The sequence below is a fragment of the Melozone crissalis genome, unplaced genomic scaffold (assembly GCF_028551555.1).
Source record: "Melozone crissalis strain CALT ecotype California unplaced genomic scaffold, PUWL_Pcris_2 ptg000004l_1, whole genome shotgun sequence".
Classification (NCBI taxonomy): Eukaryota; Metazoa; Chordata; class Aves; order Passeriformes; family Passerellidae; genus Melozone; species Melozone crissalis.
This window is the reverse complement of record NW_026535782.1, coordinates 6,650,552-6,917,429: the sequence shown is the minus strand read 5'-3', so window position 1 is coordinate 6,917,429 and position 266,878 is coordinate 6,650,552. Positions and strand designations below refer to the sequence as shown.

The window sequence follows — 266,878 nt, the reverse complement described above, 5'->3', positions numbered from 1 at the left end:
GGTACTGGGGCTTAAACCTAAAGGCAAGGAGACTAAACATACACAATGCTTGATTGGATACTGTTGGGGGTTCTTAAGAGTATCCTTCCCCTCCTGTGCTACTGGCTTTAATTAGAGTAATTCTTTTTTATTGGTTGCTTGCTCTGATAAATTACATATGCAGATTCACCTGGTCATTAATTTTAACCTCATTTCTTTTACAAGTAGGTCCTGTCAATGTCACTATAAACAAGCTGTGCAGCCTGATTTCATGCACTTTTGGAATTATGTCCTGGCATTCCTCTGAACACTCAGAGGCATGTGGCTCTAGTGTCCTGTATTATTATTCTATTACTACTTCATGCACCACTTTGGGGCCAAACTGGGACACATAAGGGAGGAGAGAGAATGAGGCCTCTCAGGTGTGGTTTAACCCCCAAACATGGGCATTTGCAAGACAAATAATCCATTTTACAGTGAACACTTCAGATACCAGAGACATGAGAAAGTAGTCAGGGAAAACTATGAGTCTCAGTGAATGACAGTGACAGTCATATTTTTCTATTAGTCTTTTAAGTAGAAAAGCATATGAACAATTTTTCTCACTTACTTTCTGGCTTTTGTCATTAATTTAAAAAATATCTGGAAAGAGCTCCCCTTACCTGTCTTAAGAGAACCAAATTTCCTGATCAAAACTAACAAGTATTCTGTTATTTCTGTCTCAATTATGGATGCTCTTCATCCATATTATGAACTCATCTCAGGTCTGTACTGACCTGCACATTCTCTTATATAAAGCCTTCTTCATGACCTTTGAACAGATGTAACTCACTGGCTGCCAGTATACTATTTGGTAACTTCTCCTTTTTTGTTTTGTTAGGTAGGCATGTGTCTTTGCAACAATTAATTTATAAATACAGAATAGCATAATCACATAAAAATGGAGTATCATACTTATTGCATATCCATATTTTAAAATTCATTGTTTTAAGAGGAAGAAACTACAAGATGTATTAGTTATTGTTGTATTAACAAAGGGAAACATCATTTACCAAAAATTTAGAAGTGAACCCAGGTGAAATTTCTAACAGACAGTTTCAGGAATGTTCTTTGCTGCTCCTGTGAGATGTGCAAGCACTGTGAGGACAGTGCCTTGACCTTTAGGCACCTCAGCAAGACTCCTCAATACTTACACTGGTCCTTGTTCGGTTAAGCAGCAGAATTACAATAATTATTAAATGGTGATACAACTTTTTTCCCTGCAGTCACCTTGATGCTGACTGCTACCCACCTTTTTACATGGGTTGTTTGGACTGAGCAGTAAACTGGAATAATTTTTTTAAGGTAATTCAAATTTATGATACACCAATAGATCTGTTCAAAAAACAGTAGCTTTTTTAAACTATGCCAGTATGATTCTAGTAAAAACATGATGAAGTCAGAAAACAAGCAAAGGTCTTTTGTTTTTTCCCTTTCCACTGTGTTGCTTTGCCTTCCTGCTGCCAGAGGTTTAAGTGCTGCTGTCAGTCCCTACAAAGGCCGTCACTAATTAGTGAGGAGAGACTTAACAATCAATGCGCTGTCTTTGGCGTAGGTGATTATTTACTTCACTTCACCACAGCTCATTAATGTTACTGATCTGAAAAGTTAAAGCAGACAGAAGAAGGGAAAGAAATTAAAATCTCCTGGGGCCATTTTAGTGTTTTGCCTTTTCTGAACCATTTTTTCGCGTGCCGCGTCGTGGCCCTGGCTGCTGACGGCACAGCTGTGTCTGGGAGAGGGGCAGGCTCTGCTGGGGGGGCTGTGACACCGCTGCCACCCAGCCGAGAAGCACTGAAACCATTCTGCAGGAAAGTGGGCCGGGAGAGAAAGGAGGAAAGAGAGATAAATGGAGAAGTAAATAACAAGCAGAAGCTGGCAGCGTCAGTGCTCAGCAGCCGAGCCGGCAGCGCTGCGGGGGTCGGGGCCCGGCTTTGGTGCTGCCAGTGCCGCCTCACGGACCCCCTCAGGGCCCTCCCCAGCGAGGTCAGGCAGAAAACGCTGCCCGGTGCTCAAGGATGCCTGGGCAGGAGCGAGCAGGCTGGAATCCCCTCCAGCGACATGGGGCTGCATCCCACCGGGAGCTTCCAGCTCCTCCTGTGCCAGCCCGGCCTGCCCCGGTCGCGGCTCCCTGTCTGGGGCACGCCCGGCCGCGCTGGCCCTGCGCCACCTGCAGAGCTGTTTAACCGGACTGCAAAGGGAACACAACTCGGCACTGCAAGCTCCCTTTTTAAGGGAAGGATGAGCCACAAGCAGTCCCAGCAGGGAGGGACAGGCCCCGCTCAGCCCCACGCAGTGCCCGCGGAGCGGTGCCGCAGCCCACGGGGTCCCACGGCTGCAGCATCGCCGCCTCCTCCCCTGCTCGGGGTCCGGGCAGGGCCCAGCCCGCACAGCGCCATCGGCCCTGAGGGCACAGCGAGCCGCGACAGGCCACGGACAGTGACCCGTGTAGTGCCGACGGAAACAGCTGGCAGTTTTCACTAGAGATACACCAGCATAAGGTCGGAGAGTCTCACTTCTGCTTTTTCTTGCCACAACACCTCTGCAGTTGCCTTGAACACATCTGCTTTCTGTGGAGTTACAAGAAACATCCACCCCTGCCACCATCTGCCAGGCTCCTGGGCTCTGCAATTTGAACTTCAAATCAACTGAGCTGAGGCTGAGGCCCAGAAATGACAACTTTATACCAGTATCATCAGAGATCACAAGAAATAAATATTTTATAAAAGCTGCAGGATGCTCTCAAAGCTGTGAGCCCTTGGATGAATAGCAGCAGAGGCTGCAGTTTGCCACACAGGGGTGGGTGCAGGTGCTGCTGGTGGAGGACTGAAAGCCAGTCCATTCCCCCTGAGGTGATGTTGGCCATGTAAAAAGTATTTCCTCTCTCCACAAGCCTCCAGAGACTGCTACAGTGACCACTCCTTTGCATTAGTCAAGCACCATCAGGTTCGAGTGAAACTCAAAGGATGCTGTTAAACCGCATATGGTAAGTAAAGGTTTAATGAGCTTCCTATTACCCTGAAGCACGGCCACAGCAGCACCTGATGCATGCAGAGCCAAAGATGGGGGCACCCTGCCCTGCTCAGTTTAAATGCCACTGTTGTTCACAGTCACGTTTAGTAACCAACCATCAGCCAGGGAATTAAGCTTTGCTAAACAGTAATTTTCAAATGTTATTCATGAGTCAAAACTCAGCTCCCCCTGCTTTTTTTTTCTTTTCCAAAATAGTCCTACGTGCTGAGCACTCTACAACTGGACAATCTCGTGGCAAAATACACTCTCACCTTGTAATTACAGGAAACTTTTTAAGGGTAAAACCCAACCCCAAACCCTTTCAGTTCCATTTTTATGGCTATTACAGCTAAACCTAGCAATAGACACCAACACCTGGGCTCTGCAGGGACTCAGAAGCAGCTGCTGCAGAGCAACTGGTTCTGCTGAAAGAGTCTGAAATCTGCTTTGCTGCCCAGCCTGGCCAGCAGCTGTTTGCCTCTTGTCCCCAGACCATACCAGGGTCCCCCTGACCCCAAACCAGTCTGGCTTTGTGTTTCATTCTTTCACAAATAAAATTACTGGTCCTGCAACTCTGAATATTTCTATGTATATATGCAAAGCAAAACAAAACCAAAAACCCAAACCACAAACAAACAAAAAACCCCAAACGAAGCCACAATGAGATTTTGCTTGCATTTTGGTAAGTGGAAGCCCCACTTGTTTTCAGAGCATGCCTTCAGCTCTCACCTAGGGGAGGCTGCACTACGCAGCCTTAAAGGTTCATGTTTTGATTAATTCATGTACCAGCTCTCACAAAACTCCTCTGGAAGGCAGGGAAAGGTGACACTGCCTTTCTCCTGGGCCAGCAGCAACCAGAAATGCTTTGGAAATGATGCTATGGCAGAAAACATGAAGTGTTTCACATGCTTTTAACTAAGTCAGCTCAAATGCATGCCAGTGCTCTAGCAAGCACTGTGTGGAAGGGCAGATGGTGGACAGACCTGCACCATCAAACCGTTGCCAGTGCACAAAAGGCAGTGGGCAAAGTCCCTTAAGGCTCCTTGAAGCATTAACTGCTAAACATTAATGTTATATTGCAAGCATGGACATTTTCTCTCACCAGCAGGTCCACTGCCAAGGCCAAATATCAGACACAATTGGCATTCACTCAGCATTGGCAGAAAAAAAAAAAAAGTCTTTACAAGTATCTTTGCACCAATCTGAGTAAGGAAGGTGCAAATAAACCCCAGCTTTGGGGATGCCTTTTAAAAACAGAGGTCTTAGCAAGTATCCCCAAATAAGCTGTTCTCCTTTCCCATCTTCCCAGAAGAAAGCTGCAACACTTGGCTGCCTCTGAAGAAATAGGGAGCAAAGAGTTTTAGTTATCACCAGAGCCACTGGAGATGTGACAAGGTGATCACAGCCTCCTGCTCCAGGGTCACTGCATCATTAACAAGACAGCCTTAGCAACAGATGCTCTCACAGAGAGCTCAGCAGCAAAAGGACAAGGCAACAGCTGCCTCCCAGACCTTGGTTTTGTCTGTTCAGTTAACCACAGCTGCATTTATACACCAAGTATTATCTGCCTCTAACCCTTGCTAAGCAACTACACCCTCTACTTAGGGCTTGGTTTGTCAAATCAGTCCCTGAAAAGCTTTAAAAGATCCTGCAAGGGCAGGAAGGAAGGTTGTTGCTCAGTTCCATGCAGGACTGATTCCATACAGGACTGATTCCAGCAGCCCATGTCCCTGTACTGCCATGGACACCCCAAACAGGCACCCCAGGCAGAGCCAGTGGCTGCAGAGAAAGGCTGAGCCCCCTACCTGCAGTACAGGTCCTCACCACAGAGCTTTTGAGAGGGAAAGAGGTGAATTTTCTTTCAAATTACTTACCTGTTTCTAGGATGAGAATTTCAGGGGAAAGCAGCTTGGGTTTGCTTTTTTAAAAAATGCCTGCTACATCTCTTAACCTAATACCTTTCCAGCTATAGACAGACATTCATTTCCTCCCCATCTCTCCACTAGCAAGAGTTCCAGAACATCTGCTAGAAAAGTCAGGGAAAAGAATGAAAAGAGCCTGATGTAGAGAAATTTCCATTCCTTTACCCACTTCACTGTGTTCTTGTGGTGTGTCCTGCAGTAGGCACCAATGCACAAAACAGAGGTGGTAAAAAGATGGCAGCCATAGAGTGGCATCCATGCCAGCCTGAGTCCCACAGCCTCCTGTCCCACTGCGCAGCCACACCCACCACAGCCCCTCATACACAACTCAAGAGCACAGCACACTCACCTAGAGCACTATTATTATGGTAAGGTACATTAATTTACCCCTTGTCTCAGCCCACAATCGATTTTCCCCCATGTTCTCTCACAGCTGCAGGTTTGATCACAGCCTGTCTCTGCCCTGCCAGTTTGCTTTTGCTGCCCTGTCCACAGAGCAGGTACCTGCCCCAACAGCCTCCCTGCAATCTGAAATCTCATCCCACCTTCTGCTGTGCCATAACAGCAACCCCTCACTGAGGGACCCCTGCAGTGCCAGGGATGGCTTCAGTCTTGCCTTTTCCTTTCTATTTTGTGAAAGGCACCCAGGAAGTACCATCACAACTCAGAGATTTTATAGTAACTTGTCAATGCTGCATGGTGCTGGCTGGCAGGTGACATGGCCAAAGATGGTCTGTTCTGTTAAAAACCCAGATTGGTTCTTGCTCTAGAGCCATAAAACCATCACTGGAGCAGGATCTGTTCCCATCCCTCCCCAGCCCTTGCGTCTGGCACCAGCTTCCCACAACACTGGGGTGCACTCAGGAGACACCTCCACACAGGGCCAGCACCCCAGGTCTGAGGCAGGCACGGTGACAGGGCTCTGCTAACACAGCCCCTCCCTGGGGGAGCAGGGCAGCAGCAGGACACAGCCCAAACCACCCTGCCTGGGAGTGGGGAATGGTTGTTGGCCAAACAGACACTGCTGTGCAAATGGTGTGATGGGAACACGCCTGATAAAGGTTAAAACTGTCTTCCCCTGGGCTCTCTCTCCTCACCAGCCTGTAAGAGCAAGGGATAAAAATACGTATTTTTGACCATCTTTCCTAACCCAAAAAAAGTATTTTCATCTGCTATCCCCCTTTCAGAAAATACAGATCACATTAACTTCTGAGCTTCTGTTTCCCTTGGGACACCCATTCCTCCCATTTTTTCATCCTACACTCACTTTTGCATAATGCAAATAAATGTTACCCAAAAGAAGCCCCTGCAGTAAACTATTATTTTCTCCAGGACTTCTCTGCACTGACAACACATGGTACCAGGGTCAGCAGTACTGCTCCAACTACCAAACTCACTGTGGAGAGAAAGCAAAGAGCACAGGGTCAAACTGATCCTGCACTCACTTTGCAGTGCAGCACCTCACATCTGATCATAAATTTTCTTCCATTAGCAACCAGCCCTCACACAAACTTTTTTTAGATAAAACAACATGAATATGCCACACAAGGATTTAAGACACATCAAGCTGCTTGGCTCTTTTATGTGAGAATAGAAAACATTTAAAGTTCTGCTACAGAAAGTCAACTGAGATCAGTCTCTCCCACCAGTACAGTCTGTTCCAGGCAGATAAGAAACAAGTGTTAGGAAAAGCCTAAATCAGAACCAGTCTCAGCAGAAGTAGGAAAGGAGCCTCAGAAGGAAATCCCAAAGAGAAATGGGAACCAAAGAGTTTCTTAAGCTGCTGGAGTTTGATTAATCAATGTAAAAAAAAACAAAGCACAAAAGAGAAAACCTCAAACCTGGCTGTCGTCCCCAAGGACCCAGCTTCCTTGAACTTTTTTCTCAATAGCCAAATTCAACAAAAGTCTTTCCTTATTTCCCCATATTTTATTTACTATTTCTTTTTAGGAAGCCCTTCACTTTGCATAGCAAATCAGCTGTGTTATTAACACTATGCTCATCAACAAAGTCCAAGTGTCCTAGAAAGTACATTAATGAAAGTCAGCCAAATCTGACAATTCCACAGAGATTTTTATTTTTCTGCAATTAGTCCTCTTAATTAAAATATTAATTCCATGGTGAGTAAGGCCAGGATCAGCATCATCTTCTAACATATTATTAAATCAGTTTTACTGAGAAGGAATCATATTAATAATTTTTTACACGGGTGGAGTAACTGTTCAACCACAGGTGTACACCAGTAGTTCAGCAGTAACACGATGTTCTATTTCTCAAAGCACCATTTGCATTAATAACATTCTTTCTCAGTAGCCTATTTACAATACAATATTGCTCTCTTCATTAAATTTACAAAAACCTTAATGAACAGCAAGGATTAGTTCTGCAGATCCTGTCTCATCACCTGTCTGCAGCAATACGATTCAGGTTCCCTGAAGTCACACCACACTCTGTGCCTGGCCTAGCAGACCCCCCAGGCAGCCTGAACTGGCACCTTCCTGCCCCCTTCTCCCTTCCCAGGATGTGGATGCTCCCATGGCTCCCACATGAGCAGCACAGCTCCAACAAGGATTCCACATGAGCAGTTTCTTTACCAAGAAAGAGGCATACAAAGATTTCCTAACTTTTTACTAGGGAGTATTGCCTTCTAGCAAGACCACAGTCAAATGCCTTACTTAAAGGGCTTCTTATTCCAAGTCCAAAAGCTGTCCAGGCTGGAGCACATTCTTGGAGTCCTTGGGTGCTTCTGCACCAATGCCAGCTGTGACACTCTCACTGCTGGCACAGTGGCTGTGTGGAAGCACAGAGGAACTCCTCTGCTCCATGTCTCTTCCACTAAGGAATGGTGGGGCTGCACACAGGCAGTGGTTGTGACCAACATCACAGCCTGGGCTCCACCTTACTTCATCTCTTGTTCCCATCTTCGCAAGGATTTTCTAGGATCACTCCCCAGCTGTATGAAAGACATCTTAGCCCTCAGCCCCAGCATTATAAAAAAACAAGAAAAGCCATTTGCACACTTAAGAGGAACTCCAGCTCTGTTACTGTCCCTCTGTGGCTGCTGCCTGCCCTTCCACACATCCCACTTGTTCTCTTTTCTCCTTGGGGCCTGCAGCCTTCCCAGGGATCACTAAGATGCTTCAGTGGTCACGGGCAGCCACCACAAAGACGTTCAGCTTGACCATGAATACTGTACTGGCAGCAACACTCCTTTGCTCTCCAGAAGATCATCCACCTCACTGGTCTCACAGTTTCCTATGTCTCCATGTGCGCTCAAAGACAAAAAATTACACAAATTGTTTTGTTGGAGGTTTTGTTTTTTTTGTAAAGGCTCCAATTTTTGCTGCCCATCAGCACTGTCTCATGATATTGCACAATGTTTTCTTTATTATAAAAAAGTCTGTATCAGGCAGGAAGAAAAAAATTTTCTCAGGAGGCTAATGTGTATTATTGTCTGTAATTAGAGGTAAGTGGTTGCTTGTGTGGCCATCAGGAAGGGGAACCTGGTGAAAGAAAAACAAGGTGTTATTAATGGCTTGACCAGAAACAGAATCTCCCTCCTCAAAAGCACACATTTCTTTATCCTTGCACATTTCCTGGATGCCTTTCACCCAGCCTCTCACAGAAATATTATACAAATTTGGTTGCCTTCTTTCCTCCCCACTCACATAACCTTGCCAGCTGGCAAACTTCAACCAAATTTGAGAGAAAGGCAGAGGTCTCAAAGGTATCTGCAGGCTTAAATGGGAAAAATAAAAGTAATGTAAAATCAAGTAGTTGCTAGAGAAGCAACTCTCTTATTGCCTAAAGAAGGGAAAGGCTCAGGCTCAGCTCTTCCATACTGCTTGGCAGTAACCTGCAGAGCAGCACTGAACCCCTCCAGCACACAGTGCCCCTTCTTCCATGTGCAGGCTGAGCAAAAGGAGACATGAAACGAAAACCTGGACAGGGAAACTGATCTGACCTGGGAAACATGTAATTTTTGGAGCAATATGAAAATAAAAAGAATATAGTAAGGACAGTGAAGGGAATGTCTCAGCTGTGTTAATTCAGTTTGTTACAGAAATCTATTCCTTTCATTGTAAGTTTTCCAGCTATTTTTAAAAGCTGTTGAATCTCTGCTAATATGCATGTCAAGGGGAGGGTCTATTGCAAATATCTTAAATTCTAGCAGGACCAAGTCCCAGAGCTGTCCTTATCATCCATCCTCAGCTGTATCACTTAGAGAAACACTTAGAGAAGTTCTCCTTACCGATGTGGATTTGTAAGAGCCCAGTCTGAAACGGCAAAAAATAATTTCTGCTACAAATCTTCCAAAGCCATGTAAAATTCCTGCAACATCAAACAAGATTTAAACAAACAAGTAATAAAAATCTATTATTTATGGAAGCACTGCAACAAAGCTAGGTACCATACTTAGACAGGACACAGTGCAGTAAATCCATACATGAAACACTGAGAAATTAACAGGAATAATGGATATATCAAGGGCAGGGGAGAATTCTAACATTCTGAAATGCATCGAGAAAGCAAAGCTATCAAGTAAATGTAATTCCCTCTGCCAGCTCTCATGGGTGAAAATACATTGTGTGGGACAGAAAATCTACTTGGAAAAGCAGCTCTTAGTTTGAAGCCTCTTTACTGAGCTCTCTTCCAATGAGAGCCAAGGAAAGAAATAACTCGTAATCCAGAGTCCCTGTTATGTCTTGAACAGTAAGTGAATTGTGCCTTTTCAACTTAGTTTTCTTTCTTTGATGAAGCAAATCCAGCACTACACTGACAAGCAAAATCTTCCCAATTCCTTCAGATGGAAATTTCATCTCAACTTTTGTCACTGATTTAATTACTGGATCCCAATAGGGACAGAGCATCAGATACACAGATCCCAAATACACAGAGCATCAGTATGTGTGTGTGTGTATACACATATACATAGATATCTATATACCTACAGATAGAGCCTTGCTTTTCCAGAAGTAAATTAACTTTGCTGTAGTTACCAAAAAGGAAACAACAGGCCCTCAGAACAGCAGAAATGCCATACTGGGACATCAGAACTGAGTAGCATTCATGGCACATTTCAGTGCACACAAATGAGCACTCTGTCTAAAACCTATTAATAGGACTCCCTGTAACTCATCCATAGCAATTATCATGATTAAAAAAAAAAAAGATAGAACTTAAGAAGGCAGGCACTGATAATCACCTGTAGTTGAAAAAATTCCACCAATAATGCCACAGAGCCTCACTAAGAACTGCCAAAAAGGCATGTGTTCTTCTGTCACCGTCACCATAAGTGAACTGATGTCATATTTCATGAATATTCCTGACACCCCATGGCTGCCAGCTGCATGGTTAATTACTCTTTCCTGAAAGAAAAGAGAAACACTTGTTAGTTACACTTGTTATTAGTCACAAAAAAAATCAGTGTTACAAGATGGGATGACAGTGAGTTATTTAATCAGAGTTAGGAATGAAAAGAAGACTGGGGAGTATCAAGGCCACTTTTATCAGTACCTTCTAGAAGTCCAACATCATGAACTGAAAATTTACTTTCCTGGTCCCTGGTCTGCTGTGCTGCATATCAATATTCACTGTTGTGCTGTGGTACTATTCTCTCAAGACTTGCTCACATGGTCCTTTAAACAGGATTTTTATAACTGGATTGGTGTTGGTACCTATGAAGATAATGGCACAGTCTTGGCCTAGCCTGTGAACTCAGGGGAGTGCAGTGGTGTAATATTTGCCACAGCTCTTCCTACTTTATCAGCCACTGAGAATCACTTAACTCAGTGTGGGACCTTAATGAGATTGACTTTGTTCAACAGCCTTAGCAATGGCAGAGTCCCCAGAGGATTTATATAAATCATAGAATACCAGGTTGGAAGGCACCTTGAGGAACACTTGGTCCAACCTTCCTTGGCAAAAGCCTCTTTTCAAACTTTTTGTCAGTTACATCATATCAGACAACAGTCACACAGCAAGAAATACATCTCAATAAATAAATAAACACCCCAAACTCACTATGACTACCCAGCACCTCAGTCCTAATCTGAGAAATTTCTAGTTTCTTTTCATTTGCCAAATTCTCAAACCAAAAGACACCAAGGACGAGAGTGTGGCTGCTTTTTTAAAAGGTTTCAGGAAGAACACAAAAACACAAGCTCCTTTGAAAAGTCTGATGTCATTTTGTTGTTAATGAAAGGTGCTGCTAAATGCACTGCCAGGTAAGTCTGGCTGAAAATACATAAGGACAGCAGGAAAGAACATAATGGATTGAAGACAAACTCAGCCATGCCTAAGCAAGTAAGAACCAAAAAGACAAGATAAACAGGACTGAACAGAAAAACAGTATATCACAGCTCCATTTCTCTGTATATGCAACAGTTTCTGCTCAAAAAACACACAGAATATGGTACAAAATAAAAAGCAGAATACCACTTTGGAAAATGCAGGTTAAGCAACTTCTTCAGTTAGCTAACACTGTCAAAAACCATACTGCTTTTTATGCTACCACACCAAAATTAAAAGGATGCTGAAATAATGTATCAGTAATGATAACAGGTCCCAAAAACCTTGCAATGGTTAAATAAAACAAACCAGTTGGAAATGCTTTCCTTATTTCAAACCATGACAATTGTCAGCACTTGGAGATGGATGATCAGTCATACTAAAAAGGAAGAGAAGACTAAAGGTAATTAAACAGAACTTTGCCACTGGCAAAGTACAAAACTGTACTTTTGTTTGTTTTTCCTCTGTTATTTCCCTAAGCCTTACTGGTCTTTTGAGGTCAAATGGTGGAAAAAGAACATGAAGTTAAATAGAACACACAAAACTCCACCCTTAAAAGAAACAGAACTCTTTTTCTGCAAACTAATTTGATCTGCTTCCAGCTTCTGCTGCTGCAGAAGATTTAACTTCTAAAAGTCTTGCTGAAATCTGCTAAAAATTACTAACCTTGCTTCAGATAGCTCAGTGAAGCCTTGCTAGAATTAAAACTTTTTAACATAAATAACTACAGTATCTCAACCATCAAGAACAGTGGAGAAGATTCAGCCCACACCTCTCAAACTCTGCTTCCCCATGTGCCCATGTGGCAATTAAACCTCACTGCATTTCAGTTTGAGCCATGGCTGTCTGACCACCTTTTTCCATGTCTGCACATGTGCTTCTCTTTCAAAATAAGTGCACTAAGGTGTTCAGTGAATTGTTGTTCTTAGGAACCTTTCTCAGCTCATCTAATAGAAGTATTTGGTTCCCTAAGAGTAAACACAAATAAGCTCTGGAAGCCACAGGGTGGCCTACTGAGGCAGCAAGAGCAAACAAGTACATAATGGACATTTCATCTCCATTGTTTACAGGATCTTCTCCAAAATAACATGTCATTGTAGCAATTTTTATAAAAATACATCCCCACTAAAAACTGAAGAGCTAACTTAGACTGGACAGTTAATTGAAAGAACCACTGTTACATAGGAAGAGAAAAGAAATGAATACAAGATGAAAAAGAAGGAACAGTAAGACAAGCTGTTGACTGGCTTACAGAAGTCTAAGGGATGCCTTAGTTGTTGAAGATTGTGCAGAGAAAACACAAAGCAGACTTCTAAACCAGCAGGAGGTGGGAGTACACAGCATGATGAAATTCCTCTTCATTCTCTCCTTAGCCCAGCTTTCATGAGCTCTGGAGCAAACCTTTCCCTTCAGTGGCCTGCATGTCTGAAGCTGAACATCAAGACATTGCCTCTATCTTATTTCCCCTACCTCAGTATTTCTCAGAAGCACAGCATGGAATTTCAAGGAAATAAAAAATTATTCTCCCTTGGAGAACATCACAAGCTGTAATACAGTGAATTTCCATTCTACTAATACCCACACTTTCTTACAACCCAAAGCTCTCTTCTCACCTCTCACTTTATCTGTCATCTTTAATTAAACTTTTCACAAAGATGTTTTTCTCTGGCTTTTGAATAAAAGATGAAAACAGAGTTCAGTATCTGAAAAGAAGACATCTAGCCAGTACACACAAGGATTTTTTTCCTATTCACAGCAGTCTTTAAATTAGTACTTTATGATATATATTATACTGCATTAACTGCCCTTGCTATGGATTCAGAATTAAAAGCCTCTCAAAACCCACAAGTGGGAGCTCTCTAGTCTTGAGAGTAATTAAATTTGGTGGTTCAACAAAGGTTAAACAGGACAGCTGAGACACTTACTGTGTGATCAGTTCTTCATACAAACTACCTGCTTCTGTTTCTCACACTCCACAAACAAGTTCAGGATATTCAAGCGAGCTGCATGTTTGTTTGTTTCCCACACAGATAAAAAGCTAAAGGTGAATTAAATGTTTGTGAAGCTACACATTAGGTTACAGATCTAAAATTTGGAGGATTTCACCACCACCATTCCAGTGAAGTGGAAATTACTGTCTGTCATTAATTCTAACATCAGACTCCAGATCTATAAATGCAAAACATTATTAGAAGAAGTTTGCATGTGTCACCAAGCATATATATATTTTTACCATCACTGCTGTATGATAAATTTAGTGTACTAGAATATTCTACAAATATAAATTTAGTGTACTAGAATATTCTACAAAGAGTCTCTTCATGCTAGAGTACTTTTCAAAACCATGGTACTATTTTCACATTTGAACTTTTGTTATGAACAATCACTTTTAGATTTTTTATCTCTATGGTTTTTTTCTTTTTTCTACTTACCCTTTCTGTCACTGAAAATTGATGAGTTTCTGCTGAAATTTTGTATGTGTGGAGTTTGGTTGGCACAACTGTGATAAAATATTGGAACATCTGATTGTCTAGAAGAAAAAAAAATCTTAGATTATTGAATCAGGAACAGAGTCAAAGGCCATCTGAGATATTCACACATAAATCAAAGAAATAATAAATCAGCAAAGCCATTTGCACTAGGGACATTCTTCAAGGAATGGCAGCACTGCCAAAACTCCTTCAGCACCATCTGCACAAAGTTAGTTTCCATGGCAAAGACATATATCCCATTTATACTCAGAAATTTACATTTTTCCATGTAATGAAAAGACTCACTAAGGTCAGGCCACTTAAAGCCTCAAATGAAACACACAGGTCGTGTTTGCCAGGGCTCTAGAACAAGTTTCACAGTATCACATGTTTTGTGATGTATACAAATCTCAAAGTGGTCTGATAGATTTTGGCCATTGAATTGTATCTACAGTGCTGGAAGCCCTTCTAAACTGGTTACAGATTTTCTCTCCATTACACTTACAGAGAATTCTCCTAGAGCCATCAGCATGCTCATGCATTTGCTCTTTGTGCAATTCCCTAAGGGAACAAACACCAAGATACTGAAGCAATTTATTTCAACCCCACTAAACCATTGTGGCTGTAAGAGCCAAGGAACTGACTGGCTTTGAGGAAACAGCGGCTGTAGAAGGTTCTGGGCTTCACCCTCACAGGGAATGCCAGTGCTGGGATGAGGCAGGTTACTACTCTTCCTCATTTATACATGAGGAAATAAAGTGCTACACAAACCCATCCTGTTTCATCACAAAACACACTTTGGAAGGGACAAACCAAATACAGGAATGGAATCCAAGACTCTGGTGCTATTTTTTAAACCAAATCAGGCTTATTTTTTCCCCATCATTACAAGAATCAGATCTATGATTCTCCACTGTAACATACTGCTGCAATATGGTCAGACATAGTGTAACTTCAACACAACAAACCTGGAAAAAACCACAAATCACCTCCAACAAAACAGCACAGAACAGCAGTTCAGGTATTAGAAAGAAATGACATTTAAGATGTCATGTAGGTAACTGAACAGGGCATTGCTCACTACCAAATTTAGCCTGACACACTGCTGGGCAATCACAACATTTATGAGAAATGATAATACTTTAAATGTAACTATTGGGAAACTCAACAAAACAAAATGTTTTTTTAAACATACAACACTTACGATCTGATGCAATTTTTTCTGTTCCATCCAAGGGATTAATAATTCCTGGAATAAGCTCTCCAAATGACAAATGATCTATTCTATGGGAGAAGTTATAGGCTGAAAGACAATATAGAGAAATGAAGCATTTTTAAACTATGAGATTCTGTACTCAAAGAAAAAGATGCATTCATTTCCAACACTGAAATATTCTAATTAATGCATTTACAAAAAAACATTGTACTCATCATTGGATCTACCCGCACTTCAAAGAAAACTCAAATCCAAAATATTTAACAAAAAAGTTAAATTTTTCTAGAAAATAGCTTCTAAAACAAATTGTAACTACATTTGAATCAATGGTGGAGCTGAACAGAGTTATAATTTTATAACAGAGAATTTCTAGTTGTCCAAATACTTCTATTATTCTACAGTTCATGTTCTTGTAAGCAACTGCATTAAAAAGATGAAAGTTTAGCAAATCAAATGTACAGAGGAAGTATTAGGCAGTTGCCAAGTCACTACACTGCCTATTTGGCAGGTACTTAAGATGCATAAAATTATTGAAGTTGTGTTAACATAAATTCATGGGCAGACATTTGGAGGCTTAACCAACTGTAACTGGTTTAATCAAGTTAATTTTTCACAATAAGTCACCTTTGCCTCACATTAAGTAAGGCAGCAACACACATTTAATATCTAGACTCATAATCCAAAAATTAAGTTTTTAAGGAAGAAGGTTAGAAATTTTTAACCTTTTAAAAAAGTCTTTGAGGAAAGAGGTAGTTTGGACTGAAATACAGGAATTTCATATGGTATCTATGTTACATCAAAGTACATCTGAGATTCCAGTGTTATCATTACTATAGAAGCAACCTAAAGATAATCTTAATAATGTCAAATGTATGAAAGGGAATTGTTATGGAGTCACATCATTGCAAAGAATATTCTTCACTTTGTTTTTGCAATGCAATTGCACAGCCAGAACACCTTTAAAACAGCAACCTAACAGGAACTAGGAGACAGCACTCTGACTGAAATGAATCATGCTGGTATGCAGATGACAGAAGGAACTTACACTCGTGGCTTACAAGGGCTGCCAAGTGTGCATGGCCTCGGGGGTGTGGTATTGCCCTGAAGAAAGCAAAAAATGGTTTATGAATCCACAGAGGACTAGGTAGAAAAATTACCTTCCCTCCTCTATTTCAATAAATACTTTATAAAATATGTACATATCCTCATCTGTATAATATATATGCTTAAATATATTTTACATACATACATATATATATATATGTGTGTGTGTGTGTGTATATTTTAAAGACTGATATTTATTGTGTGTATCTACATAAAACCTAAATATTATATTTTTATTACTATCCATTACAGACAGACTGAACAGTAAGGTCAGGAATCTTGGACTCACAAAAACCCTCTTACACAAAACTAGTGTCTTGCATTTTTAGAAATATCAAGAACTCATCGAGTCACTACACTTCTGTGAAGAGTCACCAAGTCCTATGATATGAAAAGCTGCAGAACTGCTCAAGTGACTAACAGAAGTTTGACCATATTTTTTCTATGAGTAAGAAAGTTAACTGCACTCTGTATTTGCTCTCTGAGAAAGCATTTCAAGAGTTTCCATCTTATAAAACACTGAAATTCATAATGACTACATTACATGTAACAATGCACTGCATAGTTTTAGCAATTTATGAAGAAAATAACCAGTGCAAGAATAGGTATTACAAAGGAAAAATACCAAGCATGAGTACAGGCAGGTCAATCAAACCCAGTTAACTGAAGCACAAAAGCACACACACGTATACAGACATGCACTATACAGAATGTAGAAGTTAAGGGATTTTTTTAATTTCAGGAATTGGACAGAACATACTTGCCCACAGTTATGTGAAAGTTCCCTGCCACTTTATTGACATAGAGATGACCATGAATTCTGCATGCATCTGGAGACTGTAATGAATTATCTTCCCTGTTTAAATAAAAACAACATAGAAAGTACTTGAGAATATCCACTGTCTTGCAGAAATAGCAGCAGTACAGTTAGATCTCTTTTTCCTAGCATAAAGACACAGCATCATCATCTACCTGTCCTTATTGCATTCTCCTGGAATTACAGCAGAGATGGTGGAAGGGAGGGAAACTAGTAAAGGTCAATTGATGAAACCAATGAGCTTTCATTCATACTTGTATTCAGAGATCTGGCCTACAAGGCTGCCTTATGATATCTGAACATACCAACAGAGAACATTACACCATCCCAGGGATTTCTATTTTCCCACATCCTTCCACCAAAAATGGCTCCCTGGGAAAATTTTAATGCTACAATGAACAGAACTAAGTACATTTTGGTCACATGAACAGCACTGTAGCAAGAAGAGCTTTCAGCTTTATTCTTTACAAAAGCTTCCACTCCTTACTCATGTTGTGATGTCCACAACACCAAATCTGTTTCCAAATCTGCTCTTTAGAGGGAGATGAAAACCAACTGTTTTTAAACACATCTCAAGCATAAATACCATTTCAAATACTGCACTAACAAGCAACACAGAGGCACAGAATGATTTAATTAATCTGAACACATCAAGCAAATAAAAAAAAAAAGATTTTTGAGCCATCTTCAGGCTTGCCTTAGGAAAGAGGAACACATTTGATCCTCAGAAGGGAGATTACAACACAGGAAGTGTGTGTGGCAGCTTTGGTGTTTGCTTTATTTTATTCAGTATCTTTTTGTTTAGCGCTGTTTCCAAGCAGAGAGAATTTCAGCTTTCAAGTAGAAAGCGTTTTTCCCTTGGGGGAAAAAAAGAAAATCACATAGCATCTAGATTCAGCAGACTAAACATTCTGTGCACTAATCTCTTAACATTTCTGAGTAGCTAGAATTAAGTGTAAACAGCAAGCTTTCTCCACACAATCTTAAAAGTGTTATCTTAGACACAGGAATTAATTAACAAAACACATGTGCATTCAAAGGCTGATTCTTTTAAAAATATGAAGCATTATGACGCAGGTAATAGCAGCACTACTTTTAAAAGCTGTGGACAGAAAGGTAGTTTTTAAAAAAGACTCTTGTTTAGTATTGCTGTGGCATTACTAATTCCCATTCCCAAACAGAAGAAGGAGGCATCAAACCACATGGAATAAAAAGGTGTGTGCATATACTTAGTCATGTTTATACCTGTACGTGTAAGCACACATACAAAACCTGGAAGCCTTCTCCAGTTTGGAAGCTCCAGAGGTTTTCACAAAACAACAGCTCTCCAAAGCAAGTATCAAGTACACTATTGTAAAATTCATTAAAAAGCAGCGAGATCTTTTCTTACAATAGGAGGTAGGGTGGAATCATAACCACAATAAAATGTTATGTCTAATTCACAGAGTTGGAGGAAAGGGCAATAATTTCACAAAATCCCAGTTTTTCTTACCGTGGTGGCAGTGCTGTAGAAGCACTTTTAAATGCACTTTTGAATATCACATCTTGAAGAGAATGTTCTTCCTGCAGCCTACTCTGAATTAGTTGCAGCATCCTAAAGATTAGAGACAAGTGTAAAAGCATGCAACAGTAAAACAAAATCTAGCTTCACAATTCATCATTGGCTTCAATTGCAGGTTGCAAGTCAGGAACTTAGCAAAGTTGACTACAGTAATAAAGCATTACATTAAACTTTGGGAATAATATTTTATACAGAATTTAAAGCTCAGGTGTTAACAACAGTGTGTTACCAAAATAGTAAAAACTAGCCAGACCCCCAAACAAGCTTCAGGACTATTACAAGATTATCACTATAGTGGGCACACACAACACCAAGATATTAAAGTGGTAAATACTGTGTCAATTAATTACAGGAAATAATTGATTTGTTTTTGCAAGAATGTGCCAATTTGTTACAATGACTCAGCTTTGACATTTAGATACATTTTACACATTTGACTCTGATTTTAACTTCTGCTATCAAGCATTCATTTGGAAACAGAAGCTGAGCAAGTCCATTCATCTTGGCTTGCAACTACATGACCCCATTGAACAGTTAAGTCCTAAGGCAATTTTCTTTTTCCATAACAGAGATCTTAAACGATAATGAAAGCAAAGTAACTTAGTATCTTTCTGCAGGTTTGCATTCTTAAATTACAAGCAGGAGGTATCAGACTCAAGACAGAGTTCTGTCATGTACCTCTGGTGTACTTCAAAGTCACTTCCAGTACAAATAATACAAACCATAAATATGCCTCTCAGTGCTTTACCTTTGCAATTCTTTTTGTTGTGGGGTGAGCTCAAATGGTACCTGAAACAAAAATAACACATCTAATAAAACACACAGAATGCATCCCTTCCATGAAACCCAGAAGAGAATTAGGGTGTGGGTGTAGAGCTATAATCCACTTCACACAGGTACCACAGAATAGTTTATGAAAGGACTCTGCAGTTTAAATAATACATTTTGTACTCAAGTACAAAAGGTTCTGTCCCTTCCTACCCAGAACTGCAAAGGAGCAATCTTTGAAGAGAAGGCTCCAGGTGCAGATTGCATATTTCTAGGCTCATGCCACATGAAGCACTAGAGACAAGCCACCAGACCTGCTGTGCTTCATCAGCATTACAGGATCACTAGTAACAACTGCTCACCAAGTTCAAACCCAAATATTGGTTAACACAAATGTACTCAGGAAATTCAACTGCAATTAATGCTCAAATGTACCCTGAAGCTATGGCAAACAGAGATCAACTACAGTATACTCCTCTAAGAGGTTGGTGGAGAGAAAAAACCACAAGCAAGCAAACCACCCCAGTAGTGCTTTGCACCAAGAGGAATTCAATTTTTAAATAAAAAGGTCAGAATCAACTTACTGGTTCATAGATTAACCCATCTGCAGAGGCAACCATTGTTTCTGCTAAATCCAGAACATCAGCCCCCACATCTATTTTAAACAGGGAGAAATATTAAGTCACACTGACGATCAAGGACAAGGAAAAAAAATTCAAGTAGAAATGAAGCTTCACAGTGATAAACTTCAGCATATGTTATTGTTCCTTCAACCTATTTAACCTTCAGCATCAGCTGATGGACATTGACCAAAAACTCTTCAGATCTGCAGTATTTTCTACTGATTTAACACCTACAGAGAAGTTGTATGAACCACACATACAAGCTTTCTAGGATCTGCTATGCATAAATATTCTTTCCTGTTTTACAAGTGCTGAACAGAGTGCTTGTAAGCACTTGACTAGAATTTGACCAGTCAAATCAGAGGATAAAAGTTTATTCGCAAAAAACAACCAAAAAACCACTGACACACAATTAATGCTAATTACACTAATTACAATTAATGCAAGGTTTAAGCTAGGCAACAAAAGCGTGTCCTGAAAATTTGCTTGCATTCCTGGTAGAAGTAGTATTCTCTCTTCTCCCAGTCCAGGACGAGCAAGACTGAACACAATTAAAGTTCATTACCTAAATGATGTCAAAATAAGACTTACTGTTGCCTTTAATAAGGAAGGCATCCCTCTTATGCTCACTAGCAGGATTAAATTACATGATGGTTTCAGCGCTGTTAAACAGCAGACCAGATTAATATATCCCAAGTTCATAAACAAATAGAAATTGTTATAAATTCCTCTAGCTGATTTGTGTCTCACAATGAGCTTTTAGAATATTTCAGCTAGTGAGAGACTGAACAACAGATCCTGTTCCTGCTAACTGACAAAGCAAGGGTTCTGCAAGATAAGACTGAGATGGCACAGATGTTCTTCTTTACACTTCTCACATTTCTTCAATGAGTCATATGCCATCAAGATCACTAGATGCCATTAAGATCAGAAGAAATTACACTGGTAAAATATTCTGAACAATATCCAACTATATTGTGATCAAGTGTGCTCTCTGAAGAGGCTTTAGAGTGTTTAAAAACTTTCATTGATGAAATACTTACATTGACACCTCATGGCAACTGTAATATCAATATTGATCCTTAATTTACTGGAAAGAAAAAAAAAGGCAAAAATCCATTAAGTAACACTGAGTACAAGTATCAAGAAAAAATCTCAGACCACTTGCAGAAATACAGTAAAGTACCAAAATCTATACTAATAAATATAAAGCTGTTTAAAATTTGGGTGAAGCAACATGGATTTTTAGAGCACCTTAAAGCACTTGTGACTTAAGAGATAACCTCCATCACACCACAAATCTGATTGTGTAGCATTCTCCAATATTCTGGGCATTTCCTATTGGTTTTCATGTTAGTTTCACAAAAGTCATTTAAACTATAAGGAATAAACTCCCTCACTATAGTCACAGGGTTCTGTTCTCAGGGAGCTTCCTCTGGGACTTAGCTGACCTCAAGCAAATCACATAAGCAAGGGATTCAACACTGGCTCAACTTGGGTCAGACAGGGTCAGTAGAGAGGAGAAAAGCAGTTGAAATTATACCAGTCTCCATTGGTTCAAACTGAAGAACCACAGGCTGAGTGATTAACCCACAATCAAACTGGGGAATCTGTAGTAGGACATACCCAAATCTCGTAACAGTTTCTGAACTGTTACACTACCTTTTCCTGTGTGATAGCTTCACTTGGGATATAACCCACTTTAGCAAAGGCCTAAATGTGAAATCCCAGCTGTCTGAATGGATTTACTATCATTTGAGGTTTTGATGCAGCTCCTTCAAATTTTTCCTTTTTTGTTTTTCATTACTTATTTCTGATGTGCAAGACATGCAATTAATAGATGTATCTTTAGCCTGTTACCACAGCAACTATCCAAACGGCTCTTAAGGTTATTTCAGTTCAGTCAGTTCAGTTCCTGGGTGCCATGACACTGACACATAATATTTAAAGGTGTTCAGGGCACAAAATCTGCATTAACTTCACAGGGACTCCTGGGTGCCTGACCAGCTCTGGAAGAAAGGCAAACAAGTCCTGACAGGCACATGAAACCAAGAGCAAAGACATCTTTCAGGGGAGCTGTATCTAGAGACAAAAATTGTAGCAACCTCTAGATAACACTGTCAAAGTTCTGAGTGCTTCAGGCTCACCTACAGCAGCCCAAAGTACAAAGGACATGTACCAACCACATGAACTGGAGAAAGCCTCCAGCCACAGGGGGCGGGTTTACCCACCTGAGGCAGAGTTACATCTTACAGTGTTCTCTGAATTGTTACCAAGTCATTCCTAAGGGAGCTCCTTCAATAACAAACCTATACTATTTTGACTTCTTCATTGCAGTAATCTCAATTTATCTTATCCATAGATTACATAGAAGAAAAAGCCCCAAAACAATCAACACATGAAAAATCAAATCCCTGCAGTATTTAATTTGCAATTTCAATTAGGAATTGCTTTCAAGTCACATGAACATTTAAAATCTATCCTGAAATGCAGGCAACTAACATTTTAAAAAGAATTATAACAAATAATGTTACCTAGTAAAATCCTTGTCTACTTCATATTCATATTTCATCCATGTGTCCCGGTACACCATGAACTCCATTATAGTCAGGAAAGCTATTGTTGTAAATGCTATCAGAGACACTGGTCAGAGGAAAAGAAGTAGAAATTCAGACTGTGAGAAATATTATTCAGAAACATAAGCAGAACAAAATTTTAACAATTCCAGAATTTGAGCATTACCAGTACAACACTGGTACCTTTGATTTAAAAACCCAAAACCTGCTCTTAGAAAGTTGTTTTCATAATGATAGTATTTGTTTTCAGACAGGAGTGGAAAAGAGTAAGTCCTACCTTTTCATCAAGAAAGAACTTTTTAAGTACAGTCAAATACTGGAATGATTAGGAGGCTGTGAAATCCCTGTATGGAAAATCTAAGAACAGCCTAGATCATCCTCCACATATAAAGCACACACAAATCACTGTCAGGGATGGGCTAGGAAAACTCAATCCCAACTTCCAACATGAAAGAAGAAAGTAGTGCATCGTGAAATTCCTTCAAGCCTCCACTTGTCTACAAGTTAAGTTTTTATAACAATTTTTTATATCAAGTTCTAGACTCAATAAGCTAGCAGACAACAGAAATAAGACATATTATATTACTTGTGTATAGCTGCATAGTCATGACTCCCACCCCAACATTTCAAACAAGTCTCTCTCTGGCAACAAGCAACAGGCAGCTATCCATTCCACCAATAAGCGAAGAACTTGGAATTATTTTTAGGATAAAACTAATTGGTGTATTTTAGTGGTACATGTGCTTCACTTATCTCCAAGGCAGCCTACTCATCACATTTGCAAAGCTGTACAGTGCAAGGGCAAGATCACCCTGCTGCACAGTTGGAAACACAGTAATAGATGCACAGAAGCACCTGCTATGCCCCTTTTGTTAAATCATGGCTTTTATAAGCTTGAAAACACTTCAGCTATGGAGCATAGTAGCAATCTGTGCAGCTTATTTGCACTGTAGGTTTCTTCATTTACGTTCTGTGGAATATCTCTATGGAATCCATGAAGGGCAACCTGAGAAAACACAAGCTCACTGTTGACAGGCCTCAACTCCCTACATGGTGGTCCCCAAGGCAGGGGTGGGAGCAGAGAATAAAGGCACTGTCCTTGGGGACCAGGACAGAAGCTATTGGCTGTTGTATGGATCAGCAATGTTTCCAGCTCCAGCTTTCAGCTGGCACTATGTAACAACCACACACATGAAACCCTTCAGGTCCACTGCACTAATCAGATAATTACTCTGGCTCTCAATTTCTTTCTGGATCCAGTAGGTCAGGCTCACCCTGGCTGTGCAACAACAGGACAGCTGGAGCCATACCAGCTATCCAGAGCCACATAAACACAGTGAGAGCCACAGCTGCTTTCTGGATCATTCTGAGCAAATGTATGTGTGCATCTGAACAGGAAAAGAAATTCTTGTAGAATTTTCTTTGCTGAAGGGTCTCCCAGCCCCAGAGCTGGAGTCTCAGCCTGTTTGAGAGACCAGTGCTTCTTCTGCAATGGGTTTGAAGGGCACGAAAGTCTGAGGAGAGTCTTGGTATGTTTTAGATCCCTATCACATCAAAACATTAGCCTGACACTTTAATCCTGAATCAAACAGGAATACTATATTCAGATTTCACAATGGCACAGAAAAAGACAATCTATATTGTCATTTATAAGGTTACTGGGATAAAGCCAAAGAATGTTAAAGTAACTTCTGGTGTTGAAAAATCCTTAAGGCACCATTCACCAAAGTGAAGGTCTAATGAAGGATGGTGCTGTACTACAAAAAAAGGATTCTTTAAGCATTTGGTGGTTTTATGCAAATTACAACATAGAAACAATACACTTGTTTCCTCGGGAAGTGGGACGAACATTAACAAAGAATTATTTAAATACTTCCTAGAGATTATTTAATATACAATAATCCTTTAATTATTAACAGTGCACTTGAGGAAACAGCAAAGTAATATAGAACCTTGTGATATTTCCTTCTACACTATAAGAGGCATAACAACTTCAAAGGCTTATCTGGAGGTTGCAATTGCTTCCTCAACTTTTTATTCAACTGAGTTTCAGGCATAATCACACACAAGAGAGATTTCTGTCCTCCACTTCTAAGTGCTGGCAGTTTCCTATCTGCAAATAATTCCAACAGTCCAAGAGATGAAGTCACTATTTTCAAATCAGGCTACCTCTAACTCAGCTCAACTTAAAGGCAAAATTTTATGATCAGATACATAAAGAAAGGTCCTTTTTACAGCTCCAGCTTTTTCAGAGAAGTTCAAGTAACTAACAGGGAAAGTACAAGCACATGTCCTGGATTAAAGTGTTTCGTTCTTCAAAGGGCTTTCCTTACTCTCAAAATCTAGTACACCTTCAAGAGAAAAGCTTTAGAAAACTACTTTTCATCCCGATGCTCAACTTATCTGTCTCTGGAGAATATTTTTCTACTTCTGCAAAAGCATAGTATTGAATCCCATAACCATTTCAGGTCATGCTCACTCAGTCTCCAGAAACCTGACACCAAGAAGGTGAGACAACAAATGAGAAAGTTTTATTACAGCCTTGGCACAGTGCACATCCAGTTGCAACTGGTTATAGGTTTTTATTTCTAACTTTTACACTGGGTTCAGTCTCACCAGCTTTACACAAAAATCTCCTTTCAGAGAGACTGGATGAACAGATGGATGCATCAGCTTGCATACGATATATGTCTTTACTTGAAGGCTGAGCTCAGTCAGTCCACCAAAGCACTCAAGGAACCAATTTTGGCTAGTTTCAAGGGAACACAGATGCCTGTCTTCCTCATGCTGACGTTTCTATCAGTATCAGCATCTCAACAAGGCCTACCTGTGCCTCCACTGGCTGAAGTCTCCACGTAACTTTCAGGAACCTTCGGGAAGGCATCCAATTCTTTCATCAAACTCAGGGTCTTCTTCCGATTCAGTCGCCTCATCTTCAGCACCCTCCTCCACCTCCTCCTTCATATATTCCCTCTAAGGTGAGAATAAATTGTGATTAAAAGACTCAAGCAAGATTGCTCAAACTGACTGGCTTTAACATAAAGCAATAATAAGGCCATTCAAACCCCAGAAATATGTTTTCAAGAAATACATGCTAGACAACTGGATGGTCACTCTTACTTCAAGAAAACTGTTAAGATTGTCCTGGACACTGCTGCTTACAGTCCAGCCACATCCAGCACATTCACCATTTAATTATTACTAATTTCTTTCTCAATTAAGTTCTTATTGGTAGTGAATAGATCACATTTTAAATTAACAAAAAAAAAAATTCAAACTCGGTCCTGAAGTAAATTTGCTAAACAGACCTGACAGTGCACAGAAGTCACTGACTTAGGAGGGAACATCTAACAGGCTGCATAAGCTTCAGAGGATGTCAGACTGCTCTGGGCTCCTACATTCAGCCAATGTGGGCACAAATTATATCTTAAAGGGAAAAAAAAAGGTGCATTTCACATTTTTACAGGTGTAAAATATTATGATCATAAAATGACCATTTTTCTCCTCTATAAAAATACTTTCCAAAGCAAGTCATGAATCAAATCCTAACTCCATCCTTCAGAATAATGTCTGTACATGATATGATCTCTGCTTGGAGTCACGTTAAGCAGCAAGATGCTGAGAAAAGCAGCTTGCCCTGGAAATGCTGTCTAAAACCATTTCCAAATCATGCAGATATGCTCACAGCCTGGCCCTTGCCAATACACTGTAAGTTTTAACAAGCTGACACTGTTGTTTTTCTTCTGGGGAACTGCTGAACTTCACCCTGAATTTCTGAAGCTATGAAAACCATCATACCACCATTTACTGTATTCTGAGAATATGTCATCTTATTGTTCCTTATTTAAACACTATAAGGTGGGCAAGCTAACCTACAGCGCCAACACATGAGACAGCTCTCATCATCATTTTGTAAAAAAATCTCTGAACTCATCTACCCTGTTTCAAGAGAACATCAAGTCTCTGGCACGTCCTAGTGAAATTACTCAAGATCTATTCTCTGCTCTGCCCCTTCCTGGTGCTGAGCAGGCTTTGTACCATGTCATAACAAAGCAATAGGCTCTACTGCAAATGAAAGTTCACACAAGAAAAGTCATCTATGCCTCCAACTTTCTCATTACACAAATTGACTTCAGACAGTCTCTGCACTTGGTCGGGCTGCAGAGATCAACAAAATGGTACCGTGTGCGTTGCACAGGATTCAAAGAAACCCCAGTTGGAGTGGGCAGAGAAGGTAAGTGCTGGAACAGGCTTTTAGCTATACAGCATTAAAAAAATAATCAGGAAGCACAGATAAGGCAAAGCAGCTGCTTGGACACAACTGAAGTAATAACATTAGTTAGCACAAAGGAAACACCAGCGGGGCTTGCCTATTATCCTACACATATAGCAAGGAAGCCAACACAGCACCCTTTCATCTTCTGCATATCTTCCCTGCTACCGTATGTGTATGAGCACACCGTAAAGAGCCACAAGATAAACACAGGAAATTTGAGAGCACTTTACTTAAAAAACTTTCCAAATCACCCTGCATCAGTAAGCATGTGGATTTTTGTAATCCAGCTAGAAATATACAATCTGTTCACTGGTTTCAATCCCACACAGACTCAGCTACAAACCCAGATGGAGACCTGATGCCTTCCCCCAGCTCATCTCCACACATGTACTACAGACACACCAAAATATGGAGTCTATCGCTATGAAAGTAAGGTATTATGAACCCAAGAGCCGATTGCCTTAAGAAATATCATTAGTATCATTATTCACGATAAATAAGGGACGAAGCACAGCACAAATGCCACTCGAGACCAGAGGCCCGCTCGAAGGCAACTCCGTCCCAGCCGAGGGGCTCGGGCAGTTTTCCCTTCCCCAGACAACTTGGCAGCGAAGCCGCTCCGGCGCGTCCCGACACCCGCGGAGCGGAGCGGACCCACGCCTGAACCTCTGCCGGGGACTCGGGCCCGGCTCCCCACGCCGAGGGGGGCCCCGGCCGCCAGCTCGGAGCCCGCACACCTGTGCGGGCCGCGGGCGCTCCCCGCCGCCGCCACGCACCGGGCACCGCGGGACGGGACAGGCCGCGCCCCCGCCCTCCCCTACCTCTCGCTTCTGCCGCCGCTGCCCAGCGCCGCGGGCGAGGCCACACGGGGGAGACGAGCCGCAACGCGCTGCCCGGCGCCCGCCCCGCTGAGCATGGCACCGCCGGCCGGGGCGGGCTCGCTCCGCCGCCGACGCCCGGCGGGAGCCGCGGGCCGACGGGAGCGGCGGAGCGCCCCGCCCGCCCCTGCGCGCATGCTCGCAGCCCCCCGGGCATGCGCCGGCCGCCGCGGCCCGGGGCGGGCTGGGACGGGCGGGAGCGGCCGCGCGTGGACACGGCGGGGGCCGAGCCGGCAGCAGCCGCAGGGAGTGCGGCCCGCGCCGCTCGCAGGGCTCCCGCACAGCCTCTCAGCCGGTCCCGCAGGCGCGTGGGCTCCCGGACATGGCAGCGCCGCCCCGACGCGCTGCTCCGGGGAATCTGTGACCGTGCGAGGTACTCAGTGACCTTCTGAAGCGATGGATGACAAGTGCCTGCCAAAGCAAACTGATTAAGGGCTGTCACGCGGCTTGCAGTGTTAATACTGGTTTGGCCACTATGGATATAGAAGCAGGCAGTGTTTGAAAAGACGCAGCATCTTGGATTAAGAAGAAAAAGGCTTTAAGACAGTGGCCTATAATAGTGAGGAAGGAAAGAATTTAAGCTCACAAGCCAGTCTTGAGACTTGAAGTGAAAAAATTAAGAGGGCTCACATATATCCAAAATCTCAGTCCTTTTCCCTGTGCTAGTGGAATCGACTAACAGGCACTGCCTTTCCACAAGCTTTATTGTGTACTGCAGCATTAGTTTATCTCCAGATTTTTCCTTACAATCCTAGCAAGTCACATCATGCTACTGTCACCCTGCCCACAAGTAGCTGACCCAACCTAGACACAGTCAGAAAGGGAGCTCTCCCAATATCTTCCAGGGAGTAATAAGATCTTAGATGATATCAAAATGATTTTTTAAAATTCCTCAATATAAGGTTTTAAAGAAAAATAAATTAAGAAAAATAAATCATACCAGATCTTCATAGATCTGAAAAAAAGACTGAAGGCTCCAGTGTTTTTGATAATGAGGCAAGCAAATAAAACCCATACCCTAGAAACACAAATAGTGGTGAATTCTGCAGCAGTAATTCAGAATTTCTCTTTTTAATGATTTAGAGGACAAAGTAGATCAATGACGAAGGAGTTTCAATAGCATGCCAAAGGATACACAATTTGAATTAAACATCTCTTTGAGTATCTACAGAATTTGAGAATAAAAAGAGCCTGAAATAAGAAAGGAGTATGAACAGATTTAGAGTATTCTTTGCTTTTTAGGGATAGGCAGGAAGGAAGGAAACAAAATGCAGCAACATGCCAGTGTTCTCACTGAATTGTGATCAGTCTATTTCCATCATTTTAGGAACCATAAAAACAACTGGATCAGACAGTCAAAAAGAAAAAATAAAAGAGGAGGGAAGTAGGATATTACAAGAGATAAATAACCAGGCTAAAAATATGTTTATTGTACATTTGTTCCCTCATCTCAGAAAGAGCAAGCAGCTTTAGGCACATAAAGCTTTTACTCTGACATGCCTAGGTCCTAGGGTATAATTCAGCAGCGGGGGATTTTTCTGGCTAAGCCCTGTTTTCTCTTTAAATGCTCTTGGCACTAAGGCTTGGAAGGAGAAACTGATAGATCTGGTTATTAGCTGTGCAGCAGAGATGCCCAACAGATGTTCTCACAGGCAATCTCATCTGCTCACAGAGAAACACGGGCTCAGCCTTAGTGCTCAACATCACTCTGAGATGCCTCTTACAGAGAAGTGGCATGGGACAAAACTGCTTGCAGCTTTGCACCACTATAGTCTTATTCATAACTACAGATGTCTCCATGAGATTTTACGGGGGAAAACACTGGGAAAAAATGCAGAATTTAGGAAAATCAGAGAAAATTTATATAGTGTCCATTACACTAACGCTATGTATTTGCACTGTGCTAAAGAGACACAACAGTAATTGCACTGCACCCATCAAGTACCAGACTACTCCAGTTCAAACTGCGCCCCTTTCCTCACACCCGTGTGTTTTCTGTTCTCCTGATCACACCTAAGTCGTGGCAGCCCATCAGTATTGCCAAATAACCTCAGGGAGCCTGACAAGGAGGAAGAAATTCAGCTGCCAAGAGCAAACCACGCAGGTAAGCCAGCAGGCTGCCCCTCAGCTGCTGCTTTACACATTTGATTCAGTTCAGTATTTAACAAGATCCCAAAGCACCCGCAGACTTAAATGCAGCCACCTGTGCAAAAATATGACTGTCTTCCCAAAAACCCCAGCACTTCTTAACCTGGTGATTTATGAAGTCCTTGACGTGTGCAGAGAGAGGAAACCACATCTCATGCCCGCATGGTTTAGCAAACCACAAATTAAAAAAAACTTCGCAGGAGTATGGGCTACGAAGAACATTGATATCAAAAACAGTAACAAAGAGGACGGTAGTAGACCAAACAAGAGAAACAAATGTAAACATTCACAGATATGGCCCACCTGCGCTTCAACACACTTCAGCGTTAGTTAAAAAGCTGGAAATCATGTGCAGGATATACAAACTAAAATCAAAACCTGAATAAAGCATGTCGAGACTACACACAAGCCCCCATCGTTTACTCCTGCTACAGTTGCCTGCACAGGTGGTTCACGGTAGCTGAAAAAGCGTTTTGTTAGCACGAAAGGCCGAGGGAAAGGCTGGATAGCACGAGTGGGATCGGCCGGGAGCGCCTGCAGGGGGGAGGCGAGGCAGCGATGCAGAGAGAGAGCAGCCGCTTTACCGGAACGTGGAGGCATCGAGGTGGCATTTGGGAAGGAGAAGGAGGGGCAGAGGAAACAGGTGCAAAAGAACGAATATGGAGATGAACGGTGGGAGTGGCTGGAAAGGGGGTGGAGGAGAAGAAAGTCCTGGAGGTTGAGAGGTGAGGGCGGGGAAGATTAGAAAGGATATGGCATGAGGGAGGGGCAGCGAAGGGACGACGAGGGCGGAGAGCGGCGGCCGCAGTGTCTGCGGGGGCGGCCGTGAGGGGCGCGGGCCGCGGCGCCTTGGAGCGGGGTGGGGCGGGAGCGCCCTCGACCAATGAGGAGGATCCACGCTCCCGGAACCGGGAGGAGGCGAAGGGAGCCCGGGCCGCCCTCGGCCCCGCCCGGCACGGCCCGGGGCACGCCCGCTGCCCGCTCTCCGCGGCTGAGGCGCCATGTGCCGGCCCGGAGCCGGAGGGAGCGGGGTGCAGTGCGGTACCGCGGGTGGTGACTGCCGCCGGGTTTATTCACGGGCTGCCATGTTCTTCCTCTCTCTAGCTGCTGTCAATAAAAATAAGCTGTTGATGGAAGTCTTGGTCTCTCTAATCTATAATATCAGTTTTCCAACTCAACCCGACTTCTGGTCTTCTGAGACATCCTTTTTAAAGTTATCCTAGTAAAGATTTCTTGTCATAGTGTCTCGGAAAAACAATCCTGCTCACCGAAAGGAGGACAATGTTAAAACTACTGAGGCAACCTGAAGCAATCCTATTCCCCATTGTATAAATAGAATGGCTTTGTTCTACATAGTTTCCCCTGTTTTCATACATTATAATTTGCCACTACAATTTTTTAAAGATAAATAATCCTAATTCTTATATTGAATATTATATTCAATATAAGAATATAATATATAATATTCACATATATATTCTTATATTGAATATATCTGTGACTTAGCTAATGTTTAAGATGCAATTATGCATTGCATATATACAGCATATAAATATATATTGCATAAATATATATTGCAGCAAATATAGCTGTTTCATTAAGCTCATGGGGAGCTCACAAGTCAGCTGAGGTAAGACCTGTGTTGCGTTACAGCGAAGTACTGTGAAAGCTGTGGTTGAAAAATGTTACAGTGTAATCTTCCTGGGGTTTTTTTGTCCTTTTTCTAAGAGTTTAAATTGTTAGGTGCAGACAGATAACCCACTCGAAGTTGTGTCTTTCATTCAGCAGAGATTTGCTGTATGCTGTTGATAGATTGTATGGTATCTGTGGGGAGGAAAAGAGCATTGCTCACTGAATTGAATTCCTGTCCAGATTACAAATGTCAGGTTGTAATAAACCTGATCTTTCACTGCTTGGCTATTTTTGGTAATTAGATCATGATTACAAAACAGAAATATTTTGATAATTCATTAAGTTACATAAAAACACTAATCCTTCCACATAATGTTCTTGAATTGTCTAAATATAGCACAAGGCCATGAGCAGACAAAGACACACTAGCATATGTTGTGACCTTCAGTATTTCTTTTATTTTAATGTTCTATTTTCTGTTCTTTGGAACACAGTTTTCCTGAAAAAAACACATGACCATTAATAAACAGGTTTCTGAAAATTTCTTGGAAGCTGTATTCACAAATATACTATATTTTACTGCTTTGCTACAAGCTTGCTCAGTCTCAGCATAAACTTACTATTGAAAAATATCACTAGTCTTAAAAACATGTATGGTAGGAGGTATTTGGCCTTCTGCAGGGTTAGCTGCTTGAGAATGGTGTTAGATGGCATAGTGGAGGGACAAGAACCATTTGCCTTGATAGAGGGAAGACACTGCTATTTGTTAACTGCATTAAAGACATTAAAGTCTTTCTTGGGGCTTGGGAGAGGTCTGGATAAGCCGTATGTGAGGTGATAGTGGTACTGGGATATTCATAAATAGTATGATATGGTCTTACTAGTATTTTATCCAAAAAATTCACATTGTTGTGACACATGTGGTGTTAGAATTATATACTAGTAGTATGCCTATAACGTGATGCTTAATCAGCAGAAATCAGCGTATTTCCCCCAAGTTATTGGAAACTCTGTGTAGTATGCACATTTATCTGTTTGGGCTCTGTAAGTGTTGTGTAGACAGGTAGGATTATAAAAGAAGGGCCTTATGAAATCAGGCCTCACGCTGCTAAAATTGCCAAAGCTGGCCTGTCATTTCTTCTAAGTGCAGCTAACAAGCCATTTGCAAGTTCCCATGTGAAGCAATGTAGAGAATGAGAAGTTTGTTTAACACAGCAATCTATTCTGAGGATGAAAAACAAATACACCTGTGTGAATAAGATTTGTCTCATGGGAACCCACAAAGGAAAAATGTGAACATATCTAGAGAGAGAAAATTTGATAGCATATATAATAGTCCTTAGTAGCCAATGAACTGAGTTTCGCTGTATTGCTGACCAATTAGGTTGAACACAGTGCCTTCTGATATTTCCTATAAACATGAGCTTTGTGAATAAAGAATTTGCTTTCTGCATGAAGAAAATGGAGTCTTGGCTGATTTATTCCGACATATGGTGACCCTGAAAATGTGATCAAAGTGAGAGAAACAGCCTGTCATGAAAGAAGAAGATGAAATGAGCCAAGCTGACCACAGGACTGGGTGGCAAAACAAGACTTAGAGACAGAATATAGTTAGAAACAGAATTTATATAGAATATAGATATAAAGTTATCAAAGGAAGATTGCAGCTGGCTGTGAGTATGGCTGAGGTGGTCACGAACAGCAGCCTGAAGCAAGATGAGACACAGCACACAAACACAACCATTGGCAGCATTGCTGGCTGCGGGATCAGCAGGAAAAGAAATTCAAGCAGCAAATGTACAAAGTAGCAAAAGGCTAAGGCTATAGTCAGCTGCAGAATCAGTGCAGAACAAGCAAAGACAAGAGACAGCCTGTGAAGAGGAACCTGGGCAGTGAATGCAGGGACTGCAGATGGTGCGGAACGCATAGAAGCAAACACAACTTCCAGGAGGAAGTGTGCACCCTGTGAGGGCAAAATTGCAGTCAGAGAAGGCAAATGTGGTCCCCCCTCACATTTGTGGGGAGGATATGCAGCTGAAAAAGTCTGAAAAGGGAAAGTGAGGCAGCATAAGAGTGAATAGTTGTCCTGGTTTGAAAGACAGGTGTCTGCTAGGGAGGGCAGGAGTCTCCCTTGGAATGGAGAATGTAAACCCCCTCCCTCCAAATTATTAACTTTTGAAATTAAGGGGCTCTCAGGCAAAGATATGGGAATAGGAATAATAGTTCTTTACTAGTGTTGGAACCCTGGTTGCTGAGAATTTTAGACTTTCTGTGCTGACAAACAGACACCCAAGCGAACACTACATTTGACCTGAGGCCATGGAGAAGGCTTCCAAAATTCATGATAGAACTGGGATTATCAGTGTGTAGTTTGAATAGAAGTGTGTAATATCTCATGGTGGAAAACTTAGAGTTTAAGGTTATAGAATATAGTAATATATTTAAAGCAAGATGGAGGTTTTAGGGTGGAGGCTGGTCCTTCTTCTTTACCTTCTTCTTCATGGGTTTGGGCGGTATTGTGTAATTGGATAAAAAAGTCCGCATTGCAGAGCACAGGTGGTTGGTTATTGGGTTAAAAGTAAAAATAATTTAGGTGTCATTTCTTAATTGGTCAGTTTGTCCTTAAAAGACCTTGTAAAGAGAAAGATACATCTCCATTTTTACCGTGTTAGAGTTAAGTGCTGTAGGACTCACAGCTTGTGAGACTGTAATATAGATAAGAACTTACAAACATCTGAGTCCAAACAAGAAACACCATCTAACAATTTAATCCCGACCTTGGCAGAAAAAAAGAAGCAAAAGAATCCACATTTAGTGGTGATCCCATGTGAGGAGGGCACCTATCAGGATTGGGACCTCTCTGAAGAAACAGAGATAATGAGCAGCTGGAAGGAAGCTGGAAAAATTGCCAGGGAAAAAAAAAGGAAGAAAAGGAACTCAGAAATCCCTTGAGGCTGTTGAAATGGTGGAACCAGGACGCATGACTGCTGGACAATCACTGAATGGGGGAACCGAGGAGGAAAAACTGACGGCAGAAGTCAGGTATGCTTTATGCTTCAGGATTATTGAGATATAATGGGAAATGTAATGTCCAGATTGCAAAGACACACAGGTTGAGATGTGCCAGAAAAAAAGGGATGTTTATACTAAACTAAAGACTCTGATAACATTAAAGTCTTGATTGAAAAATTTACTACTTTGAGTAATTAAGAACTTCTCTGAACTCTGGGACTCTGTTGCTATTCGGCTTTTTTATCTTCCTCCTAAGAGAGATAAGATTGCAGCTGTTTTCCTTCGAACATGCCGTGTAATTAATGACATTCTGTTAAAATGCAAAGCTATTAATCTTATCTCTGGAATTTTTCCAGGTTAACATTAGGTGCCATCTTTGATCCCGACTGCTCAGGCCACCTGCGGCCGCTTGTAATATTGCACGGAGGGAGAGGGAAAAGCCTCTGACCTGACTTTCCAGAGCAGGGATGATGCTGTGTCTGAGATGAGACAGCTCCTCTTCCACTTGACCTGATCAACAGAGCACTCCCCTCCTCCTCTTGCTGCTGAGATCATTCTCCTTAGTCCATCTCCCCAGGCTAGCTCCTATCTACATCTGGCTGTTATGCTTTTTAAATTATCTTATATGGGTGTTGAAAGTTAATTTCTTTCTTTTTTTTTCTTTCTCTCAGGGAAATATAACTCCATGGTACTCGTACTACTGATATGGAGCCCATGGGTAACTCCCTCGACCCCATGCGCGAACCTGATGGCGTCGGGAGTGGCGGTCCTGGGGAGGGCAGCAGCCCCCTTTAAGTTTGAGTAAAAACTCGGGCGTCCAGGTCTTAAACCCAGAAGGCCGTACCAAGAGCTCTTGCATCCTTACTGAGCTCTCTTTGGACAAAATGGCGGCGCCCTACAGGGAGTTGCCATACAAGATGGCGGCCCCCTGTTGCAGAGCATGCGTAGTGTGGCAGACGCCATTTTTTAACCATCGAGACTGCCGACCTCCTCCTGCAGTGCCACCCATGGTCACTTCTATTATTGCAAGTAAAAAGGGTTTTACACAGGAACACAAGCAGAAGAAACGGATTCACAGGATGTAGCTCAACTACATCCAGAGAAAGAACCAAATTTATTTCCTCCAAATACCAGAGGCTTTTTGAATTTTAAATCAAGTGTTCATTCAGAAAAAGCAACCCTGCAAAGCCAACCTACTGGAAGCCCAGAGGGCACGTTTACAGAAATAAGACAAGGGATATCTGAGCCGTTCATTTAATCTATGGACTGCCTCACACAAGCCATTGCCACAATGCAAACATATAAGCAAATATTGCTCAGAGCTCACAAGAAATATAATGCAACCTAATTAATACCCTAGATGTAAAACAGGAAACCAATATGCAAATCAGTGCCATTCTAAATATGATATAGATGTAAATCTATAATCTGTTATTAATAATACATGAATGTTTAAAAAATGTTGCCTTAACTCCTTCAAACATTTGCTGCTAATATATTGATTGTATAATATGAACTCACTGATTTTTGTGATAAGCATTATTTATAACGTATTGTTATAGTATTTACAGCTGGCCTTCATATGCTTTACCATCTCTTTGTGTGATCACGTACAAGACATGTCTCTTCAGGATCCTCCTTTTGTGTTTTCTAGCTGCTTATACATCTCCTTTATCTGGACTGCTAGTCTTGTGGCTTTCTTCAGTTATTATTACAGAAACACTCCAGTAGAGAGTCCAGCTCTTCCCTTTTTTTTGGGTTTCGTGCTGGGTAATCAGTCTCTCATTCAGCTGTATTTCCTCCACCTTCACACTTTCAGTGCCCAGATCCAGACTTGTAATCCTGTCTGTGACCACTTTAAGATCTTTGAAGAAGAGGTTTGCTGTGTTCAAAGAATCTCTGTCCTGAAGGAAACTTTGGAGGGATTCAACTACTAGATAGTTTGATTCGTTTTTGAAGCTAAGGTTTTTACTCATAAATGCTGTTCTTAAGAGCCTTGTTTAAAAATATGTCAAGATCCACCATTAAGAGTTTGGGCTATGACCAGGCCCTAGCTATACCTGGATGGGATGATTGATGACAAATTTATATGTTTTCTGCATCAAAATAAGATTCAAGTTGCTTTGTCTTGGCAATTTGACCTTATCAATATGACAGCTGAACCTACTTTTAAAGTGAGCTTGGAGAACCATTATTCGGACATGATTTTCCAATTCTCTACTGATTTGTGTTTTATTAGCTATTGCAGACTCTGCGATGACAGTTCAGTGTTATAGTTCTTGCTAATTATATAATAAAGTGTTATTGATTGTGTGTATTATCTGATTAACTCCTAACTGCTGTCAGTTTCTTCTTCACTACATGCAGTGTTTTGCTCTCATTTTTCCTCATATCCATAACTAAAGAATGATTAGTAATGGCAACTTATGCTGTTATTTTACATGTCTCTATACAATTTTGCAAAGGAGAATTAATCAATATTTTGTTTCTCATATCAAGACCCATTCTTCACTTCCAGGATTTTAAGAAAACCCTCCAGTCCCTGGCGGGGGGGTGGGGCGGGGGGACACGACACATGACGGTGTGGGTTTGCTTGTATTTTAACAGGTACAGAGTCTAGGAGGATTTCAGTGAAGAATGTGAAAGTCTATAGAATACAAGAAAACACTGACCACTCCACAGGCAGATAGGAGGACACACGAATGTGGACTGTGGGGAGTTTCTGACATCATGTGTTTTGCCCACAGAAGATTGTGAACTTTGGGTTTTATATGCCAATGCAAAAAGTGTGGGAATTTTTGGTATGCGCCTAGTTAACAAAAGCGCAGTGTGGATCATGTTACAATTCAGAATTTCATAAGAGGTATAAGGCCATTGAAAATTTACTTACATTTGGCCTGTCCTAGAATGGAACTGGGAAAAGAAAAAAAAAATAAAAATAGAAAAAAATGGGTGCCCATGACTCAACCAAAAACCAATGTTTGGGTGATCTTGGACAATGCATCAGGCTTGGATACCATTTGTTTGTCTTATTCAATTCCAGAAAAGCCATTTTCAACGTGCTTGGTCGGCTTGCCAGTAAACAATTGGCCAAGACCAGAAAATGTCTCTCCAGATTTTTCACAATTCATTATCAATCCCACTGAGGGATGGGGTGTCTGGACCAAATATCTCCCTGAGACACCATATGAATGTCAAGAATTGGAACTCTTTGGCTCAGAGAAAATGGATTTTTGCATAATATATTACTTTCCTGGGTCAAAACAAAGTAAAGACAAAATTACAAATGTCACTCCAAATCACTGTTGTACAAAAATGCAACATCTTGCTGTAATTTCACCTCAGTGTTGCACACAGCACCCAACCATATCCCTTTGCAGTTGCCACAAGGGATCCTTCTCATTTGTGGAGATAAAGTTTGGCCTGCCATTCCATCAAATCATGAAGGTGGTCCATTGTAGCATTGAGAGATTTACTTTACTGACACCTAACATAAAAATGATAAAAAAGCACAAATGTAGGGAGAAGAGGTTCATCGATCAGTATAATCCTGACTGTGATGGTAACTTTAGGACTTGGGATTTTGGAAAGAGGTTTACAGCAGCTTTCTTTCTGCCTCAAGCTGCTTCAGGGGCAGCCTTGAAACAAATGAATTAACTATGTTGTTGGCTAAGTGTGACCGTGTTCACAGGGGTCTTAGGATGAGGGAAGAGATGAGGATTTCAGAAGGCTTGATTTATTATTTTATTATATATATTACATTAAAACTATACTAAAATAATAGAATAAAGGATTTATAAATAAAAAAAAATAGCTAAGAATAGAAAAAGAAAGAATGATAACAAAGGCTTGTGGCTTGGACTCTCTGTCCAAGCCAGCTCACTATGATTGATCATTAATTAGAAACAACTCTATGAGACCAATCACAGATGCACCTGTTGCATTCCACAGCAGCAGATAATCTTTGTTTACATTTTGTTTCTGAGGCCTCTCTGCTTCTCAGGAGGAAAAATCCTAAGGAAAGGATTTTTCATAAAAGATGTCTGTGACATATGACCCTTTTTATTTTAATTAAATTAAAAAGAAAAATGTTTGTCATTTTCTCTGCTGTGCCCATGCAGAGAAAAGAACAAACACTTGACAGGTTATCTGTTGCCAATCAAAACCTCATCAAATGCTGATGTGGAATGATCAGGGAAATTCTTCACCTGTAGAACATAAAATTCTATGATATCACTAAAACAATCCTACAATATAAGAAAATGCAAAAAACCATGCAAAGAAAGTTCATTGCTTCATGTCCAAACAGCTGAGTTTCAGGAGAAAGTCCATGGACTGAAGATGTTCCTCTTTAGTATTTCTGAAAGTCCCTTTTGGTCCTGAAACAGGCTTGCAGAATCCTGAAACAAAGAACTGCTGAAGAAAATCATCAACAGTTATCAAAATTCCGTTGATAATCATCAAACAATTTTGAGACAACTTCTGGAATGTCTTGGCCACAGCCCTTTATTGAACCACTTGGACTTGGGCTGAGGCTAATTTTTGGCTCTTCAATGCTTTTGAGCTGCCAGCTCTTTCAACTCTTTTTATGTAATTTTTTTTTTTTTTTTTTTTTTTTTTTTGTGGTGGCAATGCCACCTTTTATTTTCAAAACAATGGGGACAGGCTGGGGACAAGGACAGGGGACAAAGATGGAGGACAGTGCCATCAAACTCTCTAAAACCTGGACCACAGCCCTGGGTGACAGAAGGGGTGATGTTCTCTGATCCCAGTGTGGCACCAGCCCTCTGTGGGGTGACAGAGGGGAGTGTAGGAGGATGACAGAGAGGTGACACTGAGGGGTGCACAGTGGTGACACCTAAAACTTGAACTCCTTGTACTTCTTGGCCCCCCCATGGGCATCCTGGGGCTGCGCCTTCCGTTTCTTCTGCTTGGCGGTGTGCTCAGCCACCATGTCACTGAAGTCCTCCTTCTCCACCTGCGCCTGCTGCCCCCGCACGTGCTCCTCATACTTCTGAGTCATGGCTGTGGGGTCCAGCTCCAGCTCCTCAGGGGCCAGCGCCACCTCCACACCCTGTGCCTCTGTCACTGGTCCCTTACGCCCCACCACTGCAGACATGTCGTAGATGTGAGTGGAGCCCATCATGGCCCTGCCCATGGTCGCTGTGCTTTTTTCAGGGACCACTGTGAACAGCTGGGGGGTCTCACTCCCATCCATAGCCTCCTCTATTTTCTTCTTGCGGAGCTCGATCACCTCCGGTGTCTCCATCCCAGCTGGCACTGAGGAGAAACCCCCTGGGGTAATCAACCCACTCTCAGCAGGGGTGATGAACCCTGTCTGGTTGGGGTTCTCTTCATTGCTCTCCTCCTCCTCCTCTTTCTCCTCCTCCTCAGATTCCTCATCCGATGGCTCCAGCTCTCCCCAGGGTGTGCGGTCGATCTCCTCCTCGTCCTTCATCAGGAACTTGGTGGTGTTGGTGCCAAACACGTCCCCATAGAGTGGCTTCCCCGTCTCATCCACAGGGGGCTTCCCCCACCCCCCAGCATGGTACCCAAAAGAGCAGCCCTCGGGGATGGGGGCGTTGAGCCCCAGGATTTTGAGGTTGGGGTACGAGGGGGGCGGTCCGTAGCGCTGCATGGCGATCAGCCATGGGGGGGGCACCTTGTGGGCATTCGGCCCCATGGGCATGCCCAGCGCCATCCACAGCTCGTCCGAGAGGACACCCGGCTTCTTCTCCTTGAGCCGCGTCTCAAACTCCTTACCCTCGTAGTAGAGGTCCCCGTGGATGGTCAGTTTGGGCTTGGTCTGCCACTTGAAGAAGGCATCATGGAGTTTCTGGTAGTCAATGTTGATCTTGCCCATCTTGGGTCGCACCTTCTCCCGCATCTTGGACTTCATAGTTTTCTGCTCCTCTTTCTCCTGCAGGGCCTCGCGCATTTCCTGGATGCCCGTGCGCTTGATGAACTCGGGCAGCTCAAAGGGTGGTTTCTCAATGCCCCTCTTGCCTTGCAGGTATTTCCTCTTGAAGCACCAGTGCCGCGGCACCGGTACCGAGTTCCGTGTGGCCTTCAGGTGCACCAGGAGCTTGGGGTCCTGCGCGGTGACATCGTGCATCTCTACCACGTCAGGGCGGGCCACCAGCTGTTTCAGCTCGGCCACTGTGAACCTGTTCATGCGCCGCAGCTTCTTCTTGGACAGCCTGGGTGCCTCCTGCTTCTTCTCCTGCTCGTCCTCAGAGCTGACCCCATCAGTGCCCCTGGTGCCATCCTTGGGTCCCTTTTTATGGGGAACCCCGGCACTCTCTGCCTGTTCTGCCCACTCTGGCTCTTTCTCCTTGTCCTTCCTCACCCTGTCTGTCAGCCTGAAAGCCTCGAAAATCCTCCTGAAGAACACGAAGTTGGGGTTGTTGATCTCAGGCTCCTCGGTTACGTACTCAATCTCCACCTCAGGGGCATCGCAAGGGGTGGGCTCGGGGTCCACCCAGGGGCAGGTCGGGGTTGGGGGCCCCTCCCGGGGCCCTCCCTTCCCCTGCTTCTTCTTCTTGCGGTTGCGGCGCTTCTGGTTCCTCACCTTTTTGGATGTTCCTGTGTCCTCCTCAGCCTTGGAGGCCAATGCTGATGCCTGGAGCTCTGTCTCCATCTCATCCTCAGCTGAGACCCCCAGGACCGTCACCAGCTCCTCCTGGCGGCTCTGCTGGAGCTGCAGGATCTTCTCCAGCACCTGAGGGATCTTGGGGCCCACTCCGGAGTCCTGGGCCTCTCTGCTGTCGTTGCTGGGGAGCAGGGTAGACCCACGGGGCTGGGGGGCTCCTGTGGGCAGGGGGGCTCCCATGGGGCTGCCTTGGGGAGCCAGGGGGGTCCTGGCACCAATGTGAGCGCCCTCGGGGGGAGCGTGTGGGGCTGGGGTAGTCAGCTTGGCCATTGCTGCCATCTTGTCTGCCTGCCCCTGTGCCCAGCTCATGGCTCTCCTTTTCCTCCAAGAATATTTTCAGCAATTTTAAGTTCTTAACTAAGTTGTAAACCTTGAATGTGATCTGCAGCAGTTCTCTAAAGTTTAGAAATAATTAGCTCTTTAAAAAATATTTTACTGCTCAAGCAGACAAAGTCAGAATACAACCTGACACCCTGTTGCTCAGGTTGTTGGTAGCAGTCCAAATAAATGGTGGCTGCAGTCCTCCTGGAGAGACAGATGGGGTTCTGTTGAAGCAGTGATCCTGTAGAAGAGTGCAGTTTTCCTTTGAAGGTCCAGTGGTGGTGTAGAAGGGTCTGGTCTTCCTCTTGGAATCCAGTGGAAAAAGGCTGCCTGAGGTGTTTGAAATCTCAGATTATATCCAGGTAGGAATGCTTGGCTCCTCCCCCTGGGTGGAGCATTTCACAATGGGATGAGGTAATTTTATCACTCATGCTTTGAGACTCAATGGGCCATTAACAGAAGATAACTCCTGGAGAGAGGGTGGGTTATGGAAGAGATAAAGAACACTGCCCCACCTGGTTTTAACTGATGGTGATAACAAGACACACTTCTGGTTACATCTTGCATTGCAATCTAAGACAGCTAAATTTACTTTTCTACATTGTAAGATATATAGTTGTTTTCTTTTGAGAGATAGGACAACTCCACCTAAAAAAGCTGTGATGAAACACTGATAAACACCTCTTTGTGGATAAAGACAGTACAGTGTGTTCACCCTTCATTTTGTCAAAGATTCTATTGCTTGTTACAATCTCTGCTGTTTTATGTTCCATAGATAATGCAGAAGGGTCAGTGATGATTCTACATTATGGCTGGTATTGATTGTAAGCTGTTTTAGTGTTTTCATTTGTTTCATTTTACTGTCATAGGTACATGACTGTTTAGAAAGGTGTTATCTCAACTTCCTAAGAGAGTTACCACTGATACGTTGATTACATGATGTGAATTTACTGATTTTATACTAGGCATTATCGTAAGATGTTATTACTGTATTTATAGCCAGCTTCTTTTATGCTTTAACATCTTTTTGTGTAATTATCTAGAAGACACCTGTCATTTCAGGATCCTTCTTTTTTGTTCTCTAGCTGCTTATGCATCTCTTAGACCAGACTCTGGCTAGTCCCTGCACTGACTCTATGGTTTGACCCAATGCTGTCTCATAATTTTAAATATTTTTCAGAGTTCCAAGAAAATATCTAAGCTTCATTGAAAGCCTCCTCCAAACTGCTAGCCATGTGGGTTTTTTTCCAGTTATTATTACAGAAGCAGTCCAGCAGATTGCTGTGTTTGAAATATCTCTGCCCTGAAGGAAACTTTGGGGGTGTCATGGTTTGACGCTGGCACAATGCCAGTGCCCCCATGAAAATATATGCTCCCTGGTGTCTGCTGTGAGATGTGACCAGGAATAAGCAAAGCAGGCCCCTACTTAGAAATAAAGAAGAGAAAACTTTATTAACTAAACTACAACTCTAAGTAATAAGAAACACACAGGGAAAATGAAAACTTTCCAAAAACATTTCCTCCTCCCCCCACCAAATTTCCAATACATCTATCCCCCAAAATCACCAACTCTCAGTCCATCACCACCCTTTAGATAATCAATTCCCAGTTCATCAAGAAGAGAGGAGTCCCTCTTGTGCCATAGGCTTCTCCAGGAAACACCGTTGAAACTTCCTGTGTTTCCATGTCACTTGTGGCACTGCCTGGAGAACATGTGCCATTGTGACCTCTTCCTTCCATGTCCAGTGCTCTCACCCCTGCACAGGGACCAGAGCTGCTTCTAGGGTCATCCTTTTAAGGATGCTTTGTCCTGTTCCAAAAAGAGCAGTCTCACCTTTGGGACACCTGTCCCCCCCAGATTTCACCCCCTGGGCCTGAGGGGTACCAACACTGAACCCTCTTGGCTCTGAGCCATTGCCTCCCCCTGGATGCAGTCTCTGTGTTACCAGGAACATGGTTCTGTCCATGGTTATAACAAGAAGAGTCCAGCTAAGGCCACTCCATCATCTCTTCCCACCTAAGATTCTTCTCTACTCTCCTGACATCTTTCACTTGCCCAGACCTTCACACCTGCACATTTCCTTCTTCCATTTCATCTCTATCTCTCTTCTAGGAAAGGTTAATGTTCTGCAAAGTTTTCATTGTCTGAAAAAGGGTTAAAAGCTGCCACAAGCAGCTGGACACCTTCTCGCTGCACCTCCTCCCCCTTCTCCGCTGGCCGGGCTGTGCTGCCAGCATTTGATATCAAATTTTAAGGTGGTACAGGCTCTCTCTCTCTGTCTCCTGGGGAAGGGGGGGGGCGCTGCCCGATGCCTCTCGGTGCTCTCTCTCTTCCATCCTTCCATCTCAGGCACACCAGATACCAATATTAAAATCTGAACACCTATTGGTGACCACAGCATATCCCAGAAAACTTACTTCCTCTCAAACCACGACAGGGGGGAATCCATCTACTGGGTGGCTTGATTAGTCTTTAAACCCAAGGCCTTTACTCTTAACTGCTGTTCTTAAGAGGCATGTTTTAAAATGTGTTTAGGGAATCCCCTCCCAGTTGGAGCTTGGGCAGTGGCCAGGCCTTGGCTCTACCTGGGTGGAGAATTTGCCAATAAACCCAGATAAAGATGTTTTCTGCATCAAAACTAGATTCAAGTCACTTTGACTTGGCAAGTTGACCCTTTATATATGACAGCTGAACCTATTTTTGGAGTGAGCTTGGGAATTATTAACTGGAAATAATTATCCAAGCCCTCACTAAAATGAGGTTTGTCAGCTGTTCACAGACTCTGGGATGATGGTACAGTGTTTCAGAGATTCCTAATTACCTAATTTCACATGTGTTAATAATTATGTGTATTATCTGAAATATTCTTAATTGTTGCACCTGATTTATTCCTGATTGCTGACAGTTTCTTGTTCACTACATGTATTGTTTTGCCTTGATGTTTCTTCATGCTTATAATCAAAGACATGCATCTCATTCAAAAAAAAAAAAAGAAATAAGGGGAATTTAGTGTCTTAAGAACATCCAAATAATGTAATATGTACATTAGAAATTTAGACAACCAATAATTTTGAATAATGCAATATTTACATTAGAAATTTGGAAAAAAGATCATCAAATCTAAATCCCAATTGAGTGTGCAACAGCAAAGCCTAATTGATTCATTAACTTGAAGAGAGGGTGTGCTTGTTTTTTATCATCAGCAGGTTTGACACAGTCACCTGTTCGTTTGATCAGACACCAATCGCCTCCGATAAAATGAGGCCCAGTGGGAAGAGAAATAACCTAATCACCATGCAGCCTTCGTGGCCAGAACAGGAACAGAAGTAGGACTGCCAAGACATATCTGTGTCTGCAAACTACAGAGGCAATTTGCCAACAAAAGCCTTATCTCATCATCATGGTATAGTGTTCCAAAATTCTTCAGTTATTCCCTGTTCCAGGATCCAGGAGGACATTCAGTGATGTCAAAGATCAACATTTCCAGCTAATGAACTTTCACAGTTTCAACTATCTGGACTTTCAAACAATGGTCATTTATTTCCATTTCCCTAAGAGACATTGGACATTATTCTCTTGTTTCCTCATACTGTGAAACCCAGTGTTAATGACATGATTAAATTTGATAAGCTTTGTTGATTGTAATCAGTCTTTTATGTATCTTATCCCATATCTAATAGGTAACCAGTGGTAACCTTAATGAGATAATAGCTCACAGGAGCGAGCCATTTTAATATCAGAACATATGAGCCTTTTTAAGTTAACGAAAAGGTGAGATGTCATTTCCTATAAATGAGCTTTGTGAATAAAGAACTGGCTTTCTGCATGAAGAATCTTGGCTGATTTATTCCAACATATTAGAAATTAGACTTTTGAGTTTTCTTGTAAGTTTTTCCCACAATATTCCAGCAGGTCACACAGATTATAAGGAACTCTTGACAAATTGGTACGAAGGTTTTGCTTTATAAGAATATTATTTTGATTTTTATAATAAAGAACATGAACTCCGTATATTGCTGAGGGATTTTTAAATTTATTTTATCATGCTTATTGCTTTCTGTAACAATTTGAATATGATTGGTTAGAGCTGAACCTTGCAAAAACAAGAACTGGTTATTAAGCTTTATCTAGCCAAAGCATAATCTGGCAATCACCAAGGTTTCAATTAATTTTCAGGACACTTCCTCAAGGCAATCTGAAGAGGTCAGGATACTCTTAAGTGAGCACTTCATCGTGGACCTCAGTAGGTCCAATGTGTTCTAACTCTTCAAACAGCCAATGTATTTCTGATTTGCCTGCTCTGGGAATGGAGACCCTGTAGGCATGTGGGTGGATTGCCCTGGTGCATTTTTAGCATCTGTTCCTGTATGGCAATACACTTTTATGAATTGCTAGCACATGGCACTTCTTTCATGCTCATCTGTCTAAACCACAACTTTCAGCTTCAACTTTGAATATATTCTCTGTAATCTCCTGCCCAGCTTTCTTCACATCTTCCTTGCTCAGTCTATGTCTCTATGATTACCTGTGGACCTTTTCAAAATGTTAAATCTTTTTGCTGCCAGGGTACCTGAATCAGCTGCTTGTCTTCCCTCTCCCCAACTTCAAACTGATCCTCACTTCCCCAAAGCTCTGGTCCTTTTCTGTTTCAGGCTTCTTACCCTGTGAGATATATCAGAGATCCTGAGGTGCCATCTGGCTCAGGGTTCACACACACTTACTCCCTTGACCCTGCTGCCAGGACCTTGGGATAATGGTCACAAACTACCTGGTGAGAAAGGACAGGGAGCATGAGCAAACCAATTGTTGTTGAAATGTCCTCCTCATAGGTCGTCAGCAGGGGAAACATTGCTTCCTGCCTTCTTCTGATGAAAAGGAACTGCCTCAATAATGGCTTTTGAAAGCAAGAGGTATTTCCCGCCCCAGCTTTGCTGCTGGCATTTTTTGTGCTTGGCTGGGTTTCCATCATACCCAGCTGCTCCTTCCTGGTCGTGACAACACTTTCCTTCCATTTGACAAGATAAGATCAGAAAAGTGAAGTAAGACAATTTTTTTCCACTTTATTCCATCTGGTATAATTAAATACTTGAGAGAAAGCAGGGCTTATATATTCTTGATCCTGGGGAAGATATAAGAATCTGTACACCAGTTCCCAACTTACTAGCATGCAATGTTCTGGCTGTGCTACTGTTATGTTGGTTATATGGTTAGGGTCCACGACAAAATCTAATTATTCTTCTCACTTATGTGTGACTTCTGTGTGATGCTTCCTGTGTTTGAACAGATTTGGGTGTTACAGGATAGACACAGTTAAAACTAAACAGCTGATAGCCAGCTATCATTCTGTTATGCTTTTAGGCAATTAGCATGTATCTGTTGGGAGATTTCACAGAATATCAGCATAGTCTGAGTTGGAAGGGACCCAGAAGGATCATCAAGTCCAGCTTTTAAGGGATGGCCCATATGGAGATTGAACCCACAACCTTGGCATTATCAGCACCATGCTCCCACCAACTGATACCTCTGGAAGCCTTTGTATCAAAGCTCATTTAGGACTGAAAATGAAGAGACTCCAAAATGTCAGTTTAGCTGTTTATATTGCCAGGATATTTATATTTACAGGGTCATCTGACTCCTGTCTGCTCTGTTCTCATTCTTCTGCAACCAGGAACCTCCCGGGTGACCACAGGAGAGGGGCTGTGTAAGAATGCTGTAGTGGTGCTCAGCCAGACACCATGCCTGTTACAGGTGTTGGTAACATCACATTTATCAGTTTTTTCTCCATGCAGACAGATCTTTCTGAAGATTTATTCATTTCAGCTTTTTCAGCTAAATGTACTTTTTCTGTCTTCTAGTGATATGTGCTACTTTTATTTTTCCAGTTATATGAGAAAGAAACCATTTCTTACAGCCAATGAAGTAAAGAGAAAGGTAATTTCAGTCCATCTCACTTTTACTAACCAAAATGAATGTAAATGAACCAAAATTGTTTTATTCCATGTCAATCTGAGACATAACATTTAATTTTGAAGTCCTTACAAAAAAATAAAGAGAAACTATGAGGGCAGATTTCTTTCATTGCAGAGACCAGTAGTTCAGGTGCTTCCCAGGAGGGTGGAAAAGGTGATTTCACTTTGTGCTTCTGACTGAAGGACTAGAGCCAGTGGCTCCCATAGAAGCTCTAACCACTGAGCCCTGGTAGCTCTGCACTGAATGCTTTTGCTGCTGCTGTCACTGCTGTTGTCCTCTAGTGGACATAATCTCTCTGCTGTTTGCACTTTTCAAACTGAAACTCTCATCCCCCTGTCTGTCAGGTTCTCCACCTGATGATCTCAATTTCCTAGGGGTTTTTGGGTGAGCTTGTGGAATTTACTGTTTTTCCTTTGATGCATTTTAAAATTGTGGTCTTTTGGTTTCTGATTTTTGTTTATTCGCTCCCCTCCGCCCGACTCCTGCCAATAAAACCCCCCAAACATACATCTGACCTCCCAAACAGACCATGGTATGAAAGTTTTCTGCATTTGTAAGAAAATGTTTCTATGCCAGTGATCCAGGGGTTCCTCAGGGGCTAGAGAGATTTTCTGAGCTCAAGATAATTTCTAAACAACATCAATTCAACATTTGCAAAATAATTTACTTTTACCTAGAGAAAAATAGGACAATTTAGGCTGACATGCATGAAAAATCTAATAATAGGGACATAAAACAGGACATGGCCACAAATTTGGACAACTAAAAATAGGACAATCTTTTCTTAGCATTTTCAGCAGTACAAAGACCATTAGCAGAATAAGAGCACTGTTATGCCCTATTAACAGATACTGTGGTGCAACAAGCTTTCCGGTGAGAAGCTTCATGTTTAAGGTTGTAGTAAGATATTCCTTTTCAGTTTCTTTCTAGCTCTCTCTTCTATGCTTTTGTGTGCAATAATCCATTTTGTCCTCTTCAGTTTAGGGAGACTAACTATATCTGACTAATAGGCCAGCAAAGTGAAATAAACAGGGCCAGGAGACTTCTTCTCCTTTTTAATTCCTTTATTAAAAGTGATCAGCTCAGGATTTGGCGGCTCGGCAGGGCTGCAGTCTCCCGTCGTGTCTCCCAGGGCGACTCAGAGGAGGAGGACATGCACAGCTCTGTCCACAGGGAGCAGAGCTGGGGAATCCGCTCCTCGTAGGAGCCTTTGCGGCGTAGTGTTCCCCGTCAGATATTGGTTCAGTCCGAGTCTCACTTCCTCCCAGACCTGGCCCGGGGGCTCTCCAAGACAGGGTGAGGAACAATGAAGGTTTCCAGCATCCCTGCAGGCCCAGCACTCCACTCCTCACATCCAGACATCACTCCAGTCTCTCAACTCTTATTTGGCTCGTTGTTTTTGGGTTTTTCTCAGTACATTCGGAGCGGGGGACGCACACAGCATTCTGGTCTTGGAGTCATTTTGCATAACCCCCCTCACCCTCTCAGGTGTCTTCACTATTCTGGGAAAGGTACAACTTAGCCTCGGGCAAGGCTCTGCTAATACAAAAGGAGCAATTAGCCACAACGACCCGTGATTACAATAACAAAACACGCAGAACTTCGGCAGCTACAGTGATCTGGCTGCCTTTTTGTAACTTTTTCTCACAAAAAAAATATTAACCGAATTTTTGTTCATAACACAAAGCAATGAAAAATTAAAAACTTGTTGTTTATTGATATGAGAAGGTTCTTAGAAAGAGTCTTGTCCTGTTATACTGCATGAACTCACTGAGAAAACTTAACATGAGTCTGCATTGAGGTGTGTGACAGATTTCCAAGCATCCCAGCCCTACTGCCAGCAGGGAAATAACATGAAACTAGTATCTTAAACATGTATGGTGAAATAAAACGGCAGGAGATCTTTTCTCCTTTATAATGCCTTTATTAAAAGTGATCAGCTCAAGGTTGGGACACTCAACGGGTCCCCGGTCTTGCCATCATTGCTGGCAGGAATGGCTTGGAGAAGGAGGAATGTGCAACTTTGTCCTTTAGGGAACAGAGCTGAAGAACTCATCCTCATGAGAAACCAAGGAGATTAAACCCCGTGCTACAGCTTCTGGGTTTTGCAGTCTCGGGGTCCTGGCCCCAGCTGAGGTCTCTGCTTAGGGCGAGGGGCAGCAAAGGGTCTCAGCGTCTCTGCAGGCTCTGTACTCTGTTCCTCACGTCCAGACATCACTTTGATCTCTTAATTCTGTGTTGGCTCGTTGTTTTTGGGGTCTTTTGGTAAGTCTGGTGTGGGATCTCAGTCTCTCAGAACTGGGGTGCAGGGTGAACAAGACTGCCCCTGGGGGGCTCGGGAGTCCTGGAATGTTGCCAGAAATGTCTGGTGGCTGGACTTTGATCCCACATGGGAGATGACATCAGTATGAGGACGGGAGGATTTCACTGGGGTGAATGATGAAGGGACAAGTTAATTGGAGTGTGAGATACAGGGTTTAAGATCCCTGTACAGGGGGGTCTAGAGAGGTAAGATGGAGGAATTGGGGCGTGCCCTTCTCCTTCTTCTTCTTCCTCTAGGCCTCCATCTTCTGTGGTGGAGTTGGCACTCCGGGATTGGACCTTACTAGGGGAACACTGGTTAATAAGGGTAGAGGGTATTGGAGAAAAATGATAAATATTGTATACGTAACTCCGAGTATAAAGATAGACGACCGCCCCAGGGGCTCTTAGTGTGTGCCCATGGCTGACTGCTGAGCAGAACTCTGTCAGGCCAAGAGAAAATCTTTTAGATAAGCATTTAATAAACACCGAGACCGAGAACAAATCTGAAGCTTCCTCTCGTCCTTTCGAACCCCGGGGGCCCAAGGCCATCTTTGGGCTTTTCCCAGACCATCTAGACAGCACCAAAATCCGACAGTCTGGTGGGGGTCCTCTCTCGTTGCATTCTGGGTCTGAGGTTATCTGCGTGTACTCCCTTGTGTCTTCCTTGCACTGTCCGAGAAGGGCCATCGACCTGGCTTTAGGCAGGGCGGTACTGATACAAAAAGGGGAATTCTCAACAACAGAGGGTTAACGACCAACACTTAACAGGTGGTTACAACATGCAGCTAACAAAGAACTCTCCCCGGCCTGCAATCAGCTCCCAACTCAACTTGTAACTCTGCAACCCTTTTTTTAAAAAAAAATAAGTAACTCTTTTTCTACTTATAACATATAGCTTGACTAGCACTTTTAAAATCACACTGGTATTTTAGAATAAATACACTGTCTTTTTCTTTGTTTTGCTTCAGGAATGTTATTCTCCAGTTTAGTACTCCTGCTAAAACCACACTGCTGCTTCCCCCTCACACTCCTCTAATTGGAGGCACAAAAGGCAGGGCTCACAGGTTGAGATAAGAGCAATTTACTGGAAACAGCAATGAGATAAGAAAGCCAACAGTAAGAGCAACAATAATAGCGACAGAGGTATACAAAGGAGGGAGTGATTCCCCTGCAGAAATGCTCACCATGGACTCCTTGACTCACAAATAGACAATGCTGGACGGATTCCCCCTGCCGTGTTTACTCCACTGAAGGAAGGAGAGTCCTCACCTCCTGCCCCTGGCAACCACCTGAGCTGGTATTGAATAGGATCAGGATCCTGGCCATGTCCTCTCCCAGATACTGCAAAAGATTAACCTGTCCTAGCTGAAACCAGGACAGTCTTTAGTGCTGATTACTACTATCAATGCTGTGCCTGCCAGGGAGATAATATTTGAGTTGAAGCTAAGTTTCTTGTTTGTGGTGGAAAAATCAAAGCCTTCTAACTTGCACACTAAAGGTGAAGGGCACTGTGGGGTGCTGTGACTGTAAGAAAAAGAGGAAACTTCTCATAAATTACACATAGACTTTACATCCTTTTGAATTGTGAAAAAGCTCTTTAAAAATATTAATTAAATACAAGTTTTAAAGTAGCTGTTTCCTTCAGGGTGCACGGTAAGGAGGAGCAGCCAGCCAGTGGGATGTGGAGGTGAGGAGGCTGAGGGGTAGGGTTGCCTTTCTCTCCTGTCACATCTGAGTTCTGTAGCCAATCCCCCTGCTGTCCTTAGCTCTCTCCTGATCAGATTTATCAGAAAAAACCCTTATCTTACCTGGTTGTAAACTTACAATTCATTCTGCTTTTATTATGCAGTGCTACAGTCTCCCAATATGTAAACCCACAAAGAGCTCAGTCTTTGCCTTTGAGAAATTTTATTTTAGGCATAAGATATAGTCTTGAAGAAATGATGGCAGAAACAAAAGAGGCGAGAGAGAATGTAGGAAGATAATTTTGATTTTCAGACCATTTGATTTTGTTCAAGATTTTGGCCATGGATGGGATTCATCTCAGTACATTTTACATTTCATCTCAGTACAGTTGCTTAAAATACAAGCATCTGTCTTAAACTAAGGAGCTGGGCTGCTCATGACCAAAGGAAAGCAGCAGATACCTCCAAAAGGGGATTTATCCCTCCCTCAAGAAGGTGGTGGGATGAACTCTCCCTGTCTTTCTCCATTGACATGAAGGAAGCCCAAGTGATTTGTTTAGATTGAATACTTACTTTTCACACAGCAAGAATAGTGCTAAGCTCAAATAATTTCATTTCTTGAAAAATGTATTGAAATTTTGAAGTTGTAGCTCTACTCCTGCCCCTTCCCTCACTGCTGGTTGGTGTCTGGGAAGGGAATACATGCTGCAGTGCTGACAATTCCCATCCTTTGTGTGTACTGAGGATATGCCTTGGGCCTAAGCAATGACAGCCCTCAGACCTGTGATGACTTGAAAAATCACACACCAGTGCTATCTACCCTCCAGCCAGCATGGGACGAGTGATGCATTATAAATCCAGATCCTTTACCAGGGCAGAGATTAAAGAAGCAAGAAAGAAGTTTCTTAATCCCTGCCTCAAGCAGTTTAAAACCTCCTTCTTGCTTGGGGTCCTACATAAATCAGAGCAGAGGACTGGATATATTCTGCAAATAAATCTTCCTTGATATTTACTTCTCACATAACTTCTCTGTAACAAATTCTGAATTCCCCATGAAATACGTTAATAAAATGTCAACCAGTTTATAATTTAGTAGCATCATAGTAATAATACTTTCTTCAGTTATATGTGTCTCTTCCAGGCAACATTTGATATATTGCTTGCAGAAAAAAAGTGAAATTAATATCTTAATATATCATTTAGTCTTTTTCCTAATACCAAAACCCACTAAGTGTAAACCATCTGTACAATAATTAATCATGCATAAGGGCAGACCAAATGCAGATTAAATCAGCCTGAAAAAAGTCTCTCACAAGTAATTTCCACATGCATTTGAGGAAAATAATTTCAAAAAAATTAAGTATTAAGTATAAGAATTATTTCCACTAGAGTTAATAATTATGATAATGGCAGAGGACCCTTAGTACAGAGCATTGCAATAGGATTAAAGAACACACCTTTCATTTTTTCAAAAGAATAGGAAGAACCAAAAGAAAAGGCAGTGATTAATTTATAAAACATATTTTGCTCCTGTAGAAAACCTTCTGTTTAAGGATGTGTGATGATGCTTGACAGACTGTCATGAATTGAGCCTTACAAACAGTCAGAGAACTGATAACAAATATGTCACCTCTAAAATTGTGCATCAAGGCAACCTGCCATTCTGAAAACTGGAATCACAGTGCCACATGTTTCAACAGACACCAGAAAACAGTGGCCAGTTCTGCACATGAGCTGTTGGACACTATTTCAGAGCTGCTCCATCACCGTGTTGCCTGTGACTGTGCTGTACCCCACACACCAGTGCAGTCCTGTGCTTGCTGCTGGGGACAGTTACAGGCAAAACTCGTGCTGAAATGCAAAGCCATGACTCAAGTTGCCCTGTCGTCTTCAGCTTTAAATTGAGAAAAACATAGTGCTCACACTGAAGATCCAGAGTTTGAACTATTTCAGATTTGGCTCAGTATGTCCACACAAGTGCGATCACAGCTGTCTGGCAGGCATGTTTACAGTCACCTCAGAACCCCAAACAGCCCTTCAGACCATTGACACTCCTGCTGTGTGAATCCTTTTTAGCCCATGATCAGATAATCCAGGGCCACTAGACTTCTGATGCTAACTACTTAGAAAGACTTTGATATTTGATTTCAAACCAGACCAGCTGAACAGATGTTTAATTAAACAACAGACAAGGTGTTGTTTGTCAGCACTTTAAGAATCCCAGCCTTCTGTTTTCACTTGCATGAACTTTTTCTGCCATGAACTTAACCTGTCACAATTGTCTTTCAGTGAATATATTTGCTGATGCCAGAAGCAGAAGGAGTTCACAAATCAAGCTTTTGACAGGTTGCAGGCTGGGTCTCATTCTCACCTACACCTTGGTGCCTCAGGGGACGTGCTGTCTTCTCCAGCTGAAGTGCACAGGTATGCCTTTGCTTGCTTCCCTCACTCAGCTCTGCTCATTCCCAGCTGAGACACTGGGCTGCCTGGAACCCAGGTAAGACCTCTTCAGTATTTAATTTTCCTGTTAAGCATGGAACCAAAATTTGTTGGGGTTTTGCTAGTCCTTGTTTGTCCATTAAAGGGAGTGAGGTTTAGAGACTATCACTTGTGTTACACGTCACAGTGTTAGGGTAGGAATTGGATGTGTAACTGCCAAGATTGCTCACCATGGGCACCTGTATTTCACTGCAGTGCTGTGGCAGTGGTTGCAGCTTAAATCATCTCTGAGTCTGTCCATTATTCTGACAGAGTATAAAATTTGAAGTCTAGCACAGAGGGAAAATATTTGCTCAGTTTTGCTTCGGACAGTTGATCTTTGGCCAGGTCTCTGTAGCCAGGCACAGCTGCATGGATGCTCAGCAGCAGCATCTCCCTGTCACATGCCAGGCCCTCTGTGGTTGTGGCAGGTGAGAGCAGCTGCAGCAGAATGAAAGCCTGGTAACCCTTGCTAGCTTTCCTGCCTGAAGTACTCATCTAGGTACTGCCTGAAGTGCTCATCTGGGTACAGCTGTTGTGTCGTGTGCTGCATAGAGCTGGGTGCACCAAGCCCACATGGAGTCTGTAACACCTGAAGTGCTTTTGTTTATGTTCCCACTTCTCTGGGGGTGTATTTCATTTAAGCTCACTCAGTACAGTGATGGCTGTGTGAGGAACAAGAACACAGCTGGGAAGTGGTGCTTGGGCCATGCTCATACAGGGATGCCCCAGCAGCTGGAACTGTTTCAGGGTGCACCAGCCTCACTGGTTCCTACAGGTGGAGAAAGAGGTGGAAGATGCAAAGATGGGGGCAGGTTTGGTTTGGGAGTTCTACTTGGTGGCAGGATACTGGATTATCTTTTATACCCATGTCTGCCTTTTGTTTTTCCAATAGTTTTGTGTTGGCAAGTCTCACTTTCTTCCAGTAAATAGGAAGAGGAAGGTTGCCATAATGTCACAATCAATCTCTCTTGGACTTGTGCTGAGTTTCACCTGTACAATTTTTTTGCACTGATGCTGACATTACCTGGTTTTCTTCACTAAACATTAAGATGCACTTATTCTGACAAATAGGTTTCTGACAAAATTCATAGCACCTGACATCAGGCACTTCTCAGTGGCATCTCTGACTATCTTTTAAATTAATGAAAACAAACTAGAATCTCCAGAGAAAGAGCTAGATCTCTGCAAACAGCCCTGCTGAATCCACTTAGAATTGAGGTGGTTTTTTAAAATTTGAATACCATAGTATTTTAGCTGATAGCATTCTGGTTATATTTTATACTAAGTGTAAATATGTTTTCAAGGTCTTCTCTGGAAGCCTTTGTGAAGTGCTTCTCTGCTTTCATTCCAGTTTCAGTGCTGAAGTTTCCATCATGAGATTTTTTTTTTTCCTACAACTAAATCAAAGCCAGGGTTTCCTTTTAGTCATTATATTTTTATTACATCTCTGTCACTTCACTAAAGGCTAGTTCTGGGTACACCTGTGTGCCCTGGTGAGCGAGAGCACCAAGTGATGGACCAGTTTTTCTCTTGCAGCAGTACCAGTCAGAGTTTGATGGGGAGGCATGAGGCTGAGGCTGGCCATCCTGTTACACCTCAGTAAGTACAGATGCTACAGTGACTCAGGCCAATTTTGAAATATTATCATATGATTTACACACCTTTCCAAGATTTTCTTAAAGCACTTCTTTTAAGAAAATGCTATTGAGAAACAATTGACAGTGAATCCTTATTCCCCACTCTCCTGCCAGTGAGGGACCTATGAGATATGATATCTTCAAGTACAAAGAAGACACACATGTTGTAATTGAGTCTGATTCAGGTCCTGAAAGGGGCAATCAACATCTGCTAATGAATAATCATCATGGATTTGTATAACTAAAAAGAGCAGGCTAACTAAACATAGGCACTGCTTTACATCTGAAGAGTTGTGTCGCTCATCATTTGAATTATAGCCTGAGCCCTAGACTGAAATTTGGTGTAAAATGCTGTATTTTTACTGTGGTAGTTGTATTTCTGGTGTTTTGTGGGATCTTCAAGTATCAGTTGTAGTGTTTTTTAACTGCACCTTTTCTAACAAGTTGAGCCAAGTAAGGCTGAATGGATATAGCCTCCAAGGTACCCATTCCTTTGCAGAGTTTCAGGACAGAACTTGTTTAAAAGGAAAAGCCCTGTAAGGGAAGTCTTAATATAATAGGGAAGATACTGAAAGTTGTTTCAGGCTAAACAAAGAAGTTCTGCAATTATTCAGAGTATTCAGAATTACTCTTTTAATTTATTAATGACCACTTCATGGGGTCTGACAGGGTTCTGACACTGGACTAGGGATTCATTGCAAATTAAAAGAAAATCTGGGGGACCCCAATATCAATCCTGGTCTCAATCCTGGTCTCATTTCCACCATTATAACTTGGAACACTTATTTCAACAGAAATAAGTGGAATTAATTCAAATCTGTCTCTATTCAGGGAGTCAATTGAAATGCTCTTTTGTAGGATTGCTGGCAATGGGTATGTCAGGGTGGGAAGCATAATAAATTATTGCTCATGGCACATTTCTTTTCAGTAAAAAAGCCAATGTGCTGAAAATTTAAGTTTTAGTATAGATTTGCAATATGCTAGCTATATTTTTTATTATTATTTTGCAGCTGGTATGTTCATAAAATATATAACTAAGGACAAAAGGAGTACAGGCAAAGGATAATTGAGTTTTCTGCTTGTGTTGGGATTTAACTGTTTTTCTCTGGAGAATACTGCTGGCTACACAAACCAATTTAATCTTTCTTTGATCTTCTGTTATGCTCAGTGCTGATAAGGCCCCAGCATGCACAGCATGACTGTGGGGCTGGGTCCTGCCACCCAGCCCTTGGGGACCTCCTCCAGGGCCGCAGCAAGCAACTGACAGCCTCGTCAACCTGTGGCATGAGCAGCCCTCAGAAGTACTGCATTATAGGCTACCTGGAGGTTGGTCTGCTCTTTCCTTTTTAATAAACTGAACTCCTCTTGCTAACCATATCCTCACTCTTCCTACTAACCTTATTCTCATCTGTATAGGGAATTTGCCCAGACTAGGAAGTTCCTGTGGGAGTTATCTGAATAATTATCAGACAGTGTGACACTAAGTCTGGTGGGAGGCTGTGCCTCACTGCAGCACATATGGAGGGTTTGGCAGCAAACAGCCTCCACAGTGATGTGTATCTTCTCAAGGGGGAGAAGCATCCCTGAGATGCACAGGGATGGAGCACAGGGATTTCTGAAGGAGCTTTGCTCTGCAAGTCCTCTTCCCCCTCAGGCCCCAGAGGTGAAGCCCATGGTCTGTGTGTGTGAGAGGGGTCCCACAGGCTGCAGGGCCTTCTCCAGAGGACATGTCCATATGGTGTTGAGACCTGAGGCAGCCTGTTAAGAGAGTCACACCATACACTCTCCTCTCTTTTGATCTGAAATGAGGCCAGTGTTGCTGAGAGCAGAAAGCAGCCTCTGAAAAGGGAGGACCTAATGCTGTGGTCCAGGCTTTGGCCATGTGTGTCAGGGATCCAAAATGTGGCTGACCAGAGGGATGCCTCTCACTCCCTGGCTGCAGTGAGGAGGGGGAACCACTGGGTATATGGAAGGTGTGCAGAAATGAGGATTTCCCTGTTGTACATCCTGGAGGACTTGGCCCCAATGAGCTAATGAATTGTCACAAATAGAAATATTGTCACTAAATAACAGCCTAGGCTGAAGAGGAAGTTAAAATACAGCTTAATTTATAATCAATTGAAAATAATTACAGTTTATGACCTTCTAGCTTAATGTTGTGACACATTTGCAGAGTAAAGTATGGACATGGAACCAAGCACTGCTCAGAGTTGCACATTGTATCCACAGTTTCCTGCAAAATGTAAATATCTCTTTCCTTTGCTAAGATAGCCTGAATCCTCTTTCTGGTCCTAAGGCTGGATGATTGCCTTTTATTCATTGCTTTTTAGGAGGAGATCAAAAAGCAATAAAAAAATTAATATGTTCACTTGCCTGTACTTATCCTTTGAATTATGTAAATACAGACTCATGAAAAGGAGCAGCTGTTCTGCAATAATCCCTGTGATTTAATGCTGCTTCAACATATCTTGACCCCTGGTGGCTGTCTCCTGAGCAGGGTGAAAACCACAAACTGCTGCTTTGCAGGGCTTGAGAGAGAGAGACCCTTTGTCAATGTACTCTGTTCCATCAGCTTGCCTTAAATGTGTTGTGCACCTCCAGTGCATCAGAGTGCCGCTTCGCTTTCAATTTGCTTTCTCACCAGCACATTTTGAATACTTTGCTGGAGGCAGACCAGGAAGTTTTGCATCTTACATCTTGTAAACCAAAGCTCTTCCTCTCCTCTCCTGATGACCTGTGGCAGATTTCTTAAGAGCAAACCTTACTCATGAAAGTGGGTATTAGTCAATGTGGCAAGCTACCAAAAGCCAGAATTTAGCTGGGATTCAGATGGGGAAAAAATAAAATTCAACTGCTTTATGTTTGGAAAGCAGCACTACAAGTAATTTTTAGTCTTTAATATGTCTTACTGTTTTTAAAATGTAGGTTAAGTAGGTTTTAGCTCAATGATTGGATTTACTACTTACATACGTTTTGAAAGGAAAAGACAGGGCACTCAGTGTTGAGGAGTGTATAAAGCTCCACAATTCAGAGGCAAGTGGGATCTGCTAGACATGGACATGCACATGCTTGTCCTTTGGAGCAGATTTTTATGGAGCAACCTTCAACATAAGTTGCCCCAGTGTCATATTGTATGTCTATAAAAACCAGAGTATGATTGTGCATGGTCCTTCCAACTGCTTCAACAACGCAGACTCTCCTTACCAGAGCTTTGTGAAATGAGATGACAGAGTGGGTCTTTTTTAAATTTTTCACTCATCTTCTAAAATGTGCTTTCATACATTTGTCAAGTGTAGTATAGAATGACTGAATGTAATACATAATTACCATGGTTAAAATACATTAATTATACCTGTGAATCTATATATCTTCATTTATTTAAATGCAAATGGGTGATTTCATAATGCAAAGATGTTAAAACCATTCCCGGTTCTTTGTGGATCCTGAGTGTGCCACCCATCTCCTTCTGGGTCATTTCCAGCCTCCCAGCCATGGGTACTGAACTCATTCCTCCTCCTTCAGTTCCCTCTGGGGTGCTGTGTCATCCCCTGTTCCTCCTGCCCCTGTCCCCACCAGCCAGGCACACAGCTTGGGCATCACCTTCTGCTGTGGCTTATTCCCACATCCTCACACTACACTCTGCCCAAATCTCCTGGAGTCAGTCTGTGCAGTGCATCCACCCCTGCCCACCCTGCTGAACACTTCCCTGGGACCCTGCTGCTGTGGTGGCTGCTCTGGCTCTCCACATGGCCCAGCACAGGCCATCTGCCACCCCAGCATGTTAACCTTGTCACTTTTTCTTGCTCTCCCACTCAATCCCCATCTTATCACCTTAAACAGGAACATTTGGCCTCACTATGAAAGCCTCTCATTCAGAACTCAGATATCAGTTAATCATAACTACCTTCATCTTCTGCTTGTAGCATTTTCAAATAAGACCCTTGTATCCTATTGATATCCTGATTTTCCCTCTTTGCATTGGTTAAAACTTTCCCAGTTCCCCTACACTTCAAAAGACGCTGACAGCAGTCAGGGTGATGGTGTCATCCCAAACCAACTACTTACCTGGTACCTGGTCTTACTGAGATCCCTTCTCCACAACTGAAAAGTGCAATTTTTATAAAGTACCTGGGAAAGACCATGACCAACCCTTACTATGTGCATGCTTCGTGCGTATGATGGTTCTCTTGGGCTTGTAAATGAAAAACCTGAGTGATTAAAAGCCCAGGCATCCAAAGCAGCAAGACAGGTTCTAGCCTTGCAAGGGCATAAATATATGTACATCCACTTAATTTTTAGTGAAGAATCCAAATTAAGCTTTTATTCTGCTCATTTTGTTTTCCAGGCTGAAGAGAAGTGCTTTCTCTGTGATTCCAGATACCCATATAATCCCTATACCCAGCATAACAGTCACATGGTAGAAAATGTTATCACAGCGTTTGAGCCTGACAGGAAAAAGAAGTGGTGGCAGTCAGAAAATGGTAAGTTCCTTAGAGAAAATATTATTGCAAATGTTACTGTGGGATTTCTTTACATAATTGGCTTTCACAAAATTGCCTTCATGAAGAGATGAATCCTGAGTGATTTAAACCCATTTGTGTGTCGCAAGATAAGATTTCAGGAAGTCTGTGTTTCTATGGACAAGTTTGAAACTCAGCACCCCCAAGAGCTGGCCAGAGGACGTGTGGCAATGCTGGGTTATACATGAAAGCCATGTATTTTCCACTGGCTGTCTTCCCTGACAGAGAGTTTTCATTTGGGGCAAAATATACATTTGCCTACAGATGTAACGTAAAGACAGTCTGTCAAACACAAATGCTCATTTAAAAAAATATTTTTAAAGAACTAATGATTTAGGAAAAAAATTAAATAAAGCCTGGCTATGAGCTCCCTTATTCTGATATTCCCAAGTTCCTTTTCTGCAGGGCTGTTCTGGATCCATTCATCCCCCAGCTTGTATTGGTTCTGGGGATTGTCCTAACCCAGCTGTAGCACCTTGCACTTGTCTTTGACAAATCTCATCAGGTTCCCATGGCTCCACATCTTGAGCATTTCCAGGTCCCTCTGGATGGTCACTGATCCTTCAATGTGTCAACAGCGCCACTAGGCTTGGTGTCCTCTGCAACTTGCAATCCCAGAATTGATGAAGATAGTATCCTTACAGCTTCTCTGGGAAGACATGCTAGGAGGAATAACATTTACTCTGTCTTATTTGACATACAGTGATTATGTGAAAAACATTTCACTGGTTGGAAATTAAGGCAGAGAAAAATAAGATAATATGTTACCTCTATTTTGAGTATCCAACTGAAAATCCATAAGCCTTGTTTTTTCATGGAGTTTAGCAAGGATCTGTCACTGGCTTTGGACACCACTGCAAATAAAGCTGTGGGCCAGCTGTGAGAGGAGCTTTCCTTGTTCTATCTTTCTTCTGGGATGGAGTCTCATGCACAGCCTGGTCAGGAGGAGTCCTGAGATGGTGCATGCAGATGTGAACAATGGGGATATCAGCTGAGCTCCTGGAACTCTACAGGGAGTGTGTGACCTCTAGAGTTTTTTCCCATATTTGTTGCAGTTTTGGAAGATGTTTGGTGCAGTAGTTCTGCTCATTACAAATTTCACATCTGGAAGTATATAAGGGTTTAACAGTTCTGTTTAGCATGAAGAAAACACCTCATTTTATTAGTTCTCTTTTTCTTTCTTAGCAATAAGTGAATTATTTGAATGGATTTTAAGAAATAAACCTAACTGGATATAGAAACACACAAACCCAGCACCCTGCCATGACTATCATTTACAGTCTGAATTATGTGAGCAGGACATTCAGCCACCTCCTGCAGTCTCAGTGACATGCAGCATTGCTGGTGACAGTGCCAGGAAGGCAGCACATTGTATTGCCCCAGAGAGAGAGGTCCAGCTGCATGGGGTTGTGCACAGAGGGTGCCCCAAAGGGTCTAGCTGCTCTGCTGGAAAATGCATCTTTAAATCCTCCATGGGAAAACTGTCTCAGCAACCCCTTCAATGTACACATTGTGCACTTCATTTTCATTCTCTTTTCAGGCATTGACCATGTGAGCATTAGATTGGACCTAGAAACTTTATTCCAATTCAGCCATCTTATCCTGACCTTTAAGGTACATCTTTTACCAGAGCTCTTATGTAAGATTATACACTAATTAACCACAGGAATAAATTGCTTAGAGAGGCAATGAAAGCTCCATCTTTAGAGGTTTGTAAGGACAGGTTAGATAAACACCTGTCAAGTATTGTTAAATTATAGTTGATCCTGCCTTAGGGGAGGAGGATAGACTGAACAGCTTCCTATTTGTGTGCCTTCTGAACCTATTTTCTATAAAGCCAAGAATTAAAACTGAAAAAATACTTTGCAAAATTACACTCGAAAAATGTGGGACATATCTGAACTGCAATTGCTCTTTTAATTTAGTTTAGTTCATGCATATCAATTATGATCCAGATGATTACAATTTTTTTGTACTAAATTCCTAATTGTTGTGATAAACTACTTTACTTAGAAAGTAATCACATATCTATATGAAATGTTATCTTTCCCTTTTGCTGGAGAGAGGTTCTCATGAGCTTTTTCAGAGACCCCTGTAACCATCACAGTGCCTGTAACAAATACAAAATACCTCTCAAACACAAAATTTTAGCGTCCTCCAAAGAGGAATATCAATGTAACAACCCCTGAGGTGTCTTATTGATGCTGGCTTAGGGAATTCTTGAAATGTTTCTTGCAGACATTTCGGCCTGCAGCAATGCTGGTTGAGCGCTCTACTGATTTTGGTCAGACCTGGAAAGTGTTTAGATATTTTGCACATGATTGTGCAGCTTCTTTCCCCAACATCTCTACTGGTCCAGCAAAAAGTGTTGGAGATGTTATTTGTGATTCAAGATATTCAGACATCGAGCCCTCCACTGAAGGCGAGGTACAGTCAAGTGTCTGTTTGTATGAGTTCAAATCATTTGTGGAACTGAAGGTCTCTTGCCTGTGTCTGTTAAAAGCAGAGGCCTGTCCTTTGATCCCTTTGGTGGCTGCTCATCTCATCTCTAGAGCTTTATTGATTTGTTTTGCAGGTTGTTTTAAAAGCTTTGGATCCCAGCTTTGAAATAGAAGATCCCTATGTGCCATATATCCAAGGTATGGACACTACATGTTTTGTCCAGAGACACTTTGCTGGTATTTTTTGTTTTGTACACTGAAAAGGGTCAACAGCTCAGCTGGTGTAAGTCAATGATGTTGAAAATTAGGTACCTAAAGACCTTAGGACACATTGTGTTAATAAATGAAATGGGCCAGTCTTGTCTAGTCCTGGAAGCAAACAGCAAAGCTCTGCAGAGCTCTCCATGCTAAGCTAAACTGTCTTTCCCTCTGGATTCAGGCCCAATCCACACTGCTTTTTGAGAGCAGTCCCAGAGGTACACATGAACCCATGAAGACAGTGGCTGGGAGAGTGCAGAGCCATACCAAGTAGGATGCTAACACTGTAGGATGCCTATAGTGACAGCTGTGTGCCAGGAGTGGTTCCCTGCACTGCCACTGTAGGCATTACTGGATCCAATAGTGGATAATTTTCATTATTACTTCACTATAGGAAAATTCTTGCATGACTGATTCAAGCTGAAGATTTCATACTGTTCATTTTAGCCTGAACTTGGGCTCCTGCTCTCTCTTCTTTCCTTCTAGATCTCATTACACTGACAAACCTAAGGATCAATTTCACTAAACTCCACACCCTTGGAGATGCTCTGCTTGGGAGGAGGCACAGTGATCCCCTTGAGAAGTACTACTATGCCATCTATGAGATGGTTGTGAGGGGCAGCTGCTTTTGCAATGGCCATGCCAGCCAGTGTGATTCCATGCAGAACCTCCGGGGAGATGTTTTCCATCAGTCCGGGATGGTGCGTCCTTAACGCTGGCTCCGAAAAGTGGAGTCTCGGTGTTTAGTGAGAAGGAAGAGATGGAGGGAGGGAGCTGAAGGAAGATCTCTGATAATCTTTGGATTGGCCATTTGCAATTTCTGGTAGTTAAATGTTTCAATGCAGACTCTTCCTTTAAAACCCGGGGTTGGAATGCACAGAAGCTGTCTTTGTTGGCACTACTGTGGTGTTTCAAAAGCAACTGGGACAAGACATGTTGATAATAGCAGCAGAATTCCAGAGCTGTAATGATGCAAATGTAACGGATTAAGTAGCCTATGGCATGTGCAGACTTGAATGGCCACTTGTTGGGTGCATTCCACACTCCAGCTGGACTTGGAGGGAGAGGAGGCATCGGCACAAAGAATAGTTGATAATGCAAAGCTAACCCATGAAAAATGGATTATTAAAAATTCCAGTAATGTGATTGCAAGTTTTTTCCCTCTGGGAACATGAGTTTTTTCTCCTGGAAAATATGGATCACAATCTGAAGACATGTAGGGAGAGAGAGAAATAATCTAAAATGTTGGTGTCTCCTTTGATATCTCTATAAGTAATTTTTTTCTAAATATTGCTCAGTGGCTTTAATGTTTGGAGGTATTCTCCAGATCTTTTACTCAAATAATTGAAAATTAGGTCAGCTGAGGGAGCCAAAGAGCTTCAAATTTTCCCAATCTTGCTGACATACCTTAAGCAAATTCCTCTCCTCTCCTCTCCTCTCCTCTCCTCTCCTCTCCTCTCCTCTCCTCTCCTCTCCTCTCCTCTCCTCTCCTCTCCTCTCCTTTTTTGTCACCTTATCTGCTCTCTGTTCTCACCACATTACAGGTCCATGGGAGATGTATCTGCCACCATAACACTGAAGGTTTCTCTTGTGAAAGATGTAAAGATTTCTACCATGATGCTCCCTGGAAGCCAGCTGAAGGGACACAAGATAATGCTTGCAAACGTAACTCAAACATGTTATTTTCCTTTTCAATAGCCAGGAGTGGGTGTGGCACAATCCTAGTCCAATCCATAATGGGATGGCCAAGATTCTGGGAGGGAAATTTTTTCATGCCTCATCCAGAAAAACAGATCCCTGCATTCACAGGTGCAGTGTTATCCTACAAGAGGAAGAGCTGTTTCATGTTCTTATTCTTCATACAGGAAAAAAACCAAAACAACAAAGAGGAGAAAAAGCAGCTAATGCAAAAAAGATAATTCATTGGTTTGCACAGTGTTTTTCATGTGAGTGAAAGAATTTAGACAAGGCTAAATCATTCATTTCCACAATAATGCGTAATGCAGTATACACAAGAATAATATATTAGGATCTGTAACAAATCTTCAGGTAGAGATTTCTTCAGCAGAGCAGTGTTCCCCACTGCATATCAGGCACACTCCCCCACATTTCCAAGTTTAGGATACAGTTCTGTCTGAAAAATCCAATTTTTTTCCCCCAGCTGTAACACACAAGGCCTGGGAATAATCTTGCTGAGCACTGGAATCAAACAAGTAACCAGTAACCCTGTGTAAAGTGTAGACAGCACTGTGGCCAGAGCACAGCATTTCCATGGTGTGAAACACCCCCTGTTTGCTTTGGTTTCAGGTTGTAACTGCAACAGCCACTCCAGCAGGTGCCACTTTGACATGGCCGTGTACCAGGCCAGCGGTGGGGTCAGCGGTGGCGTTTGTGAGGACTGCCAGGACAACACCACCGGCCAGCACTGCGACACCTGCAAACCTTCCTTCTACCAGGACCCGCTCAAAGCCATCTCAGACCCTCGGCCGTGCCTCCGTAAGCCTCCCTTTTAACTTCTGCATGGGTGACTCAAACCAGGGCTGTTCTGTCAGTGCTCAGGAACTCATAATCACAGAATGATTGTATGCAGGTGCTTTTATTGAAGAGCTCTGGGTGTCAGGGGTACAGACCCAAACCTGACCTGACATGGGTTCAGGATGAACATGTTTTTATTCCCTTATCATTATATAACTACATATTAATTATTACATTTATATTGTTTTATTGTATACATTGATTTCATCCAAGCATGGATTCTTGTAATTTCCATCAAACGCTCCAAACATAATTTCTCAAGATTCTTGTTACAATTAAACAATAATTATATCCATTTACCAAACAATCATTGCATTTAACAATCATATCATTTATCATATAGCAATCATATAATTTATCATAGTCATTAAATGATTATACAGGTGTAGTTTTGCATGATCCAGTAAAGCCTAACATTTTCCCAGGGCCTACCACGCCCAACCTTTCTTTCCAACTCCCCTGAATATCCCATGATTTTAGAACCATTTTATCCCTGTACTATCAGTTCTGGTTCCCTTTGCTCTGAGCCCTGTGGCCATCCCATGCTTAAATGTCCACATGGATGTAAAAATGTTACCAAACCTATAACATCCAAACTGCCCTACTAAGCAGCTGCATGACAGTATCCTCCAACCAGCATTGTGAAAAGAGCTGCATATTCCAACTCCTTGCTAAACAGAGCTTAGAAATCCAGCAAAGCTATATTTTTTCTTGAACAAGGTCAATATAAATATGAATAGCAGTAGTGATGTTGCTTCAGTGATTACAGAAGAGGCTCCAAAATGATGGGAGGAGTAAATAACTTTTGCTAGATACCTGCTATATGCAAGAAAAATAATCTTTCAGACATGAGAGCTCTTCTTCCGAAAGGTAACCTAAATTCATTATTAACATAGGATGGAGAAAACGCTCTGAGTATTATTTAATTGCAGCAATTGATTGGCATGAAAAGTCCTTAAGGAGGCAAGGGCAGATCACCAGCAGCCCTGTAGTTGCATTTTCACGCTTACATCTACCTGTGCTGTTTGTGTGTGTCCCCGGCCCTGCGTGCAGCGTGCAGCTGTGACCCCGCGGGGACCCTGCCCGGGGCCGTGTGCGAGAGCCGCACGGAGCCCGCGCTGGGCACGGTGGCGGGGCGCTGCCCCTGCAAGGACAACGTGGAGGGCGCTCGCTGCGACAAGTGCAAGGCAAACTACTACGGGCTGAGCAGCAGCGACCCCCTGGGCTGCCAGCGTAAGTAAAACACCCCTGCTAGTCTCCTTTCCAAAGCGTTTTTGGGGCAGGGAGGTAGTTGAATGCACAGATCCACTCACTAATGCTCTGCTTAAATCACAAATACCCAGTTGCCTACTGTAATTTAACGTCAAGAAAATTCAAGGTTTCTGGTGCAGCGTCCAAGACTGAAACAATGCAAAATCACTTTCAGAATGCATAGTAATCTGTTATATTAATAGTATATGCATAGTATCTGTTATATTAATAACAGATTAGGCTATTGTTAATAGAAAGGTTATTAAATATGCAACTTAATTGAAAAGGGATATTGAGAGGACAGGAGCTGCTGCCTTGCCAAAAGAACTTCCAGCCAACCATTCCTCTGAGAAAGGCTTGGTGAAAGCACGTCCCAGCCCTGCCCAGGTGCACTGTGGGTTTGTGAGCACGTTATGCCAGCACCAGGTGCTCAGCCACACACAAGGACTGCAGTGCAGGTCAGCACACAGCCCTTGGCAAAACACTGCTGAGGCCTTCTGCCAGAGCCTCTGCTCCCCCCAGAGAGGCACCCACCGAGGAAATTGTCTATTTCCAAGCGTAGTCTGGAGGGTGCAGGAGCACATTCAGAGTGTCTGTGTGGGGAATGGAGACTGCCTGTCTTGCTGATGCCACATCTAATGAAAATGCCAGTCCTGGCTGTCACTGGGCCCTGCAGAGGTAACTGCACTTTTCTGTCCCTGCAGCCTGCAACTGCGATCCCTTGGGCACTTTGCCCTTCTCCGTCTGTGATCCTGCCACGGGAGAGTGCCTCTGCCAGAGGTTCACCGCAGGGCAGCACTGTGAAAGATGCCTTGTATGTACTCAGCTTTTGGTTTCACTTCTGCATGTGGTTGTGGAAGTCTCCTCACCCATCTCACACCTTTTCATTGCCAGAAAAGTAAACAATTAGTTAAAATTCAAAATCATTTTATAGCTGTATGCTCCCAATTTGCATTGACACATCCGCTTTTCTTTCACTGCTCCCAAATATTTGTGCAATTAAATTGCAGGGGGAGGAGCACTCCCAGAAAGAAAATGCAAAACTATGTCCTTGATCCATCTTAGCTGTTTACAGAGCAATTTGCTAGTACAAGTGGGTAAATATCAGCCTCTTGCAGTGGCTGAGCACCCCTGCTATCCAGTAAGAGGAACAATCTCCCATGGCTGAGCACAGTAGTGCTCCATTGTTCATCCAGCAGAACGAGTTTTGTTTTGCTTTGCATACTTAAACATTTGCCATAAAAGAACCTTTCTTTTTTTACCAGGCAGGATACTGGGGTCTTGGCAACAGCTTGTATGGCTGTTCTCCATGTGACTGTGATATTGGTGGATCACAGAATAACTTGTAAGTTAAAGTTCTTCAAGTTCTTTCATGGGTTTAATTTTTATAAACTCTTAGGCTAGACTTTCTGGTTAGGTTAATACAGTCACAGTACAGATAGGAAAATAGAATGTAGATGGAATTTCATAATATACAAATAGTGTAAATTTGGGTGGGGATCTTGGAAATTTATTTGTGGTAACAGGATTTACCTATTTCATTTGAAGCCAACCTTAAAACTGGTTGAGCCTAGAAGTGTTTAATATGAAATACAAAACATATGCCTTGAGAGAACCAGAAGCCCTAATATTATTAGAAATTAGAAGTCAGAGGTGAGATTTTTAACTTAGCTTCCTACCTTAAATGCTAGATATTTTTTTTCTGGGTCCTATTTGAAATGTATAATTTTACAAGAAAGGTTGGTTTCATTTGGACTCCTCCAAAAATCTGTTGGGCAGGGGTCTTCACTACTGCTGTTAGGCTTCAGACAGAGGAGCATACAGTCCCATGCTGTAGAGCAGCTCCTTGTGAGCAGGTAAATCACCTGGTGTGTTAAATATACATGTAAGCATAGGAAAACATTCAATATCACATCAAAGTTCCTTCTGATCTCATGTCCTGCCTCCATAATTGTGGGTGACAGATTATTAAGAATCATGATATAGTGATTCTTATAGAAAAATATACAAGAAATGATACAGGAATAGACAGTAACAGATGCTCAGGAAACAAAAGGATCAGTGCTTCAGGTATGGAACAGACAAAGACTAAGGAGGTTGTGAACTCTGAAGTCATGGAAAAGCAACATTGCATCAGAAACAGAGGAGGTGGGTGGTAGGAAGAAGTTTAGTAATGGAAGTAATCCATCAATGGGAGAAATTAAGCAAAGGTGGAATGAGGGTGGATGTGAGCTGCCCTCATGCTGTGAGGACCCAGCTGTGCCAGCTGATGTCCTCCCTTTTCCAACTGCTCCCTAGGTGCTCGCTGCAGGACGGTCAGTGTGAGTGTCTGCCCAACATCGTGAGCCGCCAGTGCAACGAGCCAGCTCCAGGATTCTTCTTTCTGCCCCTGGACTATTATATTTATGAAGCTGAGCATGCAAGGCCCCTTTCTGGCTCTGCACCCCTGGTAGGTGTTTGGCTTTTTGGGTGTTGTACTGAGAGGGGATCATTGCAGTGGTGACATGGGAGCTGAGGCTGAGGAGGAGAGTCCTTGCTTGGGGAGCAGCTCTTTAGCAGGAAAATGCAAAACAAGCCCCATGGCCATTCTCAGTTTGTCTTTGTTTGTCATGGACATGGCTATACCATAACTGTGGCTGTTAAAAAGGGACAGTCACTACAGCATGGTATGCCCTGCAGAGCTGCCCTTGTTGCTTCTTAAGTGCAGGCTGGTCTATCATGAATCAGAGAAATAAAATTAATTATTTAAATTAGAGTAAAGTATTTGAGTTGCCAATAGCTCACATGAAATGTTTTATTTCTGGAAATCTCCAACAAGGGAAGAATCAAATTACTCTCTGCTCCATTGGACTAATTCCTGCTGCCTTATATAACGGCATTGATTGTAGCCTAATTTCCTCAAGAATTTGGCATCCATCTGTAATGCCTTTAGAAAAATTAATTTTTTTTCCCTCTTCAACATGGGGGTAGTTGTTCCCCATGCCGACTGCAAGCCTGGAATGCACCCCTTCCTCTGTCTATGCTTTTGCTCACATTTTTTCTCTGACATGCATAGAAACTATAGATAAAGAATAATAAAAAAATGTTTATTTGTATGTTGTATCCACAAATATTTAGCGATAATCACAATCAGCAATTATCCTACAGTCCAATAATTAAATGGAAAACAGATGTCTGGGACATAGCTTATGAGGGAAAAGTGCAAGTTAATTTTAAAGGAGTGAGGGAAAAAGATTTCCAGCAGCTGTTGAGCCACAGTTTAGAGTTTCTCCCAGAGAGAATAGATCTTGTTTTAAGAATGTGGGTTTTCATTTACTTGCTTACCACCCTTCAACATTGTTGAGACAGTGCTGTTCCTCTTTTGATACTTCATAGGTTCAGCCAAGCACTCTTCCAAGGTGTGACATTTACTTCCAGAAGAAAGGCTATGAGTTCATGATTGAAAATGGAAAGATTGTGTTAAACAGGAACAAGAAACGAACAGTAAGGAAATCTGGACTGGAACAGGTAAATTAGTACTTGAATAGTTACTCAAGTTTACACCAAATAATAAAATTTTATTTTGTAACAAAGGGCAAGGAAATGTCTGAGCACATGGGATTTGCAGTCTTAGACATTTCAATCCTGACACAAATAAATTTTTGGTACACAGTTGGGTTGGACATTTTATTATTCACAGTGACAGGCTTGCTCTGCTATGTCCGGTGCCTTTGTAGACTCATTTCCATTAATTTTTGGAAGAGAAAAGGCCTTATGAAAGGTAAATTTTTTTTTGGTTGCAAGACATTTTCAACAAGTTTGCCAAGACATTAGCATGGTACCTCCTGCACTTAAGTGCAGCCATTGTAAGTACTGATATTTATGCATCTAGCTTACAATGGAATGGTTCAGCCATGTATGAAATCAGGCTTACTCTCTTTAAGGTTTGCAATGTGAATGTTTGGAGATGCCAAATATGCAGAGATGAGTGGATTATTCTAGTCCCTCTTATTGCTGTTGCTGCAAAGTTATAGGAATCTTTCCTTTACATGTGTCCCTAAATATCCTACCTTTGGGAGAGTTCTTTGACTGTCAATCTCAAGCTTGTTTGGAAAATGAGACTGATGGCTAAAATAAGTAAACAAAGTGGCAAAATTATTTCCTTTCTTTTTTCTGACTTTGTTTCAGTTGTAATTTGACTCTGTGTGTTGTTGAAGATGCCAGTGTGTCTCTGCAGGGTGCGATGCAGTTGGGACAGGACCTGGATCTGGCCGTGGTGTTCCGGCCGCCCAGTGCTGGCCGGGCTGTCACCTGGACAGGACACGGCTTCGCCCGCGTCCCCAGCGGAGCTGGGCTCAGATTTGCCATCAGCAACGTTCCCTTTGCCATGGACTTTGATATCACTGTTCGCTATGAGCCCGAGGTACTTGTCATGTCTTGTGCGTCTTGTGGTGTTGTGATAGGTGCAATATTATGAATGCTAGGATGAGCAACTTGTCCTATTCTTTATATCAAAAATTAAAATTGCTTGGTTTTTCACCCAGTAACAAATTGCCTTACCAATCAACTAATATGTTCTCCAGTGACCCCCTTAACCCTTTCTGCTCAAATATGAAAAATCAACACTAGAAGTGTTTTCTAAGCATGGACCAAAATTTCATCTTCTGAGTATTTCTCTTTTGGCAGCTTTACTTGGACTAGGCTATTACTCAAAAATCAAACACATGGAAAATGCAGATCCTTTTAGACAAGCATCCTGTATTCCTAGCTGGGTTTTTTGGGCAGTAAAGTGTGTACAGGCAGGAGTCATCTTCATAGATATTTAGCCAGGCGTTTTGTAGGCATCCTGCTTCCCAGTTGTTCCATCTGGACTCTGAGATGTGTGAAAATTGTAGGAAAATAGCAAAAATTACTATTTTTTGCTTGGAGAAGATTTCTTAATGATGATGGCATGTCTAGGGAAATCTGTTAATCTGAATCTGGTTAAACTCAGGTCCTTACCCATGTCTTCAAAAACACACGCAAGCGTTTTATTGGTACCAGCTTTTGTATACTCCTTACTCTTTTGCAATTCTCTGGGACAGTCCCACACCTCAAGATTTTCCTGTTGTCTATTGTGTTCTGTTCTCTGACTAGTACTCTGAGGCAAAACAATCTCCCAGTGTTTTAAAACACTGGAACAATTTTTTCAGTGGGCTAGCTTTTTCTGTCTAAGGATTGAAGAGTCGGGTTTTAAATAGATTTGATACAAAGTCTTTTATGTTTACTATTTCTTATTAGATGTGTGAGAAGGCAGCTAATGAAGGGTATCTCCAGAAAAACACTGTGCTAAGAAAAGAAACAACTCCAATGACTCTAACAGAGCTGTTTCCATTTGAACCAGCTGAGGTCCCATTTCCGTCTCTGCTTTTCATTATCTATTGCAAATACAATGAATTTTTCACAATAACATTGTTTTTCAGTGCTGTAAAGAATAAAGAGAAAGTCTGTCTTGTCACTGCAGTGTGCAGTGATTCAGATGGCTTTCATTAACACTTGAAAAGAGAAAGCAGGTTTTTCAGATACAAAATATAGCCAGAATTTTTGTCTTTTGTTTATAGATCTTGGAAGACTGGCTTGCAAGCATTGCCATCCAGCCTGCTGGTATCTTGTCAGATCGACACTGCAAAAACAAGGTCCTCTCACAGGAGCCACATGAGTTGCCTCTCCCAGCTTCAAAGAGGTCTGACTGTTGCTGTCTTTTTGCCTGTAGATCTTCTGTGTACAAATCATTTACTGAAGCACTGCAGAGCAACACATGTGTGGGATAGTGGGAATATCAGAAACACATGTGGGGTCTTTTCTGTTGCTGGCACGCCACAATACTACACAGGGTCCAAGGAAGAGTCTGATGCCAACGGGCAAACATTTGCCAAAGCCAGGAAAGCAGCCTGAGATCCAGTTAGGGTTGGTTGCTCTGGTGAAGATCAGAATGGAAAGAAAATATTGACTTAAACTCACTGTCCTAGTCTACTTTCAAAACCAGCTTTTCAGCTTGGACCTGTGTAAAGAATAGAGAGAAGCTAAGAGGATGTGACCAATGTCTTGATCAAAGAGGGACAGGAAAGGATGAATATGAACAGTGAGTTGCAAACCCCCTTGCTAGAAGCAGTAAACCCTGCCATTTTCAGTTTAATCTCCTCCGTTTAAATTGCACTTAGAGAATCATCTGGCAGAAGTCCTGCAGCTTTCCCAAAGCCTGCAAGCATGGGGCTGAGTGTGCTCCTCACAGCAGCAGGGCTTGCTCCAGGCTGCAGGCATCAGTTTGCAGGCACAGAGGGAAGGGAGAGCTCACAACATTCAGTAAACTTGCCTTGTCCTGACTCCTGGCTATAACTGTGCTTCATTTCTGCTAAACAGGATTGCAATTCTGCAAACCCCAGTCTGCCTGGAGCCGGGAACAGAATATTTTGTGGATGTGTATTTTTCCCAGCCCTCTGCCTCTGACAAAAAGGCAAAATCATTCATCTTGATTGACTCAGTGAGTAGTTCTGTCACAAGTCCCTTGAGGCTGTATTTCTACACAGTGCTATTGTTTTTACAGACGTATTAGAAGTATTTTTAAATAAGGTATAGTGTGTTTTAATAGAAATTCAGCTTCTGTTTTTCTCCATTATGCAAACAGTGCATATTTTTGCATGGAAAGGCAGAATTGTATCTGGTTAAATTTTCATGGAGCAATACAAGTCATACTTGTTGCATACATTGCATGTTTCTCTATCTGTTGCTCATTGATTATGAATACAGTCCATATGTATGTGCTGATAAGATGCTGTGGGCTATGGACATAAATTTGTACAGCTCCTCATCACTTAGGTTTGTTTAAATATCTCTAATTTGTTTGAGTCATGGATATTTTTAAGGATTATATTGGAAAAGTAAAATTAGTCTTTTACTTCCTGGGAACCAGTTCCAGATATTTTGCAAGTTTCCATCAAGTCAGGAACTGGGTGTTAGTTTTGGGTCCTTCTCTTGAAAAATATTTTTAGGTCTATTTCTCTTATTTTTCCTGTAGAACTGACCTGGCAAGGGCTGGCTATACTTGGACATAGAACCTTCAGCTGATTTTTCCCTATCACAGTAATACAAGTAAAAATTTTGGCCAGACGCTGCTTTTGGAGTCACTAACACAGCATAGCAAGACCAACTCTGAGCATATATCAGCGGTCTTATTATAATTTTATTTTTTTTAAACACAGTCTCTCTTATTTGAAGAACTCAGGGAATGTTTAGACCTTGAGAATAAATGTGAATTTAGATGACAGAATGGCACAACTGCAGATTTGGAAACCCAATGCTCCAGGCCTCTGTCGTTCCAATGAAAAGCACATTAGGAGAATGTGGGAAATTCTGGTTTTCAATATATCTAAGCAAAAATATTTTCTTTTCTCTCTTAATGACAAAGCTTGGACTTATTCCCAGAATTGGATCTGTGGAGAACTTCTGCAGTGAAAAGGATTTAGATGAGTACCAGAAGTATCACTGCATTGAGATTGCATCTGAAGTTGGGCCCCACGTCCTGCCCGAGGCGTGCGCGCGGCTCATAGCGAGCCTGTCCGCCCGAATCCACAACGGCGCCGTCGGTGAGGACCAGCCTGCACAGGCAGCTCTTTTGGGCAGTTGCTGGCTTTCCCTTGGGTTTGTAGGGTATGTTGACTGTAGAGCTCTCAGCCTGCAGTGATGTAGAAGTGAAGCTGGCCAGCATGTGATATCCATGGATGTGCAGGGTATATCCCACTGAACCCTGCATGGGCTGCAAACACCTCTTGGTGGCATGAATCTCAGAGTTCATCACTCCTGATGGGTTTCATGAGCAGCATGAGAGGGACCATGGCAGTCTTTTTGTGTCTTCTGAAAAGCATTTGAATCAGATGCCTTTACGATATGGCCAAGGCAGTAACTTTCCTTCTTTTCTCACTACTGTTAAATGACAGAGAAGTTTCTAAGCCCTCTCTCTAGATGCTGTAGGCTAGCTGAATGCCTTGGTAAGATTCCAGACATGATGGTACATAAGTTGGTGTACTGGAACGGATTCACTAAGTAAACCTTGATGATATTCCAGCAAGAAGCAGCGGCAGGCGGGGTTTGAAAATCCTAGGCAGCTTCCTGGACCCACCATTAGCTGGGCTCAGTAGCTCAGGGAAATTCCCAAGTATTTGGCCCAGAGAAATGGAACTTCTCTGCACTTCCAGTAACAGGAGGGGCCATTCAGGACAACTTTGGTGGCCAGCTTCTTTCAGGGAGCCTAGCAGCAATGCCTCCAAAGTGATAGCATCTGCTTGGATTGGACAATTTTTAGCATTGATGCCTCACTTAATACCAGGCAATGAGGTCACAGCTGCGCAACCAGTGAACCCCTGATTTAGGCTTGGGCTGTGATAACTTCCTGTGGCCTGATTCCTAAAGTGATGAGATTCTCCCAATGAAATTTGGCACTTTGGTTTTCTAGTGCTTTCCAGAGCATCCTGGGCAAACATCTGTGGGTTAGTGGAGCATCTTGACCCAACAAGTTAGTCCAAGGTGTCCAGGAGGAAACAAACAGTACACAGATGCAGACTAAATACAGCCTGCAGGTTATGTCCAGTGCTTCAGCTAGATGCAGATTTATAGCAAATCTTTCTAGACTTCACAATGTCTCTATTTGGATTACACTTTGCTACTCCCTTTCTGTCCAACCCCAAATGTGTGCTGAAGGCAGTGCCTTGAATGTGGCAACTGCAGCACCAAGACTTGTGCTGGTGCCTGATATACCATCACCATTCATGCTACACCATCAAATGATCTAAACTATGGCATCATCAGTTTAGTGAACCCCTGAGAAGAATAATCAAACTCTTTCCTACCTATTTTAAATTGTGAAACCTGCAAGCTGATGAGAGCAGTAAAACTCCTTGACAACCGAACCTGTTTTGATTTTCTTTCCCCTTGCCAGCATGCAAGTGCAACCCCCAAGGGTCGCTGAATGCCAGCTGTAGCAAGCTGGGGGGCCAGTGTCAGTGCAAAGCCAACGTCGTGGGACGCTGCTGTGACACCTGCTCTGCAGGCAGCTACGGCTTCGGCTTCCATGGCTGCTACGGTGAGTGCCCTGCAGCCAGCACCGCTGCCAGGACCACCAGCACACCCCAGTGTCTCAGGGCTTTGAATCCCAGATCATATGTCAAGCAATATTAAAAATGTTCCCTCTAATAACAAATTTTCCATCCCTGCTGCCTTTGAGCAGCAATGAGATGGGTTGGCAGTGAGAGGAACAGCAGGTTTGTCTTTACAAACAAGCTGTGGGTCCGCTGGTAGATAAAACTAGCACTGGGAGATAAAAGAAACAATGGGAAGGATTCTACTGATTGATGAATGCAAAAAGATATTTGCTTTTACAAATAAACTTTAGGTTTGCTGATAAACGAAATTAGACATTGAGAGATGAAAGAAACAATGGGGAAGAAAAACTCCTAAATTCCATAAGAATTAAAAATTAAAAGGGAGGGTTATACATTAGAGGGAAATCTTTGGGATCAGGCGTATCATGGAGTCTGTACCTCTCAAGTACCTCAGCCAATGGGGAAAGAGAGAAGGGAAATGCGGCCGGGAAATTAGGATAAAATGGGAGGCTGCATCTTCTAAAAATTTGAGAGATCTCAGGGGAATGCCCCATGGCCTCTCTCTTTATTCGAATAAAGCCAGAAAGGACTCCTCCGTCTCCCTTTTGGACATAAACTTCTACTGTTTGTAAATTGATTTTCTTCACAGCAGGAACGCTTTAAGGGCACAGCTTTGCTTTGGTGTTTTCCAGCGTGCGAGTGCCACCCGCAAGGCTCGCTGAGCGCGCTGTGTGACCAGGTGTCGGGGCAGTGCTCCTGCCGCCGGGGCGTGGATGGCCAGCGCTGCAGCCGCTGCCTGCCCGGACACTTCGGCTTTCCCCACTGCCGCCCCTGCCCCTGCAATGGCCACGCGGAGCTGTGCGACCCTCGCACCGGAGAGTGCCTCGACTGCCGCGGCTTCACCGCCGGGAGCCACTGCGAGAGGTCAGTCCGTGGGCGCTGCTGCAAGGCTCCAACACACACCGCTGGTCTGCACAGTGCCTGTCTAGCTGGGGGCCTACAAATGCATCTATGACCTTAACAGGTCACTGAGCCGTTACCCCAGGTTTGCAGAGCACTTAACCGGTCATTGACCTGTAAACATGAAATTGCTGACGGTCAGGTTCCTATTTCATTACTATTACCTATTGCATGTGGGAATGTGCATGCAATGCGTGTGGTTGGACTGCAGGCAGGGCATGCACCCAGCATTGCAGTAGGCTACCTGCAAGAAAGCATTTGAGACATAAACTGACTCCTGCCAGGTTCCAAATTGCCAGCTTTCGAATTTAAAATTCAGCACGAGGCTAGCCAAGAGGCTGAATATTCTGCTGAATACTCATTTTAATACCTGCAATTACCTTCAAGGAGTTTAAGTAAATGTGCCCTCTTTGCTAGTCAGTTCCATGTCACCACAAAATTACTTTTCCCACATGTTCCAGCTCCATTCAGAGCACTGCTCCTCTTTTTTTGTTTTGTACACTGGCAGCAGTATCACAGTTCAACATGGACATCGAAATTAGGTTTGTTTAGTTTGGTTTGGCTGGACCATGCCTTGTCATTAAATTTTAAGAGGTTTTCCTCATGAAACCTGTTGAGCTTTTCCTGCAGTGGTTTTATACAATACAGTGTTTGGCTGTTCTACTTGTAGATGGCAAACAGATTAAAAATGGGAGACTGAAACACTTTTTGCCCTGTGGCTTTGCAGGATCTCCAGACTCCAGGGAGAGTCTCAGGAAGGATAATCAGATAGCCAAGTATTTTAGCCTTGCCTGTATACATATGGAGAGCTGTGTTCCCATTTGGCATAGTAGAACAGATCAAAGACTGAGGTTGCTCCAGAAGCCTCTGTGTTGTTTTTGCTGCAGCTGCAGCACTGAGGGGAGTTGGGATGCAGAGACAGAGGTGGTGGGCAGGGTGGCTGAGCTCCCAGGGAGCCCCAAAAGCTCCCACTAGTTTGGTAACAGCACAGCCACCAGCACCTTGAAGGAGCTGTTATCCCAGGTTTGCAGAACATGTCAGACACAGCATGGCTCAATACGTATGTTGTATCTAAAATATGCAGTATTCTCTGAGTACTCTTGAGGAATCATTGCTTTTTTTGCCTGTGTCAGCACTTTTTACTGTCACGCCAACCACTCTGTGTGTGTGTCTGGATGGAAATAGATGAATATATGTGCTGATAGGTAAATATACAGAATGTTTATTTGGCAGCTTTTAGCTGCCTATGCAGAGCATGTTTGATATGCCATATCATAATCTGCAGAGGATCAGGAATGGGACATCATGCCATGATCAATGTGATCAAGTGAAGCCAATTTATTGCAAAAAGCAATCTATGTTTATACTGTGTTCTACTGTTCACTCCTCAAGCTAATACATGATTGGTTAAATCCTTCTGTGCACGTTTTAAGCTTTCAGTTAATTTTAGCTAGTTTTTCTTCACATGTCTTGCTGTGGTTTTCTTGTCTGCCTTTGCATCCTGAACTGTCTGCTTCTGAGACCTTCTTCTTCTTTTTTGTTCTTCAAGGGCATTGTGACCTTACTCAGTTTCTATGAAGAGTGTGCATATATATATATATATATATATATATATATCCATTGTCTTGCAAAAATCCCTCAACAATAATCATTCAGTTTAAAATTGTTCCAGAGTAGGTGAAAGTCTTCACAAACATTTCTTGAAAGGAAAACATATGTCTTTTTGCTTCAGATTTTGCAAATGCAGCTCTGATTTTCCATTTTAGAACCCCTTTGAAGCTTGAAATATCTCTACTAGTTGATGGAGATAGCATTACAGTGATCTGGAATACTAATAACAACATATACATGTAAATTGATTCACCGGCATGGAGCACTTGACAATTTGTCCTGCTTTGTGTTGACTGCTTTGGCAGGTGCATGGATGGCTATTATGGAAACCCTCTGGATGGAGAACCCTGCCACCCATGCATGTGCCCAGGGCCACCTACAAGCAATAGGTATTTTGCACATTCCTGTTACCAGGACTCCCAGTCTGCACAGATTGTCTGTAATTGTCTCGAGGGATATTCAGGTATGAAGCAAAATAAAGACTGGTTTTGATACTACTTAAATTAATGTAAGAGAAAAAAAATTATCATCCCCCACCTCTCAAGTGTTCAGAAATGACAATGAGGTAATGCTAATAAAACTGCTAAGAAGAGTTAGCACTTGAGTTTACTGAAATTATGTGGCTAAGTTCTGACTAGGAAGAATGGGAATTGTGCAGTTAGTGTTTTCAGAACGGATTCACCTATGTGGATACAGTGAAGTAATTTATTGTTCTGATGTCACTCTGGAAATCTCCTCCTTTCCAGGAGCATTACACTAATCTGGTGGGGAGAGGGGGGGAGAACTGCAGTTGCTTGTTACCTCTGCAAAAGAAGTATTGCAAGCCCAAATGGGAATGATTAGGGCATCAAAAAGAGATGATAAGATTTCCTAATCAGAAAAAGTTTTTCTCCATATAGAGGAAACTCTTTGACATTATCCCTTAAAGTGACTGCTTCATGGTTCAAATAGTCATTTTAGAAATGGGGTTTCTGCTCTCAGCTGTATGAAATGCAGATGTTTTTGCAGCAAACTGATTGCTCATTTCCTAAGATCATATTGACTTAGGCTTAGAATTCCTGAAGGGAAAGCTGAAGATATTTCCCTTCCCTTGGGCATTAGAAAGATCTCCTCTGGTGGAAGCAAAGCTTAATGGGAATCACTGCTGAAAATTAAACCAATGCTATCATCTTTACTTAGGCAAGGTTTCTTTATAAGTCAAGATTGGTTTTGCTTGAGTAATTGCTGTAGGGTTAAAATTATTCATGTTGGTGTTCACCCAGGGGACTTCTGTCCTCACAAATCACTGCACTCTTCAGTTTTGGACTTTATTGCTCCTGCTCCTTTCCAGCAAGACTCTTGGTCCTCTTTGTAGCAGTGGTCTCACTTTCTCAGAGATTGAGAAAGACTCTGGGTCCTGAGGAGCACAGTGAAGGAGGAGAGTCCTTGGCTGAAGATGAGCCGGTGGATGTGGTTTCAGAAACACCAGTCTGCCCAGAATGGTTTCTGAGATGCAGAGGCTGCACCCAGATCAGGGCAGGCATTGAGACAAAATGCAGTACTAGTTGCAATGCCAGCAAGGACAGAGCATCAGAGCTCATCTGAACTCCTGGGTACCCCCCACCTTCCAATGCTGCTGTTGGAGTGAAGGGCCAAGGAAAATCCTGCAAATGTGGCTAACCCTGACTACTGCCATTGAATGGACTTTGATGGAAAAAGATGTTTGGAGGTGTTGTATGATGGGGCACCTAATTGCTCTTACTGAAAGGACTTCCTTGGTATAAACAATTTGGGATGGGAAGGGTGTCTTAGCATCAGATTTCAGTGGGGAAGAAATAATTTAAACTGTTCAGAGAATTAAAGGGCAATGATCTCAAACAGGTGGATATTTTCCATTGGAAATGTGCATTTGAACAGACAGTCTGAATCTTTTAATAATATGACTGGAAATCAAATGTTTCACTTGAATTCCATCAGCCAGCAATATTTTTACCTTCCTCTGACAGGCAATCAGTGTGACAAGTGTCCTAGTGGGTTCTACAAAAACCCCAGCAGCCCTGGGCTTGACTGTGCACCGTGTCCCTGCAATAACAACATTGATTTGACAGATCCAGAGGCCTGTAACAGGGTCACTGGGGAATGCACCAAGTGTTTACACAACACCCATGGAGAAAACTGCCAGTTCTGCAAACCAGGTTATTTTGGCTCAGCCCTCAATCAAAGCTGTCAAAGTAAGTAACAGCACTGCAACTGTGTTTTACTACCAAGAAAATGTTTTTAAAAAATAAGCTATAGGGAAAGGCTAGACCTTGGAGGGAGGACAAAACTAAAGAAGATAAATAGAGCAAAATATAAGAATCACAAATATATTTCTCTATCTACTAAATATAAATATATCAATGATACAAATAACTTAATATAGCATCTATTAAATTTTTTGTCATCCAAGTCTCACTAACTCTCATACTGAATATTACTCCTAGGAAATGCTATTTCTGAAATGAAAGCAGTACTCTCTGTTAGAAAAATAAATGTGCATTCAGATTATTCAGGAAGGAATCAAAAGTAAAGGAATCGTTGCTGGCTGTTTATCCATGATGCCAGCTAAGCTCAGTTAGAGCTCAGTTAACCAGATGATTCCTTGCTGAACTTCCTGCCTTACCAGTTGTTTTCATTAAGTGGCTAGAGTGAGAGCATTCAGGCAGTTGAATAGATTCCATGAGGACACACCAGTAACTCAGCACTTTGAACAGAAGAGTAGGAGTGTAAGGAAAAGCAAGGCAAAAGCTTCTTCCCAGTTTTTCTCTAAACTCATTTTCACAGATGTGCCTGACTGAGAATTTAAGTTTTATGGCGAAGTTAACTATAAGTATAGTCAAGAAACAATTTTTCTGGGAATCTCTAAAATACAGTCCAAGCCCATCCCTTGTTCATTCCTGGAAGATGTCTGTTAGAAATTGTTAAGCAAGAACTTTTGGCTCCTCACTAGGAGGGCTTCTTATCTTACTTGACTTACTGGGGATTCCCACGGTGGATAATGCCTACTGTAAATCAACTTATCCTTGCCCAACATATTTAACATTGCATTCTAATAAGAATCAAAATACACTGAGCCTTCATTTTCTGTGCCTGTATTAAAAGGGTTGAACATTCACAGTAAGTTTTCTCAAAGCCATATTTAAGTTATTACAGAAAGACAGGTAATGTGTAGGAGATTAAACATGTTCAAGGTCACTAAAACTAAAGCTTTATATCCAGCTCTGACTGTCCATCAGCTGTCTGTGTTTCTGTCTGCTGTAGTAATTGTCCCTCTTTTTCCAGGCTGCAGGTGCAATCTGGCAGGTGTTCAGCCTGCCATGTGCCCGGGGGGGGACGCAGCCTGCCTGTGTGACCCAGCCACAGGAGCTTGTCCCTGCCTGCCCAATGTGCTGGGTGCCACGTGTGACCAGTGTGCCTCTGGCTACTGGGGCCTGGCCAGTGGAAAAGGATGTCAGACCTGTGACTGTGACCCAAAAAACTCCCAAAGCAACCAGTGCAACCAGGCAAGGAAATTACTGTTTTCTAGAAACCGAAGTGCTGGTGTTTTGACATGGCAAAGTGGGGACCCTCTTATAAATGAAGATCGCTTTTTTGTCATATTCCCTAAAACCAAAAAATTCTTTGGAAGTTTGTAGTTGGTGCAATCACACTGTGAGTCATTAAATCAAAAGTGTTGTTCTGATAATGAGGCTTTGCAATTTCTCTTTGCATGTTTTTTTGTCAAGTGGTTCTTAGAAATACATTGCAAAATGATGTCACAGAAAAAAGCTGCCTCATAACTATGCATATAGGGAAGAAGGAAATCCAAGCTTGGACCCAAGAATCTGATGAGTATTTTTTAAGTGTTTATTTTCATAAAGTAGCAGCTGTGGCCATTACAATAATTAATCAAGCCTCATCTATTGTACTACTAAAGTACCTTTTCTCATCTAAAATTCCTGTGCACATTTCAAGGCTAGAATGTAGAAAAAATTAAACAGCATTTCAGAACAGAGAGGTGAAATTGTGGTCCCATGGAGTCAACAGCAATTCTGCCATTGACTTCACAGCACCAGGAGCTTATCCTCAAATCTTGCTGCGTACTTGCACTTTTTTTTTCAATATGCTCTCTGTTTGTTCCAGTTTATTCAGTAGATTTATTATTTTTTATAGCAAATTTAGTTCTTGATTTCAAAGAACTACTAGTGGTTATCAGAGTTGTAATTCCCTGGAGTCTAATTTAATAGCTGAATTTCAAAATATTTTTTCTAGGGCAACATGCATAATATATCCTCAAGGTTTTCAGTTACAATTGATGTATTGTGTAGTTTAAATTGAAATGTTAAGATAAGTCCTCAGATCTAGCCAAAATAAAAAATAATTATTTTGCAAAGGAAAAGAATCCTCTCAGATCATTGTCAGAGGATGAGTTCTCAAACAGCATCAGTAGATTGGATCATACAAAATCTCTAACATTAGTAAAGCAAAGCCAGTTCACAGAGTCCATTTTGTTTTCAGGATCTTCAGGAGAAAGGTAGAAAAGCTGGGCCAATACTGTGTAAACCATGTGAGCAACCACGCTTGCTCATATGGTTTACACTGTGAGCAAGCAGTGTTGCTGCAGCTCTTGTACAGCTGTGTTAATGTGTATCCAGCCCTATGGCTCTGCTGGAACTTATTCAACCCTATCTGTCTTTACAGCTTACAGGCCAGTGCCCATGTAAGCCAGGTTTCAGTGGAAGATACTGTAATGAATGTGAGGAAAACTACTTTGGCAATCCCCAGCTGCACTGTATTTGTAAGTATATTATTGTGTGGGACAACTGGATTAGGAACTGCCTCAACATAAATGTTTACTTTTATATTCACAGAGGAAACAGGGCATTCATGTAGAGAAACAGCCTTTCATATGTTTGTGTGTATGAGATGGACAAGTGTTTATATTATTTATCTATATTTTTATTTAAATGTTTAAAGATGGAAGTCAGAGATGAAGAAGAGCCACTACTGTGCAGTCCACCTTGCTCTAACTCAAACACTGCTTTGCTTTTATTATCTTGAAAAGTGTCTTTTTCATGCATTAATCCCACAGAAGAGGTACAACTGGATGTAACCTGCTGTTCCTTTCTTGCAGCATGTGAGTGTAACCTGGAGGGGACCCGCCAGCCCACGTGTGACAAAGCCACGGGCGCGTGTAACTGCCGGGCTGGTGTCACCGGCCGGCTCTGCGACCAGTGCGCCCGCGGCTTTGGGAAGGACTTTCCCTCCTGCCCTCAGTGCCATCTTTGTTTTGATCAGTGGGATGCTGAAATTGCTGCTCTTGCTCAGACTGTGCAGGGCTTAATGAGGTTTGCAGCAAAGCTGGAAGATAAAGGAGGACGAATGCCCAGCTGTGACATGCGCTTCAAAGCCTTCCAAGATGCCATTTCTGAAACTGAACGCATTCTGAGACATCCTGTCCTTTCACTTGAGGCCCTTTCAGGCATCAGGGATTTTCAGGGCTACCTTCAGTAAGGGCTAGGTTGCTCCTGGAAAAATCCCTTAGCTGAGAAACTGTCTTCCCCCAGACTCCACCAGCCATCCCACTTCTGATCAGCACACAGATGCTGGTCTACTGTTTTCAATAGATCTATGAACAAAATAATCCTTAATATATGCCTAACCCATAGAGACATATACTTAAATGCTGGAATTTTCCAGTTCATACTAAAGGTTTTCTAAATAAGTCATATAATTAAATGTTTTTGCTTATTTATAAATGTATCTCTTGCCCTCTAAAATATTGTGTAACTCAGTTCTAGTTTAAGAACAATCTGGTCTGACTTCTGCATAACTGTCTTATCCCCTTCAGACAAAAAGTTGCACAGATGGATCCCCTTCACAGTTCACCCTTTGACTTTCCTGACCTTAACAAGAGCATAGAAGATATAGTAGAAGAAGCCAACCTAGTGTTTGAACTTCTACAACAAAAAATACATCTGCATCAAAGTTTCCAGTACTTGAACTTCAAAGGTAAGTCAGCAATGAATTAAAATTGGTGGACATTTTCCCTGAAATTTTGGACTACTTTCGCATCATTAAACCATACAACATTTCAAAAGATCCCTTAGCTTCCTATGGTACCACAAAAATGTTGACATTAATAACATTTTATACTGACTTTCCAAATTCTCTTTTGTGTTAAAATGCTGTGATTTCTAGCATCCCAAATTTCAGATGCATGTGCCAGGGTCACATCAGTCAGGAGTCTCATAAATGCTTACATCAGGATATAAAAGAAACCCAGTTTCAGAGTACAGACTCACATGCAATGGAACAGCAAAGGATTCCCCCACCACATTTGACTCCTCTTGCTCATAGGAATACTAAAAGAATCTTGTACAGGAACAGTTTATTTAATTAAAGCATTGTGTCATAGTGCAGCCTCCTAGTGTTCTCATGGGAAAATACTTGACTTCATGTGGGACAGAAGTAGCTCTCCCTCATCAAAAAATGAGAAAGCAGAACTGAGCTCCTTGGCATTTTTGAAAGAATTACATCCTCTGTGAACTAAGTATAGTCTCCATCAGCTGCTAATAGCTGTAATGATGATGTCCCACACTGGTTTCTGGAGAAAAATGGGGCTATATCAGGCAGGGATCTTGGACAGATGCTACACCACCCACAGTGGCAGGAGATGGTCAGCAGAATTCTCTCCAAAGAGATGGATGCCAAGGTATGAACCCCCAGAAGATAGGGTGCTCACCACAGAAGACACAAGCAATGCACTCCCACTTACAGTTCCTCTGTTTCATTCAGGCAAGAAAAACTTGGCTCAGGTAAGTTGGGGTTTTGTTTTGGTTTGGATTTAAAAAATTTTTTGTTTTGTTTTTTGTTTGTTTGTTTTTTAAATAAAAACAAAGGAAAAAGAAAAAAGAAGGAAAAGTCAACAAAATGCAGAGTGGAGGGAATGAGAGAGAGGAAAAGAGGAATTAACAAAGGTTTAGGGCTCCTGTGTCTTGTTGTACTTGGCAGCCCCCTGGGGCAGCTCCTCTGCAAGCAGCCAGCAGAGCTCTCCCAGGCTCCACTTCTCAATTCAACTGAGCCTTGCACACACAGAAAGGCAGAAAGGCAAAGAAACAATAAATCCCAGGGAGGCCAGTGGACACAGAGCTGAAGCATCCATGGTGCTCTCTGGTCACATTCCAAACCCACTTAATCTTTTGGCCTCTGGAGACAGATAAACAGCCCTATAAAAAGCTCATGGGAGTGTGGGGAGGGGAAGACCTTGAATTTAAGATGAATTTCCTATCAAGGCCACAAATATTCATTGGTTCTGCTACCAAGCGTATAATAGCACAAAAATAACATTTCCCTCAAGATAAACAGCTTTTCTGATACCCAGGAGAGAGACTGGCTCCTCAGTCCATCTTCCTTTCAGACCAGCAGCACATCCTATATATGGCTCTGCTTTTTCCTCTCCTTTTTGCTGGGGCAGATTCACCATCTGAGGCACATCTGGCACTTGTGCCCTAGACACACACAGAGAATGAGCTCCTGCCTGTGTCTCTGTGCAGAGGATCAGGAGCAGGAGTCCTTCTCACAGGCACACATTCAGCTAGATCACCTGGAAATATCAGTATCTAATGATAAATTAAAACCACTGGCAAAACCAAGATGCAAGTGCCCTTAAAAGAATATTTGGAGTGTATGAGATCTCATGAAATTATGGGTTTCCAGCATTGGCCCCTGCCTTTGCAGCAGCTGAGGTGCAGTAACACAGTGAGAGAAGCTTCCTAGGCTGTAAATCAAGCCTGTGCTAAGACACTGCGTTTAATGTAAAGGAACTTGGAATCTCTACAGCTCCATCAAAAACCAAATGTAGAAAATGCATTTAGGCCATTTAATGGAGAGCTGAACCACTGTGAAATATTCCTGCAATGGAATTGTTGCGCAGAAAAAAATCTCTGGCTTAGATGAGGAGTTACAGCAATCTCTTGCCAGGTATTTTGTATTAAGAGCTAGCTTTAAACTGTACATTGTTTCCAAGAATTACAAGATAAATAAATAGCCCCGGTTCCACATGATAACTAAACATTGTTCAGCTTCAATCAAAGCACAGCCAAGGGCTTTAGAGCCTGAATCAAAGCATGCAGGACTTGAGTGTCTTGTCTTTGACTTCAACTCGTAACTGAGTCAGTTACCAGCACAAAGAGAGATGTTAATCAGAGACCTCTAATGCTTTTTCACTGCTGACACATCAATTCTGGCTCTGGACACATTTCTGCCTAGGAATGTGGGCACAAATTTGGGCTCTCCAGAGATCTGGGAAACCTCAACAGCAGCAGCAACAGCTTTAAATTATGTGTGTTGCAAAGGGCCTGAATCCTTTTCTCAGGCTATTAATCTGCAAAAAATGTAATATTCTCCAACCCTTTTGAGCCTACTTAAGGAAAAGCTTTCACTAACCAAAAAAGACTCTTGCTGGAAAGCATTTTTAGCCTGGCCTATTAGCTTATTACGTAAGTGGGGGTTTTTTAATTCATCAATCCTGAAACTGGATTTTCCAGAGACAAAAAAGCCCTCGTATATTCCCATTTGTAACATAAATTTTGGTCTCACTCTAGCAGACCACTTAACTCTTGGGTGCTATGCTGAGCAGAAAGGATGGTTATTTTTCTGACTCACAATCAGGCAGCTGATCATTTCATGACAATTGGCAGAAAGAGTTTTCCTGCCTAAAACATAATAAATGTCAGGAGCTTTTATCCAATCAACAATGGCAGCAATGCATGAGCTACTGATGAATGCAGAGCTGTAGCAGTTAGTGTCAATAATGGGATCTCCTTCATACTTCTAACTATTCTGTTGCCTTCTCAAACACCTTGGCATCCTGTGGATGACACAGGATCCACCGTTTTTTCATCTAGTTTAGCAGGTTTTATGAGCATTGATAACTATTTCCATTTGGCAACCGGATAAGTAAAGGATTAAAAGGCTTGGCTGAGGAAAAGTCAGTTCCTGCCCTTCCCTGCTTCCCAAATTAAACACCAGTGAATCAGCTGTCACTCAGCAATTGTCCAGGATTCAAGCAAATGCACAAACTGAATGCAACCAAATGCAGTTGGTACTAAACCCAATTTCTGTTGGTACAGAGGCCATCAGCAACATTAGGAAACACTCTGAAGTATCATTGCTGGCAGAGCAGAGGACCAGGGGGACAACCCCTGCTGTAAGACACTCAGAGTACACCAGGAACGACGCCCTCGCTATGTTGGACCATCAGGTCTTTAACGCAAGCAGTGTGCTGCAACAGCTCAGAATGATCAAAAGCCCTGGCATCCAAAACCTGAATGAAAAGGTAGGTGCTCTGGATTTTGAATGCAAGTTAAAAAATCCTTAAAAACCAAAAACCCTTTTTTTTAATGTTGTAGTAGGCTTTCTTTTAAAAGGGTGCTTACATGCATTTTTAAGTCTGGAAAATGGCACTTCCTTGCCACAGCCAATCACAGAACAACTGCACTTCTCAGGAGTAATTATTTCCAGCCTTCTGGAAGCCATTGTTCCCAGGACAAGGAACTGTTCAAGCACTCTCTAGTCTCAAGGGGTCATCAGAGTAATTTCAGAAAGATTAAGGCAAACCTCCTCCATGTTAAGTTAAGTAAAGTTAAACTAAGTTAAACTAACCAGAGTGACTTTGTCCTGGAATGGATGGAGAGTGCTCAATATCTTTCGTGTCACCTCTGGGAAAGGAGGGAGATTTCTGTTCTGCAGGGCAGCAGTAAATACCTGATAGTACCAATTCATGACAAATCTGGAAGAGATCATCCACCTAAGCCTATAGGTTCCATATCTGTGTCAAAATACATGGAGGACTAGACACAGCACCTTGTTCTGTCAGAGGTTACCTGGATCCTTTAGAAGAAGCCATTGACCCATGGGCTGGATACAGTTAGGGAATGGTTTCAGCCCTTTTGCTAAAGAAGAGTAAAGCAAGGGTCTCAGTACATCACTCAGTACATCAGCCTAACAAATGGCTCCTGCAAAGATGCTCAGAGCCATGGGCTGCCATTGCATCCTTCAAATCAGGGCAGATGGACCTGTACCTGGCAGTGATATCCATCTTTATAAAGACCAGATGCTGTGTCTTGGGAAATATCCTATCCTATCCTATAGTCAATGTTCACATGATGTCAAACATCTTCCTTCCCTCAGGAGTGTATCTCAGGCCCTCAGAGGAGTCCTGACATAAGCATCTTCCCTCTTGCAGATCTGTGGTGTTCCAGGAGACCAGCCATGTGCCACAGCAGCCTGTGGAGGAGCTTTGTGCCAGGACAGTCGTGGACTGAGGCATTGTGGTGGCCCAGACTGCACTGGAGCTCTTCCTCTCTCCTCTGAGGCCTTCAGGAAAGCTGAGGAGACTGCTGTGATGCTAAATAACTTGACTACTCAGCTACAGGAACCTGCGAATCAGGTGCTGTATATCAAACCTACATTTGTTCAGTGAAATGGATGGAGGGTGAGGTTTGGGAGGTCACAAATCTACAAAAACTCACCTGCTCTTTGGACAAAGAGTGGTGACATAGTGATGGACTCTATCCTAGCATCACAGACCTATCATGATTCAGTACCAGGTGTCAGCCCCACCAAGAGATTGGCTTTATCTAGATCTTCTTCCTCATAGCTGCTGATTTCAAAAGTCATGGTGCCATGGTTTCTATGGGAGTAGGTGGTTTCAGGCTAGAATTGTCTAAATTTTTACTGGGAAAGATTCAAATGGCACCATTTGTCAGTAGCCTGACATGCTTATTGCAATGGGATTACTGCTGTGCATGGTGTTAAGCTCTATTTATACAACTTCCTACTACTCTTATGCTTGCCAATAAATTCCTTTGGAAAATAATTTCAAGATGAAGCTTTTCTGCCCCCAGTAATGTTTAGGAGGGCATCAATTAGTCGACTATACTGCACAGTAGCAGTGAAAAATAATTCAAACAAAGTGAGGCCAATGCAACATATGCCAAGGAAAAAAACCAGACAAATCCCAAAGCAGCAGTAAGGAGTTTGTTCTTATTAACAGTCAGAGATGATGCCTGCTCCAGTTATAGGCAAAGCACATTTGCAGCAGAAATGACATTCTGTTGTGGCTTTGTCCTGTCCCTGCAGGATGCCTGGGCATCCATTTCCTCTCTTTAACATGCCCTCGACTGCATCCCGGCCAGCCGGGCTGGAAACGAGCACTGGGGCAGCGCCCTGGGGCCCCGCAGCCAAAGGCACCGCCGAGCCCCGAGCGCTGCCGGGACAGCGCCCGGGGGCACAAACCTCAGGCACCCCCGTGGTAATCTGAGCCAGCTACTCTGAGCCGTTTCAGAAATAAAAACATCGGTATTTTTCTCGTTGCATGGGGAAAGACCAAATCTCTTCCCTCTGCAGACCACAGAGGTACCTGGGCCATTCTGGAAGGCAAAGCCCCTTCCAAAGTAAAATACTGTTGGAATTTGATAATTAGTCTGAAGTTCTCGTTTAAATTACCAAGAATACTAATTTAGTGGTGAAACATAACTTTTAAGACAAGCCTTGAACTCTACCTTCCTTGTGTCCTCTTGTTAAAATTTATAGCAATTCAGAGGGTGGGGAGGGTTTACATTCTCCATTTCAGGGAGGCTCCTGCCTTCCTTAGCAGACTCCTGTCTTTCCAAACCAAGACACCTCTTTAGCTGTTTTTTTAACAGCAAGTCCAATGTGAAATGACAAAAGAAATCCCATTTTCTATAATCAGATCTTAATCTGGCCACTGACAAGCTACAGTACTGCAATAATACTGTCTGTATTTTTTTTTAGAGATAGGAGGGAGCTGTGGTTTAGCAGTGGTTGCAGAGAGGAAAAAATGCTTGATTTAGGCTTTTTCTGAGGCCAGATGAAGCCCAGGATGTAGCAGCTTCTGGAGTTCCCCAAAGAGGTCTCCTACTACTTTTCAAAGCCACATCAAGTGATTCCAGCTGAGGCTTGGATCAAAATTACCTTTGTGTCAGAGCCCAACTTGCAAAGCAGTGGCAGATAACCTCCAGAAAATGGCACTGCTGTTTCTAATAATATTTCCAGGTTAAAAGCATTAGAAAAATGGCAGAAGACAGCAAACTGAAAGGCTCACGATTTAATGGGCAATTGGAGACAGCTATCAATCAAATTGAAGCTGATGGAGAGATCACTAAGGAGTTCATCCAAAAAGTGAAACTCTTCTTGTTAGGTAAATATGCAATGTTCTTTTTGACTCATTTCTCATAAATATATTCCAATATAACACAGCATAATGGACAGCCAGAAGATGATCTAGCTGTGTATGCATGAAATTTTTCATCTGCATCCTGAACTGTGCAAACTACTTCAATCCCTTTTTTCTAGTGCTTCTTTCTCCCAGGTGGCAGTACTTTGTATCAATTTCACAATATATCTGTTACATTCTGATTATCATCTTTTATTACTGAGTTTAATTCCAACTAACTCTCTCTGTTCCTGGTTTATCTGGGTAAAGGACTACTAAAATAATTTCATACAAAATATAATGGCCAGGCATGTCCAGTGCACCCTCAAATTGTTATTCCACCCCCTTCTTCCAGGCCCATAAATAGAGGCTCTCGGTAGGGAGCGTGGGAATTAGGACACATCCCACTCCATCCTCTCCATAAAGCTGTAACTCAAGGAATCAAAGGATTCTGGTAGAACTTCACAGCTCTCATTAAAAAAAATTAACAAAACAACCGTATCTACCCTAAAAAATTTCCACTCTCAGGATTGCAGAAAAATGCTGTAGGAAACAGACCCTAATTTTTTTTATCAGATGCACATCAAAGGGTTCAAATGTGGCAGGATTTTCTTTAATCTCTTCAAGGCAGCTGATCTCATAAATTTCTATGGAATGCAGTCTTTTGGCATTCATACCTCTACATCCAAATGGGAGCAAGGGCAGAGGACAGAGGACATTTTTTGTTCAGAAAAATTTACATTATTTTATTGATTTAGAAGATTTACGTCAATTTGATTGCTTAAGAGTCTCAGATTTTTATTGATAGCCACTGAAAATTCCATCTTTCACTCTTCTTTTATGTTTCTTAGTAGACAGACAGCATTTATTAACAATTTTAAAATAATTTTTCAAATCCTTGTTTTGTTAATTTTAAGAACAGGAACAGCTGAGAAGCATACAGTTTAACATTAAAAATACATTAAATCTGCTGAACTTGACATTGATGTGAATGGTGATTCTGGATGAATAAATTTCTACAGAAAATAGCTCTCAGGAATTCACTACTGTTTGCATGCTAAATGTCTTCTATTTAATCCTTGCTGACTTACTCTGCAGATTAACACAACCATTTAACATATCTCAACTGCTTTATCATACAAGGTCTTGTCTATAAATGGATGTGAACAGAACACAAAACTGATGATGTGACTTCTCAAGACATTGACTACTCTGTGTGTGCCTCTGCCTCTCAGCAAAGAGCTAGGACAAGCTCATTTGTAATGGGAATTTTCAAAATATGGGTTTTTTCTATGGTAAATTCCCATCCTATGCAAGCCTGACCCAAGTTCCCTCTGCAGCTTAGCCTTTCTCATTAACCAGCAAAGGAGCCACTTTCTCAATATTGTGGCAACTCCAGGGAAGGGATTACACCCACTGGCCAGCTTGGAAATCTCCATTCACACCCCAGCCTCACCAGCACCTCTTTGATCTGCGGGCCAGGGGAGAAATGGGCTCTGACACATCTTGCTGTGCTGGGCACTGATTTAAAGCCTTCCATGGGTTCTGTCCTACATCAGAATTTTAATAACTCAGTTCAAAGTGGGTTCAAATCCTCATTTCAGCCAGTTCTGACAACACTAACAGCAGTATCTGGAAGCATAATATTAAATTACAAAATGTTGGAGATAATTCTCTTACCCCCTTGCTGTGCCTGTCAGCTTTACTCTCCCCCATAACTCAGAGGGCAGGCAGCCATAATGACCATTTGCTGGGAGGAAGGAGCTGCTTCAGGGTACTCTCAGCTCCATTTCTGTTGCAGATGAGAGTGCACCTCCAGAAGACATCGAGAAGGTGGCAAATTATGTTCTGCAAATAAACCTTCCCCTGACTCCACAAGAGCTCGCAGGCATGCTTGGCAAACTCCAAAGCATGATGAACCACTGTGAGAAGTACAAACTGAATAACAAGAGAAACATAAAAAGGGAGGATGCTCAGACACTGCTGGTGGAGGCACAAGAAGCTGAGTAAGTAGAGTATTCTCATTCTGCCAGCTGGGGTGGCACTGTGCACTGCAGGACTGCTCCATTCCCCTGGCAGTATCTCAGTAACACTGGAAGGAGAACTCAGATGGAGATTCCACCTTGCCTTTTCCACAGGGCCTCTCCAGCAGGAAGGAGCCATTGCCACTCGTGCTGCAGCAGCCACCATGCTGAAAGGAGCAGCTCCTGACAGCCCTTGGCTCCTCTGCCTGCTGTCAGAGAGGCCAAAGCAGCTCCTTAACTCCACCTTGGGCCTGGTGGAGCGTTACATCTGGCTCACTGGGGGGTTTGAATAAGGGTGAGAAAAACCCAACAAGAGAAAAAAACATGTTCAGCCATGAGTGTTCCCTCCTAGCTGTGCACCACCCAGCAGCATCCAACCTCACCCTGAGTACAGCAACTCAGGTGCTCCCCCACAAAGCCCTTTTCTGAGGTTTTGCTTTACCAATTTACCACAATTTTAGTGGTTGTTGTTGGACTTGAGGAAACATTCCTGTATGTCAGCATGGGTCCATTTGAAACATGTTCTTGCTTTGCTCACCACACCATGATACTACATGCACTTCCTTTTTTCCATTTTAGCAAAGCAGCTAAAGCTCTTCTGCCAGTGGATGAAATTAATAATAAACTAAAAAATGTTGTGAAGTCCCAAGGGCACTCCAAAAGCGCCATCATAAAGTCAAATGAAGAGATACAAAGCATCAGAACACAAATCTCTCAGGTATCTTGCTGCAAATATTTTTATTTATTTGCTAGATTTATTAGAAAGAGATATTTCATTCTGAAGTTTCATTAACATAAACTTAAATAAACAAAACCAGAATGTGGCACAGATATAATACCAGTTCCATACTGCTTAAGTGTCTCTTAATCCACTGACAGTCCCTCATTACCACACTCCACGAGCTGGATGGATGTTGCATAAGAAATCACAGCCTTCAATTGCTCTGTTTTAGGCTGAGAACCAAGTGAACAAGACAAACAATAAACTAAATGACTTGTCAGACAAACAGACTGAGATGGAAGATGAAAGTGCCACATGGCAGGCAAAAATGCTGATGAACAAGAACCAAGCTACAAAGGCAAGAGCAGAGGCAGAAGCAGCTCACAAGCAAGCCCAGAGAATGGATAATGTAAGCTCTTCTGTCACATATTTAGGGGAAAAAACCTCCCCCATGTTTAATAGTATTTTTGATTCAGAAGCATTGCCACGCTGTCATAAAAAGTTTTAACATTTTCCTTATGCCATGCAGTGTAAAATGCCATGGTTAAGAAGAATTTGTGTTTTATTTTAAGGTTTCTGGCATACACTTCTGTTTGCTTGAATGACAGAAAACATACACATTTCTCTGGCTACTTCATGACATTTTTTCTTGCACTGTGTATAAGACTTGTAGTCACCATGGGCACCAATAAACACAACAGAACAAATTACAAAACCAGATATTAAAATACATGAGTGATGGAAGCACCCTGACAATTCATCCTGTGCCGTTCTCCTTCAGAGAAAATTGCTGTGGGAGTAACTTGGAATTTTTGATTGGCTTGGTGCTTTCCAGTAGTTGAGTTTTTTTAAAATGCAGCTAAAAATTTGCTAAAATGGCAAGAACCAAGTACCCACACCACAAGCTTGGAACGTGGCCAACACTTCCAAGTTACAGGAACTGTAGGCAAAATCTAAGCTGCAGCCTCAATAGCAACCTAGACCAGCAGGGAACAGATTAGCCAGTAAATCTTACCGCAATTGAAAATGTAAAAACCCCAATGCTGCTACAGATAATTCATTAAATTTGAATTAAGCCTTATGGCAAAATGAAATTTACAGAAAAGCCCTATCAACAGAAGCAAAACCAGCATAAATTTAAATATCTTAAATAATATTTTCTTTAAATCCTTGCCCCTCCCCCTCCTTTAGATTACTCCACTGGCAGTTTGTTTTCATTGATTTCTATCATATTTTGCAAGGCATTTTTCAATGTCTACAAATTAAGGATCTATTTTTTAATATTTAAGAGAATGGGGAATCTAAACTTTGGTTCAAAGAGGGCGTTAAAAAAGTATTAAAATTTCCTTCTGTACACCAGATTAATTATGAGATGCTCTTAAACTAGGTAATGGCATTTTGTTACAGGAATTTACTGACGTTAAAAGAAAGTACACCATTCTTCAAGAAAAGCTAAAAACCCAAGGACCTCCAAAGGTAACACTAGAAAAAGTGAAGCAGTTGAAAGAAGAAGCAGAAAAACTGGCTGAAGAGACTGAAAAGAAGATAAAAAGAATAACAGGTGATGTTCTCATTTCCACAGTGAGTGGTAAATACTGTATAGTCATGAATTCAAGGCTAAAGTCCTTGCCCACAGACACTAACACACTAAGTTCACCCAAAATTAAGTTTAAAACATTTTACCTGGTGAAAATCCCTACCTGAAGCTACTAATTTTAAAAGCAGTTGAATTGATTTGGCTTATGTACTTTTTCTGACTTAAATATATTGCTATAAGCAAAGGTTATGAACTGTCCACACAGGGACTTGAAGAGATTTTCTTCATTTTAAAAACAGGACTAATGCAAAACCTGCATAAAACCTGGCTGCAGATTTATCTGGAGGCCCTGATTTATGCATTTGCTTTGGGCACTTGGACCTTCTATCCTTGCTCTATGCTCTGTCTTTCCCACAGGCAATGCTGGTGTGACAGAGCTGCAGGGCAGCTGTTTTCCATCAGCCCACACTTGCTCCCCTTCAGACCTTATCTCTGAGCAATGGCAGAGCAAACCAGCTACAACCACAGCTTGGGGAGACTGCAGCTGAGGTGCCCTGAATCTGGGGGGCCGTGACTGTCAGGCAGAGGGGCCACAGGCACTGCAGACAGAGCTGCTGTGGCTGTCCTGGCACACAGTGCTGCTCTCACAGGCTCAGGGGGTCACCAAAAAGGAGGAGCACATCTCATGTCCCTGCACACAGGGAACCTAATCCTCCTTGTAGTGGAGACCTGGGCATTCCCACTGGGAACCCTTAGGCCTAGGATCCTGCCAGGCTCAAATAAGAAAATACCATGTAACATCAGCAAAACTGTAGCAGAAACTCTATCCCAGGAGAAAACTCTTCAGGACAGGATCCAAATAAATATTTTGAGCACAGACCTTGAGGAAAAGAATTAAGATCATCCAAGTCACTCCAAATGCCTGAATGATAAGGACATTAGAAACAGGCAGTGAATCCTGTGGATTTAACTCCTTACCAATATGTTTACACTGCTGTAGCTTCACAGGAACCAGCAGAAAACAGTTACACAAGTGAGGGAGACCTAAGCCCATCACACCCAAATTGTCTAGGCTTTACATACATCAGTGGACACACTGTTCCTCTGAGTGTTTCCATTTAAACCAAATCCTTTAAGAGTTCCACATTCTGTCCATCCCATCCTAGCTGATGGACAAAAGCACATGCTGAGAAATTAATTTCTTCAAGGCTATCATGTTTCTCTTGCTATCCAGAAGCCAGACTTTTCCTTCCAGTTGCACTTATAACATTCCCCATTCAAAATGGGCTTATTGCCTCTAAAACTTATGGGAAAAGCAATGCTGCTATTTTCTGGATTTTGCTTACACAACGAATGTGAGCATCATTGCTCACATCATTGCATGTCTCTGCTTTTCCAGATTTGGAGAAGAAGCTTCAGGAACTGAATCAAACCAAACAAGATAAAGCAGAGCAACTGAGACAACTAGAGGAGCAAGTGATAGCCATTAAAAATGAAATCATGGAGCAGGAAAGCAAGTATGCAACATGCAAGAGTTAGGGTCTGAACAGACCATCAGGTAAAATGAAGCTGACATCACCATGATTACCACGTCCTAAGCATCCTGGCACAGGCCACTATCCTCTGGAAATACATCTGAAGTGGCCTAGTGAAGAATGTAATTTTACCTCTTTTTCTTTTTCTTCTTTTGTCCAGTTGAGTTTATATGGAAATAGGAAATACCTTGTAATAAACCATCTGATTTAGTAATCAGGTGTAGTCTTTGAGGGAGCTCTACAATATACTCCTGTGCACAGTCTAGGGCTTCCTGTGGTGGAGGAGGGGGCCTGAAAATGCAAAAGGAAGACTGCTCAGAGAGCTGCTGGTAGCTGTCCCAAAGACAGACTGAAGCACCCTTTGTCTTCTGCCAACCCCTACAAACCGTGGTTGTGCCACGACCCTGCACGGGATGCTGAGGCTCGGATGGGGCAATGCAGGCAAAACCCTGCGGCTCCTGCAGCGGGATGGAGATGAGTGAAACCCTGCGGCTCCTGCAGCGGGATGCAGGTGAATGAAACCCTGCAGCTCCTGCAGCGGGATGCAGGTGAGTGAAACCCCGCGGGCTCCCAGCCGCTCCTGCGGGCATCCAGCGGCATCCCCGGCACCGTCACCGCTCCAGCCCCATCTCCTCACCGAGGGAGGCAGAGCAGGGTTCCCCCCACAGCGCCTGGCGCCCTGAGGAAAGCGGCGGGCAGCAGCTCCGGGCAGCGCCGGGCCGTGGGGGACAGAGCCGATTCCCCGCTGCCCGCTGGATGGCAGTGCTCAGATGCTAAACGCAGAAATCAACTTTAAAATCTTTTCTCTGGCATCGGCGCTCCTGCAATGCACGTTTTTCTTATGCTTATAGGGGGTTTCACGCGTTTTTCATTAATGTAACCAGCAACTGTAGAATAACTTCAGCTCTTAGGTTTAAGTTGTGAGTCTAAAGGGCCAGAAATGTTGAAAACCAGTTTCTCCAGCTCTTCTCCTACCATGCAGCACTTCATGAAGTCAGGGTTCACTCAGCAATTTCTTTTAGCCATCAGGAACACATGAATTGGCCTAAATTTTAGGCTGTAATTATTTTTTTATATATTAATAAGAAAGGAATCTGTGGTTAAGCAAGTGTTATAGATGTGACAGAGTTTAAAAAAGACTGAAGTGAGCTACGCCTCAGTTTCAAACTCCCACCTTTGGTATAGATACTCCTGCAGGTCGCAGAGCAGACCAATGATGGGTTTTCCTCAGTCAAAATCATTCGTGTCATTGCTGGCCGCACTGTCCCACTGCGAGGGACTGCATTCAGCTCGGTGCTGCTCCAGAGCTGGACGCAGCCCAGACCACATCTGTAAAACTCAGGAATGCTCTGCGGGAACACAGGGCTCTTGACATTTACCCATGCCAGCAGCAGCCGTGAAACAATCCTTATCGATCCCACGGAGATAAACACTGCATAGTTATCACCCCGTGTTTACAAGAGCTAAAGTAGCATTGGTATGCGCTGGGGGCTTGGGTGGGAATTGCTGGCAGATGAGATTTCAGAGATACTCCTCTAACTCGAACCAGCTGTGCTCCAGGGCAATGAGCAACGTGCATTACATTGACACATTCTGTGGTGAAAATAATGGAATCAAATTATAATTTTGATATTAGCTAACAAAGCCACCTGAACACAGGAATGCACGGAATTTGTGGGTTAGCATTTTCTGAATTTTAGCACTTAGGAAAAATCATCTGTGAGGTGTAAGGCTTCTTTCTAAGTTACTAGGCTGTAATCAGATGAGTGTATTTAGTCTGACTTTGACATAATGAAATCAAACATCTCTGTTTTACTCGGAGCACACACCAAGCTGCTCACGTGCAGGTCTCCTGGTAGTGAAGGATTTTCTGCAGGTTTCAGTGCATCTCTGCTGGACTGCATCTGGAAGAGGCAAACTGAAGCTCTTTGACAGAAATTTCCAATTGCATATAAACCAAAATTATTTCATTCATGGCTTTAATAATCTGAATTCACAAGCAAAAAGTTGAAAGAGAACTTCCCCCTAAAATCCACTGTTGACTATGAGAATTGCTGAATGGCTTTCCACGAGCTGCACAGATGAGAAATCTGTAAACACAAGGCAGTTAAACAGGCTTGGAGAGGAGATGTATCCATGGGGGAAACAGAAACCGCTGGGAGGAAAGCGGAAGCAGGAACAAGAAATTCAGCACAGAGCCTAACCTCCCCTCCCTGCCCCCAAGCATGCTCTGACACACAAAGGAAGCAGATCCGATGGGACCAGTGGCCACAGAACTCCAAATCCATCCTGTGACAGCTTCAGAAGTTTACAACTGTGCAGCATTTCCCATTGGAAGCAATGCAAAAACTTTCGAAGTGGTTTTTTAAAGTTAATTTGTGGGGAAAATGCTGTCTCTGGATAAAAAGTACCTGTTTGTAATTCCCCCTGGACCTCCTCCTTGTGGGCAGAAATGGCTTCAGAAAGTTGTTTCTTGAAAAAGAATTGAAATAAGTTTCATGCTGTAGATCATTTTTACTTCAATAGCATTAATCAAAATGGAACAACACAACCAAACTGACATATAATCAAAAATATATTTAATCAAAATCATATAATCAGCTCTGTCTACCAGGCATTCGACTGCTGCAGTGTTTTAAGAACATGGGTGATCAACTGGGTCCCACTGGGGTCAAATTCTGAAATTTTGTTTTTTGAGACTTCCAACCATGCACAAACACAAACACTCCAGGGAGGCAAAGGTGGTTCACCAACCAGAAGGATAGGGCACTAAACTGAAATTTTATCATTTGAAGAATCAAATTAAAATACTCCCACTCACTCATTGTCACGAGCACTGCAGAGAGGGAGGGACATGAGTCCCTGTTCCTAATTACTCACACACTGAGTGTGGTGGTTTCTGTTGTGTCTGAAAGAATCCCCAGCTGTGGGTGATGGTGGCCACCCCGGGCTGTGGCCGAAGCTCCAGCTCAGGCCTGGTGTCGCACGCCAGGGTCAGCCCCAGGCTGGAACAAAGCACATTTTCATGCTCTCTGTGCCAAGGCACAAAGGAGCCTGTAGGGGAGGACAGGACTTCCACAAGGCCATGAAATAGGAAAAAAAAACCGAAAGGAGAAAGCTTCAATCAAAGTTGGAAAAATACAGGACAGAAAAAGTCCAGTGGCAATGAAAGAGTTGCACATGGGGTGATGCTGCTGCTGCCCATCTGCCATGGGCCAGAGGAGGCTCTACCAGCAGCAAAGTAAAACATTTTCTGTTAGTGGGGGGACAAAAATGTTTGCTGTACTGAAGCTTAAAAAATATAACAGGGTTATGAAACTGAATTTGTTTTCTGAATTTAGAAGACCACATTGCAGAAGAAGTTTAGGATATTACAATTCCTGCCCTGTCAGTATAGAATGATTTAATTTTATGGATTTCTTTAATGAAACAGCTCCACAAGTTCTTTAATCCAGAGTCTTGGGTTATGTTTCAAACCTGGTGTTTAACCTTTAGGGCAAGTCACTTGGTATCTCTCTGTTTCTGCTTATCCATCTGTAAAATGAGAATGAACATATTTACCTACCTCGGCAGGGTTTGCTGGGCCAGACAGACCATGGTGTGTTTTCATTCTGGCACTGCAAATAGTGAGGGCAAAGTGTTCTTGGGGGGCACTGGTACCTGGTAAAGATTTACACAAGTACACGTGTTACACGTGTGCAAGCACAACCTGGGTATCTAAACCCAGGCATTTGTCCCAGCCACATCCATCCTTCGTACACACTCCTAGGTGCTTATTTAACCCTAAACATTTTCCCTGGGTGCTGAGGGGACTCTGCCCCCAGCCAGTGAAGCCCTCATGTTCCCCAGCAGAGGCCAGGGCACTGATGTGGGAGGCTGGGGCGCAGGGGCAGCTCCAGCACAGCCACTCATTCCTTGCAGCTGCCCCAGAGCCCCTGGGAAGGCACCAGCGCCGTGTGCTCCCAGGGAATGTGACACAGCCTGGCAGCGGCTGCTCCAGCTTGCTGGGCCTCCCTGCCTGTGCCAGAGCCAGGCCTGGCCATGTATGGCAGCCACCATCCCCAGGAATGGCCCTCCTGAGCCACGTGTGCTGGCACCACAGCACCAGGCAGAGCGAGGCTACTGAGCCTTATGTGGGACAGTTGTGAACCCCTGGTGCTTTGCGGGGCTTTGGGCCCTTCCACACAAGTATGTCCATCCATCCATCCATCCATCCATCCATCCATCCATCCATCCCAGGGGGCCGGCTCCATCCACACTAGCGGCAGAAGGCAGGATTAAGTCAATAACCCCATTCCTTCATTGTTTCTCCACCGACAGGAGCAGGGAAGGGGGAGACTCGATTGGTGACTCCCCCCACCTATCCACCACCCCCTTCCGATTGTCGCAGCCTGCCCAGAGCCCGCTCCCGACGCTGGAAGGGCACAGCCTGCGGGCCGGGGGGCCGGAGTTGCCGGTGTCCCGTTCGGGGCTCCCCGGCTACAGCGGGACAGGCCCTCGCTCGCCTCCCACCCCGCCTGAGCCGCCCTTCCCCGACGGCGGCGCTCCGTGCCCCGGCTGAGGGCCGGGCTGCCCCAGGGCGGGGGCCGGGCAGGAGGGGCTCGGCCCGGCCCCGCGGATGCGGAGGGGCGGAGGGGCGGAGGAGGAGGAGGGCCGGGGGGCACCCGGCGGCGCGGGGCCGCGGTCGGGAACGGCGGCGCCTGCGTGGAGCGGCCGGAGCTGCGGCGTGGAGGGGCAGCCGCGTCCCGTCCCGTCGTGTCCTGTCCCGTTCTGTCCCGTCCCGTCCTGCCGCCCGCCATGGGCCGCCTCCCGCTGTACCTCTGCTGCTGCTGCTGCTGCCTCGGTAACTCCCGCTCCGCTCCGCTCCGGCCGCCGTCGGGGCACGGCGGGCTGGGCGCGCCTCTGCATTGCCCGCCGGGGCGGCTCGGGGCGCGCAGCCCGGCCGCGCTCCCGCTCCCCTCTCTCACCGTGTGTCCCCTCTCTCACCCTGTGTCCCTCTCTCACCGTGTCCCCCTCTCTCCCTCCCTCCGCGGCCGCGCAGCGCTGTGGCCCGCGGCGGCACAGGAGCCCGAGTACAGCTATGGCTGCGCCGAGGGCAGCTGCTACCCCGCCACCGGCGACCTGCTCATCGGCCGCGCCGCCCGCCTCTCCGCCTCCTCCACCTGCGGCCTCCGCCAGCCCGAGCCCTACTGCATCGTCAGCCACCTCCAGGTGAGCGCCGGCCGCGGCGGGCAGCGCTCCCGGGCACCGCGCTCGGGGCCGGCGCTGGGGCGGGCATCGCCTCCTGCGGGGGCTGAGCGGGAGCTGAGCCGGGGCTGCGCGGGGTGCGGGGGCTGCGCGGGGTGCGGGGGCTGCGCGGGAGTTGCACGGGGTGCGGGGGCAGCGCCCGGGCCGGCGGGACGGGACGAGCACCGCCCGCGGGTGGGGGCACGGGCAGCACCGTGCCCCGTGCGGGATCCCGCACCCTGCGTGCAGGGAATGCCCGCGGCTTTCGGCTCCGAGCCCCCTTTCCCGATCGAGGCCAATAAGGAAGAATGTGCCGCAGTAAGTTCAGTTAATGCTTTATTTCCCGGCTCGCTCGGAGCCGTCTAGACAGCTTCCTAAAGGAGAGTGGGCTGTAGGGCTCGGCAGTGTTTTGTCCACAGTCCCAGTAATGTAATTACATGTGTATGGTCTCGGAGTGGAAGGATGCAAATAAGGTTGTCTCTGCACATCTGGTGAGCTGCTGCTCTTTAAAGCCAGAAGCAGCTCATCAAACTTAAAATCTCTGAGAGAGAAGGGATGGTGGAGAAGAATAAACTATCAGTTATATACGTGGAACTCTGTTGAACTGAAAGTAAAGGGATAATCTCCGGACGAATTACTGTGGAGACAATAGGGCCGGATTCTGGCGCTTGGAAGGAAAACCACAGGAAGCAGGAGAGGCTGTAGCCCTTGACTCATTTGTGCCCTGAAGTTACCAAGTCTCCCTTCATCCTTTCCCCACCTTCAGTTTTACCATATAAGTTCTGTCTAATGTCTCTACTTTATTTGACGAGGGATTTAGCTTCTCTGAACATTTTCAGTGTATGTTGGGATTGACTTTAGCAACATAAGCATCTCTGGTAGAATGAAATAACAAAGGTGCTTTGTTACATTTTCTTGTCTCAAAAAATGTTGAAGTGCCGTTGTAAAAAGCATCACTTCAGAAAGTTCTCATGTGCCCATATTCCTGATCTCCCTGCCCCGGTTCAGCATCTGGGATGTCCCTGGTTATTCTGAACCATACATAGTGTGTGGTATTGAAGAAATCATGGAAGTTGCCAGTATCCTCTTAGTAACATGGGGCGTGGCCGCACTGAGTGCTTGCCAGAATTAGGATCTGCTAGGTCTTCTAGGATTCAGTTTTGGTCAGAGGAGAAGCAAGTTGTGGCATGAAGTGTGGGGGGAGAGGAGCCTGGAGCAGGCAGCAGGGAACATCCTCCTGGGACCCTGCTCTTGCCATTCTTTCTGCTGGAGGAGTGTTGGAGGGCTCGTGGGAGGTGAAGCCCTGAGCTTGGGAGGAGCCACTGAAGCCAGGACTGGTGAAATGGAAAGCCTGTGTGGTGCAGACCTGCCAGCTGTCACATTCTTGGCTGATAAAGAACAGCATCTGTCTCCATAAACGTGCTGCAGGAATGATGCCTGTGTAGCTTTGAGCAGGGATGAGTTGTTGCTGTGTTGGGGCTCCTTCACTGCCATGCAATGAGCTCCTCTCTTCATCTGCCCCCTCGCGTTGGTCTGGGCAGGAACCCTCCCTTTTGGTTCAGTTTGCACCCTGCCTTGCAGTCAGAAAGGGGTGGTTTTAGGCAGAAGGACAATGCAAAAATAGTGCTGTTTGTAGTAATAGCCAGGATGGGGTTTTGTCCCCTGGTGAAGAAGCTTCTGGCTTTCCCAAGCAGCACATCCCAGACTTGTTCTGAGCTGGTTTTGCTTGGGCAGACCTTGTAGTGTGTGCAAATGGACCTTATATACGCAGTTGGGGTTGCAATACCAGCTGAGGATGCAAGGTTTGGGTAGGAGTTGGACAAGCTGAATTCAGAGAAAAGGGTTAAATCACTGAGGGCCCCTTGATGTGCGCTGAGCCTCAAGGGAGGTATCCCTAATGCAGGCAGCTTGCATCTCCAAGGCAGCTTCCAAAAGCCAGAGTTATTTCTCACGAGTTGTTAAGATGCAGTTTTGCACGTGTGCATTTTTACAGAAGCAATTCAGCGATTTTCTGTAGATGTTGCCATTGGTTTTGAATTCCACTGGAGAATACGTGTGCTGGAAGAGATTTCCTGAAACTGCAATTTTCATTGAAAGCATGCTTCCCATAAAAATGAAGTTTATGGAATTCCTGGCATACTTTCCATTACATTAATTCATAGAGGTAAAAACACTTAACATTTCAACAAAAAAAAATCTTTGATGACTCCTGCTGGCAAAATGAGTGGAATGTGATACAGATGGAAAATACCCTTATCTGCAGGAAGCAACTATTGCCCCATGGATAAAATCAGTAATGCTGATTATCGTGTTGTTTCAGGAGGACAAAAAATGTTTCATATGTGATTCGGAGGATCCCTTCCACGATACTCTCAATCCCGACAGCCATCGCATTGAAAATGTTGTCACCACGTTCGACCCAAACCGCCTGAAGCTCTGGTGGCAGTCGGAAAATGGTATGTGGTTTGTCCAGAGCAATTTCCGGGGCTGGGAGCTGTTTTCCCTCCTTTTGTTGAAGGGTACCTGTGGGTTTGCTCTTATCTCTGGCCTGCTGATTACTGCCCTGTGAAGGATCATGCTGTGTGAGGAGCCATGAGTAAAACTGGCTGCCTTCCTGTGCCCTGGAGCGGTCCTTAATCTGTAACAAAACCCCTCGGGTCCTCCAGGAGTGCTGGAAACAGCTTCCAAGCACTCTGCAAGAGTCCTTTCCTAAAGAGAAGAGTTTCCCACACTGGCCTCAGATCTCCCTCATATTTGGGCAGCAAGAGCTGAGCAGCCTTCCAGGAGAAAATATCCCAGGGCTTCCCCACGCCCGAGCTGGAGACTGTGGAAGGAGGGGGTTTGGGCACAGAGCTGCTCTTGCCCTGCCTGCAGTCCTCCAATTTCCTTCTCCTACCCCAGGACAGTAAAGCTGGGGATATCTCATACCCTGCAAGCTGCCTTCTCCCTCCTGAGCTCCCTGAATTTCTGTACCATTGGCCAAGCAATAAAATGAACTGCGGAAACAAGCCAGCTCGTTAAAAACAAAAATTGCATATTAGTTTGGTGGGGTTTTCGGTTTTCTGCTTTTAATCCTTCCTCCGCCTGTTTTACTTTTCTGGTTATGCTTTTGGCATGCTTTCATACACAAAACAAGGTTTCTCAAGCAGCAGTCCTACCCTTAAACCTTAAAGCCAGCTGGACAGGGTGGGATTTCTGCAAATTCATTGGCAGCAGCTGCCTTATTGTATATGAGAAAAAAAAAGGTAATATTTGTAACAGTTTTGCTGCCTGTTAAAGAAAGATGTTCACTAAATCCTTTTTAACCATTTAGATCAACTGCTTGCTGCCAGCAGTTCTCTTCCAGCATTCCAGATAATTCATGTTTTCTGCAACAGGCTTGGCAGCATTCACACAAAAAAGTTTCTTAGCTCATAAGGTCATGAAAATGTCCTTCAACAATAAAAAACAAATGATTCTTTCTGTCCAATTCATGTTTTCAGGCGTACAGCATAAGGGACCATTGCTGCATGCTTCACAGAAGGTTACAGCTGGTCAAAAATTTAAGTGCCTTATTGTTTCATTATTTTCATTTCTTACCCTTTCTCCTCTCTGTAAATCTTGGTTTTATTTTTTATTTCCAACTACAGTATAATTAGTATCCAGCTGTTTCGAGAGCTCTTTTCACAAGGCAAAATAATATTTCTGGCTGTTTTTCTTCCTTTCTGTGTAGAGTCCTTGACCACAGGTAGTCTTACAGCAGTTTGGAAAACCTTTCTCCTCTCACCATTTTCTTAACCCTTGGGACTGCAAAGCAGGGCTGTGATAGTTGCTTTAGGAGTGTGTCAAAACCAGGTTATAAAGGAGCAGTTCTTGTGGACAGGAGAGTCCAGAGTGAGTGAAAAATGGTGGGGAATGGCCTCCACCAGACATCAGTGAGACTGGGGGTGTTAGGGCTGCACAATCTTGTGCTGCTGCTGCTGCCAGGGAGGCTGGGCTGTGGGAGAACAGCCTGTGACCACCTCACACATCTGGGCTCAGCATCCCCAGCTGGACTGGGGGCTTTGGTGCCAGGGCCCAGCCTGTGCTGGTCCCAGCCATGCCTCTGTCTCAAGTAGCACTGCGGGCTCACGCTCTGGGTGTAGCGTTCGGTGCTGATCATACGCAGGAGTCCCACACTTCAGCAGGTTCTTGGTGTCTCCCCTTCTGCCTCAGACACACAGTAAACCATCATATTCCTTTTCCACAGCAGAGCCAAGTAGTAAAGAAAATAGTCTTATGCCAACAGAGTGAAGAGCTTTGGCAAAATGTAGATGTAGAGACTGGCAGGTGTCCTTGTTTGCTTAACACCTTCTTTACTCTGCCCCTGCAGGTTTGGAAAATGTGACTATCCAGCTGGACCTGGAGGCTGAGTTTCATTTCACTCATCTCATTATGACCTTCAAGGTAAGGAAACCACAGCCTTACCCTGAACCCTAAAACATGAGGAAATGAGAGGTCTCATAGTCCTTCACATCTATTTGATATTTGGGATTAGGACTTTGTCTGAACTGTTTGGCCTGAAGTTTTCAGAGCTGCCAACCATTAACCAGTGCTGCAGTCATGCAGAAAGGCTGAGTTCTGATTTGTCTTTGAACTCCAGTGAGGCTGTAGAAGGAGTCGTGCTGAAGCTGGGTTTTGTACTGGTGTGTTTCTGGTGGTTGTATTCTAGAAGGTTGTTAGCTAAGTGATATAGTAGCAAGGGTTTTTTTCCTGAAAAAAGTTGGCCATGGTATCAGTTTTCATTTGGCAAATGGAAAGGTCTTCAGGAAGAAGGAACATCTGTACACAAAGTGTCTTTGTTTTTTTACAAACAGATGTCTTGGAATGGTAGCTTATGTCTCGTACATCCTAAATGTTCTTCCCGTGTGGACAAATTAATCTCTTCATTTTTGCGCATCAGCTTTCTAGGACAGCTGGTTCCTCTTTCCTGGGGCATCAACAAGGGTTTCTCCCTGTGACTTAAGGTGGTGGCTGAGGTGGAAGGTGGTCATTTCTACTGAAGCCAGCAGTGAGGGACCGCCCAAAAAACCCTGGCACTGCAGCCATTGTACCCCAGTACAAACTGGGGCTTGGTCTGCTGTCAGGAGGAAGACTGCAGGGGAAAGATAGTTTTAATTATGCCTTGTGGACTTTGTGTGGTAGACAGTTGAGCTGTCTTACTTCTAGGTTGCTAAATTTTTTTGTTGGGTGAGATACTAGTTTCTAAGTTGGGTGATATTTTCAGGCAGGAAGCAGAGAGAAAATTTCTTTCCAGCTGTGACTGAAATGCTTTTGTGCTTGGCTCTGGGAGGTCCTTCACTGAATACATAAAACTAAGGAAGAGATTGTTGGCATTTCTTGGTAGGTACAAGCTAGGGTTAAATAAATATCTGGTTTTTGAAAGGCAGCACAAAAATGAAAACATGATTTTATTTAGGTCAGAGGGATTAAAAATCTTTTCAAAACTTCATTAGTTTGTTGTTCTAGAGTTGAATATGTGTAAGTAAGAAGGACACTGGTTTGGTGAAGCAAATGTAGCCTGCCAGAGTCTGGGCAAGGCCAGTTGGAGAAGGGTCACTGGGGATGGGGGCAGTCAAATGCAGTGTGAGAGGATGAAGCTGAACCTCTCCATCTCCATAAAGAAGGTTTTCTTAAGGCAGGGCAGAGGACAGCTGGCACTGAATGTCAGAGATGCTGCAAAAGGTCATGTGGTCAGGCAAGGAGGAAATGCTGGGGCTTCTCTGAGCTTCAGAGCTACCTGCTCAGCAGTAACTTCTGGGCATCAGAGCTGGATGGGAAGTACTGCAGTGACCTCCTGCTCCCTACAGTATGAGAGGAAGCCAATTAGGTCCTTTGTAAAAGATAAGGACAAGAGGTACAGCAAGGAAGAGGGCTCTGCTGCTTTCCACAAGCTGTGGGAAAAAATTATTTTTGTCTCTGTAAAGCCCTACTTTAACCCCCACTTTTCAGAAAGAGTTTGGAATCAAAAAAACTTACAAGCTTGCTTGTTTAAATGTGTTTAAGCACTTGGCCACTGGGTGCCATCTTTTGAAGATGGGTAGTAGTCTATGGCTTGATGAGTGTTATTTCATGTGTCTGCCTCTGAGAAGAAAGTGGACTATCAGCAGAAAAGTGTTTCCGATATTTCCACATATGGGAAATAGTCAGTGCAGGGAGAGAGATTAAAATCCAGACATGTGGATTGTTCACACTACTAAGATTTAATGTAAATGCAGATAATAATTAACCAAATGAAATCTATTGTTTTTCTTACCCTTAGACATTCCGTCCTGCTGCAATGTTGATTGAAAGATCATCTGACTTTGGACAGACCTGGCACGTGTACAGGTATTTTGCATACGACTGTGAGAGCTCCTTTCCTGGGATTTCAACTGGACCCATGAAGAAAGTGGATGATATAATCTGTGATTCCCGATACTCTGACATTGAACCTTCAACAGAGGGAGAGGTCAGAGACAATTTTTCTAATATGTTTATTGTGTAGACTTTTTCCTTTTAAATTCAGACTCTCTTATTTTTGAAGCTGAATCTTTCGTTGTTTGATTTTTCCTCCAGGTAATATATCGTGTTCTAGATCCTGCTTTTCGAATTGAAGATCCGTACAGTCCAAGGATTCAGAGTATGTATGCAGTTGCCTTTCAGGCTGATTTGAGAGCATTTCAGCACTTACTTGCTTAGGAAAACCAGTAATCCACTAACAAAGTCATGCATTAGCCCCAGTAGCAGTTTTGAAGTCATATGAATATCTCTGTGTATGGCTCCTTTTCCTGACTCAGACAGTGATGTGCAGGGAAATAAAGATCAGTGATGTGAACTCAAGAGATTGCTCTTACACACTTCTTTGGATCTGGTCCTTTTCTTAATTGATCAGGGATTTGTTTTCATTAAAGACTCCCTTTCCCCAAAATACATGCAGTTGCCAAGAGAAACCTTGGAATGTGATCCTATCATTGTACAGTATTCAGAACGCAAATGAAGAGAGCTACAAAGGTACTTATTTCATTGTGCATTTCTGGCTAAAATCAATGAGGTCATGTTTTATTTTTCAGAACAAAGTAGTGACTTTGGAACAGTTGGCCATGGTAGTTGGCGTGGCTGGACCACTCAGATGTGCTCATAAACCACAACTTGCTGTAGTGTTTGTGCATGGTCATGGCAATGCATGAGAGATCTGTTACTCAATGTGGCTTTAAGAGAAACCTTGTGGGGTGTTTGGCCTGGGGGAACTGCAGTGCTCAGCCTTAACCTGACCTGATTTAATATGCATTCTCAGGCTGGGTTCATGTCCTTCAGTGTAAAGCTACCTGGAGCAAAAGGAAATATGTGAAGTAGAGGAGTGTCTGCTCGTTGCTATTAGTTTAATGTTATTTTTTTTCTTTACTCAGCATTTTAAAGGAGAAACTACTTTCATAGGCTTGAAGTGCTTTGTCAAGCCTAGTTCAAGGCTATAAGAAACTACATAGGATTCACAACATCAAAGTAGATATGTGGATGGTATTAATTACTGCAATATTGTATTCCCATGGATTATCCCTCTAGAAATTCTTTGTATTTGGTCAGTGATGGGGTGTTACTTCTTTCCACAAAATGTAACTAATTACATTTCCTAGGAAAATGAGGCATGTACAAAAGAAGAATTGTCTTTATTTCCAGCTAAGACTTTTTCCAAAAGTCTCAAAAGTATTGGCTCTTGGTCCACTTGGCAGCAGTTTCTTGATATCAAGTCCTTACCCATCTTATATTTTAAAACCCCAAGGAACCAGTGTCTTTTAGGTGGTGCTTTTCTCCTTGCCTTTAACATTTGTGTATGTGCCTGTGCATGTCTATAATAAAATAGACCATTATTTTAAATTATGCATAAATTTACTTATACAGTTATCAACTTGTAGTAAAATAATGTAATTTTTTTTTAATTTGGGGAGTATGAAGTGATGTGTAGGTGCTGAAATCAAATCTGATCTAATCTGCCCATAGGAAGCAGGCTTAGGAAGTCACTCCTGGCTTCCTCCCATTCAAAATATTATCTGGCAAATAATTGCAAAACGGGCTTGCTGGTTAGCTATTTTGTGTGTGTCCCCTGCAGACCTATTGAAGATCACAAACCTGAGAGTCAAATTTGTCAAGCTGCACACTCTGGGAGACAACCTCTTGGACTCCAGGATGGAGATCCGAGAGAAGTACTACTATGCCATCTATGACATGGTGGTTCGTGGGAACTGCTTCTGCTACGGGCACGCCAGCGAGTGCGCGCCCGTGGAGGGCTTGGATGAGGAGGTGGAAGGAATGGTAAATATTCACACTCTTCTTGTCTCTGCCTCTTTTAAGTGATTTGAACGCAAATGTGAAGATGACACTCTGTCTCTCACCTCCGCACGCTTGATTTTCAAACAACAGAACTGTTATAATTATTCCTCCGTGGCAAACACATCTGTCATTATTGGTATTAACCAAACACATATCTCAGATTAGGTGATAATTGTTTTAACGTTCCTTTTCTGATTGTGTTGCAGAGCTGATGAAACTGAAAGGTAGGAATGAAGAAAGGGAGTGTAACCTTATTAGGTCAGAGACCGATATATGAGTTCACTTGGTTACCTTAAAATTGAAGTGGAATAGAGGCATCAAAGGCTGAAACACTTGTGAATCAAACATAACCTGTGTTTGTATTAGTTGTTACCAGCTGAGAAATCGAGATTGTAGCCCTAATAAACACAGGCCCTGAAGGAAAACCCTGATTGCCTCCATGGTATGCTGCTGCACAAGTGCCACATCCCTTGTGGGGTCTGCTTTTCCCCATGCTTTTTGCATGACAAACCACAATAGCACCCTGTTAATGGGTGAGTTATTAACTGGTTGGAGATGTGGGATGGGGTTGTGGGTTGTCCAGGGCTGCAGGATGCCATCGAGCTGGGCATGCTCCACTGCCCTGTGTTTGGATGCGTGTCTTCACTCAAGCTTTGCCTTTAGCATCGTGGCTACAGTGCTGGTAATGCCAGTGGTCTGTGGCAGCAGCTGTCACACAACCACTCTTGGTCTGCTTGGTGCTTGTTCTGTACACAAGGCAAAGGCAAAGCCTGGGGCTTATGGATAAACGCCATCCAAACTCTGTTATCTTTGCTCTGAGGATCAAGGCAGGCTGGAAAGAGGGCACTGGGCTAGTGACCTGCTGATGTAAATAGATGCATGTTGATAGCTAATTAACAGCTAATAAACAGCTAACTTTTAGTTACAAGAGGCTTCTGGGCGGAACTGTGCTCTCCTTGTTTATTTCTGAAAGCATTTATTCTGGCACTAGTTCCAGTAAGGAAAGAAGGACAAATTTGTATGAGGACACTTGGGCAGGTGAAGGACATTCCTATGGCCCTTTATGCCTTTTCTAAATGCAGTTACATGGATTAAAGCCTCTAAAAGTATATGTCCTTTATGTGCTAGCTTTATTTTGCTAAACCATTCATTGTAGAATAGTTTTTTTCATTTTTCGTTTATAGCTAACTCTTTTTTTAATTCTTTTTTTTTTTTCCTCTTTTTTTTCAATTACAGGTTCATGGTCACTGCATGTGCAGACATAATACCAAAGGATTAAACTGTGAGCAATGTATGGATTTCTACCATGATCTACCCTGGCGCCCTGCTGAAGGTCGCAATAGTAACGCATGCAAAAGTGAGTTGGAGTAAAAGGCAGAGCTGGGTGCCGTGAGCGTTACAGGCTGTTGTTTGTGTGTAAAATCCTTCATGTTCGGTTGACACTGGTGTGTCTTTTCTGCAGAGTTGCACTTCCCCCAGGACTCTTACTCCTCTTTCTGTCTTTGTTGTTTGGTTGACACCGCTGTGTCTTTTCTGCAGTTGCACTTCCTCCAGGACTCTCACTCTGCTTTCTGTCTTTGTCACAGAGTGCAACTGCAATGGCCACTCCAGCCAGTGCCACTTTGACATGGCAGTGTACATGACAACGGGGAACACCAGCGGGGGAGTGTGTGACGACTGCCAGCACAACACCATGGGCCGCAACTGCGAGCAGTGCAAGCCCTTCTACTTCCAGCACCCCGAGAGAGACCTGCGGGACCCCGACGTCTGCGAGCGTAAGTGCAGCCCCACTCTGCAGGGTGGGAATGGCCTTGGGATCCCTGAGGAAATCCCAGGTGGGCCTTGGGATCCCTGAGGAAGCCTCCAAGTGGCCGTCTTGGAGGTCTTGAGGGAGCCTAGCTGTGTTTTGTTTTCTCTTTGAGAACCTGGAAATTTACCTGGTCCTTGTGTGTCCAACCCATGCCATGTCATGCAGGAGTGACAGTCTTTCTACGCAGCGGCTGAGTTTCAGTAATTCAGTGTGAGACTTGGCCTTCCATTTTGCAGCAGTTAATAACACATGTGTGATGCTTCCTTCTTAGCTTGCAACTGTGACCCAGCTGGCTCCCAGAATGGTGGGATCTGTGACCGCTACACCGATTTCTCCACCGGCCTCATTGCCGGACAGTGCCGTTGTAAATTATTTGTCGAGGGGGAGCGTTGTGACCTCTGCAAAGAAGGTTTCTATGGCCTGAGTGCCGATGACCCAGCGGGCTGTCAGTGTGAGTAAAAACATATGTTCCTTTATGTGTGATCAAAAGCTCTTTGAGGGGCTGTTTGTGCCAGGAGAAGTTGGTTTGTGGGATGGATTTTTTTTTCCTTTTTTTAATGTTTTGCCTAAAGGAAAAACATTACTGTAGATTTGATGTAGCTTGGAGTCCACCAGCCCTTAAAATCCAGTTCACCATTTGAACCTTCTGGTATATTCAGTGGAAATAGTATAATCCTCCTTATTTCTTTTCAATTTTGAGTCTCTAGGCCAGGGAAGTTTTACTGGGATGGGTGGTGAGCAAAGAATGACATGAATTTCTGTAATGGGGAATTCAGGGGAAAATTTAATGTATATATTTAGGTTGAACACTGTCTAAAATATGACTCCAGTCCTGCTTTTGACCTGCCTGTTTGTATTTCCATGTAGCTTGTGCCTGTAATCCTCTGGGTACCCACCCCGGGGGCAATCCTTGTGATCCAGAGACAGGAAACTGCTATTGTAAGCGTCTGGTGACAGGAAAGCAGTGCAATCAATGTCTGGCAAGTAGTTCACTGTAAAATCAATTGGGAGACTCTGGTATGAGGGGGGCTGGAGTGTGGGAAGCATGGAGCAAGGTGCTTGCCACTGTCTCTGACTGCCTACTGGCATTCAGGATGTAGAGGGCACCGTGAGATGTCAGGAGCCATGAAGTGTGCTGTGTTCTGGGGAGCTGGGATTCATGTCAAGGCAGACAGGAGCATCCAGTGTAATTCCTGGGACCATAAGGAGTGAGACATTAGGATACCTGTGGTTGCTCTGAAAATGAAGGATCTAAGACAGTTCTGCTGAAGTCCTTGCTGGGGTGAAAGACAAAGCAGTCAGGGAAACAGTGTTACCAAAAAAATTGCTTTCTAAACTGGCCATTATTTTAGGCAGGGATTATTTCACACACATACATTTCCATGTTGTGTTTATGCATGCTGGAGTGTTATAGAAACATGCTGTCAGATAACTGGATGTGTTTGTACAAACACTGAGAAACTCTTATCTAGCAGTGAACTGCATGGAAAAACCAAACAAGTCACTCTGTCTGTCTATCCAGCAAGCAAGTTGCAGAGTAGCAGCCCTGCAAGGGCAATGCCCTACACAAATACCCACTGCCCCATGTGTGGCTCTCTTGCCCTTGCAATGGTCAGCAGGGTGGGAGGAGAGCAGGTAGGGAAGTGCTGTTGGTGCTTGTGGGGGTATATCCACAGCCAGGGGAGCAGGATCCATGGGTGGTGGGGCAGTCTGGGACAGCTTGTGCTGAGTGTTTAGAAGTGTTTCTTTGGGTGAGATGGAACTAAGTGAGCCCCCAGTGACAGTGCTGGTGACGTTTGCTCCTGCAGCCCGAGCACTGGGGCCTGAGCAATGACATGGACGGGTGCCGGCCGTGCGACTGCGACCAGGGCGGAGCACTGGACAACAAGTGAGTCCCTGCACAGTTCCTCTCCTGTGATCAGCCAGTTCACCCAGCCTCATGTTTTTGTAACCACAGCATCCAGGGCTCCATGTGCTCTGGGGGAGGATGTGTGATACCCATCTTTCTGCTTCAGGAGGTGGTAGATCTTGATTGTGGCAGAGGTGGCAGGGGCATCCATGTCTTTTCTGTGGGGAGCAACATTCGTTGGTGCCACTGGTGCAAGTGAACATGTAAAACTGTTCTTGGTGTAGTTCTGCCTTTGTCAGCCAGGGTAGGAACCAGGTGTGGGTTAAGCTCTGCCTTGGCTGTAACCTAGGGTATGGTCCATGTCAAAGCTTTGCTCTTACAGGATGAAAGCAGGACTCGGGCATGACATGGACATGGACAGTGACATGGACATGCTGGTGTTGCTTTGCTCCTACATCACCCTTTGGCCAATCTGTCTGCCTACCAGTGCTAAGGGAAGCACAGTAGCTGCACAGTACTGCTCTGTTGTCCCAGTGGTGCTGCATGGAGTAGGATGTAGACCTGGAAGTGCCCACTGGGGAGATGGACATTTTTTAGAGAAAATCAGAAGTTTTGAATATGCATCCATCAGTATCAGCATGGAAAGTTGTGGCTTAGTTGCCCTGTTAGTGGGGTGCTGGGTAGCCAGACTGCTGCTCTGACCAGAGCAGTTCTCTGTGTGCTAGGTATGTGTCCAACTCCTGGCTTGTTAACAGCAGCATGTTCTTTTGCTTTTTTTTTTCCCCTCTCCCCTTCCTTCCATAAACCTTTTGAAATGTCAGGCTTTTGTCTAAAGCCACAGAAGTTTCCCAAGGGGGTGAGAGAGCTGTTTCCCACTGAAGCCCATGGGACCACACTGGGGGAGTGTGGGATCATCTTGGTGTGTCTCCCATAGGTCATCACAGCCCACAGACACCCCTCTGCATCAGGGATTGCCGTGGGAATGTCCCAGGGGCCGTCTCTCCTGTCTGCTCCCCAGTGAATCATTAGCCCTTGGCAGACAGCAGTGTGGATCTTAGGGATTATTTACTCCCCCGTGCTCGCTGCCTGCGCACAGATGGGTTACACCACACAGCTCAGAGCAGCTCCCCCAGCACAGCTGCTCCCAGGGCTTTGGGGTAACAGCCCAGCCGTGGCTCAGCCTGTTTCCCATGCACTGAGCCTGGAGATTGCAAAACCATGTGGGGAGGGGAGGTGCAGCATCCTGGCAGGGGCAGGCAGCAGCTGTGCTCCCCTCCAGCCGCAGGAGCACCACAGAGCCCAGCTCTGGCTCGTGCCTTTGCTCTCTCGCGTCATCGGGAAGGGGGAGCTGTGCTCTCCTCGGGGCTCCCCTCCTCAGCTGCTGAATTGCTGCTTCCTGGCTCCCTCTCAGGGTGTGGGATGTAGTGCCTCGCCCAAAATTCATCCCGGTGGTGGAGTTGTTGCCTCCCCAGAGGGGAAGCTTCCCACCTCCTCTTCTGGGACCAGCTAAGGCACTTCTGGCATCTCAAAGTGAACATTTTAGAGAATCTCTGCAACTTTGAAAAAAGTTTCAATTAAAAATTACTCTTTGTCTGGTGGCTTGAGGAGTCTGGAGATTGTTCATGGAAACCAGAGGCATTCACCTTTAGAAAATGTTTCTAAATCCCACTCAAATTTAAAGAAAGAGGTGTATTTTGGTGGACTAAAAAACCTTCCTTTTAAGTGTGATTGAGTGTGTGCAAAATTGCAATGTGATCAAGCGTTCTTTATGATGCAGGACAGACTCTCTACGGACAATAAAACAGCCAAAGGCAGTTTGGGGATAGAGCTGTATTGATAAAGAAAATGTCTCATTGTGAAAGAAGGGGAAATCTGTGTGTCACTCTGGACAGACCTTCTGGTGATGGCTCTGACTGCCCCATGTCACTGGTTGTGTCTGTCCTGCTCTAGAGCAGCCAGGGATGGTTTTGTTCCCTGTGTAGCTGCTGCTGATGACCTGTCTGGATGCTTTGCAGCAAGTGAGAGCAGCTCAGCATCCTGGGGCATGTAGGGTCATGCCTGACACCATACAAACAGATGCACTGCCTGTGTGGCTTGCAAGCTCGGAGCCCAAGCCTGCCCTCGGCTTCAGGGCAGATGTACCTGTTGGCTGGGTCTGGTGGCAAGTAAAGCTCCCAGAACTCCTGTGTCCCAGGGAATCACTCCATCCATAGCATGAAATCCTCTTGCCATCCAAACAGAGGAAACTACTTGCAAACTGCCTACTGGAAATGTTCCTGGTCCATGCTTGCTTCCAACCTGAGCCTGGATGTTGTTTTGGAGAGTGATAGTTGGGTAGAGCCAGGTCTGTAGCTGTGACTGTGCTGCCGTGTTTGTAGTGCAGAGCTGCAGAGCCCAAGAGCCTCTCCTGTGTGCTATGTTCAGAAGTGCTTCTCCTCCTGTGTCATTTAAAATGTCATAGCTCCATTGCTGTCTCAGCAGAGCCCAGATCTGTTGTAAATTCACTGCTCTTCCATTCTAGCTGCTCCAGTGAATCTGGCCAATGCGAATGCCGACCCCACATGTTCGGACGTCAGTGCAACCAGGTGGAGCCTGGCTATTACTTCATTTCACTGGATCATTACATCTACGAGGCAGAGGAAGCCAACTTGGGCCCTGTGAGTAGCAGTGTCAGTAGGCTGGAGTGTCTGGAGAGCTGTGGGAAAGTTGTTTCACCAGCTGGCTCTTGGAAGTGTCTTTTACGCTCTGCTTGTTTTGCAATTAAAATGTGGAAAACACAAAGCTGAAATGTGTCAGAAAACCACTAACCTGTAGCTTTTCAATCTTAGTATCAATAAATAGTGGAGTAATTGAGGGGGGCGGAATTGTAATTTTTCTTAAACCTGTTTTTTTTTGATCATGACTGTACAGTTAGTTTTCTGTCACCATCCCTCTCTGTACCCCACCACATCTACTTCTCCTCTTATCTCAGAAGAGGTGGGACACAGACACTGGCTCTACTCCTTGATGCCACTTCACTGGGAGTGAACAAAGCACATTTAAGCACATTGCCACAGTTTTTATAGTTTCTGTACATCAGTAACATATATTTTATTAATGACTAAAACCATATTGGTTGTCCAAAAACCTATTTACGAAAGTGAGGTTGCCTCTAGCTTGTTCTGCCTGCTGGCATGGTACAATAGGGTCTCTGGCTCTTTCTGTTGCCCATCACACAGCCTTGCTTTCAATTCATTAACAGCAGCTAGGTGATTATATCAATCACTTTTGCCTCCAGCAAGGAGACAGGGAGATGGAAATAATGGTTTCTCTAAAGCAACAGATCCTTGTCTGCCTACAATCAGGGCATTTGGTGCCCTAATTTATTTATTTTGAGCAAAGTGCAGCCACTTTGCAGTTTCAGCCAAGGCAGAGGAGTTTTTGCTCTCATATAACTGCAGAAAGCACAGAGCAGAAATTGTACCACAGCAGAGGGCACATAAGCTGGCACAGGGTTTTTGGTGCATTTGTGTCTGCCCAACTGGAGAGGTTGTACCTGAGGCCCTTCCAAGGCTCAGGGATGGAGAAGCCCAGCACAAAAATCCACCCTGCCAAACAGAGCAAGGGGATGTTCTGCTGGTTTGCCTTTTGAAACCTTGAGAACAAACAATTTTTAAAAGCATCAATATTGAAAAGCTTTCTCACAAATCTGATGATAGAATAAAACTCTGAATTCCCAGGCAGGGGCCCAACACAAGACAAAATGCAGTGGCACAGAGTTGCAGGGATTGACAGGTAGTGCCAAGCCCCTGTGCTCCTGCAGCTGCATGCCCTTGCTCACATCCTGCCTGCCATCCTTTCTGGGGAGCTCTGATCTTTGTGCAAAGCCAAAGGCTAACAACTTACAGCCAGGCTCTGTTCAAAGAGTGTGAGAATACATGAGGGGACATCCTGAATGACACCTATATATGTAGACATTTCCTTGCATTTTATCCCTTTCTACTGAAGCAGCTTCCTTAGGAATGCACAGGATGTTGTTCTATGGAGAGAACTATTTGTGGATACAGATACATTTGAAACAGGAAATTTGAGCATCATGTTTCTATTTTCTGTTACCTTTTTCCTCTTCTTTGCTTTATATAAAAAACAGACAAAACACCTGACACCCCCGACTGAAAAGGGTGACCATGTGTTGATTTGGCTAGGAAATATCTATCAATGATTAGGATCTCTGTTCTTTAGTGACACCCTGCTCATTAAAGCCACGATCTGCTTTTCCAATGCTATTTTGAGCAGTGGTTTGGTTTGAATCAGGCTGGTGTAGTCAGGGAGCAATTAGCACTCAGGCTTGGGTGGTTAATGGAACAGTGATGTGCCAATGCAGTAAATCCTACTGCTACAAGTGCAGTGTGGAAATCTGTATGGTGAATGAGATGTCATAGCTGGTGAATTAGTTACTCATAGCAAGTTTTTAAATTTAATTCTGCACCATAGCAGAGAAATAAATGAAGAGTTGTGCAGTCTTGTTTTGCTTTATCTCTCTTGCATTTGTAATGTTGTTAAGTGAAAGGGCAGTGGTGTGCATGTGTATGGATTTAAAAGAGAATTTGTGTTTTCTGAGATGCCAGCAGTGGATGCTGCAATGCAGAAGTCATCCATCAGCAGAACCCCACACTTCATGGACTCCCATGGGACTTGCAGATTTAATGGATCAGTACTGAAATATCTGTTCCCTGTTTTGTAGGGAGTGAACATAATAGAGCGCCAGTACACGCCAGACCGCACACCATCATGGACAGGCATAGGATTTGTGAGAGTCCCTGAGGGGGGACACCTGGAATTCTACATTGACAACATCCCCTACTCCATGGAGTATGATGTTGTGATCCGCTACGAGCCGCAGGTGGGTCTGTGAGTATGGGCACTGCTGCCTCCCAGCAGGTGCTGGCTGTCCTGGTGCACAACTGACATGAGCCTGGCAGGGCTCAAAGACAGGACAGGTGCTCAGTTAAATATCTGAGGTGTGAAAATCCAAAATGATGTTGACTATTGCTAGTACTATTTGCTTTAGAGTTTGTTCCACTATTGCATTGTTTCAGCACCTGTTTAATGAGCAAATTAAAAAGTGACAAGTCTCATCAGGGCAGATTAGACTATAAATTTGTTATTGGCCAGATCAGATGGGCATTGTGTACCTTAGGAAGCAAATTGCCCATCTTGGATGTTGAATGCCTGCAACCAAGAGTTTGCAAGCAGTTGGCTTTGATAATTTGCAGAGTGAAGGGAAAGAGAAAAATCCCTCCATCTCCTTGCCTATTAACAGCAACTAACTGCAGTGAATACTCAGATACAGGACCCAGAGGTGAGGGGAGAGGAGTCACTAAAGCCCCTGGTGATGCCATGATGCAGATGAGGCTGCTGGCACCTACTCCTTGCTCTCAGCCCACAGCTGCAGCTGGTAGATGCCCCATTGATGCTGCAGCTGCAGCCCCATCCTCCCTGAAGGGCTGCGACCACGCTGTCTGTGCTCACGCTTTTCCTGGCCTGAGCTCTGGATGCTTCCAGGAGTTTATGATTATTACCTGATACTGATGAGCCTTTTTTTTTCCCAGTTGCCTGATCAGTGGGAAAAAGCTGTGATCAGTGTCACACGCCCAGGCAAGATTCCCACAGGCAGTCGGTGTGGCAACACAGTTCCTGATGATGATAATCAAGTGGTCTCACTGTCACCTGGATCCAGGTTGGTATAACTGGATGGGCAAAAGGAGAGAAAAAATAAAGCATTTAAAAATTGAAGTACAATAATGTCACATTTTCAGTTTGCTGTAACCTCTGTGAAAATAGGTGAAAATTAATTTCCAGTAGGTTATAAAAACCACATTTAGTAGTGTGTCTGTAGACTCAAAGCTGTTAAGTTTATTCTCATATTCTGATATGGTTTGTTCACTGAGTGGAGGGAGGGGGAGGTGTTTGCACAGCCTGTGAGTGAACACTGGTTTGACTCTTTACCTTGCTGATAACCTTTTCCGGTTCTGGCTTCCACGAGCCTGCAAACCGCCTCTCTCACGTCGCAGCTTTTGTTCTGCTGGGTCTTGGCTGCTTTCTGTTATCTTGATTGCTCTACAGGGGCACCTGAAATGCTTTATGGTGCCTTTGAAGTAAGGACTGTTTCCTGTTCCTCCTTCAGATACGTTGTTCTCCCGCGGCCCGTGTGCTTCGAGAAGGGGCTGAACTACACCATCCGCCTGGAGCTGTCCCAGTACTCCTCGGTGGACACGGAGACTGAGAACCCCTACACACTCATTGACTCTGTGAGCAGAATTCATTTCAGGGATGCTCTTAAAAGCCTGGAAGTTTGCATCTCCCCTGGCATGTGTCTGTAAATTCAAAGTAGTATTTTGCAGTGTTGTTCCTTACAGCTGAAGTCAGATTTCAGCTGAACAATGTAATGCAGCATAGGTTTCTTCAAAAGTTCCTCCAAGTATGTGAGCTGTTTTTCTGCTAAGAGGCTTTTGAGGTATTTTGCAGGACTGCAGCAAGTCCACAGACCTATAGTTTCTTTGGGGAAGTTAATATGTGTCATGTAGGTAATGAAAATCAATGTCAGTGTCAATCTTCTTCTCTAGAATGGATAAAATTTGGTAGATTTGGTAAGAATTTGTCAGATACCACAAGTATTCCACCAAAACTAGAGAAATACTGTCATTTACATTCCAAATTCCATCCGGCTGTTTGCTTTTCAGCAAAAAAAAGGCTAGAAACTGGGATAATACTGAATTTTCACAATTTTGGTGGAGGCTACTTATAAATAGTGACACTTTGTCATTCTAAAATTGTTTTGTAGCTTGTTCTCATGCCATACTGCAAATCGCTGGACATATTTACAGTGGGAGGCTCGGGTGAAGACGTGGTCACGAACAGCGCTTGGGAAACTTTCCAAAGATACCGGTGTTTGGAAAACAGCAGGAGTGTTGTGAAAACTCCCATGACAGATGTCTGCAAGAACATAATATTCAGCATTTCTGCACTACTGCATGAGACTGCCTTATGTACGTAACCATCTACTCGTAGGGCAAACCATGCCTGGGGGCTGCATGGCGCTTGCGGGCAGAGCAGTTTGCATGGGGAAGGCGTGTACGTGGGATGAGACAGGGGATTCATGTCCTGTGCCACAGTGCTTACTTTCTGCAATGTTTTTCTCTGCTCAGCATGCCAGTGTGACCCTCAGGGCTCCCTGAGTTCGGTGTGTGACCCCAATGGAGGACAGTGCCAGTGTCGTCCCAACGTTGTTGGAAGGCAGTGTGACAGATGTGCCCCCGGCACCTTCGGGTTCGGGCCGAGTGGATGCCGACGTATGTTAAACCCTTGGCTCTGAGCTGTGCTGTGGTTGGGGCCCTGAGCTTATGGCTTGTCATGGGAACTCAGCCCCTCTCCCTCTCTCCTTGCAGCGTGCGAGTGCCACGCCCGAGGCTCTTACAACGCCTTCTGCGATGTGGAGACGGGCCAGTGCCACTGCTTCCCCGGGGTGTACGGGCGGCAGTGCGACCGCTGCCTGCCCAGCTTCTGGGGCTTCCCCAGCTGCCAGCCCTGCCACTGCAATGGCCACGCTGACGACTGCAACCCCTACACCGGGGAGTGCCTCAGCTGCCGGGACCACACAGCCGGACACAACTGTGAGAGGTATGGCACCTGTGCCCTTGCCCTGGCCCCTTCTCCTTCCCCACAGCAGTGTGGGCACAGCAGCTCTGCTGTTCCTCTCTGGTGCTGGTGCTCACAAAGGCGTTAAGCCACAGCAAAAGTCCCTGGGCCTGGGGAGTCAGAGAAGCACTTGTGGTCCTGGAGATTGATGAGAGTGGGGATCTCCTCTTCCCTGCCCACAGCCTTGTGTCTGCATAAATAACCAAGAGCACTCTGCAGGAACCCAGGCCTTTAGCGAGTCATTGCAAGCCTTCTGAGAGGCGTTGCAGTGGCAGGGCTGATGTCCAGCCTTTGGTGTCCTGCTCCTATGCTGGTGTAAGCCAGGCAAATTTGTGTCTGTGGACACAGCTGCTAGGAGTGTGAGCCATAAGGACGTTTCTGCCCTTTGCTTCTTCACAGTGGTATAAAATCTGAGCTTATTTACAGCTTATTTACAGTGTGTTTGCCTGCAGTCCCTGCATGCTGTGTACTCTCTTGTGCAGGTGCCAGGCTGGCTACTATGGAGACCCCATCCTGGGATCAGGTGACCACTGCCGGCCCTGCCCTTGCCCTGATGGCCCCGAGAGCGGACGCCAGTTTGCCAGTGGCTGTTACCAGGATCCAGTCACACTGCAAGTCGTGTGTGTCTGTAGTGTGGGATACATAGGTACTTGGTGGGACTGTGGAGGGGTGAATGGTTGGGTTGAACCTCTCAGGGAAAGGATGTGTTCATGTGGGTTAGATGTGACCACAGCACCAGTGGGTTGTTGCAGGGGGTTACCTCACCTGAAAGGTGCCAGGTGTTTTGTGTGGGTGGTGCCAGCATGGCCATGAACCTCATCTGCAGCAGTGAGGGATGACTGGTGCTGAGCAAAGGGTTGACAGGACAGCACTGGAGCCGAGGGAATGAGCAGCATGCCTTGGTGCCCTAGATGGTACCATCCATGCTCTGCACCCTATTACTATGGTCTCACCAAGTGCTGTCTCTGTTTCTTTAAACACGATCCAGTTAATGCCCCCCAGTAATGGTCTTTATTGCCTTGCTGATGATGGGGCTGCGCCAGGGAGCCGTGATGGCCGTTCCCAGTGTGCCCGTTTGTTCAAACAGGCAATCGCTGTGATGAATGCGCGTCTGGCTTCTTTGGGAGCCCCGATGAGGTCGGTGGCGCCTGCCAGCCGTGCCAGTGCAACAACAACATCGACACCACTGACCCCGAGGCCTGCGACAAGAGGAGCGGGGCGTGCATGAAGTGCCTCTATCACACCGAGGGGGAGAACTGCCACCTCTGCAGAGAGGGCTACTACGGGAGTGCCCTGCAGCAAGACTGCAGAAGTGAGTGCAAGACACGGCTGCACCAGCCTTCTCAGGGGAACCAGTGGGCAGCTAAATGCTTTTTACCTGGCAGCATTTGGTGTGGAGGAAAAACTTTATTACTTGCAGCTGGATGGGGCTCCTGGCTCTCTACGGTTGAGAGGGAGTTCTGAGACAGCATTTACATTTGCTGAAAGGAGGGAGGATTTTGCAGGAGGGAGACTTCTTACCCTGTTGATACTGGTCTCTGTTGATATCTTCTCCAGAGATAAGATGGTGGGGGGAGGGTTTGTGGTTTGACAGTGGGAATGAAGGCTGTGACAGGAAGCTGAAATGGGTGGTGGGGAGGCAGACCCACCTCTCCTGTGGCATCAGGCACAGACCAGCAGGACAGGCGGGTCACTCAGCAGGTGAGCTCACTGTTGGCTAGTTGACCACTTCAAGCAGATCTGCCACCATAACTGACTGAGGAGAGCTGGGCAGACCTGGGCTTTGGTTTTACAGAGGGAGGAATGGAGGAGAGCAGGGAGGGTTGGGCTGGTTGAATGAGGAGGGCTGGGGCATGAGGAGGGCTCTTGAGCAGTGTTGGATGTCATTCAGTGTTGGGTCAGCCAGGCCTGGCCACTGGCATTGGGACATGCCAGTATCTGCCCACACTTCTGTGGACTCAGAGAATGAACTAGTTGTGGAGTCAGGGCAGTCTGGTAGCGAGGGGCAGGTTGACATGGAGGTGCTGTGCTCTTTCCCTCACAGAGTGCGTCTGCAACTACCTGGGCACGGTGCGGGAGGACTGCGAGGACTCGGAGAGCTGTCGCTGTGCGGCGGCCACGGGGCAGTGCCGGTGCCTCCCCAACGTGGTGGGGCAGACGTGTGACCGCTGCGCGCCCCACACGTGGCGCCTGGCCAGCGGCATTGGCTGCGAGCACTGCGACTGCGACCCCGCGCGCTCCCTCGGGCCTGCCTGCAACGAGGTGAGGCAGCCCGGCCTGTGCCCGAGGCTGGGCCGTGTGGCCGAGGCTGCGCCCTGTGGCCGAGGCTGAGCCCTGTGCCTGAGGCGCGGCCCTGTGCTCCACGGCTCAGCCCCTGCTCGGGGCAGGGTGAGCTGCTGAGGGATCACTGATGGGTTTGCTTTTTGCCTTTGACAGTTCACAGGACAGTGCCACTGCATGCCGGGTTTCGGAGGCCGGACCTGCCGGGAGTGCCAGGAGCTCTTCTGGGGTGACCCAAGCGTGGAGTGCTTAGGTGAGTCCAACCCTGGTGCCTGCTCCTTTTGGAAATGTCTGTGTGGCTGAGCATACCATCACAGCCCGGTTCATTGGGACGTCCCTGCTGGGACCAACCCACTTGAGCCTTGGAAAAGAGGGACAAAGGCATGGTGGAGTCTGCCCTGGGGTTTTGGTGCCTTGCAGGATGAGACATGTGGCAGGAGGCCAGGCCTGTGCTTGTCTGTGTTTTTCTTGTCCGACTTTTATTTAGAAACAAACTGTTTAGAAGCAACTCTTCCTTAAGGGTAAGATTGCAATGCTGTCAGGTAAGCCAGCATGATAAGAAAACATATCACAAGCATTTGAGTTTGAGAATTGTTCTGGAAACCAGTTTCCTTTGCCTTTCAATTGTACGTAGCTGAAGACCCCTGTCTCTTGTGCCTTCATACAGAGAGTAGAGATTTTTTTATTTAGTAGGAGACTTTCCTTATATTTCAGATAAAAATAAAGGAGAAAGCAGAGACCATGCAGTGGGTTAGCCATAGCTACATGCTGCAAAACAGAGCACCATGAAGTAGGTTGTTTAGAAAACTGGATGGCCTCTGTCCTTTCATTATAAACAAGCCTGTTCATTAGCTGGAAAAGAAACTTCAAACATTGTCCAGACCAGAACAAACTTGTATCTCTGATCTGTTCAAATAGGAGCCCTTGCCAGGAGGATTTGCAATAGATTTAAGGTATTTTTTCCTGCAGGGAGGAATGTGCTTGCTGTGGTCTTTAATAAATCCCTTACAATAGAGATACCTTAGAGCCCATTATCTTGATAGATAGGCAGGTCACAGCTACTTGGTTTGCAGCAGATGAAAGGACTGGGGAGTTGCCCCAGTTCCTGAGTACATATTGGGTTTCTTGGGGAAAGGATGCCTTTCAGAGGCTGTGTGTGTTCTGACATGGGAAGGGGTGTGCTGACCCTGCTGGCTCCAGGGCAGGGATTGTCTTTTGCTATCAGTTGTCTCCATCAGGGTTTATTGATGGAGTCCATCTGCATACCTTATCGGCAGGGTTTTGCAGCATAGCATCATTTCTGATCTCTCGTGGAGTTTCTGCTGTCTTTTGAACATGTGAAAACCTGCTTTAATTTTTCTGAAGAGACAATATATTCTTCAGAGCCTGTTTTTACCATGTGAGATCTACACTCCCCTTCCAGTCCACCATCCCTTCTGTGCCCTAGTGACAGAGGAGACTCCCTCAGGTGGAAAGGCAGATTTTCCTTCATGATTACATCCAGCAGGAGGTCCCTGTGGCAGGTGGGGAGAGCTGCTGCCCAGGGCTGAGCAGTGGCAGCCTGCAGTGTGATGCTCTGGACAGGCTCCAGGCGTGTGCTGGCTCGTGGAACACATCCAGCCGGCTGGTGCTGCAGGCTCTCCTGGTGTGCTGGGGTCAGTGCCTCCTGCCTGTCTCCTGTCTCTCCTTGGCAAGAAGACAATTGACTTCTCAGCCCTCATTTAGCCCCGGGGAGTGAGAGGTGATGTTCAGGCTGGCAGAGCTGCAGCTGCTGCGTGGGCAGGTAGCAGCTCTCTGGGATAAGCGGGTTGCAAGCAGAAAACTGTGCCATTTAAGGAGCTGCTGAGCAGTGTCCCTGGAAAATAGCAGAGATCTGGCCTGCAGCCAGTGAAGCTGGAACTGAGACAAGGCTTTGTCACAAAGATGTCTGCTCCAGTTGCAGGGAACATGTGGACTCCTGCCATGGCATTTGCCACCTGGTGTGTTCTTGCTGGCCCAAGCAGCCAGTATGGCCACGCTTTGTTCTGCATTCAGGAGCAAGATAGGAACAAATCTGGATGGGGAAGAGCAAAAACTCTGAACCTTGTTAGTGTGGACACAGTTTTCACCAAGCTGGTGCAGAGATGTGGATATTGCTCCCAAGGACTCCAGTGTGGGATCCTCCACTCTAGGGCAAGTGGGTTCTGCTCAAGGTTGGAAACCACAGGGTGAATCAATTACTCCAAGGACAGTGATATGTGATCTCTTCATGAAAGGTCTTTAGGTTGCTGGCATCAAGAAACACAAGCTCCTGATGAGAAATGGGGACCATACTGCTCATGTTGCTTTGACAAGATTTACAATGCTAAAAAATCCCAAGTGCCTGCAAAAATAAGCTCTGGACAAAGCTGTGTGGAGATGTGCAAAATGGCCCATTTAGGACAGGCTGGGGCTGCAGCTCTCCATGTCTCTCAGACACTTGCAGTAGCAGTGAGTTGTGGATGGGGCCCAGGGTCCCAGTACACTCCAGGGGATACCAGGCTCTAGGGCACTCTTCCTTGCCATCCCCATTGCCAGCTGCTGCCTGTGATGTCTCTTCTAGAAACCTTGTTTAGATCAGCCATGGTGAAGCAGAAGCCAGGGAAGGCAGGTTTTTGTACCTGGTGTGGGTGCTGCAGTCTGTGCCCCCTGCTGTGGAGAGAAAATGTCATCTGATGTCCCCTCTCTGCATGTCCACAGAGATCACACTGGCACTGCTGGGCCAGCTGAGGTGGGTGCCTGTGCTTGGACAGCATCGTGCACCCACAGCACTGGCTGCACTTCAGCACCCACAAATGTCCCCTGGGGATTACACACCACAGAGAGCCTGTGGCTGGGTCTGCAGAGCCTGCTTACTCCCTGTGCTTCAAAAAAGCACAACATTCTCTCCCTGAGTTCAACATAATACCTGAAACAAGCACAGCAGAGGCACAGAGGATGGGAATGAGCCCAGCATTTCTCTCTTGGCCTCATGCAGGTCCCTGGGAGGATTACAGTGGCAGGAGCTGTGCTGTGAGCATCACCTGCTCTGGAGGCAGTGCCAGCCCCTTGGCAGGACTCTTCTGCCATTGCTGCAGCCTCGAGCTGGCTGCAGCGCTGCATGAGCCTGCCTGTGAATGTGTGTGTGTGCATAAAAATCCTGCCTAAGGGAGTAAATAATAGCAGTACAGAGTTCATCACATTCAGGTCTCCCAGGCATTCTGCTGGAGCATTTCCAAAGCCTGGCAACTAAAGTGCAGGACTCGGCATGCTGAGTTCTGCACCAGCTTCAACCCACAAAGCACATCTCCAGGAGAAGGCTGCAGGCTCCTGGGAAGCCTGAGATGTGGAGTGGCTGCAGATGCAGCTCAAACAATGCCTTTGCACAATAAATACTTACAGTTTATATTTCATCTAAAATCAAGGAGATGACAATTTTACTGTCATTACTGTTGTAATAAGTTGAACAAGCAGACCAGAGTGCAGTTGGTAGGAGGCACTGTGTGAGATTGGAAGTAGGTGGTGTTGCTCTAGTCCCTTCACAAGAAGCATGTCCTATGTTGGACATGAGTATCAAGACACTGTAAAATCAAAGAATTTAATTGAACTACAATGAAAAAAAATAATGTTTTTTGTCAAATACACACTGCATACATTGACAAGAATGTTGTTTTTCTCAGTTTTTAGTCTTTGTTGTATGGTTGGTGCAGGAACAGCAGTTCACTAAAAATTGCCCTATTGCCATGTAAGAATAAGTTTTGTAGTCTTAAAATTTAACACCTGGATTTAAATTAGTCACATAGACTGCTTTTATAGGAGATGTTTTTGGTGTTCAGAGATGTCTTGTTTCCTTCTGTGAGAAGTGCCTAAAGGAAGTCAGACAAATTCTGTGCTAAAAAAATATAATTTTCACTTGGGATTTCATAATTTTAAATTACCTAGGGTCATAAAGTACTGTAATGTGTATTGATTATTTGCAGAAAATTGTCCTTTTGCCATGGTGTGCTAGCATGTTAAGATGTAGCACAACTCCAGTAATTTTAGACTGGGATCTTACATTAATATTCCTACTGAAAATCATAATGCTGAGGAGTTAGCACTATGCTTGCAGGGTAACTTGAATCAATAGCTGATTATTCAGAAGAAATTTGCTAGCTCTGCAAAACTTTCAACCTTAAAAACTGTTGAATGGTTTTCTTATCACAGTGCCTCACTACCACTGGGAAATTGTGCCAGGAAATCATGTTTGAACAAAACCTTTGTGTTTTTTCTCTGGAGGAGTTAAACATTTGATGCTTGCCGCCCTCAGTCTCAAGCAGTAAAAAAAATATTTCTGGAAAAATGATTTCTATTCGGCGTAGGATGATGTACAACACTTGTTTGTTCCTGAATTGGACACTGATGCTGGTCTTCATACAGCCCATTCAGAATCCATTCTGTCACCTCTGCTCTAGGATCAAGTGCTTTGACACACCCGAGTTTAAATTAAGTGATGTGTAAATATACTGCATATTGAATTAGAGTAGTTTAAATGGAAGTGAGTTCTAAATATTTGAAATAAGAGGAAAAGATAGCAGAGCTGTCAGAGTAGGTAAAAGATAAAGCAATTCTCAGATCCTTTTGAGCTTAAAGCAAACCTCTGAAGCTAGTTACTTGCTTCTTTTGGATTTCTCCTCTTAGGTTTTTACATGAATGCATTTGGTATACATGTTTGAGTGTTACTTCTCTCTTTAGGATCAGGAAAAAGAAGGAGAATAAATGCTCTGATGAAGGTGATACAAAAATTACCCATGGATATTCAGTGTGTGCATGCACATACATGCGCTTGCATTTGTAAACAGATGCAGCTACAATCCTCATAAATCTGCTAATCATCAGATCCTGGCTGAAGAATTTGGCCTAAACTTTTCCAAAAATATGGTTTCCCTGAAGTTGAAGTATGCCACAAAAGAATCACTGATTGAGTGACACACTCAGTTAAAGAAAACAATATGCCCAGTTCCAAAATGACATTTCAAAACAGAAACCTATTGTTTAATTTAGTAAATGCTCCTTTGAAAGCCCTTAAATCTTGGGCCAACGATTTCAAAAGACTTCTTTTCCTCCACTGTGTTTTCCATGGGAGGTACTGCTATGTCCTGCTCTGCTTACAGATTTGAAGCCTGTCTAACACTGATCTTCAGTGCAAGCAGCCGTGTCTGCATTAACTTTCAGCCCTTCACCCTGGCTTTGGGCCATCTGTCTGCTTGAAGGGAGACTAATCAACCATTTGTCTTGAAAGGCATTTCCAACTCAAAGTGGTCAAGGCATCCAAGTATCTTGAAGTAAACTCAACATCTGTTTGATTTTGCAGTGCAAAATGAACTACTTTTCCAGTTTCTTGTAATGTTAGCATAGGGAAGCCACATAAAAGTAGCTTACAGGACTTTGTCTTTCCCTATATCACATATAAGTAGAGTATAAAGATGTTGGTAGCTACTAAGCCACATCTAATCACTTAGAAACATCTGCAGGCACATCTGCATCCCTAGATGTGCTTGTGTGTTTCTTGTTCTTGAAAAAGTTCAGATTAACCAGATATATGCTAATACTGGATATGTTGTATTACTCAGGTGTTACATCAGATTTAGGAGTGTGCTGGTTGGAGCCAAAATCTCCTGAGCAAAGCACTACTTTGAAGGTTGTGTTTGAGTGAGCCTGTTGGGTACAGGACTGCTTCTGAATCCCACCATGGCCATAGGAATAGTTGGACATAACACAGGAGGTGTTTGGGGAATGAGAACTCTGCTGTGGCTAGAAGTGGTGGTGGGTACTTTGGTCAAACATGATACTGAGCATGATGTGCTGGATCACTCTGACTGGTGTTTGCTCTGTTTCTAGCAGGTATCTCTGGTATTCACATCCTAGTTCATTGGCAGTGATACTATAATGTCACAAGAATTTTCTGGTGCATGTGCACCCACCATCTTGAATGATAGATATGTAACTCAGTTGTTCTTTGCCAATCCCGTGCCAGTGTTCTCCAGTGTGTGCCAGCTCAGAGGGCCTCCTTTTCTTTCACATACATCCTGCCACTGTCACTGTGCTTTTGTTCCTTTAGGATGAAGTCATGCCCTTCAGTCAAAGAGACTGAAGCCAGCAGGTTCTTGTCAGGCAGGCACTGCCTGAGGCAGAGGTGAAAGCTGGTACTGAGCTATTTGCCTGCTGGACTGCAGTGTTCAAGGTGCTACTCACTAGGGAGAAGGCTTTACATGACCTTGGCTTGGGCTTGCTTTCCTTCTCTTCAGAACTGGCCACAGCTGGAGTGAGTAGAGGGTTTGATCCCCACCATGGCATAAAGGGGAGGTGTTCCTCTTCAGTGGCTTGAACGTGCTCCTTACTGGGCTGTGAAATGCCTCGTGGAGGTGTCCAGGGCACGAGGTACAGGACTCATCACTAGAGGTGTTAGAGATGGTTAGGGGTGAAATCTGGTGAGGTCCTATATATGGTTAATGTCTTGGGAAGATGGTGAAGAGGAGGAAGAGCAATAGGAAACCAGCACTTTTGAAAGCCATTCTGTATACATTTCATTGAGGGGCTAAGGTAATTCAGAGCCAGGATTGCCTGCTTGTGGGCTTGATAAAAAAATCTTAAAATGGAGAAATAAGACACCGTAATGTTTCTAGCCACCTTGTGCAATTTCTCATGGTCCTGCAAAGCTTGATTTGGGAGTTTTGTAGGGCTGTATTCTTCCAACTGTTGCTCTGCATTTAGAATAAATTACTTCTTTGCTCTTATCATCCCCTAACAGGCAGCTGTGGAGTTTGGGTTTTCACTTTCCAAACAGTATGTTAGTACCTAAATTATTTTCTCTCCTTCCCTAATATTTTCTGGTTGCAGAGAATTTGGAATCCACTTTACCATGTAAATGCTACTAAAGCCATGTCATCTGGCTTTCCTGAACATGCAGGTATTCAGGAGTAGAATTACCAATATGGGGTTACGGGGCTTTTTTTCACATTAAGCCTTTTAAATCTGCAAGTAAATATAGTGATCTGATTTGCCAGCAGCAAGTATTCATGTAACTTGATCAGACCTCAGGATCTTTGAGAAAAACCACATGCCATTTAGCCTTTTTCTATACAGAGGAATTTGGACAATTCATCATTATACCAAGGGCCTTATTAGTTGACAGAAGGGTTAACTGACCTTCAAACAGGAACTCAACGGTTTGCCTGCAGGGAGCATATTCCATGGTGAGTTGACTACTTAAGCACTTTCAATGTAAAGTAAAAACAATCTCTTGTGTCAGGGTATAGTTCAAAGAACAAAAGACTGTTTTGCTCAATTGTGCAGGCAGCAGAAGTTATTTTTGTCTCTTGCCTATCATATTCATGTTGTACAAGAAAGTCGTTTTGTTGAGGAGCGATTTGTTCTGCTGGGGCTCTTTGTGTAATTTTTGAACTGAAGACCACCACTGTGCTCTGGCATTGAAGCAAACAATGTACAGTCTTGAAAACAGCTTTGTGTTTTGCCCTATTTTCAAGGGGACATTTGCTTTGGGTGTGTGAATTGATTTATGGGTTTTGAGCCATTTAACTTGCTTAGAGAATGCCTGGTAAATGGATGTGTCAGTGAGGGGTTTTATCAGGTATGCCAGTCCTTTTCCTGTTTAGGGAACGTGTGCTTGACCTGTTTTGGGTGCACTCTGCTATGATGATAAGTAGATGATGTGCATATTTTCAAAGCCTCTCTTTTTGCTGCTTGCTGCCATCTCTTTATTAAAAGCTTTGCATGTTGGTGATGTCCTCTGCTGCTGCTGCCTCCTGTGTAATTAAGGGGGTCAAGTGGCAGCCTTGCTGCATGGAAATGCTTCTCCTGAGAGCATTATTGTGTACAGAGTGTGTCTGTGCTTTCAGCAGTGACAGTGCATCACTCAGTTAAGTGAGTAACTTCTCTCTGTGATGAGTTAGTGCCAAAGAAATGCATTTCATGAAGGTGTGAATACTAACTCTGAAGTTGGTGCTCAGTGTGAAATAACTTTGAAAAATTTATAAATCTGTTAAGTGTCCTCATTTCCACTGAGGGTGACAAACAGCATGCAGGCTCTTGGTCCTTAACACCTCAAACACTACAGGGCTGCCCATGACCACATTCTTTATTCTATTCTACTTTTCACTGCCAGATTTTTTTTCTGATTTTCTGTATACCCAAAATGTCAGCCCAGTGCCAGGCTCCTCAGTGTGTGTTGTGAATGTTTTCCCACTCTCCATGGCAGGAGCATGTTCCGAGCCAGTCCCTGTACCTCTGCCTGCAAGATCTCACAAGGGCTTTTGCTCCATGGATTTGTCCTGTTCTTGGAAACCCATTCCACTTTTAACACCCACAGCACCTTATGGAACAGAGCTCCTCTGCTTAACCAAGTGCTGTGTAATTAGTTATCTCCTTTTAGTGTGCTGTTTGTGGGAGGGGCAGGGGAAGGGTGGTTGGTTTATGATTTGCAGGATTCCTCACTTGACTGTTACTCCTCTGCTGGAGGAGACAGTAAATGGCTATTCCAGTTAAATTTTCCTTTTTCTCTCATGGTTTGCTCTTAAACCCTCTGCTATGTGCCTGCCTGCCACTTCTTTTCCTGTCCCGAGAGCCTTGCTCTACTCACTCTTCATTGCAGGAGAGAAACTGGGATCTTTGTTTTCGGTTCCTATTCAGCTGACATCTGAACACTGCAACTGGTGTCCATCCTTGCTCCATTATTGTTCCTATTTCCAAGATGTGCAAATCCTGATCTCCTCTAGAGTTATTTCCCCATCTCTCTCCCTTTTCTCACTCACACTTGCTTCCTCCATATACATGTGTGATACATCCATAATTAGCTTTTTATAATTGAGACACTGACCACATCTGTATTCATTTTATTATAACTGATTTTTTCCCCACCCTGCCAACATCCATGGCCTTCACATGTGCCTTTTTCTCCTCCCAGCATGTGACTGCAACCCTCGTGGCATCCAGACCCCGCAGTGTGACCGTGCCACAGGGCAGTGCATCTGCAATGAGGGGGTGGAAGGGCTGCACTGTGACAAGTGCTCCAGGGGCTACTCTGGTGTCTTCCCTGACTGCGTGCCCTGCCACCAGTGCTTTGCCCTCTGGGATGTGATCATCAGCGAGCTGGCTAATAGGACCCAGCAGTTCTTGGACAGGGCGAATACCCTCAAAGTCACTGGAGTCACTGGCCCATACCAGCAGACACTCAACACACTGGAGGAGAAGCTCACTGAAATTAAAACCATCATCACTCAAAATCCAGCAGCTGAGCCCCTGAAGAACATTGGGAATCTCTTTGAGGAAGCAGAGTGAGTACAGTTGTAGTTACATGGATCAGTATGTCTTGGGAAGAAGTGGGAGTTCCAGTGAGCTGGGATTTACTTGAGTGACTGATGTCCCCATGCTGGACTGAGGGCACTCTGACTCACAGCACCTGATGAGGGTGCTGTGGCTGCTGGAGCCCCTTGCCATGCTCAGCCCTGGCAGTGAGTGCCCTTCCCACTGGGCAGAAACCTGGTGGGAAGGCAGGAGCAGTGCAGCTGCCACGTGCTGAGCTGGATTGTCCTGCTCCCACTGCTCTCCAGGCAGATAATTACCAGGGAGCCACTCATGCTTGCCTTGTGCTGCCCCAGGGCAAAGGACAAACACTGCTATTATGTGAGAGAATGAAGAGGGGGAGAGATTAAATTCCTGGATTTCCGTGTGTAGCTGATGAGTTGGAAACTTGGGCTTCTTTCTGCACGCTGAGCATGTGTTGGGGGAAGCACCAGGTTTATAACACAGATTGTTTCCTTTTTTCTGAGAGTAGAAGCCTTGTATTTTCTTTTAGGGCTAAGCATACAAAAGATGGTAGTCTGGAGATGGGGCAGTGTAACATTAAGTAGGATTACAGAGGCTTTCTAGCCCTGTCTGCCACTGCTCCAACTTGCTTGTGCATTGTGAAGGGACCTGCACAAAGCAAAGGGGCGAGGATTAAAGCACAAATGTCTCAATTAGGAATAGTTTGTGTCCTACAGCTCCCTTCCCTCCTGCTGGAGAGCTGAGGGTTGCTGCTGCTTCTGGACTCTGTGTGTATTGAGGGAGATCAGAACAGCTGACGGGCTGCTTTTCCCTAACTTACCTTAGGTGTATCTGTTCTTCCTTCTCTCTGGCTGTATAGAAAATACTGGGCTTTGGAGGAGTCCTGGAAAACAGCGGGCTGTTAGACTATTGAGAGAGCTGTAAATTGATCTTAGATTTTAAGTACTGCCTTGATTCTTTCAGAGTGAGGAAATGCTTGGCTTGAGGGGATCACCATGGATGGGAATAGCTTCCTATGCCCACTTCTGTTCCACAGCGGCCTTGACACGTAACTCACTTGCTTTTCCTTTTAGGGTTATCCCACTAGCTAAAGCCTGCTGCATGGCTCAGTGAGTGAATGCCTAGAGCAGGAGGTTTTCCTTCAAAACTCTGGTGAGGAGGGATCTGTACAGAAGAGTTTAAAGAATCCATTGTGCTAAAACTAAGGCTCCCCCCTCCCTGTTTCCTGAAGTTCAATTCTGTCCGATGAGCTCGTAGTAATCAAAACTACATTTGAGCTGTGTGGGATGGGGAGCAAATTATGTATGGATCATAGTAGTCAACTCTGACCTATGCAGTTGCCATGATACAAGAGCATTACTCCAGTCCTCTGGAATCTCCCTCCAGTTAATCTTACACAATGCAGCTGTTTTCTGAGCAATTTGGCACTTTGGGTTTATAAATGTGCTGTAGATTAAAAGGTAGGTTTGTATATTAAAGGAAACATAACAGTATTTTAGGTAGGCATGTTGTTACAAATCACTTGGAGCTCCACTGAGGGAGGACAGGTCCTGCCATGGGAGAAGCTGGGTACATCTCTGGCCACCATGCTCCAGTGAAGTATGAGGCGTATGACCCTTCTTCGTCCCCATGCTGAGTCCTGTGCCTGTTTTACAGAAAGCTGACAGCAGATGTTACAGTTAAGATAGCTGATATAGAAGAAAACCTATCAGCCTTATCAGCAAAGAGCAACAGCACAGACACGGACCTGAGTGCACTGGAGACAGATGCCAAAAGTCTGGACCACGTCGTGAAAGAGCTTGCAGAGCAGCTAGAGTTCATCAAGATCTCTGATGTTCGGGGTAAGTGTCACAGGGAGGGGGAGAAAGCAGCAGGGTGGCCAAAGATTTAATTGATGCATGGGTTTAAGTACCAGATTAATCTTCTAACTTGTAATAAAACACAGTTCCTCAGGGACAGGTTCTTTCTGTGCATTAGCAGAGTTGCTGATGCAGCAGGAATTTTAGCCCCTCATCTGGTCTCTCTTCCTCTGCACGTTGCAAAGCTGGCTCAAATTCTTGGGGCACAGAATCGTCTTAAGGTACCATGCTGAACACATTGTAGATGAGACACAACAGAAGAAAGGGCACCACAGTTTTCAAGATATGTCTGGACATTCCCCTTGCTCCCTTCAGTCTGTTAAATTGCTATTTCTGGGTGAAAAAAAAGAGCTTGTGGTAAAGGGTCCAGTTCTCCTGACCCACCCAAGCCTGGCATGTCCACTGGCACACTGAAATGGGCCAAGAATCAAAATTTGCTGGAGGAAGAGGAATGTCACAAAATTATTTGGAAATCTGGAAAGCTGACTTCAAAGAAAGTATTTATTATTTTTTCTTATATGTTTCCTGGTTTTCAGGAAGTCTGAGGTTGTTTCCAGTGAACATGGGAGATTTCAGACTGAGGCAAGTGGCATGTGGGAATAGGGGAGTCCCTGACTTTTGGCATTTGGCAAAGGAAAGCTGCCCCAGGCTGCAGAGTATAGCCACCTCCACAGGGTCCCTCACACCCACACAAGGCCTCTCCAGGAGTTGTCCAAAATCAACAGTTCCATAAATCAGCATCTTTCGTCAAGCAGTTGTTTCTTAGGAAAGCTCTGACCAATTTCCAAGCAGTGACTCCATAAGCCAGACATCCCAGGGCAAGCAGTAAGAACTGATGGGATAAGGGAATCCTTAGAAAACAAACTGTTCCCCTGAAAACCTTCAAAGGCTGTATTTCCTCTTGCCCTTAGGGCAGGCAGAATTCAGTCACTAGGGTCAGAGAAAGGCTTAACTTCAAAGACCAGCTTGACACTCTCCACCAAGCAAAGAAGCAAACTTTTTTCCTACAAGAGGCCAAATTCTGTCATCCTTGCAATGGCACAGCTGCCAAGGCCAGCGTTTCCTTTAATGTGAATATCACTAGCTCTGATGTATCATCTGCTAACATCTGAGAGATACATTACTTTGGGTTACTCACCAGAGTTCTCATCAGCTCCCTCTGATTTCTGCAGGAGCCTTGGACAGTATCACCAAGTATTTCCAGATGTCCCAGGAGGCAGAGGAGAGGGTCAATGCCTCCACCGTTGATCCCGACAGCGCCGTGGAGCTGTCAGCGCGGACGCGGCAGGAAGTGCAAGACTTGATCAACGAGAAGGAGGCCCAGTTCAAGGCTAACCAAGAGGAGCAGTCACGCCTTCTGGATGAACTCGCTGGGAAGCTGCAGAGCCTGGATCTCTCTGAGGTGGCTGAGAAGGTACACAGCTGAGAATGGCTGGGATAAACCCATGGCAGAAACAGAATTAGGTTTGTGATGAAGCAAGGGGCAGGAAGGAGCTGTAGGGGATGTGGCAGTGTGAGATGTGCAGTTGGTTCATGAGAAATGCACCTTGCTTGGTTGAGCAACCCCTCGGTTTTGTGGGCTGGAACTGGGTTGTTTAACTGGTGGGCTCTGCCACTACTGGCTTTCAAAGACCAGCTTTTCATGTTGGTCTTCCTCCCACTCTTCCCAGCCCCAACAGAGCACCTGTTTTTGCATCACTCCTGTTCTAATCCAATGTTCTTTGCTAGGGACAGAGTTCCCACGTGCAGGAAAGTGTGGTAAATCTGCTGGGCTGAGAGCCATCCTCTTCAACCTATCCTGAGTTCAGTGCTTGCTTTCCCTAGGCTCCCCTCTTCCCTTCTGCAGCTCGATCAGATGCACTCTGTGCCTGTACAGTGCCTGGCCAGGCTGTGCCTCTGCACACACCCCTGGGCCTCAGCATCCCCCCAGGCTCATCCTCCTGCTCGAGACAAAGCAGAATTTACAGGGAGATGGAGTCAAAAGGGCATTTTCTCTGTTGAAGGCGCCTGCTCATCTGTAAATATGATTAAGGATGGCTTTTTCTTGGGAGAGGCTGGGTGTTCCTCAGTTTCTCTTTGAAGTTGGCCAGCTGCATTCAGAGAACAATCCCTGAACAACCCCGGGGTGAAGGCAGGCTGCAGGGCACCCCTCATTAACTCCCCCAGGGAGGCCAGGCCTGTGGTAGAGAGTGAGTTCTTCACACTCTGATTGTCCCTTGTCCTTTACAACCAGTCATCCCTCCCACTCCCTCAGCCCTCCTTTTTTTTCTCTGAAGGGAAGAAAGAGACATCTTTCTGTTTAGTTTCCCTTCCCCTACATTCCTGCCCCGACTGTTCTTAAGAACTGAAGTCTTGGGTAGATGTTTATCAAGGCAGTAAATACTGAATTGCTTGGAGGTGTAATCATAAGACACACACACACACAGACACACAGAGACACATCTTTCTGCTTTCTAGCTACTGCTGGGTTACGTGCCAAACAGGTAAGAGGGACTCATTTGCACTTCACAGGAGACAGCTGCAGCTAACTTGGCTGAGCCCCTAGGTTTTTCCAGGGAGGTGTTTTGGCTGCAAAACCTGAGTTAGTGACTATCATTTGGCAAAAAGAGGGGGGGGTGTGAAAAGGTAAAAGAGCCTCACAAGAACAGGGAATTTTCTAATTTTCCCTCTGCTTAAACCAACTCCTGTGTTATTTCATTACCAAACAATTGACCAAGCAGCGGATAACTCTCAGCACAGTGTTGCCGATAGAAATAGTTTCGCTTCTTGAAAAAAAAAGTTGACTCTGAAATTTTGTGGTGGAAGTGTCCTACTCCAGCCCCCAGGCAATGGAATGGACATGAGGCTGTGACTGGTTCCCCTGTGTCCCTGCAGACGTGTGGCAGTGCCCCGGGAGCCTCGTGTGCCGAGTCCGAGTGCGGGGGGCTGAGCTGTCGGACAGACGAGGGCAAGAAGAAATGTGGAGGCCCCGGCTGCGACGGGCTGGCGACCGTGGCTCACAATGCCTGGCAGAAGGCTATGGATTTTGACAGAGACATCCTCAGTGCATTAGCAGAAGTTGAGCAACTCTCCAGAATGGTAATATGCCAAATCAATTGTTAAGATATTAAAAAAGAAAAGGGAAAATCTGTCTGTTGTAGCACAGACTCTAATTGATAAAGTATGTGCTGGTTTTCTGCAGAAAATACTTCTTTTGGGTTGTGTAACTTCATCATGCTTGTAAATATCTTCAGAAAGGGAGCTTGCTAGAGTGAAGCTTCATGCATAACTAAACATCAGCCTGAGTTGTTTAAACTAGCACTGGTGGTATGGATCAGGGCCAGCTTCCAAGTGTTCTGTGAGTTTTATGAGAAAAAGCATTCCTTGTTACTATTACTTCTGACTCCAGATGAATTGTTTTAAAACAAGCCCTAAAGCATAAGAAGATAAGCAAGCCTTCCATTTTCCTTTCTTTAGGTTTCTGAGGCAAAACAGAGAGCAGATGAAGCAAAACAAAATGCACAAGCAGTTTTGCTTAAAACCAATGCTACAAAAGAACAAGTGGACAGAAGCAATGAAGATCTGAGAAATCTTATTAAACAGATTAGAGACTTCCTAATGCGTAAGAACGTTACATTTTAATAATATTTTAATTCTGGGTTTGTGAAAACCAGCTTTACATCTGTATTATCTTCCAAGAGTTAGCTCAACAGTTGTCATCATTCCCCGCACCTCCCTTAGACAGACAGTGTGTATGATGAAATCTGGAAACATGAGAAAAAACAAGAGAAAACCAAGATAATAAGAAAGTGAGAGCAAACTGTGACATGTTCTTGTGTGCATTTCAGCTGAGGCTTTTGTACTGCTGTACTTTGCCAAGTATGTCTGTAAGTTCTGGCTAGAAAGACAAAGTAGTATTAAAGGGGAAGGAAGTCAGAAACTGCATTTCTCTCTGTGTAAGAAAGCAAGAAAAGGTTAAATGAGAGCCTTGTTTGCCAGCAACCCATTCCTTGCCTGTTTGCTCAGGGCTGACTGTGGTGGGAGCACAAATACATCTACGTGCAGCTGTTGGTTTTGTTTCCTATGGGCTCGGGTCCTCCCAGAGTGGTGCAGCTGAGCACCAAGATCTTCAAATGGCTTCCAAGAGAGCTGTGCCAGCAGGGCCTATACACCTGCTGGGCCTCTCCTGAGAGGGAAGTTTCACCTTGGGAAGTAACTTTTAACACCTTGATTTTCCATACATCTGGGGGAGGAAGTTTTCTCATTATTTTCCTTCTTAAGGAAGCAGCTGAACAGAATTTGAGTGCTGAGATGTGACAGAGAGAAGCTTTTACTCACATCTCTGTCATTTGTGTCCATCTGCTAGAAGACAGTGCTGACCTGGATAGCATTGAGGCAGTGGCTAATGAAGTGCTGAACATGGAGATGCCAAGCACTCCCCAGCAGCTGCAGGCCCTGACAGAAGATATTCGTGAGCGTGTAGAAAGCCTTTCTGATGTTGAGGTCATTCTGCAGCAGAGTGCTGGAGACATTGCCAGAGCAGAAATGCTACTGGAGGAAGCTAAAAGAGCAAGGTATGCAGCCCTGTTTCATCTCATTGCATCAGAAAATGCAGTTTAACTTTCCCTGATGTAAATTCTCATTCCTTCAGTAAGGGGCAAAACCAGCCCGTTGCAGGTATGTTCTTTTTCCAGTTCCAAAGTAAGAGCATTTTTGGCATTAATAATCTTGCTCCACAGCAAAGGGGCAACAGATGTTAAAGTCACTGCAGACATGGTGAAAGCAGCCCTGGAAGAAGCTGAAAAAGCTCAAAATGCAGCTGAAAAAGCCATCAAACAAGCTGATGAAGATATTAAAGGAACTCAAGACTTGCTGACTTCGGTGAGTTCTTTCGAGTATTTCTTTACATAATAGAAACAGCACCAAATCTGATGCTCAGAAACTGATGTAAGCCTGTCTAGGGAAAGCTCTTGGGTACTGCAAAGCAAAGGCTGCAGATAAAATGCATCTAAACCATTCCTGCCTTCACATCAACTTTTAAGTGGGGACTTTTTGCTCATAAACAAACCAAACCAGACAACAACAACAAAAAAAAAACACCAAAAGGCTTTTCTCACCCTGTATCCTGCACCAGCCAAGTTAAATGAGCAGGACTGTACCCTCTAAACCAGCAGGTCTGACAAGACCCCTGGCAAGCCACACCTGTCAGCCACACTGGTTGTGCATTGGTGTGCTCAGTGTCATCCACACGGCAGCACCAGACTAAAATAAAGAAAGGCTGGATTGAAGTGCCAAGTGCTACAATCTTGTCAGATAAAGTATTTGCAGACTTCATCTCAAAGGCCTCATGAGACCACAGTGCTATCTATACTTATGAAGCTTGGCCAGTTTAGAAGCTTCACAAGTCCATTATCACATGGTGGAGTCAAATGTCTGAAGTTTTGTCAGTGGATTAGTCAACTCTTGCGTGTATAATGCAATCAAATACTTTTTGACCATGTTCTTTAATGCTTGTGCAGCCCCATATGTACCATTCTCAAGCACTGAGCTTTTTCACCCTGGCTGCAATGGGCCATATTTAGCAACACTAAAACACTGCTTTTAACTCAGATATATGGACACAAGCTAGTTAGTTGAGCAGGGTATATGGAGAAAGTTTAGTATTATATCCATTGTTTTTTGAAAGTCTAACTCTCATTCTTTTTTCTCTTAGATTGAATCTGAAAATGCAGCATCTGCAGAAACCCTGAACAATGCTACCTTACGTCTGTTTGAGCTAGAGAAGAGTGTTGAAGACCTTAGGCAAAAGGCTGCTACAAATTCAGGGACTGTGGGAAATATAGAAGACAAAATTATTAATGCAAAACAAAATGCTGAAGAAGTTCAAAAGGTGAGAAGCTCAGGAACAATCCTAAAGAGAAGCCAGCAAAACTCCCCATGTTTGGCTAAAGGGAGATCAATGAATCCATGTGATCCGTCACATTTATTGTTCATATTCTGGGGGTAGAAAATACTCCAACATTTATGCTCTAACCAAAGATAGCTACTTTTTACTTTGGTATCAGATCCTGAGAGAGATTTATTGGGAAGTTTTCAGGTTCTGAAATAGCTGCAGGAAACCTGTCAGCCTTTCACAGATAGGTTTTTGTTCCTCAGCTTTACTCGAGAACTGGAATTTTTTTTCCACTTGTACAGAATATTTATGGTTCTATGACAATGATAGGTTCAGGACAAACAAACCAGTATTTGGCATACACAGAATCAAGCAACAGGAAAAGTAATTATCCTAACAAAAAACTGAAGTAATTGCTAAATATCAGAGATGCAAGATTTTTTCTCTGTGAACATGGCATTACTCCCAATGTTTGCTACACACTTTTGTAATAGCAAAAGAATGTTCATTAACAAAACAATTGACCAATCTGCCAAAGGAAGTTTCATTGCTCCCATCTCTTGTCTGTAGTTAGCCTACCAGTCTCAAGAGAGCCATTTTCTGACAGGAGACCTGCATTATCCATCAACTCAACAATATCCAAACACTAAGTAGAATTTCAGGTGCTGTCAAGTAAACACAAGAGAATTCCAGTGCTGCTATGGTTTGTTATCTTGCTCAATGGTTGAATTTAGTTGGGCCATAGGACTTCTTAATCTTAACCCCACAACAAAAGCACAGCTGAGAAACCAACCCCACAACTTTCCCAGCACCTTCACTAACACCAGCTGGGCAGCTAGTTCAGTTCCTGTTGCTGAAAGGGTAGCAAGGGTATTTATTCCTCCCCAGATGCAGCCACTCAGCCAGGAGCAGTGCCAGGTGTAGCTTTCCAGCAGTTCTAGGGGCCATGGTTTCCATTAGTTACAGAACCCTGGAACTGAATCCCATAAATCTCTGCCAAGTGCCAGTATTGAAGCTGTAAAACAGCCACAGATCTGCAGAAGAGCAACTGATGAGTCTTCTTAGTCTTGGACAGAAAGTAGGAAATACCCTGACACCGCTTCTGCCCTTGTTAAGTGAGCTGCCAGCATAGCCTGTCCTGGCAGCAGGATTAGTGAAGGACAGAGGGAGGAAAGGCCATCTCCCGCTGTATTGGCTTTGTGTGAGCTCCACCTTGTGCTTGCATTGGGAACAGGTGCTCAGCAGCGAGCTCAGCGGCAAGTACAGGACCGTGGAGGAGCTCATTGCCAGGAAGACAGAGGAGTCGGCCGAGGCCAGGAGGAAAGCAGGCGTGCTGCAAGATGAAGCTAAAGCCTTGTTGGCTCAAGCAAACAGCAAACTCCAGCTGCTCAAAGGTAAGGCTCTGCTGAGGAGGTCATTTGGCACCTTAGAACATGAAGCAATTTCATGCTGTTAAACCAGCTATTCTTTAGCAGAAGGGGAAAAGAAAAGGTTTTTTGTTACTGAGACTTGATCTGCTTTCCTTATTCTTCTGGACATAATACAGTCTTTTGAAGCAAAGATTTCTATAGAATAAGCTGAAACTTACAGGTGAGACACAAACTTCTGGTGTGGCACCTCTCACTATCCCCAGAGCCACCACAGGGAAGGAACAAAACTACTCTGCTCAGGCCAAGGACTCGTCTGTTCCAGCAAGACCCCCATCTCCAAACAGTACTCCACTCACCCCACCCTGGAAAGCTCTTAAAACAAAACCTAATCAGGACACAGGACTTCCAGTTCACAGTTTAATTTAACATTTACTGTTGACAAAGTTGTTTGAACCAGAACAAGGCAATCTGCCCCTTGCTAGCAGAGACAGAATTAAATTTTCCTTCTGGTTTTGCCAGGCCAGGAATTCATTCTTCCCCTCTTTGCTACTCCTGCACAGTTACTGTGACTTGCTGAGTAGTCTTAATCATCACAAGCCAAAACATTTCACTGTTCTGTAAAAGCCACCATAGAGCAAAGAATTACAATTCTTTTAACCCTCAAAATACACTTTTGGATTTTCACCTTTAGAAAATAACTTCTTTGTTTCTTTACATCCCTATGTTAAGGAAACAAAAGGTGCCATTTGTTGATTTTGGGGGGTTTTGTTTGTTTTTTATTTTTTTCCCCAATGAGAATATCTTCCACAACAGAAATAAATTTTAATAGTAGTTTATCCATAACTATAATGATTTACATGCATCAAAACACCACCAATTAAGCTGGTTTTTTTGCCTTCCTTTGCCTACAGATTTGGAAAATACATATGAAAACAATCAGAAAGTTCTGGAAGACAAAGCCAAGCAGTTGGTGGAGCTGGAGGAGACAGTTCGCTCCCTCTTACAGACAATCAGCCAGAAGGTTGCTGTTTACAGCACTTGCTTGTAAACAGGAGTGGGAAGTGCTTGTGTTCAGGATGGGTTTTACAAGTATTATACTAGTTCTTTTTGACATTACATTGACCTGAAAAGGTGAACAGGTTTTATATTGACTTTAAAGCCACAGAACCAAAGAAAAGTAACTTTTTGATGTTGAAAATAAACAGTACTTTTGTATCACTGTATGTACCTAGCATGACTCATTAAGTTCCTGCCTATTTTCAGTAGCTGCAATGGTACACCAATTAATCCTTTAGCAAGTCTTGTTCTTACATTGGTTAGAGATCTAATAAAAACTTGGCTTGAGCTGTGTAATTCTAAAGAAGGGTTACTATTACTATAAAACATAATATGGTGACTCAGACCAAATTACCAGTGAGTGAAGAAATACCATCCATGTGTAGTTAGTTATGATAACCACAGCACTCAAAAAGGATTGTGTAGCCCCTGCATGATACCCAGTTAGGCCTAAGCCTACTTTCATGTTATTGATTATGAAATGATATGTACCCTTGATATGTAGCGTGAAAACAGAGAGGTCAGCACTGAAAGTATGAATGTACCAAGTTTATATGGTAATTCAAGCTTGGACTCACAAAATAAACAGAGTTGGAAGGGCCCCACAAAGGCCATCAAGGCTAACTCCTGGCCCTGCACAGGACACCCCAAGAGTCACACCACATTCCTGAGAGCACTGTCCAAAGACTCCCTGGAGCCTGTTGGGTTTGGTGCTGTGACCACTGCCCTGGGGAGCCTGTTCCAGTGCCCAGCCACCCCCTGAGTGAAAAACCTTTTTCTGATATCCAACATCAACCTCCCCTGACACAACTTCATTGTGGCCATTCCCTCAGCACTGGTCACCAGAGAGATCAGTGTCTGCCCCTCCTCTTCCCCTCATGAGGGAGTTGCAATGGCAGTGAGGTCTCCCTTCAGTCTCCTCCAGGCTGAACAGACCCAGTGACCTCAGCCACTCCTCATATGGCTTCTCCTCAAGGTCCTTCACCATCTTTGTTGCCCTCCTTAACTGCTCTCTAACAGTTTAATGTCTTTTCTGTATTGTAGTGCCCAAAACTGCCCCCAGCACTCCAGGCTGCCCCAGTGCAGAGAACAGGACAATCCTCTCCCTTGCCCAGCTGGTGATGCTGTCCCCAGCACAGATGTGGCCCTCCTGGCTGCCAGGGCACTGCTGACTCATAATTCAACTCTCCACTGACCAGGACGCCCAGGTCCCTTTCCACAGTGTTGCTTTCCAGCCTCTCATTCCCCAGTCTGTCCATACATGCAGGTGCAGAATCCGGCACTTTCCCCTTGCTGAACTTTCAGTGGTTGGTGACTGCCCAGTTCTGTAAGTTGTCAAGGTCTCAGTGCAGGGCCTCTCTGCCTCAGAGGAACTCAGCAGCTCCTCCTTGTTTTGTGTCACCTGCAAACTTGCTTAGTAGCCCTTCCTGTCCTGCCTCCAAGTCATTAATGAAGAGCACAGGACTGAAGATGGAACCCTGTGGATCCCCACTAGTGACAGGTCACCACTCTGATGCCACCCATTCACTGTAACCCTTTGTGCCCAACCTGTGAGTCAATGATCCAGCCGTGTGCAGAAGGACAGTATCAAAAGCTTTGCTGAAATCCAAAAAGGGTACATCAACTGGCTTCCCTGACCAGCTATGTGGGTTATCTTGTGATAAAAGGAAATCAGGTTTGATAAGCAGGTGGGATCATCAAAATCAGGACAACTACAGCAGGATACGGCACCAGCAGGAAGGGCATTCTGGTTAAATAAATAGTTACCCCTAAGCTCCAGAGATTACAAACAGCACAACAAAAAAAATTCTGAAGGAACTGATCATGACAGCAGTATCATGCACTGTTCACTGCCAGTACACTCAGCAGCTGCTACAAAGTGCCAGTTTAGCACCACTCAGGCCTAACTGCCATGACACCATTGACAGGTGGCTCAGGAGCTCATTTTACTTTTATGCTTTTTTGTACACTTAACTAGAATGGCAATGACAGCTAGAGAAGTAACAAAAATAATTTTAAGGCCTTGACTTTTATTTTTAAGTGTCTGGAAAACTCAGTCTCCAGTACAAACTTAGAAGTATTATTGGTTATAAGTTTCCCTGGCTTTTTAAGCTTCATTTAACATAAAATGAGATACAAACTTTTCTAACTTATGAACTTTAAGAATGAATTGCAGTAAGACTGCTACAAGTATTCAGGGGTGGAGGGAGTAGACACCAAACTGTTTCTGAAAGAGAAGGCTTCTGGGAAGAACTTGCAAATCACATGATTAACACTTAACATTTACCTTTGTTAAGTTAGAAGTGATTCTGAAATGCCAAGATCTATTGGAAGAATCAAGCTTTTCTGCTCTGTTGTCTCACCTTCACTTTCCATTCAGCAGCTTCCTACTAACACCTGAAAGCAGATCCACATTAATTCACTACCTCTGATGTTGATAAGCTTAATGAGGTGGTATGGTTTAAACCCCATCTACATTTAAAGTAGGAGTTAATAAATCACAGTGAAGAAGAGTATTGCTGGCGTTCTGCTGATTATCTGATATGGTAATGCTGGCATCCCTCTCTATCACTCACTATGGATAATGGCTCAATACTTGAATAAGAAGCCATAAAGCAAGCTAGAAAGATATAACCATCTTGTCTATACAAAAACCAAAAAAAAGCACCACCTTCTGGATGTGCACTTCTCAGTCCAGTGGCAGAATGAAAAAGGACACGCACAACACCAGCAGGTATTAAGGTTTTCTTCAAGGCAGAAGGGCCTGGCAAAAGAGAAGAAATGGCACGTTGGAAAAGAAGTTAATTTTTAACTACTGGATTTGGGCATGTTCCATACAGGTTAAAGATCTTCCAACAGTGCCATCTGTTTGTGAGTTTGCTCACATAATCAACAACCTAGACACTACAAGGATCCAATCAACAAACAAAATCCAAGAAGACCCTCCAGCCGTGTCAAGTATTTATTAAGCTCTCTTGCTACAGAAGAGACAGAAAGAGAGAACAAAATAGAAAACAGAAGAGAAGAAAGTATGTCTTAATTGTGTGGAGAGCTGACACTGCAGCCCTGACATGTGGAAGGTGCAGAATAACCCTCATGCCATAGCATTTAACAGCAAACACTGCTTCACGGCCCAAGTTCTAGCATTTCAAGTTTAAGAGAGCTGGACAATGGAAGCTTTAAAACCAAAAAGGACTAGGTAGCAGTACAATGAATTTGTCTTCAATTTTTCATTTCTCAATCAGCACTCAGTTTTTCCCCTTAAGAGTTTTCAATATGAAAACCTGATGTGGAGAATCACACAGACAGTAATTTTCTCTTTAAAAAGTGAGTATAATTTTAATTGATCTACACGAGCCCCTCTTCTCCCAACATCCCAACACTACTAGGTGAAAACAAGTTTTGGTACTCATATGTAAGAAGTAGGTTAAATACCAAAGTTAATCCCTTCAGAAGAAACACATTTTTGTGCGGAAGTGACAGTGGCATTTTAAGTGCCAGTGGCATTTTTAGTGCCAGTATGCAACTGGTTTATTGTAACACTACTTCAAATAAGAAAATACAAGGTATGCTGGACAATCATCCAGAGTTCTGACCAGCAAACCTGATAATCCCATGCAGCAGCAAAATGTTTGGTTTCCAAAAAGAAAAGAGTTCTGTCAGGCTGCTTTTCTGCAACATTCATTGTGTAAATAAACATGTAATTTTATGTATTTAATTTACAGAGACTGGATAATTCCACTTGTTCCAAACTCTACTTGTTTAAATATCTGATGTTTAAAATTAAGATATTCACTTAAGTCAGTCCTAAAATCCTCAGATTCAGCCTTCCATAAGGGCCCACAGTCCATTTTCAGAGATGTACCATGTATGTACAAAGATTTGCTCTTTCATTTTAGAAGTTGATAGCTTTGCCAAAGGATGCTGCTAGGTTTGCTTCCCTGAAGGCTTCTGACACCGTCTGTAGGGAGCAAGCACAAAAAGTTACAAGTCATTAATAGCTACATGGAATAACAGCCTGTCTGTGTAATGGTGTTTAACAGCCCCTTTAGAAAACACTTACTGGGTGGGCATGGCAAACTCTGGCTACATCTTCACAGGATGCTCCATATTCCATTGCAAGGGCAGCTTCATTCACCATTTCACCAGCACCCTGTAATTTAATGGTACTTGCAATTAGCACAAATTCTTAAGCAGTTGTCCACATTCTGCTGCATTAGTAGCAGCTTATAAATAAGCATTTTCTGCTAAAAAAGAGAAATTATGGTTTAACCAGCATTTCATCTGTGCTATAATGTAAGTAATGTACTCTATTTAGTGATTGTGATCAAACCTAGCATAAATCTAAACATTGAGAGTTGTGCAAAAGCTAGGCATTTTTCCATGAAAGGAAACCTACCCAAAACTTCAATGCTTCCCTGAAAAGTTAAAGAGGTAACTAGATAAAAAAAGGCATGTTACAACACTTACACCTTCATTTTTATTTCCTGTATTTATGCATATTTACTAAGAGAATATATATTTGAGGAGTCAAAAATAGTTAAATCTCCTCTTAGACTTTTAGCAATCAGATCCACAACCATAAGATTTTTCCCCCAGTCCTTTCCCAATGAAGAAAATTAAAAATTAGATCTGCTGGTATGAGACAAAGTTGTGCTTCCTTTAAGGCATGCTGGTTTCTAAATTACTACAACTGCAAGAGAAATTAAGTTGCATAGAATCTTATTGAGAACAATTTGGTTAACTTGGCTTAACTTTTGTGTACAGAAAGCTGTACACAAAAATGTAAGGAAGCGTTTCTGCAAACATATTTAAAAAAAAAAAAACAGCTAAGAAACAAAACAGAGAAAGATTAGGGTCTAACTTTAGTTAAAAAAAACCCCAAAAACAAAAACCCCCTAAACAGGGAAAATCCCAAAGGTTTTTTACTCTAAATTCCATAAATTACTGATCCCAGATTTGGTGACTGCAGCATAAGATTACCACCCTTGCTGAGGTCTTTAGTTGGAGAGAAGGGAAAAAAGAAAACACCAATGAAAAAGACAAAGTCTTTTTAACTCCTTCAACTTCCACAAGATGAATCAACAATTTCTGCTGTTCTCTCAAGTATTTGGCAGTATTCATAAAAACAAAATGAAAAAAAAGACCACAACAAACACCATCACCAAAAACCTCACCACACAAAACTTGTCCAAGAAACCAAATAAATAAATACAGCAATTCAAGGAAAAAAAAAAAAAAAAAAAAAGCTGGGCTTTTTTTTAGTTATACCTGAAGAACTAAAAAGTAGGAAGGAGGTTAGGGTGCAGAACAGAACTGTAAAAAAATATAAGTATGGCGAACTCAAACCTTCCTGTTTACAAACACCACTTCTAACTCAACAACTATGCAACACTGAATAGAAAGAACATTACAAGGCAAAGAAAGCACAATTGATGATACTTACTGAGCCTAAAATGTGAGCACCCAACATCCTGTCTGTTGACTTATGACTAAGTATCTTCACCATGCCATCTGTGTCAGCATTTGTCTTTGCTCTACTGTTCGCAGCAAATGGAAATTTCCCAACTTTGTATTCTACACCCTGCAAAAGAGATGTGTCACTAACTTAATGACCAACAAGAACAATGTAACCAAATGTTACACACATGAAGAGAAACAAGGCACAACTCAAACAGGAGACACAGGAATGTACATGACCTATCATTGTAAATGGTGTAAGAACGTACAAAAAATATTAATTTGCAAACAAACAATATTCATGTCACAGAATGCATTAAAGAGAACTGTGGTTCTTGGGAGAGTGGCATGCACAAGAGCATCATTCACTCACACACCCTAACCCATAAATTCAAATGCAGAAATTTAGATAAAGTAGCTAGATAAACAACTAGGGAATGAAACCAAGCTCAAAGGAGAAAAACAGTTTTTGCTGGCAAAGAAAACAAACAGTACCTCTTCTTTCAGCTGTTCTTCTGACTTGCCCACCCAGGCCACTTCAGGGTGAGTGTAGATCACAGAGGGAACGCAGTTATAGTCGATGTGAACTGCTCCCCCAGCCATGCCTTCTACACAAAGAATGCCTTCATCCTCAGCCTTGTGGGCCAGCATAGGTCCAGCAACTACATCACCAATAGCATAGATGCTATCAGACCAATGAAACAGAATAAGACACTGTTTAAAAACATCCTAGCACACCTTACATAAGTCTGTTTGAAACATATTACTGAAAACTCTAATCAAAACAGATTAAAATACTACATTTTAGCAGTTTCCACAGAATGACCACACTTCAAGAGGATACTTAGTGACATGAAATACCCAGTGACTTTTAAATTACAAAACTCCAAAGGCTGACTAAAATTTTTTAGCTACTGAAATGATAGGATATATTGAGTTTTCTTTTCAGAAAAGGAAAATATGTTCTGTTATTAAAACACAGAAGTGCTTTACTAAGTTAAACTTTAAAAATAAGTGTTCTGCATTAAAAAAAAAAAAAGAGGAAAAAGATTAGTCTTACTTACTTTGGAATCTTGGTTTGGAATCTGTTGTTGACTGGAATTCTTCCCTTCTTATCAAGTTCTATTCCCATTTCCTCAAGACCTAGATCTTTTGTAAAAGGGCGCCTACCGATGCACACTAGGAGCACATCACAAGTTAATACTTCTGCCTTGCCACCAGCAGCAGCTTCAACACTACAGCAAAACAAGAAGCAAAAATGCTAAGCTGTAAACTTGCAGCCTTATCTCTCCCTGGCTAGTAACTAATAAGACCCCAGATGGTGAAATCCTGGCTGGGTCTGGCACCCAAAGCATTTCACTCAGCCTGCCCCAGGCTTCCTCCTTGCAAGAGTTCAGCAGTGGAAGAGGGAGGAAGGGGCAACACCTCTTACTACATTTCCCAACAACTGTCAGGGAGAAAATCAGGGAGTAATTTCAACAGCAAGTAGCATGATCTGATAGGATCAAATCTGTACAGCAAAGTCATCACTGCTGAGTACCTGCCACCCAAAGTATATATATTTTGTATATGGTATATATACTTGGGGTGGGGTAGGGCCATGTATTCTGAGCAAGCTTTCTCCTGGCCCAGGAACCAAACACCTGGTAGCAGCTGCCATGCATCCCAGGCATCCCTCAAGTGCATCTGGTCTTTAACTGCACCCAGAACAAGTTCAGTTCACGTACTCTGAGAGCACAAGAACCAAAGCATGGGAAGTGAGGATAACTGGAAGTGTGGTTCAAAAGCACACTCTGAACCAAAATGATACCCTAAAAGTAGAAACAGACTACATGAGAGATCCAACCAGCATCAGCATGGCATGCAAAGAAGCCCAAATCCTGCACCTTTAGAGTGATGGATGACAGACTCTGCTAAGCTACAGTGATATAGCAAGTAAAAGTCTCCATACTAAGTCTCCAGTGAAAAAACATTTAAACTTGTTTTTGTGAAGTAACATCAAGCAATTTTTTAAACTACAGTTTCTGAATAGAGAATCCATTAACACAAACAGAACTAGTGTATACTTATGGACTTTTACAAAGCAAATTTGCTTTATGTGTTTCTATATTAACTGTTCATGTATAAAACTTCAAAGGTCTTGAATAAGACCACTAAAATAAATTATTTGCGTAGTTTCATTTATTTCTGTTCAAGAACAACAATATCTCTGCCAGGCTTACCCTAAGACAAGATGACCTTACAGCACATAGTCAAGAATTAATGGCTTGGAAATGACTGTATGAACAATCATGGTATTTATGCTAGTTATACCAGAATCAAATATCTTCCATGAAAATAACGATTTAGAGTTCTGTTTTTATTACTGATCTCATTTTAACAGTGGTTTTATGCCAGAATGCCCTCAACTCAAGTCAATGGAACCTCCCCTGTATAAGCAACTCAGGACTTAATAAACCCAAAATTATGAGCTCTCTAAGTTGTTAAAGAAACATTTAATTGCACTAAAGAATTAATTTTCATTCCTGTTTAAAAAATAATATCAGATTGTATTTTTAAAGAGGTTTGATGGATTGGGATGAAGAATATATTTTGCATTCCTTTAGCTTTATGTTTAACACTTACGCTACATCTATTTTTCCATCTGGTCTCTTGGTAGCACCAGTGACTTTGGTGTTCAGTTTAAACTTGAATCCCTGCTTCTGAAGAATGCGTTGGAAGTTTTTAGAGATCTCCATGTCAATTCCCATTCCCCCAACATGGCCCATGAACTCAACAGCTGTCACATCTGCACCGAGGCGCTGCCAAACCGAACCCTGCAGGTCAACAATGCAGGTAAAAAGAAATTTTGAAAAGCAAATTTCAGATACTTTTACTCTAATATTTGCAACAGACTGTAAACTCTTCTAAAGCAGGATAGCATGTAACAGCAAACTGATCAGTTTCTACAAACATGATGTAAAATAAAGCAAGTTCAACATCCCCCAGCCTTTCCATGAAAAGATTTATAATTGTTTATTTACAGACACAAAACTTCCATGATCAAATTCAGGGAATTAGGCTTTTAAGGCAATAGCTAACAAAATGTAACTCATGTATGTTTTAAAATATATAAAATATATTAAAATATAACTCATGTATGTTTTATACTATAGGTATAGAAGAAATTCAAAATCAAAGAATCTGAAAGGAAAACCCAAAGGGAATTGCTTGTGGTGCCCTAATACCACTACTAATTAACCAAAACAGTATCACATTAAGGAAATTTTACACAACAAAATGGAGCCTCTGCTGGTCCTGTCTGTATTTATAACCTTAACCATGATCATCAGCCTTACCAACAAAACCCATGTACACCCTGGAGGTATTTACCTACAGTTACCCACATCCACCCAGTACAGAATTTCACTTTGCTTACTCTTTCCCAGCTTATTAGTCAGCAGGTTAAGCAACCACTTGGCAGATAGGCACAGATTCAAGCAGCTGCAAGACCAGCAAATATAAATTCTTTTTGAAATGTGTAGGTGTGAGGTAAAAGGACTCAGACCACAATGAACTACAAAGTCTCCACGCTTCTGGTTGACAGAATATGTACTACCAGATCACATTAATCATCTCTTGAGATTAACTACTAAACACAAGAATTCATCCTGACTACCCTGGCATTCCCTCACATCCCTACTCCTCCAAAAGAGAAAAAGAAATATGCAAGACCCTGGATGTTCCTCTCTAATTTCTTTGCTTATCTAACCAGCTGCAGAAGTACTGACCCAACAAACACTTATCCCAGCTTTTCTGGTAAAAAATGGAGCTAGCAGGCTATGAAGTCTGAACAGATTGACTACAACTCACTGAACTGTTAAAGCACAGCAAAACCATCAAATACAGCCACAAAAAACCACATTTTTCTTTTACAAACTAAAAGTCAAGTGGTTTAAACATCCTCTCACCAGTTCCACACCAATGACTCCTGCACCAATGACAACCATCTTTTCTGGAACTTGCTTCAGTGACAGCGCACCAGTGGATGACACAATGGTATCTTCATCAATCTAATGACAAAGAAATGCACAAAGGGAGGTTTGCAATCTCTGTTACATATTCTATACAAAACACCTTTAACATATTATACACAAAACACACCCAGCATGAAGTGCAGTCAGGTGCAAACCATTACTACACATTAAACTGTGTGGCTATGAGACACTGAAAAGGAAGTACAATTAAGTTCAAATACGTACAGTAATTCCAGGGAAGGGAGCCACTTCTGAGCCTGTGGCTATGAGTATGTTCTTTGTGTTGATAACTTGTGTGCTGCCATCTTCTTTAGTTGCAGTGACTTGGTTTTTGCCAGTTATTTTTCCAAACCCAGATACATGTACAACCTTTAATGATCAGAACACAGTGAAGTCAGGTTCAAATAAGTTAGGCTACATTTCACCTGATTCTTACTAATGCTTAGCGATGCTGCTAGAACATCTCTCTGCATCTCTATCTGGTACAAATCACAAAGTAACTGCATACTAGTAGGAATAGGAATGGTATACCCTTCCTTTAAGCAGATTAAGAATGAAGGCACTAGGCAATTAAAAGTTTTCTGGAAGAGAAGAATTCAAATTCTGCCCTTGCCATATCAGTCACTCTAATTTATGTGGCAATGATAAAATGTAAAAAGTAAGAAATTCAGATTTAAAAAATTGGATATATCTCAGTATATAATCCAAACTAACCTTGTTTTGTTTAAATAAATGAGCAATTCCACCTGTTAAGGCCTTCACTGCACTACTCTTCTGTTCCATCATCTTCTCTAGATTCAAACGGAGTCCTGTAACTAAAGTTAAAGCAAAACAACTTACATCAAGCATTAAAACAACTTACATCAAGCATTGCAGTGTGTAATGTTAAAAGAGCTAACCTCAACACAGGTAACAGCTGGCACAGAAAGATGTGTTGAATGGCCCCACTACATGCTAAAGGTTACCTTCAACAACTGCTATGCTGAAAATCAATATTGCACTTTTCAGCTATAATTTATCTATCCAATATTCAGAGTGCAAAGAGCAGACACGTTCCTAAGCCTCCAAATGACAGATAAAGGATATTATTTATAACTCTAAAAATGTTCTGACCAGAAAACCATACTAATCAGATTTGAAAGACTAAATTTACTTCTTGGTGGAAACCACTTATGCAACAGGCAGTGAGAGCTCTTCACTCACTTTCAATTCCTCTGTTAGCGAAATCTTTTCCATGGGCCAAGTGATACAGATGTGAGTTGTTCAGCAAGGCCTAAAACAGACAAAACACACAACAAGGCCTAAAACACACAAAAATGTGGATTTGGACATACATTCCATATATAATATAAAAGAGTATTTACTATAAGGAAAAATAATTATGCTATTTGCAAAATGTTCTCACTATTGCTCGATATCTATATATTTGAAAAGATGTATTTCAATCACAGAACTTGTACACAGTAGCTCCTACTGAAACATTCAATTAAGTTACATACTTTACCTAGAAATAGAAAACAGTTAAATCAGCACCTATCCTTTTTGCTCACTTCACCATAGAAACTGATAATTACTCTACAGAGATTTCAAAAAAAAAAAGGAACAGATCAAATAGAGGAAGAGAAAAATAACTGTGACTGATGGCCAAAGAGAAGATACAGAATAACTTGATGAGGAAAATCTATACTAAAATGCCTGTTAAGATTTTAACCTGTGTAGACATATATGAGTTAAATTCTGAGGTTTTGTGCTGAAGTTTCTGTAACTGCATAGCCAGCCAAGCTGAAGCTGGATAGCTTGGAGCTAGCTCAGGTACATGGATCTTCCAAATTCTTAGATAAAATTAGAATGGTTTTTATATGGATGGCTAAAAATTAGTAGCTTCAAATTCAGAAGATTGATAATTGTATTTTGATTAGAAATAACAATATAGTTAAGGTAGGATCTTACTAAGAAAATTGACTCATTATAGCCACCCCAAATATGAAATTATCTGTATCTTTGCAACGACAGCAGTGTGAGTTTGCACACACTTAAATCCAAAGTAGGCACAGTAAAAGATTCAAAGGGCATTTTGAAATACTTGCCTTATCTACATATGTTTGTGTAAAACTAATACTATCAAAATAAGATAATTCTATTTTTACAATTTTTATCAACTGTCGTTAAAAGTAATTTCTCTATTTTACATAACTGTCCCAGCCCCAAATCTGTAACAGTCATATTACTTAAAAGATGCAGCCACTGCTTAAGACTTTAGCAACTAGAAAGGAAAAAAAATAATCCATGCCCAAGGTATTATTTTGGGTGGTTTTCTGGAAAAGAATATTTCAATCATTTGTTACTGCCTTGGTGTACACAGCCTATGTATCCTCTTTTTAAGTTTACTGCAATTCAAATGAATTCTAGATAGCATTTAAGTTTAGCCATGGGTTCAACAGTATTTTCATAAGAAATCTAAAGGATAAAAAAATAATAGTGTACTTGAGAAGTAGATCCCAGCAGTAGTTTCAAATTTTCAAGGTAGCACTGTGTGGATTAACATGTTTCATTGGTGCTTCAATATATTAAGATACTCAGAACCTCATTAAAATGATTACTAAATGTTTAGCAAAATTAACATAAATTTTAAAAACCCCTTAATATTTATACTGTATTTCCTCCTCCCATGCTAATGGAACCTCTTGAGCAAAAGGATTAGAAACAGCAACACAGTTAGGAGGGATCTTGCTAAGAATATTATGTCTGTTACTACAGCCATCACAAACATGGCCTTAGCAGAGTCTTCCTCCGCCTGCTGGGTGCTATTGAGGCAGATTCCCCAGCAACAGCACTGTTCTTACAAAGGCCAAGGTCTGAAATTACTTTAAACTAGACTGACAATGTCAAATAGAAGTTCTTATTCATTTCTTCTTGCTTCTCCTTTCTTTCAGAGTGCATGTGTTGGACTCAGCTCTTTCTCTCCACATCTGTATTACTCCACACTCCACAGCCTCACCCTCCAGGCCATTCTTACATGGACATCCATCTTGAGAAACTCCTTAATCTCCTTCCAAGTGAAGCACATCCTGTCAGCTGCTTTTAATGAAGCTATGACAAACATGCAACTTACCTTGGATGGAATACATCCAACATTCAAACAGGTTCCCCCTAACGTTGCATTTTTTTCTACACAGACAGTCTGAGGAAAAAGAACAGAGGGGAAAAAAAAACTTTTTAGTAATACTCTGCCACCATTTCCTTATGGGCTCTCTCACAATGTAGAATTGATGACAAAGACATTTGTCTACTTGTCTAGTAATTCTACCTCTACAAGTATCCCATTAATTTAATTCCTAAATTTATTTTACAGCTCATGTTTCCCTTCCCTCATTTTTTTGTTAACTTAAAACCCACAAAATAGCTCCTTGCAACCAAATTCTCTACCAAACTGCACCAGTTTACTGTCTGCAAACAACAGCCACTGCACAATTCATACAAGCGCTACTTTTATGCATTTCTGTAGTCCTACCACAAAAATCTATGAAGTAAATAATAAATACAAGACTCAGTCCAGTGAAAGATGTTCCCCTAACAATTACAGAAAAAACTGCTAGAAGCAAAACATGTAAATCATATGAAGATTCATAAAAACAAGAAAACAACTGGTAAGTGAACTGGCATAGATTAAAATCCCATGGGGCTATCTTTTCTTCCAAGAAAACAAAACAGAACAAAACCCTCAAGCCACAAACAACATTTCCTCCTGCTGCTATAAAGCTGTACCAACACCTATAAAGAAAGAAAAAACAAAAATTAAGTACAGCAAAACCAAACAAAAATAAGGTCAATAACAACAGGGATGGAAAATATTTCATCTCCTTCTCATTAAGCTGACAACATCAAAGTGTGCAAAGGACAAAAACAACTGCCAAAACTTCATTTAATGACAGATCACTGGGAGAAAATGAAGGAGAGCAAAGGAAGGTCTCCTTCAGAGAAGGAATTGTATAAGCAAAGGAACTGGCATCTCCTTCTTTGGAAGGCACACACATTCAAAATAATTGTAACCTTGGTTCACACTCTTGAGAGCTCCAGTCCACTGAGAGGCAACTACCTAGGTGAAAACCTTTCACAATTTCTTTAAATTGTTGCTTTTGTGCTAAGGTAGGTGATGGTAACATGAAGAGCAGAATTCACCAAATCAAATCACAGGAACATTCTGAGACATGCTCGTCCCCTACCTCCCCTTCCTCTTGTTTTAAGCACACGAATACATGAAACACAACACAAGGGCTTTAAAAGCTGCACCATGGATCAAACAGCACCAGACTGCACCTACCTTTACCCAACAAGGATGTTCTGCCTCATCCATTTCACATAAACTTCACTGCCAAGGCCAAGCAAAGCCAATACCCAGAGAACACTACTGGCAACAATATGGGATGCTGTAGTGCTGATACAAGGGCTCAATGCTTGTGCCAGTAGAAATAGCACTAAAACTGAAATCTAAGTAATTCAGTAGAGCAGAATTAGGTTCTTCCATGGATGGTGTAACTATACAATCTTTTTGTCAGTCTACTAAAAACATTCTACATGTTTAATCAACGATTATGGTGACATGCACAAGTATGTCCAAGCATTTTCCCCTCTCTAACTAGTAGTGAAAACAGTCTAAGAGAATTATTTTTTACTATGATGAAAAAGAGCATCCAGGGCACTTTTTAACTCCCTTGTGCATGGTATCCTACTGTTAATCACAGATATGAAGGACTCAAGGACAGTACTGTTCCAAGAAAAGCTGCTTTATAGCCAGCCACAAAAATAGCTTTGGAATAATCAAACATGAACTCACATGACAGAAGGCCACAATCTTTATTAAAACCTGTATCACTGAGCACCTTTTATTCTCAGGTTACTGGCTAAGTAACCACATACCTTCAGAAGCAAGAGTACTTATTACGACAAAATAGTAATTCACAAAGATGTGCAAAGACAATTCAGTTATTTTGCTCTAGGTCACAGGCAGATGTACAACCTAATGGAATCTCAAACACTTATATTTTGATACAGTTACATATTAGAAGGCTAAAAGATGCCCAAAAAGATGTTACTGACACCCATTTTTGGGAATACTGACCAATAAGGGACAACATTCAGAATTACAGACAAATTCAGTTTGAAGGAACCTCCTTAGGAGGCCATCTACTCAAACCTCCTTGTCCAAACACAGTCAGCATCAAAGACATTGAGGGAGGTGACTCCCCCTCTACTCTGCTCTCATGAGACCCCACCTGGAGTACTGTGTCCAGCCCTGTGGCCTCCAACACAACACAACACAGATCTGGACCTGCTGGAGCAAGCCTGGAGGAGGCCACCAAGTTGATCACAGTGCTGGAGCAGCTGTCCCATGAAGACAGGCCAAGAAGGCTCTGGGGAGACCTCACAGCAGCCTTGGAGTATCTAAAGGGGGCTTGCAAGAAGCCTGGAGAGGGACTTTTCACAAGGACAGGGACAGAAACAGCCTTAAGCTGAAGGGCACGGATTTAGATCAGCTCCTAGGAAGGAATTCTTTACTGTGGGGGTGGTGAGGCACAGGAATGGGCTGTCCAGATGCCCCAGCCCTGAATGTTCAAGGCCAGGCTGGATGGGTCTCTCAGTAACAGGGTCTAGTGGAAGGTGTCCCCGTCCATGGCAGGGGAGTTGGAACAAGGCCAGCTTTAACATCCCTCCCAACCCAAACCATTCTGTGTTCCATGATGTAGCACATGGCTCAGGGCCTTGTACAGCCAAGTTCTGAAAATACTGAAAGATGAAGACTACACACTGCATGGGCCCCCCATTCCTGTGCCTCACTGGAACTCACCACCAGGAGTTCATTTTGGTCATGAAGTCTATTTTAGGTAATTCAGAAACATTGTGACCTACCAAACAGCAGAAACGTGCTCAAGAATGCTACAAACACCTTCTAGGAGTTCCAGATAATTACAAGAACAATAATGCAATACCAAGAGTGTCAGCTGGCCTCATATTAAGAAGTGAAGGCAAAAAAATACCCTGAAGTCACATTTTGTATTTTTATAAGTTTAAAAACATCTGAAATATATTACACACATACAACACTCACAACACTTAATGGAATGAAACACCACTAATACACATCAGGCAAAAATTGCCTCTTCTGAAAAGCATTCAAAGACAACAAGACAGAATGGAGATGAACATAAATAAATGCAACTAAGATAGTACAGTATTTCTTTTGCCTCTAAAATTCTCATATGACAATAGAATTCCACTAATCACATTCAAAAAGCATATCAGCTGAATATGGCTTCTTCTCCTTCTGAGCTCCCTCAGTCTGTTCTTCAGAACAGTTTTCCACCAGTCTTTTTATCAGTCATGATCACTTTATTTTTCCCTTTGTTGAGAGAAAAATTCCTTCCTAGCACTGTTTTCCCACCTTCTCTTTCACAGGAGTATAAGCCCACCTTATTTTATTACCAGTTCCAACCAAAAGTAAGCTGTCCTAAGCAGCTCTGTCAGTAGCAGGGTTATAGATAGTAATACAGCCAGACCTCCATTTCAAATTCTGCAGGATGCAGGTAAGCAAGGAAAGGAAAGATTAGCAAAAGATGTCTGCAGCACCTGGTGGCCCAAGATGTGCCAGAAGGATTACAGTGTCACACAGATACCTTTGAACTTAACCTGGATGAGTATTGTGCTGAGTGAGGTCTCACCTTAAACCCCAGCTGAGCTGCTTTGATAGCAGCAACATATCCTCCAGGCCCAGAGCCAATGACGGTGACATCGGCATCAACTGAAACAGAGAACAGCTGGGTTACTGCTTTTCAGCAGAATTACTGTGCATTAAGAACTATGCAAGTTAATGAAATAGGATTAGATAAGGAAGCTACACCTCATATGTGAAAGCAACTTTCTGGACACAGTGAAAGGTTGTCTAAAGGTACTCATTCCACAAGAAAAATAACCAGACTTAAATTTCACAAGGAAAATAATGTAAAATGACATCAAGAAACTGAATTTCCCATCCCTCTTGCTCTAAAGTCTTTAAGAACTTAACCCAAGATGTCTCAATAGTTTACTGTAACATTTTTCCAACATAGCTTCTATTGATGTTTAGCACCAAATGTAAATGCTTACTGAATGCCACAAATTTATAAAGGGGAAAACGTGGCTGCAATAGTTATCTGTGCAAACTGTATTGATTATAAAGCAGTGGAAGCTATGAACTTTGTACTTAGCCCATATCTTGTAACCACAATCTCTTTTAGAATATTAATTAATATAAGAACAGAGATGGTGAAGTTCAACTTCTATTTACAGCTTTAACTTGAAATCAAATTATGAAAATAAACCACAGTTTTCATCTGGAAGGCTGATTTCTGAGTTTGAAGTTTTGTTTTGTTTTTTGTGGGGGTTTGGGTTGGTGGGGTTTTTTTTGTCCAAAACAGGTTTCTCACAAGAAATTACCTTGATCAGCATAGGACCTTTGTGGCACTGCACAAACTCCCTGAAGACCATGATGAATTCGATCAAAATGACTTCTCTATAAAGGAAAAAAAAAATAATAAAAAGAACCCCTTGGTTTTACAAGTCTCTGTCTATCCCTGAGTGAAAATAAGCATTCAGCCACACAGAGATGAATGCACAGTTACTGTCACCAGTAACCAAAACAGGAACAGCAGGACTGAAGCACAGCGGGCACTGACCGGAACAAGAGGCAGAAGTTGCTCTGCCACTTACCTGCTCTGTCACCTCAGTCTGTCATCACACCTGTTCTCAGGTCACTCTCACCTCAGGCTCACCTCTAACTACAAAACTCTTTCAACTCTCAAACCACATAATGACATAAATTAGATATCCACAAGAGTTTATGAAGAGTCTTGTTCTGTAACCAAACCCTTCAGCCATTTCCTATGAACAGGCAGCTGGATCTCATAGGAGGTTCGGGAAGGCAAGTTTTTTTAACCTTTACGAAAAAGTAATGGGACAGCACAGAGCAGCTGCTACAAACACATCGAGGGCCGATCACGCTGTAACTGGAGTAGAGGATGTCCCTAGAAGCATTTGCGAAGTCCCCAGCACCGCAGCCCAAAAGCTGGGGCCGGCTGACGGCGGCGCCTTTTGCAGCCACCACGGCCGCGGCCTCCCGCGGGCTGGGACACCGGGACACCGGCACCGACAACGCACAGACAGCTGGTCCCCGCCGCTCACGAACCCTGAGGGCCGCCACCGCTGCCACCACTCGCCCGAGCGGCGAGGGACGGGGACAGCGGAGCAGGGAGGGCAGCGCGGCCAAGGCCCGCGCCCGCCTCAAGGCGCCACTCCGGCCCCGCCCGCCCTCACGCACGCCCCCGGCGGGCTAAGGGGTCTGAAGAAAGCCCAGACCCGAGCTGCTCGGCGCGGCTTCCGTCCCTTGTCCCCTCCCTTGCCCTCGCCTCGCCGCCCCGCCGGTGCCGTACCCGAGCGAGCGCGCAGGAGACACGGCCCCAGCGCTGCATGTCGGCGGTGCCGCCGCGCCCCGGCTGCTCAAGGACTCCGCGGTCGCGCGCAGGCGCAGTGCCGGGCGGGGCGGGGCGGGCGCCGGGGCCTCCGGGCCGGGGGGAGCCCCGAGCTCTGGGCGCGGTGTCGGCCAGCCCCGCTGCCAGGGCACGGTCACTGCCGCAGGTGACACCGGAGCACATCCCGGCAGGTTCGGAATGTCTCCGGAGAGGGAGACTCCGCCACCGCCCTGGGCAGCCTGTTCCAGTGCTCTGCCGCCCTCAGCGTAAGGAAGTTCTTCCTCATGCTGAGGTGGAACTTCTTGTGTTTCACTTTATGGCCGCTGCTCCTCTTCCTGTCGCCGGCACCACTAAAAAGAATCTGGCACATCCTCTTGGCACCAGTTTTTGAGATGTCTCTAAAATCGGAGACTTATAGAATGCGCTGAGTTGGAAGGGCCCATCAGGATCCAGCTCCTGGCCCTGCACAGGACACACCAAGAGTCTCACCCTGTCCCCTGGGAGCATTGTGCAAGTTCTTCTATAACTCTGTCACACTGGTGCTGTGACCACTTCCCTGGGGACCCTGTTCAGTGCCCAACCGCCCTCTGGGTGCAGAAACTTTTTCTAATATCCAATCTAAACCTCCCCAGACTCAGTTTCATGATGTTTCCTCGAATCCTGTCACTGATCATGAGAATGAAGAGATTGGTCTGCCTGTCTACTTCCCCTCATAAGAATGTTCAAGACCACAATATGGTCTCCCCTCAGTCTCCTCCAGGCTGAACACACCATGTGGCATCATAAGTCCTCATAAATCTCCTCATAAGGCTTCTCCTTCAGACCTTTCACCATCCTCACATCTTCCTTTGGATGCTCTCTAATAACTCAATGTCTTTTTTATATTGTGATGCCCAAAACCACTCCTGGGATTTGAAGTGACACTGGCCCAGTGTAGAGCAGGGTGGGACAATCCCTTCCCTGGCCCAGCTGGTGATGCCCTCCAGGACATGGTTGGCCCTCCTGGCTGCCAGGGCACTGCTAATTAATACAACATTTGTATGTATTGATGAGATCCCTTCTCAGTTTTCTCTTGACTAAGCAGGCCCAGCTCCCTCAGCCTCTCCTCTTAAGGCAGGTGTTGCCGTCCCATTGTCATCGTTGTGGCTTCCGCAGGACCCTCTCCAAGAGCTCCGTGGTTTTGTTGTGCTGAGGAGCCCAGAACTGCACAGAGCACTGCAGATGTGGCCTCACTAGTGCCCAATAGAGGAGGAGGGCCACCTCCCTGGGCCTGCTGGCTCCTCTGCTCCTGATGCAGCCCAGGACACCATTGGTCAGCCATCCTGGCCACAAGGGCACACTGCCAGTTCAGAATCACCTTGTCACCCACCAAAACTTCCAGGTCCTTCTCAGCAGAGCTGCTCTCCAGTAGGTCAGACCCCAATCTGTGCTGGTACTTGGGAGCTCACAGACCCACCTGGCACCAAAATGAACCCTGGGATAAGCAAAGCAGCTCCCTGTCCCAGATTGACTGTCCTGAACACCTGGGCACAAGCAGAGAAAGGGAAGTTACATGTTCCAGACAGAAACCTCTTCCATGTAATTGACAGTGAAATGCCCATACATCTTTTTATATTAAAAATGTAAAATCTAAGATAATTTTGGAAGGACTTTGAATAATTGTTTCCATTTTATTTAATCAAGAAAATAATTGAACTAGAATATTGACACATTTTTATAATTAGTGTGGTTTAATTTAATGCTATGTATGTTTTTCCAGAACTTACATTTTCTTCTGGAAAATAAATTGTATTTTCTTCTAGAATAATAGATTGTACACCCTACATTCCTCTGTTATTTGCACTTCAGCACGTCAGTATTTTAAAACCTAAATCCTTCATTGCCTGTGGGAGAACAACAATGGGCCAGGATAATTTTCCTTCTATAGTGAATTCTACGTAATTTAGGATATACATTCTGTTCAATTTATGCTAAAAACACTTTAATGTAGCTTTATGTAAGTGATATATAATATAGATCATACTTCCTACCTTGCCTGAAATTGAAAATATTTTCTGTGAAAGGGTTGTTTTCTAGAGGCACTAATTTCTTGCACACAACAGTATTTCCATCAGGGGGCAGCGTTCTGCTACTTCCCGCACAGCCGGAGAAAGACGCCCTATTCAGCCGGCAGAATTCCTCTTCTATCTTTTTCCATAAGGATTTCTCTGATCGGCCCTTTAGCAATGCTGGATGTGCCCAATATTTTTATATTTAAACCCCAGTTGGTTAGAGCATGGTGCTAACAATGCCAAGGTTGTGGGTTTGATCATTCACTCCAGGTGGACTTTATGATCCTTGTAGATCCCCTCTAACATAGAATATTCTGTGATTCTAATGAAGAAGCATCCCAGAGTTATCCTGGATAGTACAGTGTCCCCATCATTTCCTCCTGCCCTCACTAATGAGCCAGCCAAAGAGAATAAAACCCAAAACTGCTCCAGCTGTAGCTAACTGAAAGTACTCAGCCAACATGTTTTAATTCTCCATGGCCTCCCAGCCTTGGTGCACCTTGGGGTACTGGAGCTCTCCCTACTGCACAGGCAGTACATGAGTATTTCTAGGGAAATTATAGGTTTTTTAGACACAAATCTGAATGCCAGGAGAATGTGTTTACTGCAAGCAATGAACAGGACCATCCTCTGCAACAAGAAATGACTGGAGGCTCTGAATGATGCCTCCAGTACTGTGGTCAGTACAGATGGTTACTCTGGTCAGTGCAGATGGTTACTGTGGCCACCAAAGGGAAGGCAGCTTGTGTGGTTATTGCTTCAGCACCCAGGCACGAGGGTGTAGGGGGCCTGGGGGAATGCAGGAAGCATTAAAGTGTGTATTAGTGGATGGGGACAGTGGGAAGGCAAAGGGCCACACAGGGAATGCAGGGTTACATCCCTCCATCCCATTCACCTCAGCCCTGGTAGTCACCTCTGAACAGCCTTGCCCTTAACTGCACGTCCCTTGGAGTCATAGTATCTGAGACAAATGTTCTGAACCTTCCTGGGTACTCTGCTGAAGTTTGGAGATTGTTAAAATTCTTTTTTGAGGTTTTACACTCTGAGTAATAAAGATCATAAAGACAGAGTATTTTCTGTAGAACTGTGGTACTTGTAAACCATGGACACCTGAGTACTTTTTGTTCCCTTCCTCCTGGCATGACTCTACCTCACCTTGCTTTGGTTATGGCACTCCTTTCATGAACACTGAGGTTACAGTACCTGTTTACACTTCTACTTTTTATTACATCCATGAATACTCATGAAATGTCTCCTTGCAGCAAAGCAGGCTCCCAGGATTCCAGCTGCATGAGGAGGAATCTTGCCAGTAAGAGGAGGCAGGTGATCCTTCCCTTCTGCTCAGCACTGGAGAAACATAGCTGGGGTTCTAGGTCCAGCTCTGGGCTGTCCATTACAGGGGAGACACAGACACACTGGGGACAGTCTAGCAAAGAGCCATGGAGATGGCAGAGGGGCTGGAGCACCTCTGCTGTAAGGAAAGGCTGAGTGAGCTGGGACTGTTCAGCCTGGAGAAGAGAAGGCTCAGGGGGATCTCAAAAGGTTGTGCAAACACCTGAAGGGAGGGTGCAGAGAGGATGGAGCTGGACTCTTCTCAGCAGTGCCCACTGACAGAACCAGAGATTGGGAGCACAAAGGGAAACACAGTAAGTTCCTTCCAAACACTTATTTTCCTGAGAGGGTGACTGAGAACTGGTACACGCTGTCCAGAGAGGTTGTGGAGTCTCTCCTTGCCGCTTCTCAAAAGCCATCCAGACATGATGCTATAACACCAGCTCTAGACAGCCCTGCTTGAGAAGAGGATTGGATCAGATACATCCAGAGGTCCCTTCCAACCTCAACCATTCTGCAAGTCTGTGTCAGGAAAAAACCTGCTTCATGGTTATTTGCTCTGAGAGTAAGACTCACCTCTGACTTGGAGCCAGAGGAAAGCTGCCAGGACAGGCTGAAGTCAGCAGAGGGCAATATGGCTGCATAAACTGACAGAGCTGCAAGGATGTGTTAGAGAGAAGTAGAACATTCTATTTCTTTGAAATGCTGAATATTTTCTTGCATTAAACATTGAAATTTTGTGTGCATACATACCTATGCACATGTTTATTTGTACAGATTGAGATTATCAATCTAGACAGACTATAACACTGGATCTGACTTGAGAAAACAGAACTAAAATACCTACCACATTCCATTCAAGGATTGGATGGTGGCCATCAGTGTCTTGTACCTTGCAAAGCTGTTATTAGGAAAGCACATTTTCAGATCATTCCTCCTCTCTTTGGTAAATCCTTTTGGTAAACTCCTCTCTTTGTGAGGGGCAGGGCAAAGTGTATCCAGAAAGAAACAGGGGTGGCATTTTGTTTTGCATCCTTGTTCAAAGCAGGGCACTGCTTTCCAGAGGCTCAGCTTACTGCTCTGCATAGAAAAGCTTCCTATCACTCAACCAGTAAAGCAAGATGAGAAGTGCAGAGAAAACTACAGCAAGTCACTGATCTCTGCTTGAGGTTCTGCATAAATATGTAGGATAATAGGAAAGAAGGTGAGTGAAACGGGGCCAGATGCAAAATAGCAGCATACCTCGGATTCATTGAAAAGGTAGGACAGAACATATCAGGAGACCTGGTATTTGCTCTGTTGTGCAGGTATTTTACAAAGATCTGTGGCTCCCAGGTGCTAGCAGGAGAGTTAAGCAGTCAGGACATTCCTCTGTCAGTTTGAGTTCTAAAGGAGCACACGTAGGCAAGAAGGGGTTGGGAAGCTTGAAGCATTTTCCAGCCAAAGAGAAGATCAGAGTTGCAGACCCTACAAAGGCACCACAGCTGGTGCTAGTGACAGGACGCATTTGGGTTCTCTCACACCTGAGAGAAGGGCAGAAAAGGGCATTGGTCCAAGCTGAACCATTATATACTGAAGACGTTGCCACATACCGTGGTTAAACACCCAGCACCCTGCTCCTGGCAGTGGTTTGTGTGTGAGATGGAATCCAGCTGCCTCACCTGAGGGAGTGATACTGCTTTGCATTTAAATGTTAGGCACCTAGAGAAGCCATTCCCCTAAAGCAAGTATCCAAATTCCCTGTGTGGTCAGCAGGTGTCTTTGAAAATAAGCACCCAGGAGATTCTATCTGCCTGTCTTACATGCATTCACCAAGGCCAAGGCAATCTTCCTTGGGGCATTCAAGGATTCCTGCCTCTGCTTTTACTACACAGAGAAAGTGAGCAATCATTGCAGGACTTACTGCAGCTCTCAGGGTTGGACATCTGGTTTAGCAGGTCTAATAGAAAACTTGTCTTCTGGGCTCCTATGGGACATGCTGAAAGACTGGCAAACTGAGAGAGTTACTCATCCTATCCCAAGGTGGGTGTAAAGGATTGTCCTCCAATGGCCACCTCTAGTGCTGCCACATGCTGAGCAGAGAGGGGACACAGGTGACCTACATAAACATCTAATTTTTATAAAGTCAAAGTTGATGAGAAAAATGCTCACCCCATTGATGAAGGAGGGTCTCCATAGGCCTGGAGAACTCAGGCATCTCAGCCTGTTCGATTGAATCCTGCCCTCAGCATCCCTGGGACACAATTGTGCTGCTGCCCCTCAAAGGAGGCAGAGATGAACCTCCCTTTAGTCATCAGTTTGCTTAACTTGATATATCAAGTTTGTATTGCAGAAAGACAGTGGGAGGTCTGTGTCTGATGTCCTTCCCTCCAATTTCCTTCCATGTGACTTTCTTCTGGGTAGCAATTATTTTGCAATAGCAGTGGGTGGCTTTGCATATCAGTAACATGTTGTACCCTGTAAAATTCTGTTCCCTGCACATTACACTTGTGAAAAGTGACTTAATTAGAAAGGAGATTATGGATAAAGCCATTGCAGTATATGAAAGCCTGGTTTGTTCACAGGAAAAAGTCAGGGTTCTTCCTAGAAGGCAATGCAATAAATTATTCACCGTAGGATAAAATTGCCCAACACCTATGATTCAAGGTCTTTGCAATGAGAATTAGAAAGATATGTGATTGTTGGCTCCCTTTTTCTGTGCTGGATATGTCATGCCAATTTAAAGTTCTTCATAGGCATTCATACCAGAGCTGATCATGAAGTGCCAGTTAATTTTCACATGTAAAGCAAAACCACCCCACTTTCATTTGTTTTAAGCTCCCAGTTACATTTTCAGTTTTGCAATAAAAATCAAACCAAAAACTACAAATATTTTCTATTTCTTAGATAGCTGTAAAATCAATTTGTTCCATTGTTGGAAAACATGTAAATGTAAACTGATGTGGAAAGTTTCCACAAAAGTTTTCATGTTAACTAAAATCTCAACTTGTCTTCAAACAAGGCCATTAAAAATGCAGCAACTATGCAGTATTTAATTTTCTTCAAAATTAAATTTAATTTTCCTCAAAATTCCAAAAGCTCTGTCAGATACACAATTCACTCACAGACACCTCAAGAGATATGTATTACATCAAAGAAATGGTACACTTCTCCTCTGGGGTTAGGTTTCCTCATGCTCTGCTCTCCTAATTCCCAACCTGACCTTTAGACCCTCTGAGGGAGAATTGTGGCTAGCAGGAAATTTTGCACCAGAAACCAGTGACATTTTCTTTGCACCTGCACAGAATCTCTGAAGTAATACATTCCCATTGTTATGTCACCTTGGCTTTATGAAAGTCAAAGTTCTCCCTGAAGCATGATGACATTGTGCAGTTTGGAAGTTTCTCAGCGATAACAGGGTGATAAACACAGTGTAATTTCTGCACCCTAGTTCACTGCAGTGCTGAGATTGTAGGCACTGTACAGCACCTAGATGGGAGAATGTTCTGATCTAGCACAATAAATCAACTGACACTGTGAAAACCAAGGTGTACACCCCATGCTGATCTGCAGTTTGCTCTTGAAGAACTGTAATTGATAAAGATATGGGGGAAAGAGTTTCTTCATAGTAGCTTGTATGGGGCTATGTTTTGGATTTGTCCTGATAACACAAGGACATTATCTTCATCCAGTTCTGGTATGCCTACGTGAGTGAGAGTGAAGTGCTGCCATGCTCCTAAACATAGCTTCAGGGTGATAGGAATGCCTGGATAAGCTCAGCAAGGTTCAGCTTCTTTAGGATGAGAAAGTTTGAGGGTTTTTGAGGATCTTTGAGGCTGATTTCAAGTAGAATCCAAGAAGCAGTACCCAGGAAGGTACTGCTCCTGTGCCAGCTGCTGGGCAGGTTTGTCCTTGCTGCCCTGCTGAGATACCAGATGCTTCAATATCCCAATGTCACCAAGCAGTAGCCTAAAGTACATTGTAAGACCATGTGAGGGCTTGAGATCTACTGCTTCTGCAGGCTTAAGGAATCTATATCCAAGATTTTTTTCTCCCTCTAATGCCCTTACAGATACTCACAAGGCACCTCCATTAGACAGCACCATGGCAAGATGGGCTCTTCACAGCCTGGAACTTTTTCATGAAGACATCTCTTTTGTAAAGACAGCTGACTGTGACCAGTTCAGCTATGGGCATCCACATCAGCTTTCTTCCATGAGCCACCCAATTCATCTCTCTTCTTTTGATCTGGAAGAGGCAAGGCTCTCATAGGGCACAGACATGAGATCCTGCAGCTGCTGCCTATGTGCAATACATTTGCACATAAAACATTCAAATTCTGTCATGTCCTAATTTGAGATGCTTTTGCAATCTTAACAGTTTGCTTTAACTAGTGTTTGTTTCTGGGTGCTTTCACAAAGTGATGATAAGAAATCACAAGATGAAACACCTGACTTATTTTTGGTTTCTCCTCAGCAGGTCTGCAACCTTGAGGCTCACAGCATGGAGCAAGTGAGGAAAGTTGAATTGTGGACATTTCACACATAAAATCTGGCAAAAAACTTGTCATACTCTTAGAAATACCCAACCACTTAGTTTGAAACCATCCCAGAGTTCATCCTGAAGCAGATTTTATGTGTTGGATTTTATTGCAAAGACCTGCAGCACAGCATGGAGCAGTGTAGCTGTGGTAGTGTGGTAGTTAATTTTTGCATGCTACATTCCTGTTGGACTAGTGGCGTCGATGACACTGTAGGGCAGGAACATCACTTTGTGTTGGGCACTCAGAGAAAAAGGACTCCCTTTTTGATTTTGAATTTTGTTCTCTCTAGTAGTTTAATTTACATTTTTTTTGTTTCTAATATTGAAAGCCTGAGGGACCAGGAACTGCTCCTCAAAGTGTCCTTTCCACAGAGATACATGAGCCTTTTGTTTGGCTTCATTCTTAACATATTTGTGGAACAGAGTCATATTAATGTCTAACAAGCTAATAACCAATACCTGCAATACCCCTCACAGGCCTCCCAAACAATGTCAACCACAGTTCTTGAAGTTCTGGTATTCTTGCTGGTGGCCTAGTCAATAACTAAAATGGATTAAAGAGACATTGTTGGGAAACAATTAAGGAAAATATGTGACAAGACATCCTTGTGAACAGCAGCACACAAACAATAGCACCTGAACTCTCAGGTCACCCCGGTGAGGCCCAACCCACACAAGGACATGGCTGCCTGCCCTGTGCCAGCTAATTGGTCATGGAACAAATCAGTGTGGACTCCTGAGGGACACAGTGGTGATTTTGAGCTGGTTGGTGGTGAGGAAGATGGAAAATCATGACAGTAATCCAGCCCCACTATGACTGTGACACAGAGCAAAACCTCTTAGGCCAGCAAGAGCCAGCAACATCCCCATTCTTCTTTTCACAGCTTGCTTCCCTGCCTGAAGGCAGAATCAGATTTCTAGGGAAAGGCTTTTCAGTCCACGAACTTTAAGACCTAGAATAGTCTCAAGGATCTGCCCCAGACTTGAAGCAGGAGTAAGAGAAAATACAAGGACACTATTTTTCCCCCTGAAATAATTTGAAGTTTGGTTGGGCTTTCAGAAGGCTTCTCCCAGTCCAGGTCATTTTAATTCCAGAATAATGAAGAGTGAAGAATTGCCATGAGCTGGTATCTGCCTTTAACAAGAGCTACATTGGGCTGTCAGAGGACAAGATACACTTGCAAAGGAAGTTTCAAAAATATCTATCAATTCAACATCCTTTGATATGGCACTCAGTGAATTTTACATGTGTCAGTTATTTTAAGTAAAGCAAATATCAGATGTTTGTCTACTAAGGAAAGGGTCACACTAACAGTCATAAAGCAATTAAAGAATCTTGAGTGGAAGGTTCTATAAAGTGAAAAGTGTTCTTACATCATAAATACAGTAAGAGTGAGATACTTCAGGAAATTTTTAACTGTAGAATGAGGATTTAGTATTAAAAATGGCATTTAAGCAAGCATTAAACATTCTTCTAGTCAAGTTACTGTTCCTCTAATTGAAGTATTATCTTCAAAAATTGGAGTGATTAAATAAGGGGCATATTTACAAACACTTTGTCTTAAGAGAGTCTAAGGGTTATCAGCATAAATATGCATTAACAAATAATGCTTGACTAAAAAATGTATCTTGGATCAGTTTTCAGAAAACCAGGAACAAAGGAGTTCAATGGCATTTCATATCCTGTATTCCTAGACTGTCAGGGGAAAATGCTATCTATATATATATATATATATATATATATTTATAGCCCTATCATAAAATGTCACTTTATTAAAAAGAATGGTCACAAGAGCCCAAACTCATTTTCCTGTTTGACCAGGCCAGTCTAATAATTGTGTTTGCATTGTTGTTAATTTTGTTTAATGGTTGATTTGGAATTATTTTTGGTATTCATTTGCATACACATAGCAAATGAATCACATCTGTCATAGGCAGTCAGAGGTACATGTGTGTCCTATGTCAGAGGAACTGAGGGGAGAGTTTTATATATCCATTCTTAAGAAAAACAGGGGTTTGTAGCTGCATCAATCAGAGTAGTGTGCTTGGGGTAGTCATCCTCAATCTCTCCTGATGACAATTTAGACATGATTTGTTGGTGCCTTGAGGAGACAGCCCCTATTCTGCACATGTCATTTATCCTTTCTACACATTTTGCTGGCACCTTATTCCTCTGGCACAGACATCATGCTCTTATCCTCTCCAAACTGCCTGCAGAATACTAAAACTATACAAGTTGTTTGGGTTTGGGTTTTTTGAGTGCAAGGTACATGAGGGCACAGGACATCACACAGGGTCTTCCACAACCACGTGTGACCTTAGCACTCCGCCCGTAGTTGTTCACCTCTGCACGCCCAGCTGAGCCTCGGCTCCCCAAGGTTCTCCCACTGCTCCCTCGTTGTGGGGACAATGACAGGCAGGCTGCAGCCACGGTACAGCGTGTGCTGGGCTCCTGTTTGCAGCCCAGCGCTCCTTCCTGGCAAGGCTCTCCTCACTCTCCTGGGGAGGCTCTGAAGGTCGGCTCTCATGTGACAGCCCACAGGCTGCTGTGCTGGCTGCAGCTCCCTGGGACACGCCTCCTTCACCTGCTGTGGCTTCGCCCCCGGCCCTTCGCAGCTCCTGGCTGGCAGCGAGTGCTGCCGTTCAGCAGCTCACACCCACCAGGGCCTGCTATTGCTTACACAACCCGCCTAAACCCCAAACCCTGCCACGGCTTCTGGGATAACACTCAAAAGAATGAGTTTAAATATTAACAAAATGCCCTGTGGTGCACCAGGCAGTCAAGGCTGAGCACAATGTTCTGCAATTGGGTTACACCAGTTTGGAAAAATCTTGCCTTTCAGTGGCCTCGTGTATACACAACGAAGTTTCATTTTCCAATGTGTAAGCAGGTAGCAAGAGAAGATGTCTGCTGTCCTGAAGTGGTTTTTTTACACTCATAAGGCTAAATGAAGCCCAGAATAATCTCTTTACAGCCCAGAATAAGTGCTCAGCTGTTTCTGCTCTCCTGTCGGCTGATAGGATGAGGGGAAAGGCTGGGAGCAGGGCGGTGGGGACATCTCCCTGCTCCTCTTCCTCAGCAAGGCTGATTGCTGAGCCCTCCAAAGGAGGCTTGCAGAATGGTCACCCCTCCATAAGAGCACACAGGCAGCCCTCTGTACCAGGGTGAGACCTCCATAGGTTAATTTGTATTTTCTGGCATAGAGTCTCCCCAGCAAGCTGCCTCTCCTGCTTACTTCAGCCATCTAACCCATCTGCAATTGGGCATTTCCACCTGCATCCTCCTAAATGTGCCCTGTCTCCTTTGCCTCACCCTGATAATTTCCATCATTGCTGGTATGTCTCACTGTAGAGAGTTGGTGTTAAAACCCAGTTGCTTAGAATTAACTAATACTTACCTTCAGGTGGAAGAAAATTGTTCCAGAAACTTTAAGAACATCTTAAATACATTAGGAAGGCAGAGTGGTTCTTGTGAAGATGGGAATCCTTTTGGCAAAGCCCCACTTCACACCCAAGAGATGAGGCAGGATGCTTTTCAGGCTTGCCAGCACTAACAACAGGATGTCTCTTCCCACCATGGGCTGCTCAGAGCCCATCAGGAGCCAGGGTACTCTGGGTGGTGCAGCTTTGCAATCCAAACTGGAACAACACAGCACTTTAGAATGTCATGAGTGTCTGCAAAATTCTGTGTGTGTCTTTTGTTTATTGTGCTTGTTAATCAGAAGCTTGTGCCAATGGGAACAGCAGTGCAGTATACCTTGCTTGCATCCATAACTCAGGCAACAGTCCCTGCCCACCTCGTCCTGATGGTGAAGCCTGCCAGTCCAAAACAAGCTGTAATCTCATTCCCCAGTGCTGATTCAGTCAGGCTCTGAGAAGATAGCTGAGTAAATAAGGGGCTGGATTGGCTAAATGATTCAACAAAAGGAGGGAATGCACACATTTGTGTGGCTGTTTTTCAAGGAGAAAGGATATTTCATTGGGGCTGTCCTGGTTATGGCATAGACTGCAATCAACTCATCTTTATTAGATGTACTTAGATACATGGGTTTTATTTTGGGCCCATCCCAAGTTATAAATTAAAAAGCCTTTCCAGAAGACCTTGGAAAATATTACATTGTGCAAGTGCAGCCAATATGTAAAAGATAATTAACTTTTTATCACAAAGGCAGATAATAAAAAGAATGCTTGAGTACTATAATATTTTATAGAATACTAGGATATTCTAAAGCATTTTTCATGAAAGCATACTACAGTATTTACAGTGATAAAGCTTTAAAAGTTAGGTGTAATTATTATCATAAACTTACAATACCTTCATAAGGGATATGACAGGAATATTCTCAGACTTGGTGGTGCTTTGTAACATTGTTTCAGGACTGAGCTCTAAGCCCCAGAAACACAAAAGTGTATGGCATTATCATGAACAAGTATTAAACTTTCATTAACAACTAGACTGGATCATCCAAATACACTCACTCCAAATACATAGACTGCATGCCTTTTTTTCATACAAACATCTTGGGAAATGAGACAGGCAAGACATTTCCAAGATGTGAAGGAGAGTTTGATAAGGACTGTTTACTTGTCTGTCCTGTCTTTGCAAAAGCTCCTCCCCAGAGCTCCAGCTTTCCACCCAGCAGACTCTGTTTGCCCCAGCCAGGATAACCACACAGTTGTGCTTGTGGAGACTGCCAGGTGCTGCTGGTTCCCTTCTCAAGGAACCTTTGCCTCCTCACCCTTCCAGGAAGAGCCCTGCTAAACCTCCTGCTCTTATTTTATTCTCCTCTTGTTTGCTCTAAATTACCTTCCTCAGAGACTTTGGTAACTGGCTGGTAAGAATGGGCAACTCCCCTTTGCCCTCCTCCAATCCGTCAAATGCTTGTTTTCAGGGGACTTGTGTCCAGGATTATGGCTGTTTTCCCCAATCCCAGTGCTGCCCTTCAGATTGACCAGTTTCTTATTGCCTTATTTTTAACTGTTTTTGCATGACGCTTAGCATGGATGAGATTCCCTCCTTATTTTCATCTGAAAATATTATTTTCTTTTTTATTTTTTCACTTCTGTAGCCCAGTGCTCGGAGCCCTGTTGGTGGTTCACTAGGAATGATGCCAGCTGTTGAGAAAGAAGCTCATTTCCTTGAGCAGCTATTTTTTCTGAGATGGCCTTTATCTTAAATTGATTAGTCACAGTATTTTTGGCTTGTTTGGTCTGGCACGATTACAGCCAGAAGCAGTCTTTTGAGGAGCCAAGGGGAGCACCAGCCCTGGCAGCAGGTGCTGTGGCCAGGAGCTGTTCCCCAGAGGCTGCTGCAAGAGAAGGTGCCACCACCCAAGCACTGCAGGGTTTTCCCATTGCTGTTACTGCCCACGATTTGCAAAATGACTTTGCACACCTGGCTTTGGGATTTGTGGTTTTGCAGTATTTTTATCCCAGTTGGAGGAAGTGCAGCTCTTTTTATTAATAATGTTGTGGCCTCTCTGGGAACCGACAACTGTGGGCTGTGGGCCTGATTACAGTTCTCAGTGGCCACATTTCCTTCAGATTTGGCACAGTGAGCAAATAAACCTCTTTATTTACTAAAAAAAAACAACAAAAAAAAACCCAAAAAAAAACCACAAAAAAAAAAATAAATAGGCTGAAACCACTGGCTGTATGCAAGTCACAGCTAAGCCTCGTGAGCACTGAGGTTTCCCCTCATACAAGCAGAGGCCAAAGTATGAGCTACAATCATTCTATGGGGCAAGAAAAAAGCTGGGGGTCAAGGCTGGGCTGAAATGAGAGATGTTGTTGTGGATAGGAGCCCCAGAATGGGTGGGTTTGGGACTGTGAGCACGGAACACAGTGCTTCAACAAGTGGGAAATGAAAATTTGTTCAAATGCTGCATTTGTGGTTGTTTGTTTTGTTGTGACGTTTTTTTCTCCTGCATCTCTCAGTTGTCATACTTGTAAACCTCCTCAAATTAGCATGGTTAATAAGGAGAGCTACAGCTGGGACTATGTTACATGATACGATATCATGTCATATGGTATACTATGATATGATATGATGTATAACCACTTTCCTACTTTTGCCTCCTCCTGAGCAGACAACATGCCACGTCAAGCCACCTGCTAATCTGCATAAAGATTTCATTAGCTTCCTGGGTTAATCTGCAAACAAACAGGAGGAATATTCAGGGGTGTGAGTGCAGCAGAGGGTACTGTGGAGCTTTTCAGCAGCATGAGAGAGACTTCATTTGTAGATTAAGAATAAGAGGGACAAACAGATATAGGTTTAACTTCTTACAACTGAACTTAGCTCCCGCATTTTACCCTTAATTTGTACTACTTGTATTTATTATAACAGCATTTAATATACATATATATTTCAGATTTTATTTACTGCTTAATGTATTTTAATATGATTTTAAAGAATGTGGTATACCTGTATGACATGGAGAAGCAAACTTTAAAGAAGTGAAAGTTTGCTAGCGCTAATCTGGAAATTAATCTAGGCCACTAATATTCAGCATGTGGTCTTTGAACCTAGTGTTTTACTTCTAAGGATCTTTGTGACATGAGTAAGGAAAACAGACTTCGCTATGATAGACTTCAATGTATGCGTGAAAGATCTGTATGGAAATGTTTATGAGCCCACAAATGGAAGAAGTTAAGTACGTTAACAGTATGTTGAAAAATATCAAGAATTTCAAAGAATTCCAGCAGCAAATCATTGCAATGTAGGAACTCTTAACAATTACCAAACTATTCAGGAAAGTGAGGCTCCTTAAATAATCTGAAACTATCCAGATGTAAGATCAAAAGACAAAATACTCCATATCCCATGGCAACTTTTGTACAATTCCAGGGGAAGAGCAGGCTCTTGATAAAAGTAAGTTCAGCTTAAAATTCCCAAATCCAGATGTGATTTCAAAGGCCCTATGCACACCTGGATAGCTCTGGAACCAGCACTTGGCAGAGAAGGGGGGGATTGTAGACCCCAGACTTGTGGAGCCTGCAGGTGGGTGAATCCCTCTGCTAGATGAACACAGCAATGTTGCTCCATGCGCAAAACCCCAGACAATTTCATTTTGCACATTCTTGCAAAACAAGCTGACGCTGATAGGAACGCAGGAACTGATAAGAGAGCTGGTGAAATATTAGGAAAGACATTTTTCCACGTCGCTGTTACCCGAGGGAAACTCCAGGCATAATTCACACAGTTTAAGGAATGGCACAGTCTAAAGTATCTGGAGATAGTGGAGTATTTTATTGCAGCGGTATCTGCAAAGGTACATCACACAGGGAAACCTAGAGCACAACCATAAATGATTACTAGATGTCTCTGACAGTGTTTGTATATATTCTAATGTTCCACCGGCTACCTAGAAATATATTATTTGTTTAGGTTATTTTTAACAGTTTATTTTAAGGTTATTTCAAAATGGATGAGCAAGTAAAAGTGTGCTCAGCTGGACTTTAGGAAAGAAACTGGGAACAGTGGTCAGGGCTCACCTGTGAAATACTGTGCTGACACCCATTCATGGAAGTTTCTTGTCATATTCTGCCAGGCAGCATTTTGGCCATTTATAATTATTTTGGTTTTGCTTTTGCTTTCATGGCAGTTTGACTTTGTTCCTATGTAACATAAGTATTTTTTGGGTTGATTGAAATGTAGGTAACTGCAGTTGTGGTCTTCAAGAACCATTATCTTGACTGTGGCTTCCCAGAGACGGGATATGCCATGGGGAGGAATACGCATGGACACTGATTGCAAGCCAGAGGTGGACACCTTTGTCTCCTTTGGCCTGGTGGAACATAGGATGTTTCTACATTCTCACATGGCTGAAAACCCCTTGCAAATGGGGGTCTCACAAGTGTCTCTGGGGCAGGTGTTCCTGTAGCCAGCAGACAGGACATCAGGGTGGAGTGGCAAGGCTGTGCCTCCCATTCCAGCACAGCACAAAAAGAGACAATCCACATCTCTGCTTTATTTCAGATATCTGAACACTCACTGCAGTCTGTGTTAAACGCAACTCCAGGCTCGTGTAGCAGTGCCCCTGTAGCAGTATCTGTAGCAGTATCTGGCTGTGAAACTGCAGATTCCCTGCCTCACCCATCACCAGCTCTGTGATTGTGCTCCGTCCCATCCCTGTGATTCCCAGCCTGATTGAGTCTCAATGGATTGCTAGATTCAGCAACTGTGAAAGTAGAGTCAAATGCTGAATTGACAACTCTAACTGGTTGGTTATCTCTGATGTGAGAAAATGATTAATTTATTTTCTTAATCAAGCTAAAAGAGATAACTTTAAATGAAAACAAATTACTGACATCTTAAGCAAAATATGGAAAGTTCAAAAGAGGGAAAATAACGTTGGATTAAAGTATGATACTTTTGTATTGAAGAATCAAGCACTATTTTAATGTTGGAAGAGAAGGATGTCAAAACTTGTTCTGAAAAGCAATGTGCAGGATTTTGTGTTTGTGCTCTTCATTATGGTGTAATGGAATCCTATAAACACCCAATACTGACGCCATGGTTGCTGGCTTTCAGGACACAATAACTCTGAAGTCCATAAAAAGAATAATAAAATCACAGAAGTATAATAAAAGAAGTGTGAATAAAAAGTGAGAGGTATGAGAATATGGCACCAATCTTTTATTGGAAATTTCCAGTTCCACTTCACCATACACTGCAATAACTGCACTGGGTGCTCCTGCTTATAGTGTGCTCTGTACAAAGGAGTGATAACTTTCAGTGACTCACATCCTAGCAGGGTGTCAGCTCTTCTGAAGGCACTTAGCAAACTTCCAACCCTCTTTTTCTACAGGTCTCAATAAGCCTGAGCAATCAAGAAATATCATTGTTAATGGAACTCATCTCTTCCCACCCAACCTCACTGCCCTTTCATTTCTTATGTTGTTTGCCTGATATTTGCATCTTGACTAAACTTACTTATCCTCATCCTAGTTTCAGGTGTCACCGCTGAATTTGACACAGTAACGTGAATGATTTGAGTTGGGCTTCAGGGTGCTAGTAAAAGAAATTTGTTGTTAAAAACTTAAGTAGTAGAGACAATATAAGAAATGGAAAGTGAAATGACATTATGCTTCCTTCTGACATCAGTGTCCTGAGTCTGTGAGTACAAGTGACACCTCTGCTTTCCATTAAGACCTCTCAGGGCCAAGCATTTTTCCATTTCTTTCTTGGATGTCCTCAGTGGGAGCTTCAAATCTTCCTAAGGATGCCATTCAGAGGATGAGTCCCTGTCTTTCCTCCAAAAATGAGAGAGGAACTGGCACTGACAAGAGGCGCATGCCCAAGCTGCCTGCTGCACTTACCACTGAGGAAAATAGATTTACGTGTTAAACTGTCCAAGTAGAACAGTGTCATTTTTTAAATGGTTGGAAGAACTTGAGTTTGGGGTGTTTTGCACCTCTAGCACCACAGCAGATGGTATTGCGAGCAAACTTTGCTTCAAGGCTTTGGGTAGAACCTGGCCAGAAGACAGGATGTTGCCAGAAAGCAACACAGGAGAACAGAAGTTTTATACAGCACATGGTGAAGGAAAACATTGGGAAACTCTAGAAATCTGGATGGGCTGATGCTGTTATTCATGTTCTCAGCCAGCTAATCTCCCAGTATGGATACTGGTGTTTGTTTAACACTGACCAAAGACATGAAGCACTTCACAAGACAAATCTTGTGTCTCCAGCAGAACTGTTTTCTTCTTCCTCTGTGAAGAATAGCTTCTTCCCTCTCCATCCTGGCCAGGGTAAGAGGCAGCACACTTAAAGCCACTCAGAGCTCAGCTCACCGAGGGGCTTTCAAGAGCTGTGGGTGGCTTTCAGCTCCCATGAAAGCAAAGGCGAGCTGAGAGTGCTTGAGGCTTGGCAAAGGATCAGGCTGTGACTGATTTGCATCTCTGAACTCTCTGTGTTTATGGGGCTACCTGAGAGACAAAACAATCAGGAATTTTCATTTCCTCCTCCTCCTCTGCTCTGCCTAGGTAGAGAAGGCCACACTTTCCCAGCTAGTTAGTTTAGCTGTTTTTCGAGTATCTAGTATGAGGACAATAAAGTGTTTGCACAGCTGAACTTCTGCAGTGTGGGACACAGGAAACCACCTTCCTGTGTGGCCTTTGTGCATGAAAGCTCTTCTGCACCATCAGGGGAAAATCATGTTTTTAACACTACTGCTGCAAACAGAAAAGTCAAAGTGTTTATTCCCTTTGTCACTTCACATTCCACCTCATTTCTTCAGTGAATTAGTGGAAATAATCCAAGAGTAAAGCACTTACAGGTAAATGTGATGAAGACAAGGACAGGACCCTACTGACTTATTTAGAGCCAAGGGTCCCTCCTGCATTTAAACCTAGTATTTAAAAAGCTGTTCTCTGGTTTACGTTGGACATTCTTGTGATGTATCCTGAATACAAAGAATTGAAAATTTTAAAGTACTTCTATAATCACACCATGTGAGAAGGGAAGCTAAAAGCTGTTAAACTGTTTTATGGTTTTTATGGGGCTTTTTATAGTTTATGATTCTACCGCTTTTAACGTGTTTGTTATTTTAATGGTATAAGTTAATAACGAAACTGTGTCAGTTTCACAAACTGCAGTTAATCCCTTAGGCCAACAGCAGGTGCCAAAAGAGGGTCTTGCTGATGCAGAGAAGGTACTCACAACAGTTTGGGAAGTGACCTGGGATCTCTTACTGACTAGACAAGCTTGTGGTCTTGGTTAGAAGTGTAGCTCTAACTTTCAAAAGAACCTGAGGTCTGTAACAACTCTCAGGGGGCTAAAGAACAAGAAAGAAATCCTGCTGAATGGTCTAATAGAGGTCACACCCTGTGAGATTGGACACTGGCGTCCTGCCTGCTTCATCATATCTTGGTCTAATAATTGACTGAAATGGGGGCAAACCACCTGAGGACAGAATTCCAGTCTCCTCCTGCCTCTTCTCCTAGATCCGTGTGTGTGACTGATCCCACAGAGCATTAAGGGTATACCCATCCTCATGTTGTGACCTTTCACTAGATAAAGTAAACTTTCTTCAGGGGCAGAGCCTGCAGCTTCAAATCCCCAGAGGCTAAGTCAAGCTCTGACTTCCAGAGCAGAGGAGTACCCCAAGGAGCCTGGCAAACCGCAGTCTTCATCACAACATGGGTATCAGCAGCTGAAGCATTGCTGGGTGTTCCTGTCAGTGTGGCTTGAGCAAAGGCTTGTAAGGATGGTTTTCATCAGGGCACATCAGTGCTGGAGTGTTCTCAGCACCTCAGCTCAGAAGGTTCACTGCTGTCATGAATGCAGGGACCCAGAACTGAAGTTGCAACCTGAGGCCTCAAAATGCTACTTCGTGTATCTCCTTAGGAGAGCATTAGGTCACCAGGACCTAATCATCAGGAGGTTTTAGATATCTCAGGGAAATGTTTATCAAGGGTTCACTTTGGCCTGGGGAGGATGATCCCCCTGGTTGCTCTGTGGGCAGTGGGGGCAGCAGGAACCTGCAGCTCAGTCCAACCCATCCCTGCCACAGCTCATGGCCAGACACAAGGTCTGTGCCTTCCACTGTCTGCCATGGGCTGCCACAGCTCTCAGCTCCACCAGGTCACAGCTGCCCTTTGGAAATCCTTGCAAAGATTATTATTGGCAATAATCTGAAAATCCAGAACTTGCCTTTGGAAAGGCAATTTAGGGACTGTTAAAGATGCTTTGGAGGAAGGTCTGGGGAGGCAAGCTTTGCTCAGAGCTGGCATGCCCAGCTGCCCATCTCCCTCATCAATAACTTAGGCCTCTTCAGAAATGAAGGATACCATAGCTGAGCTCTGTCCACACTTCCCTCTTCAGCTCAGCAACAACACAGGATTGCAACAGACAGTCCTTCTTATTCATCCCTGTTTTCCCATATGATCTCTGCAGACCAATCAGAAACAGTTCACTAAACAAAGATAAGAAATATCCCAGAGAACTTTAAGAAATTGCTCCTTATCACCCTCCTGAAGATAGGCTCAATGGTCAAGGCCACAGTTAAATCTTCCTCACTTGTAAAAGTTAACTGAAGTTAGTTATTAAAGTGCTGGCAGTATTTAGGGAGGTTCTGAAGTGAAGAAGAGCATAAAATACCTGCACTGCCTATGAAAATTTCAGGGGCATCTTTATCCAAAAAATCTTGGTGTCGTTTCTTCTGAAGAGCTTCCTGGAAGATATAACAGGTACAATTTTAAATTGTCATTTTAGGTATGGGATATGTGAAGTGATGCTTATAAATGAAATGCTTCTAGTCATGTATTTTATTTTTTGTAAAATGTTAAAGTTTCCTTTGTGGAATTTTCTTGTATTTTTCCATTGTTTATATTGCAGAGAAGTTCAATTTGTGTGTGATATACCTAGATTTAAAAGTGAGATGGACTATGTTAATATTTAATTATTCAATTAAAATTACATATTTTTATGTTCTTCTTAGTCAATATTTAGGATAAATCAGTAAAGAAAAAAATATCTTTTTGTTAATCCTCTCAACAAAATGGCACATATGAAAATACACATTTCCAAGATTTCACAGAGCTGAGGGATTAGCAGTGGAGTTGGAGATTTTTACATGTCAGAAATGCCAGTGCTGCTAGTTGCTGACCATGAGAACAGGATCAGAGGCTATATGGATTAAAACTGAACCAGAATGTTGTCTCTGGAGTTCTATTTCAGATCTAGTCTAGGTCAATAGTGACTGATAATTTTAACCACTCAACAGCTGTGCAGTGTGAGCTTGGTCCATGCTGACACATTACAGGAGTCATCAGAAAAATTGGTCTTGTCCCCCGAGGAGCCCAAGGCACTCTGGAAAGCAGTGTGGGTTACTGGAGTACAGATTTCTCTTTCAAGGAATTTGTGAAGGAGCTGGTACTTTTCACAATATCCTCCTTTTCTTTAAAACAGCTAAAATAAGTAATGTCTAACTGATAAAAACCCTCCCCATACTGAGGCATCCCATCTTTTTAAAGATATATGGCAAGGAAATGAGAGTGAGCAAGAGGAAGGCAATACTGGCTGCACTTGTGGTATCTGACAGCTGCTGACAGAGCCTTGGGAGAGGGAATGAGACAGGAGAAGCTTTCCCAGCAGCAGTGGTCATCCATCTGCGGCAAGGTAGCTCCCTGTGGTCCTGCTTACCTGCCAGGGAGCAGGCTGAAGGCATCTTCCACTGCCCTGCAGGAGCTTGGGCTGGCTTGGTTAAACCTCACTGAAGCACAGCACTGTGGTGTTTAATGCAGATATCAGCCTGGCAAGGCTCCTGGCCTCCCCTGCAGCTCTACGCCGTCAGCCCCCAAGGCAGTCTGTAAATTGGGGGGCATTCAGGAGGTAAAAAACACATGCAAAACACTTACACCTTCAATAAGACCAGCACTAACAAACCAAAGGATGTTTAGAGAGTTGTACAGAAGATATTGTATGCTCCCTGGGACTGGGGCAGTAAATTTGGCCTGAAGAAAGAAGAATGGCTGGGCAAGGGGCAGGAGGGACAACTGAACTACTCTCAAAAGCTTCAGCAAAAGCTTCAGCAGCTGCAGCACTGAGGAAAATCTGAAATGAAAGAGTCACCCATACACTTCTTTTATTTTTATGGCTTAGGAACTTTTCAAAGGGTACAAATAGTACATCTTGTACCCTACAATGTAATGGACAAAACTATTCCACAGGACTTTCAGCCATATCCTTCTTTGTGACATGAAGTCTAAAAGGCAGACACAAAGACTAGAGCAATTTTAAAACCTTTAATAAATAAAACAACTTCTTGCAAATCTCAGTAACCACGATTTATCAGGGAATAAATTGAACTAACTAATTTTTTCATTGAAATTTTATCAGTCTCAGTTTTGGAGCTCAGATCCCAACAGAGGGAGGGACAGCAGTGTAAAATTACAGACCAGAGTATTATTTTAACTGGCTTTGGATTGATGTTTTGAATGAGCTTAGATTTTGAGCATTTGCCTGCTAGAATAATTGCCTGCCAGTTTTTGGAAAAAAGAGTAAAAATGTTTAACCCATTGCCAAAATAATGAATCCTTTGTGCAAGAATAGTATGTCAACAAAATATCTAAGATGTTTGTTGATATTGTTTGGACTTCTACACATGTGTATAAATTTCCACAGAATGAACAGCAAGGAAACTAAAAGGAAATCACTTCAAGTAGGTGAATAATAGGCTCTGAGCTGTAGCAAAGTTCCAAGACGGAATTCACATTTTAATGCCAAAAATGTCATAGATTAAAATCTTTTCATCTGTTCATAATGATGCAAACAGCTTTGTGCCACATTAAAATCAGTGTTGTGATATCTCCAAATGTTGAGTACTCACAGGTCTGAATTAGAAATGCATGCAGGGTATTTCAGCAAGAGTCAGATGATAGATGTGGGCAAGGAACTGGTGCTGGTCAGGCATCTGTCAAGAGACCACCAGCCAGCACCAAGGCACCATAGAGCATTTTCATTAAGGGAGAGAAAATAAGTGAAAAACCTCTATTATCAGTGTCCTGAAAGACTACTGCTTCCTAAAGCACATCTTAATTTCTGACACAAAACAAAATAGAGCAGGACCGAACAGATTAGTTCCAGCTGGAAGGATCTTACAATGATCATCTAGTCCAACTGTTGCTGCAAAGAGCAAGTTCCACAGCTTCTGTCTGGGACTAGTACTATATTAAACATTTAATGGTGGCTTCAACTGAGAGAAATATTTTTAGACAGTGCAGGTTTAAGGTGAATTTAATGTGGGAAGAATGTGTGGCATAATAAGAAATGTAACAACACGGTGAGCAGCACAGTGATGGCATCCATTAATTGCTGCAGAATACCCAGGGGTATTGACTGAAATGAGTGATGAGCAGACTCATTCTCATGTGTAATGTGGGCTCCAGGGGTCATTTCTGGAGTGACCCAGGACAGTTTCTCTTCAGCACAAACAGACAAATGTGGGGTGGGACAAGGCAGAAAATAGCATACAGGTTGAATGCATTGAATGCATGTTGCAATTGCAGCAACTGTTTGTGAACATGAAGCAGAGGAGAAGCAGTCCAGACAATTTGTGGAAATAAATCTTACAAATAACAAGCAGCAATATGCTTTTTTACTCTTGAGCCTGATCTCCTTGTCACACAAATCCAGCCCAATTCCTTCAGACTTGTCTCTGAATTCAATCCAGGCTGAGCCCTGCCTGGGCTCTGCCTTTCCCCTCATGTGTGGGTTACAGTGAGCTCCCAGCCCTCCCAGCAGTGCCACAAAGAGAAACTGCTTCAGATCTGCTTATTTGTTCTTTAGGAAATTAATTTCCTTTGAGGGAGGAAGTTTTTGATTGTACACGGCTGAGTGAGAGATAAATTAACTCAGAAACCATCTTGTCCACTTTTTGGCTGCATCTTTAGAAAGAAATACTTCATGCTCCAGTGAAACACTGCTCTGCAGTGGGAGGAGGAGCAGGGCAGGAGATCACCTTGGCAAAGTGCAGCGGGTGTCTCAACCACCCCTCTTTTGATCTTCAAAGGTGGTAACGCTCAGTTTGGAGCTCACTCATCTATGCTATGGATACCTGTCCCACAGTACATAAGGAGCTAAGCCTGTTCTTCATTTCAGGTTTTTAAGTGCCTGGAGCAGAGAGGAGCACACACAAGTAACTATCCTATCCTGACATTTCAGGAGAAATGGTTGAACCTGTGGGTAACCATTATGTTATAGCCAGACCTGTATACTCGGAGAATGCATTCAATGAAGAGCATGAGAAATTGCATAGATACCATAAAACCTTTTGGGATCACCTGAAACTCTATTTTAGGTAAGGAGATTTATTTTTTTTTCAAATTAGATCTAAGAAACACTCCTGACTGCTCTTGGACAGCATGAACTCCATCTTGACAGTGTCCATCTCCCATTCCAACATAGCAAGTGAAAATTCATTAACTAGATTCAATGTCAGATTTTTCTAATGGATTTTGACTGCTGTTACCCTTAGAAGTCTTCCTACAGCTGTATCTAAGGTAGCTTCTCTTTTTCTGGGCCCTTGGCAGCACAGACTCTAGGAAGACCTTACTGCACCCTTTCAGTACTTAAAGGGGTCTTATAAAAAAGTCATACTCAGGCTTTTTACCATGCCTGTTGCAGCAGGACAAGGGATGATGATTTTAAACTAAAAGAAGGTATATTTGGACTGGATATCAAGAATAATTTTTTTATGATGAGGGTGGTGAGGTACTGGCACAGGTTGCCCGGAAACATGGTGGATCCCCTCTCCCTGGAAATGTTCAAGGTTAGATTGGACAGGGCTCTGAGAAACCTGACCCAGTGGGTGGCATGCCTGCTTATTGAGGTGGGAGTTTGGATTAGATGGCCACAGAGGTTCCTTTCCAACCCATTCTAGGGTTCTATGAGAATTTGGTTTGGAAAGGACCTCTGAAGGCCACTGGATATACCTTGAAGCACAGAAGGCAGTGTAGGTTGATCAGGGCTGTGTCTGGGTGAGATTTTGACTTCTGGCATCCAGAACCTGAATCCTTCCCCTTTCCTCACCTCTCTGAAACAGGCTGCAATTCAGCCAAGCTGTTCACTGACAAAATTTTGTTCCCTTGTGCCTTTGCAGCTGCTCCCCACAAAGGACCAAAAAAATTGCTTTGCGTTTGTTTCCAGTCGTTTCGTGGCTGCCAGCGTACCGCTTCAGAGAGTGGATCCTGAATGACATCATCTCTGGCATCAACACGGGGCTGGTGGCTGTGCTGCAAGGTACCTTGGGGAAATGTGTGTCCTGACACAGCCTGCTAAGCCAAGGCACTGCTGGCTTCAGCCTGCAACACACACATCACCTTCCCTGGGCCTCTGTCTCTGCAGGTCTGGCCTTTGCTTTGCTGGTGAATGTCCCCCCCAGTTATGGACTCTATGCAGCATTCTTCCCTGTCCTGGTCTATTTTATCTTTGGCACATCAAGACATATCTCAGTGGGTAAGTTCAGGCACACCACCTACCCTCCTCACTGATGAAGAGCAACATGTTGCCTCTTCAGATCTTTTAACATGTGCCTTGTGCTGCTCAGGTCCCTTCCCTGTCCTGAGCCTCATGGTGGGAGGAGTCGTCACCAGGCTGGTCCCTGATGACAGCACTGGAAGTGGCAATTCCACAAATACTTCAGCAATAAATGATGAGAGGGTGATGGTGGCTGCATCTGTAACCTTCCTTTCTGGGGTTGTTCAGGTTGGTAAATGCATGTGTGTGTGCACACCTGTGTGAATAGATGGAGGGTGGCCTGACCTTCCTCTCTGGTTTCTACTGTTGTAGTCACCAAAGTAATCCTCTTCCACTTTCCATGCAGTGACCCTGGCTCACTGATGAGGAGACATCTCTTCCCTCCAGTGACCAGGCACTCACATGTGCTGTGAAACCTTTGGCTTTGCACAGGCCTGAGCCCACAGCCCACAGAGCTGCAACCTACACCTACAGCAAAAAACAATCTGCTGGATAGGAAAAAAGTAGCTGTGAAAGTAATATGAATGATGCAGATGCACGAAGGGTAGTACAAACTCTGCCTTGCAATAGTAAAATATTTGGATTTTGGTTTTAAAAAAGCCCACTTATCCTTACTCCCTAATAAAGAATTCCTACAGTTCCTCCCTTCCTAACATACTAATATATTTGCTGCTTCATGAAACCCTTGTACCATGTGAAAATATAGGAAGTGGAAACCCTAGAAATAAGGATGTATATTTTAGCTGTAAAATAAAAAAAATAAAAAGAACTGCTGCAGCAGTTACTCTTACTAGTATTATGCTCTCTGTTGCTATATGTCAGCTTTTGTTGCAAGTCTGGTGATGGTACATTCCTTAATCTCTGGATGGATGGGATGAGGTGAAAATCTTTGCTTTCATTAAATATGGCTGTCTTTCTTTCAAAGATTGCTTAAAAAGAGAAATGAATCCCACTGACATATGCTCATTTTGTATTTCAGTTGCTTCTGGGAATTTTCCAGTTTGGATTCATCGTTATTTATCTATCACAATCATTAATCAGTGGTTTCACAACTGCTGCAGCTATCCATGTTTTGGTATCTCAACTGAAATTCATGTTTCAGCTATCTGTCCCTGGATTTAATGTACCATTTGGCATCATCTATGTAAGTGCTAGGTGTTCATTATTTGCTAATGCTATTGATGTACCTGAGATGTATGTCTGACTGTGTATCACAAGGCAGTAATAATAACTCAGCAAAAAAATGCAAAGCAGGAGGAAAAACAAGAGAAAAATGAGAATATGTTATTAGTATTTAGCCAACCTTTAAATTTATTACCAAGCACCAAGTTACACCACATTGGCATAATTAGATAATATTTACTATTTTGTGTTGGTGTATTTCAATTAAGCATTCAACTCTGCCTTAAGGATTTAATTATTCATTTTTACTGGACTGATACTATACATATTTAATTTGGATATGACTCTGTGAGGGCTGTTGGATGAGAAAAGAGGGACAAGAAGAACAGGAGGGAAGGAGTGGAGAAAGGCACCTGCCCAGCAATGCCATTGCTCACATTTCCTATTACAGACTTGCCTGTTGTTCCAACCCTCCCTCGGGGCCAAATCTGGAGGATAGGGTCACAAGTTTGTGGAAAAGGTCTTTTGCAGATGCTTCTATCATTTGGGAGATGCACATACATTCAGGGGGGCTTGCAGTCCACATCATCCCACAGGGAATAAATCCCAAACAGCACAGTCCTTAGAGCTGCTCAGATACAGGTTATTCCAGAAGGGATAGTGATATTGCGCCAGGGCAGAACTGTTTCTGAAGCACCACATGTCTCTTCCTGATTCTGCAGACTCTGGAGAGTATTTTCAGCCAGATCACAAAAGCAAACGTTGCTGACCTGGTCACATCACTGATTGTCTTGCTTATCGTGTTCGTGGTGAAAGAAATGAACGATCGATACAAGGAAAAGTTACCGGCTCCCATCCCCATTGAACTCCTTGTGGTGAGTCACTTCCTTTGATTTTGCAATTGCTCCATGTTACGACATGGGAAGCAGAGTTTTAACTATTTCTTCTCCTTTTATCCACTAAATTATGCATTATCGTTTTACCGATATAGAAAACTTTACAGCATTCAGGAGTTATTGTGAGATGCTTTACTTCCACATAGCTGTTCTTAACTGAACATATCTGTGGTGTTATCAACTATGAATTTTTTCTTTGGACAGTATGTCAGACAGGCTCTGACAGCAGCCAGCTGCAGTCTCACAGTTGAGGTCCCTCTGCACCACACCTGCAAGCAGCCACTGAAGTACTGGATATCTGTGGCCACACACAAAATTATTTTGCCCTCCAGCAGCAGAAGGTTTTGCCCACTCTGAGCAGCAGAGGGGTGGAGGAAGCTTCACAGGGGCAGCAAGCCCCTGAAATCCTGGAGGATGTAAAGACTCAAGCAGCACTTGTTTTCCCCCAGAGTCATTACAGCACCTTGTTAGAACATACCTGGTTTACTGGGTGGGATGATCTCTGTTGTTAGTAAGATATTCTGTTACAATCTGTGTGATTTGTGAATGTAAACCCATACCTGTTAGGTCATTCAGGAATGACATCTGAACAGCAAAGGGATGTGAAAACTTGGGGCATGATTCTGGCACTAGTGATGAGGCTGGACAGTGTGTAAGAAAAGGAAGGTAATGGTGCTTAATATTGCTTTAATGTGCCTAATGGAGATGTGGTTTATTATCTTTCAGACAATCTTAGCAGCACTGATTTCCTATTTTGTCAACTTGGAAGAAAAATTTGATGTAGCTGTTGTTGGAAAACTAGAGGAAGGGTAAGTGACTTACAATTCACCAGTGGAGCAAGACGTTCTCTTTAGTTCGGCAGCATCGAACGAGTTCAGCTATGTCTCTGATTAAAATTATCTGCTTCATCTTCTTCTGTAGGTAAATAAACATTTTTCTCTCAATGATATGATACACTTTCAGTGAACAAAAGTTACACTTAGAGCACATCTCCTACTTATCAAGGAGAACACTGAGACATGAAATAATTGTGTACTTCACTTTCTGAGATAGCTGGTGAGCAGGAGGTTGATGTTTGTCCTTTTAATTGAACTACTCACTCCTGAACTCCTCCATTTCCCTCACAGCACATGCACAGTTCAGCAGCCACCACCAGCCCTGGGAAGCTGCCAGGACACTGCACAATTCTCCTCCCTGGCCCCATGACCAGCTATCAGCATCTCTTCAGCACCATTGTCCTCCAGAGGCCTCAGCACCTGCCCATCCAGAGCTATATCCACATAAAGATTATTTCTCCACATATAGAATATCAGGTGGCACGTGTCAAGTTAAAAAGAGGGAGGAAGACATTTACTGGGACAGCAGAGTGAGTCTGAGGTGGTCTCTGTAGCCCCAGGGGTGTTACTAGGTGAAGCTTGCACAACAACAGCTATTTCTGCTCATGAGCCTCCTTTCTTCAGATTTCAGTTCACTGGAAAAAAAAGGAGGGAGAAAAAGAAGTTCAGAATGGAATTCTCCCTAGGATCTGCAAAAGACCCTTAGGCATCTCCTTAATGAGTTGAGTTTTTTGTTTTTCAGGTTTCATGCACCGGTTGCACCTGATGCAGGCATCCTCCAGAACTGTATTGGAGATGGCATTTCCATTGCAATCGTTGGGTTTGCAGTAGCCTTCTCCGTGGCTAAAGTGTATTCCATCAAGCATGACTACCCAATAGATGGCAACCAGGTAGGCAATAACACAGAGATCAATATACTGCATTCATCAATGAGAAATAAGTCATTTTAGGAAAGCTTTGCCTAGTGATTAACTGTCACAAACCAGCTCTTAAGAACAATCTCTTTTATTTTTATTTCAGGAGCTAATTGCTTTTGGGCTGGGTAATATAGTTGGTGGATCATTCAAGGGATTTGCCTCCAGCACTGCTCTGTCAAGATCAGGTGTGCAGGAGAGCACAGGAGGCAAAACACAGGTACAGAAGGGAAATCATGATGACATTTAATGAAAGATAGCTCCTTTTTTCCTAGCTAGCCATCATGCCTGTGGGCACTTACTCATTGTGGAATTGTTCTCTCATGCAGATTGCTGGCATTATCTCATCTGTCATTGTTTTGGTTGTGATCTTGGCCATTGGGTTTCTCCTGGCACCATTACAGAAGGTATTCACTGGTTTCATCTAATGCTTCCTCCTGTTTCCCAAAGACAGGGCTGCTCTCTGAGCACACTGAGAGTGTTCAGTGGGAGCCAAAAAGGTTTGAAAAGCTTGGTTCTTCTTCCCATGTTATGCCGGAAAGAATCCCTACATCTGGTCCTTCAAAGGGAACACAAATGCCCAAACACCAAAAACCAACTTTCAGGTGCTGAAAATAAGTGAGATTTACAGCCTCAGTCAGACACCTGCACTGCACCATAGTGCAGTGTTGGATGTTCCAGCAGCAGTGTGCACTGGGAGCAGCTCCCTGGCCTTTCAGCTGCACCTTGGCCCTATTTGCATGATCTTTTAATTCCGATTGTTTTACATTTCCTTTGCTTACTAAAACAAGGAACATGTCTTTTGGTCTTTTTAACAGTCAGTCCTTGCATCTTTGGCTCTTGGCAATTTGAAAGGAATGCTCATGCAGTTCAAGGAAATAGGCATCCTCTGGAGAAAGGACAAGTATGACTGTGTGAGTTTCTCAAGCATCAGAAGTTAAATGCTCTGAAAAAGTAGTCTATCATACAAATGTTCTTTTTTTTATCCCCCTTTTACTTCACTAAACAGTAAGTACAATATTTGCATGCCTTTTTTACTGGTATATCCCTTGTTAATGTTTTCCATTTTGTCCCATTTATTTGGAGTCAATTCTCACTCTTAACTTCATTTTCATCCATTTCATCAAAATCTATTAAAATAGTGCATTTTATTAAGTCAAATAGAGAAGACATTTACAGAAAATGTCTAAATGACAGAAAATATCCAAATATCTACTGCATTGACTAAGCATTAGGGACATTTCTCACAATCACACAATGTGTCATATGGAAGATACACAGCAACAAACAAATGAAAACTGGGACTTGAAGGGTCTACTCCAAATGGTAAAGCTTGTGGCTGGAGAGCAGGACTTGTTACCTCTCACAAAATTTAAGGCTCACAAATAGTTCCAGGCCTCAGTTTTTACAGCCATCAAATAGTTATTTGCCCCATGAAAATGCTTTGAGCTCTGTGGCTAAAAGTTATTCAGCATTATCTAGTAATTTATCAGTCATTTACACTCACAGCACCTGTATTTGCACATTTACAACTCTCAACTTTACAGATTTCTGATTTACTTCTAATCTTGCCTTTCTGCTGGATTTTCATCAGGTTCTTGACATGTTTATAATGTTGCCATCCACTGTCTCCCTACAGGTTATATGGCTGGTGACTTTCTTATCTGCCATCTTTCTTGGCCTGGACATTGGACTAGCAGCAGCTGTGGCATTCCAGCTGCTGACTGTGGTGATCCGCTCCCAGATGTGAGTATTTGTTCAGTGCAATGGTGTCCCAGGGCCTCCCTCTGTACAGAGAAGGGCAACAGCCCTGTCTGTGCCTTGGTCTGTCCAGCAACTGTGCATGGAAAAATAATTTACAGGTGTAAACCTTTAGATGTGGGGTTTGCCTCAGTGTGCCACCCCAGCTGAGATGGTTTCATTTGATCCTGTTCCCATGTGGGACACAAATAACTGTGTGTGTGTTTGTTCACAGTCCAAGCTGCACTGTTTTGGCCAATGTTGGGAGAAGCAACATCTACAGAAACAGGAAGGATTACACTGATGTAAGAAATGTCTCATTTCTTTTACCACCTGCTGCACTTGTGCTTCTATAGCAAACATTGCCACTGGCACTTTTGCTTCATTTTACAGATCTATGAGCCAGAGGGAGTGAAGATTTTCAGATGCTCCTCTCCAATTTTCTTTGCTAATACTGAATTCTTCAGAGAGAAACTCATCACTGCTGTAAGTGTCTGGGTCTGTTCTGAACATATGAATTGTGTGACACATTATGGTAGATAGAGTTTCCCAATAATTACTACATATGCAGTCATTCCAGAGTTCAAGGGTGAATTTTCTTTATACTGTTCCCACTACTCTAATATAACATGTATATGTAATATAACTGCTTGACTCATGCTGTACTTACACCATAGCAATGTCTATACCATACATATACCATAAAAATACATATTTCAAGAAAAAAGGAGTGTAAACATAGATAATATAAAGGAAAAATTATTTTATTTTATTTTATTTTATTTTATTTTATTTTATTTTATTTTATTTGTTCTTGTACTATTTACACACAATAAACTCTAGTTTACTTGTCTTGGCCCAAGAACGTAACCACAACAGTCAGAAGAATGCCAAATGGCATTCTTAAGACCTCAAAGAGGTCTTAATATCTTTCATAACAAACTGGTGAATGCAGCCAGTGTTTCCATAGCCAGCACAGAGATCCAGGACCGCTGAGCCCCCACTGTGTGAATGAGGCTCACCATCCCCAGCCCAAACACAACTTGCACCATAACCTCTCCCTCCTGCTGCTCTTAGTGGGGAGGTGATAGGCAGTGACTCCCTGAGCACTCGTAATGAGCAGTTTGTTCTTCACATGAGGAACTGACACTGGCAGAGGAATGAGGGAATCTGACACATTTGGTTCTCTATGTGCTTGGCTTTCACCTCAGATGAGCCTGAAGCTTTCTTTCTGTGAGTGCAGATGTTCACACCACTCCTTCTCTAGAAATACAGATACTTCTAACACCTTTCTCCTCTACACACTAGATGGATGAGGCAGAAGACTTGCAGGAATTTATTATTTTATCCTAATTTTATTATTAGCCTAATTTACCTGCCATCTAATTTTATTAATACCAGCTCAGAGTTTCAAGAGACATATGCAGGCAACATGATAAAATCTGGCTTTCTTCTTCAGGAAAAAGAGTGGGTGAATGACCCACGCTGCAGTCAGGAGGCACAAAGCAGATACAAACCATGAGCTCTCAGATCCTGGCCACCCCATAATGCAGATGAGTAGGAGATGCCAGCACTGTGCCAGCCTGCTGGAGTTGCTGGCCTGTGCACAGCACTGTCACTGCTGTAATGCTGTCCATGCTGGTGTCCTAAAGCAGAACAGATAGCCCTGCCTCATTTGCAGCCATTCCCACAGACATCCTTCCAAACTGGAATGAGCCCTTGCTTGAATTTGTCAAAAGTGGCAGACAACATCAAGTTCAAACTATGGTCATCATAAATGTAACAAAAACCTTATGAGATGCTTTGTCCTTTCCCTGCTGTCACAGAGGTGTTTTTTTTTGTTTAATTATTCAAAGGGCTGCTTTTACAGGTTGGCTTCAACCCTCTGAGAGTCCTGAGGAAACGCAATAAAGCTCTGAGGAAGATCAGGAAGATGCTGAAGAAGGGAGAGCTGCAAGTGACACCGGTATGTCAGGCAACCCCCCGGGGTGAGGGGGGAGTTAAGCAACCAGCTCCCTGTTTTACATGGCAGAGAAGGGCCTCATAGCCTCCCTTCTTAATCAGATATACTATTCCCCAAGTTGCCACTTTGTGACATAAACACATTTAAAAAACAAGATTTTAAATGGCTCTCACAGTTAGACCTACAGATTTACCATGGGCAGAGCTTGTGCATGTCCATAGAGCTTTGTTTGGCAACAAATAACAGATCAGATGCCACAGAAGTGAATGTCTTTCTGCATTAATGGTAGGATAAAACTGGTTTTCTCCCAGCTCAAATCCTGCATGCCTTTTGTTGACTTGTTCAAAAATTACTGAATTAAAAATATGTCTGGAAACTGGCTTCAGGAAACAATAAAAAGCCATCATTAAGTGATTATGATGATGATTAAATAATTACCATGTTTCTCCAGACAAGGGAGAGACAGAACTTTTCAGGTGGTCCCTGCTGTGTCTCATGGGAAGATCAGTTGTGCATTGCCATTACTCTTGCCCTTGTGTGAGAAGTACCACTACCCTGGCTGGGTATTAAAGAGGAGAACTAATTATGACATTTTTCTATGTCAACACAGAAGGGCTTGGTTTGCATGGCTAGCCCTACATATGAGTCAGAGGAAGAGTTGGACAATAACAAGATAGAGGAGCTGGACCAGCCCACCATCATGACAGACTTGCCCATTCGGATCAACTGGAGCACTGACCTCCCTCCTGGCATCACTGTGCCCCAGGTCAACATCCACAGCATCATTCTGGATTTCTCATCAGTGTCCTTCCTGGATTTTTCTGCCATGACAGTCCTCCGAAAGGTAATCACAATTCATGAGACAAACAGTGATCATATGAGAGAAACGCTTACAAATGCAGTTACACTTGAGGGATGCACATGAGTGAAGGGATAGTGCCCAGAGGGACAGGAGTGGGCCCATCTGAACCTCATGAAGTTCAACAAGGCCAAGTTCAACAAAGTGCAAGGTGCTGCAGGTGGATCAGGGCAATCCCCCGTATCAACACAGACTGGGGAATCAATGGATTGAGAACAGTTCTTCAGAGGAGGAGATGGGGATTCTGAGGGATGAAAAGTTGGACATGACCCAGCAATGTGCACTCACAGGCCAGAAAGCAAATCATATCCTGGGCTGCTTAAAAAGAAGTGTGACCAGCAGGTGACTCTTCCCACTCTCATGAGAGATTCTACTCCACTCTCATGAGACCTCACCTGAGGTAGGTGACCAACTGTGGGGTCACCAACATAGGAAAGACATGGTCATCTTAGAACAGGTCCAGAAGAGAAAGGACCAGAGGGCTGGAGCACCTTTCCCATGAGGAAAGGCCGAGAGAACTGGAGTTGTTCAGCCTAGAGAGGAGAAGGCTATGAAGGCTGTGCTATTGAGTATGGCCTTTCCATACTTAAAGGGAGCCTATGAAAAAACATGGAGAGGGACTTCTTACAGGGTATACAGTGATAGGACAAGAGGCAATGGCTTTAAAATGAAAGAGGGCAGGTCCAGATTAGAAGAAATCTTTTACTGTGAGGGTGGTGAAATACCGGAACAGGTTGCCCAGAGAAGCTGTGGATGCTCCATCTCTGAAACTGTTCAATGGCAAGTTGGATGATGCTCTGAGCAACCTGCTCCAGTGTAAAGTGTCCCTGTCCAGGGCAGGGGTTTGGAAAAAGGTGGTCTTTAAGTCCCTTCCAACCAAAACCATTCTATGATTCTATTCTGTGTTTGTAGTCTGCTTCTTAAAGACATTGCTACATGGACTGGAAGGCCTGTGGAAAACCTTGAGTTTATGCAAATTTGAATGTGCATTTTCTATAGAAAATGTTTAGGAAATAGTTTAAATAGTCAATATAAATTGTCTTGGAATTAAATTGTTGGCTGTGGTACCCTTTGTTCACATGGTAAGATTTTGGGATGCTTTGCAGAAATGTAGATGTGAAATGTAGTTTTAAACACCCAGCTGGAGTTGGAACACTGGAGTTCCATTTCAACTCCTGCTTTTGCTTGCCCAGATGACCTTGAACAAAGCAAAAGGCACAACATTTTCAACAGCAGCAGCTGCAGTTAACAGTCTGGAGACACAGAGGGTTTGTTTTTCCATAGGAACTAAAGACCCACCATGACAGTGGAAATTCTAGTTCTGCTCAAGTTCCGAGTTACAAAAATCTCCCCCAGAAGATTGTGAAGTAATTTTTTTTAGTTTCATCATGTATCATGTAGATACAACAAAGCCATACAACTTATGAAAGATCACCTGCTTCTCTGTGAGCTAAACCTTTTCAATACTGCCTCTTTTCAAAAGGCTTGGGCACCCCTGTCTGCAGCCATGTGAAGAGATTGTCCTGCCTCTATGTGCAACAGAGTTTGAGTCTAGATCCACTTACCATCATAGATCTTAAATATCATAGAGTGGTTGGTATGTTTGCTGTGGCTAATCACTACAGTGGCAATCAGCAAGCCCAGCAGAATCTAAATGGTGCCTCCTTCTGGTTTAACAGACTTTGAAAGAGTTTGTCCGGCTCGACATTGACATTTACATTGCTGGGGCATACGGTGAGTACTGGCCTTTGCTTTGGCATCACCACAGATGCCTCATCCCCCTGCCTCCCCTGCTGACCACTGAGTATGGCTGTGGAGGATCACCCAGCTTTACCTTCCAGTCTTAGATAACTGTCACAGACATCTTTCATGAAAAATCCTTTCTTTAGGATTTTTCCTCCTGAGAAGCTAAGAGGCCTCAGGAACAAAATGTAAACATTGATTATCTGCTGCTGTGGAATGCAACAGGTGCATCTTTGATTGGCCCATGTTGGTTGTTTGTAATTAATGGCCAATCACAGTCAGCTGGCTCGGACAGAGAGCCTTTATTATCATTCTTTACTATTCTATTCTTATCTAGCCTTCTGATGAAATCTTCTATTCTTTTAGTATAGTTTTAATGTAATATATATAATAAAATAATAAATCAAGCCTTCTGAAACATGGAGTCAGATCCTAGTCTCTTCTCTCATCCTAAGACCCCCGTGAACACCATCACAGATAGAAAACAGGTCCCACTAAATGGGAAATTGACCCTCTCATGCTGTCCCCAAAAGGCTGGGGCCATGTGTGATGGCTCCTTTTACCTATGGCCACTGCTGTGTTGTACAGCTCTGGGCTGCAGGACCCTCCATCATGCACCCTGGGCTAGGCATTAATAAAACAGTGCATTATACCAGCAACTCCCTTGTTCACTCAGTGGGCATGCTCAGGATACACAATTTCTTCCTTTTTAAGGCCTGCAGGTCACTTGTCTTTGATTTTGTTCACTCACAGAGGGCCTCCTGGACAAACTGGAGAGAAGTGCATTTTTTGATGAAGAGATTAAACCATCCATGTTTTTCCTCACCATTCATGATGCAGTTTTACACATTTTGCTGAAGAAGGACATAGCGAACTCCCCCAAATTAAAGCTTGCTGAGGTAACACTACAGCCTTCATCTTTCCTTACTTGAGTGCCTTTCCAGTATTGCCAGGCTCCCTGCAGTGCCCTGCACAGCTATAGCAGTGTGTGCTACCTGTCTCTATTTTCAAAAAGATAGTCATTAAATTTCAGCTGGTCTCCAATCAAACTGAAGAACAAGAGTGGCTCCTGGTTCAGGTGTGTGGAAAACCACTTGTGAAAGGAGTGAATTTCTGTCTGTGGTGGCTGGCCTGGCTGTGGACTTCAAGTCACCTCTTTGGGAAGAGCACAGTGCCCATCCACCATCCACCATCCACCATCCACCTCTGTGGTCACCCACCCAGCACAGACTGCTCAATTTGCTGCAGTGGCTCTTGAAAGACAGACTTTATGCTGCTTGCACATAGGCTTTCCAGCCCTGTCTGTCTTCAAAAGAAGTGCTAAAGTAGTGTGGACAAATTACCAGATTTGGTAATGGCATTTCTGGGAGTGCTCTTAAATCAAGAGCAAGAAAGGATCCTGTATACAATGAATGTGTTTAAATGTACCAGACCCAGAATGCTGCTCATGTGGAAACAGTTCCCACTTAACTGAGCTGGTCCAGATCTTCCGCACTGACCCAGGGATGCGGTGGAGGTCATAAAAGCCTGACAAGTGAGAGCTTCCTTTCTTCCATGTCAACATCCCAGGCATGTTCCAGAGATTTAAAAACCAAGACCTTCTTTAATGTGAATAAATGATGAGCAGAAAAAGAAAAGCAATCCATTTCCTAACCCACAACTTGTTGTGCTCGTTGCAGGAGAAGGGTAGAAGCAGTGACTATGTGATCGTCCCCAGGAATGGACTGCGCAACCGGGAGTGCACAGTAAGCTCTGGCTATGGCCCTGTAGACAGTGCAGCCCAAAAGAGCTGCTCATGGGAATGGCTAGGTCAGATAACAAAAGCTTCTTCATACCTGAGCTCTTGTGTCAGCCCAGGCAGAAAGGCACCAGACAGTTACTGATGGGATTTGGCTTAGGGCAAAGCCTCACCGGCTAAGAGGGATGGGGTCGGCTCTCGAGCCTTGCGGTGTGCACGGGGCAGAGGGAAGGCAGGCAAAGGCTGCCCCACCACCTGCTTCACCTGGTATCCTCACCTTCCACCACAGCTCCTCCATGATAAAGTCACTGGTAGAATGGCCCTGTGGCAGAGAAGTCAATGTTAGTCCAGTTTATCTAAATGTCTCAGGCAGAAGGGGAGTCTGGAGACGGAGATAAGGAAGGGACACATGCAGCATTTCAGCACAGAGAGAGAAGGGCAGTATCCAGCACAGGCAACCCTGTGAGGAGGAAATGTCAGACTCCAGTCTTCCCACCCAAATGCTTTAAGGGATCAAATACTTACACATCATTTACCAGATGACACCTACCATGGCTATTCTTTACAGAATGTGGAATTTTTTTTTTTTATTCTCTACAGATTCCAACAGAAACAAAATTTTAGACGTAACTTCCTAAGTATAATATCCTCCAGCAATACAATGTCAGAGAAGATGAATGTGTGATGAGCATGAAGACAGAAGGATGCTTTTAAATACCTTAAGAAGGATTTACTACATATAGTTATGTTCCAAGCTTTGAAATGGGCTTGTTAGTCTTTATGTGTCTCTGTATATATAAATGTATTTATATATACATATATATATTTATATAGAGAGGCTAAAATCACACAGATTTTCTTATTTCATACCACAGTTTGTAGACAACCTGTACAGTTACTTGAGAATCTATAAATATTTGAAAGCTTGTATTGGATACCACAGAATAATAGTTAGGACTGATATTTTATCTTCAGCATGTATATAACTTGAATAAAGTTTTCTTGATGGTTTGTAAGATATTTAGTAGACTGAGTTAAACTTGCTGTCAGCTTACTACCACAAGCATAAGCACAGTGTACATAGTGACTAATGTATCTAATTTCAAAGATTGTTCAGGAAAGACACAGGATTTTCAGATCAAAACAAGATTCATTGATTTGGACTGGGCTTGTGTAAAGTGCACAAGGGAGGATACATCTGTAGTGAACCATTGTACATACACAGAGAGTGACCCACCATGGTTTCAGTGACAGTGTGTGCGTTTGTCCATGCACCATCAGGGTAGCTCAGTCAGTGAGACCAGCCTGTGACAGACACTGTCCCAGGAGCTGGCTGGGGAGCTGTGGGTGTGGAGCTCCAGGTGGGCAGGATGAACTGCCTGGATCTATGGACACATGGGCAAACAGCTTCAGCTCAAAGAGTCTGCTCTGATACTCTGCACAACTGCTGTCAATTAACCCCTGCTGCAAGTCTAAGGATTGCAGATGAGCTACATCACAACTTTCAGAGAACACCCAATGCCCACAGTGACAAAACTTTTAATTTCTTATAGCAAGTGCTAGAGGTAGAAAAATCTTCAGCCTAGAGGAAAATGGAACCATTCCCAGAGTCTGAAAGAAATAGCACTCTGAAATCACAAGAGTTTTTAGTTTTCAAAGCCTAGTTTTGACTTTCAGTCAAGCTGGGTGGCCAGAAATGTGCATTTGGACTTGAACAAGGGCTGATGGGAAAGAGAAAGTGTTCTGCACTATAGTTTTTATCTTCAGAGTATACAGATGTTAAAAACAAAATCTGTTAAATATTTTCATCTTTTTTTAAATTGTTTTTTTAATCTGGAGTTATCTGATGAGAACCAAGCTGGGAGTCAGTATTAAAAATGAAGAGATGTTGAATAGAGAAAGAATTAGGTGAGCTTGAAGACAGAAGTGGACAAGTTCAGCTTTCAGGAAACACTCATGCATTTGCAGATGGATAACAAGCTGTGCTTCCGTGGTGGGTGATCATGTGCCTGCCCTGGTGTGGGAGACGTGGCCCTGGGTGGCATCAAGAGATGCTGCTTCCTGCAGACACCATGGGGAAGGTGAGCAGCTGCTCACACCAAGCACTGCTCTGCTGATTGTGCTATGGCAGATCCACTGTCAAGTACATGTTGTGTGCCAGATACTCGCACAGCAGTGCCTGAGGACGGGTGCAATTAGCACACTGCCAAAGTGCCCTTCCAATGCAGCCTTCCAAAAAACATAGAGTGAAACACAATAGATCTTTCCAGAACAAGAAAGTTATTTGGTCACCACAATATAAAAAAGACATTAAACTATCAGAGAGTGTCCAAAGGAGGGCAGTGAAGATGGTGATGGATCTTGAGGAGAAGCCACATGAGGAGTGGCTGAGGTCATTGGATCTGTCCAGCCTGGAGGAGACTGAGGGGAGACCTCACTGCAGTTACAGCTCCCTCATGAGGGGAAGAGGAGGGACAGGCCCTGATCTCTGCTGTGTGGTGACAGTGACACTGAGGGAGTGGCCTGAAGTTGTGCTGGGGGAGGTTTAGGTTGAATATTAGAAAGAGGTTCTTCACCCAGAGGTTATTTGGGCACGGGAACAGGCTCCCCAGGGCAGTGGTCACAGCACCAGCCTGACAGAGCTCAATGCTCTTGGGCACATGGGGTGACATGCAGGGATGGTGCAGGGCCAGGAGCTGGACTTGATGATCCTGGTGAGTCTCTTTCAACCCAGGAGATTCTGTGATACTGTGCAATGCACAGGGGAAATTTCACTGTAAATAGTCTGGACTTCAGGACTGAGATCTCCAGTTCAAGAAAGATGAAATCAAATGTAAATAAAGAAAATTGTTATGAGGATCTTTGTAAAATGAAGAACCTGTATCTAAGGACTGGCAAAAAGCAAAATAGATACAGGGATTTAACCTAGGACAGAAGAAAAATTATGCAAGATAAAAAAATAATATTGTCCTGTAAGGGGGAAAAAACCAACTGGCCAAACTTAAACAAGATATTAGAAGATGGTTCCTCATTTTTACAATGGTGAGATCCTTTCCAGCTGGAACAAGAGAAGCAAAAAACTAAACTGCTTTTAGCATAAGACATAAACATGTTCATGAAAATCATGATACATCATACCAGTGTAATCTGAACTGTCAGACTCCAGCTGCTCTTTTCAGTCCTGTGTTCGCATGCACCTACACAGACCCAGGCAAACATCCCTATCAAAAGCAATATATGAAGTGCAGTATCTGGTGGAATACCACATACTGCACGTCAAAACCATTTGGGATTTTTTTACAGGCTTCAGGTTAATAAAAAAGATTATTTTCTAACTTGCACATCTCAGAACAATTAATTTCTATACTAATGACTTTTCTAACACAGCACAGTGCCACAGAAGATAAATCCCCCTTCCAAAACTATGCACCTTCTCTTAAATGGACATGGTACATAGACAGCCTTGGCCAGAGAGCTTTGCACTCCCATGCCACCCATCCCTACCAGCTACTTGCTATGTTCTTAAATCACCCTACTCCTTCTTTTTCAATGTTGATACCAGCAGCAATTGTACTTCTGATGCTTTATGAGAGATTCCCTCCAGGTACTGGTTATTTCTGTAACTTTCTGTTATTCCAACACCAGTGTTTTTCTGGGCAGTTCACTCTCATGCAGATGATAACACCTTGTGGGATACTGTGCTGATGGAGATTTACTGCTTCATTTTTGAGACAGGGACTTTCAGAAACCTGACTATTGAGGTTTCTAAACATCCTGCTCTGAGTGCTGTTGCTGCTCAGTTAGAATACTACCATATACTGCATTTTAGTAATTGACTCAGGAATTAAGCAAAAAGGCAAATTCCATACCTGCTTTTTGGAGAGCTGACAGGTTTATAATTTCTCATCACATATTCTAAGGCAGAGACTTCATAACTAAATAACAATTTTATAGCCAGCAAGAGGGATGGAAAATGGAGAAGCCAGAGAGCCAGTGATGCTCAAGACTACTCTCAAGCCTGATTATCACTTTGTGATGCAATGTGAAATACAGAAACAAAAAATTAGAAGTGTTTATTCAAGGTCTTAGGCCCAACAGAGAGTGGATTATAACAAGCAAACCTGAATTTTTTTCAATTTCAAACTAAGTTCCTATTAAGAAAGAAGTATCCTTAAGCACCTCTTTACTGAAATGCTACTCACATTTCCCTACTCCTCATCCCTGTGCTGAATGTGGAGAATTTGTTTTCTCAGTCTGTATGCATTGCTCCCTTCTGCTTCCTAAGAAGATGCCTGGAAGTTTACCTGGCCCAGAAATGGCAAAGGACAAGTTGAGCAACAATCATCAGCACTTAGGTGATTTTATTTAGTGGAGGAAATAATTCACCATAAATTATCTTGGAGGTGTGTTCAAGCATTGACTTTCACAAACAAAACTGAAGAAGACCCTTGATGACTGACACATACTTACTTCTATTTAGTTCCTCATTTGGGGATTTTTCCCCTAAGCAGTTATGCTGAAGTTCTTTTGTGAAATATTCCTGCCTGCCCACAGACATTAGCACTCTTCCCATTACCAGAAGTGTGTTACAATGAGCCTTACTGGCACTCAGGAATCACTTCAATTGTATTATCAAAATTGCTCACTAAAGTTTCATAATGACTGAGCTAATTTACCAGCTTCCTGCTGCTATTTCACCCACACATTTCTGGATGTATGCTGCATTTTTAATACTTTAATCTCTTGCACTCATGAACTGAGTCTACACTGAAAATAAATTTTAAAAAACACCAACAAATTAATGCCTCATACTCAAGAGAATAAAGAGATCCCATTTAGAGTAGGGAAAGTTTCTAAAGTTGCTGTCTCATGGCTAAGTCAAGACTAAAAGGGGATTTAAACATAATTATTTTCATTTACATTGCCCAAACAAATTCAGCCAGTTCAGCCTGCAAACTGGTCAGTGTGAATCACTAGTGTGAGTATAACACATCTGAACACAGAGCAAAAGCTCAAAACTGTGAAGGGACAATTACTGTATCAAGATGATTTATAAATTGCTAAGAATTGTTTTAACACCATAAATACAAAGGGAAATACAACTTGTATAATACTGATATTTACTTTAGAAATGTAATCAGGATGAAAATTAATCCAAACCTTGCACATTTCTCTGCTGTACTGGACTCTGTGTCATACACACAAAAAGTTCACTTATTTCCCATACATTGAATATTCCATTGCAGCTCCAATGCACAGTGCTCCTCCAGCTCCCCAGGTTTGACAGGACCTTCTGCTGTGAATCTGGGCCTGCTTTTGTCAGCAGCCCAGCAGTGCACACAGAGAAACAACTCAAATTCAGACACGGAGTTTTACGGAGTTCAAGTTTTCGGAGTTTCAAGTTTTACGGAGCAGAAAACAGTTTAAGAAGAGAGGGGTGTGTTGAGACTTGATCCACATAATTCTCTTGGATCAGATTTAAAAAAATAATTCACAGTTTTAATTCTTCTTTTTGGAAGAAAAATATGACTTATCACACGTAGGTAACCAATCTTTAAGTTAACAGTATTAAAAAAACCCACCACAAACAGAAAGTACAGTTCACACAATGGTCCCCTGGTTATAAAGTATGCATGGCTGCAGGCAGCTCTTTAAGCAAAGTTAGAGATAGGATCAAGGAGAAAGTGTAAGGAGACAAGAATCTAAAGCACAGGTGTTTTCAGGCCATCTGCTGGTGTCCTTTCATTCTTTCCATGGTGAACACAAACCACCTCAAACTCTTTTTCATTGCTTATGTTACACTGTTAGAGGAACATGCAGTGGCTGACAAATTTAAATGCCAAGAGTTCTCTTTAAAACCTGAGATCTGCTTGGCAATGCTTCGGGAAGGAGATCACTGCCACAGACAAGGAGATTTATTCAAAATAAATATAATTAATTAAATTCAAATGTTTGCCTTTACAGTAAGAAGGAATCCAAAGAAAGAACATCTCACAATTTCTAACTCTGTCAATTACACAATTAAATACAACACATGAATTCTGTAACTTCTCAGTAAAATGACCAGGTATTTATAAAAAAAACCAACCCAACCAACAAATCAAGGGAAAAAACTGCGTTAAAACATACATACACAAAACCCATAAACAAATTGAAAAGACAGTTAACATAGGGGTTCAAGCAGAGGAAGCATTTTTAAACTTTGTAAATATGGAAACATCAACAGTGCCCTTAGTTACCTAGGTAATAGATTTATATCCAGATTTAATAATTAAAAAAATATATTTAAGTCTTCCTCTTCCGAGACGACATAGAAATTTGACTCAAGTCCAAGACCTGCCTATATAGGATGACTTTTCAGCTAAGTTCTCTAACACAGACTTTTGGTCCATGGTCATTAACCAGCTCAAGGGATCCCATTGACTTTTTGGGTAATACATCATTGTCCCTATGACATATGTCACCTTGGTTTCAAATACAGAGGAAAAAAATTCTCACCCACTGTCTACAGTGACAATGATAGAGATACATTCATCTTCTGTGCTTCTTGATAGAGCAAAAACTGCTGTTTTCCCTTAATCAATCTGCCTCAGCATTTTCAGGAAAACACTTTAACAGTCACTTCAGGAATAGCTTTGGACACAGAAATATCTTGAACTGTTCATGTGGGTTAAGAGATGGGTGAACATGTAACAGAACTTGCAACCTGACTTACTCCAAAAGCCCAGCAGGGTGGAAAGAGCGGCCTCATCTCCTCAGCACCTGTGACTGTGGGCAGTGGCTCATTCCAGAATGTCTGATTTTCCCAAAGCCAGAGCAGGGCTGAAGTGGAGCACAGCCCTCACTGTGCTGTGTGACCCAGCACAGGCAGCTGGAGCCCTGAGCCCCTGTGACACAGCTGTGCTGCTGGGCCTCAGCTCAGCTGGGCAGAGCCAAAGGACAAGGATCAGACATTCAGCTTTCCTCAGATGAAGTCACGTGCTGTAACACAAAAGTGCTTCCTCCCAGGCAACTTCACAGTGACAGAAGGGGTCCTCAAAATTCCTCATGTGTTTGTTAGTTACTGAAAGAAAAGAATGCTGGCAGAGTCATTTTTGCCTTCATATGCATAGAAACAGTAAATTTTCAACCAGCCCATTTCATAGCACACTATCACAATTAGCCTCTTTTGCTTCACCACGGTATTTTATTTAAAATTACTTAGTTTTCAGAGCAACCAAACCAAATAACTCTCTCTTAGAAAGAAGTATGTTACAGCTAAGCAGATTTTCAAGCAGTTGACACTTACTGGCCATTTGCATACCCCAGAATTTATTTGTTCTTGTCTCTAAAGAAGTTTTTACTTGAAAGGCAGTCTAAAAGATTTGGCCGTGGTCACAAGGATATCAATGGCAGTCAAGAACAGAATAAATCTAAAGAGCCCTTGCTCTATCAATTAAAAATATGAAGTTTAGACATAAAAATACAAAATTCGGAATGTTGCACTGTCACAGCTCTTCCATAAATTTAACACTTGTGATTCTGGAAAAGAATTTTTACAAAATAAAAAGCAACACTGAGGCTTTAAGATGGCTCAGATTATTTGAGAACAGTAGGAAACTACAAACTTTAAAAAAATCCCAAAGGACTTAATCTAAAAGCACCACTGCCAGAAATGTGGCATTTGGAAAAACAATGGTTCAGTGCAAATACTTATAAGAAATGGAAAGATAAACACTCCAACCAACAGACAGTACTGTCTTGTTAGTGTCTGCCTCTGCTACCAGCTGCACTAAGAAGGAACTTTCTCATTTTATATTATGCTTCTCTTTAAATGTATTCTCATAAAACAAAAATTTTGGACAAAAACAGAACTAAAAGCCTGCTCATATTGCTAGTTTTTGAGAAAAGCAGAACACCTAATGACTGACTGATCAACTAAACCCGTATCACAAAATCAAAGCAGATAAATAATGTGTACCTTTTTATTTCTACACATGGGATTTCAAACCACTTTTCTCATATTATCCAAATGGGAAGTTCTCCTACTGTACACATTATATAAAGTGAGAGAGGCAAGTGTGACTCCCCTGCCTAAAAGAAGCTGCTTTTCATGGACATGGCAAGCCAGTTCACAGCCACTTCCACACAAACACAGCCATAGGTAAACACAGGAGTTTGAATTCAACTCCACGGAGCAGCTTACATGTAAACAGAACCTTCTGAATCAAAACTAACTTTAAAACGAACTCCAAAAACTCAAACAAAAAACCCCACAAAACACAGTTTCATGTCATGCCCAAAGCTCTATCTTTGATAGATTCATTTTGATGCATAAAGAAAAAAGTGGAAAAGCTGAAATGTGGTAAATGCAGAATTCTGCATGTCTGATTTCTAGTGCCAAGAATTCATTACAGCCTGAAATCCTCATGAGTAAAGGTAAATGGCAGTAGGAGAAATAATAAAGTTCCTTTAATATTTCACTACACTGCTGCTTGGAAGGTATATGTGTTGAAATGGTGTCCCAGAACTATGTGTATGTTAACTTCATATAAAAACTCACCACATTTACAACCATATTTCAATTTAATTTTTGTACACAGGTTAACAAAAACACTGGGTTTAACAAAAACAATATTCAGAATGGTACAACACGTGTTCATTTTCTCCAGGAAATAATATTACAAGTGATCATCTTAGGACAATTTAGCCACACTAGCAACAGGAGTTCTGTTAAAATGCAACTGTGGTCTACTAAGCCACTTATTTTAGCACTACAGAGTATTTGAAGTTAAGAGCCAAGGCTTAAAAATCATTTAAGATTCAAACCTCAAAATGTCTTACAGTCAAAATGACAGTATTCTTAAAAAAACCACAACAAAATAACCCCAAAACAATTAATTAAAAGGCTTCTGTATTTAGTTTTATCCTCTTCATGGCATTCTCTATTCGTACAGTTGCTTGTATCATTGGTAATAGGGTCTGTATCTGGCTTGATCAGGGTGATGTGGTCCAGGAAGGGGGGCCTGAGCGGGAGGCCCCTGCATCCTCGGAGGTGGAGGCGGCCCCCTCGGAGCTGGCCATATCCCTGGACTCATTCCCCCAGGCTGTGTGAAAGGGGGACTAAGAGTTCCTTGATCTTCGCTGAACTGCGGCAAAGAGTTGGGGTTATAGTGATGGGGAGGGGGAGCGCTGACATTGACAGGCGGGCCGCCGTGCTGCGGAGGGGGAGGGCCCGGGGGAGGGTGGTTCATGTAGGGCGGCATCTGGGCAATGATGTGTCCGGGCGGCGGGGTGATGGGCGGCGGGGCCGAGGTCATGGGGGGCGGCGGGGCCTGGCTGTACACCATGTGGGGCGTGCCCGCCGCCTGCGGAGGGTGCTGCAGCGGGTGGCTGATGGGCGGCGGCGGCGGCGGCGGCGGCGCGTAGTGCTGCTGGGGAGGCATGATGTGATGAGGGTGCGACACCACCGGCTGGCCCTGGTACTCGGGATGGTGGTGAGCGGGCGCGGGCGCCGGCGGGGGCGGCTCTCGAGCGCCCGAGTTGGAATCATCCTGGATGGGGACGGTGATGAGGTTGCTGTGTTTCCTCGTGGAGATGCGGAAGGTGTCCTGGCTGACGGGGCGGGGCGGCGGCGGGGCCATGGACATCTCGGCGGGGGGAGCGCGGATGTCCTCGTGGGGCTGGTTGTAGTGCTCGTGCGGCACGTGCTGCAGAGGCGGCGGCGGCATCATGATGTGCTGCTTGGGCGGAATGTGGCTCATGTGGTGCTTCTCGGGGGGCATTATGAAGCGCTCGGGAATCTCGGCCGGCGGCGGGGCGATGGGAGGGTGCACGGGCTCGATGGCAGGACGGGTAACAGGCTTGCCGGCTCTCATGTGGCGGTGGTTGATGTGAGCTTGTAAGTCCCTCTGGGACAGGTAAGTTCTCTTGCACCCTTGAACAATGCTGCACATGAAGAGAGACCCTCGGACGCACTGCTCGATTCGCTGCACAGGTTCGTTACAGCTACATTAAAAGAGAATATTGGTTTATTGTCATCACAGAGAGCTCGACATGCGTTCTTCCTTGTTAACATAATTAGCCAAATTAGAACTGACAATTTTGCCCCACTGTAGCAATGAAAGAAACTTTTCAATGATTTTAAAGTTTACCTAGTTTATAAATATGGAAATGTAACTATGAAAGAACATAAAAATGTCATGAGGTAAAATTTTTAAGTAGCATCTCTCAAACAAATTCTTCTGTACTTTAAAACATAACATGGGTCATTTTCACTAAGTAAATCAAACTGCCATTAATTCCTTTTCAAATTACAACAATAACAAGTTACCTACCCAAAACCAACAAAGTAAACACTGATCTGTTACAATCCCAAAATATGGAATAGGAACAAGAAAGTTCAGAGCACACTACTGCCTCTGCTAAATGTACATAAATAAGAGTCATGTTAATAGAGTATCTGAAATAAGATATTTAAGTTACTTTCTTACATTTCCTTTAATAACAAATCTTGAGATAACTTACCCTGGACACATCTTGTCTCCCTTTTTCTCATGTAGTATAGCACAGTCATAACAGAAAACATGCTTGCAAGGTATCTAAAATAAAACATTTCTGTTAAAACATCGTGTATAAATATCTATGTCATTCTGCAGAATACAGTTCCTCCCTCCAGTAGACAGCTTATAATAAAGTAACTAAGTTACCTATGAGGTGAAGAAGCATAGCAGTGGTTAACAATTTACACCATCTTTGCACAGAAACCTTCTAGAAAAGTTTATACTGAGTTTGGGGTTTTTTTGGGGTAGTGTTGTTTGGGGTTAAGTGTTGGTAAAAAACACTGGCAGAAGTTTGAGTTTTGCACTACTACCAACACTGAACTTTCACAGAAGCTGCACATGCAATCTGATTACACTTGTCTTGCTGGCAAGGAAGGAAAGTTTTAAAAGCCTTAACTGTCATTAAGTCACATGCTGAAGCCTGTTACATCATACTTACAAATCTAAATTAATCTCAGGGATTTTTAAAGGTACATAAAAGTGAACAGTGTTTTCTAACTTCACTTCAAGTCTTCAACTGAGATAAAAAGCTTATTTTCAAACCAAAGTAGTGTAAGGTCAACACCCCAGAAACTGAAGATTTTTTCTTTGTGATGGTGTTCTGGTTTTTGTTTAACATTTTCAGGTTTACTTTATTGAATCTGGGGGTAAAGAAAAATCAGTCAGACAGATGGAACAAAAACACCTGAGCAATGAAGGCCTCCAGCTCCATCCTGGTACTATTCTGCTGTTTATTCAGATGCCTGTTGAAATCAGTGATCTCAAGAAGCCTCAAGTAAAACCTCATTTTATCTAAAGGGAAACCATGGCTGCATCTTCCACTGGTAATTTCACTCACCATGCGTCCATACATTTTGATGGGCAATCCACACTTATCACAGAAATGGACTGGTGTATCATCCTTCTCCCCCAGCAAGTTTATCTGGTAGGACAGAGAAGGAGGTGAGAAAACAAACCCCAACATCACTAAAGCTTCTCATTTCATTTATCATCAACACACCCATTATTTCTGAATTAGCTGAAAAGGAAGCAAGAACGCCACAAACAGGAGAAAGCAGAGGATGTAATTTTAGTCAGACCAAAAACAACTGAAAAACTTTTAATTAACAAAGTATCTACCAGGACTATCTACAACTTGGTATGAAACACAGGCAAAGATTCATGACTTTACCTTATAATCCCAAAAAATGGGTCCAGGAAATCTCCTTTGGTTGCCAAACATTTCACCTCCTTTACATTCGTATCGCTCCTCCTTGTTATAATCAAATTCTTCTGTGGAAAGGAGAAAGAGAAGAAAGACACGAGCCAACCACAACACTTTCGTAACTGACACCAGCTGCTATTAAGAGCATGGGTCACTTTTACTGAAATCATCAAAAATGCCACAGCACTTCCAATCTGCTGTGCCCATTCTACAGAAAGGTAGAACCAACATAGTAAGACAGCCTCTTTTGGAAATGGGCACTACTGAAGCCCTACAGTGCAGCAGTACTTGGAGATTTGAAATTTGTTTTGTGTTTGGACAGCACCCTGGACTCTTCAGTCTCTGAGTAAAGTCTAGAACAATGCTGTGGAATAATACACTTCCCTACTACAGGGAATTTACATGAATTTACCTTCATCACCAGCTTGTGTCTTCGCAGGCATCCTGTTCATATTTCTTGGAGTTCGAGGTGCAGGTTTGGCTTTATTGGTCTGCTTTGAAATAAGCTTTATAGGGATTCTTCTACGGACATCAAGACCACCCAATGATCCTGAACTATTTGTTCCTTGCAAATCATTGTCTGTGAAAGAAAATTTTAAAAAGTATAGATTTTTTCAGTTATCTAATCATCTCTGAAGAAGCTAAATATTAACAGAAATATTTTAAGAAAAATTATTTTTAAAGCTTGCTTAAGATTCCTACAACATATCAAAATTTAATCACTACAAATAGGTATCTTTACAATTTGTTCCAGAAGTCATGTCAAAAAACTGTACTGTGACCAGCAACAAATTTAGGAAATCTAGTTTAAAAACAAAGCTATTAAAATAACCTAGCTAGTTACACTTTTCTCCACAACAGCAACATTAACCTTACAGCTCTTCTCACAGTGTGAAGAGCACTGGAGAGTTAATTCTTTGTACAACCTTGATTACACAGAATTTCTTATGTGAAAAGATAATTTTTACAATTTATGTATATTGTTTATTAAAGTAGGAAGGAAACTACTCATATATTCATATTAGCTGTTCATATATTAACTCAACATCTTGACATATCACTTAGAAGTTTATAATAAAGTATCACAAAAATACTGGTACTTAGGAATATGTAGTTGCATCCTTCCTAAACTGAGAATTATTGTTCCTGGCTATATACAAAATTCTCCTTAACCAGATTTACATCTAAGTACCAGGATGAACAAAGCAAGAAATATCCTGACACATGCATCAGCAGGTGCAGGCTCCAAGAGACAGCACAGACCAGGCAATGCAACAAGCAACACCAATGAGGAGACAGAACTCCCTCAACCTCCAGCGAGTTTATCTGAAACCACCTCACACCATCTCATTCATACAAAAATGAAGTTACATCCCTCACAAATCTTCCCAGCTCACTGGGATTTAACTGAAAATGCCACAGGTGTTTCAAAGCAGGGCACACTCAGTGTGGAAGGGGAGAGCCCCGAGCAGTTCCAGCCCTGCAGTTCCACAGCCCTGGAATGACTGCAGAGGCCCCAAAGGACTGCAGTGCAGGACGCTGAAATTAGGGTCCATTGTGTAATTCTGCACAATGCCTCACCAACTGCTGCCTCTCAAAGCCTGTAACCACCACACACAATGCAACAAGTAGGAGGAAAACCAAGAAAAAACGGGATTGCTCTCAGTTTTTCAGCAGCTACCAGCAAAACTAGGAAACATGTCAGTTTCAAAGTGTAACTTGCCCTGACAGTCCTGTACCTCCAAATCAAAAGCCCTCAGTTTCCTAAGATAGATCAAACTCCTCTTAGGACTATGCTTGACAGTTTCATTCTAAAAGGCAATGTACAAAAAGGCAAAACCAATAAAGCTGGTTTTCACTTCTGGTCATTTGTTATTTCTTTCAGCTGTCCAGAACCTGCAAACACTCAGCCATGTCATCAGGCATCCCCAGGGAGTGCTTGACCAAGCATCAGAGGTAAAGCCACTTGTTTTCCACATGCTGGGAAATTCTATTTTCTACCAGAATACACAAAACCACAGCACCATAAACCAAAAACAGTCTCTGCAGCAACTCAGCCCATCTGCAAACAGGGATAACTAAAAAGAATTTTAAAAATCAAAAACCTATTTATTAGTTAATCCACTGAACTGCCAAATAGGTTCTGCCACTTTTCCTCCTTATATCCTTTCAATCCAGGAATATTTACATGAGTTAGCTGCTTAACTAACCCAAACTAGGAAGTTTATTAGTCACTCATGCTTCATGGAAGGATAATAAATTCCACTGTGCAGGAGCATAATATGCGGGATTATGTCCAGAAAAAACTATGACAAACATACCAAACTTGTTGAGACTACTTAAAGAAGTTCTAATTAGAGATGATGCAACCTACTGAAATGTCACCTTCATCAACTTAAGTTTTATTTGTGCATTTCAATCTTTATTAACATGCAAAAATACAGCCCAAATACTTTATACAGATAGAGTCATAACGCAATCTTTTGTAGGGGAAAGGGAAAAAACCTCCAAAACCACCCTAGCACAAAGCCCACGTCCATTCATTTATTCACTGCACTACGCCAGCGCATGCACCAGCAAAGGACCCCAGCTACGCCAGCGCGCTCACCGGCAAACGGCACTCAAACCACGCAACCGAATTTAAGCACACGAGCAAGTTTCCCTCGGGCCCCAAACAAACACGGAATGGGGAAACACACTACGGGCACCGATGCCGGGGAACGCCGCGGGCAAACGAGCGTCTCTGCCCCACCTCCGGCACGTCACGGCCGCATCCGGTGCTGCGGGCCCGGCACCCGGCCCGGCCGCGCCACCAGCGCCCGCCGCTCCGCCCGGGCCGGGCCGTGCCGTGCCGCCGGCAGGGCCCCTCAGCCCGGCCGAGCGCCCTCGGGGCGGGGGCAGCGCCGGGCGCCGCCGGGCCCAAGGTGGCCCCGGGCCGCCGCGCCTGCCCGGGCAGGGACCAGGCCCCGCGGCGCGCCCGAGCCCCGCCGGCGCTCCCGGGGGCCGGGCCGGGCTCGCCGCCGCCGCCCCTGCGCCGCCCCGCGTCCGCCGGCCCCGCTTGGCCGCTCCTCGCCCGGCGGCGGGTGCGGGCCTGGCGGGCCGGGCACGGACGGGCCCCCGGCCTCCCCCTGCTCACCATTGTGGTCCATGATGCGGCGCGGGGCGCTGTGGGAGCGGAAGGGCGCGGCCGGAAGCGGCGGCGGCGCGGGCGGGGCGCGGGCGGCGGGGCCGCGCTGGCCGGGCCCCGGCAGAGCGCTCCGGGCCAGGCCAGGCCGGGCCGGGCCGGAACGCGGCAGCCTCGGCGTGCGGAGCCGCGGCTCGTTGGGACTGGGAGGCGGCCCCCTGGGTTTGGGGGGAAGGCTGGAGTGACAACATGAGCGGGTCTCTCCATTCGGGAGCCGCGGAGGCCCCGGCCGGCCCCCAGTGCCGTGCGGGCCTCAGGCACTGGGAAGGTGCGAGCGGCATCGCGCTCTCGGCTGCTGCTGGTCCGCCTCAAGTTGTGGCGTGGAAATGGCACATTGCATGGAAATGGCAGATTGCTGACACCCTGTAGAAGTGATGGAACAGTGAATCTCCAGAAGCTTCACAGCTACAGAGTTCACTAGCTCAGGAGCGGACTTAAATTTAGCATTTTGTAATTCCCGTGTAATTCAGTGCGATGCTGAAGAATAGCACTGAAGAAGGGAAAGAAATAAAAGTAAAACGAAATCATAGGTTTTAAGTAGCAAATGGCCTCGAGCAGTCCTTCCACAACCCTAAAGTATGGGTAACTCTACTCCATGTGCTTCACAGGGGTGATTGTCTCACTAAAAGCCTCCCGGGTTGGGATCTTGTGCCCCTACAGACAATGTCTCTCATTATTTTTATAGCCTTAACATTTAAAGGCTGCCATTAAAGTCTAGCATTTCTTGTCTTACCCGCACAAGGCAGAGGGAACAGGTTTTCCCTTTTGTCTTTGTTGATCCTCAGAACAGACCCAAGGGAAGAGTGACACTGATCCCTTCATAAAATGCTTTATCTCCACATAATAGGAATTCACAAAGAGAAGACTTAAAAACCCCAAAACTAAAAAACCCCCAAACATACAGACACAAGGCGCACATTTTCAGTATACACAACTTTATTTTCTAGTTAATGGGTACAATTACTTTTCAAATGCAGCTTTTTAAAAGTGTAAAAAACTTAAAATACATCTCCAAATTTGATATCTGACATGCAAAGACAGAATAGTAATACTCAAAATGGATACAAAAATACCACTTCTTCATCCTACTGGAAAAAAATAAGCACATCTAGTTACACTACAGAAAGATATTTTAATTAGTACAAAACTAGAGAATTTTAGCTTAATTGCAAAATCCATTATTTTGGTATCCTTAATTTTGATGGATACATAGAAAATTAAGCACATAACCACTGAGAAAGGCATTTGAGTGCATTCTGCATACTACATCTTACTCTTCTGTGCCACTGTAGGCTTTGAGAGAAATGCTGTTTTTCAGAAGATGTTTAATATTTTGTGCCTGTTAAATTAAGAACAACCATGCCTGGAAGAAATACACGGGCCAAGAATAAGTGCATTTTATCGTATTTTATCACAATCCTAGATCAGATGTCCTGTTTGGAAAAGAACTGGAAGACTGTTGAGTATTTAATTGCTTTTTAAATACCTGTACAGACAAGAACTAGAGAAAGTTCAAAAAAGAATGTAATGACATCTCTGTCAAGTAAGAATCTGTACTCAAACTTCACAGTGCAGATGTTGCCTTGAGGGAAAAAAAAACCCACTACCATTTTTTTAACATCTTTCTGTAGACTGTCCTGCATAACAATTAGCTGAAAGCTCACTTACCAAGTAGATTATTTTACTTTTTACTTAAAATTTACATCTGTTTCAGAAAAGCAGAACAGCTTCTAAAAAACATGTCACTGGCCTTGTGCACTGGCAGCTGTTGCAGTAGTCAGGTTAACAGGAGCTGGGGCCATGGCTGAGGTGCCAGCCTCGTGTGAGAGGCTGGCAAGGGGACAGGAGGAGGACAGGTAGAGTTAAAAGCATGAATTGGCAAATCACAGGCTGGGCTGAAGCACTGGTGCCAACAGAAATGAATGTTCCCATCTGCAGAGGTGCAGAGTGGTCTGATTTGTCTCTTGAACACTTGCCCCATCCTCAGATGGTGGAGATGCCCACCCCACAGCCTATGTACATTGTGAGTACAATCCTGCTGTTTGCTGGCTTGGACTGGAGCACCAACATCACCTAAATTCAAGTGTCTGTACTGAGAAACTTCAGTGTTGTGAAGGCTGAAGTCTGTGCCTTAACAAGAGACTGCAGATTTTAGATTGGTGCTGTTACCCATTATTTAAGATACTGTCCAACTGGCCAAAGTTTGTAGGATTTTTTTTTCCCTGATTTTTTTCCCTAGGATCCTGAAGCCAGAATAATTTATTTAGTGCTTAGCTCTTTCACTGCTACCTGCAGCAGAAATCTCTGTTCAGTGTAATGTGAGAAAATTTCTCTGATGAAATCAAGTAAGGAGAATTAAATATACTGAAGGTAATTTTCCACATTGTTGAACTTAAAGGCATTTTGTACCTGAACATTTCTTACACTTCAGTTTTTATCTGTTTCCTTACAATGCAGGGTTTTTTCCCATTTAAAAAATAATGTAATGCTAAAAAAATTAAGGTAGCAGTCAGTTTTCCATCAAAATACATTTCTTCTTCATGAAAGCTAAGAATATTAGTTAAGGATTAAAATTTTGCTGCTCAAATCTTTATCTTCTGTGAATTATTGCACTTGTGCATTATGAACTTTCATATGTAAAAGAACAGCAGCAGTTTGATGTAGACTATTAAAAGAAAAAAATCTCTATAAAAATATAACTATTCATTAAACAAAAAATACATCTATATTCCATTTAAAAACCCAAATGTCAACACTAGGTCACATCCTGACTTTCTTGCTTACACTCAGTATCAGCCTGTTTTACAGATTTCATTAAGTACCCAGGGACTAAGGTTTTCCTTAATTTATGTCATGATCTGCCTCTGGATGAAGATTATGTAACCTAGCCAAAATAATCTTCTCTGTCCCTTATTTAAGGGACAATCCTTAATAGGGTGCAAGACTTGCTACAATGGGATCAATACAGATCTATTGAACCCATATCCAAGAGTCTTTAGAAACTTTTCCTATTTGAAGTTTTACTGTGGTTCAGTGCTGTTTCCTGTTCATGTGACAGTTTCACCTGTCACCTCTTTCAGTGATCTAACTACCTGCAGCAATTTAGGAATTGCTTGAAAAAAATGATCATGGTACATTTTTCAAGGCTTGTCAGCACATATTCTCACACAAATGTTCTTGAATTCAAAGCCTTGGCCAGCTGGAACTCCAGCCCTTTCACTAGGCTTTGTAGAAATATTGAACAAAAGGCTTGCCATCCAAAGGTTTTGGTCTCTTCCACTCTCCTGGGCAGGCCACAGAGCAGCTTTTCGTCCTGTACACACTGATAAAAGTGTAGTGCAACTTCTGCCTGACTAGTCCCAAAACTGAGTACATCTTTCACAATAGTCTTCTGATTTTCTTTTTTATTAATATATATCAGAGCAGAAAGTGCTTGCAGAATCAAAGTCCAGAATATTTCTGGGATAATGCTAGCTAAAATTTGGAGAGTTATAGAGATCTGTATCATTCAGACAAACAATCAGGGTTTTCTTCAAGTGCAAAGATTGTTTTCATAGCAGAAAATGCTGGTATGGATAGTACTGGTGGGTGGATATTGCTGTGCTCTCACAGGCAGGGCAGTACCAGCAGTCCTTCAGGAGGCAAGTCGGCGCATAGCCTAGGGAAATGGGTTTGGAAAGGTGCAGAGAAACAGGCTGTGGTTAGTTCTCAGTGTACATACACCATCTGGGAAAATGACATGTTTGTGTAAACTAAAAGCTCAGTGAAAGTACAAAGAAAGTAACTTCTGTAAACTGTGCAGGTTGTGCAAGAAACTGTCTGCTGTGTTAAAAGGAGGAATGAAAGGAGAAGGTTGATCATCATTTTGGGCTCTGGTGCCTCAAGCCTTACAAAGTCTTCTTTTAGGTGCCCAGTTTATATTTAGATCTACTGATAAGCCTGTGTAAGGCAAAAGTAATTCTAAAGCAAGAGAGATGAGGAGATAATTAAGCAAATATAATCTACTACCATCTCAAGAAAAATGTGACTTCCTCCACCTAGCACTGACATTCAGTATCCAGAGAGGGTAAGTATTTATGGAGCAGGTGCCTGCTGAGGGCCATACTCCCACAGCATGACTCAAGGCTACAGGCAGAGGGATGGACACTTTCAGTTCTGAAGTTCTTACCTCTTCCTGAACATCAAGTTCATCATCAGGCTGGCTGGCTTCTGTGAACTCTATGGGTTCTTTTGACTCCTGCATCAGTGAAATCTTGGTAGAAAGAAATTAAGAAACACGATGAGTTACATGTTGTCCATATAATTGAAATTTATTTTTGTACTCTAAAGTACCTTAAAATAACTTCCACGTCTTAGAATAGTCTTTTGTTTACTGTTCCTTGACAAAGATGATGATTTACTTCAGCTGAACGGAACTTAAAACTTGCAGAGCCTTTGGACTGTCTCTGCTCATATGACTAGTTATGGCTTTGTAACAATAATAAAGTCTATCTTTAAACTGCTCTATAGCATTATGAAAATATTAGTGTCTAGCACAAAAATTAGTATGAAAAAGTTATAAAAATAAGAGTCCTAGCCTAGTTAATTATCAGCAATATCAATTTTAACTGTTATTTATTCATAATAATGTAATAGTGATTGCTAGGAAAGGAATTGTGGTGAAAAGAAAGGAGGACATTATAGGACCATTTTCCTAATGAGGGCCTTTTAAATGCTACAGAGCACAGCAAACCTTTAAATGCTACAGAGTGTTCTGGTTATCTAAAAAAAACACAGAATACAATAATGAAATGCACAGAGAAGGGCAGCAGGAATTAACACTAGTGTGGAACAGCTTCTGTACACATCCATGCCAAGTAGAGTGAGACTGTGGCTTTGATCAGAAGTCTATGGAGCGTTGGGAAAGGGAGCAGAGAATGATTATTCATTGCAGCTAACAATCCAGAAGTCCAGCAGGCCTAAACCAAGCAGGAAATATTTGTCATACAATTGAAAATTAGAGAACCCATCTCCACAGGATAGTGTCACAGGTTCCAAAAGAAGTAGTACAGACACATTGAAGAAAACTCCATCTGTAGCAAGTAAATATAATGTTCCAAATGCAACCTCTAGCTGATGAGGTTCTTAAGATGTCAGTAGTCAGAAATCAGAAAATGTGTCTTAGGATGGAGTGTTTTCCATATGTGCTGTTTCTCATGTTCTTTTCACTAACAAGCTCCTGGAGCTGACAGACCCTTCCTTTAATCTACAAAAACACTCATGTACTACAGAAGCTGCCTAATTTACTACACTCCCACTTTTTTGGTACTACAGTTCTAGGTCTAGTTTTCCAATGTGCCACAGAAACTTCCAGAATGAGTGCTAGATGATGGAAGAAGGGAAATGTACTGCTGGATATCCTTACCTTCTCAAATATGGGATCCTGGTTGTCACTGTATGTCATTTGATTCCTTATGTAGAGCACTGCATCATGGACAGTCAAGAAAAATATGTCTTTTCTGACAGTGTCATCAAAGAAGGCACCCCGTTCCAGCTGAGATATAAGGTTGTCTGAATAAAAGTAAGTTGTAACTTGTTTATACAATATGAAGTATTTAAGAATTAAAAGTTAAAACACATGGATGCAACTGTCAGAAATCAAGTGAATCCAAATGAATCCATCAATCATAGTTTAGTTTTGACTTTTACTTTCCATATCTCCTTGGCACCCCACAATTTTCTGTGTCCCAGTGGAGCCAACAATGCTTATCAGTGTTACAGTTCACATATTTATTAGTGTGGATGCTACACAGACACATCGAGAGATCCCTTCTCACCTTCATTTTATATTTTGCATGAGTGAAAGTAGAAGTACTTGCATATTTACCTTGATATGAAGCAAAGTATACTCTCACATCAATTCTCTCAAACTCTTTAATTATCTAAAAAAAAAAAGTTTGCAACAAAGACATCAATAAAAAAAGTCTGTAAGGAGAAAATACATATCTGTGTGTATGTCTGTGTAATGTATAGGCACATACACTTCATTTTTTTCTGATTATCTTCATTCCACATAGTACATTTTGTTTATTCATCATAATTAAGGTACTGCTACACTTTGCCATACTTGAAGATCCACTAGGCAGGTACCTGGTTGCTGAAGTGTCCTCTCTTCAACTACGTAAGTGGAAGTTCCCATTTTACATGCACAAGCACTGCTGCCAATTAAGGTTGTCATTCTGTTCTCAAAATACAAATAATCATCTCTCCAAGGGAGACCACATGGGGCTGAGTGAGCTTTGTTTCCCTCATGTATGTGTGATATGATACACTCATTCACTGGCACATGCAGATTTTTTACACAGATTTTTCCCTCATGCAGTGCACAGAGGGACCTGTCCTTGGATGAAAAAGCTACAAATGGAGAGAGTCATGTCAACAAACCCCATAGTCCATGTACCCAGGCAGGAGGCTGATGCAAGGCACACACTGCTCCTGTATTTCATTTAGTTAAAAGGCAGGAGACTAAAATCTACCCCTGGCTCCCTGGTGGCAGGCAAGTCTCTTAGATTAGTATTTTCAGAGGTGATTATTAATTCTATTTCTGTTAGTTGATAAACTTGAGTCATGGTAAAGATCTGCTTTTATAGATAGGCTAAGTAGTTCCAACTGCAAAATTAAGATAGTGAAAGCATTAATCTGAACATACAAACTCTCAGAAAAAAATGAGGACTGAACAATCTGGTCCTACACACTTGTAACTGGGCATCAAAAAATAATGGAAATACTTGGCCTTAATCTTTACACCTCATTTCCCTCTTCCTAGGAAGACACATAATCTCCTTATTATGTACTGTGAGTTTGAAGATTAATTAATGAATGTTGATGAAGCACTTGATACTAGCCACAGAAAATACTATAAAGAAATGAATCATTCTTCCTTCATAATTAAAAGAAATGAATAAATGAAGGAATGAATAAATAAATCTTTTGGCTAAAAACTGAACTGGGATGGTAAGATGAAAGTTTTACTACCTCTGTGTTGAGTGAGCATCATCCTGTGGCCAGATTAAAGCAGGAGGCATGTGGAAAAAAATATATAACTAGAATATTTTATAACATATGCATATAATGGGACCACATTTTGCAGTTAATTATTTTGAGTACTTGACTATGCACCCTTCATATTGTTCTTTTAATGCATTTTTCCCACTATTAGTATACACCACTAATATTCTCTTTCTTGCTGATATTTTTGATATTATAAATGAAAATATTTATATTTTTCATTGTGTTTTTCAACAACATACTTTTTAAAACTCAAAAATTAATTTCAGCTAACAGCTCTGGATTTACATACTACTGACTAGTTTCATTTTCACAGAACATCAGAAAAAAAATGCCCTTACCGTTTTTATTGATCTCACAGCTACAATATCCAAGAAGGTTACTGCTCCAAAATCAAGAATGAGACTGTGGATGGGCACCTTGGGGATGTTTACTTTGACTGGGAGTTCTGAATTCCAGTCCACCTGGATCTCTACTTCTTTGGTGGGAACTTGAGGATCCTGGTTGTCTTCAGGTTCCTCATCAGTCTCAAAAGCTTCATTATTAATACCAGGCTCACTGATGATGCCATTCTATTGCCAGACAATATATGGAATATAGAATTTAATCATGGGGAGAGTTTGGGAGTTACAGAAAATACCGCCCTGTGATACCTTCTATTGAAGGAATTGACAACAAACACTTGTGACCAGTATCCCCTGCTCCCAGTCCTGGTACTGTGGGTAGCAAAACTAATGCCATTTTATAAGGCAAGAAGCCATTCTCTATGGCTGAGCACATCCTGTATTTGTTCTCCTTTCCCTCATTCTCAGGCCCTGAGGGTCCTGTGAACCAATCAGACAAACCAAATCAATTTCTTCTTCCTCTCCCTGCCTGCCTCAAGGTTCCTGGGCACCAGGCTGATCTCTCCCTTCCTTGCTGGCCTTGAAGGACCCAGGCACGTGGGCAAACCAGGTGTAGCTGGTGACCCCATCAGAGAAAAGGGAAGTGAAACACAGGAATTGCCATAACAGAGCACTGTCTATGGCAAGTCCTGTGTGGGACATTTGGACCAAAACTGCTGCTAACAGTGAGACACCCCCAGGGGCCAGGGATGCCTGCACTGTCTTTTGTTTTCTCTGTATTGGTGACTCAACTTCTTTCATGTCATTTTTAAGTCTAGATTATGATTGCTATATTGATACATTAAACCATGTATTAAGACCTCACCTGATCTGCAGGGGGTCCAGGTAGTTAGAAACTCTAACTTAAGTTAGGGTCTAGATGATTAAAACTGTAAGTTAACTTAAGTTGTATTATAAATTCTGTATGCTACTTATAAACTGTACTACCATGTAGTAAGTCACACTTTTCATCTCTATTTCAAAGATGAGTACAGAGTAATTCATAATTAAATCTTAACTAAGAAGTTCCAACAGTAACCCTTTGAGAAAAAAATAGACATAAATACTTTTAAAAAGACCTACCTTAGTAGCTTTTAATTTTCCCTTCTTGATTAGCTTTTGTATTTTCCTCAGTGCTTTGAGTCTCTTATTATATACCTTGACTGCATCAAATCCCACCTACAGAAAACAGACCAAAATTATTTAACTTAACTCAGTGCAATTCTGAGGAAATCTCAAGGACAGTTAAGAAGCTTCAAAACCAATAACTTATCACTTACAGTGGATTTGAGGCTGCTTTTCAGTCCATCAATGTTAGCATAAAAAATTGGACTTGAAAACTTGAGAATCTTCACACCTTCTGGTTCTATAACCTGTTGCCAAAGAATATAAGGTTAAACAGCAACAGCCACATTTTGACAATAAGAAGCAGTTTAACTATTTCAGTTACATATCTAATTTTAAAAAATTGCATGGATTTGTTGATGATTGAGGGGATTCTGTTTTAAAAAGTTTACAACCCCAGCATGCAAAATGGACCAACCATCTGGAAGAAGAGGGTCCTGAAATTTGCTATCTTTGAAGACCCCCCTTCCAAATTCAAGTTGTGTGCAGTATGCAAGGCACCACCTTTTCTTACACTGACATGTATACTGAAAAAAAATAATTCAGCCATGACTTACATTTTTGTAGTCCTTGACCTTCTTGTAGATGTCTGTGCCAGGAATGTTTCCAAAGCCTCCCCATGAAGGACTAACAGAAGTGAGGACAGTGAAGGTAAATGTCATACATGGGCACTCACAGAATTGAAGGGAGTGCTGCATACAAAGTGTCTTTGACTCCTGTGTTTTGCTTTCCAATGCCAAACTAACGGACTTGCAAGTGTTGAAGACATTTTGCATCAGTATAGTAAACAAGCCTTTATAAAAACAAGGCACTTTGATCTCAGCCTACTTAATGCACCATTTTGATTTAAGAGCTGAGTGAACAACTTGTTCAATTGGTTTCCCAAACCAGAAGAATATCTTAAAAGTAAATAAATTTGCTTGAAGTTTGAAAAACCAATTTTTTTTCACTGAAAAAAGAATTGATTACTTTTTTTTCCATTCTAAATCAACTGAAATGCATTTACATTATTTTCAGATTATGTAAATATTTTTGTCAAACCTTTTAAATTTTTATTTTAGTGAATAACAAAACCAAAATGTTTTGCAGTCTCCAGATATATATTTAACAGCTGCAGCAAATTGTTTTGAAGTTTGTAAGGCCTCATCTCCCCTTTATATTTCGGTAACATCTGAGTTGAATTTGGGAATGCTTTTTTGAGGCTCTTCAAATTTCATTTTTTTATAATCTACTATTGTGTAACAGTTTTTACAAGGCTTTATTTTTATGCATTTGCTGACAGTGCAACTATACCTTGGTAATGCTAGTTACCATACTCTCTGAACTCCAAGCTGAAGGAAAGAAGTTATGTTGTATTTTCAGATAAAAGGTCAATGAAAAATAACAAGATGTCTGAATAATGTTCACCAAATCCACCTTTTCTCACCATGCCACTCCCATATATTCTTTAAGCAGCAACAAATCAGCCAGAAGCACAATTTTTTTTCTTATTCTCATGCTTTCTCTTGCTCTTCTTTTACAGCCATACAATCAGTCTTGTATAAGTGATAAGTGAAAAGATTATTGGCATGTGCAACATACTGTAGTAGTATTACCTGCTGAGAGTTACCATAATGATCAATTCACTACAAAAGCCATACATCTGTTTATATTTGATCTAGAATGTTCCTGTCCCTTTCCAGAACTCAGCTATGTGGGTGCATATAAAACATATGCCTAAGTACCACCAGAGAGGCCAACATGATATGAAATTCTGATCAAATAATGCAGCTTCTCTTTTACCAGTGTAATTAAATGATAGCTCACAAAGAGTGTCTTGTTCTAAAAGAAACAGATTTTTTTTCATTTCAAAATTTTTGTAAACCCAAGCAGATATTCTGTCACAAATCATCTTGCATTTCAGCATATTATCTTCCTTTTTTATAACATAAAACTAAGAATTATTTCTGATTCTGTATTACTTACAACTGAACTCTCAGCACAACTGTCAGCAATCCAAACAAAAGGCCAGCAAGTAATCCCAAATCAAGTCCCAGAATGATGGATGCTATACATGTAAAAACCCAGATCATCTGGAGAAGAAATAACAAAGGTGAAGTATTTTCATTTTAACATATGACTTCTAGTCACACTAAAGAAACACTAGAGCAGGTAATAGGAGAAGCATATTTTAACTTTAGAGCTGATTGTAGCACACGAGCAATCTGCTGACTTCCATTCAGAAGTTGTCTTCTTCCTCCAAGATGCTTTCATCCATCAGATTATTAGGCATAGTTAGCTTTTTAGGAAATAAAGGGGTTTTCAACATAACAACATTTTTAAGGATCTGATTCCTTTGACAAAATTAAAGGAGATACAGTTAAACACTGCATTTACTTATTTCTGATGATGGCAATCTTTGTTAATCTTTCTTAAAATTGGAAAGAGATTTATTTTACCAAGATGTAAAATACTGTAAGGTGGCCCCATGCAGACAGATAGGGAAGGAAGGGGATTTCTCAGTGACATTTAAGAAACAGAAAGAACTGTTGCAAAGAGAGGTATTTCATATTAACAGGTTGATGGCACTTCTCTAAGATCTCCACTGAATATTCAGGCAGAACAGTTGAAGTGCACTCCTCAGCTCTTTCCTACATCACTGCCCATGCAGTAGACTCAATTTTTTTAAAAGCTGAGTGCTTGCACTTCTCACTGAAGTCAGTGGGATCTTTTGTCTATAAATCAGTAAATGATTGACTAAAATATCTGAGATCTGTCTGAGACAGGTACTGCCCAATGACACTCACCATAAAATAATGGGAAAAATGTCTTCCATGCAATCTTTTCCTGCCCTAAGAGCCACAGTGAAGGTCTGCTCCACAGAATACACAGTGGGAGATGTGAGCAAGTACCCTGAGATATGGTTATAGTGGTTCATAAGAAAAGTCTCTTCATACACCCTTTAGCATGCCAAATGAATCCACATCCGAGCTTGGATTAATCTTACCACAACAAAAAAACATTTTTCCTGAGGCCTATCTGAGGTTATTCAGGCAAATGGGATGTTCATATATGTACATGAATTAAGGAAAGGTCTCTGACTCATTTAACAGTGCAAAAGATAAAATCAGAATGGTAAAGGTGGCAGCAGGCCATTTGCTTTTGAAGCCATATCAAGATTGCTGTATACTATGGAAATGGCTATGAAGGAGTTATCAATGCACACAAATACCCTAACTGGCACCCTTACAGCAGGGTTTAGGAAATAAAGAAAATTAGCAGAATACTGACCTAAAAATGGTGAATTTTTTACTGACCTCATAGCATTTGCATTTTGAGGATACACATAAAAGTTTTCTGATGTTAGCCCCAAAAAACCCTGCTTATGTGGTAGTTAAGAGAAACTTGGATGGCATTAAAAGGTAAAAAAACCCCCAAAAGTGGACAAAAACATTCAGGAGGAAAAAAAATTAGGTTACTTACAGCATCCACTTTATTCTGTCTCCATAGACGGGGAACATCAAACACTTGCATGAACATCCCTTTCAAGTTAGCTATGACTACAGCTGCCAACACAGACTGTGAAGAAAAATAATGAAAAAATGGTATTCAGAAGCAAAGATACATATTAAGATATTGCTCAGCCTCACACACTGTAAACCACAGCCCTGTCTGGAATCAGATACCACAGTTTAAAGTGGGATATTAATCTTGCCCATCATAGTTGAACATTTGGATCTGATGTGGCTGTGCTGCAGAAGAGTACAGTACCTTTTGTAAGGGCTCTAGCAATTTCCCCAGGGCAACAATAGAAATCAAAACGATCCCAGCTGAGATTATACCAGCAACCTGCAAAGAACAGTGTTTATAGGAAATGAACTTACTATGATTCTATCATCTGTTTCTAGGATTACAAAGAGAAAACTACAAACAGTTGCACATTACATTTCTTGAGGAACAGGGAGATCTGCCAAAGTGTCATTGTGTTTAAGCATATGTGGGCAACCATTATTCACTTCAGCTAACACAGAGGGAATTCAATTAAGCAGGAAGTCTAAACAAACACAGGGTGGTAGCTCTTGAGGGGTTATGTTACAAAGACAGATGAATGGAGCAGTCTGTGTGTAAGCTGGAAAAGGAGCTGCTGGATGACCTCTAGTTTTTCACTATTAAGAATCACACAGCTATAGTTTGGTAGAAGAAAGTAATTTATGATCATGATGAAGATGTTCCATGGGTGATGGAGGATGGCAAATGGCAGAGCTGCTCAGGCCAGCACATGGGAGTTTAAAGATACCATAGCCAGCCAGATACCATAGCCAGCCAGGAGGAGCCATTTCCTCCCACATCCTACTGTGATAAACTCAGTCCTTTAACTGGAAATGAAATTCTGGGGGACTAGAGTTAAAAGATTTCTGACCCCTAAGGTAACTCATGCTATGTAAAACTTGATTGCCCTCTTCTGGCAGAGCTACAAAAATGATTCACTACTAGAGCCGTGGCTTTCCATGCGCCAGCAACGCAATTGTTTAAGGACAATTTTCATCTCACAGGGAAATCTGTGCACTACACAAAATTAAATTTACTTCTGCACAGTACTAATAAGAAGAGGCCATTACCTGAGTCTTTCCACCAGTACTTTCTTGGACTGCAGTCCGTGAAAGAGCAGTAGTTGCAACAAAACAAGAAAAGGCACCTGAAAAAATGTTGCTGAACCCAAAGGCAATAAATTCCTGAAAGATAATTGGATAATGCTGTAAATAAAGATGCCTGAAGACAGTTTTTCAATGGAGAAAGACAGCAGCAGCTTCTGCAGTAGTTGATAAAGTAGGTAGCGCAATAATATTACGAAAAGTATGAACTAGTTATAGCTGTTAAATGTTTACACAAGTGCCTCTCGTGCCAGTGCAGCTACCTCTGTTTGGAAACCAACACAAAGAAGTTAGTGTACTCCCCCTGAAGTGGACATACTCATCTGAGTAAAAGGTGTTTAAAACTTCCATCAATGTCATCAAACCTAACATTTCTAAGAATTACACTGGAATAATTGAATCAAGAAATGAGTACTAGAATAAATTTACCTTCCAGGTATCATAAGCTAAACAAGTTTATTGTACTAAACTCAGTGCAATAGTCTGAGTTTAGACAAGACTTTAACTAATGCAAAGCACTGTATTATTAGTAGAACTATTAAGGAACTTTGCAATAATGCACAATTTCACTGAAAACTTCTAGTTTGCTAAGTCAGAAATTTTCCACTCTAAACATCCCAATGAACTCACACTGAGTCTGAGGCAGCACTCTCATAGATTTCCCCAGGGTCACTGAAGCCAGCACCTACTGATGCTGGTTTTTCTGCTCAAGTGACAAAGACCCTGGGAGCTTTATGTCCTGGGATCTGGGCCATTCCTCTGCTGGGAAATCAAGAATTTGGGACCTGTCTGCAACCAACCCCATATAATTGACAGAAACCTTATTTTCACCAAGCTGACACAGGCACAAGAGCTTTTCACTCACTGCAAACTTTTTAAAATATAATTTAAAATTTGATTTTGGCTGTCTCCCCTCTTTTGTACAAAATTAAATTTCCTGTAAATTTTCATTTAGCTTCAACCACAAGAGCAGTAATAGATCTAAATGATTCATGACTATTCCCATGTAACCACTGTGATTGATGAGAAAATATTGGAGGTATTGTTCCTAGTGTTCTTAGGTGTTAAAGATCTGTATCTATGAAGATAATGTAGACACTGATAGATAATAGTATCAACCTGTCCTTCAAAATTATTTTACTACCTGCATTTACGATGTTATTTTAACTTCTCCAGATCAACTAAACTATTTGCTCATCATCCTGGGCTGCATTTAACCTTTGCTACATGTAAAATTCATAGCATGGTACTGAAAGGAAGGCACTCTGCTTTTATAAACTGATTCTTCTACTACAATATTTAATCAGTATCTTTGAAGCACACCACTGCTGGCAGAACAACATATTAAACAACAGAACAGCATAAACAGCACTTCTAGGATTATGTATTATTCTCTGAGATTTATTAAACTGAAAGTTGGTGCATTTTTGTCACCTTTAAGACCAAGTGTTACCAGATATGACCTTTGAGGATTGTAAACTGACAAACAGAAGCCTAATTTTCTTATATACAGCAAAGCAGTGTTTCTAAAGTCAAACTTTATGTAATCCATTAGGACTAAAATAAAGGATTCAATAAACAAAATACTCATCTATTGGTTGTAGTGTGGGCATTTTCTAATATGGTCAAAGGATAAAATTAAAAATTAGCATAGATGCAGGATGAGGGACCTTTCTGACATTTTAATTCCACACCACAGGCAAGCAACATAACCCCCAGTGAAGACACTGAACAAATGCAGGAATCCTGTACAGCCTGTGATGCACAGCTCATGGCACATTCTAGCTCTGTGCCCCTAGAAACCAATGCTTAAAGCAGTTCAGCCACTTAGTGCACACAGCTACTCCAGCACGTTCAAATGCTGGTAGGCACTTGTGTGTAACTTGTGTGAAGCTGCAGGACTGATCTGTTAGGCTCCAGGTGTAGTTATATTGATGTTACTGGAGTCATGCTGAGAAATACAATAATTTATTAACTGTAAAGTTCAGCTGATTCAAATCCTGCATGAAGTCTAAGCCGAAATAAAGCTGTCCAGAGCAGCTTCTTAGTTTGACATTGCCTTCATCTGCCCAAGCAACCCACCCCAAAATATGCCTCACAAATGGAAATGGAAAGTAGGTTGCTAGACCATGTCAACTTGACATCACCAGAAAATTCCCCTATACAGTGCTCAGCCCTTTCAGAGCTACTGCAGTCACTAGACCAATAAAGAAGGAATGAAGCAGTATGAAAAGTCCATACTGCAGCTGGATCTGGCTCATCTCGATGTGGCCATTTCAGCTATTTTTTTTTAAGAGTTGAAAGGATTTCTCCTGTCAGACTTCAGTGCTTGTCTGAAAAATGTGTGTGAATGGTGTTTCTTTCATTTGGCTACATAAGTCAGCATGTTTTACATTATAAACATCACTATGTTTATAAACTGTTTTGGTTATACATACCTGGTTTCCATCAATAGCATAGTCATACTTGGTTGCATATACCTTCCCCACAGACACAGCAATAGCATAAGCAACAATAGCAATGGAAAAGGAGGCTGCAATCATCTGGGAAAACAGGCTGACATTTGGAGGCTCAGGAGGCAAAAATCTAGCATTCAGAAAATATATTGGTGTTACCAACTTTGATTGAATTCCATTCTTACCAGAACTGTCAAGGAGTTTGAGGCAGAGGCATACAGGTTGCTTATAATATGAAGTGTAATGTTTCAAGTTAATAAAAAGGTGGAAACAGCCCATTGACATACAGAACACGCTTATCTGGCTCACCCCAGCCCAAATCCTGATGGTATTAGTCAGCAACAAAGTTCCCATTGTTCTCAGCATGACTGAGATTTGGCCTTATGATAGCAAAGTGAAAAACGACATTTTTTGAAGCATCAAATAAAGAATGTATTGAATAGTGTGATGAATTATATAAATATGTTAATGTCACTTCATACTATTGTTAACATACTTCTTCAGTAAGATCTCAGAAGCATTTTATCCCCTACTGTGTTTCCACAAATTTTAATTAATTAAGCCCTGAATACTAAATGGAATGTGAAGGTTACTACTGTGAAGTGCTCTGAATCTTTCAAGTGGAAGTCTCTCTGAGTGTAATCCTCAACATCCTTGTTCCTATGAGTATGAAAGTGACAAAGTTGATTGGGATAACAGTAGCAGCAGGATTATGAACTGCAGTGGGATAACTCAGGATTACAGAAATTAAATCTATGCAGAATTTCTTTATTAAAAATTATTATTTTTTAAAACCATTTTCCACAGTCCCATAGTCACTTCATGAGCAGGAAGTAATTAATTTTCAGATGGACTTCATGAATTAGACAGACATTCCTAAGCCCATTTTACAGAAGGAAAGCTAGGCAACACATTTGCGTGGCATAACTAGATAGAGGCAGAAGTAAAACTCAGAAAATTTCCAGATCTGAGTTCTAAACTCAGGTTACAGCTCTCAATGTTTCTTTTATGCATTTTCTCTTACTACAGTAATTTTTAGCCAATTAAAATAATACCTTTTCCCCACAAAACAAAGAAACTCACCCTCTTGGAATGCTCTTAACAATGCCAGCATTGTATTTTTTTTCCAGGTCTGCAGCATAGGAAATGCCAGTGGCTACTATTGTCTGTAATAAGATAAAACAACAGTTTTAAGACTTAAAAAGAGTTCCTGTCTTCCTGTAGCTAGACCCATCAATTTTATCTGTTTTCAGCTTTTGTTATGCCCCCTTGCTTACCACAATCACTTCTATTGGTATAGGTATAGGTATCTTGTGTTTGAAGCGATCATTTATTTCTTTAACTACCATGCAGACGAAAATGGTGAGGAGTCCAGCAATGAGATCTGCAATGTTGGTGGTCCCAATTTTTTCAAATGTTTCAACAAGAGTCTGAAAAACAAAAATGACAGCATAAAACATGCCCATGTCCATTTGAAGGATGTGCAAATACTCATGAGATGATCCAGATGCATAGGGTTTTGGAGAAGGCCAAGTAACCTCTTTCAAGCCTAGAGAAGCCTGAGGAAAATGTATTATCAAGGTGCTATCAGTAAATGGATTTAATAGTGAATTTAATGGAAAAAGCATAACTGCAAGAATTGTCCACATAGGGGGCTTCTGCTTCCCAATTTTAGTCAATTAATACTAAGTAAAAAGAGCTAACTCTCTGTGTTTTACCTCTACCTGTATCAGAAAAAGGAAGGGAAGATCTGGAGCTTCTTCATTTTGACAAATAGCAAGGGAGATCCTCATTTTTCTAAAGAGAGCCAGCAGACCCATGGGCAAAGCCCTGGTTCACTTCATGCCCAGTTCATGCGGTCTGTGCCTTAGTTGTTTCCTATTTCCACTGCTGACAAACAGAGGATGAATGTGAACACACAGGTCATACCAGGCTGTGGAGAATCCTGCACTTCAGAAAAGCAGCCACTAAACCTCACTCTACAGTAAATTAACCCTCCCAGCAGAGTTTAGCCCCAGACTGGAGCACTCAAACTGGGCTGCAATAGGCTGCTCCCTTCTCTACCCTTCCTGTGCCCTTGCTTGATCCTATTGTTTATTACGAGTTATTGTACAGAGAAAACATGAAGGGATGATTACAGAAAGTCACAAATGCTACTCTGTCCCACTCCTAACCATCAGGGTAGTTCTCACTTGCCTCCTATCTCCAAGAAAATGTTATTATCCCATGCATAGTGAAGTAGCTGTAGCAGAACCATCTGGTAAAAAAGGGGCTGGAAACAGACTTCTTGCATCCTGGTTAGCTCCCTCAGTAATGAGCTTTTGGTTTAAACATAAGAGGAGGTTTCCAGCAGCAGCACTCCCACCCGTCTGAACAGACTTTGGTTTGGAAATACAACATCTAAGTGCTTAATTGGCTATGTTTTCTAAGTTAAGAAGCCTTCCTGAAACACTGAATCAGACACCCTCCCTTGGCTGACTGAAGCCATTTCTTGCCCATTCTTCTGTTTACCACAGATCCCATGAGAATGGCTGAGCACCTCTTGCACTGCTTCACTCCACAGGGAAACAGTAAATTCCTAACTTTGACTGCAGATTCTGCTAATGTTGGGTGCTTGGTGTTGCAGTTTGTTAAACACTACTGAAGCAAGTCCAAAACTTGCTGAAGCAGACACAGCAAATCACTGGTTGAGAAGACCAGAAATAACAATTTCTTTGCTCTACATGCACCTGCAAACACATTCACCTGGCTCACCTGCAAGAACACAGAAGCTTTGAACTTTAACCTAAAAAGTCAGCATCCCACTCAGCCTTGCTGGAGCTGCAAGAACCATGCAGTCCTTTCAAAAAGTGTGTTATACTAAATTATACCATTCATTCAATAAACAAACAGATGGAAAAAAAAGCTGGATTAACAAGTCCATCATTCTGCCAGGTCTGCTGTAAGGTATATTATACAGTAAGTACTTTGTCTCATCTAACTTTCCTTGTTCTGAGGGGAAGAGTTTTCATTCATTCTGAGAAGGCCCATTAAGAAAATAATTTTTTACTCCCACAAATAATCCTCCAGATCTCTTTTTAAATTTTTACCTTGCTGTTTATAGTTCTATTCATCCTATTATTGTTAATCTAGATGCCTGCTGTATTTTTCCTAATCTGGTTGCCAGAACTGGCATGTAAAATCTCCAAATACATTTTTTCCCCTAAAACAGCCTCTTTTAGAAATATGAAGTGCTATGGAACATCTAAAATACTGTGAACCTAGATAGTTTCATGCTGAAGTCAGTGACACTACTCTGAATAATTTTCCTGGGAAAGGATACTATTCTGTAGTACAAGACCTCTAGGAATTCAGTATTTCTGTAATGCAGGCAAAACATTTCTCCATTTGAGCGTTTTCTAAAAAAAAATCAACAAATGGAGTTGTAACAGCAACAATCAGCCTCACATTTGCTAACCAATAGGTACCTGGCCAAAAGGTGGTAATCTGTATCTTTTAGGAATTCACATGCATGGCTACAGTGGCAAATGGAGAACAATGCCCTTTACCACAATGACCTGCTGGTTTAAGTGTAAAGAGCTTTGGGAGATGACCTGACAGGGTAATAAATGATCAAATGTCCTTCACAATAAGTGAGCAAGCAAGGGATGGGACAAACGGTGGTCTCCCGAAGTGAAAAACTGTTTTGCTTGGCATTTAAACCTCATGTGAAAAAGTGCTCTGTCTGAAAAAGACTTCAAGATGGCAATTTCTGTCTGAGGAACCCCAAAGGCAGCTATTTAGAACCCCACAGCTAAAAATAAACAGCTGCAGATCTTCATGAAAGGGAGAACTGAAGGAATGCCCTATACTTACTACCATATATATGAACCATCCCTGTGTGAAATGGAAGCAGAAGATAAGCAATTATATAAAAATATCTGTCATAAAACCAAAGCAGATTAGAAGGGCATACTTACATATATTATGGAAAGGACACCATTATAATTTTTAGTTGAAACATTGAGAACTATTTTCAGTTGTGACACAAGCACTTGAAAAGCAGCTGCAGTTGTGAATCCCCCAACTAATGGATCTGCAAGGTACCTCACAATGAAACCAATCTGGAGAACTCCAAATATAACCTAGGAAAATCATGAAGAGTATCAGCTTGTTAAATAACAAAAAGGTACACTTTTATTTGGAGATTTCTTATGCTTTGTTGTCTCTCTTTGTCGATGCAGAGTCTTAGGATGGTATTTCCCCCGTTTCAGCTTAGTGTAGCTTAGTATTGTCCATCCAAGGAAATAAAGGAGACCTGAAGCAATGTGTGAAAGGAAGCCCCAGGATATGCACCATTACTACTCAGTTTCATGCAGGTCTTCTGGTCTGCAATGGCAGAGCTATTGTGCTGTCTGTGCTCCCAGTCATGCTGTCAGAGACTCCACACAGGATATGAAGCTCTTTAAAGTTTGTGATAACTTTCCTTCATTTTTGTGTTTTACTACAGGAAAAAGTCTGACTGCTGTAGTAGGCATTTTTCTGCCATTAACATTAAAGCAGTGTCAACCTTGTGTATTCAAGCCAACTATTTTACCTGTAAAATTCCAACCAGGAAGGTGAGAGTACTTGCAATCAGCACTCGCTGTGCATCTCTGGACTCAGTGTCTATCAGTGCCCCTGTGACATTAGTCCCTGTAGAATTACTGCCTTCTATGAGAAAATTCTCATCTGGGGCCATGCTCAATACAACAGATCCCACCATCAAACTGACCACTGGGAATGGACCTGTAATGACAAACAGAACACACTGAACTTTAACACACATTAAAAAAAAACCCCACATTTATCAGACTAGACAAGGAACTCTAGGTCAGAAAAAACATGTAATATTTTAATTGAGGTAGATTGGTAGTATTAGGGGGCCAAGAGCCACAGGCACTGCATACATGAGACAAAAATACTGCACCTTCTTTAAATACTGCACCTTCTTTAAATAACTTGTGTTGTACATACAGATAAGCAGTTTCATGCTTTGCTTGAGCCAATTTAGGGCTGTACCGAGGCCAAAAGTGGCAACATGTTCAACACACTCCAACCATCTCCCTTGTATCTGCATCATAACCAGACAATACAGATAACTGATCCAGGTGAAAGCAACATTTATTTCTTTGAATTTTAGGGTTTGTTTGTTTGTTTGTTGGTTGGTTTTTTGATTTTTTTGTCATGGTTAGTTTTCAGCGGATCCAGCATGCCACATGAGCAGGGTTCCCAACAACACACATGTGGCAGGAACATGATCCAATGGGTAGAACCACATCTTTTGGCAGTATTGTGCTAGTACATTGGCTAAAGATGACTGAAACTATACTTTGGGCAAGATACAGAGAAAGTGATCATTGTGCCAGCAAGACACAATCTAAAAGTAATCGTTTTTGTTGCAGTTATTTACTAAAATTATGCAGAAAAGGAAAATGTCACAAAATGTCTTAAAGAAGGTTAAGTTAATTTTATAGATACCTTAAAGGACACTTCATGAATAAGAGCATTGGGAAAAGCATAAAAAAAGGAGTGTTTGATAATCTAGAAAGTAGGAATGCCATCATAAGTTGACATAACAAGTCAGATCTGGATAGCAAATGTGAGCTGCTTGGTAGGGTAGGAATAGGCTAACAAAGTTGAGAAAACATACAAAGACTTTTGATGCAGCAGAGAAGAAAGCTGATGAAAAAGTGTAGTATCGTGCCAAAGCTCTGGGAGGGGAAAACAATGTGTTCTTGGTAGATAGGAACAAGAAAAGACTAGATTTTGCTAGAATGAAGAAAAAGGCACTTCAGTGATCGAGCTGTAAGAAGAATTTTAAGTGTGAGAACCGACAGGAAACAAACCTCATATTCTAAAGAAAGTATTCAGAAAGAATCAGCAAGTTTACCCATGACCTTGATGTGAGGCCCTACAGTGAGGCTGGAGTGGACACACAAGTTCTGGGTCTCCACAACAGGCAAGAAGATACTGTTCACAGTAATGAAAAAAGGATGCAGCAAATAAGGCTTGTAGAGAAGACTGAAAGAGCTCTGTTTTAGCCATCTTGAGCTTTAGCTGGTAGACAAAATGTTTGTCATTCATACTGCCTACTGAGGCCTTGATCTTGTAATTTCTTGCATAGAGTGTAGCCAAAGACAAGATTTAAACTTCAGCACAAATTCAAGCAAAAAGCAGTGGCATACCTAAACTTAGCTGTTAACAATTGCCTGTATAAAGAAGAAATAAGCCTTAATTTCCCGAGATCTACCAATGTCAATATTCACCATAGCCAATTTGTTTCAGAAAGTAGTTATATTGTATGAAATATGAACATCTGCTGTAAGGATTAACACTGAAATAGATAAATCACTGTTATTTGAACACATGCAGTTACCAACTGAGATGTGCCTTGATGTTCCCAGGAAAAAGTATGTCAGGATGGGGAAAAAAGCAGAATAGAGACCAAATCCAACAGGGACTGCAACCAGCAAAGCATATGCCAAACCTGAAATGATAGATCATCAAAATATCATATTTAAAATCTCTCAGCAATCTACTACCTTGTCTAGATTAGACTTTCAGAAAGATTTACTGCGGTGGTCCAGATGCAATTGAGAATATGCTTTGTTTTGTAAGTCAGTCACAGGCACACATGTGAGTATCAGAGCCTGTAATTGACTGTACATTCCATGCTGGTAGCTGAGTGAGTACTGAAAGATGTTCCAATGTTTGCATAGGTAGCCCAATACACAGGCTGAGACAGAAACCTAAGTGGGGAACATTGCTACAAGTGTGTGTCCTTCTTGAGAGAAAAGGAGGATGTGTGAAGGTTCTAGTTTCAGACAGAAATTTCAAGCACAAGTCTCTGAGTTATTGCACAACAAATACACTTCAGTATCTTCAGCTCTTGTGAAAATAGGACCACTTCTTTTCCCAGTAAAAACTAATCTACCAATAGTAAGTCACATAAATTTGAGAGCCTTGGTTCTTCTTCCTTTGCATACCTGTGCAAGCTGTCAAATCCAGCAAGCAATAAAAAAAAAATTGCTTTCAAAATCATATCCCAGTTAGCCAGAGTTCTCCTTCAAAGATTCTCCAAAACCTGTCAGAGTATGACAAGTCCTGAAGTGCTGGTCATTCTACTGTGACTGACGGAAGGACTGCAAGCAACACTTAGTTGCTGGGAATTAGGGACTTCGGGGACCTCAAGATCCCAACATTTTTTTGCAAATATTTTGGCCAATTTTTCCTGCAATTCATGTTCTAAAATTTCGGGTTGTTTTTTTTTTTAAATTATAGCTAGGTGTAGATTTGCATTAATTTGGGTTTTTCCATTTTTTTCTACTTTTTTTTTTTTTAATGCACAGGTGGGAGACAAGACAGTATATTTAAAAATTGGTTTTACAAATAGATTCTATTTAGGATAAAATAAGACCACTGGAAAAAAACTGGAGGTTATAGTATGAGCAGAATAGCTGTTATAAGTAATATTAAAGTTCTATCTAGCCCTTCATTTTAAAAAGGCACAGGGATCCTGTAACTGTGCCATTACCTTCAGCAAAGATCTTCCAGCTCTGACACTCTCCTTTGGGAAAGAATCACTTTCTTTATTTCTCAGGTCACCCCCTGCCTGGGGCAGAAGTTTGTAATGCTTTTTTCCTGCCAGTCTCTGCCTTCCTGGCATGTTCCAAGGGAACAGACAGGAGAGAATACTTGTGTCTAATCGGGAATGCGTAAACTGCTTTCTTTGTTCCCATGTAAATCTTTGTCCTCTTCCACAAACACTGAATTTCCATTGAGGGAAAGTGTGGGGTTCATACAGCTAGTTTTGCCTGCTGAAGTCATGAAAAAAAGTGTGAAAATAGTGTAAGAACTTTATTGAGATTAAATTACTGGATGTATCAGGGTTATAGTCAGTCCTGTCTTAGACGGATGCTGCCTCAGGCAGGTTGGTTCTGCCCTCTGAGTCTTCCTTAAGTAGCTTATTTGAACTAATTTCTGCTTATTTCTGACACTTTCCTATTTGCTCATCTACCGAAAGCTTTACTAACAAGTGGAATAAGGAAGTAAGGAAAAGTTAACATTGCAAGCCATGTACTCTAAATATCCATCAAGTTTAATTTTTTAAAAATCTGAATACATCACCACCTCCTTGAGGGTTATCTTCTGCAGAGACCTGAACAACCTTATGAGATAGATGAATTTTAAAGAGGATTAGATATCAAGGTTGCATTATTTTAGGGGAATAACTAGATTTTTGCAGGCAGTTGCAGAAGAACTATAGGCTTAGACAACCAAGAAAGAGAAATAAGACCACACAACCTATCTTATTTATCACAATGTAATTAAAATTTTAAATATCAAAATAAATACTCTTTGAGTAAAACGCCTGGCAGAAAAGTTAAATACATCCTTGTAGCTCATCACAGGAAAATTAAATCTTCTAGCCAAGGAAAGAAAAAGGAATAAATTAAAACCATAAATTATTAATTGCAAAATAATACCTAATATCTAGTATTAAATAACAAGCCTCAGATTTGTAATTCCATCTGCAAAACGTCCCGGTGTTCAGCCGGCTCCCTTATGGGGACGCCCCGGGCGCGCCTGGCTTTACCTTGCAGGGTGGCGACGAGGCCGGTGCTAAGCCCCGAGATGATGTCGCTGATCAGCCACTCTTTCACCCGGTAGTTGGGCAGCCACTCCAGGATGGGCAGAAAGGACTTGGCAATCTGAAAGGCCCTTTTCCTTGAACATCTGTGAGAAAACAAGCGATGAACACACCCCACGGAGCTGCAATTGGAGCGCCCCAAGAACCCCAAAGTGGCGGAGAGCTGAGCTGATGAACATTTAAATTTGAGGGGCAGTGGCTGTCACAGCCCTGTCTGCCAGAAGGGACGGGACACGTAGTGGTGTCAAAAGCCCGCTCCCTGAGGAAGCCCGCCCTGGGCAGTGCGATATGCAGGGGAGCAGGGATGCGCCTGGCGTGTGGGGCAGGGGAGCAGGGCTGTGTGCGGCGTGTGGGGCAGGGGAGCAGGGCAGTGTCCGGCGTGTGGGGCAGGGGAGCAGGGCTGTGTGCGGTGTGTGGGGCAGGGGAGCAGGGATGTGCCCGGCGTGTGGGGCAGGGGAGCAGGGCTGTGTGCGGCGTGTGGGGCAGGGGAGCAGGGCAGTGTCTGGCGAGTGGGGCAGGGGAGCAGGGATGTGTCCGGCGTGTGGGACTCTCCATCCCTCAGCGGCTGGAGTTTGCGGGCGCCGGGACAGCGCGCCCCCGGCTCCCTCCCGCCGCCCGGACCCACCTGCAGGCCGCCTGCGCCCGCTCGCGGAGCGTGGGCGGCAGCGGCGGCCGCCGCTCGTTCTCCTCCTGGAAGCCGGGCTCGCTGTAGATGGGCCGCGCCACCACGTAGTGGCTGAGCTCGGCCAGCGGCTCGCTCGCCCGCCCGCCCGCGGCCATGGCCCCGCCTGAGCCGGCAAGCGCGGCCCCCCCTGCCGGCCCTGCCGCGCCCGCGGCCCCGCAGCGCTGTCCGCGTCCTGAACCGCGGCTCTGCCTGCGCCCGCTCCCCGGCCTGGGGCAGGGCGAGCCGGCCCCGCCGCAGCCGCATTTATACGGCCGCCCACGGCCCGACGCTTTATTTACGGGGAAACAGAGAGACCCGGCTCCGGGCCGGCCCGGGCGACGCCTCCGTGCGCCCTCCCCCCGGTGCCCCCTGGTCAGCCCCGCTCCGGCCGGCGCTCCCGAGCGACCGCCCCGACAGCGCCCGTGCCCTCAGGCGGGGACTGCACTTCAAAGGCGGCGGCCCGCGGCAACGGCTCCGGGGGCGCGGAGCGGGGCTGGCCGCACGCACACGAACCCGCCGGCAGGTGAAGATGGCCTCTGCCCCTCAGCAGCTGCCCCCCAGAGCCACCTGCCCGCCGGCGGCCGCCGAAGTGCTCGCTGTTAAGGCGACCCTGAGGGAGTGAGATAGGACCGGCCACTCTCGCACACTGCTTGACCCGCACGGAAGCATCCTTGGAGTTCCCAAAGCCTTACTGCATCCCATGACCCAAGTTCTGGGAGTCGTCTTCATGCATAGATATAAATGCCTAAATAAAGAGCACCTGCTCTCCAAACCACCCCGAGCAGCCTCGGTGGGAAGAAGTGGCTCAGGCCCCACAGGCTCTTTGTGTCACACCTGAAAGAAGAGAAGGGCCCAGGGCTGCAGCTTCTGGTTTGCTGAAGGAGGCTCACAGGGAATGAGCTCCTTGGTGGCCCTGCTGTAATTCAGGATTACAGACAGATAGGATTGGCACTGAAAAAGTCAGTCCTGCATGCTGAATACTGCTGGCTACATTTCAGCTCTTCTACCTTACCCATGGAAGACAACCTAGCACAGATCTTGCAGGAGTGAAGCAAAGCACGTGTCCTCCTCACCTAGGAGATTCCCTGAAGTAAGAATCAGTGCCAGTGTTTCAGCCAACACCAAAGAGGTGCTGAGGGCACACACTGAGGGTACAGCACCAAGCAAAGTGTTTGTTCAATGACCTACTCAGGCATGGAGTTGGTTTCAAAGCAATTAAGTACAGTCCTAACTTCATTTTAGTAAGTGTTCCATTTAGTAAGTGTTCCATTACTAAAATGGAAAGAAGCTATTTGCTCAAGTATTTTTTGTAGGGTTAACACAATTCAGGGTTCCTAGTTCTGCAACTGGCTTCCCCTCTGCTGCAGGGTAAGGAAATCTGGGTAAACTGCTGAACTGCTTTGATTTGAGCAATGTTGTATCCAGCACTGAAGCAGCCAGCCTCCCAAAACAAGTCCCAGCGTTTTGCAGAAGCCTGTAAGCAAGGCACTCGAGTCAGTAAAAGCTGCCTTGCTCCAGAGGAGCAAGGAAAGTGGTCTGATGTAAATGTTACTTAATCCAGGATAGGAAAGCTTTCAGATTTTCTCATTAGCAGATAACATTATGGGGAAATAGATGTCACATTGGAAAAGACATATTAAGACATATTCTAAAGCACATACTGAAAACTGAGCTTGCATCAAACCTGAGTAATGTATTATGTTAGAATCCACTCCAGATAAAAATGGAGCACCATGAAAAGCAGTTTTGAAAATTAACTTTAAAAAGCTGTTGTGGTAACATTATCTTAGTTCTGAAATTAATACAAGTTAGTATGAACTAGTTAACAAATACTTAGTTCTAAATTAGTTAATAAATACTTAGCTCTAAAATCAATACAATTAATACAATAGAAAGACAATGAAATTACTCCAGCAGGTATAATGGCTTCTAGGCTCATCATAGAAGCAAAGAGCAACAGCAAAATCATTTGCAGGAACCCAATGTAGATGCCCTAGACTTACCACATAAACTCAAGTTTTCAGGACTGGCTGTGTATTACATATTATTTTCTCCTAGAATATCCACAAAACTACATTTATCTTATTACTTATATAACTAGGATTTTAGAGAAGTGCTTGATATCAAGAGGAAAAGACATGCTACGGAACAAGTAATTAACACAGGAAGGGTACAGTCAGAAGAATCTGAATTGAGTGAAACTCATACTCCTTGCAAATTTCTTTCCTGCAGCACATCTGTCTGAACAGTACTCCAAGCTTCAGCACCTCAGGTGATGATATGTGGTAGGAGCACCTGCAGGTGTTGTATAGATGAGAACTCTGTAGGACCGTGAATCTTGGCAGGGCAGAAGTATGCAAGTTCGAGGACAAGAGTTTTCCAGAAAAAAAAAATCTCTATCTGTATAACACAATGCATTTACCAGAATTTGAAAAGATAATTATTTGAGGAAGAAGCTAAAGACTGTAAACCCTAGCTCAGAATGGATCCCATACACAGAGAGACATCTGTGTCAAATCAGCTGCAAAGTGTTTCTGACCTGTGATGTTGCTGACCCTACTCAGGATGCACCTCCTTTCCTTTTACCTTTCAAGCCAGAAGGCAGGCTCTTAGTTTTTCATTTTTTAACTTCAGCTTTTTTATTTGGTTGGTTGTTGTTTGTTTGTTTTGGTTGGGTTGTGTTTTTTTGTTGATGGAGGGTCTTCTGTTATTTTTTGGAGGGAAGGGTGTTCAGGTGTTTTTTAGCTTAAAATCTGCATCAGTCTTCTGTATCCTTTTGTTTACCTTATTATTTGTTATGATTTTCTAATTAGTTTATGTTCACTTTGTACTTGGTATGAAACAAACAACCTAGGACAGACACACAGCCTGTTTCCAAGACCTCTACTTCACTGTATGCTCTGTTTCCTTAGACCTCTAATGCCCAAGTCATGTCTGGAGAAGAATCAAAGCCTAAGATTTTGTCCTTACTGGCCAAGAATAACAGTTCCTCTCTTCATTCCTCTCACGCTGTCCTGTTAAACAAACTAAGAAAGGAGTAGTTTAGCACCTTCTTCTTCCATAGTTACAGGAACAGAGATTTAAACCTCATGCTTAGTAAGATGTAGCACATGGTCTCACCACTGAGGTGAGAAGTTATTACACTATCTGCAAAACACAATTATCACCAAAGCTATTCCCTCTTTTGGCTGTGTTTTCAAGAACAAGAACAAATCAAATCAGGCTAGACAGACAGTCTGACCTCAAGCAGCAGGATAAAGGGTTAAAGCAACAGCTATTTATGTCAAGGGTCTTGCAGACGTGCTTTTATGACAGCAGTAATTGGTGTCCAATTTCCAGACAAAATTTCCAATTTGAAATTTTTCACATTTATTTGAATGATCCTTCCCATATTCATGTTCCCTGGTAGTTGGTTTGGGCATCTCCTCCCTTCCAACAGACACACTAAAACTAATATCCAACTCCAGCTAGTCACTAAACATAGTGGGGAGGTTCCCACTCGCTAAACCCTGGTGCACCCAAGTATGTTTGAGAACCCAGACATTCCAGATGTGCTTCATGCAGACCAAGACCACCTCCAGAGAATCTTTTAGCATGTATAGTCCTGGGCTGTATAGCCTGCTTCCCTCTCTGCTCAGCTCTCCCAAAGCTAGAGACAGAAGTGCAAAATCTTTTCAGGGCACTTGCCCTTGCAGGAGGTACAAAAACTTCCTTTGGACCACAGCTGCATTTCAGAGTGGACACAAAACTAGAGGGACTCTTGTTTTCTTCACAAACACCTTGCAATGTTTGTCCCTATTTGTACATTACCTTATAAACAAAACACAAATGTTACATTTTATAATAGAAAATAAAACATTCCATATTATTCCTGAACTGAGGATGCTCAGTTCTAGAACTAGATTTTCAGACATTCCACAATTAATGCACACAGCAATACACAGCACAGAGTACTGAAGGACAGGAATGACATAACTGAGAGCTGATTTTCCAACTTATCTGTAAAATGACTCGTATCAGGTTGTAGTAGGAGCCAGATTATAGCTGACAGGGGAATAAGCATTGTCCAAAGACATAGCAAAATGAGGGCTTCTGTCCCAAAGAGTAAATTCAGAGTTTTAAGGAACACTTGAGAACTGAGGCAGCCATGCAGAGTACTTTTACAGTAACTTCACATTTGGAAAAGCAAATGTTATTTCAATGCTGAGAGAAAAGCTGAGCTTTCACCCTTTACAAGAAGCTAGGAAAGCACAGTGTCTTTTCAAAAATGAGGCTATGTAGCCAGGGACTACTGTGGCAGCAAACACAGGGAGTGCTAATGCAAGGCTACATTTTCAGAAAAGACTCTACACAATTTATGTTATCAAGGAAGATGTGTTGTTGCATGTTTGTTGCAAAAATAAAATCAGGGAAAAACATCCTGCCTAGCTACAGGTGCTTTCATTTAAGGTAACACCAAAGCATGCAGCCAGGTCTATTAATATTCAGGTCAGCTCTCATGCACCCACCATGACCTCACTGCTTTCTTGACTCAGCAGAAAAAGGGGTTTATGAAAAAAATATGGAAACACCCCTCAAGTTTTTTTCAAAAACTGCTGTCAGTCAAACCTGTGCAAATATTTTTAGAACAATCTCTCCCATGCTTCCTCACCGAAGTACGGAAAATGCACATTTGTACTTTTGTAAAGAGGGAAAAAAGGCAGTGAAACAACCAGGCAATTACTTTGACATTACTTAGAGTATAAAGAGCTCCAAATTCTTACTTTTGGAGACATACTCAGAATAAATAACCTGTCCAACATCAGTACAAAAGTTATTTTGATTCCACCAGTATTAGCAGAGATTTAACTTTTTTTCCACTTCTTTCCCACAACACAGGCACATGTGACCAAAATGTGACCCAACATCCCGAAAGATCAGGAGATAAAAGCAAGAAATTTTGATTCATTCTTTCCCTGTATATCAACCATAACTTAATACCAGTGAGTGAACCTAAAGTTGATCAACCCAGACTCTCACAAGCCCTGAAAGCATATCATGTGAAACAATGCAAATGCAAAGTATTCACAAGGATTTGCCATCTACTAGAATTTCCATATACGCTATTTAGACTTACAATTTTACAAAACCCACATTCTTTCCAAGAATAGAGTTCTACATAGCAGAATCTACAAAATAATTTTAATCTGAAAAACAGAAGATTATTTTTCTGTGAACAAGTCTGGGACTCCAAAGAGCTGGAATTGTGATAATGCAACTCAGTCCAATGTGTGTGATCATCCACAACAGCCAAGTACAAAAATGATGATGGTCATGCTCTGTGACAGGGAAACCTGACCAAGGATCCAAGAAATGGACATGACAGAAGAAGTGAATGGAGACAAAATACAGCCTGTGTTAAGTTTAAGCAGTCTCCAAGGCAGGGAACATTTCCCTGTGGCCCCATATCAAGGTTTTCTGTGTAATCTATTACAGCATAGATCTATTGTGTGTTGAATGCACATTGCATGTCTGAAAATACCCAGCCTCATTCCAGCTCCAAGGAAACAGTGCATATCACCTGTATTCCTTCACACTTCAGTCATGCTCTACAGCAAGAAACTGTGTAAACCATTCAGAGTTCCTTCTCAAGGAGAAATATCTTTATCACTGCATTCACAGCCATCTGTTTTTTATTCCACATTATTTTTTAAGATAAAATTTTAAGGATGAAAAGGACAGTGCACAACATCATTCGTAATAAGCTTCTAATTTTCTACCCCATTATCTACTTATACTAGCAGAAGAAGAGTTTGAAATTTGAGTAGATAACAGTAAATAAAAAGCAAGAGTTATTTGCTTTTGTTCAGTGTCTTGAAGAAACATAGGTGAGGTTTTTTTGTTCTCTTCTTAAACCAGCACTTCTTGGTATACCTCCAAAGTTTCCAACCACAGCCTTTGGATCTGACTGGAGATAACATTCCACCACAATTTTAAATATTTCAGAAAGGGGTGGAGAAAAAAAGGAACAAAGATGCATTCACCTACATCTTCAAAACACGTGTATGCAGGTATGAAAAGTCTGTAACTTTTCCTGGAGGTTTTTATATGAATTAAAAAAAAAAAAATCAATCTTGAGTGTCACAGAATCTCTGAAAACATATTCTGTACTACTTCAACAAGGATAAAGTATTTTTCAAAAACATATGCCTTCTTATTTAATATGGTATGTTATTATGCCTTATGCTACTCAATAAGCTGTGTTTAAATTCTAAGCTAAACAAATTTTATTTACAGAGTAAGCAAAACCACCACTATGAAGATTGTATTTTCAAGAAGAGTTAAACGTCACCAAGTTAGAAGTATATTTTGTTCCTGGTGCATATAACTATTAACTATGATGAGACAGCACACTGGGAGAGATTTACAAGAAAAAATCCAGAAACCATGAACTTAAACAATCCCTTTAATATAACAAACATATCAAACTTTCAAATATAAACTGGAACCAACTAACAAATAAGCTCAAAACAACTTTCTGAATACCAAAAAGGTCTTATGCAAAACAGTGCACATTTATTTGAGGTATCGTATCCATGAAAACAAAACAAAACAAACCAAACTATCTACATTTAAAAAGATTTTTACTTAGAGAGCTAAAGAAGTTAGGTGGTACATAAGGAGTAAACCAATGTAAACAGTGTAAAAATAAAGACTTCTAATACCAGCCAACCCAAAAATGAAATATCCCAATATATTAAAGAAAAATAAACCAGAGGCATGCAAAATATTGTTTGTTAAAATACACTCAAATCCATGTGGCTGAAGCGAAAGTCACAAGCTAGTGAGGTGGATTTGCAAAGGCAATGTTTCTTTCTTTATTTTCCTTAGACTGACTGTCATTCAGTTTTCCACTGATAAATAAGTTTTCAGCCTTCTTCAACCCACTGGGAACTGAATTTCTAAGATTCCAAGCAGGTGCTGCAAAGAGGTTTAAGAATTGTTTTTATGGTCTAGTGTGATATACAACCCCACTCAAATGCTACAAGCCATGGTGATCTGTTACCATTATGGAGGAAAAAGCTTGGTAAACAGGTTGCTCCAGGTGGAGTTGAAAGATTTTTGAGTTTCTCCTCACGAGAGCAGTGACAAACTCCATGGTAAATCCGGTAAGCCACTTAACATTTTATTTGCAACACAGAACATTTTGGCAACCGATATATTAGAGGAATCTGAATAGTGACCTGCAATGCATGTGCTTTTCAGAAAAATCAAGTTTTGTTTCAGGTATGCATCAGGAACATCAACAGCACAAGCCTTTTCTCATTCAAGCAACTGTAGCGATGCCATCCATCCCAGATGTGCTTACAGGTCTTTCTTATCTTCTGCTTTATTTAAACGTTGCTGAAAAGAGACAGATGAAAAATAATTTCAGTTTGGCAAGATCAGAAACCACTGAGTCCAGACACCAAATTTTGCCCCTTTGCAGTCACACCTGATTTGTTCATCACACACCTTTCTAAGCTGTTCCCACCAACACTACCCCGCAGAACCCCTGAGCTTCTGCTGCCAGCAGTCAGGGCTGTGCAGCCTAGTTCTGCTCCCTTTGGTTTTACAGCTGAGCTGTGCAACCAACTCAGCACAAAACATTTTCTGCTATCAACTCATTTATCCTGGGAGCTGAATCTACTGTGTGCTCAGTACCTTCTGTTCCTTCTACTCAGAGGTAAACAGAGATGGTAAGGATGTGTGTTTTAGACCACAAGTCTGCAGAAATGCAGCAGGACTACTATGGCTCATTACACAGGGAAGCACAACAAGGACAGGACATGCATGGTGGTCTTGAATTGAACACAGAGATCAGTTGAGCAATCTGTCGAAGTACAGGGTGAGGCTGGAAATGAGTTAGTGGTTTCACAGAATACAGGAAATAATATTATAACCAGGTCAAAACTGCCTTTTTTAAAAATTAATACAGCGCTGAACAACTCTTCGTGAAAAGCAGGTCACCATAATTTTAATAATAATTTATTTTCTCCCAAGACCACTACTTGTACATAGGTTAACTTTAATTTTTACTGAATTTTGCTCAAGACAGATGTTGGGTATGGAGCATATGAACATCTGTCAGACAACTTAAAAATACAAACTCCCAGTTCTATTTACTGATACTTACTGTGTATCTTATGGGTATTACAGCCACGTACATAAGAAACTCAATCAAACAGCTAATTGAACTTTTGCTTAATATGGTTTAGTTTTTAAAAATTATTTTGTACTTCAGTTTGAATTTTATAGTAGCCTGTTTTTAACCTAGGCTGTTTGTTGGGTTTTTTATCCTTGTGTATCAACAGTATTGCAACATTTATAATCCAGGATTGCAAAAGCATGTTTTAAGAGCAAACAAAATAAAATTACTTTTATAAATCATGTACACACTCACCCCGCCACCCACACCACTCCTATAATTTTCTTACAGTATTTCAGTGATCATCACGTGCAAAACCACCTGAATATTATTTTCCAAGCAGCAGTAAAATGGAAGCTAATGATAACCTGAGCTTTGTCAACCAAAGTGCAAAAAATAAAATGCTACTAACTCTGCAAAACAAAATTCTACTGTTTTGAAGTAGTTTAAGGAATGATGCCTGTTGTAACTTTATGCTATCCTAAAGATTTTGGTAAATTCTCTCAAAACAAACAGAATTTTGCTGATACAATTTCAAAACACAGTCCTTGTATGGCAATCCAGAGCCACCTACCTGAAGCTGTTCAAATTCCTTCATCAGATGGTCATATTCTCTTCTAAGGCTTTCAGACTGCTTTTTAACTGCAGCCCCTTCAGTTTTTGCCTTATGGAAAGCTGTAAAATACCAGAATTGGTGTTTTAATTATTACTTGTATTCCTGCAGTTCCTCAGAGCCCTAGATGTGCATCAGGGCTCACTGCAGTAAACAGTCCTTCCTCTAAAATAGCTTAGCATTTAAAACACAGCATCACAGATTGACACAGGAACCTGAGAAGTTGAGGACAGGGAGCAGAAAGAGAATGGCCAATGTTCAGAAAGATCAGCACGAGGAACAGGAAGGGCCTGTAAGAAAGGTAGAGTTGAGACCTTAAATAAATAAATAAACTCCTTAAATAAATAAACTCCTGAAACAGGGACTAGTTAGTGATGATTGCAGTGTTCTGTAACATTGCAGGAGATAGTTCTAGAAAAACAAAACTCAGCAACTCCAAAATCAAAACTGTCAGATCTCTTAAGAAGAGGAGGGAACTCAAATACTGGGCAAGATTTTCACACAGCAACTGAGACCATCGACAAAACACAGTAAGGAGGAAGATGATACATGATTATAGGAGCACAGACCTCACCTTTCCACCCTGTTCTGAATTTTACCATGCATGAATTAATTGATTAGCAGCATCAGTTTACAGATGAAAAGGCAGAAATGGTGGTGGGTGGATAAACAACTCTGAACAGGTTTTTAACATGAGAAGAAAGTAATTATTACTCCACTCCATCTCAACACAAACTGAGAGCACGTCTATGCTGCAGTACCAAACAGCCTAGGACTCCACTGGGGCTATTTTACAATGCAGGATAAAACAGCACAAAGTGCCATAAAGCCATTAGTCCTAAGCTGTTATGTAAGGCCATTTAGATACTTTCATATTCCTCTGCTACAGGTATCTCAGGGATTGTTGTATTTCTCTGATTCAGCACCACAGGCATAGTCTAAATCTTGATCTGCTCATGTGAAAACAAAGAAATGTAGTTAATGACCTAGTAGGGCTGCCTCACATGGCCACTTAGAAACCCCAAACAACCAAATAAAAATTTTATTAAAACTAAAAAAAGAACATTAGCAAATTTCCTTGTTCCCAAAGTGTGAATCTATCCTTTGACTGTGAACTCCCTGAGAGAGATTTCTTTCCCAGAGACTTCCACTGCACTCAAGAATTGCAGCACCTCTAAAAGCCTGTTCTGAAAAGATGAGGAGCTAGATGTGGTTTTTGTTAAGCACTGACTTACAAGCACTCTGGTAGGAAGCAGATTTCTCTTTGGGTGCTAGTTCCTGAAACATCAGGAAATGAGATTCGACCACACTCCTACATGCAAGAAGGAGAACTCCTTCACCCAGAATTTAACTTATTTTTAAATAATTAATTTGAATGTACAGATGAAAACAATTCTCATTTCAGAACTCTGCAAGTGGTTTTCCTGTAACAGGACTTGCACCTACCTTGAAATTCTGATTCACTAGAGTCAATAACACTTTGTTCTATTGATTCTAACATGATTAAAACCTCAATTTCTCTTTATTTTCTCCTTTCTTTCATTTTCATACTCTTACACAGTTTTCCTTCATACTTTAAGTCATTTTTGATAGCATCAATACAGATTTTCCGAAGGTTTTGGTATTTGGAGTAACTTTGATTTCCACACGTGACAAGTCCAACCCCACTGCATTTACTCTCTCTCTGATCTCCGTACTGTTTAAAATTTTCAATAGTAAAATTTTGATATTAATAAAATAAATTTGTGACAATTGGATAGAATTTTAGGTTGTAGACAAAAAAAATACATATGCTATTTCACTTCTCCAAGAATCTGCTAATTAGAAAGATAAAGCTTGCTTTTGTTTGAACATTCTTATACATACTGTAGTAAAAAGTAGTAAGATCTCACTTCTGAAGAAGTTGTAACTCAACGTTATTGATCTAACACTATTTAGTTATTTATAAGTAGCAGCACAGTACTTTAGTTGCAACTAAAAACTACTTTATCTTTAAAACATGAACAAAATATCTAGAAGTATCTACAAGTCAGGAAAGCGAACAAGCTAGTGCATTGTTTTAGTGTTTTGACCAAAACAGATGTATGACAGAAATATCTTGCCTAACCCTAGAAGAAGAAAAAGCAAAGAACAGATTGTCCTTTCCACCTGTGTTGGCTATGGACAAAAACATCAATAAACCACCAAATCCAGACTCATTCCTGTTGGGGCCTCACAATTAAAAGGAGCATCACGTCTTTGACAAGGTGAATTCCTCAGTGCACCCATTTCCCTGATGCCTTGTGAAGCACCAGAGTGTCCCCACACCAGTGCCCAGCTCCTCTGCTGGGAGCACTGCAGTACCAGTTCATCAGGTACACTGTCTGGCATATGGATCCTATCATATGAACACTGATCCAGCAAGAAACAGGAGATCCTTTGTGTGCACAACACAGTTATTATTTCTGACTTCCATCTGGCCTGTTACTTTGCCTCCCAGGAGCACAACAGCTGGACTGGCAGCGAGCAAGCTCCCACAGCTGACCCCTCCCACCAAGTCAATGCAGGAGCAGGCAGATGAGGATGCTGCTGCTACATTCATGCACCCATTGACAGGAACAATCAGGAAGTTCCAAACACAGAATCCAGCCTCAGTACTGTAAGAGGTAGGCAATCCTTTTCCATTCTGTCCCTTACCAAGAAAAATCAACAAACTATTCCTAGAGCAGTGTTTCAATGGAAAACATTTGTGGAAAACTTTGCACTTACGTGTGACTGAAGGTTCATAAACTAATGTAACACGTATAATCTAGGAAAAGAACATGTCCTTTCAAAACATTCTCTGAATCCTATTCCACGAGAGATAGTTTACTTCAGACTGCTCTGAATTCTAAGGGTAAGGAATAAAACTGCTCTCAGGAGCTACATTACCACAGCCCAGTAGCTGTAGCATTTCTATGATCTTCTCATTTCAACAATAATGGAGAACCTAACACCAAAACCAAACACCAACAAAAACAACTAATAATTCTTTGGGCATTTCCTTGCACAACTACTAGTCCTGGTCTGACTACATCACTTGACTTACAGTGCTTGCTACTAAGGAAACCATCTGGAACTTACATTAGCATTGCTCACAATACAAGCCTACAACCCAAATGATTTGGACTAGTTGAAGAGTAAAAAAGAGCCCTCTCTTAAAAGAGTTTTCAAGTGAAAAAAGAGCTATTCACGTTTAAGAATTTAGGCACTGACGGCACAAGAGATTTGCCAACAAATACGCTGTAAGGCTGGGAACTCAACTCCAGTCAAGTACCTCCATGCTAATTCTGAATTCTCTTCTTAAGATACAATGATCAGAATTTAAAATGAGAAGGCAGGGCCAAAAAAATTTACAAATTTGCTTCAAGTACCTTTTGCAACCTCAAATAAAATTTTGTTACAGAAGGGATGTTACAGCATCACTGGATGGCATAAAAAGCCTTGTATAATAAATAAACCCATGCTTGCTGTATGCAGCCATCTCTTCTAATCAACAAATGTGAGTATCAGCTCTTGCTGCATGTGGCACTTCAATGGCTCCCACCCTTGGTTATCATCTCAGTTTTGTAAAAAGTAAAGTTAAGTAAGACAGACCTTGTTCCTCAACTTCCCTCTGCCATTTGCCAAATAACAAGACCGTGGCCAATTCTTTAAACTTGTTTGTTTTTAAAAACTGGAGTGCATCAGAGAAGCTCAGTGTAGTTTTCATACATGGCACTAGCCTACCCAGCAACACCCAGGCCAAACTGAACTCTCCCTCTAGCAGCAGTTTTATGAAATGTATTCCCAAAGTCTGTATTTTTAAAAGGTTTAAGTGAGAGCTGTACATCTGTACATGCATACTTTCTAGAACAGCCAACAGTTAGAAGTTATTCCAAAGCCAGCCCTCCACATGAATTGCTGCTCTCCTCCTGTCTCCTACAACACTATGGAACCATGAGACAAAGAACACTCATGTCAGTCTGTACACAAAACAAACCTCTTTAAATGATGCATCCAAGTTCCATTAGAATTTCCTCCTGCCCCATCCATATATAAACAGAGTATTTTCAGAAAAAGTTGAACTGAAGTTCAAAAGCACCTAAATGACTTTGATGAGCCAGTACATATTTAATGAAGCCCTGTTCCTGCCCCAGCACAAGAGCACAAGGACCATTGTAAGGACAAAAGGCTTTATGAAACTTCTCTCAGGTCTAATCTCATGCCCAGTTGCAGGTAATTATTTTGTTGTGGTTTTTTGAATAGTCTTCCAAACCATCAAAATGAAACAATATCATGGGCATGTCTTCTTTCCCCAGAAAATTCCTATTGGTCCTAGGCCAGTAGCCATACTGAGAACCTTTAATTATCAGAATATTTTGTTAGAAATATGTCTAATGTGTAGCAGGAGAAACATTCTCACATCTGTTCTGGGTATTGCTACAAGTATGTATATTTATTTTTAGGTATCAATGAGACATTTTCATAATATACAAGTGTATCAATAAAATACCATCTCAGAAGGTTTCTAACCAGTCATGTTATTACATGTCTAGGTATGCTAAAAATGGATTAGGCTCTCAAAGTGCTTGCCCCACTGCTGGGTGCTTATAAAGCCCTGACAAGAATATGTGGGTCTGCAATAGAGCTGTGAGGAACTAGCCTTCTTTGCTTCATTTCCAAAATAAAGCAAAAAAAAGCATCAAGTGTAATAGAAAAGTCAAGCTTGGAAAGAAAGCAAATTTGGTAAAAAACCCTTAAAATTAATTTCCAACCCTTCCTCAGATGTTACTAATTTTTGTGCTCAATCTTGTATTTTGATTTCTTCTGCCCACCTATTCAGAACATAGGAAAAAGGTCTTCTTAACTTAGGATTTCACTGTTAAGTCAGGGAAAAAAAAGTAGTCTGTGTTTTCTGTAAAAGATAGAAAACTGAAGAACTAGAGATAAGTCTCCTGAAAGTCTACAATCATCTGTCTATGATGATCATCTATGATTTTAGTCAGAATTTCAGGAAGAGGAGACATACAGTGCTTCCTCTTCCAGCTGTAAATACAGATTCAAAACTTTACAGGAAATTTGCATAGCCTTTGATGTCACAGCACCAATCTGATACTAAATTGTTTTCTTAAATGTGAAGCAGGTGTACATTTAGGACTCCTCTTGGCTGCCACTATACTGACTTACCCCCCCTTTCAACTCATAGCCTACTCTAAAAGAATATATTACCATGCATCAGCAGCTTAATAAGTGACCCAGAACCAGAGCAATGGATATTTGAAACTGCATTTGAAACAAAAAAAGTTTTTCCTTTCAAGCAGCAAAAAATCACCCAAACACAAACCCCCAACCAACCATGAACAATATCCAAATTTATGACTCTTACTAATACCATAGTTGAAAAACGAACAATAAGAAAACCTCAAAAATCAAAACCAGTAAAGTTTTCATTTTTTTATGAGTTTTGTCTTGTATCATGATTAGGTGACACCCTTTAAGCTCTTCACTCTTCCCCCACAGTTTCATGGATTGGACTTTACAGACACCAAGAAAAAGTTACTTTGGTCATGTGAGCTCAGTAGCATGAAACAAATTGCTTAGAAGAGGCAAAAAAACCTTTCCAATGTCAGCTTTCATTTTGTGTAATGCATTGCTCACACTTAGTGAACATGACACTTAGTCAACACTGACCTGACCAGCTGCAGGAATTTCAAAAGAACACAGTAAATTCACATCCTCTAACACACTATAGAAAGCTGTGTCTAAGGATGTGGTTGTTCTTATCAAGTACTTCAAGCTTTCTGGCTATCAATTTGCTCAAAATAACATACAAGAAAACTTACAAGAAGGTAAGACAGACAAACCTCAACACCACCTAGCTGCTCATGGTAATTCCCATACCACCCATGGGGCTATTGGCAATGAGGGGGGTGGCATTAGGAGAGGGGCTGTAAATATTTTCCTATTCACTCCTTAGAAAGACCCTCTCTCCCACTTGTGCCCTAACAAAAGATTCAAGCATGCCTTAATTTATACATCTCTTGGATGGACAACATATCATGGGGAGAATGAAACTGAAGCAGCATGAGGTAAATCTATTTATTCCTTAGCTTTCTCTAGCACTCCTGACTGAAAAGCTTACATTATATTAGTGTTACATACCACCAGTTAGTTTAAATAAGACATAAGCATTTAAATTTTCCATTGATCCTGTCACTTCAAAGGCACTCCCCACCAGCTTTCTTCAAGAAAACAGCAGGAGAGGGAAAACCCACCATCAAACATGCCTGAGAATGTGAACTAATGAGACTCTCTATTTAAAGAGTCTTGTTGCTTCAAGTCCAGTTGAAAACAGCTGGTTTACAATTTTTATTTGAATTCTCAGTGGACAGGAAAAAAGGATTCATGAAACACTTCTGAAAAATTTATTCTTGCAGCACTGCAGCAGTCCCAGGCAGTATGAAAGTGGGGCTATGTTTTGATGATAACATACTGTCTCGTACCAAGAAAATTTGTATTTTTGTTACAGTCTGAACATCTGATTAATGTTTACAAGATCGCAGGCTGTGTTATCTTAAAAACACTGATTTCAGATCAGCAGGTGCTCACAGGCATCACATACCTTGAGAGATCCCAGTAAGACAGAACCAAACAGGTAAAATCTGCTTCTATCTCAATTTGGGCTGCCTATAAAGCAGTTTTGGCAACCTAAACCTTAAACATGGAAGCTGCTAACAAAAGTATTATGTTACAAATTGTAAGTTATGTTTCCTTGTAAGCAAAAAAAATATTAAAAAGCTAACATCTTAACACCTCAGCTGCAGAACATATATAAATTTAAAATATTAGTCAAGGACTTTTCTGCTATCTGACAGAAACCCTATGGTAGTAAAAAAACTCAACCACAATACATCCCCCATTTTATGCAGGGAGAGTGGCTGCTATGTATGACATAAAAGATCAAACTGATACCTAAAAGCAACCTGCAAATGATTCCATATCCTGGTCATTTCATTGATGAAGACAAGTCAACATCACTCAAATATATCAGTCCAACTTGTTAATAATTACAACTTAACTAAGGTGTTCCAATTATACCTTACATATTTTCAAAATGAACACATTTACTAAAATATTGGGATGGCAATGGCATGTTTTATCAGTTACTAGTCAAATGTAAAGAAACCCTATGCCAAGTGTTCTGGAAACAGATGAAGTTAATTCATGCTACACCTAGAATATTTTTTTGACATTCAGCATTAAACAATCTTTTTCTTCTTTGCAAAGAGGTCCTAACTAATACTCACCATTTGATGTCTTCTGTAGCTCTGCTTTCAAGCGTTCAATTTCCTCCTTCAATTTCTCCTCAGTTGCATCTGTTGACTCTTTCTTTTTACTATCTCCTTTTCCACTCAAGGCCTATTAAAAAACACAGTTGCTACAATTAGCTTTATTTTCATTAGTCTGATATTAATGCAAAATAGCCAGGGAATGTCAGCCCTGATTTTGCAAAGCATTAGGTTTTATGAAATGTCAACCTAACACAGGCAGATAGCAATTCTAGACAAAAATCTTCTCTAACAAAAAACCCCCCAAAAAAACAAAAAACAAAAAAAAAAAAAGGAAATTACAAGCTCAGTGTTTTAGGTAATGACATACTTGTAATAGAATGGTGTTATCTCCTATGTAAGAGTATTTTTCATGTCTGCATCAAGTGCACAACTTTCATCCATAAAATGGATTTTACACACACTGGGACTGTCAGTGACAAAATGCTGCCATGTTTATGAGCAAGTGGTTCTAATTCTCTCCTTGTAGGTTTGCAGCTACTTCAATCTTCATAACAGTTCCAATATCCAGATTTGATTTCCAGTGAAATCCGGGACAAAAACTAGGAAAGGATCCAGGAAGAGCCCTGTAAACAGCTGACAGAAGAGCAATATATTCCTTGCATGCCAAAAATGTTGGCACTACTATACTTATGCACCCTGTTAAGGTGCAAGATTATATCCCATGACAAGATCCTTTTCTCATAAAGCTTCTACTATGTAACCACACATCATCTCTGCAAAAGCAAAAAAAGAGGTAAATGCTTAATGGGAAAAAGAAAAGAAAAAGAACTGAGACAAACAGCTGTTAGGTGAACTAGAAATATCAGAGCTTACTAGGCACAGGCAGGAGCAAAGGGGAAAGATTATTTCAGGAAAAAGAAAAAGAACTGTTTATAAAGATTGGTAAAGAATCCAAGGAAAAGAGATGAAAAAAAAATTTCCAGAAGCTATTTAATCAAAGAGCTGAGATGACATTTAACTGCTGGTAACAAAACCATAGCCAACTGTCTTCTTTGCTTTGTGCTCACCTCTTTCTATTAGCATGCAAATAGCTATTTCTGTAAACTTTTATCTGAAGTCCTGTGCTCCATGAAACCTCTGAACAGGTGACAGTGCAGACCCTGCACACCAGAGTAAACTCAGAGTATTTATACTTGCAGCCAGTGCCTTATGCACAATTGCTCTCACTTCTCTCCAAGGGTGGAACGAAGCACACTTGTAAATAAACACAAATGCAGGGGCCAAGCCACAAAAAAGCCTAAACCATGGGATGTCTATAAAGTTAAAATATTCCAACCCTGAGCATTTCCTGTGTCCATTACAATGGAGATCCAGCCACAGCATGCTGCCTGTACCTGTGGCTACCTGTGTTTTTGAAAACCATGCAATCATGCACACAAATAAAAACAGATAGGGCTACAGTTTCCAATTTCTGGCTATCATTTACAAGTGGCTAAGAGAATGTGTTGCTAAGAGAATGTGAAAGCAGAAGAAAAAAGAGGACTTTTGGCAAAATCTCAACAGGACAGAGAAGAAAAAAAAACAGCAAAAAGACAAATTCCATGGCTGAGGGAAGAATTTGGATCATTTTGACAACATACCAAATCGCAAAATTTTGGAATCATTTTACACTTGGGAAACACCTAGCACAGACTAGTGATCCTTGTTTTACAACACCTCCCAACTGGATTTTTTTATCCCTTCTAGTACTTTCTGTCCAGAGTCTTCACAGGAAGATTCATTACAAAATTGACAGTGCCAGTAACCATGGACACTGCTTTAGACAAACTGGAAGGAAACCTGTACACACCCACAGGGAATTTAGTTTTAACTATGTGCTGTACTCTAAAAGCCTTCCTATGTCTAGATGTCTGAACTCAGCTTAGGGTTCAGTCTCTTCAAACAGAAGTCAAACTGTTACAAGAAAAGATTTCATACATTTATCTTAATTATATCTTTGATGCCTTTCCTTCCTGAATAGTTACATACTGAACCACAGCCTAATCATTCTTCACATAAAAATAACATCTCTCCAGTCTGTTGGTGGTTTTTTTAAGTAAGAAATATTTGGTAGTATTCTCATTAATACTACAGTAGTGTCCTATTAAGAAAGGGAAGTATTCTGAAATTGGCTGACCTCCCATAAAAAGACAGAAGAATACAAAATTCATCAAATACAAAAGATTAATTTAGAACTTGAAAAAATACATTCAGAACTGGAGAAAATCCTATTAAGAAGAAACAGTCAGCACGAAAACAGTCATATAGTAGGCTTTTTCATCCTGCACTGCTACAGCCTTAACCTAAACAGGCAATTGTTTGTGATAAAAGGAATAAAATTAGTGTCTTCCTCTACTTTGTTATGACTAAATTCAGAGAGGTATTACTATAATATATTACTACTTTGATGAAATTTGTACTGGAAAGACAGAACTTCATTTATTTGTTTTACTTCAGTTTCCTTTGTTAATAAGGTGCTAATATAATTTGCTTTCAGTATTCTGAATTACATATTATAGAAATAGTTTTCTTCTTTTTTCAACCACAAGGAATAAAATGAGTAAAATGAACAAGCATTCTGTAGCAAACCATCCTCAGAGTACACTGCACTAACTACTTGCTGTGTAAGAAAGTTACTGAAGAAGCTCAAAGATACCTCCTGCAGCCTTTCGTTCTCGGCCATGTATTTTTTGGCTGCTTCAGTAGCATCATTTACTTGTGTTTCCAGAGCTGCATGTGATGCCATCTCTTTTGCCAGCTGAGTGAGAAGGGTAACAGTACGTCTCAATACACTGGTGAAAAAAAAAGTTAATAGAACTGTAATTTACAGCACATATAAAAAACCCAAATCATGAGCAAAAACCAAAACCACAAAAATCAAACCAAACAAAAAATCCAACAAACCAAAATAAGCCCTTTTCTCTCTCAGTACTAGATGTAAAAATAAAACCAGAAGAGGGAAACATCCAGGCTCATACATGACAAATAATAGCAACAAGAGAGACAGAAAATATTTTCATCCATTGACATTCTGATTTTTACTTGATACAGAACCTCCCTCATCCTAAATACCCACAGCCATTAAGGGGTCAGAGACCTGGTTGCTTAAAGGCTGTTTAAATACTGTTATATGACCCAGTATTTTTAACAGGATTGATCTCCAAACTCAAGAACCAAACAAGTTATGGTAATGAGTATAGGGAAGAAAGAAAAAAAAACCAATCACACAACTTCATAAACAGCCTTGCAAGAATAAAATTAACAGTATGAGCATAATAATCTTCCAAGTACTGTCAATAGAGTTAAATCAGAACATGTATGGATGTCAGCACTTATATGGCACCTCAATTCTAAGCTTTGCAAATACCTTGCTTGATTCTTTGCATCACTATTTTCATTATTCATCATGAAGTCTTTCAAATGTTGCTGAATCAAGGCAACACAACACTGAATTAAATTAATGCCTATAATGTAAGTATGCAGCTGCTCTTCAAAGAAATTTGAAAATCTAAGTAATTTACTTTTTCATAACTGGAAGAGTATTAACAGATCTTTTCAAGTTAAGCGTCCTTCCACCCCTTGCTTTTTCATTGGAAGTTCCTTTTCTTACTTTTTTAGGGGGCTAATATAAAAGCTAAGGTCCCTATGTCACTACTTTTCCACAGGTTAGCAAATTTACTATTGCTTATTAACTTACAAATGCAGGAGTCATTAAAACATCAAAACTAAAAGAGAATCACAGAATCCTGTTAAAAGAGGCTTCCATCTCATGAAAAGCAGGACAGGTTAAGCAGATTGCTCAGAGGTTTATCCAGTTGAGTTCCTACCATCTTCAGTGATGGGAGATTCCAGCATCCTTCAGGGTCCTTGTTCCAGTGCTTAACTGCCCTTGACAGCAGCAGCACTTTTCTACCACAGGTCAGAACATCTCAGGTTCCTGTTACCTCTTGTCATTCCGTTTTGCATCCACTGAGATGAACTGCATCCATCTTTTTTACTACTAGACAGACATAGAAACCAATAGGATTTTCCCTTCAAAGCCTCTTTTGGCTGAAAGCAAAGCTCCTTCATCATCTCCTCACTGGTCATGTATTTCAGCCTCCAACTTTCTCTGTACCCCACTGCAGTACTCCAGTATTTTGGGGAATTAAAACTGGACGCAGTCCTGCAGCTGCAGCATTCCATGTGTTATTCCAGAGCAGAATAACCATTTTCCTTGACCTGCTAACTGCATCCTTGCTATCACAGCTCAATACATGATTGGCTTTCTACCAGGACCCCCAGGTTTTTTCCTGTAAAACTTCTTCCTACCCACCCATGCAGCCAGTCTCCAGCCTGGATGCCGTATATGATCATCCAACAAAATGTCAGGCTTTGCATTTGTCTTTGCTGAGCTTCATGAGATTTCTGTCAGCACATTCCTTCAACCTTTCTGGCTCCCTCTGAAAAGCAGCACTGCTCTCCAAGGTGTTAACCATTCTGAATTGGAACCATGAGCAGCTTGCTGAGAGCACACTCAATCCTATCACCCATGTTGTTAATAAAGACATTAAACAATACTGAGCCCAGTAGGGACCCCTGAGAAGCACCAGCTGAAATTCACATTGTTATTATCCTTTGAGCCCAAAGGTCCAGGGAATTTCCCACCTGCTTTTTTCTTTAGCCTGTATCCCTCCACAGTTGGGCTATCAGGATACTAAAAGACACTATGTCAAAGGCCTTGCAAAAGGATATTCTGCTCTTTATCCACACAGCCATTCACCTCACTGCAAAAGGCAAGAAGGATGTTCAGGCATCATCTTTCCTAAGTAAATCTGTGATGGGTATTCCAAGTCATTGTGTCCTTCATGTCCCTGAAGATGTCTTTGAGTAAAATTTCCTTCATAACCTTTCCAGGGAGGCCAGTCTCTAGTTTCTTACATCCTATTTTCTGCCCTTGAAGGAAGGTGCAATGTTTGCCTTTCTGCAGTCACCAGGATTCTCCCCAGAACTGTGATCTTTCAAACTAAGCCTTACAATGACATTGGCCAACTCCCTCTGCCATCCTAGGATGTCACAGACTTTTATATGCCCAACTGGCCTATGCACTCCCTAGCTGCATCTTCCACTACTGGGATGATGTGACATACCCTGCTGACTCTCCTAGAAGGCACCAGTGAGCAGTGGGCTTCTGGAGATTTTCTTTAGTTTTCAGCCCTTTTTATCCCTCTCTGGTTCAGCATGGGCTAAGAGAGGACCAGGTCAGACTAGAGACGGGTGTCTTTGTCCCACCCAGGGGACAGTCTCCAGGGGCTGTGACCCTCCTCTTTTCTGCACAGTTTGCAGATGAGAGGCTCAGCTGGCCCCAATGCCCCCTCTGACAGGTAATTTTCCTCACCTGTACCCAATGCTCTGCAATAACTGAACCCCACAACTACTGTTGTCTCGCCAGAAGTGACAAGCTCCCAGCCTCCTCCATTTTCTGAATCTCCATATACCATTCTTGTGGAGTTCTCCTATTGGCTGATGTGCTAAAATGAACCAAAACTGACCCAACTAGGGGCATCCAATTACCCATTCACACTAGATGGGGTCTCAAGTTGTTTGGGTGATGGTATAGCAGTACAGGGTAAGGCAACCCAAGGAACACTTTTTCCTCACTTCTCTGACAGACATTATATCTGTTTCATGGATTAGCAAACCAGCTCTACTAAGAAAAGTCCTCTGATGTAGTGACTACTGGAGGAGTGCTTATTTCTCTTAAATCTGGGTGAAGTCCAGCTCAAAAAAACTTCAAGCAAACCTCTTCAAGAGCAGAGTTTTTATACAAAATAATCTACTGGGGTCACTTGACAAGTTTTCCTCTTTGGAAGCTGAATATAAATAGGATCCTGAGAGATCAGCTTCCAATTCTTTTGTAGGACACAATCCAGCTATTCCTCCTGGAGCAGAGATTAAAAACATATTTGTGCATATTTACTTAACCTCTCTGTAGGAAGACAAAGAACTTGATGTATTCCTACCACTATTGAGCAAGGCTAGAGCCACATTGTTTTTTCCAAAGCTTTTCTGCTCAAGCTTTCTATTCATTTTTCCTTAACACTTTTTATGCTGGATGGTCTGCTAACACATCACTCAAAGGGGAAGAGGTTTGTTGTAAGTCTGATTCTCTTGTCCTGTGCTCCTCTTGAGTATTGAGGCAATGTCAAGCAGCTCACTGAAGGAACTCCTATGAGGACCAACACTCGTTGTCCAGCCACCAGAAAAATGTACAAATGGAAATCATCAGACCAACACGCCTGTTCTGTTTGTTCACATTGTCTGTGTCCAGTGACTTCGTGTGCTCCCAGCCCAACTGATAAGATCTGCAGGTTGTTGTGCCTACTGATTCACAGGTAGTCTTGGTTGCTACAGGTGGGCAGTACAGAACTGCCCTTTCCCTTACCCTGTTTTAGTAGCTGAACTTAGACATCCTGAAAGAGATACCAGACTTAAGAACATAACATCATAATAGGCAAGTTGCCACAAAGTGTTTGATCTGAAATACAACTGTAACTTTCCTTGAAAGCTGGAATATTATCCTACAGTTCTTAACTTCAAGCTTGAGCTGAAGTGGGTCAGGTCAGGCTCACGCTTTGATTCTTAACACAGCAGAGTGCAATGACACCAGCTTGCCAGATAATAACAATATTTAACAGTACTTTAGTTTTTGAGCAGTTTTTTATTCCAGTTTTCCATGTGCAAAACAAAGGGTGTAAGTTTAAGGAAGGAAATGAGTGAATATTCCCCAAAGAAACTTCTGCAAAATACATATTTTCTCCAGCACTCAAAACGTTTCTTTGCATGTGTTGCTCACATATCCTTCCAATCTTCAAACAGTTGTAAGGTATTATTTTCCCTGATCTTACTTGCCTTGTAGCCAACCTGGTCACAATTAATTCTTCAATCTCCCGAAAATGTCTTTCTGGCCTTTACTTTACAATTACTTTATGCAATAGTTCCTGTAATAAACATACTATGTAAACTTTCAAAAATGTTATACTTACAGCCAAAGAAATAAGGAAAAACCTGAGAGATACAGGTTTCTTTGAGACCGAAAGAGTTTCATCTGAATATGATCAAAGGCACTGCTGTTGACATTTGCAGCCTTTTCATTCACATGAACAGATGAGTATTTCCTGACTTCTCTAACAGCATCTGCAAACAAAAACAGTCTGTCCTTATTCACATCTGTGGGTGTGCATGCATGCTAAACCAGACTTTAGTACTAGAAATATGTACTTTGATTTTCTGCTCAGCAAAGAGTAATAGGACAAATAGTGAGAGCAATTATGTTATCCATACATTTAAAAGATCGGTCTGGATAAATCATGAGGTGCTCTAGCACATTCCCAGAAATACAACAAACCATTGCCCAAAATATGCCTGAACAGGTATTTCAAACACTTGTACCCAGCCACGAGGGATTAGGTCATAGCATCTCACTCTACAGATGTTACCAAAGACCCTATGGTGTCAAAACGTCACTGCTGACAACTGAGCTAAAATTCCCCAGTGGACAAACAGTGAGAAAAGAGAAAGAGAAGCAAAACGAAGCAGTATTTTCTCAAGTATTTGCTTTACACGGAGTTTTTTAAAGATATGCATGTGTTTTAGTAATGACAGAAGGGTCTACTTTATACTTCAGTCATAGAGGGAAAAAATTATTTCTTTAATATCCATTAAAACAGGAAGACTATGGCAACACAGCAGTAGTAACAGTAGCAACTACTAACTGTAAAAAGATTGGAGAAGGAAAGCTACAACACCGCTTTCATCTGCCTTTCATACATCTTTCAGCTTCCTTTCATCCATCACATACTTCTGATAGCACTGCAAACACCTTTCAAAGGACAAAATAATTAATTAGGACTTACCTCCACATAAACCCCAAACCTAACCCAGTTAAGAGTTCATATTACTATCTTTAAACATAATGTCATCAGACATTCCTACAACCAATACAGCACCTTAAATCTCCTCCTGCACATCAATAAATTGTCATTTCATGACATGTGCTTGCAGAATATTTTGGCCAGATGTTATTAAATTGCTGCTGCATTTGTCTAAGCAGGCCAAATCAAAGAAAAGCACAAGTGACTATCATCACTATCATCATGACAGTCTCTCTCATATGTCTGAGTAATTTGGACATTAAAAACACCCTGAAATGAAACTTCAAACAATGCCTCAAAGACGAGGAGCAAACAAATGCATGTCCCTGTGCTATAGGAAGAGTCTAGGCCTGCAGTAACCTGTCACTTCATGCTATGGGGCAGGTATCTCATCACTGCTTCCCTTTAGCCCTGTTCTCTCTTTCCACAAAACCAATGATCATCACCAAGTCAAAAGCAAACTTTGGCCCAAGTTTTCAACAGCAGTTCAACAGAGTAAATCAAACACATTAGTTCTCAATCTTAAGCCATTCACTGAAGACCTACTTTGAAGAATAATACTAAACATAATCTTAAAAAATTAATAAGACAGTCTATTTGAATTTCTAGTACTTTAAATATTAAGAATATAGTCCTATAGCCTAGTCTGACATAGTTATATATGTTTCCCTCAGCAGAAAATAAAACCATGCATTTTCTCTTTCAATTTCAAGTAGCCTGGAATTAAGTAACATGTATATTCTAAGGCACTGGAAACACTTATCCATGGAGAACTACTTAATATCCCCAAAACACAGGAGAACTGCTTTCATCACTGAAATACAGGAGATGCCTACCTCACAACAGTCAGGACAGACATGAAATTAAATCAGTCAGGCATATGGTAACCATTAAAGCTTTACTTTTACTTCACAGACCTTAGGATCTACCCATAACAAATGAAGTCAGCAGCTGTTTTGTATCTGTGCTGAGCAAAAGTTTTCAAACAGCCCAGTGCTTTGATACATTCTGGTCTTCTACTTCAACAGCAACCAAAAGAAAGAGTGCCATCTGCTGCATGAGGTACAGCTCAGCCAAATTCTGGTGTCAAACAAGTTCATTTACCTGTGTGAGAAAGTCTAGGCTGCTGCTTGGTTTCCCTAAGCTCCGGTTTTTTTTCTCATTCACTCAGTATAATACAATTACATTTGGATTCCCAATATGGATGCAGCATTAGCCCTCTCCTCTTTCGTTCCAATGTATAATTTTTCAATAAATTAGCTGACTTACACTAGGCTTGAATCTTTTCCATTAGTTTATTCATATAAACTCAGTGTACCAGGTTTCTTTTACCCATTTGTTAAGAAATTATCTAACACTTACCAAGAAACAAGACGATCAACAAAACTATTATTGTAAGGAACATCTTGTTCCAAAATACTGCCATTTTGCTCCATAGAGGAAACATAAAAATCTTCTGCCATCTGTAAAATAGAATTGTGTTATTCAAAAATAATTAAGCACTAAAAGAAGAGCATTATAACCCCACAGCAGAGAGCCTTGTTATTGATAAGGGACTTGTATAACGTCTCTGAACAGCTCCTTTAATTGCAATATAATTTACGTATATGTTAACTTTTCCAGTAATCTAACTTCTCTTTTTTTGTTGTTAATACTTGCAAATTTTTTGCATGATAGCAGATGCTCTGCAGATGTGTTTTATTTTAGCTTATACTTTGGCTATCATACATTGTATTCAGTCCTGAATATAACAAGGGATAGGGTAAAACCACTTCCATTATTTTTATTTTTTAACCACTAGTACCTCTATTAACTCTTAAGTACAAGGACTGTTATTACATTCTTACTTGTAATGACAACAAAAGATACAAGTCTTGTGTTCATATTTTGTTAATGCTTAAAATCTCTTTCCCAGGCATAAATTTGCTGGCTACAGAAGTGACTTCTGGTGAGGCCAACGGTGGTGTAGACTACTTCCTTTTTTTGAGCAATGAGTTGTCTATTTGATATTGCTGCATGAAGGGCTGTAGCAGAAGTCACATTTGCAGCACAAACAAAGAGCATCTGATGTGCTCAAATGAACTGAAACAAGTGATAACAGAGCACCTACTTGTCCTTTGCTGCAGGTTAGAATCAGTGCTACTGCACAAATGAAATAATACCTGGTCATGCCATAGGGATGTAACACAGACATACCACTCACCACCTGATTATAGGAGGCAAAATTTCCTACTTTTGTTAAGACTATTTATGCTTACCAGAGACCGTTCGCCCTCTAACAGTGGTTGCCAACCTACTATTAATTTAAATGAAACTGTAGCATCATCTCCTATAGCTCTTTCCAGAGCTATAGGAAATCAGAAAGAATTAAAATGTTTTTGCATTGTGCATGCAAAAATCTCATTTAAGTCTTCCAGCATAATCTGAATTCTTTATAGCAGACAGCCACAGTCTGTATCAAACAAAAAACTTACTTTGAGCTACAACTTAAAGCCAATTCACTAACTCTTTAAACATGCAATTTTCCAAGCTCCATGCTGACCTTCAGTTAAGAAGTGATTCTTTGAGGTATGATCTTAGATAAACTACACTGCCAAGTTATAATCAGGCTAAAAATATGGATGTCTTTACTGGAAAATCTTCTTGTATTTTCACATTTATTTTCCCTCAACAAGAATTGACATTCACATTTACTAACACTGCTCTTCTTTTTGGTAACAAAAGTCATATAAATATAAAACTTCCATACTGTAATAGTAGCCACCAGCTTAGTGTACTACACCTCGTAGAACAAATCTGATCTGTCTCTGTATATTGGCATTTTTATACTGTCAATTTAATTGTTCCCAGGAACTTATAAACTCGTTAGCAAATTTGAAAAAAAAAAAATTTAAAAAATGTGCACACACAAGAGAGAGAAGCAACCCATTTGAAAACTGACAACCAAGTAAATCAAAACTTCCAAGAACAACAGTTTCCCACCTGTCAGTAGCCATGCATGCCTTACTGCTGACAGAACCAGCTCCCAGGCCACTGAGATGTGTCAGGCAGAGCTGCTGCCCCCTGGTACTGTCACAGCAGCTAAATCTGATTTTTAACCTCACAAAATTCCTGCAAGTTTTGTTAAGAAGTTAATTGCATATACCCCACAAAGGATAGCGTGATTTCACTCTTTCAGAAACCGCTGTTCAGAGGAATAGCTGAATATGCTCCAAACAAGGCACACAAATCTATCCTTTCCACAGAATTAAAAGCACTGTGTTTAATATTTGAATAAATTTTGGTAAAGCTGCACATTACGAATTTGCTTTTCAGCCACAAACACTGGACTCTGTTTGCATCATAAGTGAAACATATTTCAATACTCCCAAAGTATTCTGCTTGTGACATCAGCCTGCAGAAATTCTTGCAGCTAGTTTCCTCACATAAACCATTAATAATCTGATGATTATGACTCCTGTAATACTCCTCTCCTCTTACATAGTTGCACTTTTGCTTAGAGAACAGTAAGAAATACAACAACAACTCAATAGTTATGTTGAAATGCTGAACTCCTTGCAAGCCAACTTGTAAAAAACCAGAGGCTGAATTAGATTTCAGAACAGTTTCCATTTCTCAAGCTGAGGACACATGCCTAATCATTGGTATCAGCTGTGGAGGAGCCAGTCATTTTTAAGACTCCTCCAGACGTTTAAGTAGTTAAATCCAGACTTTCCACAACAACTCTTGCTCCTTAAGAGGACGGTAAATGCTACATCATTCTAAATACATCTAAAGATGCAGGAAACAAACATGCAACAGTTTTATAGAGCATTGGTGAGACAGCTTTAAAGTTTTGTTCTGCTTTTCGTTTTGGGGGGTTGTGGTTTCTCACTTTAAGACTCCTTCTTTTGTGGGTTTGGTTCCACTTGGAAGACTTACTGATATCCTAAAAAGAAAGCATAAGTCTGCTTCTCTGCCTCCTGCAGAGAATCTAGCTTTATTTCCTGTAGGGAAATAATATTACCAAATTTGAAGAGCAACTTACAGGAAACAAGATAATGCTGTAAGTCCGGCCTCTGCAAACACTAAAGGTAATAAACTAATTTTGTTTCTTTCCCTTACTGTGTGCATTTATTTTACAAGAATTTATTATTTTCTTAATATTTGTGTTGTGTTCCAGAAGTAGTACTATTTTCTTAATCTATATATGAGTTTTTCTAGAGTTTTACAGAGGTCTTTATTTCAGTAGTCCTGAACCTTCTGCTTCAAACTCAACTCCAGTTTTTTTAAACAAGTGATCACAAATTTCTTGCAGCCGTTACACACAGTTTGCCGCTTCCTTTGAGTATCTGACGTCTTATCTCTTCAACACCCACAACGCCTGGTGTACACCAAAACATAAAACTGCACCTCACAAATCTGACAAACTGCTGAAAAAACCGCACTGTCCTCTCATTAATTACTGCCGGATGCCTTTCTCTACGCTGCCTGCTCCCCAGCTCTGGGAGAAGCCGTCTCACCTGCTGAGCAAAGTCGGGGGCTCCTCGGGGCACCCCGACCGCTGCCCCCGGATGAATCAGCACTGCGTAGAAACCGTAAAGCTCCTTAAAGAGCCTTGCGATTCCTGCAGCTCCTGACACTCGAGTGCCAAACAGCATTCCTTCGGCTTTGTTTACAACTAGTTCAGGATGCAGCAAAGCTCCGTGGTTATGAAAATAAACCCAAACTGGTGAGAAGCGCAAGCTGCCTTGCTCAGCACACCCAAGTCCTCCTACCTCAGCGGAGAAATGAAAGGCAGGCAGAGCACGAGAATTACTCCGATTTCGCCATACAGGAAGGCAGCCACTGCCGTCCACTGGAAAGTCATCGTCCCGGCGGCCTGCGGAAGAACGGGCGGCTCTGACTTCCCCTCCTGAACGACCCCGGGGACAGGGAGATGGGCACCGGGACAGCCCGGGGCCGCGCCGGCCTGGCGGGCAGAGCCCCGCGGGTTCCTCCCGCCGCCTCCCGCCCCCCAGCGCTGCCGGCGCCCCCCGTGAGGCCGCGGAGCCCCGGGGCCGCCTCATTCCCGCTGCCTCCCGCCCGGCCTGCCTCCGAACCTCGTCAGCGCCGGCACCCGGCGGAGCTGATGGCGGCCAGAGGGCGGGAGCGGGGCCTCACCGGCCGGGGCTACGGAAGCGCGGACCGGTCTCTCTGCCGGCACAGGGCGGGGCGGCCGGGGAACCGGGGTGTCGGTGCGGGCACGGTGCCGCCTCCGCCCTGCCCGGGGGATGTGGGCCGGGACGGGGCTGAGTGACACGGCGGGGGCGGCGCGGAGCTGCCGGCGGCCCGGCCGGGGAAAGGTGCGGGCGGGGGAGGGATGCAGAGCCCGGCCCGGTCCCCCCCAGCGCACAGGCCGCGCTCGGCCCGGCCCGGCCGCCCGGGCACTCGTGCGGTGCCGCACCTCTGTTGGGAAACGCGTGGATCTACGCGCTGAGAAGGGTTCAAATAAGTATTATCTTTTTCCTGTCTAGGGAATTGGTT

The 266,878-nt window shown here is 42.6% G+C and overlaps 9 protein-coding genes across 10 annotated transcripts; 3 read left to right on the top strand and 6 right to left on the bottom strand.

Moving 5' to 3' along the window:
* Nucleotides 1-7,006: 7,006 nt before the first annotated feature.
* Nucleotides 7,007-27,587, bottom strand: ERGIC2 (ERGIC and golgi 2). The gene is made up of 14 exons (XM_054278729.1): nt 27,477-27,587; nt 25,207-25,352; nt 22,338-22,446; nt 20,847-20,893; nt 19,765-19,835; nt 19,161-19,201; nt 18,344-18,445; nt 16,795-16,890; nt 15,976-16,031; nt 14,919-15,017; nt 13,676-13,773; nt 10,159-10,321; nt 9,205-9,284; nt 7,007-8,455 (listed from the first exon to the last, which is right to left on the bottom strand). The coding sequence occupies exons 2-14, from the start codon at nt 25,310-25,312 to the stop codon at nt 8,390-8,392; spliced, it is 1,134 nt and encodes a 377-aa protein (XP_054134704.1). The 5' UTR covers nt 25,313-25,352; nt 27,477-27,587; the 3' UTR covers nt 7,007-8,389.
* Nucleotides 27,588-39,183: 11,596 nt separating this feature from the next.
* SF3B2 (splicing factor 3b subunit 2) lies at nt 39,184-41,256 on the bottom strand. Its single transcript, XM_054274260.1, has one exon. The coding sequence runs from the start codon at nt 41,254-41,256 to the stop codon at nt 39,184-39,186; it is 2,073 nt and encodes a 690-aa protein (XP_054130235.1).
* Nucleotides 41,257-55,304: 14,048 nt separating this feature from the next.
* On the top strand, nt 55,305-96,124 carry LAMB4 (laminin subunit beta 4). Its single transcript, XM_054275931.1, has 34 exons — nt 55,305-55,338; nt 56,545-56,702; nt 59,722-59,857; nt 61,437-61,510; nt 62,135-62,323; nt 62,472-62,535; nt 63,082-63,296; nt 64,140-64,260; nt 64,903-65,091; nt 66,184-66,363; nt 67,086-67,195; nt 67,647-67,726; nt 68,680-68,830; nt 69,757-69,888; nt 70,598-70,783; nt 71,961-72,082; nt 72,760-72,880; nt 73,805-73,982; nt 75,332-75,475; nt 76,187-76,418; nt 78,371-78,528; nt 80,051-80,275; nt 81,366-81,586; nt 82,764-82,860; nt 83,197-83,572; nt 83,914-84,074; nt 87,197-87,402; nt 88,312-88,515; nt 90,144-90,288; nt 92,105-92,309; nt 92,907-93,045; nt 93,281-93,457; nt 94,456-94,609; nt 95,985-96,124. Exons 1-34 carry the CDS (start codon nt 55,305-55,307, stop codon nt 96,122-96,124), a joined length of 5,424 nt encoding a protein of 1,807 aa, XP_054131906.1.
* Nucleotides 96,125-103,642: 7,518 nt separating this feature from the next.
* Nucleotides 103,643-143,942, top strand: LAMB1 (laminin subunit beta 1). Its single transcript, XM_054272574.1, has 31 exons — nt 103,643-103,802; nt 105,698-105,771; nt 107,627-107,815; nt 107,923-107,986; nt 109,451-109,653; nt 110,908-111,028; nt 111,258-111,446; nt 111,753-111,932; nt 112,349-112,461; nt 113,290-113,369; nt 115,852-115,987; nt 118,054-118,212; nt 118,922-119,049; nt 119,497-119,620; nt 120,154-120,358; nt 120,518-120,661; nt 120,758-120,989; nt 121,490-121,653; nt 122,095-122,319; nt 123,052-123,269; nt 123,444-123,540; nt 132,247-132,616; nt 134,265-134,449; nt 135,640-135,881; nt 137,342-137,545; nt 137,924-138,068; nt 138,813-139,020; nt 139,186-139,327; nt 140,160-140,336; nt 141,574-141,733; nt 142,621-143,942. Exons 1-31 carry the CDS (start codon nt 103,643-103,645, stop codon nt 142,755-142,757), a joined length of 5,175 nt encoding a protein of 1,724 aa, XP_054128549.1. The 3' UTR covers nt 142,758-143,942.
* A 1,772-nt stretch (nt 143,943-145,714) lies between these two features.
* DLD (dihydrolipoamide dehydrogenase) lies at nt 145,715-160,795 on the bottom strand. The gene is made up of 14 exons (XM_054280636.1): nt 160,704-160,795; nt 159,712-159,787; nt 158,958-159,037; nt 155,354-155,422; nt 153,445-153,514; nt 152,956-153,056; nt 152,467-152,610; nt 152,176-152,277; nt 150,851-151,041; nt 149,290-149,460; nt 148,721-148,910; nt 148,212-148,349; nt 146,829-146,918; nt 145,715-146,726 (listed from the first exon to the last, which is right to left on the bottom strand). The coding sequence occupies exons 1-14, from the start codon at nt 160,740-160,742 to the stop codon at nt 146,661-146,663; spliced, it is 1,527 nt and encodes a 508-aa protein (XP_054136611.1). The 5' UTR covers nt 160,743-160,795; the 3' UTR covers nt 145,715-146,660.
* A 23,528-nt stretch (nt 160,796-184,323) lies between these two features.
* SLC26A3 (solute carrier family 26 member 3) lies at nt 184,324-198,067 on the top strand. Its single transcript, XM_054280623.1, has 20 exons — nt 184,324-184,454; nt 185,256-185,395; nt 185,501-185,611; nt 185,703-185,860; nt 186,612-186,776; nt 187,477-187,629; nt 188,377-188,459; nt 189,229-189,376; nt 189,507-189,620; nt 189,730-189,807; nt 190,219-190,314; nt 191,040-191,146; nt 191,376-191,445; nt 191,534-191,626; nt 193,011-193,106; nt 193,714-193,947; nt 195,642-195,696; nt 196,459-196,604; nt 197,385-197,450; nt 198,044-198,067. The coding sequence occupies exons 1-20, from the start codon at nt 184,324-184,326 to the stop codon at nt 198,065-198,067; spliced, it is 2,268 nt and encodes a 755-aa protein (XP_054136598.1).
* Nucleotides 198,068-205,989: 7,922 nt separating this feature from the next.
* CBLL1 (Cbl proto-oncogene like 1) lies at nt 205,990-212,356 on the bottom strand. 2 transcript variants are annotated; one of them, XM_054280649.1, is made up of 6 exons: nt 212,325-212,356; nt 209,601-209,768; nt 209,156-209,256; nt 208,823-208,906; nt 207,950-208,023; nt 205,990-207,430 (listed from the first exon to the last, which is right to left on the bottom strand). In XM_054280649.1, the coding sequence occupies exons 1-6, from the start codon at nt 212,335-212,337 to the stop codon at nt 206,389-206,391; spliced, it is 1,482 nt and encodes a 493-aa protein (XP_054136624.1). In that variant the 5' UTR covers nt 212,338-212,356; the 3' UTR covers nt 205,990-206,388. The 2 variants fall into 2 exon arrangements, with proteins under 2 accessions (XP_054136624.1, XP_054136629.1); XM_054280654.1 differs by having other exon boundaries at nt 209,156-209,253.
* Nucleotides 212,357-213,290: 934 nt separating this feature from the next.
* SLC26A4 (solute carrier family 26 member 4) lies at nt 213,291-237,465 on the bottom strand. Its single transcript, XM_054280607.1, has 20 exons — nt 237,311-237,465; nt 236,632-236,771; nt 234,412-234,522; nt 232,591-232,781; nt 231,974-232,138; nt 229,292-229,444; nt 229,098-229,180; nt 227,997-228,144; nt 225,526-225,639; nt 224,678-224,755; nt 224,390-224,485; nt 222,893-222,999; nt 221,485-221,554; nt 221,083-221,175; nt 220,886-220,981; nt 219,761-219,991; nt 218,239-218,293; nt 217,777-217,922; nt 216,541-216,624; nt 213,291-216,030 (listed from the first exon to the last, which is right to left on the bottom strand). The coding sequence occupies exons 1-20, from the start codon at nt 237,463-237,465 to the stop codon at nt 216,007-216,009; spliced, it is 2,340 nt and encodes a 779-aa protein (XP_054136582.1). The 3' UTR covers nt 213,291-216,006.
* A 6,311-nt stretch (nt 237,466-243,776) lies between these two features.
* On the bottom strand, nt 243,777-266,595 carry BCAP29 (B cell receptor associated protein 29). The gene is made up of 8 exons (XM_054276045.1): nt 266,455-266,595; nt 266,131-266,234; nt 262,736-262,836; nt 260,486-260,636; nt 256,117-256,252; nt 253,437-253,548; nt 246,091-246,191; nt 243,777-244,732 (listed from the first exon to the last, which is right to left on the bottom strand). The coding sequence occupies exons 2-8, from the start codon at nt 266,220-266,222 to the stop codon at nt 244,694-244,696; spliced, it is 732 nt and encodes a 243-aa protein (XP_054132020.1). The 5' UTR covers nt 266,223-266,234; nt 266,455-266,595; the 3' UTR covers nt 243,777-244,693.
* Nucleotides 266,596-266,878: the final 283 nt, after the last annotated feature.

What these genes read in the sequence shown, in the direction of transcription:
- ERGIC2 (XM_054278729.1), bottom strand. Translation starts at nt 25,312, where the DNA reads ATGAGGCGACTGAATCGGAAGAAGACCCTGAGTTTGATGAAAGAATTG. An exon ending in GTAGACAAGGATTTTACTAG is followed by an intron (nt 20,894 to 22,337) that starts GTAACATTATTT and finishes TTTTCTTTCCAG; the next exon opens with TAAATTAAGGATCAATATTG. An exon ending in TTTCACATAACTGTGGGCAA is followed by an intron (nt 16,032 to 16,794) that starts GTATGTTCTGTC and finishes TGCTTTCTTCAG; the next exon opens with GGCAATACCACACCCCCGAG.
- SF3B2 (XM_054274260.1), bottom strand. Translation starts at nt 41,256, where the DNA reads ATGGCAGCAATGGCCAAGCTGACTACCCCAGCCCCACACGCTCCCCCC.
- LAMB4 (XM_054275931.1), top strand. Translation starts at nt 55,305, where the DNA reads ATGAGGCTGAGGCTGGCCATCCTGTTACACCTCA. An exon ending in GCATTATAGGCTACCTGGAG is followed by an intron (nt 56,703 to 59,721) that starts GTTGGTCTGCTC and finishes TTTGTTTTCCAG; the next exon opens with GCTGAAGAGAAGTGCTTTCT. An exon ending in TACAGGAACCTGCGAATCAG is followed by an intron (nt 88,516 to 90,143) that starts GTGCTGTATATC and finishes TAATATTTCCAG; the next exon opens with GTTAAAAGCATTAGAAAAAT.
- LAMB1 (XM_054272574.1), top strand. Translation starts at nt 103,643, where the DNA reads ATGCTGATTATCGTGTTGTTTCAGGAGGACAAAAAATGTTTCATATGT. An exon ending in GTACAGTCCAAGGATTCAGA is followed by an intron (nt 107,987 to 109,450) that starts GTATGTATGCAG and finishes TGTCCCCTGCAG; the next exon opens with ACCTATTGAAGATCACAAAC. An exon ending in TCGGGCCTGCCTGCAACGAG is followed by an intron (nt 123,270 to 123,443) that starts GTGAGGCAGCCC and finishes TGCCTTTGACAG; the next exon opens with TTCACAGGACAGTGCCACTG.
- DLD (XM_054280636.1), bottom strand. Translation starts at nt 160,742, where the DNA reads ATGCAGCGCTGGGGCCGTGTCTCCTGCGCGCTCGCTCGG. An exon ending in CAGCTCAGCTGGGGTTTAAG is followed by an intron (nt 155,423 to 158,957) that starts GTGAGACCTCAC and finishes CTTTTTCCTCAG; the next exon opens with ACTGTCTGTGTAGAAAAAAA. An exon ending in GATGGAAAAATAGATGTAGC is followed by an intron (nt 149,461 to 150,850) that starts GTAAGTGTTAAA and finishes GTTTTGCTGTAG; the next exon opens with TGTTGAAGCTGCTGCTGGTG.
- SLC26A3 (XM_054280623.1), top strand. Translation starts at nt 184,324, where the DNA reads ATGGTTGAACCTGTGGGTAACCATTATGTTATAGCCAGACCTGTATAC. An exon ending in CACCTGAAACTCTATTTTAG is followed by an intron (nt 184,455 to 185,255) that starts GTAAGGAGATTT and finishes GTGCCTTTGCAG; the next exon opens with CTGCTCCCCACAAAGGACCA. An exon ending in GAAAGGACAAGTATGACTGT is followed by an intron (nt 190,315 to 191,039) that starts GTGAGTTTCTCA and finishes GTCTCCCTACAG; the next exon opens with GTTATATGGCTGGTGACTTT.
- CBLL1 (XM_054280649.1), bottom strand. An exon ending in TCAAAATGTATGGACGCATG is followed by an intron (nt 208,024 to 208,822) that starts GTGAGTGAAATT and finishes GTTTTATTTTAG; the next exon opens with ATACCTTGCAAGCATGTTTT. An exon ending in GGAGACAAGATGTGTCCAGG is followed by an intron (nt 207,431 to 207,949) that starts GTAAGTTATCTC and finishes CTTTTAATGTAG; the next exon opens with CTGTAACGAACCTGTGCAGC.
- SLC26A4 (XM_054280607.1), bottom strand. Translation starts at nt 237,465, where the DNA reads ATGGCCGCGGGCGGGCGGGCGAGCGAGCCGCTGGCCGAGCTCAGCCAC. An exon ending in CGGGCGCAGGCGGCCTGCAG is followed by an intron (nt 236,772 to 237,310) that starts GTGGGTCCGGGC and finishes GTTTTCTCACAG; the next exon opens with ATGTTCAAGGAAAAGGGCCT. An exon ending in AAAGCAGCCTCAAATCCACT is followed by an intron (nt 220,982 to 221,082) that starts GTAAGTGATAAG and finishes TGTTTTCTGTAG; the next exon opens with GTGGGATTTGATGCAGTCAA.
- BCAP29 (XM_054276045.1), bottom strand. Translation starts at nt 266,222, where the DNA reads ATGACTTTCCAGTGGACGGCAGTGGCTGCCTTCCTGTATGGCGAAATC. An exon ending in TTTTCCTTATTTCTTTGGCT is followed by an intron (nt 256,253 to 260,485) that starts GTAAGTATAACA and finishes TTTTTTCACCAG; the next exon opens with TGTATTGAGACGTACTGTTA. An exon ending in AGAACGAAAGGCTGCAGGAG is followed by an intron (nt 253,549 to 256,116) that starts GTATCTTTGAGC and finishes GTTTTTTAATAG; the next exon opens with GCCTTGAGTGGAAAAGGAGA.